At 42.1% G+C, this 288,358-nt stretch overlaps 7 protein-coding genes and 1 non-coding gene across 12 annotated transcripts; 4 read left to right on the top strand and 4 right to left on the bottom strand.

The window, feature by feature from the left end:
• Positions 1-10,261: 10,261 nt before the first annotated feature.
• Positions 10,262-85,585, top strand: lrp5 (low density lipoprotein receptor-related protein 5). Its single transcript, XM_085778261.1, has 29 exons — positions 10,262-10,523; positions 22,766-22,966; positions 23,108-23,324; positions 27,558-27,626; positions 27,733-27,861; positions 33,435-33,631; positions 33,861-33,992; positions 41,317-41,405; positions 41,489-41,707; positions 41,852-41,940; positions 43,215-43,386; positions 62,258-62,474; positions 63,427-63,580; positions 64,723-64,858; positions 65,691-65,935; positions 66,667-66,851; positions 67,368-67,516; positions 68,128-68,305; positions 69,582-69,778; positions 71,125-71,327; positions 71,790-71,980; positions 74,247-74,456; positions 74,780-74,905; positions 76,582-76,818; positions 78,091-78,201; positions 78,303-78,542; positions 78,628-78,764; positions 81,007-81,104; positions 83,597-85,585. Exons 1-29 carry the CDS (start codon positions 10,439-10,441, stop codon positions 83,919-83,921), a joined length of 4,938 nt encoding a protein of 1,645 aa, XP_085634387.1. The 5' UTR covers positions 10,262-10,438; the 3' UTR covers positions 83,922-85,585.
• Positions 85,586-88,513: 2,928 nt separating this feature from the next.
• On the bottom strand, positions 88,514-88,585 carry trnap-ugg (transfer RNA proline (anticodon UGG)). Its single transcript has one exon. It is a non-coding gene; the product is annotated as a tRNA-Pro (tRNA).
• A 30,995-nt stretch (positions 88,586-119,580) lies between these two features.
• LOC146985334 (G1/S-specific cyclin-D1-like) lies at positions 119,581-124,723 on the top strand. The gene is made up of 5 exons (XM_085778260.1): positions 119,581-120,123; positions 122,204-122,419; positions 123,214-123,373; positions 123,744-123,892; positions 124,513-124,723. The coding sequence occupies exons 1-5, from the start codon at positions 119,926-119,928 to the stop codon at positions 124,669-124,671; spliced, it is 882 nt and encodes a 293-aa protein (XP_085634386.1). The 5' UTR covers positions 119,581-119,925; the 3' UTR covers positions 124,672-124,723.
• Positions 124,724-131,024: 6,301 nt separating this feature from the next.
• LOC146985333 (uncharacterized) lies at positions 131,025-141,683 on the top strand. The gene is made up of 7 exons (XM_085780539.1): positions 131,025-131,235; positions 132,805-132,859; positions 136,118-136,314; positions 137,340-137,394; positions 138,056-138,171; positions 141,233-141,343; positions 141,431-141,683. The coding sequence occupies exons 1-7, from the start codon at positions 131,089-131,091 to the stop codon at positions 141,542-141,544; spliced, it is 795 nt and encodes a 264-aa protein (XP_085636665.1). The 5' UTR covers positions 131,025-131,088; the 3' UTR covers positions 141,545-141,683.
• Positions 141,684-149,421: 7,738 nt separating this feature from the next.
• On the bottom strand, positions 149,422-236,917 carry bcar1 (BCAR1 scaffold protein, Cas family member). Of its 4 annotated transcripts, XM_085778254.1 has the most exons (9): positions 236,385-236,775; positions 208,371-208,418; positions 174,331-175,056; positions 159,341-159,490; positions 157,159-157,254; positions 155,000-155,389; positions 153,038-153,907; positions 151,949-152,035; positions 149,422-151,031 (listed from the first exon to the last, which is right to left on the bottom strand). In XM_085778254.1, exons 1-9 carry the CDS (start codon positions 236,394-236,396, stop codon positions 150,489-150,491), a joined length of 2,922 nt encoding a protein of 973 aa, XP_085634380.1. In that variant the 5' UTR covers positions 236,397-236,775; the 3' UTR covers positions 149,422-150,488. The 4 variants fall into 4 exon arrangements, with proteins under 4 accessions (XP_085634380.1, XP_085634382.1, XP_085634381.1 ...); XM_085778256.1 differs by lacking the exon at positions 208,371-208,418 and having other exon boundaries at positions 236,385-236,917; XM_085778255.1 differs by lacking the exons at positions 208,371-208,418; positions 236,385-236,775 and adding an exon at positions 193,920-194,366.
• Positions 236,918-248,667: 11,750 nt separating this feature from the next.
• Positions 248,668-267,374, bottom strand: cfdp1 (chromatin remodeling protein CFDP1). Its single transcript, XM_085778253.1, has 7 exons — positions 267,058-267,374; positions 265,710-265,836; positions 264,005-264,233; positions 263,218-263,327; positions 256,854-256,988; positions 251,072-251,230; positions 248,668-248,991 (listed from the first exon to the last, which is right to left on the bottom strand). Exons 1-7 carry the CDS (start codon positions 267,125-267,127, stop codon positions 248,901-248,903), a joined length of 921 nt encoding a protein of 306 aa, XP_085634379.1. The 5' UTR covers positions 267,128-267,374; the 3' UTR covers positions 248,668-248,900.
• Positions 267,375-270,473: 3,099 nt separating this feature from the next.
• tmem170a (transmembrane protein 170A) lies at positions 270,474-273,678 on the bottom strand. The gene is made up of 3 exons (XM_085778259.1): positions 273,428-273,678; positions 272,111-272,281; positions 270,474-271,784 (listed from the first exon to the last, which is right to left on the bottom strand). Exons 1-3 carry the CDS (start codon positions 273,537-273,539, stop codon positions 271,654-271,656), a joined length of 414 nt encoding a protein of 137 aa, XP_085634385.1. The 5' UTR covers positions 273,540-273,678; the 3' UTR covers positions 270,474-271,653.
• Positions 273,679-274,503: 825 nt separating this feature from the next.
• On the top strand, positions 274,504-279,090 carry ska1 (spindle and kinetochore associated complex subunit 1). 2 transcript variants are annotated; one of them, XM_085780536.1, is made up of 7 exons: positions 274,504-274,648; positions 275,303-275,388; positions 276,081-276,196; positions 277,563-277,657; positions 278,134-278,271; positions 278,444-278,613; positions 278,934-279,090. In XM_085780536.1, the coding sequence occupies exons 2-7, from the start codon at positions 275,307-275,309 to the stop codon at positions 279,080-279,082; spliced, it is 750 nt and encodes a 249-aa protein (XP_085636662.1). In that variant the 5' UTR covers positions 274,504-274,648; positions 275,303-275,306; the 3' UTR covers positions 279,083-279,090. The 2 variants fall into 2 exon arrangements, with proteins under 2 accessions (XP_085636662.1, XP_085636663.1); XM_085780537.1 differs by having other exon boundaries at positions 274,527-274,648; positions 275,306-275,388.
• Positions 279,091-288,358: the final 9,268 nt, after the last annotated feature.

Raw genomic sequence — 288,358 nt, 5'->3', positions numbered from 1 at the left:
AAGCCTTTTTTACACCTTTTTTTTTTTTTTTTTTTAACTTAACACCAGATGAAAGATTTTAGTCATCAGTGTCTGGATCTGACAACAAGCTGAGTAAATATTTAGAGCAGAGATTCCCAACATTTTCTACCTCATGGCTCAGTTGAAAATTTCAATCCAACCCAATAACAATATTTATTTTAATGATAATCCTTTTCAACTCCTCCCATTGCTAACCAGCTCTCCATTTTATTCTCTAGTTCTGGAGACTGCAGTCAGACTGAGATGGGAAAGACTTACATTATGTGGTCTGACTGGTGATATTAAGAAAGATCTTTCCTTTTTTGGTTTTTCACTGTGATAGGCTAAAAGATACATGAATGTGTGGAAATGGATGGAGCCTCTCAACATTTTGCTCTCTGACATGCTCTGTGTCCTCCAAACTGTGGAGAGGAGACACCTCTGTTGATAATTCAGCTGATGGTAAAAACCTGACTACAAAACCTGACGAGAAGCTGATGATGATAATTGCCATGATCTCATGCTTGAGAGCAAACCATAGCCCCAGACTCTGAGCCTTCAATATGTGGCAATAAACAATCGAACAAAGCAATAATTACAGAATTAATATATAAACTCTGCGTCAGCCAGCTACAAGCCAAGGAATGACATAAACAACATAAAGATGCTGGCTATGCTAATTAAGGAAGTCTGTTTCCGTCAGTGAAAGAAAAATAAATATCCTCAAGGTAAGTGATATGATATAAAATTATGAGACAAAAACCATGGGGCTGACCAGAGATCTCCATTTATTGTTCAATAGTCTGTTATCTCCAACACCAGAGCCTCTTCTCTCTCAAAATCCTTTTGTGTGCTAGCTTGTGTCAAATAACAAAGAGCTTAGACCTGTTGTGCTCCAGTATCTCATAATTTCAACTTTTATCTTGACTTTGTGTCTCAGAATTATGACTTTGTATCTCATGATTATGACTTACCTTGAAGATCTTTTTTTCTTTCACTGGTGGAAACTGTGGAACTGTTCTGATCCTTCTCTCTGGTTCTGGTCTCCACAGACTCCTCCTCCTCCTCTGACTGAGGCTCAGACATGTGGCTGAGTCTCTCTGATGTTTCCTCCTCTAACCACCTTGATGCTTTTTGCTCTTTCACCTGCAGCACCTGTTGCTACCAGATAATCATGGGCCCAACATGACTGCACTCAATGAAAGGGGCCAATAACCACCAACAAAGTTGAGCAGTAAATATCCCCATGAGCCCATCTTCAATTAGTGGCCTATAAAAAGGCAGCTGGGGAGCGTCAGAGGAACAGAGCTGCTGTGTGGCTCAGCTTACCACCAAACCAAAGTCAAGTTCACAGGCTGAGGGTACGAGACGAGTGCAGAGGTCCGTGGTGTAAAGTGGTGTGAGGATACTGATATGAGTGTCACATCTTGGATTTGTCTCTGTTGAACAGGTGATCCAGTTCAACAATAAAGATATGACTAATGTAAACTGAAGGAAGGTTGCACCACAACAGTGACATCACACAGCAGCATGACTATACTGTAGACCCATTGCTCTTACGTCAGTGTTGATGAAATGTCTGGAGCAACTTGTTCTTGATTATATTAAACGAGATCCCAGCCTCCACAGATCCTTTGCAATTCGCATACAGGAAAAATAGATCTGTGGAGGATGCTATCTCTGTTGCTTTGAATTTTGCCTATGAACATTTAGATACAGGAAATGCCTATGTGAGAATGCTTTTTATAGACTATAGCTCTGCTTTTAATACTATTATTCCTTCTAATCTTGTTCATAAATTACGGTGTCTTGGTCTGTGTGAAGAAATATGTGAATGGATTTTTAATTTCCTTATTTTCAGACCTCAGAAAGTAAGAATAGGTGATCGCCTGTCTGATGAACTTGTTCTGAGCACTGGCTCACCCCAAGGCTGCATTCTCAGTCCTCTGCTTTTCTCTCTATGCACATATGACTGCACTGCCTCTTACAGTAATAATTTGATTGTGAAGTATGCTGATGATACGACTTGGGAAAATAAATTGTAACGATGAGTTGCTCTACAGAGCCGAGGTACAGAACTTAGTTAAATGGAGTGAGATGAACAACCTTATTTTAAATGCTTCCAAAACGAAGGAAATTATAATTGACTTTCGCAGGAATAAACTACCCCATCTCCCTCTTATTGTAAACAATACAGGGGTTTGAGATGGCTGAAAGTTTCAAATTCCTTGGTGTCACTATTACAAACAATCTCAGCTGGCACCTGAACACCAGTATTATTGTCAAAAGATCCATGCAACGACTTTTCTTTCTTCGTAAGATGAAAAATTTTACTTCTAATTGTAAGATCTTGATTAATTTTTATAGGTGCATAATAGAAAGTATTCTTACTTTTTCGTCCACAGTTTGGTTCAGTAATCTCACTGTACAGGACCAGAAATCTCTGACCAGAACAGTCAATCTGGCTCAGAAAATCATTGGTACTGATCTGCCTAAACTTGATGCACTTTACAACTCAAGGCTGGCATCACCCTGCATCTAGTCTTTTTGTTCTTCTCCCTTCCGGTAGACGGTACCACTCGTTTAAATGCTGTACCTCCCGGTTCACAGGCAGTTTCTTTCCCTGTGCTGTGCGCAGCCTAAACAACCTCTAGCCTCAATCAGCCTCAATAAATTACTCTGACTCTGATTCTGACTCTGAGCAGTGTATAGCATTCATGGTTCATCTGTGGGGTTCCCCGACCGTTGAAAGTGATCTGCGTTTGGATCGAAAGGAATTGTGGGACGGCATTATCTCCTTCCCTCTCGTAAAGGAAGGTGCAGTGTTTCCTGTGAATTGAATTGAATTGAACCAGCCAATCACTGATACGCATCTGTCTTATTTCAGGTGTGTGCAGTGTTTCCAGGCTGTCTGAAAGTGTGTGCTATTATCCAAATATTTAGTCAAGTGGTTCCCAACCTTTTTCCAGCTCATGGCCCACTCGAGAATCTCAAAAATGTTGGCGGCCCACATCCGTCCCCAACACACTATTCAGACCAAAGAATACTTTTACATAGTATTTTAGCTGAATGAATTGAATTGAATTTCCTTTTTTCTCTCATTGAGCAATGAAGCACAATGGAATTTAGGTGCATCCTAATAATTTCAAAAGCTAAAAGAAATATACAAAGAGTAATTTTAAAAAAATATAGGTAGAGGACAAATATATAAATATGTAAAAAAAAAAAAAAAAAAAAAATCTGATCTACAAATATACGGTACTTCAGATGACAATGGTGTGAACCAGACCAGAAAACATGTTGGTTTGAGATCAGCAAGACTGTCTGGTAACTAGAGAGCCCCTGATCCAAGTTCTCCTTGGTAGCTTTGCTCCAAGATTGACGAGCCAAGATCAGATTGATTGATTGTTGTTTATAAATCTAGATTAGAGAACAATATATAATCCTGCCAGCAACCTGTGAGAGTGGCCAAGTATTGGATAAGGTCAGTTGCTTTTAAACTTGTTCCTTTAATTGACATAATCCAACCAAGCTGCTGATAGAAATGCAAGATGTAATGTTTTGTTTGAAGTTTCATTGGTGAACTATATTGTCACATCTGCACGAAGACAGTGGACCCACACACTGCACTCGCACAAGAAGTCAGACAGAATTTAGAAAATATTTTTGATAAATGTATGGTTTTGGTTTGATTTACAAGTGCTCCACACTGCTGCTCAGTCTTTGAGGGTTGGATCCTGTCCTGTGACTCTACCTATCTATCTTTGTTGTGGACTGAATAATGTGCAGGCTGTCTGTGGAGATCAGTAAGAGTTGTACCATAAGTCATCTGCTAAATATGCTCAGAAAAGACAATATCCAGATCATATATCTGAATACTTTTAGGCACACTCAGAAATGGCACTACAACAGGTCATGGTCACTTTTAATTCTAACTTTGTAGCTGTATGTGTAGGAATATTCCCACAATAGCTCTTTTTTTTCTATTTGGACATAGCCCTGTTTGGCTTGTGTAAGTGCTTTGCTTGCAAATTGAACAGGTTTAACTTTAAACCTGCATCTGAACAACCTAACTGAACAGTCAGATTCTCATCTGGACCATAAAATTCCAGCACTGGCAGATTTGCCATGGTCTTTTTTCTGAGGAGTGTTTCCTCATGTTGAGCTGTGCAGTACCACAGTTGCCCAAACACCACCTGACAGTGATCTGATAGCTGAGGGCTTTTACCATACCCAAAAGCCTCTTAACCACTTTCACATCTGTTAGATCCAACAAGTCCCTCCAACCTAATCAACCGAAGAGGTCGGCTTCATTAGGTCCAGGCAAAAAAAAAACCTTCTTCATTAGGTTTAGGCAGTAAAGGTGGTTTTAGAAAAAGAACAGTTGAGTGCATAAATTGATTAAATGATTTGTGTGAGAATCAAATCTCACTCTCCTTCATGACTGTCTAGTGTCTAATTGACCCATCCAACCACCCTATCACCTTAAAGGTTCCATATTATGCTGTTTTTCAACCATTTCACATGGGTCTTAGTTGTCCAGCCATATTGTATTCATAGTGTGTTTATTGTCCCCAAGTCAATCTGCAGCTCTACATCTCAGCAATCTAAAAGTGTCTCTCCAGAGCTCTCCTGAGAACGAGCTGTTTCTATGTCTGCACCTTGAAATGCAAATAAGATGTGTAAACCACGTCCTGTCACAGGGAGAGGGTGTGGGATAGGGTCGGGCATTGATTTCCGAAAAAAAAAAAAAGTTTCTGAGACTTTGGCAGAAAAAGGAGAAACATGGACTTCTCCTTCTGCCCCTGTCATAATTACTGCAGCCACTAGATGTCACCATTAAAAAAAAATAACAAATACGGCTGCACAAAATGGCCTATGGGCTTTCTTTTTACTGGAAGACAATCTCATCAGTTCTGGCCAGATGCCAGTTCAATGGCATGACTTTCAGTCTGATGTAGGCCTACATGACCTCCTTCTATGTTAGCCTATGTACATCATACAATGTGAATACTTTGGCTTATGACAGTAAGGCTAGTATACCCTCAACAGTTTGTTGCAGGAAGTGGCTGCACTTCAGTGCCTTGTTCAAGGGTTTGGGTCAATGAATGCCCTTAGATTCCCATTTTGTCTTTGTACAGCCACCGTTGCACTGATCCAGTCTGTGCTGCATTCCACTGGTTCAATGATTGCTCTGCTCTGTAGCTCCTGCAGTTCATCCTTCAGCAGCTTCATCATAGCGACTGGAACACATCTCAGTTTTACTGGCTTCACTGTGTTGTTGTCCTCATTTATATTCTACTTGAAGGCAGCCACCACTGGTGAACACATCAGCATAGTCTATGTTGTCCAATCTCCACGTGTGAGCTTCTCTGAGGTGACTGTGCTTTCTTCTGTTATTTGTTTTTTTATAGTGCACTCATCAGTCTCATGGCTCTTTTACCAAGTGGCGGCACGGCACAGTTTCCACTACCTGGAACTCAAACTGGTAGAGTTTGTGGTTTCTTGGGTTTATTATTTTGGGATTTATGCTTTTTTCATGCATATTCCCACAAAACATGCACATCACAGTGTTGGTGGTTTGACTCTGGTGTGCTGCTTCTTCTGGCAGCGCTGGTACCGTCTTCACCCCAGGTTTCAGAGATGGCTTAAATGTTCTCCCAAGACAGCAGCCGAGCACAGCTTTAGGCAGGCGGTAAGAGCCATGTTTTTCCCTTGGAACAGCCTCCCTGCCTGTGTTGTTACTTCCATACACAAACCTACGATATGATATTCATAAAGATATGCAGAATGTTGCATGTTGCTCTGAGCACATTCTGATGAAGTGAGTACTGTTCTTATCCACTTTTAACTTAAATGTTTGATATGTCCTGTTTTTTTTTTATGTTGGCATAAAATGTATTTATTTATTTTTAAAATTAACCAACAAAAAATATTTGGTATGTCCACTTTTTGCAGCAATTACAGCAGCATATTTCTCTGGCATGGTGCCAATATATTTCCTGGAACTTCAACACTAACGTTATCCCATGGCATCATCCCATCATGCCTTCCTTAGAACTGTCACCTGTGAAACTGTCAACAAAAAGGTATGAGAAACTTCTTGTCTTGGAAAAGAAAAGAAAAAACTAATTATTTCATACGGACATAATGAACTTTCATAATATATGCCTTCTTCTAATCAAGCCAAAGGGTTTCCTTTGAATGTATAATAGATCTGTCCAGTTTATCTTCCAACTCGCCCCAAATAATTTGGCTTCTTCTGTGAAGGAGCATGATTGTGTGACATTAATAGCGAAATAGGCCTAGCTTGTTTTTTGTAAGGACAATTACCTAAATCTTCTCATGATGGCTCTGTTCTATTTACTGTTTACAGAGCATAATGATGATTAATGACCAATTCACAACTGAAACCTCTTAAATATGCCAAGTGTTTTTAATTTCGGCCACCACTGTATGAACTATCTCTTCCTCTCAGTTACTCTAAATAAGTCAAATATTATTTAAAAAATCATGAATTAATATCATAACGAAAGCTGTCACACTATAGTGTAAGCCATTATGTTGTGTTATGTCATGTTGTATGACATCAACAGACAGTCTCAGACAGTCTGCACCTATAGCGACCAGACAGACAGGCATAGTTGGTAAGGTGCCAAACCACTGGAGCAATTAGCCAGCTGTTTTGTAAATGATGCTAATGCTGATGCTTGATCTATTAATTAGGTAACATGTTCATTGTATTAACTTAATAACGTGATGTTGTGTTTTCAGTCTGGCTCTTAACTGTCTGAGAAATCCAATCAGCTTCAAGAATGCAGCTTCTTGCAATCAGTCAAACATGCTCAGATGAGGCCACTTTAATTTTTATGTTTGTGCACCCTGACTTATTTTAAGTTGGAGAAACTCTGATGAAAGAGTGAAGAACTGAAGATCCTCAGCTCTCCTAAATGAGTCGGATTACAAATGATGCTTACCAGCACATATGTTATTACAGTATGAGAGGCTCTGAGCTGGTGGATGTATGGATCATCGGAAATTGCTATGCTTAGGCTCTACTGCTGCTGTGGAAAACATACTCACATACACTAGTATTTTGGCCAGTGCACTCTGGGCTACACCTACAAAGAAAAAGACTGGACTCCAAAGCTGTGATCTCACGTATATGGCAGTTCTTAAAGAGACATAGTCAGGTTGAAGCGAATAAAACAATATACATTATTCAGTGTCATATTCTGTCTGATGCAGATGTTTGAGTCAGATTGTGTGACTGATATGTAGTCCTGCAGGGAATCTTTTGTTATAAAGATGCTTTCCTCACTGTGGCCTCAGACAGCTGGGAGCCTCACCTGTTCCTTGTTATCCACTGAGAAAGAGAGAGGTATTTGTTACACTCAGCGATATTACTCCTAAGCCGCGCTCTTTACAGAGCGAGGAACATGGACCAATGCAGAGATCGTTTTGATATTTGTAGAGAGCAGAGTGTGGATCAAAGGGAGGCCGACGGCTCTGGGTTGCAGGTGACTAAGGAAAGAAAATATGTTTCATTACAGCATTCCAGGACCCAACTGAGAGCATAGAAACAGAATAAACAGAAAGGATCCAATATTGCCTCGAAAGGTGAACAGCAGATAAAATGAGTGAAATAACATGAAAATACATAAAAAGATAACAAAGAAAGGGAGGCAAAAAGCTAAAAACATCAACATGTGTTCAATTTAGTATATGTAAAATTGTAGTTTTTATTGATTGATAGTTTTCCATTCTGAAATAAATGATTGAATACTCTGGTGGCAGTCAGATTACATTTCATGTCCACTGTTGCAGATACATGAAACTCCATCTATCCATCCTTTCATACCGTTTATCTGTACAGCCGGGCTGGAGCCAATCCCAGATGACGTAGAGCGAGGGCAGGGTACACCAACATGCTCACATTCACACTCTACTGGCAATTTAGTGTCAATCAAGATAATGTACATGTCTTTGGGCTGTGTGAGGAAGCCGGAGAATACAAACTCCACAGTGAATTGCCCCAGGCCTGGGAATCAAACCCAGAAGCTTCTTGCTGAGAGGTGACACACTGATCCACCATAACTTACTTTATTATAATAAACAAAAAAGAAAAGAACATTCGTGCCTGTTGAAATGAAGAAAAGCTTTTCTCATGTCACTGTGAAGTCTTGATAGTAAAAGAACAACATGTGAAGATGAGGAGTGTGGATTTTGAGCATTAGGAACTCCCTGACAAGGAGGAGACCTCTCACACTTCACCGTGCCACCACAGCTTCACATACCGCTGGTGCCACGGTGATGATACCTGCTCTGTGCTGCATATTCTGTGGTGTGGACTTGTGCCTGCCTCTCACATGTACGCAGAAAGGCAGAGGAGAACATGTGCTTTGAGTTTACGGAGCCTTTAGAGTGGAGGCCAGTTGGAGCGGAGAACCAAGAGAGGAGAAAAGAAATGCCAAGGCTGGCTTACGTTTAGGTGTATGTGAGGATCTGGGACTTTTTTAAATATTTTTTTTTTATCTCCATTTCCATCCGTGTGTGTCTACCTTTTTTTTTTTTGCAGAAAATAAGTCCAGTTGGGTTCCTTAAAGCTCTATCTCATTGCCGTGGAGTTCAGTGTACAATCATTTATCCTCATCAGTCAGGACGTTCTGCTGTTGCGCTTTGTTCTCTTGGAAGACCCAACGTGCTCTGGAAAACACTGCAACCCAGATGCACACAAACAATCAAGATATTTCTGGCCAATGTGAGAGGATGACAAGCTGATACTTGACACTCAGTCCCTGTTCACAAATAGGTGCCATGGAAACAGCCTCCACTCTTTTGGTTTCAGAGTTTCCACCAGATTTTGGAGCCCAGCTACAGGGACTTTCTCCCATTCAGCCACAAGAGCATTATAGGTCCAACACTGATGCAGGGTGAGGACGCCAGGCTCACAGTTGCCACTCCAGGCCATATCAAAGGTGTTTGATTTGGTCTTGTTCAATGCTCTGTGCAGATCTACCACAACAAACCAACAGAACAAGAACTTTAGTGGCTTTTGTGTAAGGTGACATTAAAGAGCTTAATGAACTGCAACTAGAGAAAACACATGCACAGACAAAAAACAAACATTAGCTGAACATATTCACAACACAAAAAAAGTGCCTCCTGAGGACACTAAAACTTGGTGGAACTGAATGGATGTGCTTGGGTGGATGTGTTGTAATACAAGTAGGCTACTGTATACATCAACACCAACAATAAAAAAGGATCACCTTCATCATCAGGACAATGAAAAAAATTATGACTTTAAACTATAAACATGCAGGCAAGCAGCAGCTCAGGCTGCACTGGTCATCAGTTGTAATATTCCAGAAAATGATGTTCATAAAATCCTATTAGGCTATAATATTATCAAGATTATATATATTTTTTACTTCTCATGACTCATGATGTTTTGATTTTACCCTTATAATGGCATTATTATCATAATATTAAACCAAGTAAAATATGTGTCAACGCTTTAATAAAACATTTTGTCATTTACAAAACATACATCTATATTATAGGACTTATTATTATTAAATTTTATGCACAGCTCCACTTCTTCCTGAAATAAGACAGCTCGTTTATTTCCTGTCTTACATTATTTGACCAACTGATTAATCCAGGTGTGCCTGATCATTGTTGTGAGGTCAGACACACCTGGATTAATCAAATGGTCCAATAATGTAAAACAGGAAATAAACGAGCTGGCTTATTTCAGAAAGTAGTGGAGCTGTGCATAAAGCCCATTCTGTCCCGAAGAACCCATATGATGGAGCAGACCTTTAAAACCCGGTTCCATTGATGTAAGACTGTACCAGAAGGATTGTGAAGTTAGCAACGCACTAAACCTTCTTTACTTTATCAACATATAAACATTTGCATATTAATTATATTTATACTGTATTAATAGTATAATAATATATTTGAGGATCAGAAAAATCTTCCACTTTCCTCCAGGACCCAGCCATGTTCTGGCATCCATGGAGTAACTGTCTCTTCTTCTGCTTTACAAACTCACATGTTTCATCACCATCAACACATAGAAACGCACTTGGTGGTACTGTAGTATAAATAGCCTACTATAAAAGTTAAACTATGGAAATTGAGAAAAAAAAAATCCCATTGCCTCGTGTTGGATGACGTCACACCACGTCCTGCCCTTTCTCTCCGTGCGCGAGCTCGACAGTCCCAAAGTATAAAGTAGCGCGAGCGCCTTAACTGGGAAAAAAAAAAGTGTAGACGACAGAGGAGCGCACACACTCCCGTGCAGCCAGCCACACATCTAGCTGTACAGCGGGACACGGGCCCGTATGCGGACTCGAACACACGGATAAGTGGAAACCTCGGTACAAGTTAATTAAGGAGTAAAATAGCCGAAAATGGAGCGGGAGTTATGGATTTAGAGCGCAGAGGAGTTGCAATGGGCGGTCTGCTGCTGGTGCTGCTGCTGAGGAGTTGCCTGCTGTCGGCGGTTCACGGTACGTTGACTTTTTGTTCACAACATGGATCCTTAGGGAACAACGACCGTGGAGCCACCGGGACGAAAAGCGTTAATAACACTGTAGTTACGGCGGTGAATGTGAGTGTGTGTGTGTGTGTGTGTAGTGGAGGGGGCTCGCGCTCCCTCCGCCGTCCCCCACACTCAGACCGACGGCAACAATAGCTGCGACTAGTCCGTGTCTGAAAGTTGAAGTTTTTATGTCCCAAGGGTACGACAACACAGTAGCTGCAGCGAAAGTGTCGAAACTTGGGCTCGGTGTGCGCCACGCACCGTGGACCAGACCCGGCGTGGCTCCACCGACCTGCCGCGGTGCTCACCCACCGGACTTTAGGTAGTTTAGATATGTGGGGAGCAGAAATGAAGTTTGGAGTCAGCCTGGGCTGTTTTCTCTTCTCGGGCCTCGGCAGCTCCAGCCATTCCTGCTCGGTGTCGGGTGTCAGGCAGACCGCTTCAATGTGGAAAAGAAGCCGGGATGTTTATTTGGGAGAGAAAAAAGTGTGGCTGCTGGACACGTTAAAGACTCACAGCCTTGGGGATCAATGTCTTTATGAGCCATACTTTCTCCACTGGCTGATTTGCGGTCTTGTTTAATCGCCTGAATCTGGCCAGCCAGAGGCGGAGCTTAGCTTTCCTCTCATGTCAGGTCTGAGGACCAGCTCCCATAGTGTGTATCTTAAAACTTCAAACTTCACATGTGAAGTTTTCTGAGAGTTCATTAAAAAAAAAAAACCCACCTCAGGTCACCGTTGTGGGTCAGTGGAAGATCCAGGTCTGCTGATGAGGAGAGTGAACATTTTCATGAGAGAGGTGACCTTTACTCTGCCCTTTACGTCCCTATGTAACTGACGGTATCAGTGATGGGGCACACTGCACTGGTTTTCATAGGAAAATGATGGTTACACTGACTTCCAGATGCTGAGTGGAGGTCACACTGTCAGCTTTGAATCTGGCTTGAAAGGTCCATTTGGCCGACCCGACGTCACTCTTAATAGATTTTTATCTGGAGCATTTTTCTGAGTCTGCTTCCAGATCACTTCCTCAATAAACCAGCTAAACATGATGGTTTGGGTCCAAAGGGCAGATCTGAAATCATACTGATATGTAACGTGTGAGGAATGATAGGCTGGAAGAAAATGAGAAATGAAGCTAGAAAATGGCCCACCTGGCCCGATCTGACCTCTGATAACTCTTTTAAGGGATTTTTATCTGGAGCATTTGGTCTGCTTCCCGATCACTTCCTCAATAAACCAGCTAAACATGATGGTTTTGGTCCAAAGGGCAGATCTGAAATCATACTGATGTGTGAAGTGTGAGGAATAATTAACTGGAAGAAAATGAAATTATAGCTACAACAGGCTGGGATGGTGAAGACTGATTAAGGAGAAAGTTGAAGTGAAACACACATCACTTACCTTCTTATGGTCACAGACAGAATCAGTGCATCATATCCTGTCAGGTTTTTACTAACACTCATAGATCAACACAACTGAATCACATTTTAAAGAGAAAATATAATATATTATATAAAGCCACATGGCACAAACAGTGGTAGGCTACAGATGTTCCGTGTGACTGTTAATTTCATCCCTTTTTTGTGTCTCTCTTTACACACTTTTCTAATGTACCTTACTCAATTGTTTCCTCACGGTGTTAGAAATATAGATTATTTTTATCACAGCGCCAGCACCACGCTTACTTATTTAGGCCTATATTTTTGTTGTAGTTTCATTTTGCCTCAGTTTGTTTGTGGGGATTAGGTAAAATATATTATTTAAGGGGGATTTCAGTGAATTTAATCTGAAGAGGTGTCACGGTTGAGCCCACACGGTCCTTTTATCTCGTCTCAAAGTCTCATTAGCCTCAAATATGAATGTGTTGCTTTTAATGTTTTCCAGAACAACCCTGGCTATTAGTTGTTGTTTTTTCTTTGCTTCTGTTTAAAACTGAAGAAATGTTTAATATGACAGGTTGTGATACATGATAGATAGATGTTTATAATATTGCTTTTACTACGATCCTGGAGTAAAATGTGACTTGTTACAGAACAGCGACACAACTCATCAGTGAAGTCTGCCAGCTGTTTATTTAAGCAGTATCACTTGAACTGAATCACAGCGGAGGGCTGCATTAGAATCAACCTCAGACTATGATTTGTTTGTTTGCATCATGTATTTGGCCAAAACCGACACAATTAGTTATGTAACTGGTCTGGTCTGGCACTGACTGGACTATGGTGTCCAGACTTCTTCCCTTCATCCGCCTCTGATAACCAGACATCATTTAATTCAAATGTTATTTCATCTTTGTAATATAAGGCTGATTAATTGTTCCCAGAGCTGTTGTTCTCTATATCAGTAATGACTTCCATCCTATCAAATGGCTGGGTTAGAACTAACAGTTGCATAAGATAGCTTAAAACGACATCATAATCAACAGCAGACCAACATACCTTCACTTGGAGCTACTAATCATTCTGACTCTGTCCAGGCCAAGGGTCATGATTTACAAACACATCACAAACAATAAAGGAAACTATAATGCTATTACTGTGGTGGGATTGCTGCTTCTAAACTGTAGTAGTAGTAGTAGTTTATTTGATCTTTTACACAAAATTGTTTACAGTTGAGCATCAATCACAGTCAGTCAACCTTCCATAATACCATCATTCCTTCAACTAGTTCATAAATAGATGGAAAAGGTGTAGGCTGAAGCTATCTAGCTTATAAATGCCGACACTCTTCATGGTTTCAGAGTCATAGAAAGAAACAAGTATCCAATAATTAACAAATAAAGCCAAAAAATAAAATAAATAAATAATTAAACAGCATTTCAGTTGCAATCAACACCCAATTAATCGATCCTGTTTATAGCTTTCTATCATACTATGTTTTAATCTATTTTTAAATTGTGTTATGTTTTTGCATTGTTTGAGATCCTCTGTCACACAGAATATTATTAGGGAGTAATTTTTTCTTGGCTTTGTATATTATCTGTGTGCAGTTTTGATTTTTACTAAGTCAACAAACTTTAATACTCTCCATTTGATAAACAGATTATTGGTGTGGTGGTTGTATCCTGCATGATTTACTATCCTTATGGCCCTTTTTTGCATGATACAAATAGGTTGGAAGTTAGTTTTATAGATGTTTCCCCAAATCTCTACACAGTAGACAGGTAGCCTATGTGTTACACTGCATGTGTGTTGAAGGTGTGTTGAGCTGAGCTGCTGAAACTCCTCCTCCTCCTCCTCCACTCCTCTGAGTTCAACTTGTGAGGTTCCTTTACCCGTGTGCGGGAGTCCGTACTCAGTGTAGAGAATGTAGTGTGTGTGTGTGTGATGGTCCTGGCCTTTGGCTGGGCTGCGGTGAAGAAGTGATTGGCTCAGGTCGGTCCTGAAGCAGCCAGGATGATTTCCTGCGCTCGGCACCGAGGTGACAGCATGTACCCACACTTCACACACACCGGCCAAAAACACCACAGCAGTGTCAGCACACTGCCAGGCAAACATCACAGCTGTGTGTGTGTGACAGAGAAAGGCTGTTGTAAAGCGTTTAGTAGTGTATAAAGGCCTTTTTTTTTTTTTTCTATAAAGTCAGACTTTTAATACTGTTTCTAGACTGCTGTGAAAACATCATTGCCATTTCCAGGTGGTTTCTATGGAGATCTCTGTGCACAGTAAAAACATTAACAACAAAACCCCAGGTTAACGACAACATCTGCACCATCGGCTACAGCCACACTGTGACTAGACCGACACTTCCTGTTTCTTTCTTCAGGACAACAGGACAGAATATAAAACACTGATTTAAATGTGCATTTTTAAAATGCATTGTCTTTTCATATATAAAATCACCAGACATGTGGTAAGTTGCACATTAAACAATATGATGCAAGTATAATAAGTAAATTACACTGATTTATCATCTCTGTGGAAGATCTGCACCAGTTCAGAGGTCGAAAGAAAGAAAGTGAGAGTAAGGACTGTTTCAGTGACACTTTGAAGGAAGTGCACAAAAGCACAAATGCACAAAAGTAGCATCACATCGATAGGAAGGTGTTTGGTGAGAATATTAAAAAGATACGACTCGTACTGGTTACTCTCTCTCAATCAAATTATGTCCTTTTTCTACCAAAATGAATGAGTATAATCATCTCTGTGTTGTCAGAGCTCATTTAAACGTGTCCAGTCCTCAGAGTGAGACATTTTGATGATTTATGGTTGTTTTTACTTAAACTTATTTTGAAGCTGCGCTCACTAGGGCTGTCACCTTTTGGAAAAATTACGTCCGAACCAATATCAGATGACCCGTAATTTGTTTGGATAAATTCAAATTTGAAGCCCAATCTTAGTGGATCTTAGTGGCTTATTGTGATAGTTGATGTGGATGTGAGGATGTTGAGGTCTGTTTGGGCCTTAGATTTAGCTCTCTGAGTCTTTGTCTAATTAAGTTGAAATCTGTATTTATTTTTTCACATCTAGTTTAGTGAGGCTTTGCATTGGGATCTGTGACCTGCTGGGTTTTACAGTCGTTTGTTTTATTCAGCAGAATGACATGTCATGAGTATGATAGGGAGAGAGAACCTGCCAGTTGTATACTTAACATTAGAAACTGTAAATTGTGAAAATGACATGATCTGTTTGTTTTTTACTGATATTGTGATATGAGACACAATTTTAGTAGGAATGGTTTGGTTGATTTGGTTCAATTTCACAAAAAAAAAACATAAAAATGAAAACAATGTGACTTTTCTTCTTGTATGATATGAACAGACGTGTTGCAAACATGTCACTGTACGTCCAGAGACAGTTTAACTTCACTGGCTCCTGCAATGCGGACATAACCATTTGATAATATTGATGAACTGCTACCAATGAATAAGATTGTTGATTCATTTTAAATGTATAGAAGTATGAAGAAGACCAGAGCTTCAAACCACATCGTAACCATCTTCTTCTCGATAGCTCATGAAAACGTCAGCTCTTCTTTTTAATTTAAGGATAAATGTATCTCATGTTTAACACCTCAGCACCAGCACGTTTTCCAAAGCCCCGCCGACATGTGAATAAGAGAAAATAATTTGAGAAATTTGTGTGGGCCACCAAAAAACACCTGGGAATCCTGGGTATTTCCTGTTCCCTTTCACATCTGAACCAACCATCAGCCTGCTCCATACGTGGATCCAGGCTTCACACACAGAGTCTGTTCTTTTGTTTGAATGGAAGCTCATTCGACACTCAACAAAACAGGGCAAGACCTGACACAGGCCGACTGACAACACAGCAGCTACATTCAACACTTCATTCATTAGGAAATGAAATCAAGGAGAACAAACAACCACAATGACAAATTTGCATTTTTTTTTTACTCTGAACCGAGCCTTTTATTTGCTGGACGTCATGTATAAATTGAAGTCTAATTTGATTGATGATGCCTATATCTACCAGTAAATGTGTTCCAGTCGGTGCCGGTGAATGAGCTGCATCAGGTTTTGAGTTGGTGAGCGTCAGACAGCAGAGAAAGAGTTTGGGGCTCGGAGGGAACTGTGAGGGGCTGAAGGTAAGGAGAAGAGATTTGGTGACAGTGCTGAGGAGGAATGTAAGGAAGAGATTGATATCTTTTCCTGTTTGTGTTGCGCTGGTGTGAAACTTGAGGAGGGTCTGCTGTTTGGATTTCAGACAAGTCTGATTTGAGGGGAGGAAAAAGACGGGAAAACGGGAGGACGGAGAGCAGACGGACGGGAATGAAATATAAATTGCAGAGAGAAGAAAGGGAAAGACGAAAAGAGGAGTGGGGGAGGAGACAGAAAAGATGGAGGGAGGGGGGGAAGGAGGAGAGGGGGAGAAATAAGACAGAAGGAGCAGAAATGGAGAGCGAGACAGAGAGAGAGAGAGAGAGAGAGAGAGAGGAAGTCTGTGGCAGTCTACCTTGATTTCTCTGGGGTCCTCTCACACATGCATGCACACACACTCACACACACACACACACAAACGCCCTTGTTTTGCTATGCTCATGGAGACCACCCCCACCCCCACCACAACACTAGCAAATAAATACCAAACCCAGTCCCAGTCCAAGTGTAGTCCTCGACCTGAAGTCTTGGTTCTCCAACAGACAGAGAGTAAAAAACGCACAGAGACACACACAGACAGACACACACACACACACACACAGGCTGCATAACTATGTTCCACACTCATCACACACATTTTTCTTGTCCCAACTGGGGAGGTGTGAAGAAAATCTCTTCCTTCCTCGCTACTCTACACACACACACACACACACACACACACACACAGTGCTCTGTTAAGATGGGCTCTGATAACATATAAAGCAACAGAGCCTGCTAACCTCCTCTTCACACACACCACAATGTGTGTGTGTGCGCGTGTGCACAGAAAGGGGTGCAGCAGTGCATTGTCCACACTTCGGAAACTTCTTTTGGGACCCTTCTCTTCTTTTCAGTCTGCCATTTGAATACCACCTCCTCCTCCCACCACACACACATACCCGCACATTCGCACTACCACACACACACACACACACACACACACACACGCCCAAGCCACATCACCCTTCTCACACTTTGATTGTTAATCCCATTGACAAACCAAAGTGCAGCTTCTTTGATTGTTCTTTTCTTGTATGTTGCACACACACACACACACACACATACACATCTATTTCCCACCTATCTATCTATTTTTAATTAGAGTAATGATAATTGTTGACAGAGGTGGCAGGATGCATTTATAAAGAAAAACAAAAAGTGTGAACTGTTCGTTTGTAAAGTTGTCACAATGACTTGTTTTCACAATTACAATCACGGTATTACTGTAAATTCCACAATTAATTAATTGTAAACATTTCTCAATACGGTTACTTTCCAAAAAAGATCATGTTGGAACCATATCGGGAGATCAGGGACAATCATTGTTAGGTAAATGTTAGCGTAAACATTTGGTATAGATGAGAAATAATCACTGAAATAATTCAAACATGTTCCCTGGGGGATTAACAATTGGTCCTATATTACTGTAATAGATACTTCAAATATTAGCCTATGCGTATCCACCTTTTTCCCAACGTCAAAAACGTAAGCCGGTTTTGCTCTTCCGGTGGAATTTTATGTTTACGTTTCCATGGTTTCGGTAGTCGAGGTAAATGCATGTTGTTGTTTTTTTCAATGAAAATCTGTAAAACGCATGGACCATCACACCTGCTTTTAACAATGGATATCGCACAAATCCGTGTTAAAAGCCATGCGTTTACCACAACGACTGAAGACCATGGAAACATAAACGTACAGTTCCACCGGAAATGCAAAACTGGCTTCCGGTTTTGACCATAGATGACGTTCGGAAACTTGTGGAATATGATTAGAAATGTAAATATATTTTGACTGTAATTGATTTTTACACCTTCATAGTGTTGTGAAATTAATTAATTAATTAATGCATAATGATAATCGTAATACTGTGATTATTTCTTTGACAATAATCGTAAGAAAATCTATAATCATGAATGACATCTCTATTCATTTGACCTGGTCTGACTCAGGTGTTCCTGCTGTTGTGTGTACTGGCTCACAGGGACTGTGACTTTTATACAGCAAATACACATACACAAGCACACACATTTATCTGCTTACATTCACACACATTTCACAAAACCTCCTCTCTAAAGCAGGCTACTAACAAACTATCAACTACATCACCTCAGATATTATAAAAACAAAACAACAGACAAATAGAGAACCACAAAGGCTGAATGTGTCTCGGTGCATGAGGACAAGAAACGTAGTTGTGGTCCTAAGAGTCTGTTTGTGTAGACTGTAAATGGAGGAGTTCAAAGCTCAAAGTCACAGTAGTACCAGTCATAAAATCCTGTTTGATTAATTGATGAAATATTTGGTGCTTTAAGGTCTCTTGTTTGGAGCAGTGTCCACACTGACAGAGGCAGTGTGACTGGATGCTGTGGGATTACAGAAGGCAGAGCTGTGCCAAACCACAGCGTAGCAGGTCTGCCACCCAGCCAGCCCCAAACCACAAAGCTTCCCCAGAGGCAGTGTCTCAGCTGCTGGGACAGAGGACTGAGCTACACACACACACACACACACACACACACACACACAGTGCAGCCTCAATGTTTGGGACGGTCATTTCCCTCTCATTCGTTAATAAACATTAACGTGTCATACGCACAGTTTGTCACACAGCTTGTGATTTTTATCTGTGAGATCAGAGAGACTCATCCCAGTCCCGGTCCTGGTCCTGGTCTTTCTCCTCTCCAGTGGCCTCTGCAGATTGCTGCCAGATGGTAATAATGCTGGAGGTTTTATGTTTTTGACAACTTGTGGTTGGACTTTGTTCCAGTACCAGCAGTCCTGTCTGGTTTCTATTTCGCCCAAGTTTGTTTGTTTTGGTGCTCAGGTGACCTGATCGTGTGTATGTTGTAGAAGATACAACAAGGATCAGTCATGAACCATCACTGAGGCTAAACTTCACCAAGACTGATTGATTAGTTTTCAGAATCAACTTGATGTGTCACTCTGGAACAAGTTGTTTGAAAGTTCATGAGTTAGTGACTAGTGTTTCAGTTTAACGGCGCTGTCGACAGCCAGAGCAGGAGACACATGTTGTCAACTGTTTTCTTGTCTGTTAAAACATCTATTGCATGTCTGTCCGTCCGTGGGTGAGGGACCTGTCCTCTGTTGCTCACCCTGACGTTTCTCTTCTCGCTTTCTTTTTCCCTGTTAAAAGGGTTTTCTTGGTGTTTTTCCTCAGTCGACATGAGGGTCTAAGGGCAGAGGATGTTGTTATGATGCTGTGTAAAGTAGGGATGTCACGATTATACATTTTCTTGGTACGGTTATTGTCAGAGTAATAATCACGGTATTAGGATTATCACGATTATTAATTAATTTCACAACACTATGAATGTGTAAAATCAAATATAGTCAAAATATAATTACATTACTCATTGTTTACACAAAATATTTCAAGTATCTATTAATATATGACCAATTATTAATCCCCAGGGGAAATGTTTGAAATATTCAGGTCATAAATTGTCATCTATACCAAATGTTTGCGTTTATTTGAATCGTTCTTTGTTTTGTTTTGCTTTTTTTTTAATTAAAAATGACACGCTAACATTTAAATTACTACCAATTCATTGTTACGTTAGGTAAATGGACCAGTATCTGTGCATTTACCTTTATTTTTGCGCACATCTGCCGATATAGATCCGACATAATCTTTTTCGTAAAGTGACGGTATTTAGGAACCTTTACGATTAATTAATTGTGCCGTTTAATATCACGATTAATTGTGAAAACAAGTAATTGTGACATCCCTAGTGTAAAGGCCTTTGAGACAAGCTGTTGGTAAAAATGGACTATACAAATAAAATTGCCTTGCCCTTGCCTTGCTATTATTTTAGTGTTGACTGTCTATCCATCCCATTTTCATTAAAAACACTCTTCCCCCTGACAGAGCTTCTTCAAATTTGGCACAAACATTCCAGTGTTTCCGCTAGGATTTTTTTAAGTAGTGGTGCCCACTGATCTGTAGTGAGACTGTTGTTATTCTTTCACCTGAGTTAACAAGGTGTAGATGAGTGAGTTTGGAGCTGACGAGAGGAGAGAGAAAAGGGAACGAGACGATGTGGCTGTAGACGCTGTGATATGACGACCCCGTCCCCGCTAAGGAGGAACTATGAAGGACTCAGCTCTAGGGATGGGCATTTCGAATAATTTTCTAACCGAGTATCCTAACCTTGTGCATCTTTATGCCGGGGAATAAATGCGCTGCATGCGCTCTGAGCGCAGCGCATTTATGCCGCGGCTGCCTCGGAGGAGAAAACTTTTTTTTCTTTTTTTTTTTAAATCATTAGCGGTGCTTATTTATTAGTCCACACTACATTTTGGTGCCTTCGGTCCTCTCTGCCTCGCATCGTTTCAGGAAATAACTGGGAAGGTTTCAGAATGTTTGTAAACTGAAAGCATATTTTCTAACAGACTTGATGACACCTGTCGTCTCCCTCCCGACGGCGTACGCCAAGGGAACCACCACAGATTCTTGTAAAAGGTTTGAAAGTCCGAGGCTCGATCCAAAAACACTTTTACACAGCAGAAAATCACATTGCTTGATCCAAAACTGTTTAACACTACAAAAAGCCGAACCACGGCATGATAATGTAGTTTGATCCGACACTAGACTGCGCTCTAACGTGCCGTTTTTTTTTTTAATCCTAGGTTAACTGGATAATAAATATATATCATATCATAACCGGATAGCAGATTGCCTACTCGGGTACCCGGGTACTCGGGTAACCGTGCACATCCCTACTCAGCTCAGCTGTGATGGAAAAGAGCTATTACTGTGTAGTGGAAAGGGGTGCAAAGTAATGCTAACTGGTAGTGGAAACCCTGCTTTACATTGTTTTAACATCTAAAAAAAGAGTTATCTTAAGCTAATAAGTCTACTTTTTCTCTGGTAAATCACTGCCCTATTTTCCAAGATGACACTCCTCTGACTCTCTGACCTGGAGTCTGGCTGCTTGACATGATGTCACTTTCAAGGCCGCGCTCTCGCTAGTAATTAACGTCGTTAAACAAAAAGAGTAGATACTGAGCAAGATAGTTATCTGGAGTTGACCTTTAGTACTCGCGAGTACCCAACCCAGTGCAGGACTCTGCTGTGAAGGTGGAGACCTGCGATGGTGGTGTATTTGAAAGAGCGGTGGCTAGGATTTAGGAATGGCGGCCCGCCACACTGCAATCACTGTGACTCAAGGATTCAAGATCAGTTTTTTGGTGGGCAAAGGTTAAAAGGTCAAGGTTGCATTTGAGACATGGTTATCAATCTGTGAGAACGAGATCTCGAAGGAATCTGGAGGTAAAAAGCGGGGGCAGGATGGCTGGGAGACCCCCTGCTGCTGTTAGCATTAGCTTTTCTTGTTTGTCATCTTTGTTGGGGCTCATCTCCCTCGTTTTCCCAGCGGTTGGGGAAACAAACTTTAATTGGTCTTGAGAAGCTGCAGCTCAGACTGAACATCTCTGCCATCGACAGCTTCCTGCCACCTTTTCCTCTGCTCAGCTGAATTCACTGCATCACTATCCCTTTTCTGCCGCTTGCTTGTTACTCACTGTCCTGTTCACTAAATGAAGCACTTGTCAGTGACTCAAAGCAATTCCAAAATAATGTCGGGTGTTGTCGTGCTCACACAGTGCGTGAGTAAAATCATTAGTTGCCCCTTATGAATGAATGTAGGGGAAACACTGCCATACACACACAGGCAGACAGCTTTTTGGCATGTTGAGCATGTTTCCATTTAAAACAAAATGAATAGGAACAAATATATGTAATTATGTTCAAGATAAACAAGAAGGCATAATAGCAGAATAATGTCATTCCTTGATTTCTGTGGTAAATAAAGAAATTAAACAAATCCTTATCCAGATCCCTACTAAGTATAGTGAAGGCATCATCAGAGCCCAGTTTAAAGGAATAGTTAATCATTTTGGCAAATTGGCCCATTGCCATGATCCCTATAGTCATAGCAGTAGGTTCGTTACCTTTAATTGTCGGTACAAGCTGTTTTTAGAACGGCGGAGCAGAGCCGCGAGCTGCTCAGAGCTACGCTACGGAGGCTCATGGGATTTTCTTGGTTTCCCTCATCAAACTCATCAAATACACAATCCAACAACTCCAAAACGCTCTGGTGGACAAGTTGTGACCTGCACATTCACCACGCTATGAGATAATAACGGAAGGTTATGAGACAGAGTTGTTTTATGTAATGTAAATTCATGCAAAATCGCTTTTTAGCTCTGAGCAGCTCGTGGCTCTGCTCCGCCGTTCTAAGAATAGCTTCCACCAACAATTAAAGGTAACAAACCTACTGCTAAGACTATAGGGATTATGGCAATGGGCCAATTTGCCAAAATGTGGAACTATCCCTTTAAGTGATAAACCTTTTATTTTAATTAACCAAATAAATCAGTTCAACACTTTTTCAATGGTTGCAAAAGGCAGAGGAATTTGATTCAGTTGAATTCTCTTTGGTTCAACTTCTCACACTTTTACCAATAACAGCCTTCAGAAAGGTGACAAGTGAGATTCTGCGGTTCCACAGTTAATAAGATGGTGGACATGTGTTTCCATCGTTTTGCTGTCTTAAGTTTTTCATGTGTTGAACTTTCTCTCCTCTCCAGGCACGCCTCTCCTCCTTTTTGCCAACCGGCGTGACGTACGATTGGTAGACGCGGAGGGTGTGCGGGGCGAGTCGGCCATTGTTGTCAGTGACCTGGAGGATGCAGCAGCGGTGGACTTCCTGTACGCTGAGGGCCTTATATTTTGGACAGATGTCAGTGAGGAGGCCATCAAGCAAACCCACTGGAATCAGTCGTCCAACTGTGAGTCTCCACACTTTCTCTGTGTTTATTCTCCTGCTTAGTGAAGCAGCAGCAACTGTGGCTTTGGAAGCTGCGTGTTTGAGGAAGGCTTCCTCTCTCTCTCGTCACTGTCTCACACTGTGTATGTTTTGTGGTTTGCAGCCCTTAAAGAGGCACTGGGAACCGGCCAGACGGTGGTAGTATCGGGACTGGACAGTCCTGATGGGCTGGCCTGCGACTGGCTGGGTAGGAAGCTGTACTGGACAGACTCAGAGACCAATCGGATTGAAGTGGCCAACCTAGATGGCACCTCCAGGAAGGTCCTATTTTGGATGGACTTGGACCAGCCCAGGGCCGTCGCTCTCAACCCTGCTCAACGGTAAGAAAATACAGAGACAAGCGCACACACACTCTTCACAGTGCTGTCACACACTGCACCTTCGAGTGTGACTGAACAAACTGTCTCAGCAGGGCAGTTTACATAAGAGATTCGATGAGAACAGCACTGTTTTATTTAGCGATGTATTTTTGTTTTCACACAATACACTGCCAAAATTATGGTGAAACTCAGAGCCTTAGTCACTCTTTATATATTTAGATTTTGGGTTTATGACATACAGACAACGGGGTAAGTGCCTCTTGTGTGTTAAAATGAAGTGTGTGTGTCCTGTGAGGCATAGGACTGTTGTTGACTTCCCTTTAGTCTGCTTATAGGAACATTGTGTCTGCATCACTGATACAACCCTTGATCAATATTGTAAAACGTCTGTATAGTGCCTATTTTAAGAGCCTTACAACGTGCCCATCTGTCAGTAAATTTAAAGGTCTGCAGTGAATAGAGGCAGATTTCCATGTGTTGTTTGATTATGAAGCAGGTCTAGGTCCTAAGTTAAAGGAATATTTCAACATTTGGCAAAAGTTGTTTTCGAGGTAAATTCATGCTGCTACGCATTCCTGTCGGGGGCAGTCTCTGCATTTGCCTCAAAAACAACTCTTGTCTCGAAACGTTCCATTATTATCTCATAGCGTGGCGAATGTGCAGGTCACAACTTGTCCACCAGAGCGTTTTGGAGTTGTTGGATTGTGTATTTGATGAGTTTGATGAGGGAAAGCAAGAAATCCCATTAGCCTCTGTAGCGTAGCTCTGAGCAGCTCGCGGCTCTGCTCCGCCGTTCTAAAAATAGCTTGCACTGACAATTAAAGGTAACAAACCTACTCCTAAGACTATAGGGATTATGGCAATGGGCCAATTTGCCAAAATGTTAAACTATCCCTTTAATACTGAGCCTCTTATTTTGTGGTGTAACAACAAAGCAGACACGCCCCAGCCCCGCCCACCTGGACTCACCATCAAACTCAAAGAGGGAAATATGGACTTTTAGGTCTTCAAATGAAATAGTCCGAGCTAGCCAAGCGCATTGGGACTGAAGATGCAGGCTGAGGTGACAGTGAGATGAGAGTGACATCATGAAGATGGATGAGGGCGGTTTTCAGAGTTTTTCTCTCTCCATGCGGTTTAAACATCACTCTGGCCTTCCTTCTCTCTTACACACACTTTGTTGGATCCTGAGCTCTTCAGATGATAGGTTTACTCTCGAGGGCAGTGCAGCAGGAAAGAGTCTATCTGCTAATTGCCTTAAATGGTGTTCACTCGGACGACCCTAAGATTGTGTATTTGAATTCTCTCCGTGATGTTTAAGGAGTCAGCGGTTGACCATCATGGCCTCTACAGTTTTTACCAAACTGTTTTTAAACCTGTGTGAATACTCCACTGACCTCCTTAGTTGGACAGCAAGTCACTGCAATGTCCTTTTAACACAGTGCTGAGGCAGTGTGGGTCTCTCATACTGAAGAGGCTGAATACCATCTTAGCTCCCAGGACAAATATGCACAGCCAACATTTATATAGATTACATTAAACACAGGGTGTGTCCATGTTTGGAGATATATTTGGCAGGAGAAAGGAGGAAACACTGGCAGCAGGAAACAATAAGGTAGCTGGTGTCAGGGCCAGGTAACTAGGAAACATGTATTTATAGCCAGCCACTACTATCCATGCATCCAGCTATACCACTTATCCGTGCAGGGTGCCGGGCTGGAGCCAGTCCCAGCCGACACAGGGCGAGGGCTGGGTGCACGCCAGCCTATCACAGGGCCGGAATATAGAGAGGAATAATGCACACGCAGTAACAATTGCACCTACGGGCAATTTAGAGTTTCCAGTCAACCTAGTGTGCACGTCTTTAGACTGTGGGAGGAACCCGAAACAAATAGAGAGAGAAAAGAGAACTAGTCCAGTCATTTTATGAAAAAAGGTTGAACAAATAGCAACAGAAGCAAACTCAACTGATTTTGTATCCTCAACATGTCCTGAGTGAGGGAGAAAAAGCCCTGAAGAATCCCATTAAGGGGAAGTTTCGAAAAAGACCCAAATATAGCCCATTCATACGCCTTTTCATTATTTTTCTCACGTGAATAGGGTAAAATGTTTAACCTTTAGGTATCTCCATGAAAATTACTGAGTTGATTACTTACATTAAGACAAACAAAAAATGTATTACAAGTTTTTTGAAATTCTTTGTTAACATGAGCACATTTGCATAAATTTTCATAAATTCCACCGTTTTGACGGCACATGTATACATAAAGGTGCTGTGGTGGTACCAGCATGAAAATTGGAATGAGTTGGGAGGCAGTTCAGGGAGCTGAACCCAGAACTGTCTCACTGAGAGTCAAAAGTACAAATCACTGCACCAACATATCAGTGTGCATGTGTCCCCACACACACTGAAACATGTGGCTTTAACAGTGAGTTCATACCAGATCAGTTCATACTGTAAATGTGTGCACAGCACAGACACCAGGAATGAATCAGAGCTTCTCTCTCTGGTTTCCTGCTCTGTTGTTGTTGTTTCTGTGCTGGCAGCTGAAGGAACGCAGATCTGTGTACACATGCAGCTGTGTGTTTAACATACCCATACCTCCACACAGTTTAATGTGTCATTCAAACCTGACAGACTGATTTACTGTGCTCCACTTTATTTCCCTGGGAACCAAACCATAGAGGAGTTGTCGTTGTTTCTTCATTTTACTTTTATTGTAGATCTGATTTATGGCAGAGAAAAAAAACACTATTAGCATTGTAGTAGTTGACAGGTTCAGGGGTGCAAACTTGTCACCTTTCGGCGAAATTCGCCGTTTTGGATCCCAAATTGGTCATTTGTGTGATTCGTGTAAATCCGCAATAAAAAGAAAATTGAGGGGGAACACAGAGAGACAGATTGTGCAGGTTTAAAAGCTGTGCAAACCTGAGTAAATCTGGTGTAAATTCACCTTTAAAGTTGTTGTTTTTTTAAATTTCCCCGGGGGAGAGGTTGTTTCTCTTGTTTTTCCTCATTTGGTCTTTCCCAAAAGTTATTGAGTTAACAGAATCATTTTCTAAACAAAAACATGCTGGTCTAAGAAAGCCTGGATATTGACAATAAAGACAGTAAAACATATTTTGGCTGTTTTTGAATACTCATGATCACCTATATGACCTGACAATTATTTTTCCTCTTTGTCACGATATCAACATATTTGCACCTTTGAATTTAGAAAACACACAATTTGATTAGGAAAAATTGTCTTATGCTAAAAACCTTCAGACTGTGACTTTTTCTGTAAGTTGCAAATGGGATTAAATATAATGGTATAAAGGCAATAAAAAAAAAAAAAATAATAAAAATGTATATATATATATATATATACAGTATATATAATGCATCTTACAGCAAATACTTCTTTCTTTTTTGCTGTTAGAGAGCAACATTACAGCCCCTGCTTTGTAAAAAATGTAGGTTTGATATGTACAGCTGGTTGGGACTAATCAAGACTGTGGCGAAGGCTGTCAGAAGAGTATCTGGTTTTTCAGACTCACTACTTTTTCTACTTCCACGTTTTCTTTTAAAAATGCCATAATTCAATTCAATCTCTGTTCAGACAAGTGTTTTGCTTCGTATCAGAAATGATTTACGTCCAGACTATCACACCTGTAAATGCATACATACCTGAGCAATCATGTACACTGGGCATGTGTGAGCCAGTATAAACAGGAAGCAGATTGTCTGCTCTGCAGTCGGTTGGTTGCAAAAAACAAAACAAAAAAGCACTATAAACTAGGAACAGCAAAGACAGAATTTAACTCCTCAACAACAAAAAGTAGCACATAGTTTGAAATCAGCACTTTGGAGGGAAGATGTAACTGTGTTTTTATGCTGTGACGTCTTAAACCAACCACGGGATTCGACCATGGTGGTAGTGCATCATGTGAAGATATGACAAAACACAAAAGTGGAGCCAAAACATCTGTTTTTGTTGTATGGATGTGATTAGTGAGGAGTTTGCTGCAACCACTAGAAAATAATTTTCAATATTTTATCAATGTATAATGCTGGTTAACTTAGCCTTTAAGATGCTACACAGGCAAGAGTGATACTTCTTTGTCTGAAAAAGTTACGTAGCCCATCAGGACAAATACACGGGTCAACCAAATTTCCATCTAATCAGCGGTGATAAGTTGTTAGGACATTCTGATTGGTTTTATTAACACATGTCTTTTTTTTTCATTCAGGTACATGTACTGGACTGATTGGGGGGAGGAGCCCAGGATAGAGCGTGCTGGCATGGACGGCAGCAACAGGTAATATGTCCAAACAAACTAAAAGTGACCTCACCTGCTGTATCCCCTTTCCATCTAAACGCTCATATCTTAACCTCTTCACTTTCTGTGTCTCTGTCTACAACAGGAAGGTGATAGTGAATGCAGACATTTACTGGCCCAACGGTCTGACCATAGACCTGGTGGAACAGAAGTTGTACTGGGCAGATGCCAAACTCAGTTTCATCCACAGAGCTAACCTGGACGGATCAGCACGGTATGAAGCTTTGTGTATGGGGCTTGTTCTCCAGCCTCTTCCTTTTGTCTGTTGGACTGAAATGTAAGCATCTATAAGGGAAACAGAAAAACACACTTGAAATGTTCAAATGAAACGTTTTTACATCATTTTTATTATCAAGAACTACAGAAATATAATGACCAGCCAGTGGACAAAGGGTTACATCCTTAGAACCCAATCCACAAACCTAAAAAAAAGAGAAAAAAAAAGAAAACCCAGAAGAAAAAGAGGAAGAAAACAATCTGTTCTCCGTCCAGTTGAACAGGTCATACGGATCTATAAAACGAGAGAGAGAATTACAGATGCTGTTGTCTCATTTGCTGAGAGCCACATATTCACATTCACCTCTTTAGCCCCAGTTGATGCAAGCGCTTGGTAACGCCACATAAATAAAGTGAAGAAAGGTTAGATTCCACCTCTGCCTTACGGTCAGACTGTGTGGGAGCGATGTGTCCAATGTGTTGCAATAAGTCTCTTTGGCAGCTGTTAAGTCTGCAAGTATTACACATTTCTGACATTGTGGAGCCTTAAGTGAGGAAATGTTGTACATTTGTACAGTTGTACACAACAAGTACTTTTCCAAAATTGAGCAAGAGGAGGTCACTCCGATGTCATGTGAGAAACTTCCATAGTGTCTATAGTGTCAAGTGAGTCCTGTGTACCAAATTGTGATGACAGTCAGGATATTTTGAGGCCATCGCTCCAAACTGTCCTCCACTAGGAGGTTTCATTAGTACCAAAGCCTCTATTGAAACTTTCAAAGATCAGCAGGAAATGTCTTAGAGTTTCAATCTGCTTCTTTCTGACAGAGAAAGGGGGGAGAGGAAGAGGGAAATTGCTGTACCGACAGAATGAAAGAAAAGTAGCGAGAGAGAGAGAGAGAGAGAGAGAGAGAGAGAGAGAGAGAGAGAGAGAGAGAGAGAGAGAGCATGGGAGCGTTATCCAACACAAACATAACTGTGGTATGGAGGCCCCAGTCAAAACACACACGGCTTCACACACACTCCCAGTGCATCTCTCTTACAGCTCATTCTTTCCTTCTCTCCTTTAGTCTATCCAGCTGCCGCCTCTCTCTCCAAACCTTATCTTTCTTTCTCTCTTCATCCAGCCAGCCTTTCTCCATCATTTTCTTGGTGCCTCTCCAGACGGACGCCTGTTGAGGACAAACACTGACAGTGAAAGTCTCATTTCTACATCAGTTTCAGACTGCATATATAACTGTGCTTTTTTTTTTTGCACCGAAATCCAAACCATTTGTAAAATAATTTCACAATAGTTTATTGAACATTTCTGCATAGTTGAAATTCCACTCAAAGTGCCACAGGAACTTAACCCTAACCACTACGAAACATGAATCTGGAAGCACAAGAGAAATAGACATATTTTCTTTCTGAGAAACAGAAATAATATCTACAGTACAACTGATGGCTACACTATAGTTATTTTAAATTCCTTTCTAGATTGTCCTCAACGTTAAGGTGCTTGAAACAAACTCATTTATGTAAAAAGTGTCTTCACTACAGCACAGTCAGACATGTTCAGCCAGAGTATGACTAAACCATTACTACGACATCAATTACCCAACAAATGAAAGTCCTGATTTCCAGAGTAAAACCAAACATGGTGTCTTTAATGAAAATAAATATTAAAGAAAGACTGAGGAGAAAGGAAGGAGTTCCACCGCACACAATGTGGTACTTAAATATTGATTTATTGTTTAAAAGTTAAGCTCCTTCCTGGAACTCCTTCCTTTCTCCATGGACTCCTTGTGAGGATCTAATCTGTGCTGTCCTGTCTCCCCTTTCTCAATTAAAGAAAGACTGACTGAACCACCACACTAAAATAACTATAATATAAAATAAATAAATAAACTTAGTATTGATGTCAAATTGAGTCTCTACAACAAATTATCCTCCTTGGTCTCACTGCAATCTATAGCAATACTGAAAAGACAAGCCAACATAGCTAGCTAAACTGTAACTTCAGGTTTATGGGAGAAATCAGCTAACATTAGTTGGTTAAACTCCATCTTGTGGTAAAAGTTATGAACTAGATAACATTTTAGATGCTTGACACAATCTTACTTTGAAGATAAGAAAGTTCAGTGTGTTAAACCAGACAAATAGTTTGCTCCTTAGCTATATTTTGGGGGCTTTGGGGGCCTTTAATTGATAGGACAGTTGAGGGACAGGAAATTGGGAGACAGAGAGAGGGGGGATGACATGCAGCAAAGGGGCACCGGTGGAATCAAACCCAAGTTAGCTACTTTTACTTACATTCCCACACAGGGACATTGAGTCAGTGTCTCTCCACCTCTGTTGCCAAACAAAGCCAACCTTGACAGTCTTGACATTATTGCAGAAAAAAAAAAGACTCGCTCAAAACCCACTGTTGTACATGGGACGCCAGTAAAACTCGTCATAAGATACCTCTTCATACGGTATGTTCCAAAAGGCCACACAGGTGAAACATCAGCTGTCACAGAGAAGGAGAGAGATGTGATGGGTTACATCAGTGGTTCCCAACCTTTTTTGGCTCGTGACCCCATTTTGTCTTCACAAATCTCTGGCGACCCTGTCAATCAAGATGCGCTAGCTCAGATATTTTTATATGCAGCATTTTATTTGAACACCATTTATATTTGAGAAAGTGAAAGTATAGAATACAGTTGTTTAAGAGTGTGTGTGGTGTTTTTAATCATAATTTAAAAAAGAATAATAATTAGTTTAAAAAATATTTTTATCAGCCATTTTTTAAAAATCAATTACTAGACATTTCAGGCGACCCCATTTGAATTTCAGGCGACCTCATGTGGGGTCCCGACCCCAAGGTTAAAAAACACTGGGTTACATTAATTAAGACAGGATGGAGCAGTAGCTACACAGGCTCCAGCTCTGAATGTGAACCATGCTCATACTCCCATCAGGAGTCACTGGGAATTGTGTTGCCTTCCATGTACGACAGCATCCACAGGTCACATCCACCCAGTGTCACCTTTGTTCCGTGTCATTCACCCTCTTCATGTCTCTCTCTCTCTCTCTCTCTCTCTCCCTGTCACACTCTCAGTCTTTATTCACACTCATGTTACTCACCGAGTCAGGAATAACTGTAAAGGCAGCTGTTCTCCTGGAGACTGTTGCAAGTGTAATGTTACCTATAGCGTTTCTCTACAATTGTTACAATATGGTGGAGAGGTTGGATTGAACCCAAGCCAACATTTAGTGGAAATGCTTGATGCTTTTGGAAAAATGTTGTAAACTCTGCAGGCCCTGCAGCTTCATTCCTATGGCGGCCAGCACACGGCCCGGACACGACAGCTCTGCTTCTCCTAGCTTCAGGCTGCTCATTGCAGCGCTTTTGTGTAACCACCGCCACCACCACGCTCATTGTGTTGAAGGTAGACACGACATGGTGTTGTGTTGATGGTTATAAAGTCACAGTGGAGACATGTTCTCAATTAGGTGGGGAGGCTTTAGTCTGATTGTACCTGACAGCTTCAGTGATGAAGTAATTTGCCTGTTTGCTAATTAATTCGTTCACTTGTACACGTACACACACACACACACACTCACACACATACACACACAAGCTGAGCAGGGCTTTGAAATCTGGAGTTGTTTAAATTTGTTCTTTGGTTTTTCCCTCTTAACCACTGCTGGCAGGCACCTCTGCTCCTACAACACACACACACACACACACACACTGAGGACAAAAAATGGTGATTGATGAAAACCAGTTTCTGCTGTGTTGATTTTCTAAATACGCGCCTCCTTTGATCTTGTGCCGATGTGCATTTGTGTGAGTTCATTTTCTTTTAAGTGATTCTAAAGTGTGTTTCAGGGAAAGAGCTGCTCCCTCCTCCGCTCTAACGATTGTGCTATATGGAACTGTTTGGCCCTGAGAACAGAGAACATACCTTTACTGAGCCTCTTAATGTGTTGTTTTAATGACGACTAAAGAAAACTCCAATGTGTTGTCGAGGTATAACTTGGTAAAAATCACATCACAGTGGAATGTGATCTCCATATTCATGGTCGTCCTTTGAGGAGCATTCCTGATGGTTTTCCAAACGGATTCTTTAGTGCCTCCATCAGGACTACATGTCAAAATCTTTACTTTTCTCTTTTGTTTTTCAGTGTTTTTTTTCTTGAAAATCACTTACAGATATTTTCTCAAGGCTCTTGATTGTATTGACTTTACTCCAGTTCAACCGGCAGTAACACAAATGCAGCCACAAGACTGTTTCTGTTGATGGGACCATTTATTTGCGATTGCGTGTTTTGTGGGTGTCTCCAAGTAAACCTGTGCTGGGGGCTTCGCTCTGAATCTGGACAGTCACTGTTTTATTCTCTTTTATTTAGGTGAAAATCCCTTGAATTGCTGCATGTGTTTTGACATCTGGCTGCTTTTATCAATAGAAGAAAACAAAGTCAAAACCCAGTATCTGGTTGGACCACCTTTTCATTCAGAATCGCTTATTCTTGCTTAGCAAATTGGCCCGTTGCCATAATCCCTATAGTCATAGCAGTAGGTTTGTTACCTTTATTTGTTGGTGCAAGCTAGTTTTAGAACGGCGGAGCAGAGCCGTGAGCTGCTCAGAGCTACGCTAAGGAGGCTCATGGGATTTCTTGGTTTCCCTCATCAAACTCATGAAATACACAATCCAACAACTCCAAAACGCTCTGGTGGACAAGTTGTGACCTGCACATCCACCATGCTATGAGATAATACAGTAACAGAACGTTAAGAGACAGAGTTGTTTTCGAGGCAAAACCGCTGATGCGCGTTCCTGTCGAGGGCAGTCAGAATTTGCCTCCAAAACAACTCCGTCTCATAACGTTCCGTTATTATCTCATAGCGTGGTGAATGTGCAGGTCACAACTTGTCCACCAGAGCGTTTTGGAGTTGTTGGATTGTGTATTTGATGAGGGAAACCAAGAAATCCCATTAGTCTCCATAGCGTAGCTCTGAGCAGCTCACCGCTCTGCTCACCGTTCAGCTTACACCGACAATTATAGGTAACAAACCTACTCCTAAAACTATAGGGATTATGGCAATGGGCCAGTTTACCAAAATGTTGAACTATCCCTTTAAAGGTTGTAATGGGGCTTTCAGAGAGAACATGATAATGGCAAACTGCATGCATGGAGAGTAAATGGAAAGTAGACCTGAAAGCAGGTCCCTGTGTCGCTCTGTGCCTGGCGTCTGATGCTCCCACAGCATCTTCCTTGCTTCTCTCCTTCTTAGTATTATTATTGAGGCCCGTCGGTGCACACAGAGTAATGCTAGGCAACCGGAAAAAGGTGCGACTAAAACAATCCAATATCTGTTTAAATGTGCACTTGATGTAGAATGTTTTCACTTCATTATCTTCCCATCAGAACGAAGGGAAGTTTAGTCTTGTCTGAGTCTACAGCTGCAGTGTAACATGATATGCACTGTAGGTACTGTAGAGCTATAAGTAAGAATGCTCTAGTATAGAAATTGGAAAAAAACAAACTCTCAACCAGCCCCTCACTCATTCTAAAGATGCTTTTTGTTTTGTGCTGCAGTGAAACCGTGGTGGAGGGCACCCTCACCCATCCCTTTGCCCTGACGCTGTCTGAGGAGACCTTGTACTGGACCGACTGGCAGACCCGCTCCATTCACGCCTGCAACAAACACAGTGGAGACAAAGCCAGAGAGATCCTCAGTGGGATTTACTCGCCCATGGACATCCAGGTCCTGGAGTCCTACAGACAGCCGTACAGTAAGTGATAAAAACATATACAAACAACAGGTTGTGTTTAGCATTTGAAAAGCCTGGGGTTTACATGCAGTTATTGCTTTAATTGTTTTATTTTGTATTTTCCAAGAGGTAAAATCTTATTCATATCCTCACTAGTCTCATTTCCACCTGTTCTGAGAAGCTAATCATAGTGTCTTTTCCATTTGTCTGTCTCTGTCTCTCTCTGGTCTTCCCGTTGATGTCTCTGCAGTCCAGACTCCCTGTAGTGACAATAATGGAGGCTGCAGTCATCTCTGCCTCCTCTCTCCAGTCCAACCTTTCTACAGCTGTGCCTGTCCGACTGGTGTCCAGCTCAAACCAGATGGAAAGACGTGCAAGCCAGGTATGGATCCTGTTTACAACAGTATGAGTACAAACAGACACACTAAATGAGACATCATATTAAATGTGATTTTGAAGTTACAAATCCAGCCTCATTATCTCATTCTCAATATATTTATAAACACTAGGTATCCATTAGTATTTGTGAACTACAATCACAACCTGGTCAACATGTTAAAAAAAAAAAAAAACCCAACAGCTGACAGAACAACTGTTTGATTTGGCTCCTGAGGAGAGAGTGCTTCCTCCTTAACAGCAGGAGTCCAAAACAACACTACAGTGACAGGGGAATGGGGGTCTCTGCTTGGCTCTGACATGATAAACATGGCTGAGATCATTCAAGCCAGGGATCTGTTGGTTAAGCTGAACAATAATTCCTCGGCTGGTTTAAATCCGTCAGTCCTCAAGAGGAACAGTCTCTGAGTGGTCGTTTTGCAGATGTAGTCAGTGTTGGTCTCGAAAGTCATTTAATCATCCCCTCTTCCCTGCCATTAAAAAACTTTTAGGTGTTTTTTTTTTAGTTGACTCAAGGTTTTTGGTTGTTTTTTTGTGCAATTGTGCAAAACTAAATCTCCAATTTGATAAAGAGACAAGACACTGCCACCAGCTTAACTAGAGTGACACGCTCAGATCTGACACACCCTGTTAAAAAACAATCCCGGCATCGGTTGGACTTTAGTGTTGACTGTTGCTAATCTCCATCACCATTGTCTTTGGGTGTGTTCAGTGATGCAGCACCGTGTATCTGCCTGAAAACAAGTAAAAGTGAGTCTGACCTCTCTGCTTGGAGAGCGGGACACACATTGACCAGCTGCCATGTTGATTCCCACGATGCTGAAACAATAGAGCCTTATTCTGCAGAAACACAACAGTGTGTTAGAGCGCGCCTGTCTGTGAGTCTGAGTTGTGTGAATGTATTAAATTTGAATGAAGCATGCCAACCAATCACTTAGCCACTGTTGACAATAAAAAACAACGCTCTATTGTGTCAGCCTGTAGTGTGTATGTGTGTGTGTGTGTGTGTCTGTGTGTGTGTGTCTTTGTGTCCATGCTTCTAATTTGTTTTGCTTGGCTGGTTAAATTGAAGGCGTTTGTCATTGCCCTGGCAGCAGAGCGCGTGCTCGTGTGTGTGTGCGTGTGTGTGTGTGTGTGTGTGTAAGAGAGAGAGAGAGAGACTGTTTGTCAGAGGTCTTTAAGTGTCTCAGGATGAAGTCAAGCGAAGAGAGGAGGGGAATCACAGACGCTTTCCCTCCTTCTCTCTCCCTCTGTCCCATCATTTATCCTCCACTCCCAGACTCAGCTGATGATGGAGCAGCTCGCAGCGTCTGATCTGATTGGTGCTGGGGCACGAAGATGCCAGATTTTGATTGGTTTTGACAGTGCAGGTGAAATGAGAGATAGAAATGTTCTTGTGATCGTTATTATTAATGAGACATTTCCATTGATTTCAACACAGTAGCAATCAATACTCCAACGGTTGATTGCTGTGTGTTATGAATTAGCAAATAATGACTAAAACAGAAACAAATGGAGACATTTTGAGAACAGAGAGGTGGAGTAGTTACATTGTGTTGATGGAGGGGAGCTCAAACTAAAAAAAAAAAAAGAAAACAGACACAGTTTCTGGATTGTATATGTACTGTACCTCCTCCACCAATTGTTTGTGGTAGTGCAAGAGCTTTGTTCCCTGTGAGAGGTGAGAGCTGCTGTCTCAGCCTGGTAGGTTGTGTGATTGGTGTTTCCTGGTTGACCATACCCAACAGTGAAGTCAGTGTGTTGGTATCAATAACTGCATTTTCTCCAGGCATGTTGTTAAATCATATTTTACACATAAAAAGTAGAAAAAAATGGTTCTGAAGCTCGTCCACTGTTACTTCCTTCCTGATTGAGATATCTTAATCAGGCCTTTACTGTAGCTCTGCCCACCACTGGCTGGCTCCAGGTAAAACAGCAGAGTATCAAGGTTTAAGCCCAGACTCAGATGAGGGGTCTGTGGAGACCAGAACCAGAGACCAGCAGATGGATCAGAACAGTTGGCATAGTTTGCATTTTTATGTTTCTGTTGTTTGTTGGCGTGTGGCTAGCGGTAGCTGACACAGTGTTAATGGTTGTGTTAATGCTAACTCTCACTCTACGTTCAGGAACTGGGAGACTGTTGCTGATTGGTGCTGAACACAAACTAACATGAGTCAAATTAACCACAGTAATTAGCCATGGTAAATACGGGGTCGGTTAAATGGGAATACTATCATTTTTACTGTGGTATAGAGCAGCGGTCCCCAACCTTTTTATCTCCGCGGACCGGTCACCGGTGGAAAATTTTACCGCGGCCCGGCGGGGGGGGGGGGGGCGGCCGTTCTCTTCGGGGGGGGTAGCGTACGTTCTCCTGTTTACATTACATGTAGGCCTACTGTATTAACAGGACTACACGTTCACATAGCCTAGTTTTCTCTTACGTTTACGTTCTTTGTTACAACTCACCATAATATAGTATCACAATAATAATATCAGTCATCCGGGGGTGATGCTCCGTCTGTCATCTCAGTTCCTGTCTACCAGTCTACTCTGTCATCTCGTTTTGCTGCTGAAGCTGCAAAAAACTCCGTTTCACAAACGTAATATGTTTGTAATGGAAGCAGGTTTTCCGTGCTTTTGTGGTGATCTCAGGATATTCTGCTTAAATCCAGAATGCAGGGAGAGAAGTTTTCTGTGAAGTGATGAAGCGGCAGAGAGCCGGCCGGGTCCCGCACACACATTGCGGAGCTTGGAGCATGTGAATCACCTGTTGCAATGAACCTGTAATTTAAACAGGACTCGTGTTTTTTCTTTTAGAACAGCTTTCTTCTTGTTGGAAAGCGTCGGGTCTTCTGTCGTCTCATTATTGAGTTTTTCCCGGCCCGGCGACGTGTGTTTTTCACTCTTTTACGTTTGTGCCTGCCTGTCAATTGCCTGTCAATTGCCTGTCAATTGCGCAGCACCGGCCGATGCACAAACGGAAGTGGCAACATTTTCAAAATAAAACGACCGGAAGTGTGAAATAGACGAAACAAACGATTTCATTTTTTTTTTTTCATTTTCATTTCATCTTTCTGCGGCCCGGTACCAAATGATCCACGGACCGGTACCGGTCCGCGGCCCGGTGGTTGGGGACCACTGGTATAGAGTGAAACCAGTAATTGTTTCATTTCTAGTTATATTTGATTATAATATAACTTACTTAAAATGGACTCAGGAATAAAGACTGGACCCAAAGTGTTTTTGATATCAATCTGAGGTCATCAACTGGAGAATTTGAGCTTGCAGGCAGGATATACTATTGCAGCACACACAATAACACAGATAATGCTTTGTCTTTGTCTTAAGATTGCAGCAAATAAATGTGAAAAATGAGACAAAGATAAGATAGAGAAAGCTGACAGGGCAATTGACAGAGAGAGACACTTTGAACTGCTTTAAATGTGCACTCTTCACAGTCAGAGGTGTGAGAGACAAAGAGAAACAGTTAATTGTCTCCCATGAGGTGAGTTTGGCTCCTGTTAAATCCGAATCAACAGCCAAACACAGTGGAGGATCCCCGAGGACGGCAGAGCCCTTTGTTTGCAGACGGGTTGCAGCGAGGAGGAGAGGTGGAGAGCGATGAGAGCAGAGCCGGGCTGCGGCTCCAAATCTTTTTCAAAACAGATAGATTGATATTGGACTGAGGGGTTTGGTTTTGGCGGTTTGGCTCTAATCCAGATACCAAGCACTCAGACTTGGATCTCCTGGATGAAGCCTTGATATCTATACTTTAATCACACGAGCTTTGGAGAAATGTACAATTTTCCCAGCGGGAGGAAAAAACGTCTGGTACTGACTGAACGGCAGAGGAGTCTGAGATTTGAGGTTTCAATAAGTTCACAATCCCTTTTAAGTCAAGATGCTCTGAGTAGCACTGCACCTTTGATTGTGTTGTTCTCCAGCAGGGCTTGTCTTCAAAGACCTGAGCGGCAGTGTTGCTCCACCACACCTGCACAAAACTCCCATGTCAAACACAGGATGTTCATTATATACGATACGTGATGCACGGCAATGTGGAAAACAACAAACATAACTGTAGCTGCTGTGCAAATAGGGTTGCACAGTTAATCAACATTTGATTACAATCACAATATCCAATCTGCTCTGTGCTGATGAAGGTAAAATGTGCCACAACAGACCACAATTGAGACCACAGACACAGATGTAAAGGAACATTAGGGGACAAAAAAAATCTAATTTCACATCTAATTTTTTCAGTGACGTGAAAGTAAATGTTTTTTTGTTTTGTTTTTTTGCTTTTTACATCCAGGTGGCATTATAGATAAATAGAATACTTAAATCTTTTTTTTTCCAGTGGGGCATGAATAATTATATTAAATGTTTCATTCATGTTCATATTGTTTTGTAGACAAAGCACATGAGAAAATACATAGTACAGACAAAAAATAAAATCTTCTAAAAGCTTTTTTGATTTATTGTAGTTCAGTAATGCGGACAGTGTCTTTCTTTAAGTATAGTATAAGAAACTATTTGGTACCGAGAGCCAACAAAAATCATTTTTTATTTTTGTCCTGTCTGAATGAAATGGAACAAACAATGGCTCCAACTGAAATTGTGACTCATCTCCATCAAAATAATCACAATAGTTTTTTTTTTTTGTATTGTTCAGCCCTGTTGTGTAGTTTGTGGCTCTTCGGCTCTGACATCTGAATGACCGAAGCTCTGGCGCTGTTCATAAATGATCTTTGATGTTAAAGGGATAGTTCAACATTTTGGCAAATTGGCCCATTGCCATAATCCCTATAGTCATAGCAGTAGGTTTGCTACCTTTAATTGTCGATGCAAGCTGTTTTTAGAACGGCGGAGCAGAGCCGCAAGCTGCTCAGAGCTATGCTACGGAGGCTCATGGGATTTCTTGGTTTCTCTCATAGCGTGGTGAATGTGCAGGTCACAACTTGTCCACCAGAGCGTTTTGGAGTTGTTGGATTGTGTATTTGATAAGTTTGATGATGGAAACCAAGAAATCCCATTAGCCTCCGTAGCGTAGCTCTGAACGCTCTGCTCCACCGTTCTAAAAATAGCTTGCAACAACAAATGAAGGTAACAAACCTACTCCTAAAACTAAAGGGATTATGGCAATGGGCCAATTTGCCAAAATGTTGAACTATCCCTTTAAGGTATGTGACAGATGTGTGGAAAAGAAAACTACATGTGGTGTTTTATTCGTTGCTTCATTCAGTCCTGAGAGAAAAAAAAAATCTCCCTCCCCCAGGTCTTCATCACGAGTTAATTCTGGGGATTTTCAGTGGGTTTTGTTAAACGCTGACTGTTTTATAATGACTCAACAGCACTACATATCCTGTCATCTCATCATTACGCCATTAAGAGGTTCTGTGCTTTGTATATAGATATTTGTATTGGACCATCCAGATAATACTGTGGGTTATGGACTCAAACCTCAACCGTTGGGCTGACACTCAGTGTAAACACCAGGAGAATTATAGTTTATCTGATCCCCGACTGAACTGTTTGAACATTTCCTGCTGTCTGCGTTTCATCAGGTTCTGCATCATCAGTTGTTTTTTTGTGAAGGCGTCTCAAAATTGTGCAAAGTTACTTAGTTGCATCTTTGTGAGACATAAATTGGTGTCGATTCATTGCCACGCTCTAGGCTGTGGTTGGTGGTGTCATGTTAGATGTGATTTTTACACTTAAATGCACAGAATGACCTTTTATCCTGCACACAGCTTTGTTAAGTACCAGTTGTCAGGCTTATTTTCCCAAGCAGTGTACTAGACAGCACATATAACTGTGTGTAGAGTTTGAAAGACAAGACATGATCATGATGCTGGCTCTTCATTTTTTAATATGACCATGATCTCTATCCACACTGTAGATTTATCACATCACATGACCATCTGCGTATATTGGGTGTGTGTGAGCCAGTGTAAACAGGAAGCAGATTGTCCTCTGCAGTTGGTTAGTTGCAGGTTTGGAGGAGTGTGGACGCCAGGAATAAATGTGGCAAGAGAGATTATTTTAAAACTGAAACATCAGTGTGGAATGGATGGAGTCAAAAATCTGCTGCATCTTGCTTGAATTTTGACTTAATTTATCATGTTTGACTGCTTCATGTGCACAACACCACATCACCCAAGAATTACTGTTCTTGGCGATAAAGTTGGACTGATGTTTGAGCAGATAGAAAGATGAACATCGCATGTTGTAGAAACGAATGTGATGAGAGCAGAAAAAGACTTCTGTAAGGCTGGAGAAGTAAAAACCAACACTGTCGGTTCACATCAAGGCCTCACCCATTTATTGTCTGGCTGATTTAATTGTTTATTTTGAGTCTTTCTCAGACATATCAGTATTATATCATTGTGTGTGAAGGCTGATAGGAACTGATGTGAACCCTTTTTTGTGCCTTCAGTCTTTGCAGGCGAACTGCAAACAGTCTGGGTTTAATTGAGAAACAGTGTGTGTCCATGTGTTGGTTGATCCACTGGAGAAAAATAACATTAGTGTTGTGTTCATTCAGTTTGTTGTTAGATAGGTTTGCTCCACACAACACTGATAGGCTGATGGGGTCTTTCACGGGAATAATTGATAATAGGCTCTTGCCCTTTTTGTAGTTATTTATCATTAATGTCTAATGGTTTACTTCAGTGTTTCACTGAGGCTAAATTATTTATTGTTAAACAGTAAAATCTTATGCGATATATATATATATATATATTATACAAGTGTTTGAGCCATATTTGAAGGATCATTCAGTTAAAGGGACAACGAGGAGTTTCTCCATCAGCAGAACGAAAAATTCCGCGACAATAAAAAAGTCTTTGTGGATGAATCTACGTTACCCACACTTGTTCATGGGCCCATTTTCGATAAATATATCGTTTTGTCTCTATCGTTATTTTGTTATTATTAGTGGTGGCGGAAATGCTGGGCGAGCCGACCAGCGTTTCCTTACTTTCGGTTTCGCGGACACTGCCCGGCGAGTCATGAGAATAACGCCGCCGAATCGCCGTTCATGGTTGGAACTACGACAGTATCTGATTGTCTTCGAAGCTCTGACTTTAATTCTTGATGAATGAAAACATGAGTCTGTCTTGCGCCAGTCAAAGAATTTCACGGTGCGCACGGAGGCTCATAAATGTACTGTGAAAACGCTTTGCATTTCCAAAACTCCTCGTTGTCCCTTTAAGAGATTAAAAAGCCGTTGTCTCAGAGCTAGTTGAACTTTCTCACTGTGAGTTTTCCGTCTCTGCTGATTCATCATGTAACTGTTGTGGTTCTTTTAGGAGCAGAACAGGTTCTGCTGCTGGCGAGACGGACTGACCTGCGGAGGATCTCCCTGGACCTGCCGGACTTCACAGACATCGTCCTTCAGGTAGAGGCGCACACATGTACACACACATACACACACACATACTCAGACTCCATAATGTACTAATTGTTCCTCTGCTCATACAGGTTGATGACATTCGCCATGCCATCGCCATTGACTACGACCCGGTGGAGGGTTACGTCTATTGGACAGACGATGAGGTCCGGGCCATCCGGCGCTCCCACATCGATGGCAGCAATGCCATGATACTGGTTACCACGGAAATCAACCACCCTGATGGTATAGCTGTGGACTGGGTGGCCAGAAACCTGTACTGGACCGACACCGGCACCGATCGGATCGAGGTAGGGCTGAGACTTTTCTTTAGGGTTCATTAAAATTCACTCCACCTGTCTGACCAATCAGAGCCTCCCTAGCGCAGCTTTACAAAGAAAACCAGCACGCTGTGATTCTTGAGTGTTGTATTTTGCCGTCCTGTGCTTTTCCAGGTAACCAGACTGAACGGAACATCCCGGAAAATTCTGATTTCCGAGAATCTTGATGAACCCAGAGCCATCGTCCTGGACCCTGTTAATGGGTAGGTGGTAGAGTGTGTCTGTGTGTGTGTGTCCCTTCCCTGGCCTGGGGAGAGTTCACCTTGTAGTTCACTGTAACGCTGATCGATACATCCACCAAAAAAAATGCTCAAACACATCCTGACCCTCGTTAGACCCTCTCCCTCCCAGAATAATGAGCGTTGCCATGGATTTGCTACAGCTTTGAAGGGTCTCAGACTGGAAATGGATAAGACAAATTATCAATTAATTAGAGCTGTGAAGCAATTAAAGGTTATCTAATTCATTACATGCTGTGTGATGAATACATTTTGATTAATCACACACATACTTTTTTGCCTTGAAAGTATTCTGAAATATTTATGGACTTAAGTTTCCACTTCCTGTCAGTGAAGTGTGCAGCAACACTGAGGAAACTGTGATTGTTTACTGAAAGCCAGTGATCCCCAGTCAACACAATGAATTTGTGTCAAAAGATGTCCTGTCCTACCACTGGTCCGCAGTGTATTGCAATACATTCTTCAAGGGCATTAGTCACATGTCACAGGTAGACAAGCTCAATTTGTATCTAAATGTCTTGCAATCGGTGCTCCTATCAACAGCTCCATCTGGGTGTTTTTTAAAATGTAAATAATCAATTTATGGCGCAAAGTATCGTCTGCTCATCTGCCTCCATCATGTCACAAAGCCACTGAGGCAAGAACAGTTTCTCTGACGCAGGTCGAAGGGCAACATGGAACGAGAATTATCAACTTTTTAAATTTTATTATTTGTTCTGTGATTATTTAATCAAAAATAACATCTTATTTTGACAGCCGCAGATTTAATTATCACAATATAACATCTCAAAGTTGTTCAATTCCCCAGTGTTGCTGAACCTAAACAACTCAGAGAGTCGGCCCTTTTTAATCCAGTTCATCCCAAACCAGCTCCCTGTTGAACCTCTGAACAAGCAGTCTGCTGTCCTAATGATGCATCAGATGGCACAGTGATCGTCTTCTCTCTCTCTCTCCCTTCTATGACTGCAATGAATGACCAACAAAAACAGAAAGATAATATGTCCTCGGTATGGTATATAGAGCTGAAGTCACAGTTCAGTCTCTGAGATGTGTGACCATAAATGTTCCAGACCACTTTGTACCACTGATGTGATTTCACTGGACTTGAGCTTCTGAAATATCAATAACAAGTAAAATCAGCTTCAAAATGTAAAAACAAACCATCTGAATGTATTAGTTGGTGAATGTATAAAACGTTTCACGTCCGTCTAACTCCAGCTGCCTCCGTCTCTCTTCAGCTTCATGTACTGGACTGATTGGGGTGAACATCCTAAGATCGAGCGGGCCAACCTGGACGGAACGGACCGGGCGGTCCTGCTCAACAGCTCCCTGGGCTGGCCCAACGGACTGGCAATAGACTACGCAGCAGGGAAACTCTACTGGGGGGACGCCAAGACGGACAAGATAGAGGTATGTCAGCAGCAAGACGACACATATGTGTTTCTCATCTGTCACCGTCTCTGCAGGTCCGGTGTGACCTGACCTGTCTGTACGGTTTGTACTTGTCTGGTCTGGTCTGATCTGTTCATCCCGTCCACTGCAGCTCCAGTGAAATAAGACAGGCCAGAGAGTAAAGTACTGCAATAGGAAAATGTGTGAAAGGCTCAACTGAAGTGATTCAAGGCCAATCTCATGCAGATAAACACACCTTCCACATGGCTCCTGCATTGATAAAACAAGAATGATAGACAACTGAATAAAAATTCTTGTGAGACAGAAGCCGGAGATGTGATGAGATGTGATGCTTCCAGTGTGCTAATGGGTTTTGGATCTGTTTTTTGGAGCATGTTGGGGAACGACTGTTGCTATTGTGTCAGTTGGTCTGTTTGTCATTTGAGAAAAACTACCTGAGAACAAAAGGCAGGGCTGGGCGTGACGGTCTTTACTCTGGGTGTGGGAGTCTGGTAAAAAAAAAATGTGCGTAAGCTGGAGAATGTTGTTTTCTTCAGACATTCCAGATATTTATCTTTTCTTTCTGTTGCTTCTTGATTTTTTGATAGTGGGTGTTGTTCACCTGTCGCCTCAGCCATCAGCCAGCATGTCTCATTCCTCGGGCTGATAAACTTAAGCTTGTGTGTGACAGCTCACAGCGAGATTAAGAGTCAAACCGGCCACCATGACAGGCACGAGTGCAGCTTCTGCTCTCATCCCATGCAGCGGTTTGGTTTAGGGCTTTTTTTTTTGCGCTCAGAGCTTCTTCATCCACACCACTCAGCTGCTGGGTCGCTCCCCGCCCTGTTTGGGGCCTCAAATCTGAAACATATGTGACAAAATGTGATGAGTCTGAATATAGATTTTAAACACAACGGGCCTGTCAGCGGTGATACGAGCCGTCAGGTCATCGCCGTGTGACAGCAGATTCAGGTCAGCCTGAGTTCTGTGAAGGTCCCTGGCTTCAGAAAAACAGGTCAGTGCCAAAAGGCTCAGAGAACTCCCATGTACTCACAGTAGGACTGCTGCTGCTCAATTATCTGCTCAAATTATATATTCATCAGAGATGCCCTGATTGACTGACCACCGAACACGATCAGCCGATTTTAATTAGAAAAAAAATGTGATTGGAAAATGATGCTCCTAGACACCGATCAACTCAAACCAATCAGCTGTGGTTAATCAGTGTGTTTGTGATAACTGAGCTTGTTCACAGGCCAAAACGTCGGCCACAGAGAGACTGATGAAATGTACGGCACCGACTGTTTGACTGCTCACAGCCATGATGTCGCCTATTTCCTATTTCTTCTTTTATTAGGTTAAACAAAGATGTAAAGTGATGTCACTAGATTTTAGTCCTGAGGCACAACAGCATTCATGCTATTTGTAAAAGTTGTGGTAACCATAGTAACTCACGCAGACACAGCTGCTTGTGTTGTCCATGACACGAGAGGAGCAGCAGAATGGGAATAAATGACAGGGACATGAGAAGAGACAACAGACACATTTAACTTCCAACAGAGCAGAGAATAATTTTACTGAGTGTCTGTTTGTATTGTCAGAGACTGTGTGTGCTGCTCATCTGCTACTGGGGTTACTAGGAGATTAATACAAATACTAATGTGATACGTTGATGTGATATTGAAGGAGACTGAGCTCAGGACCCTGGCCCAGTTTAACTTCTGGTTCCCTTACAGGCCGATGTTCAATCTAATGATCATTTCCATCTCCCCCTGAACATGAGAGGGAGAGGTTCAGTCTGTCTGTGATGCACCCGCAGGTCTGTGCTCACATTAGTGTAAGCTTAAATCATGTTGACATGGTGACAGGCAAAACACATTGCCCTCTGCAATGCAGAACAAATGAGCAGCATTTGCCCCAGCTGATGTCACACATAGATGATCGGTATCTGTATCAAATGTTTGGAGAATTCCTAATAATCAGTATCACTTTTATCAATATTGATTATAGTCATTGAATTTGGAAACACCACACTTTGATGTCTCCGTAACAGTGGACTTTCTTGAACTTGAATACGATTCAAAGAAATAATTTTTTTTATAAATTAATAAAATAAATATCTAAATATTCACATGTATAGAAATAATGAATAAAGAAACAAGGTCAGGTGTGTTGCAGTGCACTGGTCCAACATAGTGAAAATGTTTTTGTATATTCACTACTCCAGTCAGTAACTCGGTTCAAGGAATTTAAAGTCTGGCCGGACGAGACAACAAAACTCTTTTGTCCTCCATATACTGCTAACGTACACCGACTATGTAACCAGGAAGTCTGGGCTAATTCTTAAGGGGAGATTAAATTTGTTGTCGTCACAATAACTGTCAGAATTGTAATTAAATAAAATGAGGTTCTTTGCCGAGCCCTAACCTGCACATCAAGTTAAGTGGAGCCTTCACAGAAGTATTAAATGTCTCCTGTAGTGCTTCACACCACAGAACCAGCTCTGCAGTGTGTGTTTCACAGGTTGTGTATGTATCTTTCTACATAAACCGGTCTGTTTTGGAGCCTGGAGGTCTTCACACCCCAGCGTCTGAGGCAGAGGAACACAAAGTGAGGCAGGGCTGGGGGGTGCGGGGGTTGTTATTCTTGTTGCCCTTCCCCCCTCTCTTCAAGACTTCCACTGCTGCTTTAAAGCAGGTGTTCTCCAGTCTCCCGCTTTCTCTCACACTGAGGCCACAATAACTTCACGTTCCTCTGATTCGCAGTGGTTCCGTTTGTTCTTTCACTCATCATTTTTTATTTGTTTACGCTTCCCGTTGGTATTTGTCTTGTGTCTTTGTGTGTTCATCGCCTGTGCGGCTGTGGCTGTGCTGCTCGTTGTGGCGTCTGTGGAAGTGGACAAGTTTACTGCTGTTAACATATTTTCATAGCAGCAGAGGAGACCGGACCAAAGTAGTGAATGCCTGAGCTTTCTGGCTGAATGCTTACCAGTTGAAAAGAGGTGGCTGCTCCCTCCTCCCCCTCCTCCTCCCTCCTCCTCCTCCTCCCTCCCTCTGTTTCTCTCTCTCTGTCAGGGTGAAAGGACCCACCTCAAAGGGCTTTTTTCACGTTTCAGCCTTGTTTTTATCCTGTTGAATAGAAATTGCTGCTGGGTGTGAAGACATTTCCATTGTACGTCTCCTTGTGTCTCTCTCTCACACTCTCGTGTGTGTGTATGTGTGTGAGTGCCTGTGTGTGTGTGTGGCTGTGTGTACTCTAATGTTATTCAGTTTTTATTATCACACATGAAGAGTGAGGCAGCAGCCAGTTTAAGAGTTTAATATTAACTAGAAAAATCATCTCAAACTGTAACAGTAATAGTATTTATAAAGGCTGCACAGTGTGGAAAAAAACATATTGAGATAATTTCAGCAGATATATGGACTGTGATATTGCTTTTTCAGTTTTCAGATTTTACACTTTATTTTCACAAAAATAATGGTTTTGATCAATTGTGTAGCCCCAGTGCTTAAAACTTAAATTACTGCACTCATAGCAGCAGGTTGAGGCTGATGAGCAGTCAGACTGATTTTACTGTTTTGTCTGACTAAACTAATAATTAAAACTCAGGTCACAGCCACATGTGGTCTGCTAAGTTTATCCTTCGATACAGGCGTTGGTCACCCACCATGCAGCTCCTGGGGGACTGGGGATAAAGACGAGGCCCCTCTCCAACACACACACAGCTGAGATCCATCTGGATGGAACAGTGTTGAAGGTTCAGGGTGTTGCACTTAAGGAGAGAAGAGGTCATCAGATCAATTTGGCTGAACTCCCTGACAGTGGCCGAGGCAGGATGGGGTCTGAGGTTAGGAATAGGAGTGGTGGATTTAGGGTTAGGGGATGGATCGGTGGGGTTGGGTTTGCTATTCCAGGAGGGAGTGGGCTTCTCATGAAAAGGAGAGTCCACAGCTCCACGACTTGAGTCACAGAGTCACAGAAATGTCACAATCACAAATATGACTCCTATACGAGGGAAAGTTGTTCAGTCTGATTTTTATGGACTGAGTTCTTGATTGCTCCGATACTTAGTATTCAAAAGTACTAAGTTTCAAATGGCAACATTTACTCCACATTTACAGGACTGAAAGACTCTGAACAAACCAGCTGACTAACTGCTGTGTCTGTAGTCCTTACAGCTATTGTGATACCTGTGGATTGATTGTGTCAGTTAAAGCGATGATGGCCAGATTATCAGATCTACAGTGGATTTACTGAGGCACTCAATGTCATGCGAATATTTCCTCAGGCATCTTTAAGATTATTGTCATTGCCAACTTCATACTTGAACTACTACTGATCTGAGATCATTTATTCATTTGTTTTTGTTTATAAAATGTTGTTGCTCAGGACCTTTCAATATGAGTGAAAGGCCCCAGAAATAACTTATTCTACTCACTGCCTTAGTTGTGTGTGTGTGTGTGTGTGTGTGTGTGTGTGTGTGCGTGTGCGTGCGCCTGACAACTGAAAACTGAACAGCGCCCAACGTTTTAGTAAAAGAGAGAAGAGAGAGAATGATAAATGACTGAGGTAGACTGAAGACTCTCTCTCTCTCTCTCTGTTTTCAAGTCTTTTTAAAGAAATCTGACTCCCCCTCTGCAACCACCCACCCAACCCCCTCGTCTGTGGAAAAAAAAAAAAAAAACCCTCTGAAGTTACCACAGGCCCCCTCCTTTTAAAAAGAGTGTGTGCGCGCGTGTGTTAGCTGCTTTGACTGATGTGTTGCTTTCTGTGTGTGCGCACACATACACACACACTCACGCACAATAAGGAAAAAAAAGAAGAAGAAAAAAAAACGCTGCTTTGTTGTGATTATGCAGATTGACTGTGTGTTGTACCATTCAGTCACACTTTGGAGCCATATGGTAACTGCTTGTGTGTGTGTGTGTGTGTGTGTGTGTGTGTGGAGGCAGGGAGGTGTGTATGGTGGAATTTCCCCTGCTAAGGCCCCTGTTCTCTGTGTCAGTAGCTGCCTGAGTCTTGTCTCTAACCGGGCTCAGACTGTACGAGACCAGCTGACACAGATGTGCCGGTGTCAGAAGAGGAATGTGACCAAGTCCAGTGACGCTGTGTTAAAGTGTTCAAATACCTCAGACACCTGTACTGGGGTATTTACGTTTAAGTTATATTTTTCCATGTCAGTTTTTTCCTTGGTTTCTTTGAAAAAATTTAATTTTACAAAATAAATGTTAATGAAAAACAAATTGTAAAAGTTAAATTGTAGATCATTGTTAACTAGTTTAAATTAAAGGGATAGTTCAACAATTTGGCAAATTGGCCCATTGCCATAGTCATAGCAGTAGGTTCGTTACCTTTAATTGTTGGTGCAAGATATTTTTAGAACGGCGGAGCAGAGCAGCAAGCTGCTCAGAGCTATGCTACAGAGGCTAATGGGATTTCTTGGTTTCCCTCATCAAACTCATCAAATACACAATCCAACAACTCCACAATGCTCTGGTGGACAAGTTGTGACCTGCACATTCACCACGCTATGAGATAATAACAGAACGTTACCAAAAAGAGTTGTGTTCGAGGCAAATGCAGAGACTGCTTGTTGAAAAACTGCCCCCGACGGGAATGCAATTTGCCAAAATGTTGAACTATCCCTTTAACACAGTAAGAGAAGATACACTGTCATTTTTGATGACGATAACCACTTGTCGTCATGACTGTGGCTCATGACGCTCAGTGCATCGCATGGCACAGGGTGTGTTGGCCTGGTGCCCAGCAGATATCTGCAGTGTAATCTGGATCTTAAATCTGATTCACATTTAAATCATTAGCTCATTTCCAACACTATGAATCAACTTTAGTGCGTTTCTGTATTTGCTTATTATTTTGTTGCTGTTGTCAAACGGGAACATTTGTTTCTCACTTGTGTAGTGTGTCATGTTGTAGTGTGTGTGTGTGTGTGTGTGTGTGTGTGTGTGTGTGTGTGTGTGTGTGTGTGTGCGTGTGCGTGCCTGCAGCAAATTGGTGAAGATGTTTTCTTCATTTGCTTTCCTACTGTTTATTAAAACCATTGTTGTTTTATAGGTCATTAAATGTGAAATGTGCAGTGAGGAACAGGAACCAGGAAAACCATCACACATGCAAAGGAAGTCCTGTCTGTGAAAACAGGCTCTTCACCTGCGAGTAACGAGCTACATTTATTCTCGTTAACACAACAGAGTTTTTTATTTTTTATTTTTAGCATTTGTGGTTTCTGGATGGAGCCTGTTCTCTGTAAATAAGAAAGATAGCCCAACTCTGCACTGGTGCTTCACCCGGCGCAGCGTGTGTTATGTGGTCCTAGTTTTTAGTTGGTCTAGCATGTGGCCCTTTGCTGCATGTCACAATGAGTAATGAAGACAAAACCTGATCATCATGGCTCAGTCGGCTCAGAGATGCACTAAAAATCAGTACTTTCATTTAACATAGTGAAGGAGCAGAGGAGGTCAGAGCGAACTGAACTTCACGGTGCACAAGACAGGAGGAGAGTGATGTTCAGACAGATGTGTACAGCTGATACATTGACTAAAAGCTTAGTCATTTCCCCTTCATGGCAGCTGTAATGGGCTGAATTTTTACATAACCCACTTGCTTGAATTTTGTTGAGTCTTAACGTAACTGAGGGCGTGGTGCTTTAAGTGACAGTTGGGTGAGCGTATGCTCGCCACAAGCCAGCATGCACCGAAGTCTGAGCTCCACACACACACCTCTCCTCTTTGCCCTTTTTTGGATTAACAGGGAGTTCAGGGCCGTGAGCTGCTGGCAAGATGGTGAACGGGTCTCTCTGCAGGCCGATCTCCAGAAACCTGCAAATGATGTCACCGAGGCTACGTCCATCTTTACTTATAGTCTATGGTTCAAACCCTTACCCAGAGCTGCTTCCTGTTTGTCACCTGTATGTGTTTCCTTCCCTGTTCAAGAATATATATACATATATTGTTCAACAGATGTTCAGAGGAAATTGGAGCTAAAGTTAGAAAACAAAGTTTCCAGGGAATTCTTAAAAATGAACACATGGTTTGGTGCCAGGGTTGTGGCTCGTGACTTACTCCATGATTTATTAAGATGCAGGCACTAGGGATGTAACGGTATATGTATTCGTCCCGTGCCGTCACGGTACAGGGGTCACGGTTCGGTGCACAAAGTCACACGACGACTACGTCTGAGTGAATATTAAAAAAAAAAAAAAAAAGTCGAGTCCTCACTCCAATCTAGGTGGCGGTAATGAGCCTCGAAGCTGCCTGCAACCGTCATAACAGACGAAGAAGAGAAGTGATGAGAGTGTGAAGTTAGAGGAGCTGCTGCTTCATTTATGTAATTTATGTGGCTTCTCAATGAAACACTACGGCGACGGCTTGCGACCATAGAAAGCAGCTCGCGACTGGTCTACCGGACAAAGTCCGTCGCCGATGTTTCACGGATGCGCGCTGCGTCGCTAGAAACGCATCAAACACATTAACTGTAGGGACTACAGATGGAAATTAGCTGGGAGCTAAATCTGGTGCAACCATCTTTTCATTTTTTTCCTTTAAATGATTAATGTAATTGCACATTGTCCCTTATTAAACTAATAAACTAAACTAAACGCATATGAGACTGCATCACCGTCAATCACTGGTGCAAGGAAAAAGACAAGTTGTGTGCAACAACTTATCCTGCTGCTTTTAAGCCTCTTGACATGAACACAGACAGGACCAAAAACATCACCAAAGCAACTGGCATCTAGTCTAAATTAACTATGTAGGCCTAAACCAACATTGATGTTAGTTTCTTGTTTTTGTTTTTGTTTTTTATAATAGTTGCAAGTTGTCAAGTGCAAGTGTTTTTCCTCTAGAATTAATGAACGGTATTATAACACTCCTGATGCACTTGTTTTATTTTATATTCTCTCTCTCTCTCTCTCTCTTTTTTTTTACTTTTATAACACAAGACAGAATTTAGTTTTACATTCAATTAATGTCTGTTGTACCAAACCGTACCGAACCGTGACCCCCAAACCGAGGCACGTACCGAACCGTGACTTTTGTGTACCGTTACACCCCTAGCAGGCACTGATAGCTTATACAATTACAACATGTAGAACAAAGTCTTCACATTATCTGTGATGTAAATGTTTAAAGTGAATGCAAGTAGATGAGTGAGGTATGTTTCTGTGTGTGTGTGTGTGTGTGTGTGTGTGTGTGTGTGTGTGTGTGTGTGTGTGTGTGTGTGTGTGTGTGTGTGTGTGTGTGTGAGTCAGGATTTAAATGTGTTTTGACAGGAAACAGTCATAGAAAGAACATGAGGAAGACAGGACACCAGGTCAGGGGTTAACATACCTCTACATACAACACTAACTATAAATACAGAATGAACAATGAATGACTGCATCAGGACATGTGTGCACTGCAGAATAACATACAAACGCAACATGCGAACATCGACACAAGAAACTTGACTTTTTTTTCTCTTTCGACGCTTTTTCCTGAAACAACACAGAAGACGAGCGAGCGCTGTGGCTCAGGTCTGCTCTGCGTCAGATCGCTGCCTGGCAGATAGCGAGCGGCTGAATGGATCAGTAAGATAAAGGATTGAAATGAAGTTTTGTGTGGACATTGGCCTCCGAGTGGCTCCGCGCTGCCCTGATGCTTTATCCCCTGTGAGGGCCGTGAAAGACGATTTGAGCCAGCTTTGTGAAATGGTGGAGCTGCTCTTTATAACGCTGGCAGTGGTAATAATGGAGCAGGCAGCCAGGGACAGGCAAACACACACATAGAAGCTTCCTCTGACAGGCAGCAGGCAAACTAAGTTGTCTGGTCGCTGGATTCACCAGCTGGAAACATTTGTGAAGCCAACGTGAAGAAGGTGCTGCACTTCTTCAGCTTTATCAGGACTCAGGCTGCGTTATTTATTCTTTTTTTAAATTAAGTCTATTTCTGGGACTTTTTTGCCTTTATTTGATAGTATAGTTGAGAGAGACAGGAAATGGGGAGGCAGAGAGGGTGGGAATGGCATGTAAAGGGCTTCAAACTGGGGCTAATTGCATGTCATGACAGAGTAACGAAGTGTAGCATATTAATACTTTGTGTGCATTATTTTCACATTATAGTAAAACCATGCTTATTCTATGGTGGACACTTTTCTTAGACTGATACCTAATATTGCACTTTGCCATATATGCCATGAGATAAACTGTATTTCACTGCTTTGATCAGAGATGGACAGAGTACTCGACCCCAGTACTTGAGTAAGAGTACAAATACTACTGGTCAAAATGTACTCCGTTACAAGTAAAAGTAGCTCAGTCGACATGTTACTCGAGTAAGAGTAAAAAAGTACTAGTTTTTAAAGGTACTTAAGTATCCAAAAGTACATGCTTTTAAATTTACTTTAAGTAAGAGTAAGAGTAAATTTCTTATTTTTCACATCAATGAATTACTATAATTTTTTCTAAATGAATTTAAGGACCTTTTAACTCTTGTTTCTGAGAATTAACTCTTTGAAACCGCCTGAAAGTAACGAGTACTTTTCAGCCTTCCTATAAATTAACTTGAGTAAAAGTAAAAATATTTGTCTTGGAAATGTATTCAAGTAAGAGTAATAAGTACCAAAGAAATCTAATACTCAAGTAAAGTACAAATCCTCTGGATATGTACTGAAGTACAGTACTCAAGTAAATTTACTCCGTTACTGTCCACCACTGGCTTTGATAAACCAAAGAACCATATTATAATATTGGGACTGGACTGTATCGAGATACATTGATGGAGCCTGCTCAGATCCTGATTCCAGAGTGTCTCATACGGAGCACATGTGAACACTGAATCCACTTTTCTAACATAAAAGCTCTATTGCAGTTTCCAGCCAACAGCAGCACCTGGGACACTCAAAATAACTTTTCTAAAACTCCAATGTGAACACTTTGGAGCTGTTTGTAAATCTACATCTTGCAAACACGCGGTTGAGTTGTTTTAACAATGTAGTTTTTACAGGTCAGATACCTGGAGCCCGCTGCTTTATCATAAAAACAAATAGGAATGTGTCCGTCTTTATTGTGGAGCCAGGAGGAAAAAAACATCTTCATGCTCTCACTTCTGATATCATGCTGTCCATAATCACCTCATACTGTCTTATATCAAACACCACATACAGGTGGTATCATCACAGCACGACGACTGATTGTGCTTATGACGCTGTGTTGACGTGTTTTCCATAAATCCTGGCTGCGCTCTCAGGTTAGATGAATAACAGAAACACCTGTTGTTGCTCAGAGTTTCCACCGTGTCCTGCCAGCTCACTCTCCTCTCTCCTGCTCCTTCATCCTGTTTTCCTAAGTCTGTCTCCCCTCTAGAAGCTCTTCCATCCCTGGTGCCATATTACAAATTATAATTTACTGCATTAATGGGAAAACAAGACAAGCACAGCCTTGACTTTTGCAAAGACGGAAGCTAACAATGAACACTCAAATGACCGTTCATCACCAGTGTCATCATCCATTAATATAACCGCAGTGTGTGTGTGCGTGTGTGTGTGTGTGAGAGGTGTATTTAATCTGATCTAATGTATCGTGTAGTCCTATCCTAAAGGTGAGTAAACATCAGTTAAAGGGATAGTTCAACATTTTGGCAGATTGGCCCATTGACATAATCCCTATAGTCGTAGCAGTAGGTTCGTTACCTTTATTTGTCGTTGCAAGCTATTTTTAGAACGGCGGAGCAGAGCCGCGAGCTGCTACCTCGAAAACAACTCTGTCTGGTAACGTTCCGTTATTATCTCATAGCGTGGTCTGGTCACAACTTGTCCACCAGAGCGTTTTGGAGTTGTTGGATTGTGTATTTGATGAGTTTGATGAGGGAAACCAAGAAATCCCATGAGCCTCCGTAGCGTAGCTCTGAGCAGCTCACGTCTCTGCTCCGTCGTTCAAAAAATAGCTTGCACCGACGATTAAAGGTAACAAACCTGGCAATGGACCAATTTGCCAAAATGTTGAACTATCCCTTTAAGCTGTGTGTTTGTCTCTACTGTGGATGAGACACCCAGTAGAGGCATTCAGTGAACTGGTTTTAATGAAATGTTATTGCTCATATTCAGGGCTGCTGCTCTTGAATATTTCAGTAATTGAGTATTCTGCCAGTTGTTCCTTTGGCTAATTGAATAATTGGATGAGAGATTCTTTTGTCTCATTAAACAGCGTCCATAAACCTATGACAAAGAGAAAACTGGTCACTCAAAATGAATCACTATTTAAAAGTTCCATTTATTCTTTCAATCGCATTCAGTATTATCTGGAGCCAATCCCAGCTGACGCAGGGCGAGGGTGGGGTGGGGTGCACCCCGGGCAGGTTGCCAGTCTGTAACAGGGCTTACATAAAGAGACAAACAAGGCACACACACGCTCACATTCTCACCGGGCAATTTAGAGTCAGCAATCAACCTTGTGTGCATGTCTCCAGACTGTGGGAGTCAGCTGGAGAACCCAGCAGAGAACCCACGCAGGCACAGGGAGAACATGCAAACAGGCCCCAGGCCAAGGAAACAAACCCAGAAACTTCTTGTTGAGAGGCAATAGTGCCAACCACTGCCCCACCCTGCTGCCCAGAGGTGAAATAATATTGATAATAATAGTAATTATAGTTATAATTATTGGTAATGTCACTATCTGCCTGGCAAATGTCCCTTTTGTGTTTATAGAAGTCAATTAAACTTATTGTTGTTGCCTTGTAGGGTGTCACTGTGAGGCAAAACCTGTCAACACATTAATAGAAGAAATTGTAATAAAATAATAAGACTCAGCTGTCGCAGCACTTCTGCTCTAACCTGTTACCTGAAAAAAAGAAAGAAAACCAATACGTTCTGCTGCTATGACACACAATGGCATGCATCCAGTGTGTTCGTAGCCTAAGACAACATTCGTGAGCTGCAGTCACGAAAAGGAGGAGCATCACACAAAAGGAAAGGAGTAAACACAACGCAACCATGAACAAGCTCTGTGGCTATTTATTCATTTATTTATTTATTTATTTATTTGTTCACTAGGATCTCCAGGGTAGCACCTACTCTTGGTGTGGTCCACCCCGAAGTTAACATGGTATCATGATGCAAAACATGTGTGTAAATAAAAAATAAAGACAGAGGACAACAAAATAACGAGAAAAAAGAACACAAACAAGAGAAAAACGACTTATAACAATGATAACAACGGGGACAAGTTTCCATGTATTGTCTACACAGTCAGTAAAAACATTTTGATACATTTGAAACACCAGTAGCTCCACTAAAAACAGCATCTACAGCGACTGATGTATAGGTGAACAAACTCATTCTTTAGTAATGGTCATATAGATAGATTATGTAGCAAACCCTGTCCTATGTGTAGAGCTGCTTTGTTATATTGAATATTTCTATGTAGTTCTTTTGACATTTGACTCCTATATTCAGGTGAGATGATTTTATAGAGGAAAAAAGGCTGGAAGTGAAAGCTCTGTGAGTAGTGGAGCTGCAGCCAGAAGCAGCTGGTAACTGGTGGCTGCTGTTACTGTTGAGTGTATCGTGTGTCACACATTGGTTCACATTCCTGAGAAACACTCCCATTATGAAACAACCACTATAAGTAAACACTCCCAGGGTGTCTGAACCTTTTCTGTTTGCTTATACAGGAAATAGCTCTGAGTCTCTATGGATGTGTGTGCGAGTGTGTGTGTGTGTGTGTGTGTACGTGTGTGTGTGTGCGTGTGTTTTAACTGGAGGCCAGCACAGTTAAGAATTCAGGTAATTAAGGTGTGATCAGTTCATAAGGACTTTGAGCACATTGTCTTGTGGTAAAGTTTGAATTATCAAATTGCAAACAAGTTTTCAAATGTAAACTGGGCCAAAGTTTATGTTAGTGTGAGGCGAAAAAGTCATAGCTGCAGTTCTTCATCACAGGAGCAACGTACACACAGACAGGGAGAGAAGAGTATGAGAATACTAGCAGAGACTGAGGAATAAAGTTGAGAAATATAATGAATCTGAATTTCACAGTGGAGCAGAGGAAAAAAAAACTCATTTGAATGAGTCTACGACATTGTTGAATGAATCCTAAAATGTTCTGCTTTCTGTTTTTGGCTGAAGCAGGAACGATCCACAGGTGTTCTCCTTAGAGATCATATTATTAAACTTCTGATCATCACGTTGACACTCGCTCCAGCATCACTGATTGTGCCAAACTGTGCTCATCACCTCCGTTGTTTTCTTAAAGGGATAGTTCACCCAAAATTCAAATTTCACTCATTATCTACTCACCCTCATGTTGACTAAGAGCTGTGAGAATTTTTAGAGTCCTCCGTGCCTTCTCTGAGTTACACAGGAAGAGCAGTGAACCAAGACACTGGGAGCTTCCGCTACAAATGCTTATTTAATTTTTTTCAGAACAATTTCTCATGTCGGGGCTTCAATACAAGAGGGACATTACAGACGAGCAGTATGGAGGTATTTGGATGTGTTTTGGTGTGTCTTTTTGGACGAAGAAAGTTGGTATCCATTGACAACCATTATATGGACAAATACTGCTGCACGTAACTCAGAAAAGGAACGGAGGACTCTGAAAATTCTCACAGCTCTTAGTTGACATGAGGGTGAGTAGATAATGAGTGAAATTTGAATTTTGGGTGAACTATCCCTTTAAGGGAAATAACTCTCTATTGACATGTTGCTTGTGCATGAAGGTGAAGGTGAATCCTTCTGCATCAGTTTACCACATCTATTCGTCAGCCGATCCACAAAAGACACCGTTCATTTTTGGCGATAGAATCAGATTTTTAGTTTTGAGGTAACATTTAAGACAGAGGTCAGGTGACTGAGGCCGTGAACTGGGCATCAGAGTGAGTGAGTAGCAGCAGATGGATGCTCGGTCAGCAGTCGGACCTCAGTGTGTTGGTTCCCCGGTGATCCTCCTGTTTTCCACAGGACGCCATTCATCCCGTGTGTTTTATTCAGTGTATCAGAAGAGTGTGTCCGTGTGTGAGCGTATGTGAACTGTCCTGTGACGGTCTGACTTCTCCCTGCGTGTCTGATCAGACCTTTGTTACTTTTCTGTTTGCCCTCTTTCTTGTCCTTTTTGTCCCCTTTTTCCCCCCACGTCCATCAAGAAATGAGACGTTCTCACACCCAAAATGAAGAAAGACGGGGGAAGAAAAATCACGCTCCCAGTGCATAATTCTTCCTGAAAAAGCCGGGGCGGAGAGAGAGAAAGAGGGAGCGAGAGAGGAGCAGAGGGCAGAGAGGGAGCGTCTCTCTGCCGTCCTTTCACTGGGACGGCCATATCTAATTGTGTCACAGTGATAAATGAATAGGTTTTTTGTGGAGGGGTCAGGAACCTCCCTTGGATCAGAGGCCCATCAAAGTGAAAGGTTTATTTTTTTCTGTTTGCCCCCCCTGCCTCTCTGAATGGATATTTAAATGAGTGCTCACTAAACAGAAAACTGCTCAACAACAACACTGATTCTTCCTGCTGACTTTTTTCTCTTCTTGTTGCGGTTTTCATTTCTTTGCAGCGTTGATGCTCAATGTTAAAGTTACATTTAATCAAAACAAGAATAACATAAAAGAGAGACTTGACATTTTCCCCACCCCTGAATTGTGTTACCCCAGTTTGCAGTCATACAGTTTGCACACAACAATAAACAGCCATCTGTAGTTTTACCTGAAACATACCTAAAGATAAACTTAAATAAACTTAAATAAACTACAGCAATCTCACCTTCCTTTCTTACATAAAAAATTGGAGAAAATAATTTACAAAAAAAAATCTCTACAGTGACCACAACTACTTTTGCTGAGGGTGTAAAACCTTCCACCGTTTTTAAAGTGGCTGCCATCAGAGGCTGTGTTCAGAACAGACACAATAATATACTGCTTACTACATATTCAGATGGGAAACAGAGCAAACAGTAAATTAACAAAAGGCTGCAGACTAACACTTTTCAACATGCACACTGATTGGCCGGTTATCCCAGAAGCTGGGCAGCGTGCTGCTGCTGATATGAGGGCAGGCCTGAGCTTTTCTGGGATAATGGAGATGTGTAAAGAGGAGGTGGCTCTGTTGTGGCTCTCCAGCCCTTGGAAACTTAAACCCGTTCTTAGAAGGTGGACAAACCACATACAAGCCAGTTCCAGCAGCAGCCCACAACCACCACAAGGTTCATCTTGGTGGAAATGGGGTGGGGGTGGAGGGGAAAGCTCCATGGAAACCACTTAAGTGTCATTATTTTATCAGTCTTTCTTGTGGCACTTCACATGAAACTGTAAGGGGGTTCTTTTTTATTGAGGGTGAAGAAATGGGTGAAATATGAAAGGCCCTGAGATCTGATGAAAACAACCATCACCTCTGCTTCTGCTATGTCATTGTATCACGTGTTCCTCTCACCTCTTAACAATGTCAGCACTTCACACGTGTCATATTGTTGAGAAACAGCCTCCTACAGAATCCCTCAGCTGCCTGTTCGATCAATTAACAGTAAAATGAGGAAACATTCAGTCGGTCAGAGGATTTGGTTTTGTGGTTATGTGAGTGTTTTAAATCTGCAACATGAGTTTAGCTTGAGCATGAGTGTAACTTGTCTCCCCCAACACAGTTACTGCCTGAGAGGTGAACAGTGGTGGATGAAGGCCTCATTAAGTTGTTGAGTGAAAAGTTAACACATTTAAAAACACATTCCACTGCTGCCCAGTGTGAAAACACATTATCACTGTGTCACAGTCTGATTGTTTTTACTGTGCACCACCAACTAAACCTCCAAGTCTGAAGCCAACACTGAATCACCAAAAGCAGCAGTTCCTCTATTGACCATAAGAGTGAGTCAGTCCCCTTAGACTCCCATGCTAAAGAGGAACTATGCAAGATTAAACAGCTTCAGAGTAATTGTGATGGTTAAATGACTTGTTATGAGGAGAGTGGAGGCTCTCTGCCTTTCACCTACCGTCTCGTGGCCGAAAACCAACCTTGCAAGATGAGCACAACCGGTTAGCAGTGAGTTTTTACAACAGTGTAAATATGCACTCTGAAAACTGTAGGGGGAGCTCTGTAAAGAAAAAGAAAAAAAACAACCAAAATGGCAAAAAAGTGACCGGACTTAACATGTTTACAAATAGTTTAGTTTCTACAGCTGATTTCCTCCTTTGTTATGATTGCTTATAGGAATCACCTGTTCCTTATTAACGTTGTGGATAATTGGGGGTGTGGCCTCTTTGAATGACAGGTGGGTCAACATGTGCTAGCCACAAACTCACTATGCTTTGAAGTCTCAGCTCCACAGACGCCCTCTCTTGAATTTGAATTTTTGATTTTTTTTTTTATGTGTCATACACCAGTTAAAGCAGAAGTAAGTGATATATTTGTGTTAATATAAGTCTTAAATAGTTGTGTCTTCCGACAGCAATCACTTACATAGAGTGTTTGGACTGAAACACGGGTCTCTCAGTCACTCTGCTCTGCTCTGAGCCGAAGAGAAAACATTTATCGTATCCTACAGTTTTTATCCAATGAGGAGAGAGAACGGCATGCAGGGCTGTGTGTGCAGCCAAGGGACGCCGTGAATGTGGCGACGTAGGGACGAGGACTGTTATGGTGCGTTGAAGGAAACTCGTATTTTTCCGACCGTGAAGTCGTACCAGTTCGATCTGGTACGAGTTCACCGGTCGGAAGTTACGAGTGGCCGTTATAGTGACTTTCACCGGTAAAACAGGTCGGAAAAACACGAGTGGGTTGCCTGGAACGCTACTGGAACGCAGCATTAGCGAAAACGACCGGACCACTTACTTCTGCTTTAAGGTGCCCGGCCTATAAGGGCTTACAAGACACAGATTTCATACTCATAGCCAGCAAACATATTCAGCATAATACAAACAAAACAAAACCACATAGATAGAATTAGATAGATAGAATTCACACAAATAATTCATTCTTTTTCACTTTTTTTTCTTTTTCTTTTTTTTTTTTTTTTAGAAAAGTAGCTATAGTAAAGACCTCTTCTCTGAAAAACCATTCCAACTTAACCTCATCATCAGTCCAAAACAGCTCAAGCTTCACACTCTGCATCTTCTGACAGGGTACGGGGTCTTAAAAAGTCTAAAAAAGTCTAAAATTTGAAAATCTAAATTTCAGGCCTTAAAATGTCTTAAATTCATTGAATTATTGTGTTCTTAAGTCTTAAATAATTTCAGACAGGTCTTAAATTTTCTAATGCCCATCATGGGCGAGCATTTCACTCGCACTTGACCCTAAAAAAATACATGTGCAAACCGGGAAAATAGTTTCGAATGTTATTGTAGAGCCCTCGCTACCGCGAATGCTCAATAAAATGCTCCTGCGACACTTCATTGTGCTTTATTGAATGTATTTTCAACTACAAACAAGCCTAACGCAAGTTATATAATGCAATCAATTTCTAATTTTGTGACTCCGCATTTCTTTTGTACGTTTTTCATTTGTCATGATAGGTCTTAAATTTCATCCGTAATAGTCTTAGATAGGTCTTAAAAAGTCTTAAATTTGAGCTGGTGAAACCTGCAGAGACCCTGTCAGAAATATTGTCATATAATGGACAATGAAACAAGAACTGAAGTTCATCCTCAATCACATTTAGATTACATGCAGTACAGAGTCTTCCCTCCTCTGGTACAGTTAAACCTACCTACTTCTATTGCCAGAGGGAGAATCCCAGACCTCAACTGAGCACTCTTCTTTGGACATTTTTGGATTAAATGAGGGCTAGGGGGCGGAGTCAGACAGACACCGCCAAGATGACAACAGAGGAGCAGCTCACATAGAGCTCCATGGACCTCACGTCATCATGTCCATCTTTATTTACAGTCTTTTGTGACACACTGATGTTATCTGACCGGTCGGACCTGGTTATGGTCTGCTGCTACTCCACACGCTGCACCTCCATGTGATTCTGTGCTGTAATCTAACAGCATGTTGGCACGTTAATCATGACTCCTGCAGGCCCGAGCCATTTCCCAGCATTCCCGTCTTAATAGATCCATTTGCTGCGTAGTGGACCACATAGTCCAGACAAAAATTCCTCCCATTTGTGAAGTCTTTGGCTCGCTGAATAACTTTGCGTGGCACACATGCACACACAGACACACTGACGCAGGAGGCAGATGACTGCAGTGTGTCTAAAATAAAAGCGTGTCTATTTCAGTCAACCCCAGTCCAGTAATAGCACAGGCGGTGAGGAGGAGGAGGAGGAGGAGGAGGAGGAGGAGGAGGAGGAGGGGCTGGACACGCTCTAATTGCAGCCTTGTCAATTGCAGCTCTCACTTTCCACACACACACACACACACACGTACATATACACACAAAATGCTGTCTCTCCAGTAAATGGTGACTTGACAAGAAACAGCAAGTTACACTTCATCACAACTTTACAGATAAATATCTGTGTATCGGAGAAATCATTCCAACTGTTATTCCCTTGTTTTTAAGTCTCCACATGAAAGTCACCAGTTTCCAGAAACAGACACCTCCCTCCTGGTTCTTAGAGTCTTAGTTTGCAGCCTCCCAGCAGGACCACTGCTGTTGTTGGATGATTCACACACTCAGTTTCACCGTCTCCATTATTTTGTCCTGCGTTATTTTTGGATAGATAACTTCCTTTCAGTCAGTTTCTCCCTTTGTCCTGTTTCCTCCTCTTCTCTTCCCTTTCCACCACTTTTTCCGCGTATGTGCCCACCACCTCTGCATCATGTGTGCTCCTTTGTTACTTTTATGGAAATGGATGGACCCCCTCCTCTGGGAGGTCAAAGGTCAGGGTCAGTGTTATATTCCAATACTGACCACTGTGTCCATGGAGAATGAGAGGTTAAAAGATGGTCTCTCTCTCTGTTCCTGTGTCAGGTGATCAACGTGGACGGCAGCAACAGACAGACTCTGCTGGAGGACAAGCTGCCTCATATCTTTGGCTTCACTCTGCTGGGCGATTACATCTACTGGACGGACTGGCAGAGACGCAGCATCGAGAGGGTCCACAAAGTCACGGCCGTACGGGAGATCATCATCGACCAGCTGCCTGATCTAATGGGGCTGAAGGCCACCAAAGTGACTGAGACATACGGTAAGGAGGACCAGGTGTCCAGGCAAAGGATGTGAGACGACGTGCTGTCAAATCAACATTGATGTGTGAGATTTAGAATTATACAATACACGATTTTATGCAGAGCTTTCATCACCCCAGCTAAATTATCTGAAATGAATAAGGAATACCAAGACTCATGCTGGCACAACTGTGGCACTCGAGGCACACTGCTCCATCTACTGTGGGACTGACCAGCAGTTAAACCTCTCTGGCTAGACGCTATATCATATATGTCATCACTTTTCAAGTTTCCTATCTGTCCAATAACCTGCCTACTTGGTAAAAGACCAGCCAGCACTCATCACAGTCGACCGGCTCTGGATTTTGGGCTGTCTTACCATTAAAAGATTCATTCTTATGAATTGGAAAGTTCTTAAATGTATAATAGGAACTCCCCCCATCTAGCGGTGCGGTTGCATATCAGAACGTATTCTTGATGTTGCATTCAGGTGAAATGGGGCAGACGTCAGACAGACAACAGACGCTGCATGTAACAGGATAAACAAGCGTCTATGTAAACAAGTGGTCCGCCAGCACGAGGCAAAACAATACAGGCCTGACAATATGTTGTCATGGTGATGTGGTATTGTTTACCTGACCCACGTTTTACCGTCTTTCTCTCGTGGAGTAAAATGACATACGGTTGGTTTGCCGACGGCCGTCTGCCTGACTGCACATGAATGCAACACCAGTGCCTCCGTCCCCTTATGTATTTGTAACGACTTGTAACAACTCTTTCTAAGGTACGAGAAAGCTTTCATTTGTATGCGGGTGTGATTCGACTTCAATGAAATACGTATTTATGAAAGCAATATTTGATTTTTGCTAATAAAAAGCCAAATAAGTTACATACTGGGGCTTTAATAGCAAAAAAAAATAAATAAATCAACATTGATGCGTTAAACGTTTCCCTCCTCTGATCTGTTTCCAGGTACAAACGGCTGTGCGCTGGAGAACGGCGGATGCAGTCATCTGTGCTTCTGGCGCCGGCAGGCCGTCAGCTGTGCCTGTCCCATGGGGATGGAGCTGCTCTCAGACCTGCAGACCTGCGTGGTGCCTGAGGCCTTCCTGCTCTTCACCAACAGGTATACACCCACCAGTCCACCTGCTCACTGTCCCTCTCTTACACACACATGACGATCTTCATGGACCTAACCCCCAACTAGTACGATAAAGATTTTATTCTGTGGGTAATGGGGGCGGGACTAGATAAGCTTTTGCTTCTCCCGCTTTCCCTTTTGGCCATGTGTATTGTATTACTTGATGAAGTGTGATGATGATGATTTAATGGACATGCCCGAAATAAACAAATTGATTGATTGATTGATTGATTGATTGATTGATTGATTGATTGATTGATTGATTGATTGATTGATTGAGTGATTGATTGATTGATTGATTGATTACCCTTTAAAAACAGTTCAGGGTGCAATCATATGGTAAACACTGCCTGAACGCACCCTGTGTAAACCTGAAGCTCTGAAGCTCTGCCTATCTCTACCCTGCACTGATCTGCTCTGATGTTTACAGCTCATCAGCCTCATTTTAGCTGTGTAGTTGTGAATATTTAGATTTTATTACAATTAAATATTTTTTCTCCACAATGCAACATTAGACAAACTTTTGTTGTTCCATATTTTCATTGTCTTTGTGGCCATTGTTTTTTTGTTTCCCTCTCAGCGCTGCAGGCGTTATGTTTCCGCGCCACCCGAGTGACCCATTCTCTTAGACACAATATCTCAGTATCCCCTTGAGGGAATTTCTACAAAATTTGGCACAGTCAATGGGACTTGGGGGCTAATGATCAGAATTTGGGGTTCAACAATCAAATGTCAGTGATGATAAGAGACAAAGTCATGAACTTATTATTGCAAAATTTAGTTTAATTTAATTTAGTCTAGAAGGATGAAACAAATTAATGACACTGACTGACACATCATAATGTTCTGCAAAAACACTTCTGGTCATTATTCAACTCTGTAATCCAGGAAGGAGAGACTGTGACCATGTTTCCTGCAAACAACTATGTGTTTCTTGTCTCTTTTTTTCTTTCAACCTTGATTTGTTTTTACTGATTTGGACTTGCTCTGGTCTCAGCCATTACTTTTTTAGGAATTCTTATGATGATGGACAACAAATGGGTGTGAAAATGAAATAAATTTGTAACGTGAGGTGCTGTCTCAAAATGAAATTGGCTCTAACTAGTATCTTAACATTCTTTCTTCAGGGACAACATCCGAAGCATCTCCCTGGGCACCAACAGCAACGACGTGGCCATCCCTCTGACGGGAGTGAAAGAAGCTTCAGCTCTGGACTTCGACGTCTCCGAGAGGAGAATCTATTGGACAGACATCCAGGCCAAGGTGAGATGTGCTGGAGACACACACTGAAGCTTTAGGTCACATTGAATTTATGTCAGATCAAGTGAAATACAGAAGTGAATTAAAGCAGAAGTAAGCGATCCGGTCGTTTTGGCTAATGCTGCATTCCAGGCAGGCTTTTGAAACCGTAAGTTACGGCTTCAAGTCACGACTTACGACTTTGTAGCGTTCCAGGCAACCCGTAACTCGTGTTTTTCCGACCTGTTGCCTGTGAAAGTGTACTATAACGGCCACTTGTAACTTCCGACCCGTGAACTCGTACCAGATCGAACTGGTATGACTTCACAGGTCGGAAAAACACGAGTTACGGGTTGCCTTGAACGCACCATAACTTCTTGTCAGCTGATGGAGTTAGCAGCCCCCGCCCTCGTCATGGATCTGTTGGTCCTCGTCCCAACGTCACCACATTCACGCGCATCCCTTGGCTGCACACACAGCCCTTCATGCCGTTCTCTCTCCTCATTGGATAAAACTTGTAGGATACAAGAAAAGTTTTCTCCTCGGCTTACAGCAGAGCAGAGTGACTGACAGACCCATGTTTCAGACCAAACACTCTATAGAAGTGATTGCTGTCGGAAGATATAACTATTTAAGACTTATATTAACACAAAAATTCTGCTTACTTCTGCTTTAAATAGTTCAGCACATAAAAGCGTAGCTCAAGGAAATCTTTCAAATGCGGATTCATGGACAAAGTTTGGCCGCCATTTCTAGCAAAGAAATTTCACTTAAAAAAAAAAAACTTCACCCACAATTTAGCAGCCTTGTGTCTGATGTCCATAACTGACTTCCTGTCTTGTTGCTGTCTTTGCAGACAATCAGCAGAGCCTATATGAACGGCAGCTCGGTAGAACATGTCATAGAGTTTGGACTAGACTACCCAGAAGGCATGGCGGTCGACTGGATGGGTCGTAACATCTACTGGGCGGATACAGGTACCAACCGCATCGAAGTGGCCCGGCTGGATGGCCAGTACCGGCAGGTCCTGGTCTGCAAGGATCTGGACAACCCACGTTCACTGGACAACCCGCGCTCCCTCGCACTGGACCCGTCCAATGGGTAAGACTGGTGTTGAATGACAAGATGTAAACGTTAAACCTCCAACATGAAAAAACAACAAGTGTGTCATGTAGCACACAGAGAGACGTTGTAGCTGCAGCTGCAAACAGCAGCAAGTTAATTACTGCAGTGATTCATTGTCAGTCACCTGTGTAGCGCCGCGGGCTCACATCTGTCAGCGGTCTGAACTGGTGACTTCATGCAGTGTGTGTCCTTCCTGTGTCGGAGGCAGTGAGGTCACTGTGTTGGTATGAAGATACAACAGTGTCCCAACTCTTTCCAAAAAAAAAAAAAAACCTCCAGCCAAGAGAGGTGATACTATCAGACGTGTCTTTTTAGCAAGGCCGACATCATCACTGTTCATCCTCAGCCAAGCCACCTGTGTGTGTGTGTGTGTGTGTGTGTGTGTGTGTGTGTGTGTGTGTGAGTGTGTGTGTTTTTATGATCGTTTATTACCTGTGCCAACGTGTTTCTCTACTGGGTGATGTCATGGCTCAGAGCTGTACGGTTGCTTGCCTGGAGGTGTCTGATGTCACTTTACGATCACGTACTGGCACATTAATAAAAAGCAACGTTGCTTTCTTAAAAAAAAACAAAAGAAAGCTCACAAAGTGGAAACAGGTTCCCGTCCTGGCAGAGATCATCCAGTCCAATAATAACTAATAACAGTATCAGGACAAACCTGAAATCAGCACAGGTTGCTCATCTGAAACGGTGTTGTGTCTCTGCAGCTACATGTACTGGACAGAGTGGGGGGGTCGACCTCGTATAGCCAGGGCCTACATGGACGGCAGCACCATCATGACCCTGGTGGAAAAAGTGGGCCGGGCCAACGGACTGACTATTGACTACGTAGATCATCGTCTCTACTGGACTGACCTGGACACATGCATGATCGAAAGCACCAACATGCAAGGTTTGTAAACGCCCAGCAGTCTTCACAGATGCACACACACACACACATTTCTATATCCTTGTATATAGTTATTTACTGAAGAAAAATAAGAAATTAAATCACAGATGAATTCAATCACCATCAATACAAACAGACTCTGAGTGAGACACTGCACCAAGTACTTTGGATCATTAAAGAGAAATACACAAAGTTCCTATTTTTTTTAGGTTTTCAGTTGTATCCCTTTTTCTAGTAAGTGGACCTTGAGTGCAGATTATTTCATTCAGAAAACATCCGTCTGCCAGACTGGACATAAACAATAAATCTCAGTTCATCTTTAGGGACAGTGGGAAATATGATTGACTCCAGATGTCTAAAGAACAAGTTTACGAAAATTCCCAATACTTTCCTACCTTCACAACCTGCCCACATCCACACTCCACTCCAGAGCCACCATCCTGCTTGTGTGATGGTGTTGTTGTTGTTGTTGACAAGATGAAGTGTGGTGGTTCATAGATGCTCTCTTATCTTCTTCAGGACTTCAGCGTGAGATCATCATGGACGACCTCCCTCACCCCTTCGGTCTGACTCAGTACAGAGACTTCATCTACTGGACAGACTTCAACCTGCGCAGCATCGAGCGAGCAGACAAACGCAGCGGGCTCAACCGCACCGTGGTGCTGCAGGTCAGCAACCTGTGTTCAGTGAATTATTTAGCTTTTATGTGGAGGAGACGTGGAGGAGGTCTTTTTTGGTGTTTAAAGGAACAGTTCAACATTTTGTTGTGACCTGCACATGACCTGCACATTCACCACGCTTTGAGATGATAATGGAACGTTATGAGACGGAGTTGTTTTCGAGGCAAATGCAGAGACTGCTTGCAGAAAAGCTGCTCCCGACGGGAACATGCATGAGCGATTTTGCATGAATTTACCTCTAAAACAACTCTGTCTCGTAACGTTCTGTTATTATCTCATAGCGTGGTGAATGTGCAGGTCACAACTTGTCCACCAGAGTGTTTTGGAGTTGTTGGATTGTGTATTTGATGAGTTTGATGAGGGAAACCAAGAAATCCCATTAGCCTCCATAGCGTAGCTCTGAGCAGCTTGGCGCCACCGTTCTAAAAACAGCTTGCACCGACAATTAAAGGTAACAAACCTACTGCTAAGACTATAGGGATTATGGCAATGGGCCAGTTTGTCAAAATGTTGAACTATCCCTTTAACGTTGACTTGAGATTGTTGTAGCCAGGCTAGAGATGCTGAGCTTTATGACTGATTCATCACTGTGTCCTCAGGGCCAGCTGGAGCTGATGCTGGACATCCTGGTCTTCCACTCCTCCCGTCAGGACGGCACCAACGAGTGTTCCCATAACAACGGCAACTGTGCCCACCTCTGCCTGGCCACGCCCGCCGGAGCCCAGTGCCGCTGCGCCTCCCACTACACCTTGAACCCTGATGGACGAAACTGTAGCTGTGAGTACACAACTGCTTGCACTTGTTAAATGTATGTATGTCTTTGTACTAGTGGTGTGCATCTCCACTGGCTTCACGATTCAATTCGATTACAATTCATCAGTCTACAATTCGGCTCGATTCGATTACATGTTGCATTTCGATGCATCACATCCTCAATTTTCCATGTTGCCACACATGGCTTTTTCATTATTTAACATAAATAGTCAGATAAATACTGTATGATAACTTCTTATTTATATAAAATAAGATAGAAATTTTCATTTAAATGCATTTCCACAATACAGCAGCTTCCTTGGAGTCTGAACACACAAAGAAAAAGAAAAGGCCTAGGCTACTTAAAATGTAAATCTAAGCATTGTGCTTTAAAATGAAATAAATCACTGTCTCTGTATGTGAACAACATAATCAAACTTGAATTAATTATTTGAATTTAAAAATCGATTATGAGACACAACTGCATCCATTCAGAATCGTCCCATTAAGAATCTTGATGCATCTTTGAAACAATTACTACCAAAGTCTCCACTACAATGAAGCTTCAGTGATGTCCTTCACATGTAAATCACCTTGGATTAAAGCTGAAGAATATAAATGCAGGGAGCAGCAGAGTGTTTAGTGTTGAACTGAATAACAGAAGTAAAAATGTGGGAAGAGTTGAGTTGGATTCAACAGAGGATAAAACAACTGGAGCAGTGTCTCAGTAACATATGATGATGTGTGTGAGAATGGTTGTGTGTTTGTGATGGACTTGGCCCCGTCTATTGGGTTTCCTTGGCAGCTGGAGTCGGGAGTCAAGAACAACTGCAACAGAAATGACTGAAAAGGTTAACTTATGTGGAAATCTGTAAAAACACACACACACACACACACACACACACACACACACCGACTCTGAAACCCTGCATACCTCTGTCTGTGGAAACAACAATGTTTCCAAAGAGTGGAGGCCTCCACACGGCCTCAGCTCTTGGGGCCATCATGAGAGCAATTTTGTCTGTTTTCTTATGGTGTGTGTGCTCGTGTGCTTGTTTGTGTTTGTGTGTGTGTGTGTGTGTGTGTGTGTGTGTGTGATTTTAGGTTCATTGCTATGGGTTTTGACGTGTATGTTTGTCTTTGTATTTCACAATATGCACTGAGCAAACCTCAGTCCTCATTTTGCCAGAGACACACTGTGTCCACTCAGCATGCTAACTCCCTCTGTCCCTCTCTCTCTCCTTCTTTCTGTCTCTCTCTCTCTCTGTCTCTCTCCCTTCCTCCACCTGTCTGTCTGCAGCTCCCTCCAGTTTCCTGCTCTTCAGTCAGAAGGCCAGTATCAGCAGGATGGTTTTGGGGGAGCAGAGTCCTGACATCATCCTGCCCATCCATGTCCTGAGGAACGTCCGGGCCGTCAGCTACGACCCTCTGGACCGGCTGGTCTACTGGCTGGACGGACGGCAGAACATACGCAGAGCCAGAGACGACGGAGCTATGGTAAACATAGTGGGGATAGGAGAGAGTAAAACATAAAAAAATCACTCACTTGAAGCTCTTTTATTTAGTCAACGTTTCAGTCTATTGACCTTCATCAGGACCCAGTATTTTACTTCTGTTGTGTGACTTCCTTTAAAAAAATAAGCACACTCATGCAATTAAAGGTGTGTGGTTGTCAGAGGAAGTGACATCATTAAAGACAGGGAGAGAAACTTAGAGCTTGACACATTCAAACATAATCCATTTTGGACCGCAATAGAACACATGTAGTAATCTAGAAAAGAAGAAAAAAAGAATCAGATACAAATATTATTCTCACCAACATCCTATATACACAGGGGGGAAAATGCATAATAAATACAGACTGACCTTCACTCTTCACAGAAATAGCATTAAGGTTTCAATCATGTAATGATAAATAGGTACAAGTAATCATACATCCATTCAAAAAGTTAAATGTGGGAACCAGCTTTACAAACACACACTCAAGTCTAATTCATCATTAAGACCAAAGTTGGTCCCAGAAGTTTGAAGTTCTGTGATCCAAAAGGCTTCTCGTCTGAGAAGTATCTCCTTTAGATCACCACCACGTCTATGCAGAACTACTTTTTCTATGCCACAGTAGCTAAAGGCTGTAATTGGATGATTAGCCTGTTTATAGGAGATAGGAGCGAGTAAACAATGGGTCAGCAACATGTTAGTGTTAAATTGGAGACTTTTGATGGAGGCACCACTAAACTGAGACATTGAAGTGGACAGATTAATGGAACAAATGCACAGATAGAGCTAAAATAACCAGCAGAAGGGGTAGCAGCTACTGTAAGACCAGTGTAGAAGTGCCACTCCAGTTTTTACTGTGAATCTGATGTATATGTAAGTAACCACCACACAAATGAATGGGAAGCACATTGAAATAGAAACTGGCTTCATCTGCCTGGAGAGAATCACAGGTGGGATAATAACCAGGAGATTATCCTGTTTCTCCATGAGGCACTTGGATTTCTCACAACAGAGGGTCCAGACTCACCACAGGGGTTCAGACCAGTCAGCCTTCCCCAGATGCTGCTGTAGCATCACTTACATCAGAGAGTGAAAGAAGAACAAAGAATAATGATGAACAGACTGTTTATTTAACCACCTGCCAATTATTTTTATGAAGCTCCTGCTGTTTCAAAACTGTGTCTGACAAAGTCTTCTCAGGTTGCTCTGCACAACAAATGACCTGATGCTTCAGGTCACAGCTTAATGCAGATACAGATGTTGTAGCTATATGCAGACTGATGAACCTGATCGATGTGACACGGAGCAGCTTTTGACTGTTGATCCTGCTGTGTTTGCCTCGTCAGTCCATGATAGTGAGCAGCACCGTTCAGCCGGTGGACAACCAGCTTCACGACCTGAGTCTGGACCCCTACAGTCGCCACATCTACTGGACCTGTGAGACCACCAACACCATCAACGTCCAGAGGATGGACGGACACACCGTGGGCGTGGTCCTGAAGGACGACACTGACAAGCCACGAGCCATCGTGGTCAACGCAGAGAAAGGGTGAGTTCACTTAATTTCTGCTGTCTACACTTGGCTCCACAAAGTTAAAGCTTCGTTATAAGATAAGTCGTACTGCAACGATCCAGTAAGAAATTAGAACTGTGAATGACTATGGAAACAGTGAGAGCAGGCAGGTGCATATAATTATATACTGTCCATGGGTCAGACAAGACATTCTTATTTTGTTGCCCACCTAAAATTCATGTATGATTTCACATACATAAATACCAAATCAAATAAAACTACAGTATAACTTTTGAATAACCTCTGAGACAATAAAATGTCAAACAATGAGAACATACTGTATAAGTCAAATATCTTAAGTCAGAAGATTATAAAGGCCAACACTTCACTTTTTCAGTTGCATCCTCCAGTAATCATAGTAACTTTCTGTCCCAAATATTCAGTACATTAGATGTCATTCAGTGATAAAGTGTGTAAAGTGTGTGTGTTCCTCCACAGGTACATGTATTTCACCACGGTGCAGGAGCGCTCAGCAAAGATTGAAGGAGCCAGTCTGGACGGCACAGAGAGAGAGTCTCTGTTCACCACAGGCCTGATCAGACCAGTCGCTCTGGCTCTAGACAATAAACTGGGAAAACTGTTCTGGGTCGACGGAGACCTCAAACGCATCGAGAGCAGTGACCTGACAGGTGAGTGACTATGAATACAAACAATTTAAATTAAAAAAAAAGTCGTTTGGTTGGGCCTGTTACAGTGGTCCACCTGGGACTGGCAGTACAAACCACAGTGATGAGGCTGTCACTGAGGCCTGTTTAGATGATACTGCATTAACATGTTGATGTTTGGTATGAGTTACCAAACCAGATACTAAAACAATGGACAGAGAAACTGTGACTTCAAGTTTTAAGTTGATGAAGCTGAAATAAGTGGATACTGGGTTCACAGTGGTCAGCAGAGAGCACATCACTCTGGTAAAAGGAGGGGGTAGGAACTTCTACAGGAAACATCCTCTCACTCGGCCCTCTCCGTGGCCGTGTCTCCACTGCAGACAGGACCCACCGGGCTCTGATGGCGACGTGCAACAGTTTCGATCGCGTGGTCGTTGTGCAGCGTTTTTTTTTTTTTTTACTGCTCTTGTTGTTGTTTTTTTCTGTCAGTATAGACGCTTAAAAAAAAACGTAATCCCGCGATCGCCTATTTACCACTCTTTTTTTTTTTACCAGGCCTACTGCTAATCTCGCCTTTTACTGAGTTATTCTCTCTTTTTTCCGGCCGTTTTTTCTGTTTGTAGTAACGTTGGGTTGTAAAAATGCAGCTTATTTCGGGGCTTCCTCTTAGTGTCACATGATCCTGCTTTGAGTCTGACCAATCAGCACAGAGTAAATCTCAAGCCCCACTAGGACTTTTTCAGGGCCGATCCGAGTACCTACCCCCAGGCAGGGACTCCGTTCGGCCCCGTAAAAGTTCCTGTAAGCGGCCCTGTGGGGGAGGTTCCTGCAGTGGAGACACGCACCAACGGGGCTGACCCCGTAAAATTACCCCCAAGTTCCTGCAGTGGAAACGCGCCTATTGATAATTACTGAAGGCACCACCAGCTGAATAACACACATCCTCCCCACCTCTCTCTGTCTCTGTTATCTGAATGAAGCTATAACGAGGACCATTAACCAAGGATTATAAACACATGAAGACTCACGTGTTCACAGATACATGTATATGGAGCCTGAAAGTCATGATGTGTTTTCCACTATCTGGCTCTGGAGCATTTACCTGGATGTCCTCCACCATGAATCATTCAAAGATGAATGTTGCTCACAGTTTCTTTAGCCCCGATGGGCAGTGTCAGCTGTCAGACACAATATTTATAGCCACATGCAGCCACATTGAAATGTGACCAAAAACAGACATTTCCTGAAACCATTCCCCTCACACACTGATATTATTTGTTGAACTGAGACCAAAGAACACAGACAGACACAGATACTGCTGAATGCTTTTTGCCTTTTTTTGGTCAGATGGATCGAAGTAACTCAGCCGATCTGCATCCGAATGCTTGGGGTAGTGAGGCTGATGAGAACAGTGTGCATGAGCTGAAGAGGAACAAGATGTCAAACTCTTGTCTGTTTTATCTCTCTTTATTTACTCTGGCTCATCCAACCATAGAAACAGCAGCTCAAATAGAAAGATGAAACGGTCATTCAGTTTGCCAGTTGTAAAGTATCTGCTACATTTAACTATACCGTATGTGGTCAAAAATATCACTACTGTGCCAATAAAAATCATCACATCCATAAAACCTCTCATAATATACTTTCTATTTTCTTCATACACAGACAGACAAGTTTATGTTAAAAGATCCATTCCATACAGTATTAAGATAGATGTTTATGTGTAGTATTATTATAGATTATCAGGTCTAGGTTCAATACTAATACTGTGAAAGTTTCAAGGCCTTAGTCCACAGAGAAATGCACACCATCTGTATTTAACCTTCAACCAGCTGTCAGTACCTCTGTGACTTTGTGATGTCACAACGAAGCAGTCACCGCCTTCAGCCACGCCCCAAACCCCACCCACTTAGACCCACCATGCAACCTTGCTGGATCTGGTTTACCTGAAGTCTGCTGACACCGACCTGCTGCCTCTAGAGATCCAGAGAGATAACTGAGAGAGAGAGAGAGATGTAAAACAACATGTGGTTCTTAAAACCACAAATTTATCTTCTTCGGGATCAACACTTCAAATAAATCACAGGAGAAGAAAATATGAAGCTTTAAAAAGTAAAATGCTGCTTTGTGCATGTGTTGATCATCAGTCTCTAACAGAGCAGATTAAAGGGGATTTATTCTGAAAGATGAATGCTGGTCGTTGTTATTTTCTTGGGGGTTTTAAACTTTCATCTTAAAATGGTCAGGGTTGTACTAATGTCTCGTTCTTATGATGTCATTCCTTCAGGAGCCAATCGCATCGTCCTCCAGGATTCCAACATCCTCCAGCCGATGGGGCTGACGGTCCTCGGGGATCACCTGTACTGGATCGACCGGCAGCAGCAGATGATAGAGAGGGTGGACAAACTGACGGGAGACGGACGCACACGCATTCAGGGACGGATATCGTACCTGACGTCTATCCACGCTGTGGAGGAGATGGACCCACAGGAGTTTGGTACGGACCTCTGCTTCTCACTGAGAGGCTCAGCTCATCAGCTGCATGATCAGACCGGACGACTTCAGGATGTTTTGATTAGTAGGAATTGGTGTGGTATTCAACAAGCACGGTTTCTCATTGTTTCAATTCAGCAACTGCTTCTGGGTTGCATGTGAAAATAGTCTTGCTCAATACTGCATCAGTGCCAAAGATATTTGTCTCTATTAGCCGTCTACATGCAGAGAACACAATGTTCAGGTTCAAAAATCCCAAAGTTATCCGCCCGTGGTTTTCAGGAAAGAATGTGCCTTTTTTTACTAATGATCATTTCCTCCCTCCAGCATCCCACCCTTGTTCCCGTGACAACGGCGGCTGTTCGCACATCTGCATTGCCAAGGGTGATGGTACACCTCGTTGCTCCTGTCCCATGCACCTGGTGTTACTGCAGGACCTGCTCCGCTGTGGAGGTAAACACACAACTTAATGATTAGGATCAATGGGCCTCATTCACCAATATCTTCTTAAGAACCTTCTTAGATTCTTTCTTAAGTTGTTCTTAAAGGGATAGTTCACCCTAGAATGATATTTCGCTCATTATCTACTCACCCTCATGTTGACTAAGGGCTGGAAGAAGTTTCAGATTCCTCCGTGGCTTCTCTGAGTTACAGGGGGTCTCGGCATAGCAGTGCATGTCCATATAACGGTTGCAAAGGGACACCGGAGCTCTTCGTAAAAAAACACACACAAAAAAACATCCAAATACCTCCATGATGCTCGTATGTAATGTCCGTCTTGTGCTGAAGCCCCAAATTGCGTAATTGTCCCGAAAAAAATTAAATAAGTCTATATTTTAAGCTTGTTTGTAGCGGAAGCTTCTCGAAGCTCCTCTTCCTGGTCCGTCCAAATCTCGCGTGATTCGCAGTAACCGCACTGACGCATGCTGACGCCGGCGCAAATCACGCGAGATTTGGACGGACCACCCCCTGTAACTCAGAGAAGCCACGGAGGAATCTGAAACTTCTTCCAGCCCTTAGTCAACATGAGGGTGAGTAGATAATGAGCGAAATATCATTCTAGGGTGAACTATCCCTTTAAGAGGTTCCTTAAGAAAACCCTACGTCAGATTCATCAACGCGTTCGTAAGCCTCAGAATTGTTCGCAGCTGTGTTCCTACTTGATGAATGCCATCTCCTCGTAAGTTGAGGGCGTGTGCCAGGTGTGTCTAATTAACATATGATTAGCATAGGTAACAGCCCCATCAATGCCCGTAAAAGGGCATGAGACTGCAGGGCCGTGTGCACACAGAACCCACAGGCACTGAGCAGAGAAGGTGAAGTGAGAAAGAAAGTTGAAATGCTCAAATGAAAATCTGGGAGGGAGCACCAGACTCCAAACGTAAAAAGAACTTAAGTAGTGAAGTGGCGCTACTGTGGCAGGAATGAAACTAAGAAACAAACAAAAGGCTTATATTTAGTTTATATTTTTATATTTATATTTATATTTAGGCTATATTTAGTAGCCAGCAGTGGATGCAGCTCTTCGGGTTGTTATCAGAGAGACCACACTCTCACGTGTGCCATCATAAATATCATCATATTATCATATATTTAAAAAAATAAATAAAACCAGTTGTGTGTAGTGTGAACACTTAAAAAAAAAAACTGATATGAATTAAGTGTCTATAATGTTTTTTTTAAGAAACTGCAATGATTTGTCAATTATTATTATTAATATATAATTATTAAAAACATCATAAAAGATAAGAAAATAATTCTTATTCAAATCATATAATATCATACAACTGCAGAACAAAAGAAAACACTATAATCGGTTATTTTTGCAGAAGTCTCAGCACTTAAAAGTGCGTAAGTATACTCCTGACTGTTCGTAGATTTTGTTCTTAGTTAAGAACAAATTCTGGATAAGAAAACATTCATGAATGCCACAATCTTCGTAAAAACTTCGTAAGTAGGACTTAAGAACAAATTTGTTCTTAAGAACGGTTCGTGAATGAGGTCCATTGTCTCTCTGTGGGAGAGAGACTTGTTCAGAGTGGCCCCAGGCAGTCTGATTATTACATGCTGATGATGATGTTTCACTGCTCCTCTCACTGTAAACATGTTTCCTCATCTTTCCCTCTCAGAGCCTCCCACCTGCTCCACAGAGCAGTTCACCTGCTCCACAGGGGAGATCGACTGTATTCCCATGGCGTGGCGTTGTGACGGCTTCTCTGAGTGTGAAGACGGCAGTGACGAGGAGAACTGTCCTGTCTGCTCAGCCTTCCAGTTCCAGTGTGATAAAGGAGGCTGCATTGATGCTCAAAGGCGCTGCAACGGTGAACCCGACTGTGCCGATAACTCTGACGAGCAGGACTGTGAGAGTAAGTGAAACTTACCTAAGTTTCTTATTCAGCTACTTTTATTTACCTTTTTTACAATGACACTAACCTTATTAAGATTTATGAATTGTTTATAAAACATTAATAAGTCATGACACATCTTGATCTATTGTGAGCACACTTGTATCTGTTGTTGATTTACTAGCTGTTAACCACAATCTGCATCTTAATGGTTGTGGTGGCAAAAACCCCTGTGGTGAGGAATGAGATACAACAATCTGTGTCAGACTAAAATGAAAAACCAGCAATAAACAGCAATGATCATCAAACAAAGACAGTGACTAAGTCTTGCTATCCAGCTGAATAGGGTGCAGTCTCAATAGTCTGGACACCCACTGATGGTGAGACTGGTCCTTATATAAATACAGTGATAATCACGTACACATGTTTAAACAAACAGGCCAAGTTCCATCTAAGGTAAAATGTACGTTGATAGAGACCAGTCATTTAAGGCGATCACTGTTTCCTGAATCAGTTCACAGTTCATTAAACAACCCTTCAGCAAAAACAGAACGTCACCCAGAGTAAAAGAAATCCTTCTACAGATCATAAACCAAGTTTTCCATTACAATGATCACAGTGTTTAACCAGTTGTAAATTAGATTAACTCATTAATAAATTATACTGAGTGTGTTACATATTAAGGCTCCCTTGACCAGTTATAAATAGCTCATTAGTAAAAAATTAATGAACAATAGGGTTAACATAATCTATGTATGAAAACTATGATGATGAATAATTTCTCTATTATTTCTATTTTCATTATATATCTATTATTTAAGTGTTATCAACCAAATTGATAATGCAGTAAACTATTTACAAATCTTTAGAGGAGCCGTCTCATTGTAAAGCCGTGTCTCATTTTTTAAAAACTCCATTAAAGGGATAGTTCACCCAAAATTCAAATTGTGTAACTCTGAGTTACAGCAGGGCTCCGTGCAGCACTGCATGTCCATATGACGGTTGCGAACGGACACCACTTTTCTTTGTCCAAAAAGACATACCAAAAACCATCCAAATACCTCCATAGTGCTCGTCTGTAATGTCCACCTTGTATTGAAGCCCCAACATGAGAAATTGTTCCGAAAAAAATTAAATAAGTCTATATTTCAAGCTTGTTTGTAGCGGAAGCTCCTCTTCCTGGTCCGTCCAAATCACGCTTCAATACAAGGCGGACATTACATTACTTAGTGCTGCTTACACCTAAAGCTACATGTGGCTAACGTGGATCTGCTTGTGTTTCCTCTGCTGCAGCGATCTGTCCTCCGAACCAGTTCCGCTGCGGTGACAACCAGTGCATCACTAAGAAGCAACAGTGTGACAACTACTCTGACTGTCCTGACGGATCAGACGAGCTTGCCTGTGGTAAAGACACTGAAACACGTTGACGTTTCTACATTCAACATCAGCTGTTTTTACTTCTACTGACCTTGACTGGGCCTGTTTTCGTCCATCTCCATGTGTAGAGTACGTGTCTCCTCCGTCCAGTGGGATTCCCAACACCGGGCCCAACACCATCGGTCCAGTCATCGCCATCATTCTGCTGGTCTTCGTGATCGGAGGAGCTTATTTCGTCTGCCAGCGCGTGGTGTGTCGACGCTACAAGGGCCCCAGCGGGACTTTTCCTCACGAGTACATCAGCGGTACGCCCCATGTGCCGCTCAACTTCATCGCCCCCAGCAGCTCTCAGCACGGCACCTTCCCAGGTAGGAGAGGAGCCACTGCAGCGCCGGTGCTCTGAGGTCGAAATGTGATTGTGCTGCTGCTCACGCCTGATCTTTCTGTGTGCAGGGTGTGGGAAGTCCATCATGAGTTCAGTCAGCCTGATGGGCAGCAGCAGCAGTGGAGCTCCTCTGTACGACAGGAACCATGTGACCGGAGCCTCATCCAGCAGCTCCTCATCTACCAAGGGAGCCTTCTACCCTCAGGTACACACACACACACACACACACACACACACACACACAGATAAGGTGTGCACACACAGCTGTAGTATTGTTTTTTAATTTTTACACACAATTTCAGTTACACAATACAAGCAACATGACCGAAAGGGAAAACGGGAGAAGCATAACGCTTATCAGGTTCCCGCCCCGATTACCATTCAGAATACATTAATTTCATCACAATTTTTCTTTCTTAGCATACGTGATACAACAGCAGGGCTCCAGACAGCCAGTCCAGAATAACGTTAAACCCCTTTCTCTGGGTTTAAATCAATTTATAATTGTCTAGAATAGAGTTAAGCAGTACTTAAGAACTTTCAGTTTTGGTTGAGTTTGGCGGCGCCAGTGGCCCAAAGTGGTAGTGTTGAAGACTCCATTTCCCATGAGCACCAGACGCGCAGGAAGAAGTTTTCGCCAGGGGGTGCGGGTGCGGCGGGGGGGGGGGGTTTGCCGCCAGGGGGTGCGGGTGCGGCGGGGGGGGGGTTCTGTACCCCCCCCTTCCCCCCCCCCCCCCCCCCCGCACCGTAACACCGCACCTGACAACGTCTCCCAGACAGTAGGCTGCCGTTCTCAAACAGACTCTGGTCTTTAGTGGACCGGTTCTGGCTCCAAATACCCGACCAGGTCCGACCAGTGTTGAAGCCTAGACCCTGGACCCCATGCGGTCGGACTGACGAGCATTATTTGTTTTTATTAATTCTGCACCGGACCACGGCAAAAAAAAAAAAAAGAAGCCCGTAGTTGTGTTCAGACGTGACAGGTGGGGCACGACAAGCTGGTGATCAGCTGTGGTCACTGAATTGTTAGACTACATTCACTACAGTAGGTCATTTCAATTTGCGCATCTGTGTTTTTTCCTTTTTATTTTTATTTTTTATAACATATGCGCATCGAGAGTGAGTGAGTGAGCAAGCGCCAGAGAAACAGCGGGTGCGCACCAGATGATTTCCAACTGGCAAAAACTGAAATGAGACGGTTAAAGAGAGGAAAAACACAGAATATAGGCTTATATGTCCAAGAGACTTTGTCCCGTCATTAAGACGTGAGGGAGGGAGGACCCAGATGAGGAAACTGTCACTGTCAGCTGCACATCTGTCAGCAGCTGCTCCAAACACTCGTTACAAACTTTATTTTGAAGGGACAGATTAGATTAGATGTTGATTTTGTTAACAGTGACTTTGTTGCACCCAAACATATCGGGTGCTGTCTTATCCGGTACAATCGACCTCCTCCCTCCCCACCAGCCCCCCTCAAGAGACCCCTCTCGCCCCCCTCCCCACGGTGCAGCTTGAAAACTCCTCTTTCTCCAAAGGGGGAGATGACAGATAGAGTCTTAGAACTACTGTAGCCTAATCAAAGCTATATTGTTGCGAGTTGGCTCCGGCAGAAGCTCCGCGCCCGTATGCTTCGGCTGCGGCTGCCTATAGTTTATCAACATTTTTTCGTCATTCTTCATTAGGATAATGTTAAGTTAATTTTGTGGTGGGGACACAATTGTTAACAAAAAGTGGTTCATCTCAAGTATGGCTTACAATGTTGTGGAACAGAAACAGCAACCACAAATATTTATAATCTATCATTTTATTGTCATCGCAATTTTTCAACTTTCGCCACCAGGGGGTGCTGCAGCCCCTGCCGCACCCCCACTTCCGGCGCCCCTGATGAGCACTAGCACGTAGCGCCGTAAACATCCTGATCTCCCGGTGCATGGAAATTAACAGAAGACGTCCAAACTAAGTTTCTGTTACCAGCGGATCATTTCTCAGTAAACACACATGCACAATCCGACGGAAAGGTGCCGCATTGCTGCTCCCTCCTCGTTGTGACTCGCAAAAGTGAAAGTGAAACTTAAGTGAGACCCGGTGTCCCACCATGCTCCTCAAAGCTGCTTAGTGCCAGTGAAGGCGATACAGACGATAATGATACAGACCCCCTCAGGCCATGACAGAGGTGTCATTCAACCTGTTGTAAGTCGATGTACCATCACAAAAGTTATGAAAATATTATATGAAGGTTGAAAAGTTCCTTAGTGTTGGTTTAAAAGCCCACAAGTTTCTTGATTTTCTAATCTCATCATCTAGTTTGTTCCACTGTTTGACACCAGTGACTGAGATAGAAAAGGATTTTAGCGTAGTTCTCACTCTCCTCTGCCTAAATAACATACAGTACAGTATCTCTCTCCACATAACAACTTGATGTTTTTGTTTTGTTTTTTTCTTTGTAGATCCTGAACCCTCCTCCGTCCCCAGCCACCGACCGCTCTCTCTACAACACGGAGATCTTCTACTCCTCCAACAGTCCATCCACCACCAGATCCTACAGGTAACACTCCACAAACACAGCAGTAAAGATGGTTAGACCTGTTATAATAGTAATGATAATTCATTTAATTTGTATAGCACTTTTCAGGGACCCAAAGACGCTTACATAGAAACAAGAAAAGGGTAGTGACAGACGGTGGGGACAAGCAAAAGACAACACAATAGTTGACAAAAGTAATAATGGAATGTAACACAGGAGGTATAAATACAGAGAAAAAAGAAAAAGTTTACTGTTAGGGGTTTCACACCGGCAGGGCTCCGTGCCAGAACTAGCCAAAAGAAATGACAGGTTCAGAATCTGAAAAGTCGGTTCTCAAGGGAACCAAGAAATTGTTGGTTCCTCCCTGTGTGACATCATCAGTGGGCTGTAATTTTCTAGGCTGTGAAGACGAGCAGGAAGGAGGAGGTCAGGAGAAGGCAGGGACTGACAACCTGGAGAAAAAGAATTGGTCGTTGTCTGCTAAAGAAACAAAATGTTTGGTGGCAATTTGGGCGCCTACAGAATTTCAAGAAAAGCTAGAAAGCAGCAAGAAAGAACGAGTTTCCCTCAAATTTCGCTTTGGGGCTTAAAGGGATAGTTCAACATTTTGGCAAATTGGCCCATTGCCATAATCCCTATAGTCATAGCAGTAGGTTTGTAACCTTTATTTGTCGGTGTAAGCTATTTTTAGAACGGCCTAAAGACCTGCACATTCACCACGCTATGAGATAATAAAGGAACGTAACGAGATGGAGTTGTTTTCGAGGTAAATTCATGCAAAACAGCTGATGCGCATTCCCTTCAGGGGCAGTTTCTGTATTTACCTCTAAAACAACTCTGTCTTGTAACGTTACGTTATTATCTCATAGCGTGGTGAATGTGCAGGTCACAACTTGTCCACCAGAGCGTTTTGGAGTTGTTGGATTGTGTATTTGATGAGTTTGATGAGGGAAACCAAGAAATCCCATTAGCCTCCGTAGTGTAGCTCTGAGCAGCTCGCGGCTCTGCTCCGCCATTCTAAAAACAGCTTGCACCGACAATTAAAGGTAACGAACCTACTCCTAAAACTTTAGGGATTATGGCAATGGGCCAAATTGCCAAAATGTTGAACTATCCCTTTAATAAAGTAAAGTAATTCTTATCTTTCAATTTGGGGCAGAGACGGCCAAGGCTGGGTTCACTCCAATGCCAGACCAAAATTATTAATAGACTTAAAAAACTGAAGACGGATTACCGAGACAGCAAAAAAGCAAAAATGTTTCCACTGTTGTGTTGACTCAGTAATGCTGAGTAATGTACGCCCACTGTGGTTCCACTTTGGTGTGAATGCTGCTGGTTCAACAGAAAGCCGAACCAGAGCCATGTCTGAAGGCACCCTGTAAAGACTGAAGTTATCTACCAGGTCACTGGTTTGGTTCCACAGACCATCATTTTATATTCTGGTGGAGATGTGTTCAAAACTGACCAGATAAAGTCTGAGGGCGTATTCACACCAGGAAAGTCCAATAGTTCACTTGCTTTGGTGCGGACAAAATGCATTTTTTCACAAACGGATCAACTTTGTAAACAACAGCACGTGTGTACCACAGTCGCTCAATCATTGGATAAAAATTATCAGCGGGATCTTCCACGAAAAGTAGCTGGAGGTCATGAATGCGTTTCTTGCTGTCCTTTCAATTTGGTAGTATTTCTAGTTGCACCTGTCCTGCGCTTATTCATCATTTGGAGGCTATGTGGCCGTTATGCAGCCGTCCCCGTGAAGGATGGTCAGACAACAAACACAGACGTCTGTATGTGCGTCTGAAGGACGGCACAGCAAAAAAAAACATAATCATTCTCTCAGGATGCCGCGTTGCTGATCGGCATAAGCCTAGTCACATTTATTTCTGTTAACGGTTATTAATCGGATAACGACTTTGTGTTATCAGTTAAAAAAAATATTAAGAATGTGCATCCTTAACGGCGACGGGTGCGTCCTTTGCAGCATCTGATAAATGTTTTCCTCATCAAGGATGCAGCATGTCTATCTGTGCTCCATGTTGACCCACGGCTCATTGTTGTTCATTTCCACATTTTCTGACAACAACGGAAGCCTGTTGAATCCAAAAAGGCGCTTGGATTTTGCATTTGGTTCGGGAAAGGTTCGGTTTGCATTCACATTGTACGCGAATCGCACCAGGGTTCATTTGGGACTCTGGTGCGGACCAAACAAGTGAACCGAGTCCCAGCTGCAGAGGTGGTCTCGGTTCACTTGTTTGATCCGCACCAGAGTCCGGTAGTTTGTATTCACACCTCCCCAAAAAGTCCGCACCAGAGGAAAAGTCCATTTCAAGCGGACCAAACGAGCCTGGTGTGAATACACCCTGAGAGTGGAAGTTGCATCATGCCTGTAGATCATGTGACCATCATCAAGAACTGATGGAAAAACTGTTTCCTATGATGTTAAAGTGATGATTAAACAGTGGTTCAAATTGAACCCTCAGCTAACTCTGTCCCCTGTGTCCCCCTCTCAGACCCTACCACCCTGTCCGCGGCGCCGCCCCGCCCACCACGCCCTGCAGCACCGACGTGTGCGACAGCGACTACACCCCCCACCACCTGCCCACCGGACTGGCCTCGTCTGCCGGCCGCTGGAAGGCCACGGGCCACAGCAGCCACGGCAAACACAACAAGTATTATATGGACCTGAACTCAGACTCGGACCCCTACCCTCCGCCCCCAACCCCCCGCTCCCAGTACCTGTCGGCGGAGGAGAGCTGCCCCCCGTCCCCTTCCACAGAGCGCTCCTACTTCCACCTGTGCCCCCCTCCTCCCTCGCCCTGCACCGACTCCTCGTGACCCTCCAACAGCCAGAGAGAGGACACGACGTCCGCTCGCCTCCGCTCCACAACCGGCCTCGTATGGCCGCCTTTTTTTTGTTACCAGGGAAAGAACTCATGTGCCAACTTCCAGCCCTGACCGGCTCACATGCTGCTTTATCTCCGCTGGTTAGGCTCAAGTGCCTCGTTTCAAGGTTTCCTATGTCCCACATTGGTTTATTTCATCATTCCAGTCACCCTGGAGCTTTCAGGGCGGCCATCATCGCCTGATCAGTCGTATTTTTTGTTGTTGTGTCGCGCTCCAGCTTTCACTCTCGGGCGGGTTGGGGGGGTGTCGGGCCCCTTCCTCCCTCGCCTCTCTGCAGGACACGAGGAGGAGACGACGTACGAGTACAGCCAGCAGCTCCATCTTTTACTTTTCATTCCACCTGAAGAAGAAAAAAAACTTCCTCCGTTCGGCCGCTTCCATCTGTCCAAGTATGAGCCGAAGCACACTGACTGAGAGTCACCAGTAGGCACTGGTGTGAGTCCAACGCCTCAAGTTATCATTAAAACTGAAGCCGAGGCATGGAAGGAATGCCCACCCCCACCCTTCCTCCTCCTCCTCCTCCTCCTCCTTTCCTAGCCTCCTGCCATTTGTCTCCTCCTTCCTCACAGTGTCACTTGTTGGCAGACCAGTGGCAGGACTGTATATAGTGTTAAAATAATATGAACAAAAATAGATCAGAGAGGAATTATTTTACTATTTTATTCACGCTGGCTGACCCACCACTCCACAGAAGACCCAGGAAAGGCAGACGAGTGGACGTGTGCGTGATGGATGGATGGATGGATGGATGGATGGATAGATGGATGCGTGTATGGATGGATGGATGGATGTGTGTATGGATGAATGACTGAGAAGCTGTGTAATTGTGAATGTCTCACATTAGAGTAGGAACTTAGATAAACTCGTGGACAATTACTGGATGAATGTGTGGCGTGCTGAGTGGATGAGTGGATGGATGGAACAGGGCCAAGAGAACGTGTGAAATCTTTTTGTACATTTTTTTTTTTTTTTGAAATCGTGTCCCTCACATTTCAGATTGGGAATCCTCTGTAGTTGAACATGGGGCCTTTAAAACGGTAGAGACGTGACAACAACATACCAAATGAATATCATCATGTAAAGCTATTGTACATATGTGTAATGAAGTCAGTGACTGAGTGGATGCTTTTCATTGTGAATCTGAACCTTTTTTCTTTTACTCTCATTGTCCCGTTTACCAAAAGTGTGTTTGCTGCTATTGTGTACATACTATATCAGTTACTATGATGTATAATTACACAGAAAGCCCAAAATTACCACTCTCATACTGACAGTAGATCATGAAGCTATTTTACAGTTAATAACAAATTATCCTTATAGCGACTTCTGTAATTTGTATTTGTGTTTGTGTGTAGATGATTATGTTTGTTTCTATGTCGGTCACCATGTTTGGTTTGAAGGAGTCTTTTTTGGAAATAGAAAAGCAGAGACAGAAACCCACAGAAGGTGTCAGCGAGCCGCCCCGCTGACTCTGTGTCTTTAGCATGTTTTTGTAGTTTCAACTCGAGGCGAAAAGTTTGCGCTCCGCCTGCACACACCTGACTGATGACGGCACCGAGTGGGCGAGGAGCAGAAAAGGAAGTTTTGGGCTCAAGGCAAGGCAAAGCAATTTTATTTGTATAGCCCATTTTTACAAACAGTTTGTCTCAAAGGGCTTCGAACAGCTGGTTTGAAGCAACCGATGCAGCTGTTCACCTCCAGTGATGTCAATCTGAACTCTTCCACACGAAACCAAGCCAGAGCTCTGACTCACCTGCCGTGCTTTTTTTTTTCCAACCTGTGATCACCTGATTTCTGTCTCAGTCCCCAGAGGATGAACCCTCATGATTTTTCTTTCTTTTTTTTCTGATTTACTCAGCTTTTGCTCTTCAGAAATGAACTCCCTGTCTGTGTTTGGACACCCCCTCCTCTCAGTATGATCTGATCACCAGCACGTTGCGCCTTCTGTCCAAACTAAACCTTTTGCACAGTGAGCTGGACTGAACACTGCTGCTGGGGCTTTAGGTCTTTACACCAGTACGTGTAGCGGTGCAGTTACCTGCTGCACGGATCAAAAGCTTCTCACTAATTCTCATCATGTACTGTCAACGGTCAGGACGGACGCTTGGATGTCCACTTTTGTTATTATCAACACAGGACCTAGCAACTTAAAGTGGGAAGATGTTTAATGCACTTAGAAAAAAAAAGAGAGCACAATGTTATTTGTCAGGGGAACATCTCCTGACGTCTGTGAGCGGAAGTGAAAGACGCCTTAGCGATAATGTCTCCTCCAGTTTCCTGATGGAAAATGCCAGCTGCACTGGTGGAGGTGGGAGTTTTTTTTGCTGTTGCCTTACACAGCTCCATCTCCTGCCAGGTGACATCCCAGCTGCCGTGGCGACTGGCTGCAGATGGATTTCCAGAAAACAGAGATGTGTGTCAGCTCTTTTTAATGAAGGGCTGTCGGCCCTGGCCCCAAACCACTGCATCAGTAAAACTCCTTAAAACCCTGTACTTGTTGTCTCAGCTAAAAATGCTTTGTGTAATTTACACTTGTGACAATTTTGTATCAAAAGCATTTTTATATAATAAAGGTTCTATTTTAAGGAGTGCTGCGTCGGGGGGTTTTGTCTTTGTGGTGAAGGTCAATGAAGGCTGAGGTTTCCTTGTACCGAGGCCCCCATTAATCAGCAGATTTTCATGATTATTATATGCATTTATACTCGTGTTCAACTGTAACCATAGTAACTCATTTTATTAAGTGCAAACCCTCATTTTCAATGTTGAGAGCACAGAAGAAGAAAAAAAACAGCACAACCAAGAACAGCCACACAACAACAACTGTCCCAACACCGCTAATAACAGTTCTATTGAAAAGCAGAAAGAAATTGTAAAACATAGTTTCAAAACTTGCTCAAAGTCACAACTGTGTTGACTTTGAATGCATGTTATAAAATGATCCAGGTTAATGCAGCAGAGAAACTTAAAGCGGTGTTGAGTATTTACTATGAGACCAATTTGATAAGGCGCCAAGGTACAGTGACATGCTGCCTTTTAAGATTTTATTAATCATATGGCCTCCTGCTTGCCTACACATAAACAATAACACTAATAATGGCTAGTTATCAGCTGTCTGGGGTCAGTGAGGTCACTCTGCTCAACACACTTTTCCTGACCTCTCCAGTGACCTCAGCAGGAACAAGAAAGACACTTGGAAACTTGCAGTCCGGAACATATTCTTCTTAAAGGGCATGTCATGATGTATTTCAAATCTTTTCAATGACTGGGTGTATAGTCAGAATCATCTTGTTGGCCTCCTCCAGTTCTCTGTAGAATAATGCCATTTGCCTATATGGCCCTGTGGATGCATGACTTTTTGGACACTGCGCAATGCCAAGTATTTTTCTTTGAGTCATATGCCACAATTACCCTCCTAAGCCTGCTGTAATATGACACTGAAGGTTCATAAACAGAGACATGCAGCTTTGTCTGGGGTCCACCACCAGTGAGACGACCTGACAGGGTTGCATCATCCACGTCAGCATCGTCCTGTTTCTTTAAAAGTTCCTCTTTTTTTCTCTCTTTTTTTTTTTTACGATTTTTCCCAAACCAGTGGTTTTGAACCAAACCAGTGAACACTTGCCTTTCAGTCATAGGACAGAGGCATGAGGACCAAAAGGCCAGATGTGGTGACAGATGGGAGGAGACCAGTTCTGAATGTAACGTTTGATCTACCTCACAGTCTGACCTCTGTGTTTGTGATCCCTCAAACCCTTTTCAGTGGGGCAGGAGGAGGGTCGGTGGGGTTCTTTGCAGGTGCAGGGGGAGGTTGCTGGGCAGTTGCCTCCCTGTGGGCGGTACTGCTGGGGATTGTGGGATTCCTCTGGGTGCCTGAAAACATGCCTGGAAGTTTCTATACCCTCTATAATTATAGTTTGGCTCTGTAGATGTTAATGTGTCTACATTGCCTGAGGATATAAATAAGGTACCATATAGAGTGTGTGTTGTGTTGCACTGAGTCTGTGGCTTTCACCTTCACTGTTGCATGATTTTTCATGTTGTTAACTGCAGAGTGCCTTTCTACAATTTATAAAAGCAGAACGGGCAATGGTAGAGAAGACGATGAGTGAACATGAAGGGGCACAGGTTCTTCTCCCTCACACAGGGAGACAAAATGCTTGCATTTCCATAACCCATAATAATAATAATAATAAATAAAACTCTGACTTTAACATTAAATAATCACAGCTGCACAGAATGTAAACATGTTACCTAACTGCAACTGATCTGCTTTTCAGACTATGAAAACATTTAAATAAGCTTCTAGCCTGTGATACTGCACACTAAATAGGCCAACTGCATACTACTAATACTAACATTACATAGGTGATTATTCCAGTGGATTTCCCTCATGCTCTGTAGTAGCTGTACCTGATTAGATCTGTAGCAGTAATTAATGTGGTAGTTGTATGAAACCACGTACTAAGGCAAAGATAACACACAGAGAAGCCTGTCAGAAGTAATGTGACACCATTAAAAAAGGAGGGCTCGTCCGGGATTTGAACCCGGGACCTCTCGCACCCAAAGCGAGAATCATACCCCTAGACCAACGAGCCACGATGGAGGACAGGATGTACGGGAAGGTATTTGAAGGAAGTCCAGCCCTGAATGAGAGCTTGTGTCATTGTTGTGATGTGGTGCTGCCATCTACTGGTTATCCTCAGTAATCACTCTAGAGTGAGGTCGCCGGCCATGTCTTCGTTGTTGCCTGGACAAAAGCTCAAGTCCTGACATTCATTGAGTAGATGTAGGCTACAACTTCTTTTTACAAATACATTCTTCATCTATCAACACATATAGAAGATTATTTAAGTGGGGTAAATTTTATGTGTAAATTTGTAGGCCTATTGAACTTCTGTCAGTTTATTTGGGCAGGAGCCAAACTTTGTCCCACATAGTGAAAAATGGGCATTAGAAGAGATGAGTCACCATGTATTCTTATCTTTATACTTTCATGGTTTTCTGTCATTGAGTTTGTTTGTCAGCAGGTTTGGACCGAGCTGATTTATTCTAGATATGGAGCACGAGGCAGATCTGGATCATTTAGTACAAATCTGAATTTTGGTAGGCTATGTGCACGTTGTTTATGGCCCACTCCACTGTTCAGTGTGGTCAGAGACAGATTTTAACAGCTGCATTTCCAAAGTCCTCCAAAACCCAAGACAACACAAAAGTGTATAACTGTGATAAACTTTACATGATTTTATTTTTATGTGACTATCACAGACAACAAAGGGGGGAGGGTTGGGGCCAAATGCCAAGTAATTTAATTATGACCTTAAACATGTAGCTATATGAGAGTAGCTACAGTTTTCATTACTCATTTTGGCTGATTTTTTGAAACCTTAAAATCCTCTAAACTGTGTGTGGTTCACCAAAACTCTGTTGCATGTTTTCAAATTTTAGTTAGTCAAAAATGACAACTTTTTACCACGTCATTTGTTTTTAATTGCTCCATTGTACAGTGGAGTCTTTATGGATGATGGGATCTCCGTGTGCTTCATTTGAATTATGTGAACTGCTAATATTTTATTTCAGTGCTAGTGGTGTTCAGGTGCACTCAGGTAGCACTGCACCTAGCCTACTATGAACTCATCAGGAAAATTAAAAACTACTTTCATTTTCTCTCACTGTTTTATTTTCCCTCTTTCAACATGAGCCCAATGTATGATAGTAGGCCTATGTATTATTTTGCCAGTTGTACACCACTTTTCAGCACTTTACAGCACTATGAAAAGTCATTATAGTGGCCTATAGAGGGAGTAGGGAGCTAGTTTTGGCCTTGGACCCATGTAAAAGAGAGAGTTGTGGACAGTAAAACACCCTTTACCTGTAATTGTAAATATTAGTGAAGAAAAAAAGGAAATGATATGAATGAAACATGCTATCGAAGTGGTGGAGAAAGATAGACAGTGGAGTTTAGATGAGAAGTTAAAACACAATGTAAATCACTCTTCCTGTCTTCAGTCAGTGTAAGAAGGGTAACTCAGGAACTGTTCATCTGTAAAGACTTTATTCAGGTCTTAAACCAAATCACCATGGTGACAGTACAGACAGGATTTTGAAGTTAGTAAGTTTCTGTAGCTGATGCAGCCTCGGATACTAGATGGACTCGACAGGGCTGCCTGGGTCAGAACAAAATGACAGGATGAAGCAAACTTAGCTGAAGAGGGAAACTTTCAAGTGAAGCCTGTCCAGCTGGCAGACAGGTGCTGAGGGCTGAACAGAGGCAGGGAAGAGGTGGAGATCAGCACTACAACTTCTACAACTTTTTTGTTTTTTCTCTCCCTTTCTTCTCTCTGTGTGCTCGCCGCTCTGTAATTACACCAGCTGCCTGAAGCCCATGGCTCTTTTTTCTCTTTCTCTCTCTCTCTGCCTCCTCTGTCACCTCAGTTTTTATCCCCAAATTCTTTTAATGTTCCCTCTCCTCCCTCACCGCTGTTCCTCTGCCCCAGGACTGTGCTGCACCTGCCAAATGACCACACCTATGGTCCTAACACAGTGTGATTAGAGCTTTGCTTTAATGTGATATCTTCAGTGCGGGCAATGAGTTCACTCCCTTTACTCCAAAAAAGAAAAAGAAAAAAAGAAAAAACAGGAACAGAAAGCTACAGCACTATTCAGCCCTCAGAGCTCAACACACTGTAAACAGTTAAATATTCAAAGTCACTGCAAATTCATGAAAGATAAATCTATCTTTTGGCTGCAGTTGTGTAAAAGTCTTAAGTTTCTAAAATAAACATATAAATAGATAAATGTTTTTAAAAAAAGAAAAAAAGAAGAGTAACCCTAACCCCACCCCTGTGCTTCAGTAAAATGACTGACTGATCATATTTCTATCACTGTTCAGCCATATTCAACATGATATAGTTGGAAATAAGAGGCGTCTGTGATGCTCACTTCACTAGTGCACTAGACTAGACTGAGCCATGTCTGCTGGTAACCACAGGAAGATTGGTGGACGAAGAGATGACTGCTGACGAGATCAGCACAGTTAGATCAGGACGTTACATTCACGTGGGACTTGAGGCATGGGAGGGGACTAACAGTTTCTATGTTTCTGAACATGTCATAGGTTTGACTCAAGATCCTTCAACAGAAAACAATTCACCTGTACCTAAGTCCATTCAGATGCTTTTGTATCTGATCTTCAGGAATGAAAGACAAAAACAACAGTAACATACTGTATATCCTCTGTGTTGTCATTACTGTAGTCAGCATGTAAAGCTGTACTGTTTGGGGTTTTGCTTCCAAACTGCTATCAAGCTGAGGCTGCACATGTGACCATGGCAGACAGAGACCAGACCAGGTTTCTCTAAACCAGGATAGACCAGCCCAGACACACTATGTAAACTACTGTAGCAAACCATTGCAGGAAAATAAATTCATTCCGATGGAGAAACTGCAATCAGAGACGATCAATAGCAGGCTGTCTCTATAGTGAAACCATAGACTATAATTAGAGGGGTGTTCATGTCTGTGAATCCAAATTGAGGAACTCATCAGTGCTTATTAATCTGCCCATTGATTCAACACTGTGCCACACCAGTAACAGCTGCAGATTTGAGTCTCTGGAACAGACAGCAGACATTAAGGCTCATTGTCAATGAGAGCTTCTCTTCCTGTAATTTCTCCATATTGAATGAAATGATGAACAAATAACCACAGTTTTCTACACCAAGTTACCTAATGTTAGAAATGAGCAAATGGTTCTATATATTATCTTATTTAAAAGGATGATGGAAGCTGTTCATGTTGGTTTAAAGGAGGTGTGAGGAGGCTTTGTGGGGAATCCATCATGGCACCTGGCTGGGCACCAGACAGTGAACCCACTGGTTCCTGTGGGAGAGGAAACCAGGAGAATGGGGTGGGGAGGAAGGGGCACAAAATACAACAGCCAGAAGAGGAGCAGAGGGTTAGGTGGGTATTTATGGGATTACCAAAAGAGGTGTGGTTGAGGTGTGGTCCTGCTCCTGTAACTCCGCTCCGTAAGCCTCACTTCCAGAGCAGCCTGGCCGTGGATCCCACAGTTCTCCGTGTGAATGAAGTCATACAGAGTGAGACCTGGCTGTCGGGGGGGACAGGTCACATGTTTCCCACAGAGTTGAGACATATGGAGAGAAACTCATCCTCTGAGCTACAGCAGGACCAACTCTGACCTACTGTAACACATAAACAACAATAATAGACTATTATCACAGGTAGGCCGGTGTATGTCCTGTAGAAACAAGTTGAATTGACCACAGAGGTATGATGCTTAAGGGGAGACACTACTGTACAGGTGAGGGTAAAACATTTTTAAATAACACATACTGTATCACCATGAAACTTCCCAAGTTTATCACTCACATTAAGACAAATATTTTTTTGTATTACAAGTTTTGTCAAATTTTATGTTTAAATATGTAAATGAGGCAATGTCTAATTAAATATGCACTAATTTGCATATATTTCCAGAACAGAAATCTGAACAATGGATAAAGCTACTTTCAAAACTCTTGTTTTTTCCCTGTTAAAAGGGTTTTCCATGGAGTTTTTCCTCAGTCGATGTGAGGGTCTAAGGACAGAGGATGTTGTTACGATGCCATGTAAAGCCCTTTGAGACAAACTGTTTGTAAAAACGGGCTATACGAATAAAATTGCCTTGCCTTGCCTTGCCTTGTTTTATTTTGTTGACATATTAGAGTCAGAAGTTTTTACAGAGGGGATTTTGGATATCTATTTTTATCACTCTGTAAATGAGAAAATACTGCAGCCCTAAAAATAAAAATAAAACAATTTTGCCATGTTTTTAGGAATAAAATGTTGTATAAATCAGGCTGTGAATGATATATCAACAATCCCCTCTGTAAAAACCTTCAGGATATAGACAGGAATAAAACTGGAAGGTTTGGTGTCTGTAAGTGCTGCTGAAGTGGAGATTTCTATAGAGTCTGAGGAAAAACTCATTTTGAGAAAACGGCCTTTAAAGACTTGGACTGTAAAATTCCATAGATTGTTAATGTAAATCGTACTTTTACGATTTTACTTTTACGACGGAGGAGATGACAATTTTTGGAGCCTACATCATTGTTCAGGAGAGAGAGCTTTATGATACCTGACATGACATGGGTCAGACAACAGACACAGCACAGTATGTCAGTAGCTGTTAACTTTTGGTGAATTTAGGAGAAATCTACTGTCGACAGAGACAAAATGAAGTAAAACAACCACCTTAATGTGGATTTTCTACTATTTTTTTCGACTTTTCTGGAAGAATACATGTTAAGGAAGAAAAATAGTCTGTCTTGGCTCAACTCCGTATGTTGTGGATGGACACGCCCCCCTCGAGTCCCACACACCTGTATCTATTTATCCCTCATTAGTGTTTTTTGTGTCACCATACCCTGAGGAAGACCTGTGTGAGGTCGAAAGGTTGGTCCTTTTTAATAAATTATATTTTTCTACATCGAGACTATGAGCGACTGCTTTTTTCTTCTTTCAAGGAAGAAAAATAGGCCAAAATCTCAAAATTGATCAGTGCATGAAAAAACAGTGTTTTTGCCTGTAATGTCTGGCCTTAAATAGAAACACCTCAGAGAAGTACAACGACGACCTGCAGGGATTTAGCAGAATGCTAAAAATAATGTAGTGTATTAACCCTACACAGTCAACAGGAGGATCCCCTTCATGTCAGACATGAAGGACACACAGCTGCTGGGTGTTACAGTTTGCACAGAAAGCTGTGACAGCACTGAAAGATCATTCAGACACTTCAGTGCTAAGGAGTGACCGAGGGGGAGGGGGGGCAGATTCTGCAGGATGGAGGTCTTTAAAGGTCTGTTGACTCCAGACAAACAGGAAAACCAGGAGAAATCGCCACAGACCTGAGATCGTATGGAGACATGATGGGACTGAAAACACAGGGATGAACCTGAAGTCACCTCGATAATCTAGAATCCTGACTATACTGTAGTACAAGAGGTCTCCAGTTTGTTAATCACGAACCAGCTTAAGTCTCTGGTGAACTGCTGTTCCTGACAGGTAGGCGTGTGTGTTTAACCAATCTGTTAGTGTTGCATCTTTAATTGTTTGAGGTTTAACACAAACACAACCAGTAGAAGAGGGTTAGTAGCAATGGAAGACACACGCACGCACACACACATACACATACACATACACATACACATACACATACACAGTGATTGAAGAGATTCTGACCTGATACAAACTCCATAAGTATGAATAAATTGTATTTCATTCAATGTGAAACAAATCTTCAGATCTTCTTGTCGCTCTTCTGACCACATCTCATGGTCTTCATCAGTTTGCTCACACTCAGCTACTTAATTTACTGTATGTTAACTTTAACTTTATTTATTTTACTGTTTGTGTATCTGTTGTGCAGCACTTTGAGTTAGAGTTAGAGTTTATTTATTTAGCACACATTTGAATTCAATGGTGCACAGAGGGAACAAAGCCGGTTGGCTTGTACATAAGTTCCACCCCTATAACAAATTACAACAAAACACATTTCTATGGCTAACAAATAAACATAGAAAAAAAAGGAGATAAAGTGCATAGATAATCAACGTTATATGAGCAAAATGAACAGAAATGAGAAAAAAATAAAGAGATAAAGTGCAAAGTGATTCAGTAACAAATAGAGACAATAGAGATAAGGTACAAAAAATTCATTAATCTTTGGTAATCATCTTTGGTAACCTTGTTGTTTTTAAAACATGCTATATAAATTAAAGTGGATTGGATTACCATAGATTGATGAAGACCATGCAGTGTGGTTGAACCCACCAGAGAGAGTGAGTTGTATAGTTAGTTGAGTTAAGTTTTGTTATGAATAGTTGAATTGTTCATATTGGGGATGAGCAGAATAATGTTGATGGGCGGAAACAGAGAAGCTGCTCCTCCTCAATCACTCTGGTCCATCATTTTATTTCCGGTCATCATAAGTGAAAGATTTAGTGTCTGTAAAACTGAGTTTCATTGACACAGAGTTACCAAACAGTATCAAAAAAGGCAGATGGGCAAATAGCACAGGACAGATCTGAGTAAGCTGTCCTGGTTTAGTGAATGGACCAGATGTCCACATGGTGCACACAGAGCAGCAGGTGCTTCACTGACTCTGGAACTGTGTCATCTGACTGTATCTGCACGTCTCTACCTCCGCTCACCAACACCTCATATATAATACACAACTAAAGAGAAACATCACACTGCTGATGCTTTCAACCTGACAGAACCGGTACAGAACCGCTACTGGTACCAGCTGTAGATCACACAGTTTGTCCTGAGTGTGGCACTAGAGGATCATGGGGGCATTTATCTCACTGCTATAATTAATAGCTTTTCTTTGAATTCCTGCAGATTGAATAATGTTTGGTCTTAATGACATCACACCACCGTTATATTTCACACCTGTATGTTATATTTGAAGTGTTGTTCCACATAAGATAGCTACTATTTTAAAAATCAAATGTGTTCTCTGTAATTTTCTGAGCAGATTTCTAGTTAATACCACAGAAACCATATCCTGTTGGATGGTCCAGGTGGGCAGGGCTTGAGACACTGTTGATACTACAGTTTCAATACAGAAACTAGACTATAATCACACTACACATTGTCATCTACCTATATGGGGCTTTTCAAGTTGATATGGTTTATATGTCATTGTTCATTTTGGCACCTTTCAGTTGGAAAGACTTGGGATGGCTGTGGATCAATATGGATTTCCCCATTTAGATTCACTCTATACCTGATCAATTTAGTCCTTACTCCACATGTGAGGAGGCAGCTGCAGCCACAGACACTGTTTTAAATAGAGTTACTGGCTGCTGGTTGTGTGTATGTAGATATAGTTCATAGCTAATGTTGTAGTGGTTAGCTGTAAGTGTAACCGGTGTGGATGTTCACTCTGCGTTGTGTTGTGATTGAGCTCCAATGAACCACCATGCTCCTTTTCCAGACGTCTATTTTATTCTGACGGGATGAAATAAAAACAATAAACAATAAACTTCCGGATCCCAGACTTCTCCCCAACCCCTCTCCATAAAGTGACAGGAAGAAAGAGAAAAGAGCAGCCTAGCTTAAAAATTCTGAAACACAAAACATACCTGACAGGATGAAATAAAAACAATAAACAATAAACTTCCGGATCCCAGACTTCTCCCCAACCCCTAGAAAGAAAAACATAGAAGGAATATAATAAAAAAAACTGTAAAAACATAAAAAGGAGGCCAAATAGAAACACCAATGGACACAGGGCAGAAAGAAAAGCTCACCTCTACAATAAAGTGACAGGAAGAAAGAGAAAGAAACCAACGGAACATCGCCATTTTTTTTTATCTCGATGTGGGGTCGCCCAAGGAGAAAGGCAGGGGCAGCGAGCCCAAAAAAAAGAACACAGCCCGAGAAGGAAGACAGGTCAGGTAATAAAACAGTAGATAAGTGAATAAAAAAAACTAGATAAAGATTTTAAAAACGTACAATTTTGTGTAATTATATTAACCCCTGTTACATAAGTTCAGCTACTTCATGGTGACAAGAATCTGGGTCAGTTGTAATAACAATTCAAGGTCAAAGGTCAGTGCTACCTCACAAAACCCCTTTTTTTTGCCATTACTCAAGACAGATGGGTCATATTTTCTGATGTAAGATGAGACTAGGGGTGGAGGTGAGGAGGTAATTTGTGTTTCTGCCCCCTCCAGCCTCTGAGAGAAACATCAGGCTGTTGAGCTGCTCGTTGCTCCTCTGTCCTCTCCAGTCTGAGCTGTGTTGGGTGCTGCATGTGACAGTGAGAGGGCTCAGGCTGGTGTTTCACAGTCATATGTTACCTTTCACTCTCTAAGATATCAAAAGGAACGGTTTTCTCTTATCTCATAGATTATTACTATGAAAGATAGGAAATAATACACAGTTGCCCATGAGGTTGGAATACTTGTTTGCAGACACATTCCTCATTTTATTCCTATTGTAAAGGTTCATTGTGGTTTTATTTTCACAGTGATATGGAAGCGATTCATCAATAAAGTTTTGAGAAGATATACACCTAATCAAGAATAAATCACATTGTCACAATAATTTCATGAGAACAGGTAATAAAATATTTCATTGATTCTAACTTTATGGTCAACAGTGTATAATATTTCATATACATTTATGCATGTATTTTTAATTAATTCATTTATTTCCTCATTTGTGTCTGTATTTGTACATTAAATTATTTATTTCAGAAACTGATTTTCTGAAACTAGGAGGAGGAGGAGAAGAAAGCACAATATAAATGTGAGAATCACTAAGATTGTTCACTTCATTAATCTTTAGTTTCAATTACAAATTGAGACAGAGAGTGTCACAGAAGCAGTGACACTCTCAATTTTACTTTCTGATAGAAAAACTGGGCTGGTAATGTCACTAAACCTTTGAGAGGTTTTCAGGCATCCAGCCAGTTCAGCTGATTTGACGTTCAGCCATGTCAGTATTTACTTTCCTTTTCCAAAATGGTCTGAATAAATGTTGTTGTCTCTCAAATAAAAGCAGGAGTTTCCTCCTCATATGGCTGCTCTGGACTGGAGATGTTATTTGTCTGTCAGTGAGCACAGAGGTTGATCCACCTGCTGCTGTGGGATTTTTGTCACAAAGACCAGGGGCAACATTCACATCTTGGGCCAGTTTGCTCAGCACTGGATGGATGGTAGCTGTCTCTGCAGATGACGACGATGCCCCATTTTGATGTAATCCTGCACAATCCTTCATGCCTTCTGTTTTTATGACTAATCCAAGGATATTACACAAATCTGAAGTGTGGTAATAGACACTACACTCACAATAATGATGACTCATTGTTCTGATGCGACAGAAGAGAGAGGAAGCTTTAAATGGCTTACTGTCTCACTGCCAGTATAGTCCAACAACATTTAAACTGCATCCATCCATCAACAACCAGCTACAGCGTCAGACACCTTCAGCCTGAAGCTCCATCCAACTGGCAATGGAGATGCTGAAATCGTATATACTGAAAAGGTTAAAGGGATAGTTCAACATTTAGACAAATTGGCCCATTGCCATAATCGCTATCGTCATAGCAGTAGGTTCGTTACCTTTATTTGTCGGTGTAAGCTATTTTTAGAATGGTAGAGCGGAGCGGCTACTCTATGGAGGCTAATGGGATTTCTTGGTTTCGCTCATCAAACTCATCAAATACAAAATCCCAAAACTCCAAAACGCTTTCGTGGACAAGTTGTGACCTGCACATTCATCGCACTATGAGATAATAACGGAACGTTACGAAACTGAGCCGTTTTCGAGGTAAATACAGGGTAAATACAGAGACTGCTTGCTGAAAAACTGTCCCTGAACGCAACGCGCATCAGCGGTTTTGCATGAATTTACCTCTAAAACAGCTCCGTCTCGTAATGTTCCGTTATTATCTCATATTGTGATGAATGTGCAGCTCATAACTTGTCCACAACAGCGTTTTGGAGTTGTTGGGTTGTGTAGGTTGGAGTTGTTGGGTTGTGTATTTGATGAGTTTGATGAGTTTGATGAGGGAAACCAAGAAATTCCCTTAGCCTCCATAGCATAGCCTTGAACAGCCTGCTGCTCCGCTCTGCCGTTCTAAAAATAGCTTACACCGACAATTAAAGGTAACGAACCGACTATAGCGAACTATTGCGGGCCATTTTGAACTATCCCTTTAATAAAAAGTAGGAGAAGTCCAATATTGTCTTTTTTCAACCCGAAGATTTCAGGTTTTATAAAACTCAGCCAAAGACTACAACTTTGATGCCCAGCTGTAAATCAATTATTAGATCCATGATGTGTGAAATGCAAATACCCACAATCTGAACAAAGCATAATTTGGCCTATATTTCACCAGTCTGAACTATGTTCTCTCTCTCTCTCTCTCTCTCTCTCTCTCTCTCTCTCTCTCTCTCTCTCTCTCTCTCTCTCTCTGTGTGTGTGTGTGTGTGTGTGTGTGTGGTTGTCAGAGTGATTAGGAGATGGGATGTGGTTAAACAATACAGAGAATTTAGCAAACCACTGACAAGGGAGGGTCCCTGTGCAACCTGCTGGGCATACTGGTAATACACACACACACACACACACACACACACACACACACACACACACACACACACACACACACACACACACACTCACACACTGCAGCATACACCATTGTTCACTGAAATCTGTCTGGCCTGTATTGTCCTTATGTGATGGTATTGTTGCTGGTATTGTTTAAGCCAGTCAGTTTGTGCTGAGTTCCTGTGTATCTTGATGGCCATTATGCCGCTGGAGGCCGGGCCATGTCAGATCGATCGAAGCGTAGGGGAAACAAAGAGACAGCACAGCTTGGCTTGAACCATGGTTTAATGGGCTGAGAAAAAAAAAAAAAAAGAAAGATGATGGGTATGAGAAACCAAGAGTGCTGAGGCAGGATGGGTAAGGCCATCATATGGGTGAGGAGGAGTGACACAGAAAGAGTGTGCTGCGACATGCTGAGCGATAAAGACAGGATATCTGCATAATAAAGTCCAATTTGAAGGACATCTGATGGACTTGGCTATACATTTCTTATTTGTAATTTTCAATATAAAACTGCAAGAATGAATGGGAGAAATTTGATCTATGTATAATGAAGGAAAATAGGGAAAAGTGCACTGAAATGAAAACGTGTCCCCTATTCGTTGTTGCCCATCACATTCTTGCTAAACCCTTATTTAAAGTTATTTTTTATCCTCTGTGTCCAAATATTCCCTCCTCAACTCCTCCCACGCACATTTCACAGCAGTAATTCAGTTTCATCTCATCAGCCAATTTCATGCGTGCATCATCATGTATGGAACAGGTGCTGCTGGAGGCCTGATGTAGTGACCCCCCCTCAGGACTGGCTGGTGTTGACGTGCTGTCACCACAGAAACCCCAAGGTAGAGTCTTACTGTGTATTTATCCGTCTACTTCCATACTTACAATTCCTGTTGTGAGTTAACAGTTAACAACTCCAGCCAATACATTTACGTACGTATACGTTAGATAAATATGTATGGTAACACTTTATTTGACGCCTATCTCTATAACGCATTATAACCATAATTATAATGAGTTATAATGCAGTTATATCACTGTATAACTAGAGTTATAAACACTCATAAATTATCATAATGCTTTATAACAATAATCGTAACACACTATAAAGCATTTTATCATGACTTATAAGGTCAGGTATTATAATATGTTATTGTTAGTAACTCGCTGACAATGCCCACATGGATAATGCATTATAAATATAGTTATAATGTGTTATAAACGTGTATAACTATCATTATAAAAACTCAAATTATCATAAGTCTTTGTAACAATAAGCATAACACATCATAGAGCATTTTATAATGGCTTATAAGATCAAGTATTATAATAGGGTTATAATGATAGTTATTCACGTTAACCCTCTATTGCATGAAATATTACTAAGGCATGGTAAAAAATGTTTTGCATGTTTTTATTACTTAAAATTGTCTAAATAACAGAAATATTTAAAAAAAATCTTAAATTTTTTGTAAAGGGGGGGTCGTTGGTAAATTGTTGCCATATGGCAACAATATGCAATCGTGGAAAGTCCCATAAAATCAACATTTTTGACCAAAAACTAATTTTATTTAAAGCAACACTCAACAAATCCATCTCATACTCAACCAAAACTAACAAACAAACATTTATACAATAAAAACATTGTATAAATTCAACAGTTATCTAAAATGTCTGAGAACCTGGAACCTGGAACCCGTCTCAATGAAGTACATTGAATCACTCATTTTATGTCATTTCATTCAGTTATCTAGAAGATATAAGTGCAAGCCCATTGAGATACAAAATACCTTTAATCACAAAATATTAAAAAATATAATGTTTTTACCTTTTAAAATATAAGAAAAGGTTGTAAACATAGGTTCATGCTATGTAAGTCAATGGGACTCCATTGCGTTGAATGCACCAGGAATTTTCCATATTGGCATACTGTTGCCATATGGCAACAATTGTATTTTGGTATATTACAAAAATACTATTACATCAAAACTTAATTAAATTTTAAAAAATAAAGTTTACTTTCCCCAGATAGTGATTAAAATTTTTTATTTGATGAAAATTTTCCCAAATTCTGAATAAAAGACATTCTTCGGGAGCCCCGCACAGTGATGTTTACATGGCACACGTCCATGAGCAAAAGGGACTGGCAAACAGGATATCTTGGTCATTTGACCTCATAAATTGTATGTCCTTCAAAGTAAAAGCCCCCTTTTCACACCTAACTGTAAAAACAAAACAAAAAATATCATAGCTTTTTAGAAAAATGAAGATAAAGTAATTGTTGCCATATGGCAACACTATGCAATAGAGGAGCCAATTACAGTATATCACATTATAACTATATTTCTAATGCATTATCAACGTGGTCATTGTCAGCGAGTTACTAACAATTATAACGTATTGTAATACCTGACCTTATAAGTCATGATAAAATGCTTTATAGTGTGTTATGATTATTTTTATAAAGCATTATGACAGTGTTACAGTGCTATAACTGCATTATAACTCATTATAAGTATGGTTATAATGCGCTATAGAGATATGTGCCAAATAAAGTGTTACCAAATGTATTATTAATATTTGGTTAAAACAACTACCCCATGACTTCTAGTATAACTGTAATTATTTTCACTTTTACAAATAACATTCATTAGTAAATACAGCTGTTCACTGCCCCCCCACCCCACCACACCCCCCCTTTCTCTTCTCAAACCTAACCGGTTGAGGCAGATCATCCCCACACGCATACCCCATGCCTTGATACATGATGATGATGATGATGATGATAGTAACCCCATGTAAAAACCTCATGTGTTTGGACTGTTTGGCCATATCCTGATTTTATAACTGTGATGTTGTCTGAGAAAATTACCAAAGAGAGGAATTAAAGACAAAAATGTACTTATGAACACACAGACTATGTTTCTGTTTTCTCAGACTTTTTCTTTTATCTGTCACAGTGAGAAAGAGAGACGGTTAAAGGGATAGTTCACCCAAAATTGAAATTTCACTCATTACCTACTCACCCTCATGTTGACTAAGGGCTGGGAAAAGTTTCAGAGTTATCCGTGGCTTCTCTGAGTTACAGGGGGTCTCGGCGTAGCAGTGCATGTCCATATAACGGTTGCAAATGGATACCAACTGTCTTCGTAACAAAAAGACACACCAAAAAACATCCAAATACCTCCATGCTTCTCGTATGTAATGACCGTCTTGTATTGAAGCCCCGAAATGCGAAATTGTCCCGAAAAAATTAAATAAGTCTATATTTCAAGCTTGTTTGTAGTGGAAGCTCCTCTTCCTGGTTCGTTAAATTTGGACGAACCAGGGTCTGTCCTCTTTCCGGTTCGTCCAAATTTGACGAACCAGGAAGAGGAGCTTTGAGAAGCTTCCGCTACAAACAAGCTTGAAAAATAGACTTAATTAATTTTTTTCGTGACAATTTCGCATTTCGGGGCTTCAATACAAGACGGAAATTACATGCGAGCAGCATGGAGGTATTTGGATGTTTTTCCACGGATAACTTTGGGTGAACTATCCCTTTAAGAGCCACTGGCCAGATTCAAACAGTGGCTTCCAGGGCAGAGACTAAACCCTGGGCACATGCTCTACCACAGTTTAGTTTTTATTCACTTCAAATCCAGAACGTAACAGGCTTATATCAGTGGCAGGTCTTTATGTCAAACTCCCTCTGTTTGAAATGTAGAGTTATTAATGACTTCTCTCTCTCTCTCTGCTCAGTGTGCCTTATGTTCAGTTCTTCTTCTGCCTACTTAAGTCATATTGATACATTGATAATTAAAACATTTATTCTCACCTCCACTGTACTGGAAGTGTCTCTTTGCTGCTGAAACCACAGTAGCTCAGTAGACCGATCCACTCAACCATCATTCAGTCAATCACTCAGGGACATTTGCAATTATGGGTGAAAGGTTATTTCGGTTCATACATAGACAACAATGATGGTGGTGGTGTAGTGGTGGCCGAGGAGGGTGAAGGCCTCATCAAGAGGAGAAGTGTCTATGAGAAGGAGAGGGCAGCTTGGCGTCAGAGGATGCTGCTGCTTGGTGGGCCTCAGCGGGTGGCATGGCCTGCTTCATCATCAGCTGAATAATGTCATATAAAATTAATGTGTGTTATCAAGCATGTCCTGCAGCTTTGTGATGGACTGCAGACGTTTTTCCCATGCCCTTTCTTACACACACACACACACAAGGTTGTCCACTCAAATATGCAAAAACAATTGAAACACAGCAGTTTAGCATCTTCAATGGCCACATGGCCGTATGTTTTGTTGTAGTCAATTAATATGATATTTAACAAATAAAAATGTCTTTGATTAGTTACTGATTCAGTTTTAACTGTGACCTCCTGTTGTCAGTGATAACGAGGTTAAAATAGTTATTTGTAAGCTCTTATTTACAAGTCTAATTATTATTATGGCACATTTGGTCCAGACCTAAGATAACCTCCTGTCTTACTGTGAAAATAGGACCTCTGATGCAGAGGTACTATCTGATGACCAGAAACTCAAGCCTCAAACTTTCACTCTTCAGTCGCACTTCTGTGTCACAATATTATTGGTCTCTAAAGTTTGAATGCCTGTATTTTCTATTTTCCTTGCCCTACTACCCATCGGTGCCAATGTCACCAACATTCCTAGCCCGGGGTGAAGTGGCCATCTGGCACACTGTCCCGGTGAATATATGGGCCACACACAACTGGTACTGAATGGGGGTGGCACAATGGTGTGTGGTGGTTAGCACTGCTGCCTCTCTTCAGGAAGGTGCTGAGTTAGTTTCCTGGGCCTGGAGCCCTTCTCCATGTGACCCCGGACAGATGAGCAGTCTTCTTGACGATGGATGACTGGATCTGCAGCAAAAGTGGCTGCAATGGAATCTTATTGGGTTAACTTTCAGCCAGCTGAGAGGGCATTGAAACATTTTGATGCTGTTTTGCTTAAAACTATGCATATTAATGACATTTTTGTCTGTCATTCCCATATTTGTTAAAAGAACAACATGACAGGTGCTCATTTGGGGAATCACTGAATACAATGAATTTCACAATTTGCTGCAAGACTGATACTAAAATATGCCAAAGGTCATCTCTTATGAAATCTAGATGACCTGACAGACAAATGGAATTTCCCTTCGGGGATTAATAAACTAATTTTTATTCTTAGTCTTATGGTTCATATGGAACTTTGAAACAGGCTAATGGTCCAGAACTTTCCAGATGTTGAACTACTAACAAACCCTTTTTGAAAACTTGGGTCTCCCTTTTGCTTCCCTCTCCTCTCTTTCTTTCCTTTCTTTTCTTTGACTTCCTAATGTTTGAGGCATATTTTTTTACTTGGACCACCTGCTGTTTCCACCTCCTTACCTATGCTCCTTACTTGCTGAAGTTATTATTACCACATTGTAAAAAAAAAAAAAAAAAAAAAAAAACGTTTGTGAGTTAAAGGTTGAATATGTAGAATATTTATTAAAAGCTATATTTTTTCAAAAATTTTTTTTTTTTTTTCCAACTTGAGGAGAGCAAAGGGATAGTTCACCCAAAATTGAAATTTCACTCATTATCTACTCACCCTCATGTCGACTAAGGGCTGGGAGAAGTTTCAGAGTTATCTCGGCGTAGCAGTGCATGTCCATATAACAGTTGCAAATGGATACCAACTGTCTTCGTAACAAAAAGACACACCAAAAAACATCCAAATACCTCCATGCTTCTCGTATGTAATGACCGTCTTGTATTGAAGCCCCGAAATGTGAAATTGTCCCGCAAAAAATGAAATAAGTCTATATTTCAAGCTTGTTTTGTAGCGGAAGCTTCTCGAAGCTCCTCTTCCCGGTTCGTCAAATTTGGACGAACTGGGAAGAGGACGGACCCTTCCGCTACAAACAAGATAATAAGTGAAATTTCAATTTTGGGTGAACTATCCCTTTAATAACTTAGTGTCATATTAATTTTGTCAGTATTATAATCTCCTTAGGGGCCTCTCTGGGCCCATGCCAGTCATGGGCCCCTAGAATCATTCTCTTTATCCTCTCCTTTTCGGTGCCCCAGTCTGCAGGTAATACACTGACTGTACATAAATACCTCACAACCACACGTCAAATGACCTGAACTCTCACTTTATGTGCAGCCTCCTCCCTTTTTTAAGCTACACTGGTAGCTACTATCTGTCTTTCCATTATGGACCTAAAGGAATGCATCCTACTTTGTTTCTGGATATGTATGCCCATTGCCAACATACTGTATATAAGTTCACCAGTGACACATGTACCTGGGTTTCTAGGTGCTGCCAGTCTGTAGAGAGTGTAGCGGTGTTGAGCTGAATGCCAACTCTGTGTTCACTGACTGTGATGCTCTGACTCAACAGTGTTCAGCATGTGGTTGGACTCAAATGAGCAGTACATCATTACACAGACAGGCAGAACGTCACTGAACAGGCGGTCACAGAGTTATATTCATAGATGTAGCCGTGGACACACACACACACACACACACACACACACACACACACACACACACACACACACACACACACACACACACACACACACAGAGGGAGGTTGATGAGGCCACGGGGTCTACTGTATGGGATCTGCGGGGCGAAGACAAAGGCTGCACCTGCTGTGGGGCAGCTCTGAGTGGACACCCAGTTGGTGTGTGTCACTGATGAACACCTCCTTGTTTATAAGCCCAATGACAAGGTTGTCCTCTGTGTTCACAAAAGTCTCTGTACAGTATCTGCAATAACCAGTGCCGCTTTTTGTCAGAACGGAGGAGAATGGGGACAAAACCCCAGCGCAGATGACACTGTGTATGTCAGATCTGAAGGTGATCCTCACAGGGGTTCTTTAAAGTTTAAAGGATGTTCTTCATCAGCCACAGTATTAAACATGTCCATCCATACATGACATGAATGCATCTAAAATCTTAACACATTTTGTGTTATGATTTTAGATTTTATTGTCTCCCAAACCTTAAACGAAGCATTGCATTCAAATATGATGACATTATTGAGTTAAAGGGTCCTGGGCCATGACTTCTTTCTCGCTTCAACTAACCATTTTATTTGTTCAATTATATGCTAGCTACACAAATCAAGGTATTGTTGGTCATACTTGCTTATTGTGTGTGAGTGCAGACACAGACTGTGTCACCACAAAATAACATGGATGATATGAAGAGCCTCTTCTTCACCAACTTGAACTTGAGTCAGTGTCACTGATGTCCTGATTCACTGTTTGTTTGTTTGTTTGTTTGTTTGTTTGTTTATTTTCACATATCAAAGTTAAAAAAGATATAACATATAAAATCCAAAACAATGTGAAGGGGAATGCCAAAAAACCCCAGGGGCTTGTAGGGTGGCATTCTCCGACTACAGTTCTAAGCTAATGAGCATACATTTGTGAGGTACAAAAGTCGTTAATACATAATAAATACAAACATGGTTTAACATGATTTAACATTGTACAATGCAATACAAAAAGCTTGATAAACATATGATAAGAAATATAAAAGAGAAACTGAGATCTTCATGTTGAGACACGGTACACTGCTCTCTTGACACGGTACACTGCTCTCTTGTTAAAAGTCCATCTATTTTGCACAGCAGTTTAGTACCCCCCCCCCCCCCTCCTCTCTCTCTAAAATTAACAAGTAATAATCCAGTCAGATCATCAATCAGCTGGTATATTCTTATAATGTCACTGTTAGTAAATGGATATAGCAGTAATGAATAATAAACATTTAAAGGACTGGCCTGCCTTTTTCACTTTGACACGATGTAAGCAATATACCAACTTGTGCCTCTAGTAATCAATACAGAGTAGTTGTAAAATAATAATCTACAGTGTCTTGTGAAGTGTCTTCAGTGCATCCTACAGTATATTAGGTGTCTTCACACCTATATCTTGAGCTGACCACTTGGTATCAAATCATCAGATATGGATGTGTTGATACAAGGTCTGAAGATAGCCTCCGATGACAATGGGCTCTTTGCACAGCTCCACTTCCTGAACTTAATGCTGCTCCTTTATTTCCTGTCTTACATTATTGGACAAACCGATTAATCCAGGTGTGTCTGAGTAGTCACAATGCTCAGACACACTTGGATTAATCAGTTTGTCCAATAATGTAAACCCATCCAAGGTGGTCTGGGCCAAATGTGGCGTGAGTCTTTTAGCAGTGTGAACACAAATGTACTGACCACACACTGAAGGACTCCACTGACGTTAGAAGAACACACTTTCATATTTGCATAGTGAAAATAACTGAATGCTACGCCACCCTCTCTCTCACTCACACATACACAAGTATTTCCTGAAACACACCACAACTACAGCACCACATGTGATGAACCTCAGTTGTTCTGGTCACCATGAGCGATTGTAGACGTCTGTACTTGTTGGGGTTGTGCAGTTTAGGTTCTTAGTTATGAGTTAGAGAAAAAGAAAAGATCAGTGAAAGATTCAGTTCACACTGCATTAATATGACTCCCATGAGGAATCAAACCTCACTCCTGGGTCTGACTGACCAGTCTGACCTCCACAACTTTCTCCTGGCACTGACATTCACGCTCTTTACATCATCACATTTCTCCCTCCGTTTCTGTCATATTAACTACATCCACTAGATGTCACCTTTAAAAAAAATGTAATTATGAGTCATGATTAACTGTGGAACAAACAATGTATAGACTAGTATTTAACTGGAGGACTTTTTTTTTTTAAAGCAGTTGTGAACAGGGCCAAATTCATGATGGCTTTCTTCAAGGCTCAGCGTCTGAATACACATCTGAACACAAACACAACTGCATTTATTACATATTAATTCTTAATAACACCATCATAACAACAAAGATTTATAGAGTTTGGCTTAACTGTTTCTGTCAGATGCTTTTTAATCCAATAACATGGGAAGGGCACTAGTTGAGTTACAACATTTACTACACACACACACACACGCACACACACACACTATAAACTTCTCCAAATTACGAGCCACAAGCCAGGCTGGTTGCCAGGCAGGCAGCTGGCATCAGCTGGCATCATTGTCCTTGTTGTCTTGTCTGTCCTCTCAGTGTTCAGCTGCTCCACGAGCCGGCACGTCTGTGTTAACACAACAAAGAGCTGAGAGCGGGGCGCACACAGGGGAACAGTCAGCCTGCATTCATTAGCTACTGAGCTGCTCCACAGAGACAGAGGGGACAGTTCTGCTTCATTATGTGTGGCTCTTTCAGACTTGAGCCATGTGTGCAAGGTGTTACTGATGACAGAGAGAATCAGAGAGTTAGCCCTCCAAGTTTACACATGAAGTTCAGTTCACACATCGTGTGGAGTTTTAGCATGGGTTAGACATTTCATTTAGGAAAATGTGTGATTAGATAATTTGTTCTGCTTGGAAGAGTCATGTCCTTTGTATGTTCTCCTGTTGAGTTTAGTTGAAGTTTCACCGTTTTATTTTGAAAGTCACTTTTTGAGACTTCTTCTTCCTGCCTTGTTGTGTCCAGCTTTGTCTGTGTCTCCCACACCTGTGTCTCATTTGGTGATTAACCCTTGTCTGGTGAATTGAGGTGTTCACTCTTATGTTCGCCAGTTTGTCTCATCATTTTGTTTTGTTCAGCTTCCAAAGTGTCTCTCCACCATGTTTTCCTCTTTGAGAGTATTTTGTTTCTTCATTCATGATGGTCTTTGCTGGAGATTCAGGATCAGGAAGGTGAATGATGGCAGTGAAGTGAGCAGGATCATAGTTCACGTGTTAGTCCAAAGGCAGAGCTCACTGGGGGTTTGAGGACTCACCGCCAGTCAGGATGGTTGGACACAGTAACCATCAGTTACTGTACTGTTTGTTATGTCTGCTGCTAACATGTGGGACGGCAGCAAAGCGTTTCCACGCCAGGCTGGTGTCTTTAAAGTATGCCACTTGTGGAGTTTTAGGAGCTTAAGCTCTCACTACAATGTCTGACATCAGGTTTTCTTGGGTCTACCTGTTTTTTGTTTGTCTAGTGTCCAGTGAAAAGCAGTTGAGATGTTTCTATACTCTCTCTGGATAACATAAGGTAGTTGATTAGTTAGAAGGGTGACAGCTTGGGGAGATCATTTCCTAGGTGGATAGGACACAGCTCTGGTACAGTCTTAGCTAGGTGTTGGTGTTGTACCGAGCTGATTTTCAGACCTAAGGTTTTTGGAGAATGGCTCTAGCCTTTTTGAAGTGGCTCTTGGTGTCGTTACCAGTTCCCTTTTCATGTCTGACAAAGCTGCTAGGGAGGCAAACTTCAGTTATGGGTAGATTTCTTGATTTCCAAGATTACTTGGATCGTCATGGGATTATGGATGATCAGTATCATCAACTCTTTTCTTCTGGCTGATTCCCAGGCCTTCTTACTGGACAAAGGTGTTGCTTTTTCTTGTATCTTCTTGTGTGATTCATCAGACGTAGCTCTTCCACAGAGGAAAGGGTTCATCTAATACCTCTGGGTTGGTCTTCATTGGTTCACCCAGTTTATGGCTATGTTAAAAAGGGGTGCAGGCCCTAACTCTAACACCCATTTTGACTGCAAAACTGTATTGTTTCCAATTTTTTACATGTATTTATTTCCATAAAGTTGTCACAGAAACTCTTGATAAGGACAGTCTGTTGTGGGATCCCATACTTGCAAGGTTTCTGTGGATGCTGTCAAAAGCCTTTTGAAAATCCTTTAGGTTCAGATACATTTGTCTCTATCTCTGCACGTTGCAGTTGTGTAACATGTGAATATTTGGTCAAAGCCTCCTCTACCTCACTGGAATCTTGCTTTTTCTTTTCTAAGTTGGTTATTCAGGTCCTGTGATATGCATTGTGTGATCATTTTGGTAAGGATTATGCTTGGCATGAACAAAAGGATGATGTCATGCCAGTGTTTGCAGTTGCCCAAGACACCTTTCTTTGGGATCTTCACAATGATGACTCTTGTCCACTCATCTGGTACCTTGCTTACTGTCAAGGGAGCAAACAATGCCACAGAGGACTAGGTACAAACTATGCATCCGTTTGAATAGTCCACAGATGAAAAGATGGAGCTGCTTTTCTTCTTCCCATCCATCAAGAAGTTGAACATAGCTCTGCCTGCATCAGATACTTCTCACATCCAAACAAAGATATACTCTGACTAAACTCTAAAAATGACTTAAGTACATTTTTAACACCAGTACTTACTTGTAGCTGAATATTATTTTAGTAAATGTACAATACAGTTTTTCTTTTCTCTCTCTGTTGAATTAGGTCACAGCATACAGTCAGTAAAGTAATAATTCGAAGTGTTAAAGGGACAACGAGGAGTTTCTATTTGGTTATAAAAAAGTCTCACGTTAATGTGGATGAATCTATGTTACCCACACTTGTTAATGGCTCCATTTTCGATAAATATATCATTTGTCTCTATCGTTATTTTGTTATTATTAGTGGTGGCGGAAATGCTGGTCGAGCCGACCAGCGTTTCCTTACTTTCGGTTTCGTGGCGAGTCATGAGAATAACGCCGCCGAATCGCAGTTTATGGTCGGAACTACGACGGTATGTGATTGTCTTCCAACCTCTGACTTTAATTCTTGATGAATGAAAACATGAGTCTGTCTTGCGCCGGTCAAAGAATTTCACGGTGCGCACGGAGGCTCATAAATGTAGTGTGAAAACACTTTGCTTTTCCAAAACTCCTCGTTGTCCCTTTAAATGAAAAGGAACTCCATAGATGGGCTTCCTGTAAGCGTGTTTGCCATTTAAACTTCAGACACACAGTGTTAAATGCTGGCTGTGTAAAAGAGGACAGTTTTATGAGGAGGTTATTCACATGGTGCTGATAACATGAGATAAGATCAAAGGACCTGCATTGACCGTTCCCTGTGTGACTCATACTGTACTGATTCTCACTCTCCCACTCCCACTCACGCACCCTTCTTACCTTTACCTCTATCTCTGCTGTTCACGGCTCATTTAGTTACAAACACATCAAAGTGTCTGATATGTTGTCCTGGATCAATGTGTTAGTGTGGAAGACATTTTGGGGTTAATGATGTTACTGGGGGAAAGGTCATGGGGGTCACAGAAACTATAAGTGCTTGACTATTTACAATTTACTACAGTTGTACAAATGGTATTAGCATCATCATTGTCTCTGCATGTCTTGTACCTCCCAGCCCCCTCCATTCATCCCTCCATCCTCTGCCCTCTCTCTGTCCTCCACTCTCTTCCCACAGTCTTGTGTATGTGACCTTTAGCCCATCTATTGTTCTGTAAGTGGGCCAAGAGGAACCAGTCATCTGCCTCTTACACCAGTGTTTAGGAAAATGGGGCCATGCTCAACGCCAGTGATGAGCTACTTGTGTGTGTGTGTCTATGCGAGGAGGATATGAACCATATGCTGTTCAATGTTAATCCCATAAGGATATCCTGTAGTTAGTTAAAGATTATGGATAAGGAGCATCTGCATATGGACTGTTGCATAATCATGTGTGTAATGAAATAACTACACAGTAATCTCTTGATTACTGATAATTTACTGTTAGTTTAAGACATGTCATCATGTCTCCAACTACTTTTACATTTTAGAACATCTGTCATATAGCCACAGTCAGCAAGTGTTAATGTTGTTAACATGAGGACAGTTTCACACTGATGTCAAGTCTGGTCACCAAGTATAACAAACATGTCACTAAAACTGATGAATTGTGGGTAAAAATTGAGCTAAAAATTTCTGACTCTGCAGAACTGAGTCCTAAGCCCCTGACATTAGTTGGCACATTAGCTTGTCACAGATGTTCAACATCGTCATGTTGAACTTAAAACTGGTCCAGTCCCCCTTTAAAGCTTCACTGTGTTTCTACTGACACTCTTACAAAATATTGCTACACATTTTTTGGGGGCACTACCCACACATTTAGCTGTGTTGTTTATTCTACAGATGCACAATCCTTACAAGTTGTACAAGTTACATTACAAGTTGTTGTAAAGGTGACTAATCAGGCCTTCCAACGATATAAAATACCACACCAATTGGTATTATTAAAGGGGAGAAATAAATGACTGAAATAATGTTTTTTGAGGAGTTTAGTTAACAAAGGTGGTTCATGCTGAGCAGACCTGTCATTGTCATAAACTTTTGTTTGTTTTCTGTAATAATCAAAAAAAAAGAATGGGTGTTGGAATGAGTGTTAGAATCTGTTTAGTGAACACAAAATGTGTTTTCTTTTGTCAAATACCGAAAGTACACAACAAGCAGTGGTGGTTGCCATTCAATAACACATTTCATGTTTCAGTTATTTCATGTAAAAGTCTCTAATCCATCACACAGACAGCTGCCCAGTAGCCTACAACACAACATCAGTAATGGATGATGCATCACACTGGTCCAGTATAGAATGATGAAGATGAAGCAGCAGTGATGTGATATTCAAACACTGTCATGATGGATGAAGGAAGACAAAACAATGAGTTCCTAGTTGTAACAAAGTGGCTGCAGAGATGGATGGAGAGTCAAATCAAGTCCGGCACATCATTATGAATTTGGACAGCACATGATTTCCTTACCCAGCCACAGGAGGAGCAGCAGATGTGGGATCTCTCCTCCACCGTGGACACATGCGGTCAGGTCAATATTAAAGATGAACTGTAAACATGAATGAAACATGACCCAAGAGGAGACCGATTTCTGAATCAAAGTCCTGATTTGATGTGATTTTTGATGTGATTTAATTTGATTCAGTTCAACATTTTATACTTCAGTTTCCAGTTTTTCTTGGATATGAAAATCCTCAGAAAATGAAAGTCACATTTGTTCCTGGACCCAAAGTAGTCACATCAGTTGTTACCTCTGCCTAACTGTGACATTTGTTTGTTAAAATTATATTCAGGAGTCATTTGTAATTCCTTTGCTACATAGCTAATGTTAGCATCAACATCACTTTAATCACCAGTTTAGAAAGAAACATTGTGAATCACTATCAGCTCTTTGTTAGTAAGACCGGTAAGAATACAAAACTAAAGTGCAAATAAATACATCTTAATATGGCTGTAACCAATGCTGTCATGCTGAATTGCATTATATTGAAATATGTTCCTATATTCTTTCTCATGTGTGTGTAAAACTCTGTGTTTTACAAACATGACCTCTGTGACAGCATCTTTTCAAACTGACTCTCATCTTTGAAGAGGTAGAATTTATGGCTGAACTGTTGAATTGGTGTTGAACTGGTCCTCCTCCATCCTCCTCCGGTGTCCAAACTCTGCCTCTGTGTCTTCTGGGGGTTGGAGACGGAGTGAGGGGCACCCACTGAGCAGGGTATTGTCTTGGGGCTTTCCTCTTGTTAGCAACCTTGGCCTCTCAGTATGCTGTGTCACACACACAGATACACACACCGACGTCCACTCTGCCCCCTCCCTATCCTGTCTTTTCGGATCACTTAACAGGACAATTACTCTATCCATCTTTTCATTACGCTCTATTGTGTTTGTACCCTGGGTTTAGAAAGCTTTTAGGAGAAAACAATCTCTTTCTCTTCTTTCAACTCTTTCTTCTTGGGTACTTTCACAGTGTACCATCTAAAACAGTGATAATACTGATGTAGGTTCAGGGTCAGTGGCAAACTTGTCAAGATGTAGTGTTGGGTTAAAGTCAAGCTTTCATCATCTGAAACTTCCAACAGCCACTTCTCACCTTTTATATGGGACTAAATCAATATGTATATCCCTGCCATGCCTTTGTATTGATTAGATAAAGCACTTGTTGCAGCTCCTCACATGGCAACAAGTGCTACCACTGAAAATGAAAACTTTAAGGATTAAGTTAAAGTAGACTTCCAGAACAAAACAACAAGGGATGTTTCCCTTTACAGAGCCAGCTATGAAAATAATATCATTTTAACAAAACAGTTGAACTAACTTAAACTGAGACGGACAGAGAGAAAGTGTAAACTGCTAGCTGTAGCTCCCATTTAAAGAGAAAGAGTGAGTAAGACTTTTGTGTTTCTGTAGAGAAAAAAAAAAGAGATACAGTTAGTGCTGGAGCATTTTATTGATCTATATTAACTGTAAAGTAAATTATTAGCCAACCACTGGCTAAGTGTAAGACTCACATACCATCTAAACTTCCAGCTGCCTTTTACCCACACTTCTAAATTTAATTAAGTGTTAAATCTTTAATCAGGAGCACAATGTATATTTTTTACCTCTTCTAAGAATAGTGTGGTGTCACAGCCAGATGAATTCACACAATAGCCTGTGTTCTTCTCAAAATGCCAGTGTTTTCCAAAATGCTGCGGTAAATTGTTCAGTTTTAACCCCCCCCCCCCAAAAAAAAAGGAAACAAAGCACAGCACCATCCCCCCAGGCTGAGAGGGAGAGTTGGGCTGGTGGTGGGGGATGAAGGGCAGATTCTTTGGGAAGACACCCTGGTCCTCTCTCTGTCCTGGTGTCCAGACTTGATAGCCGTGATAGGAGGCCATTCAGAGACTTAAAAGACGCTGACGTGCTTGAGAGCCACTGGGAGCGTCCTTCCCTCATTCAACACACACACACACACACACACACACACACACACACATACACATTCACATTTATTGAATTTCCTATTACAATACATAACACAGTGACATAAATGTTGTATAGGCTGTAACTATTTTTCTTACCACATTACCACATCCCTTACAAAGCTTGAATATAAAATGTCTTTTAACTTTTCCATTTGTAGACTATCATGCTTCAGTTTTGATAAGCTCCGATCCTGTTTTACCCTCATGTGACTACTTTAAAGGGATAGTTCAACATTTTGGCAAATTGGCCCATTGCCATAAACGCTATAGTCATAGCAGTAGGTTTGTTACCTTTATTTGTCGGTGCAAGCTATTTTTAGAACGGCGGAGCAGAGCCGCAAGCTGCTCAGAGCTACGCTACGGAGGTTAATGGGATTTCTTGGTTTCCCTCATCAAACTCATCAAATACACAATCCAACAACTCCAAAACGCTCTGGTGGACAAGTTGTGACCTGCACATTCACCACGCTATGAGATAATAACACAACGTTACCAGACAGAGTTGTTTTAGAGGTAAATTCATGCAAAACCACTGATGCGCGTTGCCTTTTTCAGCAAGCAGACTCTGTATTTCCCTCAAAATTTCCCTCCGTTTCGTAACGTTCCATTATTATCTCATAGTGTGGTGAATGTGCAGGTCAAAACTTGTCCACCACAGCGTTTTGGAGTTGTTGTATTGTGTATTTGATGAGTTTGATGAAGGAAACCAAGAAATCCCATGAGCCTCCGTAGCGTAGCTCTGAGCAGCTCGCCGCTCTGCTCCACCATTTTAAAAATAGCTTACACCGACAACAAACCTACTCCTAAGACTATAGCGATTATGGCAATGATCAATGTTGAACTATCCCTTTAAATATTGCATAAACATTGTGTCCCTTCAAGTCAAGGGACCCTGCACCAGTGCCTGTTATTTTGGCCCATTACTCTCCCCCTCAGTCTCTATGAAGTCGTTCTGTCAGGTCCATTCCTTTTCCTTTATCTCCAGTGAAAGATGGTGTGGTTAGATCCCTCAGCATGGAGACCTCTGTGTGCTCTCTACCACATTCATCTTCAGCATCATTACTGCGTTCACACACTCTTTAGCTGCGTCTCCATCATTGTCTGCCTGCTCTGATCTTAGCATCTTTGTAAGGCTTTGAATATAAGTTTGAGACAATGGATGAACTGCTCTGTATATTCAGATTAATTTGATTAGAGGCACAGATGAGCATTTTAATGTCAATTATAACTGTCATACATCCAGGGGAAGGTACATTTAAGGTGCAGTTCAACAAGTGGTAGAAACTAAAAGGTTTCTTTTCTTGGGTTATTTGGATAAAAACAGCATCAAGAGAACAGCATCAACATAATTCAGCATCAAGACGAGAACAGCTATGTCCTCTCTGAGTCCTTGTCTGCTATGTAAGGAAAAGTTTTTCCAGCAACATTAATGGACAACAGAAGGTTAGCGAAGCTGATCACCACAGATCGACCTCTATTGTAAGGGGGATCAATCACTATGAAGCAATAGAATCTAACCACAGCCATTGTATGCAGTGTCCAGGGTATGACCCTGGACCCGACCACCATGAGAAACCGAGGTTAAAGGTCACACACATAGACAGAGTGGGACACAGCTACATAGATCTCTGTCTCTGTCTCTCTCCCAGGACGATCCACACCTTGAAATCAGTCCATTTACAGGCACAAAATGTCTGTGTGAAATATTACCATATATTTGTTATTGTCAACAAATCCTATATAGCCTAAGGATCATACTCTAAGTAAATTGTGTCTGGACTGTGTGTGGCCAATGTGCAAACATGAGGATGTTGTTGAAAATGATTGTAAAGCTGCTGTTAACAACAACTTTAAATGGAAAGTCATAATGTCATTCTTCCTAGTACGAGCTGGCTTCAGTCTAGAGTCGGCTGGTTTCAACTCAAATATACACAGTATTTTAATGTGGCTTAATTTACAATAAAGCTGTATTGATGTCACTAATATGTTTTCCAGTTCATATTGTCATCACAATGTTAACAGACAGTCATTTCCAAGCAGCTGCTAAAATCCAATGACACAGTTACCAACATCAAACACTGAGCTGAGATTTCAGTTTTTCTAACTTGGTGCCAGACTCAGAGTCATTGGTGCTAAGGGCATGTATATAGCTTGATGTCCTTTTTGCAGAATGCTCAGCTAGTTTTAGCATTTTTTCCCATGGCCCTGTGCACAGCAATGCATAGCTCTGCTACTCTTAAAATGCTTCTTCTTGGCTCACTGCAGATAATGCACAAACTATATATGACTTAAAATCAACACCACGTGAAAAAAACCAAACTGTCCCTTTAAGGGATGTGGGAATGAGAGCCTGTGGCCTCCCATGGAGTTGCAGATGTTTTCACTTGTGTGGGCTCAGTTGCAGATACAAGTTGCTGGACTGGTGAGACTACAACCCATAAATTCAAATGCAGCTAAACACATTCAGGTTGTTTTCCCCTCAATCCTGGGAGCCAAAGGTGTTAAAACAGGTGCTTTATTCAGTTACTGTGGGGAACTTTTACTGGATGAGGCAGTTTGGTGATGTTAATTGTTGGTGCCGGGAATGTTTAAACCAAGTTTTCCCAGAAGACCACAGGAAAGTAGCAGTGTGCTCCTCTTCAGGCCACAGTCGCCTCAAGGCTATTTGAGCAGGTAGCATTGGACATTCTGGTGCTGCTGCCAGCAACCCCCATTCAAAATGAGTTGTTGTCGATGGAGGATTATTTTTCCACATGGACCCTAATAAGGAAACTTGGCCAGAGATACAAGATAAGACAGGATAAGATAACATAACATAACATAAGACTTTATTCATCTCAAGAGGGACATTTCTGCCACCAGTCTGGTTGAGTGACACACAGTACAACTTGACATATAACATCCAGTATCAAGCAGGTTCGGGGGTGGAAGGGGGGGTTGTTAGATGGATGCCCTTAACCTGCACCTGTTAGATCTGTGTGGGCGGTCCCACACAATTTTTTATTAGTCTTTCCTATCTTTCTCACTTTCACTTGCTCTCTCTTCCTCTGTGTGTGTTTGCATTCAGAGTTAGTCATGCTAAGCTCCTATATCTAGAACTACTGCTTTCACAGTTACAACAACAGTCAACAGTGATATCACTTATGTCATATTTCTCAACACAGATGCAGTGGTGTGATATCACACCATACTAAGGTCACAATGCCATTAAAGAGGACATCTTAAAATCGAAGCACACTGGTGGATATCACCAGAGAGGAGTGAGGTGCATTAGATGTAGGCTAAGAGTTGTCTCTAATTATTATTAAAAGCAGAAGTGAGCGATATTTTTGTGTTAAAGCAGATAACAGCGGCACGGCCGTTTCGGCTAATGCTGTGTTCAAGGCAGGCTTTTGAAACCGTAAGTTACAGCTTCAAGTCACAACTACGACTTGGTAGCGTTCCAGGTAACCCGTAGCTCGTGTTTTTACCGTCCTGTTGTCTGTGAAAGTTCCCTATAACGGCCACTCGTAACTTCCGACCCGTGAACTCGTACCAGATCGAACTGGTATGACTTCACAGGAAGGAAAAACACAAAGTACGAGTTTCCTTGAACGCACCATGAGTTAGCAGCCCCCGCCCTTGTCAGGCATCAATTGGTCCTCGTGCTACGTCACCACATTCACGCGCATCCCTTGGCTGCACACACAGCCCTTCATGCCGTTCTCTCCCCTCATTGGATAACACTTGTATCCCACAAGGAAAATTTTCTCCTCGGCTTACAGCAGAGCAGAGTGACGGAGAGACTCGTGTTTAGGCTGAAATACTTCATGTAAGTGATTGCTGACGGAAAATAGGACTATTTAGGACTTATATTAACAAAAACATTCCACTGATATCTGCTTTAATATAAGTCTTAAATAGCTATATCTTCCGACAGCAATCACTTAGGCTACATAGAGTGTTTGGACCGAAACATGGGTCTGTCAGTCACTCTGCTCTGCTCTGAGCCGAGGAGAAAACTTTTCTCGTATCCTACAAGTTTTATCCAATGAGGAGAGAGAATGGCATGAAGGGCTGTGTGTGCAGCCAAGGGATGTGGTGACATAGGGACGAGGACCAATAGATCCATGACGAGGGCGGGGGCTGCCTCCATCGGCTGACAAGACGTTATGGTGCGTTCAAGGCAACCCGTAACTCATGTTTTTCCGACCTGTGAGAAAAACACGAGTGGCCGTTATAGTGCACTTTCACAGGTAAAACAGGTCGGAAAAACACGAGTGGGTTGCCTGGAACGCTACAAAGTCGTAAGTCGTGACGTGAAGCTGTAATTTACGGTTTCAAAAGCCTGCCTGGAACGCAGCATTAGCCAAAACGACCGGAACGCTTACTTCTGCTTTAAATGGTAGGCTACTTTGAGTCTTGATTTTCTCATAGAAATGTTATATATGGCCCTATGTGATGTTCCAATATCTGGATATGTGAAAGATATATAAATACATAATGTCCATAGTAGCCTAACATTTGCATATACATTCAAAATATCTATGATGATTTTTTTTAAATGTAGTATAAGATTTTGCAACCATAGGCTATGTAAATGATATTTAATGTATTTGTGCAGCTTTATTAATCAGACTGTGTAGAAATTGTATTGCTTATAGCTTATGTTTTTCTTATTAATTTTAAATTAATTTATATTTTGGGAATGACTACAATGTTATCACATATAGGCCTACATGTGCTGTATATTTATGTTTATATATGAAATAGTCCTTTCTGTTCAAAATATTTTTGGAAAAATGTAAATGGTTGTGGGGTGTTTTTACATTTATTTTGAAATCTGCAGTCGGAAGTGTCGTCACTTCACGCTGCCTCTGGCTTGACGAGCTCCGGTGATAAAAGCCAGTCCAGCAGCAGGAGGAGGGTGAGGGTAAACTCACCCCGCTCACAGAGCTGCTGTCCCCGGTCTGTCCCGTGAGTCCCTGTCCAACAAAACAAAGAAAGTTGTAACTCGACGGGACATGAATAAAGTAACACGGCGATAGCAGCGAGGCAAACAGGGACTGACTTCATTTACAACAGCCTCAACAATTATCTCAACCAGCGGGTTAAGGTGCTTTTCTCCTATAAATAAAAGGAAAAGTCCACAAAATGTGGAGCGGCCAATAGTCTGCTGCTGCAGTCCGCAAAGACAAAGCTCGTACGGCTTGTGGCCACAGACACGGACGGAGGTGCCACGGACAGGGTAAAGTAAATGGAAGCGCAGCTGCTGTGCTGTGAGGGGGACAGGCCTGCCAGGGCCTACCGGGACTCGAACCTGTTGACTGACCGGGTCCTGTGTGCGCTCCTGCGGGCAGAGGACAAGTATCTCCCCGCTCCCAACTACTTCAAATGTGTCCAGAGAGAGATAGCTCCGTACATGAGGAGGATAGTGGCGACCTGGGTGCTGGAGGTGAGTAGTGAGCCTATGATAAAGTACAAAGAGAGTCATCTTCATTATAAAGCGCTGTTTTGAATTGTTTCAAAAGTTGTTGCACGAAGTTTTCTGGTTGGAACAAGAATAGGTTTTGTGTGCATCCCTTATCCTGGTAAAGTTTGCTCTCAAGTGTGGACTTCAGAAACATCCAGACTTCCCATTGGCACCAGTGGGATAAGATAAGATGGAGTATGTTCAAGGGGAAATGAATGAAACCGATCTTGATTGAACTTATTACAGTCCTGAAGAAGCAGCCGTAAGTTTAGCTCACAAGTTGTGTTTATTAGTTAGGCCTATTTCGGTGTTTTTCCAACTTGCAATTCAGAGAAATGCACAAAAATAGAACAACAGTCAACGAACCTGATGCACAGTACGTGTGTGACTCAATGAGGAATGCGCTATGATGATTTTTTAAAGGCACTGTTGTAAGTGAAACGTCCTTAACTCATCGTCGCCTTCTTGTTTTCATAACTCACTGTTTCTGCTTGTGCATCTGTTTCATTTGACTGCAAAAACGTGGACGTGAGATCACAGATCCGCTGAATCCGTCCACACAGAGTCCAACAACATGGAGACATTTTAAAGTAGTTTTGCAAATGTCGCGAGCTGCCTGACAGAGCACACCACGCGCTGCCTTTGTGTTGGAGGCTCCTGGCTGTGGGTTAAAGCCCCGTGCTCATGTCCTTATATCACGGTCACAGTGACGCCTACTGTACACCAGCCTCCTCTACTCCACTCTGTTTTTGTTTTGTTGTTCAGTCTTAATGTCAGTTGCACAAAACTCCTCAAGTTAAGATGGGAATTCTCTTTAAGTCTGAGCAAAAACAAAAACAAAAAAACTTAAGTTTTCCTTTAAATGTTCAAGGTTCTCCCCTTATCTTGGTGTTAAACTTAAGGAATCACTTAAAGTATGTTTACCTGTTGCACAAAACACCTAAGCAACACACCTTGGAGGAAAAAAAACTAAAGGTAGGCCTAGGCAGTCTTAACTACAGCAAATGCTAAGAAGAGTGGGAGGACCCAGTGGACGTCCTTCACCCTGAAGAACTGACTACATGACAGTTGACAGTAGTCCAGCAAGTCCCATCGCTCTGTTCTGCACAGCTCAACAGTTTCTCTATGGTTTTATGCCACATGCTCTTTCTGCAGGTATTTATAGTCTGGTCAGAGGTGTGCAGGCAGATTAATTGGTTTGGCTAACAGCCTAACACTATATAAACTATTGTTATCGGCTCTGATGATAGCTGATGGCTGTGCACCCCTCACAGTCAGGCCACATCGTCTTTATTAGGTATATCCGATTTCAGGGGTACACCATTGTGTACCCGAGATAATTTATATCGAAACAGAGATCAACATTAATAGAATAAAAGTAATATCACAGAAGTGAGGTTTTTACAGTTGAGCTACCTGCACTGTCATGGTCTGTTCTACAGAGGATGGCAAGGGACAAAAAGGGTTATTGTGATGTTGCAAATGACTGCACCAACTTTGACCCATCAATGTAGTGTAGTTTTCTGATGCAGTAACTGGCCCATTAATCAGCAATCAGCTTTTTCCTTAGCTAAACTGTCTATGCGTAACTATAATGTCAACCTGTCCAAATTCACTATTTAATTTTACTGCATCAAATTCTTTCATTGGTGTTAATACCAGTCAATCATAGACAGTTTGAATGTCACAGTGTGAATGTTTGTTACTGACTGTGACTGTGTTTGTTGCTTCATGGCCACAGTTCACCATCTTTAATGGCTCCACAAACTGGTTTCATGACCTCACCAGTCTCCAGACCTGAATCCAGTAAACCTTCTTTGGGATGTGGTAGAACAGGAGTTTGGCAGCTATGAATGTGCAGCTGACTATTGTTTTACCTGCTGCTCTCTCTTCCACTGATAAGCTGGGTGTAGGCAAAAGTAAAATGTTAAGAAGTGACAAACTGAAATCCCACCACAGCACCTACTCAACAATATACAACAATTCAGCTGCTCGGTGTGTCTCCCTGAGGGGATCAAGTATCTATCCATCTAATATCAGTCTATGTGGTTTGTGTGTGCAGGTGTGTGAGGAGCAGCGGTGTGAGGAGGAGGTTTTCCCTCTGGCTATGAACTACATGGACCGCTTCCTGTCCGTGGAACCTACCAAGAAGAACCACCTGCAGTTACTAGGAGCCGCTTGTATGTTCCTGGCCTCCAAACTGAAGGAGACAATCCCGCTGACTGCTGAGAAACTGTGCATCTACACGGACAACTCCATCACACCGGCTCAGCTGCTGGTAGGTCATCACATGCACACGCTCTGGTCCACAAGGGGTCTCGGTGTGAAACATGTGTTTGTCTGTCTGGTATGGATTTATGGTCCCTAGAGGATGACTCCTAATAGTTTGAGTAATCTCCCGATCTGGTCTTGGATCTTCCACTACCACCTTAAACCCCCCCCCAAAATTCCCTCAAGTAGACAAAAAAAATCACCCAGCACCATCTTTTGTTAAAGGGATAGTAGCATTTTTTTTAAAGTGTGGTTGTATGATCTACAAATAGCTCCTAAGTACTTTAATTGCAGTAGAAGACTCTCTGCACTCCTCCCGTTAGCAACGCCAGCCCATAGCCCTGCCCAGAGATTTACAACATACAGTGTTGTGAATGGACCCAAAGAAACGGCCTATTTTCGCGGCCTAAAAGAGGTTTTACCTGAGAAAAAAATACACAGTTCCATTGTTCGCTATAATATAATTTTTTCCAGCCCTTCAAAGTGCAGGAAAAACACAGTTTTTATTTGGACCTAACCAACTCACGTATCCCTCCGGCCCAGGGTTAGCGCCCGCTGATCAGCAGTTGGTTAGGTCCAAATAAAAACTGCGTTTTTCCTGCACTTTGAAGGGCTGGAAAAAATTATATTATAGCAAACAATGGAACTGTGTATTTTTTTTCAGGTAAAACCTCTTTTAGGCCGCGAAAATAGGCCGTTTCTTGCTACTCTTCCTTTAATTCCTGCATCTGTCCGCTTGGATCACACTTGAACCTGTTCCATTTGTCTCTCCCTCTCTCAAACCTCTCCTCTCTCTCACAGCAAATGGAGCTGCTGGTTTTGAACAAGCTGAAATGGGACCTGGCCTCAGTGACCCCCCTGGACTTCATCGACCACTTCCTTTCTCGGCTGCCCGTCAGGACGGAGAGCAGACCCATCCTCAGGAAGCACGCTCAGACCTTCGTGGCTCTGTGTGCCACAGGTATGTGTGAGACTGCAATCTTATGTAAAGGAGGCAAAATCTCTTTGTTCACAAACACAGATGTTAGTTAAATCATCTCGTATGAGAAAAGGTGAAATAATAATACACAGTTTGATACTTTAAATAATAAAGCATTAATAAAACATTTGTGGAGAATCAGTTTTTGGACAGAATTTAAAATCGGTGCAGCGTGGACACAGCTTTAAGGAGCCTTTGAATATGAACTAAACCAGTCAAATTGTAGCTTGTTTGTTAGACTACGTCCACATCATTACATCTTAAAGGGATACTTCACCCAAAATCGATCACTCGAATGTTGTTGTGCAAACGCCGTCAAACTAACATCCCGTTCTGCTGTGACGCTCTGCAGATGTTAAATTCATCGCCAGCCCTCCGTCCATGGTTGCCGCCGGCAGCATGGGGGCAGCGGTGGAGGGCCTGCAGATGAAGATGATGGGCAGTGCCACCATGTCACAGAAGCTGACGGAGCAGCTGGCGCAGACCATCAAGAGTGACCCGGTACGTACATCATCATCATCATCATCATCATCATCACTCTCTCTCTCTCACACACACACACACACACACACAGACACACACAGCATCTGTGGCCTCACACTGACCTCTAGGGATGTCACGATAATAGATTTTTTTGGTACGATTATTGTCAGAGAAATAATCACAGTATTACGATTATCACAATTATTATGCATTAATTAATTTCACAACACTATTAATGTGTAAAATCAAATATAGTTAAAATATACATGACTAATTATAAAATATTTCAAATATCTATTAAAATATGACCAATTATTAATCCGCCAGGGGAAGTGTTTGAAATATTCAAGTCATTAATTGTCATCGATACCAAATGTTTAAGTTAATTTTACAAATGACACTCTAGCATTTAAATTCCTACCAGTTCAATGCTACGTTAGGTGAATGGACCGGTATCTGTGCATTTACCTTTACTTTGGTTCACATCTGCCAACACGGTTCATACAAAATCTTTTTTTTTGGAAAGTGACGGTATTTAGGAATCTTTGCATCAATTAATTGTGGCGTTTAATACCGCGATTAATTGTGAAAACAAGTAATTGTGACATCCTACTGACCTCCTCTCTCACTGTCCGTAGGACTGTCTCAGGGCGTGTCAGGAACAAATCGAGTCGCTGCTGGAAACCAGCCTCAGACAGGCGCAACAGCAACACCCAGTTACCATGGAAACAAAGAGCATCGGTGAGGGGCAGGACCTCTCATCTACGCCCACAGATGTCCGCGACGTAAACATCTGACTGAGACGAGGAAGGGCAGCAGGTTGAACTGATGAAGTGGACGGTCGACACATGGTGCAGGATGTGGCTAACTGGACTTTTTTACCTTTTTTGGGTAACACTTCTCTTCCACTCGGTCCTGGTCAGATAAACAAAGTCCAACCTGTTCATCAGGTAGCAGCAGGTTTGTCTGAACCTCTACCTGCTCTCAGAGTGAGAGACTGAAACTCTATTTTAAATCCTTCAACGCGCTGACTCAGGAGTAAATACGTTCTTTTACTCAAGCTGAACAAAATCAGATTAATCCAGAGACTTCTACCGACAGTGAAGATGGATATAGTTGCTTATAACTACCTTTTTATACTTAATTACATGTTGCTTCATATGACATATTATTTATCATGACCTATACTGTGTTATAGTGTCATTGTAAAACACCTCCTCAAAGTGTGCTCCGAAAAAAATATATAAAAAAAAAAGTTACTAGTAATAAGTTTCATTTTTACCAGTTTGATGAATATGGTCCCATGAGTAGGATTTCCACTCAATGGTACCAGCTTCACTAGAGGTTTGGTTACCTCCTCAATTGTAAATGTGTGTGTATCGTTGAAGCTGATGTTATGATTGTTATGTGCTGCATTGAGAAGGACCTGGTACCAAAAGTAGAGACCGGGTGAGTCTGTACCATGTGGTGGAAACATGGTATCAAGTAAAACCAGACAATTGTCCTCCTGAGCATAAAGCTCCTTTAGATTATTATAAAGTAAAATAATAAAAAGCTTCCTGAACTGTACTGATGAACTGAAGTGTATGTAAATGTGAGATCTAACAGCACTGACTAAAGGGTGTTATAGTGTGATGTAGTGCACACCTGACACCACTAGAGGGAAGTAGTCACCAAATGCCTTTCTCTGTTTCTGGATCAGTGGAGAGAAGACTTCACAGTAACACGGTTGAGAGTTAAAATGGTTTAAGTGTTGGTCTGTAAAAGAAACTTGTTTTCTCCTCTAGAAGAAGAGGAAAAAAACACAGATGTCCTGTTTTTACTTGTCACAGAATAAAGTCATTAACAACTTCTGTAACTTGTTGGATAACGAGGTGCTTCAGTCCATCAGGACAAAAGGAGTTCAGACCTGTTCTCCTGTATCTGATGATGAGAAATCAGATGGTTGGTTTACAACTTGTGGTATTTATTGTTTCATATCAACATGTGTTCACAAGCTAAAAGTTGTACAAAAAGAGTTGTTAGCTGTTAACATTCCTGCACTCGGAGGGGTTTTCTTGAACAGTGAAGCCACAATGAAACTGTTGTACCTGAACTTTTTTTACTGTGTATGTTTAATGGTATTTTCCACAACATAAGCTTGTATCAGGCGAGGCCCTATGTTGGTGCTTCCTGTCTGAGGACAATGTGAAGACTGAAACACCTTTTGTGATGTTTATCATGGTGTGATGTGAATGTACCTTAAAGTTATATGTAACCTTCCCACATTAAAATGTCTAAAAACAACGAGCTCTGGGTTCTGTATGTTGTTGATTTGTGTTCTTAAGTTTTCCAAATGTTTCCATCAATTTTCAAACCAGGGAAATCAAATTTTAACCATGGAACCAGTATGATTAGGTTGTCCGTCATTGAAGATACCTTCTATGAACATGTCAGTTTTGTGGTTTCGTAATAGAAGCTCAAATTGATTTGAGTTTTAAGCCACTTGCAAATCTTACACCTTGGTTCTTTTCAATACTATATTGAAGGATTTCAGTACTCAGATGTCTTGAGCGTAAGTTAATCAGTGAAACAAGCAGCTCAGATCCCAGCTACTGGAGACGTCCTGTCCTGTGTCCCCTGAAGAATGTCGTTCAATCTCTGAGTGTTGAAGTCAAACTGTTTGATGGGTGTTTCTACAGGTTTTAACCCTCTGGTGTGTTTATTATGAAGTGAAGGACAAAGAAATCAGCTGCTGCTAAAAAAACAACAACATTTGCTTAAAGGGGTAGTTCAACATATACGTATGCAAATTGGCCCATTGCTATAATGTCTGTTTTGCATTCATTTACCTAAAAAACAACTCCGTCTCGTAACGTTCCATTATTATCTCATAGCGTGGTGAATGTGCAGGTCGCAACTTGTCCACGAGAGCGTTTTGGAGTTGTTGGATTGTGTATTTGATGAGTTTGATGAGGGAAACCAAGAAATCTCAGGAGCCTCCATAGCGTAGCTCTGAGCAGCTCGCGGCTCTGCTCCACCGTTCTAAAAATAGCTTGCATCGACAGTTAAAGCAGAAGTAAGCGGAATGTTTGTGTTAATATAAGTCTTAGATAGTTATATCTTCCGACAGCAATCACTTACATAGAGTGTTTGGTCTGAAACACGGGTCTGTCAGTCACTCTGCTCTGCTGTAAGCCGAGGAGAAAACTTCTTGTATACTTCCTTGTATCCTACAACCTTTATCGAATGAGGAGAGAGAACGGCATGAAGGGCTGTGTGTGCAGCCAAGGGATGCGCGTGAATGTGGTGACGTAGGGGACTGCTAACTCCATCGGCTGACAAGAAGTTAGCCAAAACGACCGGATCACTTACTTCTGCTTTAAAGGTAACAAACCTACTCCTAATAGCGATTATGAGCCAATTTGCCAAAATGTTGAACTATCCCTTTAATTTCTCAGAGAACCAACAACCAGAACAAAGGTAAACATCAGTCTCAGCTCGAAACTCTCTCATGTCTCTGTCCTCTGTGCAGCACCACTGAAACTTTAATGTGGAACTGCTTTATTTGGTGTTTTTGATGGTTATAATCACAGGTGTGTTGGATTTACTGAAGCACTGACACTGAAGGAATCTAAACCACAAGGACTCTACAGTGATGGTTCCTTGTTGTTTTGACTGGGAGATACAGTACATACTGTGAGTTTAAGAGCAGCCGGTGTATAAACGACAGCCTCACCCTGAGGAATGTTTCAGTTACGCTCTGTCGATGCACAACACCGTGTGCTGCCTCAGGAACATTACCGACTGCTGATACAGTCTAAATACCACCGTGCAACTGATGATTATCTTAAACATCAGTTGTTACTAACATATAATTTTATTGTTTTCACACATGATCTGGGTGTGTTGATATCAAAGTGTGACGTTATGTCTACCAGTGTTCAAATCAACATTAAAACAGAAAATCAAGTGAAAATCTTTATTTGTTTGTCACGTGATTATAACAGCTTCACCTGAAACCTTATATGGAGATGTATGTAGATGCTGGTACAAGACCACAACCTTGAGTTGGATATTATTCAATTAATCATCTGAGAAAACAAAGCAGTTGTAGTAGAATGTGTATGACTACCAGCAGGTGGCTGTGTTTCCTCTGTGTGAAAAGAGGAAATCCTCTGAGGGCAAAATCAAAATAAAAGTTGTATGAGGGGACTTCATTCAGTCACATATACAGGTTCAAATGAGACCTGGTTTGGGTGCTCTGGTACCTCAGAGCGTGTACCATGTTAGTCCAATGCCACATGGTTCAACTCCGAAGTGTGGCACTTCACTGTATGTCAACCGCACCCCTTTTCTTGCCCTTGATTTCATGTCTTTCACATTGTAGTATAATTATAAAGGCATGAAAAAGCCCTAGAAAATATCTTATAATCTTACCAAAAAAAAACAGTTACTATGATAAAATGAAACGATAACAGACAAAGGCAATAATCACACAGTCCCATCACTAGCTGCACACAGAGTTGTGGCCATTGTTTGTTCTGAACCTGACTGAACTGATAAGATGGTTTTACAACTTTAACACACCTGCACTTTGCTCCCCATCCTGAAATGAATGGAGGATAAAGTTTGTTTTTCACTTCAAAAATCTTAGCTGTTTGAAATATCTGTTGAAATGTTGTCACATTTCAACAGATATTTCAAACAGCTAAGATTTGTGGATGAATACGGTGACAGACGTGGTGTGTGCGGTGACTTGTGAAATGACAGACTGTCTGCTGTCATTTCTTAAGATAAATCATGTGTGCTCTTACACCATCCTGCTGATGTGACTTAGATTTTGTCGTTGGCTGTCTGAGATTAGTAGGAACTCAGACAGGTGTGGGTTGGGGTTGAAATTTAAAATAAACAATGGTGTAAGTCCAATGTTTTATCAACCTGCGTCACCCACACTCTGACTACTTTCTTCAGAATTGCTTGTCAGTGGCCGGAAAGACACGACACGTTACTTCACAGTAACAAAGAGCCTTTGTGGTTGTCTCTCTCAGGAGAACAGATGAAGACACCATATAGATCTTTTTCCTTGTGACGTCATATATTTTGTAACAAAAGCATGTGGTGATCGTGACTTAAAAGAACTTAGCTAACTTTTTTAAACGCACTGCCCTGTAGCACAAACTCAAAGTCTAGTCAAACTACAGTTGCCAAGGTTGAGAATTTTTCATGTGTCTTTAATTACATTGAAAGCAAAAATTCAGTTTTCAATAACTGGATATTTTATGTCTCAATTTGTCAAACATCCAAAAAGCAAACAAACAAAAAACGAATATGAATATTCATATTTATTTCTGCGGTGAATGTCAATAAAACATTAATCTTCCACCCTGTCACATGAAACAAGGTGAAGGTGCTAAACAGACTGTCCTTGTGTTACAAACAACTCATCTGTGCAGCAGTTACTGTCTAACGACAGGAGAGGTGAGGGCAGGTGATCTAGAACAATGAGCAACATGTCACTAGGTTGAGGTGGATGAATGACGACCAGCAGTCTAATGTTTGTTTCACATGAAACACATTGTAGTTTATCATTGACCGTTGTTTCACAATGTGAACTGAGTGTTTAACAGTCTGAACCATGACAACAAAGGTCGTCTGACCTGTCCCATCTACTACAACTGGCTCACCAGTGTGATTGAAATCCATGAACTAAAACTTGCCGCACATAAATTATCATACATGCCAACATTGAGCTGTGAAAACAGGGATTTTCTGGGGTAACAACAACAGAACAGTGCTGTCAACAAATTCAGACCAAACCCTACACCTCCGTGTATGTGTGTGCACATGAAACACCCATTTGTTTCATATCACCGTGAAATCGGAAGAATAGCGGGAAACGTTAACAATCAGGAGCCTGTACACAGTCTATGGCTGGAGCACACATTTATTCCAAGAAGTTTAATCGGTGCCAATTGGCAATTAAGCTCTGGATCCGACTCTTTCTTCTCTCTTTCCTTCTATTCTTGTTCTTTTAAACAAGAACAGAACCATTTGAGAGGATTTTCCATCTTTGCTGAGCATAAGATTTGTCCAAAATTAAATGAAAGCCTGTCCCATTGACACCTGTCTCTATAAACCGGGTCAGTTTGGCAGTTGAAGTAGGCCTAAATAATAGCTTAGGCTTCTATTGGAGAATTTACGGTATTTTCGGCCCATTGAGAACTCCAGTCCTCTTACAGGTCATATAAATAATGACATTACGCATGTTGTGAGATGTGAGTTGCATTCGCAGCAACTACAGACTACACACATGTATGACATGTTGGTGTTTGTGTGTTGTTACTAGTATGGACTAACTGTAAATACCTTAATAAGGTGGGCTACTTGTACTTCAACAAAGGGAAGAATTTAGAGTTCTTGTTTTTTTAGAGGTTATTATGTTATTATTTTATTGGTCCGGCCCACTTGAGATCAAATGGCGCTGTATGTGGCCCCTGAACTAAAATAAGTTTGACACCCCTGATTTAGATGAAGCTCCTGTGCAGCTGACTCTGTGGTCGGCTGGCTGATGGTGACAGGCTGCAGGACATCGTGTCTGGTTGTACCTCAGAGACACCGAGGACAGGAAGAGGCAGATTTGTGAAGTCACTGGCAGTGGGGTAACTTCATCTTTTTCAACTTTGGTTAACCGCACACTTTCCACACCATTCTGTGTTTAAACATTGTCTCAGATGTACTAATCATCAACTACACTGGTAGAAGACTAAGCCATATTTCTTGAATCACCACATTTATGACATGTTGCACAATTTAAACATACACAAGCAAAAGGCTGAGCAAATGGCAAGGTAAATCACTTGTTTGCTCATGAACAAAGGTGGACACTGACGACGAGCAGGTTTTTGGCATGAATAAAACTTTATTGACAGGCATGGACAAGCTTTTGTTCTGGTTTCCCTATGGAAACAAATGTCACTACACTACAAGTCAAACAAGTGTGCTGGTGCTGGCCAGTTTCTAAGAGAACTGGTTATACAATGAAAGTAAGCTAGAGGTGGTTCAGCTTTATAGTATTATTGTTTGCAACTGATAACAGAGTAAACATGTGAGGCTTCATCCCGCCCTCCTGTGCTGAGTGCATGACGCCCACAGGACTAACATTACCACTACACTGGGCTCTCACACACGTTCAGTCAGTATCAGAGCAGTCAGACAGCAGCTGAACCACAAGTATGTCAGTGACACTAGAAGGCAACATATTAGTGACAGGCAGCAACCGAGGCATCGGCTTGGAGCTGGTCGAACGCCTGGCAGAGAGGACAGGAGCCGACGCTCACATTTATGCCGGCTGCAGAGAGCCTGAGGACAGCAGGGCTGAGGTGAGACACTCACACATGAACATTAACACTAAAAATGACAGTGTGCGAGCTGATTTATGGCTTCTCCATGAGGCACTTATAAGAATATAATCAAACTTGAAGACTTAATAACCATAATTCATATGTGTGGACATTTTTTATGTGTTTTACCACTAATTGAATGCCTTGAAGACACATCTTTGTTCTAAATATCACTTAAATGTCTTTTCTGAAATACTGGAACATATACAGGGAATTCAGAATCATGTGGGCCTACGTGGTATGATGTTTGTATTTTTTATGTATCTGTGAAGCACTTTGTGAGTCTTCTCTGTGAGAAGTGCTATATAAATAAGATTTTACTTACTTACTTACAGTACTTTACGTCACAAAGCTCTGTTGCATAGGTTTCTGAAAACAATGACACTTGCACAGCTTTTGTTTCCATTACTTCATTCTCTGTAAAATTAAAACTGAAATTCCAAATAATCTATTTCCTAAGAATGATCTACACAAACATTAGGGATTGTTTCTGATCATATAAAGTCCTGTTGTTTGGTTGTCAGTCTGAGTTTACTGTTTGAGAAAGTTGTGTGTTACAGTAAACACAGATGACTGATTACTAGCCAGAAATAATTGACAATGTCTTATCAACTTTCAACTTAATATAAGTAAGAGGCTTCTTCCATTACTTTACAATGGTTTATAATTGCCTAGTGCTCATATCTTTATTTGCACAGATTGTTCAGGGTGTTGAAATCTACACCTGCTTGGGCACTTTGCATCTGCACTTTACACCTTCATGCTGTTTATTTATTTATTACTTCTTTCAATCTGCCCACTATGACATGTTATCTGTTTTTGTCTATCTCTGTATTGTACAGTGTGTTTGAATGTCTCTGTTTCTGCATCTTCCTGGCTGCAAACCTATTTTCCCCTGTTTGGGACAATAAAGATACGTTGACTTTGAGAGGCTGGGTTGTTTGTGTAACATTTTGTTGCTAGATGTAGAAGTAGAAAGATAGTTACTGCAAATCACTTAGGCTTGCGCAGTGAAAATCAGCGTCCTTTCATTAAGAAAACATGTTGAGCCATTGAATAAAAATGCATAAAAAAACAAACTAATCACATATTTTTAGATATTAGAATGTAAGTCTTGGCAAGCACATAATTTTCAGTGGTCTATTGGACATAGAAATTAGTACAAAGCCTCGTCATTGATGACTCCTGCTCTCTCTGCTCGGTTTCTCGGTATTGGAAGCACTCCTCCTCTTCCCTGTGATGTAAAAAAAATCATTCAAAATCTGCAGTTATATGGGAAAACGGCTTGACTATGCATTTTTTTATTGTCCAGCCAAAAATGCATATCAAGCAGTTTAATGCTGCAGTTATGCAGTGTTTGTGTCTTAGATAAGTAAACTCTAGATCGCTAGATGTCTGTTTTGTTGTTGCTGTAGAACCAAATGTTGTGTTCGGATCTTCACATCCCTTTGCTGCTGTTACATGAGTGAAGAAATAATGGCTGCTGTGGTAAATGACCAAGTATTTCCCCCCACTCAAGCTAATATCTGTCCCTCTCTGTTCCCTCAGGCCCTGAGAGCGCTCGCCACACAACATCCTGGAAAGATCACTATAATCAAACTAGGTAAACACAACTCATCCTCATGTATCTGTGCAGATATCCACAGAACTGGATCATAGCATACTTATACTACTCAACAGTGGTTGTCCATAATGATATGCACAGTTAGGATGACTTCAAACTAACTGTGCATAACTTCACCACAACTACTGATGGTCATCTAATATTTAAGATAACAAGTCCAACTCATGGTCGCGAAAATAATCAAAAGTTTTTAGTGTTCAATAGAAACATTGCACCTTATATACTGACTGATCTTACATGCTTGATACATTGTCTATGTTTTCTACATTTACTTTTTCATTTATCAGCTCTTTTGTATCAATACAATAAATCCTTTTAATTTTGACATTGGCTCCTTAGCAGTGAAGAGGAAAGATGAGGTGGCATGAATGCTGCCAGTGTCACCATCTTCCTCACACACGACTCAGGATGTTAAGTGTTTACATGTTTGATGCTGCTGCTGGATGATATGAAACATCAGGGAATCCAAATTATCTAATTACTATACAAAAACAGATAAACAACAAGCTTCAGATTGTATAGAAGATGCTGCAAGAGACGAAGGGTGAGGGCGGATGTAAACAGATTGTGGAGTTCTCTATTAAATGTCCCAGGAATGTGAGTGAGAACACACATTTCCTACTGATTTTCACTTCCTGTTACATGACATCTGAACCTTAAACTAACACTAAAACACTTCAACAGTACCAGCTGTAACAGAACAGCTTCATAAACTCAGATTCAGACAAACTCAGATAAAATAAAAATAAAAAATAAAAAATGCAATTATGTCAACTTGTGGGGACAGGATTGTGGGCATAAACCTGAAACTTTTTTCTGTAGGCCTTTTACAGGGAGTGCGATATAGCATCCCTACAGTACTTGATTCTCTACACTAATTTGATAAAATGATGCTGGATCAGGGGCTCACTTTGTCAGGTGGACCCTTTTTTTCTGAAAGTTGTTCTGTGGTTATGGCCAGAGGTGGACGTATTGCACAATCTAATTACTTGTACAGTAACAGTACAGATCCCCCTTATCATAGTTTATTTATGAAAGTTGAAGTTAAATTGGGGAAAGTATCAGAGCACATTTTTGAGTCAGCGCACCGTTGTTCCACTCTGAAACCTACTGACTGACTGACCTTTGTAGTTTTTTAAGGGAATGATGGAGTTTTATACTAAATAAAATCAATCTTTCTTCATTTCTAAACCTTCAAACATGCGCTTATAGTCAGGTATGTCACATTTTCAAAATAAACGGAGATTCATTCTACGGACTGCAAGCTCTGTTTCAAAGTAAACATACTTAATAGAAATTTAGTAGTCAAATGTACAAAATTAGTCTTAAAATGTAGTGTAATGAAAGTCAGAAGTTTCAAAACAATCAAAAAAATCATATAAAGTACAGATAGTCTGAAAATATACACAAGTATTAACTGACGTTAATGTTACTCTCCACCCCTCATCACAATTTGAACTCAAGGGACAGTCTGAGAGGCTTTCATCTTTTCATGTGTCACTTTGAAACGTGACATCTGTACTGTGACAGCTGGGTTTATTCCTGTACCCTTTCACTTTCTGTGGAGATTGCCCCCAACTGTGCAGCAGCAGCAGCAGAGCAGCCACATGCTGGTGCTGTATTTATCTCTCTACAGATAGATTGTTTTACCTTGCAGTGGATGAAATGAGCAGCTGGTGTGTGGTTACACGGAGCCTATTTTTGACTGTGCTGCTGACTCTTTCGACTCTTATCTTATCCCCGATATGACACATTTGTCAGAGGAGAAAACATATGTTAATTCACCTCAAAGGCAAAAACTTCCTGCAAAACATGACAGACTAGAATTACCATTTCACAGTAGTCTGCTTCCACCACTCAGACTAGTTTCAGGTTAATCCCCTGTTTATCATTTAAAAATATGAACCACTTGGTTGGAAGTATTCCATAGTTACTGTGACGTTTCTGAGTTGTGGCAAAAATAGTGTTTTAATGAGGTCAGACTGATCTTTGACCAGAAAAGATTGCGTGCAGAAGGTCAATACCATGTTTTTTTTTTAAGTCATTGTGACCTTGACCTTTGAGAGATGTGTGGGTGGACGGATGAACAAAATGAAAACAATGGTCTCCAGCTCTGGCTATATCTGGGACAGAGGTATAATGTTGGTTTGATGATACCATCACTGTATGCAGAGAAGGTTTCCAAATGGCACCCTTGCATCAGGTGAGCAACTTGAACAACTTTAGATCCACTTGGAATGCAAAAAGAATATTTTTCTGTCCAGTCTTTCAAGTCGTGTCTTACAGTAATGCAACACACCACACCCCACAAAGAATGCTCCAATTCTGTGCCACACCTCTGTAGACTTGCACTACTGATAACAATAATGTATTCAACATGACGGTGAAATACCCAGAGCCCATATGTATTTGCTATTTGGGTGGGTGCAACATGGGTGCTGGATGGGAAAATGTTAAAGTGTCAGTCTGAAACTAACAAAGACTCTTTTGTGCCACACATACAGTAGAGTCATGCATCTATACACACATAGGTTGCTGCCATGGATTCAGTGCACAAATGCACTGCAGAAAGGAATAAATGTAGATCATTCCTCCTTTTGTCTTCTGCTTGACTCAAATTCTGTCTCCTCTCTCACTGCAGGAACTAAAGTTGTTCATTTTTGCTACAAACATTTAGCTCGCCAGATTTTTACAGTAATTTTTCTATAGTTTAGGCAACATGCCCTCAGGAAAGGGCCGTTGACACTGAAAACCCTTTGCAGTATGTAAAACATTCAATATATGTAGATATTACATTTTCATATGGGATAGGGACAAGTCTTCAACAAAGCTCAGTCTGGAAACACTCCTCCTCTTCCCTGCAGTAGGGTCTGAAAGTTCAAGACCCCCTCACAGAAAGAAAGTTGTGAATTGACAATAAATATGTTATATCTGTTTTAGTAAAAAACATATCAAGACATGGGCTCCATAAGACCTCTGAAGGTGTGATGTGGTATCTGACAGCAAGTCACTAGCAGCAGGTCCTTTAAGTTCTGTAAGTTGCAAAGTAGGGCCTCTAGTTTGATCAACAAATCCCACAGATACTCAATCAAATCTTCCTTTAAGTGAACCCAGAACTTTTGATATCAAAGACAAACACAAAGAGAATGAGTGTATTTCCCTACAATTACCTACCATTGATCTGTAGATTGCTGAGACAATCAGATGCCTTTCTTTTCTGTGCATGGCCTCTTGCAGACATGTCAGATGAAGACAGTATCTGCGCTGCTGTCCAGGCCGTGAGTGAGAAGATCGGGACGAGCGGTTTGAACCTGCTCATCAACAATGCTGCCATCAACAAACCAGCCTCACCAGCACCATTATCTGCCACTGGGAAGAGGGACATGATGGAAGTTTACGAAACCAATGTGGTTGGACCATTTCTCCTCGCAAAGGTTTGGCATCTTCACCCCTGTACTGATGAGAATACCAGCCGGTGCACAGCGTGTACCTGCATATCACTACACCATTGGGATAAAGTTAATACTTGACATTTGACAGAGAAGTTTCACTTAAAGGGATATGCCAACATTTTTTTTTCGTGCCTTGCCTCACTCCCGAGTCCATGACCAGCAGATAGACACCATCCATTCGACTGTGCATGCAGTAACAAGGGAGATAGAGCCGTATCGCCCGTAATTAGCTTAGCTCAAACGCTGGAAGTGTATGGGTAGTGTTAGCCTGCCTCCTACCCGAGCCGAAATCATCAGCAGTCAGAAGCTGATTTAATTTTAGCTCTAAACTCTGTAAATATATCACTTTATCGACATTTCAAACATTTTTAGGCATGAAAGTAGCCGTTTAGATCAGCAGTGTGTTGTTAATTTGTTTAAATACCAGCTGTTTACAATTTTGTTCGGACGAATTCAGTGCTACTCAAGCTAGCCGTTGTGACCAACGCACTTTCGGTTACTTTCACAAAATAAAACACCCGTTGCCCTTTACATACAGGAAACCATGACAATAGAATTTGTGTTTTCACTTTGAAATAGGAAGCTAACCTACCCTCGAAGTAGCTAGCTTGAACCAAAATAAACCGTCTTTGCTTGAACCCCCCCATTTGACCGCTCAAGATGCCTTACCGGAGAGTTTTGTCAGCTCTGAGATGAAGATCGGCCCGCCGGTTTCCGTTTAGAGTTGCTGAAGAGTGTCTCCGATGACTTTAGGTGGAGGCAGGCTAACACTACCTATACACTTCCAGCGTTTGAGCTAAGCTAATTACGGGCGATACGGGCTCTATCTCCCTTGTTACTGCATGCACAGTCGAAAGGATGGTGTCTATCTGCTTGTCATGGACTTGGGAGTGAGGCAAGACACGAAAAAAAATGTTGGTGTATCCCTTTAAAGCCCTCATTTTAACACATTTTTTTCAAACTGTATGTTTGTATCAGCTGTGTAATGATGTCCCCTCTCTGCCCAGATGTTGCTCCCTCTCCTGCAGAGAGCAGCAGAGAAAACCCCACCTGCTGACAAAGGTAAAAATCTGTTGTAGTTTATGTTTTACTACAAATTGGTTCCCAGACACAGATATTACACAGGAGATTCTCTTGTCTGCTTTGTGACATCACAAAGTCACAGAAATCCTGGCCTCTGCTTTTAAGTCTCAGTTTCTGAAAGCAGACTGTGTGCATTTCTCTGTGGACTGAGACTTCAACACGTTGACACAGTGTTAACATAGAACCCAGATCTGCTTTATAATCAGTCTCTGGTGAACAATCATCTGCCTCATTTTCATCTAATGCAGCATCATTCGGACACTGACAGGTTCAAACATGGCTGACAGTGGAGGAGTTGCTCTGATTGTGTTTTCTCCTCTGTTAAGCACAATATGTGGGCTGTCACATTTTCAAAATAAAAGCAAGTTAATTCACTGACACCTCTGTTTCAAAGTAAGAGTACTACTTTTTAGAAATGTAGTGGAGTCAGGACAGATGACCCACCATTATCTGGAGATTTAAAGGCTCTGTCCTCTCGACACTTAATTTCACTCAGATTAAAATTTTGAGTAAGTTACACATTAGTGTGTTGTGGTACAAAGCAATGTTGTCAAATTGCCTGAATGTCTCTCTCTGTCTGTCTGTCTGTCTGTCTGTCTGTCTGTCTGTCTGTCTGTCTGTCTGTCTGTCTGTCTGTCAGATAAAATGTCCTGCAGGAGGTCAGCCATCATGAATATCTCCACCCTCATCTCATCTCTGGAGAAATGTCCAGAGACCTTCTCTGTGGCTCAGATGTACCCTTACCGCACCAGCAAGGTACAAATAACCTATACAATCCAAATTTCACAGGATGACCACCACATTGTTGAGGGAGAATTTAAATGAAAAGCACTGACCCAAACTGTTTTTGTAGGCGAATATCCACATGAATCCACATTTGACTCAGCTGACATGCAAACGTCATATAAACAAAGCCGACATGTATGCCGTGGATCTGTGCCAAGTGCATTACAGTTTTTCTCAATCGCTTTGGTGCTATTCTCAGATCAGAATGAAAGTTCTCATCTATTAGTTCAACCTCCACAACATGTAGTCATTTCTCCACATCATAGTAGCAGTTTCTCCTTCCTCTGAACAAATTGCAAATGCTTTTGGACATGTATCAGTTGCTCTCATACAATTCTCTGCTGTTTTACAACATTATCATTTGTTTATGTCCTGTCAGTCAAAATGAACTATACTTTTGAACGCTGAATAGTCTTTCCCTATAAAACTAATAGTCCTCACTTCATTGCTTGAGTCATTACATACAAAATTGTTGAACTAGTTTTCAAAATCTGTCAAACTCATTTTAAATGTTGGGAGAAGCACTGTGAATTCAATTATTCAAACATTTACAGTAAGGAACAACAGGTATGTATGGTATTGGACAGTAATTCAGCACTAAACAATCTGCACTGCTGTCATTGTGTCAGGCATTACTGTAAGATACAGTGGGACAAGAACTTTTTACATTTACATTTAGACTTACAGCTTCACTAGAGAACAGATTTACTGTATTGTAATGTATTACAGCAACCACAGTAAAGATTTCCCATCTTTACAGTACGGTACTGTACTACAGCATTTTACAAGTAGGAAGCACTTTTACAGTATTGTACACTACAGTAATAATGGTTGATGCAGTACATGTACTGTACATTACTGTAATTTTACTCTGCATCACATAGGATTACAAGACAACCTCACAGAGGTGGAAGAGACTGAGCCCTTTTTACTCTGCTACAAGAACAAGACATTTGTGCAATGGTGATTAGAAACAATGGCATAAGGTTGAAAAAGATACAATGTAAGGATGACATTACTGTATCTTTGGGAATATTGAATCTGTTTCAATCGCTACAATTGACAGAGTGATGTAGATGAAAATGTGACTGGAACGTCTGGATGTGCAGGAATGATTTACAGTACTCTGTAGGTTCAGTTACTATACTGCAACATTGTTTACGTAAAGTTGTACCCAAAGAGTGTTTCTTATGTTTGTTGTAGATGACTGTAGTGTATTTTTCCTTTGCACAATGCTGTGAACAAATCAGAATTGCAAAGAGCATATGCAGTAGAAATGTGAAACATACATATTCAGTATCTCCACTAAATACAGTAATGTGTAACTTTACTGTAGTTTTCACATGGCTGTACAAGTAGTGTATAGTGCTGTCTTGAGCATTTTCAGGTAGTATCATCACTTTTTGCATTGGAAAACACTTAGAGAATAAAGTGTCCTAATGAAAACATGACAAAGCCATTTGACTATCTTGTTCATAAACGATGGTGTCAGGATTTCTCATTTTGACCACACTGACAGTTTCATTGACATGAGTACTTGCTTTTGAGGGATGGACTATCCATTTTGAGCAAGTGACACGCTTTTGCAGGTCATCCACTAGGTTTTGCAGTTTGCAATAATTGTTCTGAGAAATGCACTAACTGTTGTGCAAATGTTAAGAGTGATGTGAGAAAAGCACCAAAGCAACTGAGAAAAACTAACAGGCACCCACAAAGTTGTCTCCTTGGAAGTGTGTGAACACACCCTGTGATTCACTGCCATCTCCTGACTCTCTGTCAGTCACTTCCGTACCTGTTGGGGCAGGACAGCGTCCACATTCATCATTTTTGTATCACACCTCACATCATCTCCTGAGCAGGTTAATGAGATGGATCAGTGTCTGTCAGTGTTTAACTGCAGAGTGGCGGGAGAATCCTGCTCGCCTACTGCTCTTCATCTCTACACATATTATCAATATACTGTACAATAATCAAATCTGTAAATGTGTGTCTGTCAGGAGATGTGATCAGTGAAGAGCAGTGATGACAGGAGTCACATTATCATAAAGATAAAACTGAACTTTGATTATACAGTATGAAGATGTTTGGTAAGGTGAAGTGTCATTAGATTCACTGATTTATTTAATGACTGTTAAATCCTATTTTATGTTATCATTATAATAATAACAAGGTAGAGGTTATAAATAGATAAATGTATAGAGAGCCTTCAGTCTGTGATGATTTTGACAGTTTGATATAAAATCATCAACATAACTAGCATCATATACAAATCTTTGTGATCAATAACGCTGAAAATAACATATTGATAATAATAATAATAATAATAATAATAATAATAATAATAATAATAATAATAATAATAATAATAATAATAATAATAATAATAATAATAATAATAATGCAGTGGTGGACAGTAACAAAGTAAATTTACTTGAGTACTGTACTTAAGTACATATCCAGAGGATTTGTACTTTACTTTAGTATTAGATTTCTTTGGTATTTATTACTCTTACTTGAATACATTTCAGAGACAAATATTTTTACTTTTACTCGAGTTAATTTCTAGGAAGGCTGAAAAGTACTCGTTACTTTCAGGTCTGCTCTTTTTTTTTTTTCCTAAAATACTATTGGACACAAGCTGTGTTTGTCAAAGAAGGAAACCCTAACCCCTAAAAGCAGCACATCAGTGCAGCTGGTTTCTAAGAGTTAATTCTCAGAAACAAGAGTTAAAAGCTCCTTAAATTCATTTAGAAAAAATTATAGTAATTCATTGATGTGAAAAATAAGAAATTTACTCTTACTCTTACTCTTACTTTTACTTAAAGTAAATTTAAAAGCATGTATTTTTGGATACTTAAGTACCTTTAAAAGCAAGTACTTTTTTACTCTTACTCGAGTAACATGTCGACTGAGCTACTTTTACTTGTAACGGAGTAAATCTTGACCAGTAGTATTTGTACTCTTACTCAAGTACTGGGGTCGAGTACTCTGTCCATCTCTGTAATAATGTCTCTTGGCTGCTGGTCTTCAGGCAGCACTGAACATGCTGACTCGCTGTCAAGCTGAGGACTTCAGGAAATACAACATCCTGGTGACGGCCATTCACCCTGGTTGGGTGCGCACTGAGATGGGAGGGAAGGAGGTGAGGACAGAGACAGATGTGACGTCAGTAACTGTATGAAGACATCTATGTTGACCTCCCCTCTGCTTTTACATTTATGGTCTCCAGGCTCCTACGTCCACCCTGGACAGTGCACTGGGCTTGCTCACTGTGATGTCATCACTCAGCAACAAAGACAGTGGGACGTTTACAGACTGGCAGGGAAACCCCATCCCCTGGTAGCAGTCATCATGACCGACCAGCAGGCCGATCGTTTCTGCACTGAAACATACCAAAGATGCATAAAGCTTCCTGTTACGTAAACTCAAATCTGTTTTACAGTTTTCACATCAGAAACATCTTTCTCACAAATAAATGCTGTTCTCAGAATCTCAGAACAGTTCCTCTTTCCAACACACACATGAACATTTCTCATCTGACTGGTCATAAAAACAGTTTGTACTTTTGTCAGATAGAATAACAGACTCTCACGCACTGTGATTCAGTCCTGCATCATATTAGTGGTTTCAATCAAATCCCTTTCAACTTCCCTTATACGTATATGTCTATGTGTGTGTGTGTGTGTGTGTGTGTTTGTAAAAGAGCAAGACCAGTCTCTCTCTCTCTCACACACACACACACACACACACAGATAGATAGATAGATAGATAGATAGATAGATAGATAGATAGATAGATAGATAGATAGATAGATAGATAGATAGATAGATAGATAGATAGATAGATAGATAGATAGATAGATAGATAGATAGTTTTATATATTTTTAACATCTTTCACAAGTTTTCTATTCTAAGTCTCAACAAAACTATCATTTAATAAAAAAGTAAATAAATGAAGTATTTGAACCAACACTTTGTTAAAGCAGAAGTAAGTGAAATATTTGTGTTAATATAAGTCTTAAATAGTTCTATCTTCCGACAGCAATCACTTCTATAGAGTGTTTAGACCGAAACACGGGTCTGTCAGTCACTCTGCTCTGCTCTGAGCCGAGGAGAAAACATTTATCGTATCCTACAGTTTTTATCCAATGAGGAGAGAGAACGGCATGCAGGGCTGTGTGTGCAGCCAAGGGATGCCGTGAATGTGGTGACGTAGGGACGAGGACTGTTATGGTGCGTTCAAGGAAACTCGTAACTCGTGTTTTTCCGACCTGTGAAGTCATACCAGTTCAATCTGGTACGAGTTCACGGGTCGGAAGTTACGAGTGGCCGTTATAGTGACTTTCACAGGTAAAACAGGTCGGAAAAACACGAGTGGGTTGCCTGGAACGCTACAAAGTCGTAAGTCGTGACTTGAAGCTGTAATTTACGGTTTCAAAAGCCTACCTGAAACGCAGCATTAGCCAAAACGACCGGATCGCTTACTTCTGCTTTAATATATTAATTTCTTGGATAAAATTTGGTCAAAATCTTAAGTTCTTTGTCTTCTATAGACTTGCCCTTTTTCTGAAGTCCGTCAAAATATAAAAGTTGGTGTATGAGTCTTGAAGCTCTGGGAAAAAAAAGAAAAAAAAGTTTAATTCACTGGTGAAACTGTGATAGTAGATGTTCTCATTGTGTGAACTACATTAAGGTCTGTGATACAGACTGTAATACAATATAACAACTTGCTTTGTTAGAGTCCTGCATGCTTTAATGTTTTTAAATCAATTTACTTAAAATGTATATCATGTTCCTATAAAGTTGGAATCATTTTGTTTTCAGACACATTCCTCTTTTTATTCCTATTATAAAGGTTAATTGTGGTTTAATTTTCACAGTGCTATGTTTGGAAGAGATTGATCAATAGAGTTTTGAGATAGATTTATCTACCAAGAACACACACACACACACACACACTTATACACATATATAAACATATCAATATGAAGTTAAACTTTAATCTCAACCTGAAGCTCTGTTTTCTCTTGTCTTCTTCTACATGTCCCCTGTGTAAAGTACAATGATCTGCTGAGAAGGGCTTCATGTGATGCTGAAACAGAATATAGTTTTGGGTTTGTTTTTTGTTTTGTTGTAACTCTGGTACATTTTTACTTTATTTTTCTGCAGTTCCCTTTTAAAGTCAGTCAGGTTGTTATCTAAATATTAAAAATATTTTGTATCTGAGACTTGAAATGAGGCGTTAAAGGTGTACAGAAAAGAAAACTGAATTTGAGCCCACTCTGGATCATAAAATTAATATGATAACTCATCTTTCAGACGATGTAGGCCAAACTTTGTGCAAAATTCTATTTTTGAGTAAATCCGGGATGAAAGTGTGTATTTTTTTTTCGCATTGGATAATGCAGGCGCACGGATTATACGTCAGCCTGTACACGATTCACCAGCCACTGATATTGGATCCGTAATCCGTCATTCAAACGTCTGAGACACGCACACACACACCGAGCTCGGTCTCGCCCCAAGCTTTGAATGTCCCGCCCGCTCGATAGCGACCAATCAAATTCGTTTTCCTTACTCGGGTAAACTCGTGTTGCAGCTCGTGACAACTCGGCGCGACAAACAGGACAAACGGCCATTTCTGTACACCTTTAAGTCTTAAACAAATAAAGTGGTTAGACTGTCTGTCTCTCTTTGTGTCACAGTGCACAGTTTCTTGTTGTGGCACTGCACCAACAATGAGAGACACTGGGTTTGTCCACCTTAGGCTTACATTAACTGCTGCTGTCAGTTTGCATCTCTGTACGTTTTGTCCTTCATATATTACAGTACAGACAGGAAGATCAACTACAGTGACGGATCATTCTTCCAACAGTCAAAGTAATGTGACTACTGTTATGACTGACCTGTTCAACCTGTCCTCAACATTGACTGTCCTGTTCTGTCCTGGCTTTGTGCCATAAACATCACATTTAGGTTTCAAAAACCAGACTCACTTCATCCTCATTGAGGTGAGCAGCTGAGATGTTGGTCAGTAAGGAACATGTTCAGTATTACAATCATGTATACAGGCAGCTTAATGCACAGCTGGTTTGACTGTATGGATTCATTTATATCTATTGTGTTTTTAAAAACATGTGACAGAGTAACTGTGTCTTTGATTTGTTTTACTTTCTGTTTGCATGTTTCTGTCTGAAATTGAGTGAACTGCACTGATTTGTTTCCTGTGGCTCCACACATTACACACACTCTCAGAGTGACAGACTTCAGTCACAGTTGGGATGGCCTTCAGTCTGCACATGGGCCAGGAAAACACTCGGGCTCCTCCACATCTGAAATCTCAGATTCTCACTTTTTGTTTTGTTATTGTCGCCCTCTAGTGGCCATTTGTAGAAATCACACAGTACAACACTGATCATTTTTTCGGTATACAAATCTGTACACACCTCATGACTCTTCATGTTACTGTCCTGTGAGTTAGTTCAGTTCATTTATATTTCATCCATTTATTTATTTACATGATGTCATGTTGTATTTGATGTTTAAGGTTTTGCAGGTCTGTTCCCTTTAAGATGCACTTCCATAAAGCTGTGAAATCACAAGATATGCAAACAAAAAAACAAATAATGATCAAATCAATCCCTGGAAGGGGTAAGGCCCCAAATCCTGAGCCTGTAGCCTGTAGGAGAACCAGCCCACAACTTTAGAGAGCCTCAAGTAAATTTATGAGACATTTCTGTGGCCAAAATCTGTCTGGTGTGTGATTTTTATTTTAAAACAGATGAATGACCTTTAAATGTACAAAATTTTGCATGGACATCTACCTTGTACCTGTATGGACCTTTAAAGCAGATATCAGTGGAATGTTTTTGTTAATATAAGTCCTAAATAGTCCTCTTTTCCGTCAGCAATCACTTACATGAAGTATTCCAGCCTAAACACGAGTCTCTCCGTCACTCTGCTCTGCTGTAACCCGAGGAGAAAATTTTCCTTGTGGGATACAAGTGTTATCCAATGAGAGGAGAGAACGGCATGAAGGGCTGTGTGTGCAGCCAAGGGATGCGCGTGAATGTGGTGACGTAGCACGAGGACCAATTGATGCCTGACAAGGGCGGGGGCTGCTAACTCATGGTGCGTTCAAGGAAACTCGTACTTTGTGTTTTTCCTTCCTGTGAAGTCATACCAGTTCGATCTGGTACGAGTTCACGGGTCGGAAGTTACGAGTGGCCGTTATAGCAGGGTTGCCAACTTTTGGTCCTGGGCTGGAGTGAGATTCTGTTGGCGGGGGGGGGGGGTGTCTATAATAATAATAGTTATGTTTATTGTAGTTTTTCTCTCTGTCTCTCTCTCTCTCTCTCTCTCTCTCTCTCTCTCTCTCTCTCTCTCTCTCTCTCACACACACACACACACACACACATTATACCTGCAAACTGAGTAGGCTAGAGGTGTAATAGGTGACAAAATACGTATATCCCTCTAGGGGGGTCTGGGGGCACCCCCCCCCCAGGAAAAAATTGTGATTTTAACATGTATTTGAAGCATTCTGGTGTACTCTGAGAAGAAAATAAAGGGAAAACACAACATTTGCTCCAGATAAGAGGGAAAAAAGCAGATCTGTGGTTCCTATCATTGTATGGCTGGAGTGTATGAAACTGGTCTAGTGGGGAGCTGTGGCTTTTGGCCTGGACCAGCCTATTGAGCCTATTAATATATGAAAGGACAGAACAGACATGTCCTGTGATTTTCAGTCTTCTACTACAGCCTGATGATACAAGTCAGGTCCTGAAATGTGTGTTTCTCTTCTGTAATAAACATTCTACATACCCATTCGGAGTTTGCAGGTATGGCCCACGTGCATGCATGCGCAGTTGCGCACACACGTAGGTACACACACACACACCTGTTGCTGCGCTGTCTCTCTCTCCTCTCCTCTCTGGACTGAGCTGCCTGGCTGTACTTTTGTGCTACCCAGTCTGCATCTTGATTTTATAGTTTTCAGCGGACTGGCCCAACCAGCCCGACCGCAGGCGTCAGTTAGAGCCGCGTTCAGTCCGAAAACATAACTCGGTCAGGTCAGGTTGTGTCTCGGGCTTCGCTCTCTCCCTCTTTTTTTTGGCCATCGGATTCGGACCAAGTCGGGTCCAGGCTTCAGCACCGTGCCGCTGTTGGTGGGGGCGGGGGGGGGGGGGTCACGGATCGACAACTCCCCGTCCTACTGTGCTGTGATCACAGGCTTGAACAGCCGTCCCATCGACACGCGGATAAGCAACGCGCACACCAATCAGAGAGCCTATTGACGAGTGCCAAGCTTGCTTTAATTTTTTTTTTTTTTTTTTGATTCGCTTGATTTTGGCGTGAGAATTGTTTGAGTGGCGTGAGAGCGTGAGACAGGACCTAAAAGCGTGTGACACACGCCAGATGCGTGAGAGTTGGCAACCCTGCGTTATAGGGAACTTTCACAGACAACAGGACGGTAAAAACACGAGCTACGGGTTACCTGGAACGCTACCAAGTCGTAGTTGTGACTTGAAGCTGTAACTTACGGTTTCAAAAGCCTGCCTTGAACACAGCATTAGCCGAAACGGCCGTGCCGATGATATCTGCTTTAACCTGTGATGGATGCTAAGGTCATTATTGTTATGATTGGATGTTATTACATGTTTGACCGCTAGGCGGCAGTACTGGTTTGTAGTCAGCTTACCATACCATATAACAGAGTAGAGCAAGACTGCATTAAGCCACATGTATGTTGTTGAGAACGTGAGACATTAAACTAAGTTACTTGCTATCAACACGGCCTCATCCTTGGAACACGAACATGACATGGTACCAGGAGTAAACTCGAATGAACGACATGCATTTAAAACCACCGGAAAGTTTGAAACTAACGGGGAACGTCGACGAGAACTGGCGCACCTTCAAACAGCAGTTTCACCTGTTTGTTGCGGCTATGGGACTCGAGGCTAAGCCGGAAGCAAGAAAGGTAGCGCTGCTGCTAACGATAGCAGGGCCACAGGCCATAGAAGTATTTAACACGTTCGTGTTTGACAGTCCTGAAGATAATGAAAAGTTGGATGTAGTGCTTAGTAAGTTTGATACTCACTGTTCTCCGAAGAAGAACGAGACGTACGAGAGGTACGTGTTTCGGTCTCGTACACAGCGGCAGCATGAGCCCTTCGATAGCTTCCTGACGGACTTGCGGCTAAAGGCGCAGTCCTGCAACTTCGCGACGCTGAAGGACTCCATGATCCGGGACCAGATCGTCTTGGGCGTGGAGGATAAAAAGGTCAGAGAGAGGCTACTACGGGAGATGGAGCTGACGCTGGCAGGAGCCATTAAGATCTGTCAGGCCAGTGAGCTGTCCCAAAGGCACGTGAGGACGTCCAGCGAGATGTCTGCAGTCGCCTCGGCGCAGAGCGACAGCGCGGCAGCGGTTGGAGCAGTGTCGTATCAGCGGAGACGGCGCACACAGACCCGGCCTGCACAGCAGGAGGACGTGATGATAAACTGCAAGGGCTGCGGCTCACAGCATAAGCCTAGACAGTGTCCAGCGTTTGGTAAGCAATGCTCCACTTGCCAAGGCAAGAATCATTTTGCTAAATAATGCTTCTCCAAACGGAAAGAGGGGAAGAAAGGAAAAACTGTAAACTTAATAGAAGAGCCTATGGTGGTAGCTGAGGTGCCAACAGCACCATGGCACAAAGTAGGAATGGACTTGTTTCATCTCAGAGGTAAAGACTATTTAGTGGTAATGGATTATTACTCAAACTTCCCTGAGATGGCGCTACTAACAAGCTCAACATCAACTTGTGTCATAACACATGCTAAATCTATCTTCGCCAGGCATGGCATCCCACACGCCGTGGTGAGCGACAATGGCCCCTGCTTCAGCAGCAAAGAATGGCAGAAGTTTGCAGTGCAATATGATTTCAAGCATGTGACGTCAAGCCCACACTATGCACAGTCAAACGGGCAAGCTGAAAAAGGAGTTCACATTCTCAAGCAACTCTTTAAGAAAGCTGCTGATAGTGACTCGGATCCCATCTGGCTTTATTGAGCTACAGAGCATCACCTCTTCAGTGCGGCCTATCACCGGCTGAACTGCTGATGAAGAGGAAGCTACGAACAACATTGCCGAGTCATCAAAACGACAAATTAAAGCAAAAGATTGAACGTAAGCTACGACAACAGAAAATGATGCAAAAGTCATTCTATGACAGAACAACCAAGCATCTCCCTCCACTGACTACCAACAACACAGTCAGGATTGAGGATGCTGATGGATGGAGTACAAAAGCAACTGCAAGAAGTTGCTCCACGATCGTACACGGTGAAAACTGATGATGGACAAATCCTCAGACGCAATCGTCGCAGTCTATTAAAGACTCCTCAAGGGACTGTTGGTGAGCTCAGTGTAACCTGTGGTGAATCTCAGGTAATTCCCACACCTGCTATGGACTGTAACACTGACTCTCACACACCTACTCCGAGCGAACCTGAGTTAAGAAGGTCCACAAGAGAAATCAGAAAGCCTGATAGACTGAACTTATAAACAAAGAAAATTCAATATGCATGTTAAAGATGTTGAACAAAATGTATATCGACTGATGTTGTGAATGTGTTCTAAATGGTCTAGTGTTGGCTTAGATATGAGTTATGCAATCTGATATAAACTGTTTATACTGCTTATGTGTTGCAGAGTTATGCTGAATGTGAAATGGTTGAAATAACTGACACAGCTAATGTGATGATTCATGTTAATGCATTTTACCTTAGAAAAAGGGGGATGTTATGATTGGATGTTATTACATGTTTGACCGCTAGGCGGCAGTACTGGTTAGTAGTCAGCTTACCGTACCATATAACAGAGTAGAGCAAGACTGCATTAAGCCACATGTATGTTGTTGAGAACGTGAGACATTAAACTAAGTTACTTGCTATCAACACGGCCTCATCCTTGGAACACGAACATGACAATTATTTCACTGTTTGCTCTTTATTCCTTCCTAATAAAAACAGGTTTGTTTCTAACCTGATGAGTCTGATGATCTGCTCGTGTTTATTAAAACCAAACATAATAAACAGTAAACTGTTAAATCTACTGTTTTATCTTTCACATCTATCCATGGGCCAGATTTTAATATGGGTGAAATACAGACCCTTAGAGAAAAACCAAAACATCTTCAGTTGTTTCACATAAAAACACACCATATCAAAGTGTCAGAGAAAAGAGGAAACACAGGTTTAATTTCAGTTGTTGCCTTGAACGTTTTACACTCCTGTTCTCTGATACATGCCTCTTACAAAACAACGTATGTATAGTTTCCAAAAAACCAGCTGAGATGGCACCGAGATCGTCTTTCACAATGCGGGTATCTGTAGGCAGCGGTGTTGCCTTCACTGGCGGTGGTGGAACTCGGCGTGGACCTCGTCCTGATGACGTTCTGCTCAGACAACGCGTGGAGCCGTCAGTCTGTCATCAGGTGAAGTCCCAACATGTGTGTGTGCTCCAGTGTTTTCTTGGAAAGTGTGCCTTTGTCAGGGCTGAAGAGCATTGACGTACTACAACACAGTCATACATATCATCTGGAATTTACACATCCATAACAATAATGATACAAGGATCAAGAATCAGAGCCATAATTATAAGGTATAGCAATAATAATAACAATAATTGATATGGTCTAAAAACTACTCTTATGTTTTCATCTTTTCTTTAAAAAAAAGCCATATATTTATATTTATATACTGGAAGTTCTTCAGTCTTTTTTTCTTTCTTGTTTTCTGACTAAACTGGTAACTTAAATATTTACAGTGATTATTTTACAACCATTGGCCCAGCCCACTGAGGATAAAATGTTCCTTTGACTCTATTGGGATTAAAAAGCGCAGTGGAAGGAGGGAAGAGAGAGGAATGGTCCCAGTGAGAGGCGAGGTAGAGAGGGAGCAGAGGGTGGGGTGTGAGGCCAGCGGCCCCGGTCCTAGACAGGGTCTCAGACAAGGTCTCAGACCCCCCCCGAATCCGGCACCGTACAGGGTTTCCCATGCTACATGTTAGAAGTGTAAGGAATAGAAAGCTTCGCCCTGTCCAGGCACACGGAGTCCCCAACCTCACACTGGAAGGGTATACAGGGTTTCCTGCAGCACTTTGTGCTCCAAGGGGCTCCGGGTCCTCCCCCCTCGTGTTGCAGGGGTGTCCACCCTGTGGTACAGGGAGGATTTACTGCCCCATGTTCCTTGGACATCTCAGTTTGTGTCACTGATTTCTCCTCCTCCAGCCTCTGCTCCTACATCACCAGCAGCTGTCCCAGCACCATCCTGAACTGCTGCGTGTACCCTGCCAGCTCCCTCACCTTCTCCGTCATCTCTCTGGCCGCCCCGGGGGAGGGATACTGAAGCGCCGCCGTCTTCGTACTGATCACGATGTCTTTGAGTTTTTCACAGAGGCTGTTGCTGCTCTGCGCCACCCGCGCCCTCACGTCCGGAGACTTGGCCTGGCGCGACAGCGTGTCGCCGATGAACACCAGCTTGTGAGCGCTGAGGATGACGAACTTGCTGTGCGCCACGAAGATCTTGGGCGGCTGGTTGGAGTTGATGGCTGTGAAGAAGGCATCGATGGCGTTGGTCACCGTGGTGACGTTCTGCTCGCACTGCTCCTGGTAGAAGAGCAGGAGCTGCCGGTCGGCGTGGCACAGCTTGGAGGAGGGGGCAGCGGAGCCGTTCTGGGCCAGCTGGCCGGACAGAGGGTGATGGGGAGGGGGGGCCCAGCCCGTCATGTCGTTGTTGATTGGCCGGCTGACTTCCTGCTCTAGCCGCTCAAACTGTTTAATCTGGAAAAGGAAGACGAGGTAAACACTGTTAGTGCTAAGTAATGCTGCAATGATGATATTGCAGCTACTGATCAAACTTTAAAGGTACATTGTGTAGAAATTCCTCCCATCTAACGTTGCGGTTGTATATCACAAGCAACTCAATCGTATTTTTCATGCTGCATTCACGTGAAATTGGGCAGACGGCAGACGGACGACAGCCGCTGCACGTAACGGCATAAACAATCCTCTATGTAAACAAGTGGTCTGTCAGCACAAAGCAAAACAATACACGTGACAATATGTTGTCATGGCGATGTGGTATTGTTTACCCGACCCACGTTTTACCAGCTTTCTCTGGACTTCTGTGACTAAAATGACATCTGGTTTGTTAGCGACGGCCGTCTGCCCGACTGCAGGTGAATGCAGCATCAGTGTAATGCTCCATTCCTCCTCACTGCGTTACCGCGATGACTTTTCACAGACGCCACCTCGACCTGAGCCGACAGCTCCGGTGTCTCCGCTGAGTTTCCGTGGTTTCCTACGTCACGCTGCCACTGAACGTAAAAACATGGCGACACCACATGGCAGCCAGCACCGAGCTTACCCGCTCCATGTAGATATGAATGATATGAACGGCTAATTCAGAGCTGAAAGGAACACTTCAGTTTGTTGATGGGGGTGATAACTGATTAATGAAAAACATACTTTTGAATCAAATAATCGATTTTCGTGAATGGATAACAGGAGAAGTTACACAATGTCCCTTTAACTCTGATACACTTTGGAGAAAAGCTTCACACAGAAACACCACAAGTTCAAGTCAACAGTGCTAACTGTGATGGGAACGCTAAATGGTCAAAATAATAATGTATGTATGTGTCCAATCATGACGCACATGCGCGCGCGCGCGCGCGCACACACACACACACACACACCTGTTGCTGTTCCAGTTGTGTCTTGTGTCGAATGATGTTGCCTTTCTCCAGCAGCTGTCTTTGGTTCTTCTCAAACTCCTCCTTTCCCTAATAGATCGACAAAAAGATACACACAGGTCACCTCTTGGACACACACCCTTCATTTACAACACAACTGTCTCAACATGGAGCAGAACACATAAGCACTGTCTCCCTCTAATGGTGATATGCAGGAAATGCACAGGAGCTCCTGACTTCCCAGAGGGGATGTAGAGGACAAGATGCACATGCATAATGTCTGCTGGGGGTTAATATTTACTCAAATGAATGATGGAATGGATCAAATAACTTTTTCTATGACAAAGAACCATTTCTGTATGTGTGAGGTTTGATACCCAACCATACAGTACAGAGAGAGCTTCAGTGATCTTAGCAAAACTGAGATTGCCTGTGGTGTAGACATTGGACAGATGGAGGTAAACAAAATACACCATCAACATAATATGTTGACTGGCTGTGTAATCGATAATATGTGGTCATATCACTGTTTAATATTCTATTCATCTTCAACAAAAACTAAACTACAGCATAGGATGATATTCATGTTCCCGAAGGTAACACAAAACAAAATGTTAAGGCGAGACACTACAGGTGAATAGGGTAAAAAATTTAACTAACAGCTATTGCCATGAAACGTTCTATGTTTATTACTTACATTGAGACAATTATTTTTTGTATTACATGTTTTCTTAAATATTATGCTTAAATATGGAAATGAGACATTATCTAATTAAATATGCGTGAATTTGTGTACATTTCCAGACCCGAAATCTGAAGATTGGATAAAGCCACTTTCAAAATTCTTGTTTTATTTTGTTGACATATTAAGTAGTGTGAACACGGATATAAAAATAACAAAAAGTAACAAGTACCATAACCTCACAACTCATTTCTCTCTTCATTCAGTCATTGTGTGTATCAGTGAGTTATCTGTAAAGTGAAGTGTTCTCTGTGTTTATTCTAGAGTCAGCAGCAGCAGTTTCTATTTAACATGTCAGGTAATCTCTTAATGTGCAGTGTGTGTGTGTGTGTGTGTGTGTGTGTGTGTACCTGTAGATGTACGTAGTCGTAGTCCTCCATCCAGCCTTCCTCTGTGGTCTCATATGGCCTGTCCACACCTTCCTCTTCCTCTGCCGCTGTAAACTTTGGCGGAGAGGGGAGGGGCCGTGACTGAATGTGCACCCTCTCCCCTCCCTGATAGCTCCCGCTTCCTGATCCTGTCATGTGACCGCTGATCTCCCCAGGGATTGGAGGAAGTGGCAGCTGCTGCTGCAGCCGGTTGGTCCTTTTGAAGAGAAGTGAGGCGTTCCCGTGGAGAAAGGAGGCGAGCTGCTTGGCGTCGTCGGGGATCCCTCGTGCCGTCAGGATCAGTCGATCTAAATCGTCTCCTCCGGGTGGCGGTGTTGTGAGGGCCGCGTGTGACCAGGAAACAGCGTCCAAGCTCTGACTGTGTCGGACCAAACTCTGGAAGACTTCCTCCATTTTCCCCACCTGGCGGCCCAGTTTGGTCTGAAGCGAGCGGTCCGTTGCCTGGGTGGCGTTGGCCACGGCCCCCCGGGCAAATTCTAGGAAGTCTCGGACAGTGGCGCGCACCCGGTCGGCAGCCTGGTGAATGGCCGGGAGGTTCCCTTCCAGGTGAGCAGGGCTTCTCCAGTTCCCTGTGATGAACGACATCATGAGGGAAACACTGGATTCGACGGCTTGCTGCAGGCGAGACAGACGCTCCATGGCCTGCTCCAGGTCCAGGATCAGGGGCTTCCCTGACATGGAGCCTGATGCAGGGACGGAGGAGGTGTCGCGGACAGGGACCATGTCCAAGGATGAAGCAGAGTGGTTGCTGCGGGTACTTCCTGTACTCGAGGCGGACAGCCGCTTGAAGGACATGGTCAGCTCCTCAGTGGTCTGGGCATCACGCACAACCTGGAAAACACATATGACCACTGAGTAAAGTAGAAACTATCTGTCTCCTCATCACCAAAAGTGTTTATTTCATCAACAGAGAGTAGCATGTGAAGTTTGTGTTGAAGACAAATGATTCAAACAAACAGAAACAACAGCTGATTAATGAATATTACAATGGCTAACAGCACCAAAAAACAGATTTCAATTCATTGATAGAAAAAATCACAAGGACTTAGTATGAAAAGAAGTACGTCTGCAGACATGTTAGTGTTACTGAGACACCAACAGAGATGATGACATAACAGCTTTCTGGTTACAACTCTCTTTTGATGTGTAACCATAATTACTGATGGCTGAGACACAGAGGCACCGTGGAGCTAGAGTTAGGTTAGCATGCTACTGTAACTTCAGTGAGAAGAAAAGACAGAATAAGATGTTGTTCTGAATGTTTTCCTGGTTGTTCCTCTTCAACTTTCGTGTTAATTTGTACATTTTACAGAACTGGATATCTGAGACTGATAAGATTTTTCTGACCGCTAGCTGATCAGTCGGTGCATCTCTGGTAAATCCCTACATAGTACCTAGATAGTGAAGTGAACTGCTGCAATCTTGATAGACAAGAACAATACTGGTAACAGTACACAACAAAGATGGTGGCAGCTGTAGCATCACAATGTTGACATTGTTAAAGTGATAGTTCACCCAAAATTCAAATTTCACTCATTATCTACTCACCCTCATGTCGATTAAGAGCTACAAACAAGCTTAAAATATAGACTTATTTAATTTTTTTCGGAACAGTTTCTCATGTCGGGGCTTCAATACAAGAGGGACAGACGAGCAGTATGGAGGTATTTGGATGTTTTTTGGTGTGTCTTTTTGGACAAAGAAAGTTGGTATCCATTCACAACCATTATATGGACAAATACTGCTGCGCGGACCCCCCCGTAACTCAGAGAAGGAACAGAGGACTCTGAAAATTCTCACAGCTCTTAGTTGACATGAGGGTGAGTAGATAATGAGTGAAATTTGAATTTTGAGTGAACTATCCCTTTAAAGGCAAATCAACATATTTCTCAAAACGTGGCACTGCCCCTTTAACTCTCCTACCTGTGGGGGGACATCGTAGACATAATGGTCTCCCCTGTCGCCGCCTCTGTCCTCTCGTTCTCGGGGGAAGTCGTAGACATCCTGGGCAGTGTGAGCTCCTGTCCGCAGGCTGGCTGGGATGTCGTAGATCTCCTGCGGGGCCTGGCCCACCCCGCTCCTGTCTCCATGGTAATGCTTGTCAGACGGGATGGGGGGCGGGACGTCGTACACGTCCTCTGGGATGGGGGGCTCGTCGTCATCGTCATTGAGGTTGTTGTGCAGGTACTGGCGTGGAGGGACTGGGAGTGGGGGCTTGAGTTTGGCAAAGTGGGGTGGTACATCATAGGTCTCCTCTCTGATTGGCTGACCGTCAGGGACGTCTTTACTGACGGATGGCGGGAAGTCATAGACCTGAAGAGAAAGAAGATAAATAATTACATAAAGCCTTTCATGTTTATTATTTACAAGCAGTCACAGCCTCGTGTCCTGCAGATCTCACAGCACCAACACAAACCTGATCAGTCACACTGATTTTTAACCATACCTTTTTCTATACCAATTTTATCAAATCTGCTTTAAAGGGATAGTTCAACATTTTGGCAAATTGGCCCATTGCCATAATCGCTATAGTCATAGCAGTAGGTTCGTTACCTTTAATTGTCGGTGTAAGCTGTTTTTAGAACGGAGGTGCGGAGCAGCAGGCTGCTCAGAGCTATGCTACAGAGGCTAATGGAATTTCTTGGTTTTCCTCATCAAACTCATCAAATACACAACCCAACAACTCCAAAAGGCTGTCGTGGACAAGTTGTGACCTGCACAATCACCACGCTATGAGATAATAATGGAACGTTACCAGACAGAGTTGTTTTAGAGGTAAATTCATGCAAAACCGCTGATGCGCGTTGCGTTCAGGGACAGTTTTTCATCAAGCAGACTCTGTATTTACCTCGAAAACGGCTCTGTTTCGTAACGTTCCATTATTATCTCATAGTGTGGTGATTGTGCAGGTCACAACTTGTCCACGAAAGCGTTTTGGAGTTTTGGGATTGTGTATTTGATGAGTTTGATGAGGGAAACCAAGAAATTCCCTTAGCCTTCATAGTAGCTCCGAGCAGCCTGACGCTCCGCTCCTCCGTTCTAAAAATAGCTTACACCGACAAATAAAGGTAACGAACCTACTGCTATGACTATAGCGATTATGGCAGTGGGCCAATTTGCCAAAATGTTGAACTATCCCTTTAAGAAGGCAATGAAAGTTTATAACAGCTTGTCTCAAAGGGCTTTACACAGCATCATAACTGTCTTTTATCTGCTGGTTCCACAGGAACTGTCTAAATAAAATTGTAAATGTCAGCTCCAAAATTATTGGGACGCAAAGGACGGATGTAAACTCTCTCTGGGAGAAACGTGTCCTCAAGAAGCCAAAATGCATTATTAATCACTAACATGTTCTTGTTTAAGAATTTGCACTAGTGCCATCAGGACGGCGATACATGCAGCCTCTTAGGAAGACCAAATCATTTGTTCCTTCTGCTATTCGGCTGTTGAATGCAGAGAATTGAACTGGGAATTTGCACAATGCTGCTAACCCTACAGCAGTAAGAGTAATATGAGGGGAATAATGTTTTGTTTTATTTATTTCTATATTTATGACATCTCTATGTATGTTTTTATGAATTTATGTTGTATGAATGATTCTACGGTGAATTGCCCTTTGGGGAAAAATAAAGTTTTCTCTATCTGTATCTATAACAACCTCCTCTGCCCTTAGACCCTCACATCGACTGAGGAAAAACTCCCAAGAAAACTCTTAACAGGGAAAAAACAGGAGAAACATCAGGGTGAGCAACAGCAGAGGGACCTCTCACCCAGGACGAAAAGAAAATTAAAATATTACATTTTATATATCATTATCATACAACAACCATTATCTTACAAATTCTTTTTTTTACTCTTACATATAGTATGTTACAGTACTCCCAATAAGTTCACATCAACTCAAATTTCAATTTCAAATCCAGGATGTGAAGTTTGCCAAAATATTCTCTTGAGGAAACAGGAGCTTCCTGAAATCATAAAGACAGTCTGCTGTGTTCCCACACACACAAGACAAAAAGGTCATGCTGCACATCGGTGACACACAAAATACACAACAAGTCCAACAAATCCAAACTCCTCACCATCTGCTGTGTGTTCTTGTCTGTGCTGGCTGGGGTGTCATATATATCCTGACCACTAGAGGGCCCCTTCACCACCATGGGAGGAGTGTCATACACCTTAAAGCAATTGAAAAAACACACACGTTAATAACATGTTGTTACAGACACAACATGGGACACACACTTTCATCAGTAAAATGATGCATCCGGCTAAATACGGTGTGTTTGTGTTGAGTCAGAGGTCATGATGGGTGTGAAGCTCCTCTGTACATCCTGTTCAACATTACACCACACAGTTACATGAGGCATTGCAGGTGACGGTGGCAGATGTGGTGATGATTTGAAACATCTGTAAAACAGCTGTATTCTCTGGTTTAAGTGTCAGAATGATGTGGTTGTGGTGGACTGGACGTTTATTAATTAACTCTACTGCTGGAAAGATTAATCAAGCTCCAGAGGGGTGAGAAGGGAGGAAATGAAAAAAAAATCGTGATTCCAGTTGAGAATCTGCTGGCTCTCCAGTTGTGCAGTGTGTTGATCGATAAGAGCATCAGCAGGACACGCCTGTATCTGACTGGTGTGTGTCTGGCAAATGAAATAATGTGCCTGGCAGCAGGATGCAGCTTCACAGAGAAGAGGTAGGGGAATACAAAGATCCACCGGAGAATCATTTAAATGCCTCATATCACAGTTACAAGCAGATCTGATAAACAAAAAAATATCACCCACACACACATACGTATTACACGCACGCATAGACATAAGACAAGAGGTTAAATGGATGAATGGTTGAACAGGAGAGGATAGAAAGAGACAGGAGGAAGAAAAACAATGGAGGAGGGTAGAGGGAAGAAGGTGGAGACAGAGGGCAGGTGATCCGGGGGGAGAGGAGGGAGAAGTGGAGGAAATAAGGGAGGGAATAAAGGACATAAAGTTAAAAGAGACGAGAGGAAAAAGGAGGCAAACAGGAGAGACAAAGACTGTGATGGAATGTGAATCACGGTGGTTTTGGTCACATGACCACCTCTATGAGGAAGTATCCATCTGTCAACACTCGCCTCTTCAGTCCCTCCTGTGCCTCTGTCAACACACACACACGGACGCACACACACATACATGGACACACACTCTCTCTCTCTCTCTCTCTCTCTCTTCCAGTTGGGCATTTACGCCTCCATGCCTGTTACACTGGAACAATGAGAGACAGATGGAGAGAGGAGAGATGAGCAGGAGGTAACACACACACGCACCACTTGCTTGATGGCTTTTGTGTTGCAGAGAATCCAGTCCTCATAAAACATATATTTTCTACAGAAAAAAGTTTGTTTTTTAGTATTTTTTTTTCTCAACAAGAGATCAATTGTGTGTGTCCTGCCAGGGAAGCTGCTGAAGAGTGTTTTTATACGTGCTACAGTCCAGTGATGTTCACAGATTCTACCCACTGTGTTGAAGCAAACAAAGAAACTCAACTTAAAGGTATAATGTGTAGGAATTCCCCCCATCTAGCGGTGCGGTTGCATATCGGAACGTATTCTTGATGTTGCATTCACGTGAAATGGGGCAGACGTCAGACAGACAACAGACGCTGCATGTAACAGGATAAACAAGCGTCTATGTAAACAAGTGGTCCGCCAGCATGAGGCAAAACAATACAGGCATGACAATATGTTGTCATGGTGATGTGGTATTGTTTACCTGACCCACGTTTTACCGTGTTTCTCTTGTGGAGTAAAATGACATCCGGTTGGTTTGCCGACGGCCGTCTGCCTGACTGCACCTGAATGCAACATCAGTGCCTCCGTCCTTCCTCACACTACACAGTGGTGACAGTTTTAATAGGCGCTACCTGGAAAACTTTCTCCCCGAGCTGTCGGCTCCGGTGAGTTTCCGTGGTTACCTACGGTCACGCTGCCACTCAACGTAAAAAATGGCGATGCAACATGGCCGCCTCAGTTCGGTGCGTCGCCCACTTATGTATTTGTAACGACTTGTAACAACTCATTCTAAGGTACCAGAAAGCTTTCATTTGTATGCGGGTGTGATTCCACTTCAGTGAAATACGTATTTATGAAAGACATATTTGATTTTTGATAATAAAAAGCCAAATAAGTTACATACTGGGGCTTTAAAATGTGTCAGTGGAATCAGATGTCGTATCTACAAAGATTCAAACACACACACACAAACGCACACACAGTCCCACCTGTGTATTGTACTGCTGGCGGGTTGGGGGCACGTCATAGATGTCCTGCTGAGTGGGAGGCTGATGTCTGGGTGGGACATCGTACTCGTCCTGGTCTGACTTCACAGTGTCGTACACGTACACCTGTCCAACCCGAGTGGGAACGACCACCTGGACACAGAAACACAATGCAGGTGTTAGTCAAGACAAGAGCAACACAAAGACCTGCAGCGACACCACAAACCCAGACTGAAGATAACAGGATGATATGTCTGATCATTTTTATTCCATACAATCCCTTCTGCAAAAAGTCAAAAAGCCTGTGGTTATGTGACTATGGCAACCTGTAAGGGTCACAATCACAATCACAATGCACTGCCTTTCTTTCATCAGACTGGAGTAGAAAGAAAAAAAACAACTTATAGGCTCCCGCTCCTTTGAAAGAGATTTTATTGCTCCTTCACACTGAATGAGCAGAGACTAAAGGTCGTTTAGTCTCATTAAAACACACAGACACACACAGGCAATAAAAACAGAGCAGAGGTCCTGTCATAGTTGTCGTGGGAACCGTCCTGTCCTATTGTGTGCCTGTTTAAACTCGGTATTATATGGTTTGAGCGCAGAGTCAACCAGCCAGCCTGGGAAACCACAGCAGCTGTGGTACACAACACATACACAACCGAAGGACAAACGTCACAGCTGGATCCCGTCGTGTCCCTCCACTAGTAGAGAAATGTCTCAACGTCCCTCTGCTGCATTACTGATGAGCAGGAAGACATATACTCACCCTGACCTGGCTGCAGAGAGAGGGACTTGATTTGTCCTCTCTTCTGTTTTAGGATTAAAGGAGAACAAACTTTGCTATTCATGTATTTGTACTAAAATACAAATTCAAATCAATTCCACACTGATAAATTCTTAATATTTAAGGTCCTTCTTGATGCATTTTCCACCTCCTTTTATATCAGTCCTTATCTGAGCCTCATATAAAGGACTGTTGTATTATCTGGTTTATTACTTTCCCTCGTTATCAGGATCAACTACAGAAGACACTCATGTGTACAGTAACAATCCCCAGAAAACACCACCTCAAACAAAACTACACTTCTTTGAGGCACACTGAATGTAATATGTGTCACAGTAATTATGTCAGTGGTTCCCAACCTTTTTTGGCTCGTGACCCCATTATGACATCAAAACATTTCTGGAGACCCCACTGTCAATCAAGAACACCAGCTCAGATATTTACAATAGAATACAATAAATCTTTATTGTCCACCATGGTGGAAAATTGCCTTTGCCATTGGCATTTTGAACCCAATTTGTATTTGAGAAAGTGAAAGTATAGAATGCAGTTGTTTAAGATCGTGTGTTGCGACCCCATTTGAATTTCAGGCGACCCCAAGGTTGAAAAACATTGGCTTGTGTTGTGTATAATGGTGTGTTGAAGCTAAATTGATACAAGACTATAGACACATTATGGACAGACGGACAGAAAAATGGATAATCCCAGAACAATTTGTCCTGTGGTGCTGGATGTCACAGACACAGAGGAAAAAAGCTTCTTATGAAGCGTGAGAGACGTTTATACAGTATGTACATCTTTGGAGATGTTATTAACGAAAGTGATTTACCAACAAGGAGCTTTGCTGCAGTAGGAACTAGAATGTAAATATTAAGTCAATAGTGCAGAGTAAGAGGTAGTTAAAAATGTTTGGGGTTGTTGAGCTGAGTTTTCAGGAGATTCCTGAAGATAGAAGAGGACGTCCTGTTCTGACTGACTTTGGTAGCTTGTTCCTCCGTCAGGGAACCACAGACCAGAACAGTCTGGACTGAACCCCAGAGTCACTCTGAAGGCTGCTGCATTAGTCACCGAGTCTGATTCAGGAGGAGGGTGACAGACAGTGGAGGTTGACGAGCAGAGAACTGACATGTGCCCTTTTAGGCTGATTGAAGACCACATGAGCTGCACATTCAGAACCAGCTGCACACACAGGACAAGTCCAGCAGGAAGGCAGTGAGTGCAGCAGTTAGTCAGGACTAGAGACTAGAGAGGACTGTGGCCTGGACCCAGAGCTGGATCTGGTCTGCTCTGCTTCACCACAACCAGCTGTCACTCTGATTTACCACTCATTTTTTGTATTTATTGGTTGGACTGATCCTACTACAGATAGTATTCACTGGCTTCTACACACACACACACGCACACACACACACACACACACACACACACACACACACACACACAACACACACACACAACACACACACACACAACACACACACACACACACACACACACACACACACACACACACACACACACACACACACACACACACACACACACACACACACACACACACACACACACACAATCATCTGGTGTCTGATTGATATCCTATGTTATTGATCGCCTGTCTGTGTGCACCCTGGAGAATAGACACACACACTTACACTCTAATGCTTAATGGATCTCTCCCTCTCTCTCTCTCCCTCCCTCTGTATGTGTGTGTGTGTGTGTGTGTGTGTGCTGAGCCTTTTAATCCCTTTACGAGATCAGGGCAGTGGATCAGTGGCCACCGCTGGAGAGACATCCTACTCATAATGACTATATACAGTACTGTGTGTGTGTGTGTGTGTGTGTGTGTGTGTGTGTGTGTGTGGATGGGACGTCCTGGAGGTTGCTTGGTTTCATGTACTTTCAAGCACTTTGTGTTGCATTTTCCATGTATGAAAGGTGCTCTATAAATAAAGATTGATTTGATTTGATTTGATTCATGTAGCTCTAGTTCTTGTTCTTGTTGAGCAGATTAAAAGGCCGGTGCTGATGTGTTCTTCTGGCTCCGTGCTACTGATGTGACCTGTGTGGCTGCTCAGTCAAACAGCCACTAGTAAATCTCTGGTGTAAAACAGATCTGCCCTACAAAGGCAAAGTGCAGTATCTGCATTTTTTCAATTTTTTTTTTTTTTGACCAATCAAAAGTGTGGCATATTCTCTTCAATCTGGTAGAATTTGATATTGGTGTTGCTAAAATTTCCAGAGTTATTGGGCTTTTTATATTGCTGTCCATCCAAAAAAGCACTGTGAAACCAAGGCAAAGTGCAGTATCTGCAAAGGACTGTACTCGCTACATTCTATCATTTACTCTATAATTCCATTGGAGTAAAAACCAAGGCAAAGTGCAGTATCTGCAAAGAGTACTGTACTCCCTACATTCTATGCTTTACTCTATGATTCCATTGGAGTAAAACCAAGGCAAAGTGCCGTATTTATAGCTAATACCAAGTCAAAGTGCAGTATCTGCCATAAAACAGTCAAAATTGGTCAGAAAGACAAACTACAAAATACATTTAATTCAGTCCACCTTTATCTAATCAATTATAGACTTGGTAGTTATTCATAATTTGATGCTTAAACCTGTTATTCTCAGTTCGGCATTTTTACAGATACTGCACTTTGCCTTTGTAGGGCAGAGATGTGTACTCCTTTATTTGGAGGAACACTTGTCTGCCATTGGTCCAGTCTGTCCGACACTACGAAGCTGTGTGGGACAGACGTGTCGTCTTCCTACCTGCTGAGTTTCAGCGGGGGGTGAATGACAGCCAGGACTCAGCCTGGTCTCTCATACGTCCTCACAGAGTGTGGCCTGAGGACAGACGTACACTTCCACATTTCCTGACCTACATTATGGTCTGAGCGGCTGCAAGCTCCTCTGACCCTTCAACAACAATGTATTATACTGAGGATTCAGTGGAGGAGAATTCCTCTGCATGCAAATACACAGTACTGAGTGTGGCACACGCTGGGATGCTCTTTTGTTCCATGCGTGTGATTACGTCAAGTAGAAGTCATTGTTTAACAGATGACCTTCGCTGCGAGCAATGTACCTCCCCTCCCTCTCTTCTTCCCAGCAGCACCCTCCACCCTCTCCTCTCTGTTTCTTTCTCTCTCTCTCTCTGCAGATGAGAAAATGACAGATAACCACAGAGCAGGGTGTGGGCCGGCTTCAGTCTGGGAAGGAGAATCAGGATGAAATCTCTCCTCTGCAGTATATCCGGTGGTAAATATAGCGCACACTCAACTGAAGCCTGCATGGCGCTCCGGCTTCAAAATGACCACGGTAACCACACACGGCAGAAAATATACTCGTGCTCATACAGCTGCAGCGGAGAGAAAACGCCACTGATGAGGAGAAAAATAAATCTTTACAGCGCAGATGTGAAGCTCAAAACCAGGGTAAAAATAGAGAGGCGTAATTACAGCAGGGGGGGGGGGGACTATGGCTGCTCCAGATCCTGATCCATACTGTACTCAGTCTCACACAGCGCTTCACTGGAAAGATTCTGGCTGCAGTCACCAGGGCGATGAGGCCACTCATTAAATCCTGTAGTTAAATGGAAAAACTCCTTCATCCCTCAATGGACAGAAAAGTCTCTGCATCCACTGAAACTGCTTCATGATCATGACAGTCAGCCATATTGTTTATATCCTAACTGTCCCTGGGTGATAACCATGTAATTACTGTTAGGGGGGTTAGGGAGCTTAATCAATATACTTCAATTTAAGAAAACACACACACAAACACACCAGCACCCAAATTCAGAAAACATCTACATCAGTTTGATATGCTGCAAACACATCCAACACAAGTGTTAAAGGGATAGTTCACCCAAAATTGAAATTTCACTCATTATCTACTCACCCTTGTGTCGACTGTGAACTAAGGGCTGGGAGAAGTTTCAGAGTCCTCCGTGGCTTCTCTGAGTTACAGGGGCTCTCGGCATAGCAGTGCATGTCCATATAACGGTTGCAAATGGATACCAACTGTCTTCGTAACAAAAAGACACACCAAAAAACATCCAAATATCTCCATGCTGCTCGTATGTAATGTCCATCTTGTATTGAAGCCCCGAAATGCGAAATTGTCCCAAAAAGAATTAAATAAGCCAATTTATAATCTTCTTTTGTAGCGGAGGCTTCTCAAAGCTCCTCTTCCCGGTTCGTCAAATTTGGACGAACTGGGAAGAGGACAGACCCTGGTTCGTCCAAATTTGATGAACCGGGAAGAGGAGCTTCCGCTACAAACAAGCTCGAAAAATAGACTTATTCAATTTTTTTCGGGACAATTTCGGATTTCGGGGCTTCAATACAAGACGGACATTACATACGAGCAGCATGGAGGTATTTGGATGTTTTGTGGTGTGTCTTTTTGTTACGAAGACAGTTGGATCCATTTGCACCCGTTATATGGACATGCACTGCTACGCCAAAACCCCCTGTAACTCAGAGAAGCCACGGAGGACTCTGAAACTTCTCCCAGCCCTTAGTCGACATGAGGGTGAGTAGAAAATGAGTGAAATTTCAATTTTGGGTGAACTATCCCTTTAACAAGGGACACTGGAAAGTGATAATCCTGCTAGGACAATGATCTATTGTGACTTTTGAGGTTATAAGTATTAAATAACAAGTACCCACAGGATCATTATTTTTTTTTTTTTAAGTTATTTTTCTTTTTATATATATATATAATAGAGAAGTCAAAGGGTTGGACTAGATGCCTTCATGGTAGTTCCCTCCTCCACCTCCACATTTGTGTTGGCTGGAGGCACTTTCATTGTGTTGTTGGACTGAATTTGCAGGTTCTGTAAATGTGGAACAATATAATAATGTTGACACAAAAAATACTTGTAAACCCATAAGTATTTTCAAAATAAAGTAGAAATGAAACTGGATAACTTTCACTTGTATACGAGTAATATTTGCAAATATCAAATGTGATGGATGAATAGTTGAGTGGGACTGACAGGACCACAGGTCTACTGGTACAGCTCAGCTCCTGCTGTAGAAATGTAAAGTCAGAGCAGAAAGACAAAGATGTGAAAACAAAGACAGAGCATCAGCAGGGAGAGAGACTGAGAACCAGAGTCTGTTCATACCATGCCAGCTATGTGGGGCATGTGGCAACACACACACCAAGAGGCAGCGCGGGGGTCTTAACAGATTAGTGCAGGAGGGGGGCATGTCTCCATGAGGGCAGCAACACACTCTACCCCCGACTGTACTGGATTCCAAGACCACATGGCATGACTGGTGTGTGTGTGTGATAAAGAGAGAGTGAGAGTGTGTGTTGTGTCCATGTGTGCATGCTCAGACTGGCTGTCTGGTTGCTGGTCCAGATGGACCGTCTCACCTCAGGCTGTGGGACCAGAGTGATGTTAAACAAACTATTAATATTCATCATATCATAGATTTGTTTGATGTTTACACACATATTAAAGCCTGTTGTTTATGCTGCAGCCTCTGTGTTGTCATGATTCTGATTTTCAACTTTTCACTGAACTACAACTACTATTACTACTACTACTACTACTACTACTAAAAATAACAACAATAGTGAACAGAGTGGACATGCAGCAGGAGAACACAGAACCGTCACTGGTCCCTTGTCAATAATTTTACTATTTCAATGTTTAAACTCAAAACAAAAGTGCTGATCATCATGTTTTCCATGATTAAACCAGCTCACATTGTTCACTGTTTGACCATTTTCAGCACAACAATCCAGTGATAATGCTGCTAACCCTAACCTGTGATCATTTTGGTCACTATTATCATATTTATCATATTTTTTTATATTGTTTCATCTTTAAATGTGTTCAGAAATGGCCGTTTGTCCTGTTTGTCGCGCCTCCTTCTTCGTTTCCACGAGTTGCTGCATGAGTTTACCCGAGTAAGGAAAACAAATTTGATTGGTCGTTATCGAGCGGGCGGGATATTCAATGTTTGGGGCGAGACCGAGCTCAGTGTGTGTGTGTGTGTGTTGTTTCAGACGTTTGATTGACGGATACAATATCAGTGGCTGATGAATCGTGAGCACTGAGCAACGTGACGTATAATTCATGCGCCTGCATTATCCAATGCAAAAAAAAAAAACACATTTTCATCCCGGATTTACTAGAAAATAGAATTTTGCACAAAGTTTGAGCTACATCATCTGATAGATGAGTTATTACACTAATGTTAAGACCCACAGTGGGCTCAAATTCCATTTTCTTTTCTGAATACCTTTAATCTGAGCATGGACAAATAAGAGCATATCCTGTAAGAGCACGTTCAGTACAACACAAACCACCTGTAATTCATCAACACATCCAACTCAACAGCCTTTAACTGTATGTAAACACACAGTGAAACCAAGGTATTAAAGTTGGTTCATTGTGATTGTGGGGCGTTGCCTCCTCCACTCACTGTGTCTCAGTGACAAACCAACAGACAAAGAAATGAAAGTGGAGAAGCTGCTACTTCAGGCATTTGTGTGTGTCCGTGTGTGTGTTGGTGTATGTGGTGTGTGGAGTGTGCCAGACAGCCGTGTTGACTTCATTAGTCTCCAGTTAATCTCTCAGCATGTGGCACAGAATGTAGCGTCACACACACACACGCACACGCACACACACACACGCACACACATACAGACACACACACCAGCTGCCTTATCATTTTATTGTTTTTTATTAATATTTCTGGCAGCATCCAGCATCTTCTGCGATGCAGTGCAGCCGAATGGAAATGTAATTTTCTTCTGCATCAGCCTCTGCTGATGTATGCAAGAGGTCGTCATAGAAACATTAAGATGCTTTCCGTCTGAGGTCGTGAATATTTATTTAATCATTTTCGACCCTGAGTTTGAAATCGATTAATTATTCAAAATTCTTCAACAGTAACTAATGAAAAATGTTGTAATAAACGCTGCAGACAAAACAAAAGTTATTCTGCAACATGTCTCATCTCATCTCCCTGCTTTACATTTTTATTAATAATCAGAACCAACAGATCCTACTTGAACACAGTGCTACACATTACATTATCATAATATAACATGTCAAGAATTATAACTTAATACAACTAATATATACTATTCTGTCATAACACCACCACACTTTTATCATATTATTCTACACTATATCACATAACATTATATTACATTAAGATCTATTTCACTATTAGCATATTACATGTGTAGTGTGTTTACTCCTCCTATCTACCTGTTCTCCATCCTCTTGGATGTCTGACACAGGTGGGAACGCAGTGAAACAGGACAGGATAGTTACTATGACGACCATGCTGGTGTACCCTTCAATTCAAAAGGGAAATCTGGGAATGCTGTGGGAGGGATGAACTACACATTGAGAGATAAAGACACACACACACACACACACACACACTTCACCAACACACACAGATCCGCAACTTGCCCCATTTCAGATCCTCCATATAAACACCCACACCCATCTTTGCTCTTTACACACTACCAGAGCAGAAAATTACTCCACTGCAGGTAGTGAAACACACACACACACACAGACACAAACACATCAGTGGGTTCACAGCTGTTTCTGTGTGTGTGTGGGGGTGTTAAGATCTGGGAGCCGCTGTGACACGTGGCGGATACACTCCTTTGTTGACAGCTGCGTCAGCTGAGGATTAGAGTTCAACTTTTAGGAGCCGTTTGCATTACAGCAGATCACTCAGTGTCATGTGACCGGACCTGAACGGGCTGATACTGTCTTCTGGATGTGTGTGTTTCCTTTTGTTAAATGTTAAAGGTATAATGTGTAGGAATTAACATGAAATCGGGCAGACGTCAGACAGACAACCGACGCTGCATGTAACAGGATAAACAAGCGTCTATGTAAACAAGTGGTCCACCAGCACGAGGCAAAACAATACAGGCCTGACAATATGTTGTCATGGTGATGTCGTATTTTGTATACCTGAACCACGTTTTACGTTTTACGTGACGTCTTTCTCTGTCGAGTAAAATGACATCCGGTTGGTTTGCCGACGGCCGTCTGCCTGACTGCACCTGAATGCAACATCAGTGCCTCCGTCCTTCCTCACACTACACAGTGGTGACAGTTTTAACAGGCGCTACCTGGATAACTTTCTCCCCGAGCCGACAGCTCCGCTGAGTTTCCATGGTTACCTACGGTCACTCAACGTAAAAAATGGCGATGCAACATGGCCGCTTCGGTTCGGTGCGTCGCCCACTTATGTATTTGTAACGACTTGTAACAACTCATTCTAAGGTACGAGAAATGGTAAATGGTAAATGGACTTGCACTTATATAGCGCTTTTCTAGTCTCTTGGACCACTCAAAGCGCTTTACACTGTTGGTCACATTCACCCTTTCACACACATTCACACAGCGCTTGGCAGCGCAGAAATCTAACCATTCACACACATTTGTACACCCAATGGACACATCGGGGGCAAGTGTGGGTTCAGTGTCTTGCCCAAGGACACTTCGACATGTTGCCAGGAGGAGCCTGGAATCGAACCACCGACCTTCCGGTTAGTGGACAACCCGCTCTACCTCCTGAGCCACAGCCGCCCGGAGAAAGCTTTCATTTGTATGCGGGTGTGATTCAACTTCAGTGAAATACATATTTATCAAAGCAATATTTGATTTTTGATAATAAAAAGCCAAATAAGTTACACACTGGGGCTTTAAGTTCCTCCACCCTCATATGTCTGTTCACTCTGACCTGTAGGTGGGGCTGTATTTCACAGCTTCTATGAGATTTATTGTTATTCAGGATGTTTTCCCCTGAGAGTGAACAGCTCTTGTCTGGTGACTTGAACTTTAAGCTGATGTGTTTTGAGAAAAGACTGAAATCCGCTGTCACTACATTTTTATTTTTAAGGGGACTAAACATTCAGTTCTACAATACAATACAAGTGTGTGGATATGAATCTCTCCCTCTCTTTTTACAATATGGCAAAAATGACTGCAAAAGGAAATGTAGTGAACCTGCCAGGATGCTTGTTTGGTGATTTTAACTTTGAAAAATAATAACTGGACACTGAACAAGTCCCAACCAGGAGCCAGTCAGGATGAGCTGCTGAGTGCTTTTCTCTTTACTCTCACTCCTGAAGGATTTACTCCTGCCAGGTAATGAGAGATTGGTCGCCTGTTTTAAAAAAAAAAAATGTGTCGCTGAAGCAACAAAGAAATCTGATTGTTCTTGTTGCCACCACTGTTAGTGCGTGAAGGTGAAGAGCGTATGTACTGTGTGTGTGTGTGTGTAATCTGGTGAACAAAGCTGAGATGGCGGCTACTCAGCAGCTGAGGCTCTGCAGCTCATTTCCTCCATCACACTCAAACAAACACAGTTTTCATCACCTTTCAATTACAACTCATCTCTGTGTGTGTGTGTATGATACCTTATCTCCAAATGACTAACTAGTAGTACTGAGGGTAACGTGTGTGCGTGTGTTTCATTGTGTCTATGAGGGGACGCTTGAGCAGAAGGCATTGGCAAGGTCACAACATACAGCACACCGGACTAGAAGTTGGCTCACATTCACACCTATGGACACATTCAGAGTCGCCAATCAACCAAGTGTGTTAGTCTTTGGACTGTAGGGGGAAGCCTTAGAACTACGCAGGCAAAGGGTGAACATACAAACTCCCCAGGCCCAGGGATCCAACCCAGGACCTTCTTGACGTGAGGCGACAATGCTTACCACTGTAACACTGTGTCACCTCAGTTTCAACGTCTCTGTAGCACCTCAATGCTTATGGTGCTGGATATGCACAACAATATTGTGAAATATTTTTACTTTCATCAAAAGAATTTAAGCTCTTGTGATCTAGCTATTGCACTACTGTAGATTCACTCATGTTTCGATTAATTGTGCAGCCCTGATGTAAACCAAACATTTCCTGCTGTTGCTCTTTATTATCTAAGGTTATTAGAGATGCACCATCGGCTCCGATATTGACTAATTAGCTGGATAGGATATCAGATGAATGAGGCCGATGCAGCATTCCGATCCAGTCATTTCTTTTTTATTAATATCATACACAGCAATACAGTTACAGCCATCTAGTGTTATTTATTTCTTTTTGCTGCTAAGTACACTTTGTTATTTGTTAATAAATAATATTAAGTAGATTTATATCTGTGTTAATTTGTTACCTTGTTTTAACAAGGCTAAATGTTTATGTCAAGCCTGATGCCTTCACTCACATGGCAACGTATACGGTTCATTCATTCAACAGTAGTAGCGGATCGGTATCGGGTATCGGCCGATACGCTCGGCCCAGGTATCAGTATCGGATTGGATCGGAAAAAGCTGGATCGGTGCATCTCTAGTTATAATACACTAGAGCTAGCAGCAGGCTCTTTATTGTGAAATAACTTTCTGAAGTGCATGTTATTGTATGTTAGTGGATTATTCTACATAAGACTGTGTGAACAGTAACCAGTAGGGGTGGGAGAAAAAATAGATTCACATAAATATCGCAATATCTTTTTTGACAATTTTTGAATCGATTTTTTTTTAATATTTAATAATAATATATTAATATTTTTCTTTAATATTGTGCAATGTGCATTTGTTAGCCTTTTTTACATACAGAGAGTACAGGTTTTGAAAAGGGTTTAAGTTCACTTTATAATGGAGTATGTTAATTTATAGGCTCCTACAGTATTTGTGTGCAGATAAATATTAAAAACGCAGACTAAAAATCGAGAGAATCGGCAATATCGTAGAATCGCAATTTAAATCGAATCGCCATCCAAAAAATCGTAGAAGAATCGAATCGGGAGAAAAGCATATCGTCCCAGCCCTAGTAACCAGCGTGCTGCAAGAGCATCAGTTTTAAACAGTGCACCATGCGGTCTTATGAAAATACCTTGTGCATGCATGTACAGATGTACCTGTTGTCCACTGCAGGCTCAGCATGCACATCAAATAGCCATGAGAAACCCAGCGTCTCATCCCACCTTCTCTAGCTGCTCTAAAAACACAGACCGTCACGGATGTTGCTTTATCTGAGCTTCAGAAAGAAAACATTGAACTCACCATAAATTGTCTCATGGTCGTTACATTTCACCTCCTGCACATCAATTTATTATGAAGCAGTTAGAGACAGACTGAGGAAGAAGCAGGGAGCAGCTGGAGCAAACATCACCATCATCACCATCATCAGCAACACACACACAAAACATAACACTGACTCACAGTGGTGCTCACACATATGCACCACTGACTGCACCACAGCAAGCCTGGGGGGATTCCCCAGAGTACACACACACACACACACACACACACACACATAGATAGAAAGCTTGTCACCTGCTGGTGCAGTAAAGTGCTTACTCACCCAACCACAAGATCAGAGCTGAATAATTAAGAACCTTATTATTTTACTGGTCTGTGTCCCCACACACACACACACACACACACACACACACACACACACACACACACACACACACACACGTTTCTGTCTGTCCTCTCCTTGTTTGTTTCACTGTTCCTCTGTCTTCGTGTACTGTGATGTGATGTGATGTGTTAGGACTGCTTGTTAACATTTGCCCTTTAATGCCCTTCAGCTTTTTTAACTTATCACTGGTATTAAAAGATGAATTTAATGCTTGATGACTGGCTGCTGACTGGTGTGTAACAGGAACCTTCACACATGGACACACACCTCTTTACATCAATCTGACAGCAGTTTCACACAACATCCATAAAACAAGCAACAATAACAGTTATATTAATAACTTAGAGATATTAAAAGAATATGAAAAAGTTCTACTCTAATTAAAGTGTATCATCCTGTGGCTAGGATTGTGTATCATTCAATGTGACTGAATGTATGTATATGACCTCACAGAAAAAGTTCTACTCTGAAGTTTGAAAATTTCTACTTTAGCAATAACTTTAACATCAATAACACTTTAATATGAGGTATTGTGAGCTTTTATTCTGAAAAGTTCAAAATTGTGAACCTGTGCACACAGCCTGTATCTGTGATGACAGAGCTGACAACAGTTCAGTAAATCAGTCAGAGGTATGACATGTGAATGGGCCACGGTGCCACATGTCAACATAAAGAAAATTCCAGTTTTATCAATCAATTTCTTTAATTAGTCTTTGATTATGATCCAATCATCCTCTAACCGCTCTCACACTCTCTCCTCTCACAGACCAGGCACCGACCAGTTTCCCTTGACGACTGCTGCATCATGTCTGATGTCGCACCAGTGTGACAAATACCTACTGACCTGTATGACTGGCTGAAAGCTTCATAAAAACACCACTGGTACATACTGTACTGTATGTCCTGTCTGACTGGCCTGGATGTGGAGCCTCCACATGGCATTAGTTGTAGTGAGTGACCGCAGTCAGACAAAGTGTTAACTCTCCACTTAGGTGCAGGATGAACAGCAGTAAGCTCAGGGTTGGACTGACCACTCCCTTATCATCCAGTGACACACGTCTGCAGATAGCACTGACCTGACCACAGCACAAACAACAACCTTGAATCTTTGACACATACTATACTGTACACCAGCACTGACAAAAGAGGGAAGTGTCTGTGAACTTGTGCGTGTGCTGATAAAACAAAATCTTTCATTTCTGAATTCATATCAACAACATGTAATAATCTTTCAATTTGTTCTTTTCTTCTCTATCTTATTCACAAAATATCATTTGCCTGTTTCATCCATCTGCTTTCATCTCCTCCTCCGTTCTGTAAACGCTCTGTGTGAGGATCATGAGCACTGACACTAAAATGTGCACTGTAGGAGAGAAATAAAATCAGTCAAATAATATCTAAACTAAAACTAAAAGTCACTCTGAACAAACACAAAGCAGCCTATGTACACTGACTATAAAGTCAGAGTCTTGTAGGTGTGTTGCTGAATTCCTCGTCATCACATATGTTCAAGAGTTTAGACAACCTTCACTGATCTGTGATGATAACTTACACAATGTATAGTCATTTTTAATAACACTTTATTTGACGCCTATCTCTATAATGCATTATAACCATACTAATGCAGTTATAGCACTGCATAACTATATAAACACTCATAAATGATCATAATGCTTTATAACAATAATCATAACACACTATAAAGCATTTTATCATGACTTATAAGGTCAGGTATTATAATACGTTGTAATTGTTAGTAACTTGTTGACAATGCCCACATCGATAATGCATTATAAATATAGTTATAATGTGTTATAATTGGCTTATAAACATGTATAACTATCATTATAAACACTCAGAAATTATCATAAGGCTTTATAACAATAAGCATAACACATTATAGAGCATTTTATAATGGCTTATAAGGTCAAGTATTATAATAGAGTTATAATGCTCTATAATGTGTTATGTTTATTGTTATAAAGCCTTATGGTAATTTATGAGTGTTTATAATATATAAGTATGGTTATAATGCGTTATAGAGATAGGCATCACATAAAGTGTTACCCAATAGCAAAAAAAAAGGGTTTTCTCTGGAGTTTTTCCTCAGTGGATGTGAGGGTCTAAGGGCAGAGGATGTTGTTGTGATGCCATGTAAAGCCCTTTGAGACAAACTGTTTGTAAAAACGGGCTATACAAATAAAATTACCTCGCCTTGCCTAGCATAACTGATCTCAGAGCAGAAGTAGACTTGTGTGTATCTAGCTACAGCGAGATCCTGGGACAACGTGTACACTCTCAACAGGACACGCCCACGGAAAAATGACAGAAACTCCACATAGGATGGCTGCTGGCCATGCTAGCTCCAGAGACAACACCCTGCTGTCGTCATAGGAGGGGAGTTACTTACATGACGGACGATGGGGACACAACGCTGCCCTGAGATCAGACTTAAAGGGATAGTTCATGTCAAATTTGGACGAACTGGGAAGAAGACAGACCCTGGTTCGTCCAAATTTGACGAACCAGGAAGAGGAGCTTCAAGGAGCTTCCGCTACAAACAAGCTTGAAATATAGACTTATTTTATTTTTTCGGGACAATTTTGCATTGTGTCCGCATTGCATCGTTTTTGTTACAAAGACAATTGGACCGTTAAATGGACATGCACTGCTAACTCAGAGAAGCCACGGATAACTTTTGGGTGAACTATCCCTTTAAAGAGATATTACTTATATGTTTTTTTTAACAGAATCAATCCCCTGTCTCTTACCTTGCCCAGTGGCTTGTTGGTACTGTCCCAGCTCCTCTTCTCTAGGGAGGGGGGCACCTGGTACACGTCCTGCCCTGACCCCGTGCCACCGGCCGGGACTCCCTGGCCCTGTCCTGGTCCTGGTCCTACAGAGGGGGGCACCTGGTAGATGTCCTGTACAGGCAGCTGGTACTGTCTCTGGGCTAGAAGCGGTGCTTTGCTGGGGGGAGTGGGTCCCACCGGGCCGGAGGGGACCTGGTAGAGGCTTTGGGGACTCGGTCTGGGGCTGTGGGAGGGGGGCATCATGTAGACAGAGTCAAGGTTGGACTGCGTGGAGCCGGGGGTGGAGTAGGCCGGATGCATGGACGTGTACTGAGCGGCGGGGAGGGGCTTGTTGGCAAGGCCGGAGGAGGAAGTGGCGACGGCGGCCGGTAACGGAGCGAGCGCCGGTTTCGCGTAAGCGCTCTGAGGGAGGAACGGTCGCTGCAGGTGACAGGTGGCGGCCGAATCTGGCGTGAGAGGCGCGGCCTGTTGCTGCTGCTGCTGCTGCTTGCTGTCGTACATGCCCACTAGGATCTTGAGACGGTTGCCGGGGACGATGCCTTGGCGACCGTGGAGGGAGCAGAGCCACCATCCATCCAGTCCCTGCGTGTCGCGCTCCAACACCGTCATGATGTCACCCTTGCGGAAGGACAGTTCATCGGGAGACTCGGCCACGTTGTCGTACAACGCCTTGGCCAACACGTTCTGTGGAGGAAACAAAGAAACAGATATAAATCAACTGGATAAACTCAACATGGGTCATTTTTCTACTAGTTGAAATGTAGCTCTGGGGCGTCGTTTAAAGGGATAGTTCACCCAAAATTGAAATTTCACACATTATCTGCTCACCCTCATGTCGACTAAGGGCTGGAAGAAGTTTCAGAGTCCTCCGTGGCTTCTCTGAGTTACAGGGGGTCTCGGCATAGCAGTGCATGTCCATATAACGTTTGTAAATGGATACCAACTGTCTTCGTAACAAAAATACACACCAAAAAACACCCAAATGCTGCTCGTATGTAATGTTCGTCTTGTATTGAAGCCCCGAAATGCGAAATTGTCCCGAAAAAAATTAAATAAGTCTATATTTCAAGCTTGTTTGTAGCGGAAGCTTCTTGAAGCTCCTCTTCTCAGTTCGTCAAATTTGGACGAACCAGGGTCTGTCCTCTTCCCAGTTCGTCCAATTAGGAGCTTCGAGAAGCTTCCGCTACAAAACAAGTTTGAAATATAGACTTATTTAATTTTTTTCAGGACAATTTCGCATTTCGGGGCTTCAATACAAGACGGACATTACATACGAGCAGCATGGAGGTATTTGGATGTTTTTTGGTATGTCTTTTTGTTACCAAGACAGTTGGTATCCATTTGCAACCGTTATATGGACATGCACTGCTACGCCGAGACCCCCTGTAACTCAGAGAAGCCACGGATAACTCTGAAACTTCTCCCAGCCCTTAGTCGACATGAGGGTGAGTAGATAATGAGTGAAATTTCAATTTTGGGTGAACTATCCCTTTAACTCAGTGGGCTGAGCAGGAAAGCCCATGTACAGAGGCTATAGTCCTCGCTGCAGCCGGCCCCGGTTTGAATCCCCCAGTGGCCTTCTGCTTCGTGTCATTCCCCTTCTCTGTTTCCCTATTTCTTGTCTGTCTCTGTGACTATCCTGTCAATTAAAGGCATAAAAGGCCAAAAAAGTAGCTTTCTGTGAGCTGGAATGAAATGAAGAGTGTAGAAAAGAGCAGGAGATGTATTATTGGTTCTGTATAAAAGTATTGGACTGCTGGTGACACAGTGTTCATGTTCTTGTACTTATACATGTTCCACTGTGATAAGATCACCAAGGATGTAGAACAGAACAAGGACAACTCTCACTATCTGCAGTCAAGAGGCTATCTGTAGTGGAGAGCGTTCTGATCAGCAGTGATATTAACATCTAAACTCTGCAGCTTTAAATGATGCCATCTGTACCTACGACTCTCTGAAAAGTAGAAAAAAGTGAAATCATCAGATCACACAACCCTGCCTTTGGGTTTCTACAGTGTTTACTACACACTACTTTGGTCATGTAGTGTTTTTGCTGAAGGCATTTGAGGGATAAATCAGCCAGGAAAACAGAGTAGCTATGTGTTACAACTCATGTCAGCTCCTCTCAGTGTGGGAGACACTGATGATCCTCAACATCTTGGACACAAATCTCAACAAACACATTTAAAGGAAAAATATTTAGACATTTCTTGTTTGTGTATCCATATCAGAGACCATGAATGGGTCAAAAAAGGGAAATCAGTGTTTGTGTAGGAAACTACGCTACAAGAGCTCCTGTCCAAAACCACAGATCGGAACATTTTGAAACTTGATGGTTATGTTTTGCTCTGGCTGGTCAGGGTGAGTGTTAGTTGTTACTGTTGTTATTCTGTTAAAGGAAGTCTACAATGACTGCAGTGCAGACACACAGACTGGTAAAAGCTATGTTGTGCGATCAGTAACACACTGACACATCAGTCACTTCACCCCTGAGAGGTGTGAATACTCTACACAGTGGAAATCTGTTTTGAATAAGGATGTTGGAGCATAACAGCTGTGATGAATGTCTGTGTGCATCCTACAATTATGGCCAGATGAATTATGATCTCTTTCCTCCAATCAAATCGCAGGAAATTTGGGAACAATTTCTCCTTCTGTTTGTCTGAGTTACAGTGTGGAATAAAGGCCTTTTTTTATCCTCTTAGACATTTCATCCAATTGTGAATATGATCGGCAAAAAATCACTACGAACTCTGATATTTCACCTCCAAATTCTACTTGGTTCACTCTTGTGTATTTGTGAATGTTTTTGCCAAATCTGAGAAAAGATTTGCTCCTCCTAACGGATCATGTTCAGAGAGGAATGGATGGATGTCTAGGCTTGAGAAACTACACAAACACACACTCTCTCTCTTACACACACACACACACACACACTGAATCTGTGTGGAAACGCAGCATGCAAACAGAAACACCTCCCCCTGCCTCTCTGGAACCCTTTGAAACTAAACGAATATTTGTCGTCCACATCTGACCTCAGCCTGCTCTCCTCCCTCTGTGTCTGAGTCCCACCCCAGCTATCACAGACTGGTACAGCCTGTACTGGCCCTGTGCCAGCTCCACTCACACCAGCACACACACACATGTACACACAGCAGCCGAAGCACAAAGCACTGCCCATCTGAATGAGGCCATGTAATTGGCTTCCAGATTTATAGCTGGACTTTTCTTCCAGCGCACTGAGGGCCTGTTCATGCCTCAGAAAAGGCTGAGAATGAGACAGAGGCAGACAATCGTGCCTGATATACTCACTCAATCACATTCATTCACACGGACAAAAAAATACATCCCAGACACTCCTCCACGGTTATATGATTTACAGCTGCTTTGTGATCCAAGGATAGATTCGTTTTTCTAGGTATTTTCTTCTCCTCAGCCAGACTCGTCGTCTTAGACTTTACTATAGTTCACCCAAAATTGAAATTTCTCATTATCATTATCCTACTCATTATCTACTCACCCTCATGTCGACTAAGGGCTGGAAGAAGTTTCAGAGTCCTCCGTGGCTTCTCTGAGTTACAGGGGGTCTCGGCGTAGCAGTGCATGTCCATATAACGGTTGCAAATGGATACCAACTGTCTTCGTAACAAAAAGACACACCAAAAAACATCCAAATACCTCCATGCTGCTCGTATGTAATGTCCGTCTTGTATTGTATTACATACGAGCACCATGGAGGTATTTGGATGTTTTTTGGTGTGTATTTTTGTTACGAAGACAGTTGGTATCCATTTGCAACCGTTATATGGACATGCACTGCTACGCCGAGACGCCCTGTAACTCAGAGAAGCCACGGAGGACTCTGAAACTTCTCCCAGCCCTTAGTCGACATGAGGGTGAGTAGATAATGAGTGAAATTTCTATTTTGGGTGAACTATCCCTTTAATGTTTCTCTCTAGGTTCCAGTCTTGCTCCATCACATTGATGATTAAAGTGCTGTTTGTTCACCTGACATCTCAGTTTATGTAGCACATCATGGCCAATCATGGTTTAGCATTTTACTCACTTTACTGTGATGTGGGAATTTGCAGAATGGACTCTGAAGGATCCAGTGCTTTAACATTTTGAAATTAGCAATATGAACTTAATGGTTTACTACATTTCCCAGAGGGCTAATTGACAACCCACAGGTAATTACAATTCTTCTTTATTGAACCCCTGTTCTCTCTCTCTCTAGTGGCTGTCAACAACACACATCTGGCTCTACGTCAGCTTGATGTTATTATTAACAGCTAGTGTGGTTTTAATTCTCTGATTTATCTACCTTTAGCCAACTTAGCATGTCAAATTCCAATAACAACAGTGAAATGAGAGGAAACACAGGTATGCTACGGAGAAAACAGATAGTGATTTTGATGTGCCAGATCTCCACACAGAGGATCATGGTAACACCATTGTGCACCTGAGATAACTCATACAGGCTCCACGTTAATAGGAATAGGAAGGAAACACTGAATAAACAGCCTCCTTTAAGACAGAAGTGGAGCCGTCTCCTCTGCTGTCAGGGTCTATTCTATGTGAGGTACAAAAGGGGTTATTGTGATTAAAATGTTTTGTGTCACTCACGTGCTGACTGACTGTGCTGACTCTGACTAAACTCTGGACGGTCCACATGTGATGTGCTTTTTTTGGTCATCGGCCAGTTCATCAGGTAGCAGCTTTTTTCTTTCTCCAAACTATCGTTACTACATCACCCTTTAAAATTCAACTTGTGTCGACCTCTACCTCCAGCCTTGCTGTAGTGATGGAGAGGTGAGCTCTAGTGGACACTGTGACATCACTGATTCATTTGACATTCACAGTTTCATTTATCAAGATGTATGAGGTGAATTTTAGCTTGCAAATAATTCAGCTTCATTTCTCCTGTAAGGAGAATTGATGTCTAAATGCTGCTGCCACTTCAGTTTGTCTCTTAAAGTTGTTTCTTGAAATCTACCTTTTAATTAAATTGTTCCAAAATGCTGAACCATTTCCTCTTCTCTTTCTTCTCACTATGCTGATTCACAATTATAATCCAGAGATGCCCGTCGCTAGGTAACCATTATGAACATCAGCCAGGACGGATAACTAGTCAGGTCATCATTTGTTTCCTCCATCAAAAACTGCAGCAGCTGGATTACTCTGACATGGATGTCAGTGCTACACACACCCTCTCTCTGTGTTATCCTCTCTCTCTCTTTCTCTAGTGTCAGTGAGTGTCCGTAGTAGAGCTCTGTCTATCACACACACACACACACACACACCAGCTCTGATTCTCATATAAGTGGATGATGAAGGCACTTCTCTCTGGTCTCTGTTCTTTCTCTCCACAGGGAAAGAACACAGCTACTGACACCAAACTGGGATCACTCTCGCTCTCACACACACATACACACAACTTAGATGTAGTTTAGATTGTAGATTAATGAAGTGGACACATGGATTCACTTCAGTCCAATAAAAGGAGTGTGAAAGAAAGTCATCAGAAACCATGAGGACTGAAGATTGTTGTCTGGACCGCTGCGATGGCAGATCAACAGACCAGTGCAGAGCAGGTCAGAAAAAGACCACCTCATAATACAGCAGAGCAGACACTTGATCAGATATAAAGGTGGTGTATAAAGGTGTTTTGACAGTGAAGCTGGAGACTGGAAGCCTTCAAACGCCCTGTGTGTTAATCAGCGTGAGAAAGCCATGGAGCAGACACTACTACATCCACTCCACGCAGGCAGTCTGGGAGTGTGGAGAAATGAGAACGCAGCGGGAGCTAATCACATTACCCAGACCGCTCGGGATAAATTCCAGCAGCGACGGGCCCTAACAATGTGACGCTACCAAGGCAACCGTTGCCGGGAAACCGACCACAGCTGAGTAATGCCAAAACTTCAACGAGACTCGTCTGGGAGACGACGGTGGATGAAAGAGACAAAAGAGAGGCCAAGAGGAACAGAGGAGTTTAAAGAGCTGAAAGTGAAGTGATGCATTGAGCGTCGTATTTAGAGCGATAATTAAAATCTCACTAAAGGACTAACACGGCAGTTTATCACACCAGTGTTTGTGACCTGAGTGTTGTGCAGGGCTCAGGTCGAGAAATTCCACACTAGATGTTTGTTTATATTAAAGCTCCATACAATCTAAGTGTAGATGTCCATGTGTAGTGTGATTATAAAGCAGCTCTAGGTTCTATATTAATAAAAGTATTAAAGCTTCAGTCCACATAAAATGCACACAGCCTGTATTCAGAAACTAAGCCTTCAAACCAGCATCAGGCCTTCCTGTGACTTTGTGATGTCATAAAATATGTCCTTATATGGATCAACGCTTCAAATAAAACACATTAGAGGAGAAAAATATGTAAGTTTAAAACAAGGGCCTTGTCAATGCAGCTAACATACAACTGTGTAGTACGTCTCCAGGTCAACATTTACAATTTCTTGGCTGAACATTCCTTGATTTTCAGTCAAACACAGAATCAACAGCAGAGTTTAAATCCAACCCTCTGTCAAATCTGGTAAGTCTTTATGTCTGTGCTGCTACAAACAAGAAAGTTATTGACAGCTTGAAAAACATTTCAGTGGTTTTCAATTGAGCAGCCACAGATCTCCATTTACTGATCCATGATGTGAGGGTTTTATAAATGGAAAAGGAAAGCAGAGATGTGTGGCTGCCTTGAAGTAAAATACTGTGTGTGTGAAGTGGACTTGAGCTAAAAGACTGGTCTGGTCCTCCGACGGTCTAATCAGCTCTTTAGACTGAAACACTATAGCTAATGTAGTTAGAGCAATTACAGAGCTGTGACTACAGTTAATGTGATAACGCAGTAAATTAACAAGACTCAAATAAATAACGTTTCATAATAATGTCTTAAATCTAGAATGAAGAGAGAGAGAGAGAGAGAGAGAGAGAGAGACGTCCACTGAGGAGAAAGTAATGTGAACAGCTGGTAAAGCGAGCTCACTGTAGACAGGTTACTTATCTATCTGTCCCTCTCTCTGTGCATGTGTGTGTGTGTGTTTGAGAGAGCGGGAGAGAGAGAGAGAGAGTGTGTGTGTGCGGCTTAATGTCCTTTGTCTCTTGCCTGGTATTTGACCCCTGGGGACAAATACCAGCCTGCCAAAAGAGGGTCTTGCGTGTGTTTGAGAGTGTGTGTGTGTGTGTGTGTGTGTGTGTGTGTGTGTGTGTGTGTGTGTGTGTGTGTGTGTGTGTGTGTGTGTGTGTGTGTGTTCCTATTCACCACACTGCAGAAAGTAAAACAGAGAGAAGACTCTTCATGTCTCCTGCCATCTGTCTCCATCTTTGTGACTGTCACAATTCATTTCTCTTCCTCCTCTTTCTCCTTGTCATTCTGCTGCTCTCTCTCTCTCTCTCTCTCTCTCTCTCTGAAGGAACAACAGCTCTACACACCCACTCCTCTTTGCAGCCAGTGAAGTGAGTCCAGTTTGATGTTGGGCCGAGTGAGGCTTCATCCACTCTACTCTGGTTTGTCAGTGGTTTCAAATGAAGGATAAAGTATTTCAGCTCTGTATCAGAAATGATCTGCATCCAGAATATCACACCTAAAACACCTGGTGCATTCACTTCCTGCTGGGACATGTGGAACTTTGACCAGGTGCAGAGACACCACGCTACATCACACTGTTATTACACGATAGTCAAAATTGTGGACACACATTATTTGACAGCTAATAAGACATTTTATGAACATACTGATCCTGTCCAATGCTCATGTTCACTCATGATGTTAATGAGTCATGAGAAGGTCGGAAGATTTTTTTTCAGTTGTTAATTTTAGAGGAGAAAATTAAAAAGCAAAGATATGAGAAAAAAAGAAAAGAGGAAAAACTACAACTGACTTCTGTGTATCAGTGACAGAACCAATGTGACTAACTAACTATTCATGTACACACAAACACACACACAGCGGGGATGGTGGTAAAACATTCTCAAATGACTGTCTCCGGACAAGACTCCACATGACGGGACAGGTATTTTGTGTGTGTGTGTGTGTGTGTGTGTGTGTGTGTATGTGTATGTGTGTCTCCGTATGGCAAATCTCATCTAGTTTTCTGTCTCAGGTGCAGTAAACTGAATTCTAAGTATAAAAAGCTTTATATATGAATAGGAATTTAAGTTGAGAAAACACAGTGAAGCATGTTTCAGTTCTCTCCAGTGGATCTGCAGAACAAAGACGTTCAGCTCACATTGATGTAAAACAGAGAAAATAACCATGTTGACATGTGCACAGTTTTTCCATTCCTCCCCTAAAAGTACATTTAAGGTTGTTTCCTCTCTGTCTGGCCGCTCTGGGGATCATTCTGTTGCAGCTCTTCTTCTACATTCATTCATCCACTCCCATGTGTTGATGACTGGACATATGGAGATACTCTGGATCTGTGGTGCACTATTTTAAACATATTTACCTAAAATCAAGACACAATTAGAAACTTTGAAAATGAGATGCCACATCTGAAGAAGTCCTTCCTCTAATTAAAAATGTTGAATAAATAAAGTTTTGTGGGAGTGACGTTTAGCTACATGCTTTTTAATCACAGAGCCTTTGGCAGCACTGTTGGTTTAAAGGCTTTGTTTCTGTTGACTGACAGAAAAAGCAGAAACAGTGCTCAGTTATGACACTGATAGTGATTAGTGAACCCTGAAGACAAGATATGAAGGTATGAGTGTTTTGATCAATGGAGCTGAGGGTAAATACAGTTGTCGCCGCACACGTACACTGCAAAAACTCAAACTCTTTCCAAGAATATTTGTCTTATTTCTTGTCAAAATGTCTAATTTCTAGTCAAAACTAATCTCTTTTCACTTAAAATAAGACTCATCACCTAAAAATTAACTTGGTTTTAGATAATTCTCATTTGTTTCAAACTAATTTTCATTTGAAATAAGTAGAAAAATCTGCCAGTGAAAGCAAGTTTTTTGAGCTTGTAATAAGAAAGAAAAACTTGCTCCACTATCAGATACTTATTTCAAGTGAAAATATGCTTGAAATATGTAAAAAAAAAAAAAAAAAAAGTGTCTGAAAACAAGCTACTTTTTATGTGATGAGTTTTATTTCAAGTAGAATGAGATTTGTTTTGACTAGAAATGACATTTTGACTAGAAATAAGACAAATATTCTTGGTAGGATTTTGAATTTTTTTGCAGTGTACACAGCGCAGACACTGTGTGTGTCTGTGGAAAAAATGTGTCTGTTGCTTTATAGCCAAGGTGTGTATGTGTGTATGTGTGTTCTTGAGTACATCTCTGATATACATATATATAAAGTGAGCGTCTCTCTCTCTTCTCCGTCTCACACACACAGATGACTTACTACTGCATTCCACATTCTCCACATACGAACTCACCACGTTCCCATTACTTCACATTCCAGAGGTATCGCGCACACGCACACACACACACACACACACACACACATATTCAGATTCAGAAAGACAATCAACCAACACAGTTGTGTTGTGATCCTCTTGTTCCTTCCTCTCTTTGTTTTGTTAGTTTCTTCCCTCCTTGTTCTTTCTCTCTCCTCCTCCTCTTTCGTCTCTCTCTCTCTCCTTCACTCCGTCCTTTCCTGCCCCCTCCTCCTCCTCCTTTTTTTTTTTCCTGTCTTGGCATGTCAGGCTGTTCTTGAGAAATAGTTGTGTGAGTGCACGGTTGATCTCTCCACCAGCAGAAAGTCTCCAGCGCCCAGCGGAGGATCTGGGACACTGCTGCGGGACGCTGACGTTAGCAAGGGGTTTACAGGGAACAGGACGAAGGCTCCATACATTAGTCATCATCACTCTGAGGCTAAAAATACTCACTGCTCCCACTGCGTATTATTAGCTTATTTTGTAGTATGCTTTGTTTTATTTTAATAGGGAGGAGGGGAGTTAAATGTCTCACAAGAACAACGCAGAGGTAAATCAGGTTGGACATGAGAGGAGGTGATCAGAGGACCCAGAAAACTCCAAGCACCAGGGACATGGAATTGTTGTATAAAGTCTTCTGATGTCACTTTAGCTGGTTCCAACACTGAAATCTTCTGATAAACACTAAAAACATTGCTTTATTAGTCTGACAATAGGGTTCTTCAGCGTCGTAAAGAGGTTGACTCTCTCTACGTGAACGTCAATGTGAACCCTCAGAAATATGGATCATATTCTGGGGTTTCCGCAGACACCCCGGCTTTATGCGCTACTCAAAACGCTAGTCGAAGCTGCAGCTTTAGCGAGTGATGAGTATGACCCCAGCTGAAGAATTCCTGCCCTCGGGCTCTGACTAACAGCAGAGACAACAGCAGGGATTGTGTAGCCTGGAGCACAGGATAGACTCAGGTGGGTGTGTCCTCAAGAGTTGCTTAACCTGTTGACAGACAGCCGTGGTAGGAACTTCTGAGTAGCTGCCAGACATGAACACACACACACACACACACACACACAAGATAGTTGGCTGGTTTAAAGGAGCTCCACCTTTTACACAGGGCGAAAAACATCCAACACAGATCCAACAGTTACGTCGTCTCGGATTTGTGTAACTTTGTTTGTGTAAATGTCAAAAGTGATTAATGAGAATGTGTTTTGTAAAAAATAATTAAAAAAAACTTTATTTACAACAACCTCTTCGTCTACACTGTTGTAGGTGAGCTCTGATTGGTTAACACAGAGGCCTGCTTCACATCTTTTAGTCATAAAAACATCACATACAACAGTCAGCCATTAAAAAAAAGTTAAAGGAATAGTTCACTCAAAATTGAAATTTCACTCATTATCTACTCACCCTCATGTCGACTAAGGTCCAAATCGCGTGAGATTTGGACGGACCAGGAAGAGGAGCTTCAGTTACAAACAAGCTTGAAATATAGACTTATTTAATTTTTTTCGGAACAATTTCGCAATTTGGGGCTTCAATACAAGACGGACATTACATACGAGAACTATGGAGGTATTTGTATGTTTTTTGGTGTGTATTTTTGTTACGAAGACAGTTGGTATCCATTTGCAACCGTTATATGGACATGCACTGCTACGCCGAGACCCCCTGTAACTCAGAGAAGCCACGGAGGACTCTGAAACTTCTCCCAGCCCTTAGTCGACATGAGGGTGAGTAGATAATGAGTGCAATTTGAATTTTGAGTGAACTATTCTTTTAAGACTGTTATTCTTCTTGTTGTTAGCTGTGTAGCTAGCTGCTAATTCAGGCTGTATTTACAGGGACTTTGCTGGTGACCCAACACCTTCACTAATTATTATGTGCAACACTCAACAGGAGGACTGAGCACAGCCCACACCTGTGTTTAAGAGCTTCACTAAGAACAGGTAACAAAGACCTGCTGGCACACCCTCTGATCACTGTGTGTGTGTGTGTGTGTGTGACTACAAAGGACCTCCATCTTAACACTGGAATACAACCTTCAACAAACACATGGGCCCGGAGCCACAACGACACCAGAGAAGCTTTTTAATACATCAGGCTCCACCTCCACAGAAATGTCAGCAGCAGGCACAAGAGACTTGGTTTCAGAAGCATAAATCTGCACCGTGGTGAACTGTGACACACATAAATCTATTGAGAGAGCTGCAGCTGAAACTGCAGTGTGATTCAGTAGTGAGCGGCGGGAAAAACATCCAGTGATTCATAGCTCAGTGTCCGTCTACTGTACTGTGACCGTGAGGGCAACAACACAGGAACACGCTGAACACAAGAGAACCAGCAGCTGTATCCAGAGTCAGACACAAGAACATGGCTCCAATCTGTTTTTACCACAACACACATAGAGTTACTTGAGTTTGTTCCCATCCTCCCAGCAGGATTTCCATGTTCAGATGAAATTAAATTGCGTACAACATGTTGTGTATACCTGCTTCTACACGTTTCACATGCTCAACCACCACGTAATTTAAGGTTTACGTCTGCAGCCTGCCCATACGGTTTGGTACAGTATGTGCTCCTCTCCACTGTTCCAGAAAAAGTAAAACCTGATATTTTCGCCACAATCTGATTCTTTAGTTCTTACTCTTTCTCAGTGTTTGGGAACAAATGTGTAAAATAAACTAAAGCTCCTATCCCCACTGGTTGAAAAGAAGAGTTTGTAATCCCTGGGTGGAATGTCTCTGCTGTTGATGTATCAGTTCTGCCTCTGATCAGCAGTAATGTAAACACAACACCTGGTTGAACTCACTCATTGTCTCCCCTTTTCCTGCTGTAGCGTCCAGTATAAACACACCTGTCACCTGTCCAGCACAGTGCTGTTACACCACTGTGCTCCAGGATGAAAGAGTGAGCTGCAGCCCTGTAATAAGTTTTAAAAACACTAAATCTGTCATATATTGCACAGAAAAGCTCTGACACTTCAATCAAAAAAGGGGGGGACAAGCAGTTTTTATTAAGTGGTTTATCTGTGTTTACAAAGCTTCCAGATCTTCAGATCTTACCGACTGTTTTGTTGAACACCAGCAAAAGAACTCCAGTCTTCTAATCTAATAATGACTCATATTCAGTCTTTAAACCACATGAAAAAGAGAAGAATGAACTCTCTGTAAATTCTATTTAAGTCCATCTTTGGATCAACCAGGAGCAGCTAATATAAAGACAACACAGCCAAACACTGTGATGTGTTAATGAGTGAGGAAATGATGAATCTGATCCAGATTCAGAGATGACCGCTGAAGACAAGAACGCTGGCCTCTAATGCGCAGTCTTTGACCAGGGTGGTCTAAGTCTGAGTCAGTCCACAACAGGACAAGGCTTTGTCTGTCTGTGCTGCTGGTCCAAATCTCAATGTGTCTCATAGACACTGCAGAATCTGTGCATGAATCTGTGAATCTGCCCCCCCCCCCCCCCCACACACACTTCTTATGTGACTTCCTGTCTGATAAAGGTCAATGTGGATGAAATATTGAAATATTTCACATTTAATTGATTTATCAGTGTACATCATGTTTCAGGACCGTCTTGGTTGTTGCTGAGCACCATGTGGTCTAGGACACTAAATCAATCTCTCTGGTGTATTTTTAATAAATACATATAGATTAATAATGGGTAAAGTCAGTACTTGTTTCAATCATGTCAGATAATTAACATTCATTTGTATCTGTCTCTCTGTAACAAAACCCCCCATGATGCAGCAGGACAAAGACCACTGGGCCCAGATGTTGTACAGCTGTTCAATGTGACAGTGTGATCAGCAGCCACTTTGTAAACCCATGGGTCTCCAAAGCTCCAAGGCCAGGTGGTCAATGCAGTGTCCCAGACCCACATGGTATCTGGGTCAAAGGTCACTCTGAGTCACATTTCCTGGCTCCAGTGAGTCACAGAGTCCTGCACATGCTTCAGAGCTGAGGCAGCCTGTCAGGTAGAGTCAGGATCTGTTGACTGACACGTCCACACCGCTACCTTTACATTTTAAAACTATTCACCTTCCGTCCTCATGACTGCAGTGTTTTCTAGCACTGAGAATGGAGACACTGATGGACCTGTGTTCATTCAGGGTCGTGTTGTAGCCTGAAGAAACTATGACGAAAAAACCACCGTGGTCACTGACTGGGTCTCATCACCCTCGACTATCAGTGACAGTGACACAAGATGATGATGAACTACAAGTGTTATTGACCTTGTTGTCTTTGAAGCAACGGTTGCTCAGTTTCATTCTCTATGTTAGTGTAACTACTCTACTCTCTTTAATGTCCCTTGTTAGTATTATTTGTGCAACTTGTCAGCTACAGAGTAGACAACCTGCGTCCTGTTTATACCAGCTCGCACATGCTCATTGTTACGTGATAACTCGTGTGTGTGTGTATTCAGGTGTGACTGTCTGTATGGAGATCATTTCCAATGTGGAGCTAGGTTTCATTTAAAGGGATATGCCAACATTTTTTTTTCCGTGTCTTTCCTCACTCCTGAGTCCATGACAAGCAGATAGACACCATCCTTTCGACTGTGCGTGCAGTAACAAGGGAGATAGAGCCCATATCGCTCGTAATTAGCTTAGCTCAAACGCTGGAAGTGTATAGGTAGTGTTAGCCTGCCTCCACCTAAAGTCATCAGAGAAACTCTTCAGCAACTCTAAACGGAAACCTGGGGGCCGATCTTCGTCTCAGAGCTGACAAAACTCTCCGGTAAGGCATCTTGAGCGGTCAAATGCTGGTAACAGGACCAGATCGGTCAAAACAGAGGGTTCAAGCAAAGATTAGTTTATTTTGGTTCAAGCTAGCTACATCGAGGGTAGGTTAGCTTCCTATTTCAAAGTAAAAGCACAAATTCTATCGTCATGGTTTTCTGTATGTAAAGAGCAAAGGGTGTTTTATTTTGTGAAAGTAACCGGAAGTGCGTTGGTCACAACGGCTAGCTTGAGTAGCACCAAATTCATCCGAACAACATTGTAAACAGCTGGTATTTAGACAAATTAACAACACACTGCTGATCTAAACGGCTACTTTCTCACCTAAAAATGTTTGAAATGTCGATAAAATGATATATTTACAGAGTTTAGAGCTAAAATGAAATCAGTGGCTCTGGTAGGAGGCAGGCTAACACTACCTGTGCCCTTCCAGCATTTGAGCTAAGCTAATTACGGGCGATACGGCTCTATCTCCCTTGTTACTGCACGCACAGTTGAAAGGATGCTGTCTATCTGCTTGTCATGGACTCGGGAGTGAGGCAAGACACACAAAAAAATGTTGGCGTATCCCTTTAAAAGCACCATTTTAAAATGAAAATGTAGCTGTGTAGACGTAGCCTGTGGGGGACACCTGTGGGTGTCTCAGCTCTGGGGTCAGTGACGGCCAGTGAGACCACTATGAGAGTGTTTGTGTGTGTGTGTGGTTTGGTAGATGGGGGCTGTCAGTTTATCACCGGAGCCAGGACACCCCAGGGGATCTGGAGCTGGTGACCATATGTATGTGTGCATGTGTGTGTGTGTGTGTGTGTGTGTGTGTGTGTGTTTGTGTGTGTGTGCAGGAGACAGAGGGGAATTCCTGCTGTAAGCTCGGCCTCCATGACTCAGACAGTGAGTCAGGAGAAATGCATGGTGAAGAAACGTTTTCTTACACAATAAGCACAATGTTACTCAAAACCCCACAACTGTCATTCACATCTTTATTTTCACAGCATGTGTTTGTGTGTTTGTGTGTGCGTGCGTGCGTGCGTGCGTGCGTGCGTGCGCTATTAATCTATAAATAACAACAAAGTGGAAACACAGCTGGGTAAATGAGGGTTTATGATGAGACTGTAACAGAGACAGGACGTCTCCTCTTCCTGTGAGCCACGAGCTCCTCTATTAAAACAAGTCTATGGAGCCGCACCGTTACACTGATGCTGCTTCATCACTGCAAACACACACTCTCTAGTGTATTTAGACTCAGTCACACACCACACACACAGGCACACACCAGCCTTCTGCCCCAAAACACCAACTGTGGTTTAATCCGCCACTGAAATAGGCCCCAACAGTGAGTCACAAAAGGTGATGGAAAAATGGTTTAATAAAAAATATTTCAAGTAGCCTAAATACATTCAAGAAAAGTGTTTGTTTTTTTTGTTCTTTTCAGCAGTGCGTAAGGTTGTGTATATAACTGGGGCAAAAACAGCTGCTGCAGCTCCATATTTACACCTTCACACTCGGTGGAGATTTAAAGGGATAGTTCACCCAAAATTGAAATTTCACTCATTATCTACTCACCCTCATGTCGACTAAGGGCTGGGAGAAGTTTCAGAGTCCTCCATGGCTTCTCTGAGTTACAGGGGGTATCGGCGTAGCAGTGCATGTCCATATATAACGGTTGCAAATGGATACCAACTGTCTTTGTAACAAAACGACACACCGAAAAACATCCAAATACCTCCATGCTGCTCGTATGTAATGTCTGTCTTGTATTGAAGCCCCAAAATGCGAAATTGTCCCGAAAAAAATTAAATAAGTCTATATTCAAGGTTGTTTGTAGTGGAAGCTCCTCTTCCCGGTTCCTCACATTTGGACGAACCAGGGTCCGTCCTCTTCCCGGTTCGTCCAAATTGGACGAACCGGGAAGAGGAGCTTCGAGAAGCTTCCGCTACAAAACAAGCTTGAAATATAGACTTTTTTTTTTTTTTTCAGGACAATTTCGCATTTTGGGGCTTCAATACAAGACAGACATTACATACGAGCAGCATGGAGGTATTTGGATGTTTTTTGGTGTGTCTTTTTGTTACGAAGACAGTTGGTATCCATTTGCAACCGTTATATGGACATGCACTGCTACGCCGAGACCCCCTGTAACTCAGAGAAGCCACGGAGGACTCTGAAACTTCTCCCAGCCCTTAGGGGAGGGTGAGTAGATAATGAGTGAAATTTCAATTTTGGGTGAACTATCCCTTTAAGATCTGGTTGCGTTCCTCCTCGCATTTAATCCACCTGGCAGGTTTACAGACAACATCAGCCATGTCTTCTCATCAGCCTGGGTCAGAGTTCAGAGCCAGGGAGACCATGACACACACCCTACTCAGTGGTATGGGGGGAATCCTCTTCATCTATTTAAATCCTGTCACTGTAAAAATCCTGCCCCCCTCCTCCTCACCGGACTGTAGCAGCAGTTATTTAATGACATGATGAGCAAAGATGGAGTCATCTTGCTGGTTTTCCACATAGGCTACTATACGCACAGTACATGTGATGGAACAGAAAGCAGAGCAGGGTGGTTTGGTCCAGTGTGAACATAACAACTCCATCAGACCGACATGTCTCATCTTGTGGCTGAAACCAGGGTCGTCACAGGTTTGACTGAGTGAGCTTCAAAAACAAAACAAATCATATTTGAACACACATAACTAGCCGATTGGCCAATTATTGTGTGTTCACATCTGATGTTTTGTGGCCTTTTGTTTCACACCTATTGTATTTGAGTTAATTAATTAATGATGGAGGGGTCTACACTTTACAACAAAGCTCCCTTTTACCAGTAAAGTGGGCTCCTTATTTTCACTGTTACTCTTTTTACCCAGTGATTATCAATTATTCATTAAGAGTTAAGAAGCTAATCAATAAAGTAGTTTATAAATAAACCACTCATAAACCCTTTACAAGCTTCATCTTATACAACTTGTCTTTGTGTTTCTCTCAGTTCTGTGTCGATGCTCGTGTTTTTTGCAGTTTCACTGTGAAAACCACCAGCTTCTCTCAGCTGCTTTTATTTTCCACTGAAAAGTAAATCATTGACTTTATATGTGAATGAACTCAACAGTGCGTCTGTGTGTCGTCAGTGTGGGGCTGGAGTGTGCGGCTCCACGGCGGCACTGGAATGTTACTTAATATTAGTTACACACTAATTACTGGCGTGTAATTACTCGTTACACACACAGCGATCTGCTCCACAGTATTTCGCTGTCTGCTGCATTCCTGACTGTGTAGTTACCCCAAACACACACACACACACACAGTGGTGGGACATGAGCAGGGAGCCAATACTGATAGAAACAATACATGTTTCTGCTTGAGGTCTACTGTATGGTTAGTTTAGTAATAGCTCTAGTTTTTTGAAGGAAACTGAACTTTCATTAGGAAAAGATTGAAATCCTGAGGACTCAAGACTCAACTGTTTTTACCAGTATTACATATTTTTTTTGGATCAGTCAGTGTGAACAGGAGATCAGATCGGATCAGATTAAAACCTGCACTGTCTGTCTTTATTAGCCTACTGTCAATCATTTCCTCACTGATCACTGTAAATGAAAACAAATCTGTGTGATGCTTCAGACAAAGACTCAAGAATCATTTCTCAAGCTCAACGTGTCCTGTCATAGCTGTCACATCATACTGTAGATGATGGGATGTTTCTGACTGAGGGGGACAGCGGTGCGGTTGAAAATACTTCAACATTTAAAAACTGGACTAAATGTGAGACTGAGCTTTTGAGTATTGCCTGCAGACAGATTTAACTCTCTTTGTGTATTTTAGTTACAATTACACAACTTTAAAATGTAGACGTCTGAAGTTTTACACCCGGTTTCAGCCTCAGAGCTTTTTTCAACTGAAAATCACCCAAAAAACTGTTCCTGGATCAGAATCAAAAATAAAAGTCTGATAAATAATGTGTCTAGTGTATGTTAACCTGCTTTAGTGTCACTCTGCTCTAGATTTACCTATCACACTGTTGAATTGTTGCATCACAGCTCTATTGATGATGACTTTTTCTACACACCGTTAACTCAGAGTGAACACTGAGCTCAGTCAGACCACGGGTGAGTCAGAGTTTGTTGAACCTGTCTCTGTCTCTCTCTCTGTCTGACTTCTCTTTCTCCCCCCCCTCTCCTCACAAACACATTAGTTGTCTCTGCTGTCTGACTAAATCAATGTCATATTCAATATCCACACACAACATCTCACTGCTCTCCTTCCTTCCTTCTTTCTTTCTGCTCCTGTTTTACTGAAGCATTTTTCTCTTTCACCCGACTGATCGCCTCCCTCTGTCCTCTGGCCATAAAACCTTCATTTCTCTCCACTTTCCTCTGAGTCAGCAGAAACGCACACCATGGCTCTACCTCTCTTCTTTCTTTCTTTCTTTCTTTCTTTCGTTTTTTCCTTCTTTCTTTTTTCTTTCGCTTTTTTCCCTTTTTCTCTTTCTTTCTTTCTTTCTTTCTTTCTTTCTTTCTTTCTTTCTTTCTTTCTTTCTTTCTCCTTCACAGTCCACTGACATTGTGTTTGAATGCTGGACGACAACAAGCTGAGAGCAGAGAATAAAAAAGCCAAGGGGCTGAGTGTGGTGAGGTCGACAGCAGTCTGCTGTGTGTGCGCTGCAGCGATGCATTCAAGGAAGAAAGTTTAGAAGAAAACATGCACCACCATGTGAGGAAAAGTCTCAAAGAGGATTACAGGCATCAAGTGACACACTTTCACCAAATTCGTATCAACACACTAATGCTGCCTGAGAAGGTTTCACAAGTTATTTGGGATGTTTCAATTTTTTTTTCTTGCAGCACACAGTTTCCATTTTTGTTGTGTCCAGTCTGAAACACACAAAGTCTTTCAGTTTCCTTGACTGGAAAAAAAAACCTCAGCGGTAGAAAACCAGTGTTAGATTTTGAAGCCCTCTAAGAAGAGTGGGAGGAATTTAGAGCGACTTTGTCCTTTTTGTTTCTGCACATTCCTTTACAGGACAGCGAAGTCTCCTCGACTAGTGTGAACTGACTTTAAACCCTTTGCCCCAAACACACACACACACACACACACACACACACACACACACACACACACACACATACAATCCCCACTGAGATCCAACAAAAGGTGGGAATCCACAGAGAAAATGTTAACTCCAGTTTCCCTCTCCTCCCCCTTCGCATTTTCCTTTTCTTCATACTCAACCCCCCCCCTCCCTTCTCCCATAGCAGGTCCTGCTAAAGCACTCACTCACTCACACAGACACACACACAGTAAACACACACAGGACACAGACACGCACACACATTAGGAGAGGCAGAGGTTTTCAGAGAAGCCACAGTGCCACACAGATTCCTCATGCACACACTGAAGTCTGTCCCACACTCACCAGATAGTTCATCTTGTCCGTGCTGCAGCGAGGCGTCTCTGCTGGTCTGGGGCAGGGCTGTAGCTCAGCCCCTCTCAGACACTCTGCCGGCTAGATCCTCAGCCCAGAGCAGATCACAAAAGATCCCCAAAACTCCCTCCAGTCTCCTCTCCCACCCTCCTTCCTTCCTTCCTTCCTTCCTTCCTTGCTTCTTTCCTAGGTCCTTCTGTCCCCCCTCCTTTTTTTTTCTTCCCTGTCACTCCTTCAGTCCTGTTCGGTCTCGTTTTCAGAAGTCAGGCAGATCCCGACACATTCTGCCGCTCTGTGATCTCACACAGCAAGAATGAGACTGCTGCTTGGCCCATTTACTCCTACCCCACTCGCCCCTTCTTACTCACTTGGTCTCTCTTTCCCTCCCTCCCTCTCTCTCTCTCTCCCTCCCTCTCTCTCTCTCTCTCTCTCTTGCCTGAGGAAAAGAGGGAGGAGTGTGTAACCCAACACGTCACTTCCTGCTGGATCCTGATATTCCCTCTGTCTGCTCCGGCCATTGGCCTGAAGAGCTCTTCTCATGCAAATGAGCTTTGCCCTTCCACTGCCCCCTCCACTGCCGCCTCCACCACCCCCTCTGTCGCTCTCTGTGCCCCCCTGTCTGTGAGAGCGCGTCAGTGCATTAAAAAGCCACAGGGGCACAAGCAACATTACCTCATCTCATTGTCTTTACTGTCAGATGGGTGACAGGGAGCTGCTGCCTCCAAGCTACAACAGAGCATGTGGACTATAGAGTCCAACTCTATATTAAAGAAACCATGAAAGAAAATGATGTTTAACGACGTGTTTATAAAGTTTAACTCACTATTCCTAATGTTCTAAAAAGGCTGTACACCTTTAGTGTTTTAATTCATTTAAAAAATGCTAATTATCATCCATTTGTAACATATTTTAAGTCACTTCTTCAAACCCAGTTTATGTCATCCTGACTCTCTCTATCTCTTTGTAACGTGTTTAATCCTTTTTATGGCCTTTGTTTATCCTCATTATCCTTAATTTATTATTCACTATCTTATATCTTTAATATTTATATGTGTTTTATGTTGTTTTTGTGCATATACTTTATTCTTATTATCTAATATCTTGTTAAACTGCTCACATTATCTTACATCTTACTGTGGTTCCTCCTGATCTCAGATCAGGTTGTCTGGTTCTTGTATTGTCTCTTATGGGTTTTGGTTCTTCTGCCATTATCCTCATAAACCCTTGTTTTTACAGGTGCTAGAGGAATCCTCAAAATAAAATGTTTTCCTACACAACTACTACTTCTCTAACTAATTATATATGTATACTTAGTTTGATACCTTAGGCCAAATTTAACTATTACTATTGTACAGGTAAATCTGTTATCATAGGCTGATGATAAACAAAAAATCAACTTACTTGTGTTAGAGTCAGCAGTTATGATTATGAGCTAAAATTCACCACAACTGCATATGTATGGCCAGATTTTGAATCTACAGTGAATTAAGTGTCTTAAAGGACAGTGACCTCCTCCACTGATCTACCGTGACCTCAGGTCCTGGATTTAAGGCCAGTGGCAAGTAGAGGTCAAGACGTCAAAGTGTTTGAATATCCCTGTACTATGAACTGTGTAGGCCTTGTTAGTTCTTAGCTGCTATTTGTGTCTATAATCCGTTAATGATTAACTACCTGTCTTTTCATTTTGCTTTTGCTTGTGGCCTCTCTTCTCTCTGTTAAAAGGGAAGGAGATCAAAGTCACTGCTTTCATTGCTATTGTAACTGAGACTCTTTTATAGCCAATCCACACAAACAACACGTGTAAAGAATAAAGATTCCAGTAAGAAGAGAATAAAAGGAAGTGATGGCATTTTATTTCAGTGTTCAAAGGTCAACTTCACCCTGACCTCATAAAGACACCTGTCTCGCCCCTGTAACACAGAGAGTAGAGATTGTGACTATCCTGATACTGCAGGAGTTGACAGAGGAAGCAGCAATAAGTCAGTGTTTATAGTTGTCTTAGTTTTTTTTTATGCATTTTTAGTTTTACTTTGAAATCACTAACCCTCCCTTTCATTTTGATTCATTTCCTGTCCTTGTGCGTTTCCTCCCACACTGATAGTAACATGTTGTACCTGTGTCTTATCCTCCTGCGCCAGCACATCTTTGTTCGTTGTGACAACATTGTGACACAGTTAGTTTTCAGCTTGTTGACCTTTCCTCAGCCCGCTCCTCTGGATGTGCCTGCCTGTGTTTATCCTCTCTCTCTCTATCTATCTCATACTCACTCTCTTTCTGCCCAGGAACACACTTTGATTTTTGTATCAAGTTGTGTATTTGAATCGCTCTCTTGTGGTTTTCTGTTCCTGTATCCCACAGAGAGATTTACAGCCTCTAACATCAACAAATAAATAATATTATGTAAGTCTTCAACTCTCCATAACACAATCCACAAAAAATATGAACCAGGCTCATAAATCATGAAACACTATATGACAATTATCAGTTGATTCTTTTCAGATCAGACCGGTCAATAAAATCTATTTCCCTCATGGTGCAACAAGAACAACAGCAGCAGCGATAATCTGACCAGCAGCTCTCCATGGATTTTCAATGTGAAGTATCTTATCCCACTTATTTCAGACCCCCAACCCCCTCACATGTGCACACACAGACACACACATGCACAATTTCTGAGGGGTCACCCACAGGACAGTGGTGGAGCTTTGCAGTAGGAGACTCAGGGCCACATTGAGATAAAAAAATAAAAAAACAGAAAGAGAATCAAGTCGTGAATAAAAAGTGATAATTTAAAAAGAATAGTCAATTTGCAATCAGTGTTACATTACAGAGGAAATCTTGATTGTACTATATTATAGTAAAGCTGTTCCCTAGTGCAAGGGTCCCAGCCAGGTTCATCAATGTTTTGCAGTGCATGTGTTGTAAAATTGATGTTTTCTGATGTCACGATTATAGATTTTCGTGGTACGATTATTGTCAGAGAAATAATCACGGTATTACGATTATTATGCATCAATAAATTTCACAACACTATGAATGTGTAAAATCAAATATAGTCAAAATATAATTACATTACTAATCAGAACAGTTATTAATCCCCCGGGGGAAGTGTTTGAAATATTTAAGTCATTAATTGTCATCTATACCAAATGTTTGAGTTTATTGTAATATTTTTTTTTACAATTCAAATGACACGCTAACATATAACCAATTCAGTGTTACTTTAGATAAATAGACCAGTATCTGTGTATTTACATTTACTTTGGCGCACATCTGCCGATATGGTTCCGACATAATCTTTTTCGGAAAGTGACGGTATTTAGGAATCTTTACGATCAATTAATTGTGGCGTTTAATACCGCAATTAATTGTGAAAACAAGTAATCGTGACATCCCTAGTTGCAGCACCTTTGTGTCTTTGCATGTGTTGCTGCGAGGGACAGTGCATTAAGCTCTCCGGGCCACCGTAGGAGAGACCAGGCAAGCAGCACAATGTGGTTGATGGCTGCTGCTGTCTGGGTGACACACCGGTCAGCGAGGTCAGTGGTGACCTGGTCATGGGGTGAAGGTTGAGTTGGCCTGTGTCCCATGATAATGAAATGAGATGGTGGAAGGAGCAGCTGTAGAAAAGCAGGGAAAGCAGCTCCTTGTCTCCGTGGAACGATGTGAGGGATCATAATAAGAGATAGGGGTCATAAGTGTAAACCAACACAACCAGCTCATTACACTCAGCTGTCCTCAGGTTGCTGCTACTAGATGAAGCTGACATTAACTCACCTCATGGTTCCACGATGTGAATTAAAGGGATAGTTCACCCAAAATTGAAATTTCACTCATTATCTACTCACCCTCATGTCGACTAAGGGCTGGGAGAAGTTTCAGAGTTATCCGTGGCTTCTCTGAGACACACCAAAAAACATCCAAATACCTCCATGCTGCTCTTCCCGGTTCGTCAAATTTGGACGAACCAAGGTCTGTCCTCTTCCCAGTTCGTCCAAATTTGACGAACCGGGAAGAGGAGCTTCAAGAAGCTTCCGCTACAAAACAAGCTTGAAATATAGACTTATTTAATTTTTTTCAGAACAATTTCGCATTTCGGGGCTTCAATACAAGACGGACATTGAAAACGAGCAGCATGGAGGTATTTGGATGTTTTTGGTGTGTCTTTTTGTTACGAAGACAGTTGGTATCCATTTGCAACCATTATATGGACATGCACTGCTACGCCGAGACCCCCTGTAACTCAGAGAAGCCACGGATAACTCTGAAACTTCTCCCAGCCCTTAGTCCACATGAGGGTGAGTAGATAATGAGTGAAATTTCAATTTGGGGTGAACTATCCCTTTAACTCGGCAAAAGCTCTGAGATGAAGAAGAAGCTGATATGAAAGACCACACTGGTGGTCATCGATCAGTGTCATGTTCCCCGGCAACCAAACCCACAAGAACACAATGAGCCATCAATAACCAATTAGTCCTGTTTGTCATTAATACTTGAAGAGAAGGAGTGAAGCCACAGAAGGAACAAGCACTTTAAGTGGATTCACTGCAGCTGGTTTGGTTTCAGCTGTGAAAATCCTTAAGGCAGGAGTCTGGTGTTACTCCAAAACCAAGTCCAAACCAACATCTGCTCTGTTTGACTTTCAACACTTCCTGTTCATAGACAGCGACACAGAAACTCCTGTTAAAAAAAACAACAACTTCATATCTCAGCTTATCACAACCCATAGTTACTGTATATTTTATTGCTAAGCAACATCTAATAGTCAATTAGTAATTATGACAGGGCCAAAGGGAAAAGTGCAGCGATGTAGTATCGAGAGACAAAGTCCAGGTCAGGAGTACAGGCTGTGGTGGGCGGATGAATATGACACAGAAGAGCAGTTTGAGTTTTCGATTCGAAGTTAACCACCTTGTTATTACTGTTACCATGACTACAGAGGCCCGGAGCGCCTGCTGCAGCGTGGGTATTTCAGGAGACACACGTTGTATCAGAGGGGGTGTTGAGGTTGGAGGCGCTTCTTTATTTCCGCTCAGTGTGAATGAGCTTTTATTCCACAGCTACCGTTCTCTCTTTGAGATGAGTGCCATGATGAATCAAGGATTAGTGATGTCGCCATTACAGATTTTCTTGGTACGATTATTGTCAGAGAGATAATCACGGTGTTACGATCATCACGATTATTATGCATCAATAAATTTCAAAACACTATGAATGTGTAAAATAATAGTAAATATAGTCAAAATATACTTACATCTAATCTCTTAATATAGGACCAGTTATTAATCCGCCGGGGGAAGTGTTTGAAATATTTAAGTCATTAATTGTCATCTATACCAAATGTTGAAGTTTATTTTAATCATTTTTTTACAATACAAATGACACGCGGACATTTAAATTCCTACCAATTCAGCGATAAATTTACTTTGGCACGCATCTGCCGATATGGTTCCGACATAATCTTTTTCGGAAAGTGATGGTATTTAAGAATCTTTACGATCAATTAATTGTGGCGTTTAAAGGTACATTGTGTAGGAATTACTCCCATATAGCGTTGCGGTTGTGTATCACAAGCAACTCAATGCATTCACGTGAAATTGGGCAGACGGCAGACAGTCGCTGCACGTAACGACATAAACAAGCCTCTATGTAAACAAGTGGTCCGTCAGCACGAGGCAAAACAATACACGTGACAATATGTTGTCATGGCGATGTCGTATTGTTTACCTGACCCACGTTTTACCGGCTTTCTCTGGACTTCTGTGACTAAAATGACATCTGGTTTGTTACCGACAGCCGTCTGCCCGACTGCAGGTGAATGCAGCATCAGTGTAACGCTCCATTCCTCCTCACCGCGTTACCGCGGTGACTTTTCACAAACACCACCTCGACCTGAGCCGACAGCTCCGGTGTCTCCGCTGAGTTTCCGTCGTTTCCTACCGTCACGCTGCCACTGAACGTAAAAACATGGCGACACCACATGGCAGCCAGCACCAAGCTTACCCGCTCCATGTAGATATGAATGATATGAACGGCTAATTCAGAGCTGAAAGGAACACTTCAGTTTGTTGATGGGGGGGATTACTGATTAATGAAAAACAGACTTTTGAACCAAATAATCGATTTTCGTGAATAGATAACAGGAGAAGTTACAATATTTTGACTATATTTGATTTTACATATTCATAGTGTTGTGAAATTAATTGCATAATAATCGTGAATACCATGATTATTTCTCTGACAATAATTGTATCAAGAAAATCTATAATGGTGACATCCCTAGTGCGATGATGAATCAAGGATGGCTGATACATTAGTGAAATAAAGCCTGTTTTCTCTGCCCGGTGTCCATACGGCCCCCGTCTCCCCTCTGTCCTCCTCTGATATTTGAACAACAGTGGCCACATTGTGTCCAATGCCGAGCAGCTTGTGGCGACTCCATCAGAGCATTCCACACACACCTACACACACACTTCACCCCCCGTGACCTGCACACTGCCCTCTCTGACTGCCACACTAACAACAACAGCCTCTGTCACACTGACCTACAAGTGTACAGTGCCACACACACACACACACACACACACACAGCACAGAAAGCTCTCATTGAGGATTAGGAGATGTAGGTCACTGTGAATCTGAATATGGTAATGGTCTCTACTGGGGTTCAGAACGTCCACACTGGAGCTGCCGCTCATTTCACAAACGTCCCGTCTCTCCCTGCTCCTCAGGCGCTCGGGAGCGCCCTCTGCTGTCCACTGGGGGACAGTGTCCTAGTGTTCACAAGGTGTGTCTGTACCTTCAGGCTGCCATCTTTCTTTCCGCCGTTCACTGGAGTGATGGTGAGGTAGCGCATTCAGTGAGGATTATTATCTTATTCTAAAGTTTCATAATCAATAACAGTGATTATAGATAAGATAAGAGCGAAACTGTATTTGCTTTTTGTGTATTAAACATTTTTATGTCTTTACTGTGTTTCCAGATTGTCAAAGATGTTTTTTTTTTTTTTTTTACAAATTATATGTGCTTACACCTCATAAATAATTAGATCTGATCTTATTTGCATATGTTTAGCAAAATGGTATAATTGAATGTAGATGTATTATCACTGACACAGCGATTCACATCACCCTCTTGAGTCAGGAAGTCATATTTATAATTAACTGCGTCATATGACATATTTAATAATGACGTACGTTTGCGTGGCGCTGACAGGAATGCAGACTGTGTCACATCACACTGTCAGCTCTTACACACAGCGGCCGGGAGTCACTGTCTAACATAAATTACTTTCTCCTCTTCATCCACAGCAAATTAAAATCTCATTATACTCATCTTAAATAAAAGCCAGCCAGATGACCCCCCTCCCCTCCCCTCCCCCCTTTTTTTTCTCCATCACTTCACTCTTCCTCCATCCTCTCTCCACCACACATGGTTAATAACTTCATTAACCCCTGTCGGTGCACCACTCTGGTCCAGCAGCTCACACATATTAAGTGATGAGATCAGAGAGAGAATCATTTAGGCTGCTGATTATAACAGCAGGTTGATCTCTCTCTGAGCTGAGCAGTGAGCACCGAATTCAAATGGTCAAATCGTTGTTCAAAATTTCCTGATTTTTGTGAAGTTGTTAAAGGGATAGTTCACCCAAAATTGAAATTGCACTCATTATCTACTCACCTTCATGTTGACTAAGGGCTGGGAGAAGTTTCAGAGTGCATGTCCATATAACGGTTGCAAATGGATACCAACTGTCTCCGTAACAAAAAGACACACCAAAAAACATCCAAATACCTCCATGCTGCTCGTATGTAATGTCCGTATTTTTCAAGCTTGTTTGTAGCGGAAGCTTCTCTTCCCGGTTCGTCAAATTTGGACGAACCAGGGTCTGTCCTCTTCCCAGTTCGTCCAAATTTGACGAACCGGGAAGAGGAGCTTCGAGAAGCTTCCGCTACAAAACAAGCTTGAAATATAAACTTGTTTAATTTTTTTCGGGACAATTTCGCATTTCGGGGCTTCAATACAAGACGCCGGACATTACATACGAGCAGCATGGAGGTATTTGGATGTTTTTTGGTGTGTCTTTTTGTTACGAAGACAGTTGGTATCCATTTGCAACCGTTATGTGGACATGCACTGCTACGCCGAGACCCCCTGTAACTCAGAGAAGCCACGGAGGACTCTGAAACTTCTCCCAGCCCTTAGTCCACATGAGGGTGAGTAGATAATGAGTGAAATTTCAATTTTGGGTGAACTATCCCTTTAATCGTCATCATCATGGAACCCTGTGGCTCAGGCCTAAAATATATACACAGCTTCCACCTGCCGGCTGAGGTGTTTCTGAGCTCGTCTCACAGCACCTCTAATGACTCTGACATTAGGTGCTAATACTTGCCGGGGCGCCGGCCCCACACTCGTCGGGTGGTGATTTCTAATTCGAGCAGCAGCAGCAGCAGCAGCGACGGAACAAAAGGATCATTGTATTGACACAAACCAGCTCAGCACACTCAGGCTCAGAGGCATAATAGGATTGGTATGTGTCCAGATATGAAATTCATTTCCTGTAATTGTGTATGTTGAGTCAGTGATTTTTAATACTTGGATTGTATTGTTGGATCCTGTTTGGGAATCCAGCGAATGCGTTCTGTGTGTCTGTGTGTGTGTTATCATGGTTGTGTGTGTGTGTGTGTGTGTGGGGGGGGGGGGCAGCTCTTGCTACAGTTTGTGATCAGCAGCTCATTTGAATTTTCTCTCCATTTTCTCTTCACTGTCTGAGTCTGGAGCTGGATGTCGGAGCAGTGATCTGCTCTTCTTACACAATCCTGGAGCTGAGGACAAGCTGATAATCATGAGTATATGTCATTCTCCCCATATTCTATATTCATATGTTGCTCTCCATGTTTTATTTAATTGATCAAATCGTAAAAAAAAGGGATTTATTTTACACAACACAACTTGCCCTCCTGTACACAAGCCCCGTGGTCGTCTGTGCTGCAGCTTATTATGACCCATAGTCACTCTTGTTGTTCTGCATCATCTAGTGACACAGTGATAACGTCAAGAGTGAGGGGAGATGTGTGGTGACGTGGTGTAGAGACTATTCCTGGTTCCTGCACAACCAGAGGTTTCAAAATCCTAGTTTTTTGCTATTGAAGGAAGGAAAAGGACCATACAGAGAAGAAGGGCGATAATCAAAGTGTGACAGCTCTTATCAATTTAGTGCAGTAATGACTTTATGGAGCCATCTACAATATTCATAATAATAAAATAATATATTATTATTAATGATGCACAACTATGAGTCCTACAATGGCTTCCTCTCCAAGTTACTGCAGAAATTAAAAACCTTATATTAGCAACATTAAACTGCTAAATGCATGATGTTCATGTTACAGTAGATAAGTATTGTTACATTTCATTTCTGTTATTTCTCTGCATGGTTGCAGGGTTTGTCCAAACTTCAATCTCTATTTTATACAAAAAATATCAAATAATGCAACCACAAGAACTATTTGTGTGGAAGAAACCTTGAAAAAAGACAATCTAATGTTGAGGAAGTTCATATTTTCACCCAAATACATAGTGAAAATACAAAACGCTAAATATTGTGTTAACCTCCCTCACTATGACATTTTTTGTTTCTAAATTGATACTGATTTCATGCAACTTGATACGACTTAATTACATTTTTTATTTATTTCAGTTGTTATTCCGGTTGTTAATGTCATGTTAATGCTCTGTTTAATGTTCCAAGTCCCTGTAAAGCACTTTGAACTGCCTTGTGTTTGAATGCTGCTGTATAAATATACAGAACGGAACTCGCCTCGTTGGTTTTTAGTGATTTTTGTGCTCGTTATCATTTTAAAACTTGAAGTGATTAGAAAAAAATAATTATAAAAGACATGTGGCTCCACAGCACTGTGGGAACCAGAGGGTACAGTGGTGAAGATGAAGGAATGTGACAGGCTTCCTGCGTCAAACACACACACACACACATACATGTACAGACAGAAAGAGAGAAGGGGTTTTTGTCCATCTTGTGTGATGTCATCTTGAATGAGGTCAGAGTTCAGGCACAAAAAATGATGTGACTGGCTGATTAACTGAGCCCAATGACACAATGCTTGCATACAGCACACACACGCACAAACAAACACACTCACAAAGCAGTGAGAGGTTTCACAGCGACAAAATCAAACATTACATCGTGACATCAAACACTGATGTGAGATCACAACAGAAACCTCCAGTCCAGTTGTGTCTCTGGTCACATCTATCATGTCTCCTGCCGTGTCCTTTGCCCTGCGATTTTTGTGTCATGTCTCATGTTTTGAGTCTCTTGCTTCTCCTCTTGCCTCTTATTGTCTCATTGCGTCTCTCATCCTTTCCCTTGTTGTGTCTCTATGTCTCACGTCCTGTCTCTCATTGTGTCTCGTTGCGGTGTCTCTCTTGTCTCGTCGTGTCTCTCGCGCCTCCGTCCCGAAGGTCAACAGTCTTTTCCTGCATGCAGCTGCGATATGGGACGGCACAGAGTGAATGCGTCGCATTCACTGCACAATAACGGTCATTCATGGCTCTCTGGGCCATTATCATAAAACTGTGGCACGGACGTTGTCCACAGTCAATGTGACATAAAGACAAAAATACTGGACACCTACTGCATACACACTGAACTGGTTTGATGAGTCCAGTATCTCTAGAAACAGACTGGGAGGTAGAGCCTTCAGTTACCTGGCTCCTTTACTGTTGAACCAGCTCTCTCCATGGGTCAAAGAGGCAGACACTCTAACTACATTTAAGTCTAGACTTAAGACCTTCCTGTATGACAGAGCTTTTAGTTAGGGCTGGTTCAGGTAGCTCTGAAGGGAGCTACCTGCTGTTAAACCGGCCTGCCCTCCCTTCCTATGAACCAGTCTGCCATCCAGTCCTCCCATTAAAGGGACAACGAGGAGTTTGTATTTGGTTATAAAAAAGTCTCACATTAATGTGGATGAATCTACGTTACCACTTGTTAATGGCTCCATTTTCGATCAATATATCGTTTTTTCTCTATCGTTATTTTGTTATCTTAATTAATGGTGGAAATGCTGGGCGAGCCGACCAGCGTTTCCTTACTTTCGGTTTCGGAGACGCTGCCCGGCGGGTCATAGGAATAACGCCGCAGAATTGCCGTTTATGGTTGGAACTATGGTGGTATCTGATCGTCTTCGAACCTCTGACTTTCATTCTTGATGAATGAAAACATTTTTGGCAAGACGTCCGTCTTGCGCTGGTCCAAGAATTTCACCGTGCGCGCGGAGGCTCATGGTAAATGTAGTATGAAAACACTTCACTTTCCAAAACTCCTCGTTGTCCCTTTAAGCTGGCCTGCTCTCCCTGCCTCCCTTGCCTACTAGAAGCTTCCTTCTTCAGCTGTTATTAACATTTCCATGTTTTCTTGTCTGTAACAACACCTATTGCACGTCTGCCCGTCCTGGGTGAGGGATCCCTCCTCTGTTGCTCACCCTGAGGTTTCTCTGATTTTTCCCTGTTAAAAGGGTTTTCCTTGGAGTTTTTCCTCAGTGGATGTGAGGGTCTAAGGACAGAGGATGTTGTTATGATGCCATGTAAAGCCCTTTGAGACAAACTGTTTGTAAAAACGGGCTATACAAATAAAATTGCCTTGCCTTGCCAGTGTGACTGAGGGAAGTGAGTAGGACAGGCTGTCAAAGCTCAGCTCCTGATCCTCTGTAGGCTGCTACACAGAACCCTAACATGAGATGTGAAACAACAGTGATGGTAGAGAGATGATAGTGAGGTGGTGTGTGTGAAGGCTTCAGAGAGCCTGTGCCACATTCCTACACACTGACACAGCAGAGGAGAATGTGAATCCAGCCAGAGGCGACACTTTGCTCGGCTGTGTCACACAATCAGCTCTTTGACAGTGAAGGAAAATGACAGCCACTGTAGGAAATATCACACACAGGCTGCAGGCTGTGTCCAGCACAGACCTATTCACCTCTCTGTCTCACACACACACACACACATACACACCATCATCACTCTGTGTGTCGTGACAGTCTCGCCAGCATGAAGGTAAAGTGCTGCTACAGGGACAAACATTGCTGTTGGACCACTTCACAGACATCAGTGTGGGTGATGGTGAGAGATGGCTCGCTGCCAATGTCATGGTGGTCGTCCTTTTATACTGTGTGTATATTGAGTCTGGTGTCTCCCACAGGAACTTGGATCGACCAATCAGGTTGTTTGATATGAAAAACAACACTATCGCCATCATGATATCTGCATTCAATTTCCTATAACACACTTTGCTGCTACAATTAACACAAATCCTGCTTTTAAAGCAGAGATTGAACCCTATAAAAATAAATCCCCAATTATGGTGACCAAAATAATTATAACAATAATTGCAGTGTTGACAGTGACTAAAAATGTAATTATTTTCACCAGGTTTCACCATGGAAACCACATACTAGCTGCATTTGTTGTTGGTGGCTGATTCCATACAGAACCTGAATTGAGTTGAATTAACCACAGTAATTAACTGATGTTATAGTGATACAGTGGGAGACGAGAAACCATTTCATCTATAACAAACTGTAGCAAGGATGTGTGTCTGTGTCATCAATAACACTTACAGCAGCAGTACACAAGCCCCACCCCTCCCCTCCACTCCACTCTCTGCTGGACGCTTCAGTGTCTCTGCACTAACACACAGTGTGTTGACCTGTGTTGTGTTTACATGCACATGTTTAATCCTGTGCCTCAGATCACCATTGGCAGACTTCCTGCTCTCCCTGCAGCTCTGACCTCTAACGTTTCCATGTCGGGTTCAACTGCCCTGACCACCACCACCTGCCCTGCTCCGCCATCTTAATCTATCAACAGACTCCTACCTTCGCCTTTGTATTTCATCATCTCTGTCCACTGGTTTGGATGTGGTCAGTTTTATTGACCTTGTCTGTTATAAATGTGCTCCCCATTCATTGTCCTCAGAGGCTGGACCTTCCCTGAAGCCTCTGACGTCAAAAGTACGAAACATTGAAAGGTATAATGTGTAGGAATTCCCCCCATCTAGCGGTGCGGTTGCATATCGGAACGTATTCTTGATGTTGCATTCACGTGAAATGGGGCAGACGTCAGACAGACAACAGACGCTGCATGTAACAGGATAAACAAGCGTCTATGTAAACAAGTGGTCCGCCAGCACGAGGCAAAACAATACAGGCGTGACAATATGTTGTCATGGTGATGTCGTATTGTTTACCTGACCCACGTTTTACCGTCTTTCTCTCGTGGAGTAAAATGACATCCGGTTGGTTTGCTGACGGCCGTCTGCCTGACTGCACCTGAATGCAACACCAGTGCCTCCGTCCTTCCTCACACTACACAGTGGTGACAGCTTTAACAGGCCCTACCTGGAAAACTTTCTCCCCGAGCCGACAGCTCCGCTGAGTTTCCGTGGTTACCTACGGTCACGCTGCCACTCAACGTAAAAAATGGCGATGCAACATGGCCGCCTCGGTTCGGTGCGTCGCCCACTTATGTATTTGTAACGACTTTTAACAACTCATTCTAAGGTAGGAGAAAGCTTTCATTTGTATGCGGGTGTGATTCGACTTCAGTGAAATACGTATTTATGAAAGCAATATTTGATTTTTGCTAATAAAAAGCCAAATAAGTTACATACTGGGGCTTTAAAGTCTTCATGAAAACTGAGTGTCTATAAAAGACAGTGTGAGTTAAATGTAATGGCATTTGACTGATGCCTCAGTGTCTCTTTGTTTGGCTCAGTGTGACGTCCTGACCGGCTGAAGACTAATCACATCTAAAAAAGAACAACAAAACCCAATAAAAGCTCTTGTCCATCTTTGGCAGCTGACAGCAGGACGTCCAAACATCAGCCATTGTAACGGGAGAGACACCAAATCAATACATGGGTCTTGTTCATATATTAGTTTGCAGAGGTGAGAAACACAGCAATACAACAATAGCCACCCACAGACTACACACATGGACTCACACATGCTCTTCATCAGTCTGTGTCAGTTATCACTCCTCAACACAGCATCAATCAACACCAGCATGCAGTTCAGTGGATGCTACAGCACCAACATGTTTACTGTGTGGATGGAGAATGTCTCATACCTTATTTATATTTTCTATTCTTAACTAAGATCAAGCGCCTGGGTTTCATCTATATTTCAAATAACACTCCATGCTTTGTATGTATTATATGGCTGACTTTTGGTATGTGTGTATGCGGCTTCACATGCGCACACAAACACATTCTCAGCATCAGAATTATAAAACCATGTGTACACAAGATCAAAGGAATGTGTGAGGTGTCATATTTTCACTGTACAGTGTGTTTACTGTAAAAGTACCAATTTAGTACCAAAACACAGGTGATACTGCTCCACTCCATGCTGTGACACCCACCTCTGTCTGTGGCGCCCCCTGCAGGCAGTCAAACATTCTACAGAACACCTGGAGAACAGGGAGGACCCACAAAAACACAACACAAGGGTGAGCTGAAGGAAAGTCTGTGTGTCAAAGAGTGAACGTTCATCTGTTCTAATATGTGACAGAGCCTCACCTTCACTTCATATGGCCCACAAACACACACACAAACACACACGCACAGTACAGTAAGTCAATCTGGACTGATCTAGATTTGCTGATAACACAAATAAAGGAAGGACACACACAAACCCCAGGTTGAGGAGAAACACACATTTGCGCCCACAGATCTACTACACACACACACACACATACACACACACACACACAGCGAAAGTGCTGGTTCAGCTGAATTATATTCACAGGACATCATGGTGACAGCAAAGTCACTGCATTTATTAGCACCACACTGACTGTGAGAGACTGTGTTTTCAGACCATAATGTTGAGATTTTTTGGATTCAACATGACAGTGCACCGTGTTTTATTTCAGCAATCCTCCAGACAAGGAGAATGCCTTTATGATACATACATACACATGAAGACAGTCTGAAGCATAGAAACACACTCACTTTGTATGGAAACCAGTACAGCTGCAACTGTCCCATCAGCCAATCACATGAAAGCAGAGCAGTGGATATATAACATCAGACTGAGCAGACACTGGACAGTTCAAGACCCTTTCTGATGGATCTGGATTTGTGCTGAGTCAGAGTCTGAATCCATGGACCAACCTGTCCTGTCCTGTGTCCACACTGCAGACTGGTTAGGTTGGTCTAGTGCTGTGCTCAGTGTTTCCTTAACTCACTTTTTTTTTGATGAATCAATTGCTGTTGAGTCTCAGAATATGTCTGTTACATAAGAGCTCTCACACTGGAAGTCAACCAGTAAAGACATTTCTGTCATGTTATGATTGCGGAAGAGGACAGATCAGTCCCTCAAAGTCCTCCAGAGGCCGCACTGTCTTTTTATAGGCCATCAGAAGTAGAGTAGGCTAATTAGCACTCGGCCTTAATATAGAGCAGCACAACACTCGGCTATGCACTGCTCTTCCTCCTGCATGCTGCTGGAACAGGTCTCTGACAAGACAACAGAAAAGACCATCTCACACTCCTCACCCCGCTGCCTGTCAGCTCCACAGCTCGAATTAAGACCTGACTGATGAGTTTCAAAGCTAAACCAGTGACCCTCTGCCTCCCCAGGGGTGTGATCCTTCGAGCTGCTCTTTAATCCACATAATGTGGATTAGAAGAGACAGATGGATTACAGATGGATTTTCACCACTAGGGTTTATACACAATCTGCCTGAGCTGTTTAGATTGGTATACCACTAATTATTATCACCATTTTTTTTGATAATTCATCAGGAACTGAAAAACAAGATGCTCATTGCTCCTGATGGATCATTTCTAAAGAGGTTGGTACCATTATGGCTTTCTCCTCAAGAGTCAATGTCAGGTCAAAAGGTCAACATTAAAAACATTGAAATTCTTCATGAGCATTTTAGCTTTAGACTTTAGTTTTCCTTCCTTCTTTACACATTCAGAGGCCAACCTGGATGTTAGTGGTGCCATCCATGTTCTTGTTGAATCTATACTATGAAGAACTATGAGGAACTATGCAAGGTTTGCTAGCATAACTATGCTACATTTTTACCTTAATCACAGCAGCTTCTGAGTAATAGGAATGGAGGTTCTACCTTCCACCTAGCGTCTCTTGGTTGAAAACAAACCTTGTAAGATCAGCTCCTCCGCCCCGGTGTCCCAGCTCTCGTCTCTGCGGCACCGTGACACAAACGTGCCCCGAAACCCGTAATCTCTTGTTTATGACAGATAAGACTACACAAATATACACATGGTAACGCGTATATGATAAATAATGTTATGCACAGCTCCATGGATTGATTTCTCGCCAGCTTCGTAAAAAAAAAAAAAAAGCACATGGCCAGGAGGAGGGTTAGCAAAACAGAGGACTTGCATTGTTCCCCTTTAAGACAGTTCTGGAGGAAAAGGGTCTAAACTGGTACCAACTTTACCACTTTAACAATAGACATGAGTGTATGTCACACACCATCTCAGCGATGTGACTCTGGATGTTGATGATGATGGTGATGGATGAGAAACATAAAATAAACATGGAAGGCAGCAGAAAGCCCAGGCTGTCTTGTTTGTCATGAAAACCTGGCATGTCTTTAACTCAAACCACTGACTGAGGAGTAGTGACAGTCCAAACACAGAGACATTTCACAGACGTTACTATGTGGAGTTTAGAGGGGGTGGATCATGTCAAAGAGGCAGATCCAGGAATTTTGAAGCACCTTTCCAAACATTGTGAGATCCGGCAAAAATATCTAATTTCTACAGCTGAGTCACTGGTGAGTTTTTTTTTTTGTTTCCTTTTTCTAAGGGTTTGACATTTTTAGGTCATTGTGACCCATATCGTTACATTTCCATAAATCTGTTTGGTATTACCTCTTATGACTGCCTGTCTCACACTATAACCGTGGAAACAGACAACCATCCTGAAGTATGCAACACATGATAGCGAATGTGATAAACAGCATAAACAGCTGTATTCAGTCCAACAAGCATCCTTGAATTTAAATGTCACTTTTGCATATTTACAAGCTAAAATGTAGGGAAGAGAGGGAGAAAGACATGCAGAGAGAGAGAGAGTAAAAAACATGTCAGCTTGGATGAGGCACAGTAACATGACTGACCCACATTATTCCAGTGGACCACTGGGTGGGAGGAGCATAATCTCACAGAGTCATTTACATCCATACATGAATGCATCCGAGCTAGAAACTGGAATCTGTTTTAGTTCATTGAAGCTGCTATTAGCTAATTACTGCTCGTGATGCTGGATGGTTGCAGCAGGTTTCTGTCGTCTCATGGAACAAAACAGAATCAAAGAGGAAAAAAGGGCAAGTTAAAGGGATAGTTCACCCGAAATTGAAATTTCACTCATTATCTACTCACCCTCATGTCGACTAAGGGCTGGGAGAAGTTTCAGAGTCCTCCGTGGCTTCTCTGAGTTACAGGGGGTCTCGGCGTAGCAGTGCATGTCCATATGACGGTTGCAAATGGATACCAACTGTCTTCGTAACAAAAAGACACACCAAAAAACATCCAAATACCTCCATGCTGCTCGTATGTAATGTCCGTCTTGTATTGAAGCCCCGAAATGCGAAATTGTCCCGAAAAAAATTAAATAAGTCTATATTTCAAGCTTGTTTGTAGCGGAAGCTCCTCTTCCCGGTTCTTCAAATTTGGACGAACCAGGGTCCGTCCTCTTCCCAGTTCGTCCAAATTTGATGAACTGGGAAGAGGAGCTTCGAGAAGCTTCCGCTACAAAACAAGCTTTAAATATAGACTTATTTAATTTTTTTCGGGACAATTTCGCATTTCGGGGCTTCAATACAAGACGGACATTACATACGAGCAGCATGGAGGTATTTGGATGTTTTTTGGTGTGTCTTTTTGTTACGAAGACAGTTGGTATCCATTTGCAACCGTTATATGGACATGCACTGCTACGCTGAGACCCCCTGTAACTCAGAGAAGCCACGGAGGACTCTGAAACTTCTCCCAGCCCTTAGTCGACATGAGGGTGAGTAGATAATGAGTGAAATTTCAATTCTGGGTGAACTATCCCTTTAACAAGAGGAGAGTTCATATGACTATTGCAGGGTCTCATTTGAGTGACCAGACCTTTACAGCATATATTACCCTTCTCCTGACTGGACCGATCAATACATTTATGGTAGCAATGATTTAATGATGACCGATGGGCCCACACAGAATTATCACCAACCCTACAAAGCCCTTTAGTGTTTTCAGCTCTATCTCACTTTCAATCAATCCTGTTTTCAGTTGTAATGAAGTGTCTTTCCTCTAACCTGCTCTAACCTGCTGACTGACTGAGCCAAGAGCAGCTGGTGAGCTTCTTAATGTTCCCATATTGAGCAACAGCAGAAGAGCCAGGTGACTGCCTGAGGAGCTGGAGGAGACCGAACACAGAGCTAAAAGAGAGGGAGCGCCGGACTGAGACAGGTCATGTAGAAACTTTAACTTGCGCCCAACTAGGAATGTTGCTTTGGTGCTTCACACTCAACTGTGACCACAATGTGAAAATCACCACACATTCAAACAGAACTGTTGCCTGGGAAACAGTCGTCTGAAAATGTCTAATGAGATAAGCAGAGCTTTGTCCTGTGAAGATATTTTGTATCTAACGTGTGCTGCAGTAAAAAGGCCACATGATCATCACAGTCAATAATCTCCATCCTCTGGGGACCATGAACATCCACATTTATGATGGAAATCCAGCATGTTGAGCAAAGCTGACATTTTGACCTCAGAAAGGTCGGGGGTCGTCCAGGGAGCATGAATATCCGTACTAAATGTCATGACATCTGGCCAGTTGCTGATGAGATACAGAATCAGACATGATGAGTGATGAAGCTCCAGCTCTCCACCACCATCTGTGAGGAGGAGGAGGAGGAGGCAGCATCCACAGCTACAGCAGAGACGGGGGCCTATTTATTTTAAGAGTTAGTGCGAGGAAGCCGGCCTCCTCTTACATAAGGCCTAAGAGAGGAGTGTAATGTGAGCTGGAATAATCCTGACCTAATTTCACTGTTACTCTCCTCCAGCGAGGTCAAGAATGTGTTAGAGAGACGTACAAATACACAGAACCAAACACACACACACACACACACAGCAGAGGGGGTGCAGAGTCTAGTCTGTCTTGCTGCTTCTCTTCATCTCTCTCTGCACACACACACAAATATACACACTCAGTCTGGCTTGCGACCCACTTCCCCCTCCGTCTGGCCGAAGGAATGCTGCGTTTCCTGTGTGTTGTGATCTGGGCACGCCGACTGCTTCCCAGCGGAGACCCTCTGACAGATCCCTGCAGCTTGATAATATAAGGAAATGCTCTTCTCTGGTAGTGAATACAGCAGCTACTGAAACCACCAGTCCGTTTCCCATTCAAACCGCCATTCCTATTTTGAGCACAACCCTACGCGGCGGTGACACAATGAAAGAGGAGCGGCGGCTCGGCACGCCCATTAGATCTGCATCATCATGTACGACCCTGTCAGGACATTAAAGCTGATTTGATACAGCTAAGAGCTTCGGCCTGGCACCAGTGAGGAAGTCGTTCAGACTGTGACAGATCGTCTTTGTTACCAACTGAAAGCTCCATCACATCACCACCGACTCTAATATGTCTCAGGGGAGCTGCAGTCGTAGTTAAAAATAGAACAGTTGTGTTATGGCTATAAAAATAGCAGAGGGTCATATTCTATGAGTAAGAATGAAACAAAGCCTCAGTGCAGAAAGACACTGTTAGCTCTGCTGCTGTGCTACATGGTTAACCCTCTTGTTGTCCTTCTGGGTCAAATTGACCCAATCTGTTCCCTTCCTCCATCCTTCCTTCTTTCCTTCCTTTCTCCCTTCCTTCTTTCCACAATATTTTTTCCATCCCTTCCTTCCTTCCTTCCTTCCTTCCTTCCCTTTGCCCATCCTTCTGCTTCCTTCTTTGACCTAATCTGTTCCTTCCCTCCATTTTTCTTTCCTTCCTTTTTCCGTCCTTCCTTCCTCTTTTGATCTAATTGGCCCAATCTGTTGCCTCCCTCCATCCTTTTTCCCTTCCTTCCTTTGTGCTTCCTTCCTTCCTTCCTTTCTTCTTTCCCTTCATCCTTCCTTCCTTCTTTCCCTTCGTCCTTCCTTTTTTCCCCTTCATCCTTCCTTCCTTCTTTCCCTTTGTCCTTCCTTCTTTGATCCAGGAGGACAACAGGAGGGTTAAAAGAGCAGTTTCGCATTTGTACGTGCAGGATACTGAATAATATGAATATTAAGTCACAAGCTCAAGGAGCAAATTAATTAACACCATGTTGGACTACTCCTCCTTCACGTGTCATATGTACTTTCCACCCAACTACTGTTACTTATATGTTCTTTTCTCCTTGTTCTGATTATAAAGCTTATTTATAGAACAATAAAAGTGATACGCATGTGTAAAAGAGGTCTAGATAAGTGACAGAGCCAGCATCATTTCAACTGCCTGTGGCGTTCAGGAAGTCTCTGAGAGTCAATCTCTAAGATCAGAGGACGTGACATTGTCCTCTACATAATCTAGACTTGAGGTAAAGGCCAGATACTGTCCAACCTACTCCTGTTTATACTACACAGGGGTGTGTACGATACAATACGTATCACAATACCGGAGCAACAATGTGATATATTGTGATACAATGCAATAAAAGCAAAAAAAGGAAAAAAAAAAAAAAGTCTTAATTATGACTTCTTTTTTTTTCCTTTTTTGACTGTGCTAAGTTAGCTCACGCTTGCACAAGCTAGTTTTAAATACAACACAAAAATCGATTGTCGATGTGCTTTTGAATATCGATATAGTATTGCGAAAACGAAATATCGCAATATGTCAGTGTATCGTTATCTTCTTGCCCCCCTATAATAGTGCCCTTTCCAATAGATGCACAAAGTTTGAACTTATCTTGAGGATCAAACTACTCACCTCCAGTGTCTGCAATGAGCCACGTCTCTGACAACTATTTCTAGACTTTATGATAATAATCAATTCAGTTATGTGTACCACAATGTTTAAACAGGACAGTCCACTGTAAATGAAGAAAGCTGTAGCTTCTGTTGCAGCAGCCACAGGTTTTAGCTCAGCAGATAACTGCGTGGTTCAGACAAGCATACGTTCACCCAGTGGTTCACCTGCCACTTGAAGAGGCTACAGACCGTTGATTTGGTTGTAACTGTGAAGTAATTATTAAGAAACGTTGAGGAATCATTATGAAATAACAGTCAAACAGGCTTTTGATGATGTGGTAATTTTGTGGTAATGTCTGCAGCGTTGTTCCTTGACTAAATCAAAGAGATAAAGTAAAATTTCAGGGAATCTGCTATTAATCTCACAGTCTTCATTTTGGAAACCTGAGTCTGTGAGGACTGACTCACTGTTGGAGCCAGACTCTGCTGGTCAGTAGAGGAACTGCAGCTTTTGGTGCCGGCTCAGTTTTCCGCCAAGGATTGATGCTTGATCTACACTTTTTCATTTGGCTTTAAAATGATGAAAAACTGTGAATGTGCTTATCTGTGTGTATGTGTGTGTGTGTGTGTGTGTGTGTGTGTGTGTGTGTGTGTGTGTGTGTGTGTGTGTGTGTGTGTGTTTGTGTCTTTCCCAACATGCTGACTCAGTGTATTTTCTCTAAATCATGATTCTATCAGCACAGACACATACACCCTCTTTTTATGTCTTCCTCTCTCTCACTGTCCATTGTTATGCACATACAGGACACACACACACACACACACACACGCTAATGAATGTACCATCTGAAGCTGATGTGCTCTGCTCTTACTGGAGCAGTCAGCAGAAAATCTCTGTGTTAAAAGCTTCACTCAGCAGAAACTCTGATGTCGTCTCCACCTCCCCTCAGCTCAGTGTCCTGTAACGGGCTCAGTGAGGGTCTGCACGGTCCACACACAGTGGAGAAAACCATCTGTCACTGCAGCTGGGATTTCATGTTGCATATCAGCATATTACAACAAATATGTAAATGGTCTGTTCCACACACAAAAGAGCTCACTTTTCCACACGTCCCTAACTTTTCATACATGAAGACGAAGGGTAGGCTACCTTACATCTTGGGATTAACCAAGAGTGAACCAGGACTTCTTCAGAAACAGCCAGTACAGGACAGAGTCAGCCGGTTGATGTTTTCACTGCAGAGGCAGCAGAGTCAATGTCGACCAGCCATGAAATAGAGATCTTCATCTTCACCAATCCACATGTACACATTTAATTTATCTACCAGCTTCATGTTTGTAATGTCTGTTTAGGTTGTTGTTAGTCTTGGCTGTTGTAACCGTCCCTCTTTAACCTGGCACCTGTAGATTACATGAACTAAACTAACAAAGAAAATAGTCTCTCTCTGCTGCACACCAGGTCATCCATCTTGATTTGTCGTCTTCCTTGTTTCACAGGTACCGTTTTGTTGGCTGTATCTTAATTTTCCTCCCATGTCCTGTCTCTCTCTCAACTCTCCTGTCCATTAAAGGTGAAAAAGCCCTAAAAATATATACTTAAAAAAAAGAAACTTAACTGGATGAACCTTTTAGCCAGAGTTCATCATCACACTGATGTGTCCACTCGCTTTTCCGCTGTTTTGGTTAGGCTCCTCTCGCCCATGTGCATTTGTTTACAATGAAGCCGGCGAAAAATCAATAAATGGAGCGGTGGATAACGTTACATAACATATACAATGTTACGGCGCGTGTGTTTGTGTAGTCTTAACCGTCATGAACAAAAGATTACGGGTTACGGAGCATGTTTGTGTCGCGGTGCAGCAGAGACGAGAGCTGGGACACCGGGGCGGCGGCCAGGTACTACACTGATGTTACAAGGCTGGTTTTCAGCCATGAGATTCCAGGTGAAGACAGAGAGCCTCCGTTCTCACTGTAATAAGTCACAAGTCATGTAGTTAACCATCACAATTACTCCAGAGCTTTTTAATTAAGGTAAAAATGTATCATAGCCACAGGAGAAATCCTGCTTAGTTCCTCTTTAACAATGGAAGTCTATGTCTCTGGAAACACACGCACAATATTTGTTTGCAGACACTTTAATTGTTGGTTCAGTTCTGCACATTGATTTGTTGACAATACAAAGAATGAAGAATAACAGCAGATTTATGTGTAAACTATTACTGATAGAAATTATGGATAAAGCAGATGAGAAAAAAAATCAATAATGGAACAGTCTGGGTGAAAATGAGTTTCTGCCGCATTTTTTAATGAGTTGGTCCGACTCCCATCTCCACCCTCACTCCATGTTACTGCTCACTGTCTAATGATTGGAAGCATGCACACGCACGCACACACACCAGACAGTAAAGGTGACTACAGTTTGGGTGGTCAGTTATGTACACACACGCATGAACACACACGCATACACACATACACACACTATGGAAGCTAGGAGTTTAATCTGCCCAGCTGCCATCCTGTGAATTGGTTGTGAACTGAGAGGCCAAGCAATTTACTCCTCACAAAGGCCATTCCACACCACTGAGCTGTGTGTGCGCGTGTGCATGTGTGTGTGTGTGTGTGTGTGTGTGTGTGTGTGTGTGTGTGTGTGTGATTAAATGGAGACAGGGTGGGAGGAGAGGAGGAATAGATGGAGAATGTGTGGGATAAAGAGTGCTGCAGCAGAAAGATGTGGAGGGCTGGATGTATGATGGGGGAACGAGGAGGACCGAAGGGATGAGCAGCACAAATGAGAAAAGGATGCTGGGAATTCAGGGAGAGGAAATGAGAGGCAGGAAGTGAAGGCAGGATTTACAGGGAGGTGACGAGAGATGGGCAGATTGCTTCTGACAGAGATAAAGGTGGAGGGGACGGGGGGGACGGGGAGGGAGGCGCTGAGAGGAACGCGCTCTGAAAACTCAGAGCGACTCCAGCGGATCATTAGATGCTTTCTGAGTGTAGGCTACTATCAGCTACGACAACACCAAACACGTCCACGCCTTCGGGCAGACATCTTGATGTTTGGTGATGAGACGTGTGAGGGGTTTAAACAGGAGGCAGACACTTCTTGTCAGGGGCTCAGCTACGTTTCCTGCTCTCTGTCATTTTGCTAAAGCTGCAACTTCCAATCCTCAGCTCATTCATATTTGAGTCCAGAGCGCTGCATGGTTGTATTGAGCCCTATATTGAGTTCATGAGTGACAACTGATGAACCCCGCCCCCTCACCATGATATATAACATCTCTGTTGTAAAATAAGCGAATTCTGAGTATAAATGTGTCATTAAAACACTGTTCTATTTCTTATTGAATCGATTCCATACATACAATCTTGGGTAAACTCAATAAGAGTGTCATTAACAGTGTGCATCCTGGACAATACACACAAATGCAATGAGCCTGTATCAGTCATGAGAAAGACAGAACCTGTCTTTTCCTGTCCCTTCTGGTTGTTTTGTGTTGAGGTAACTTAAAGAGGAACTAAGCAGGATTTCTCCCGTGGCTATGTTACATTTTTACCTTCATTAAGGGGCGTTCACATTCACACCGAACGCGACAGACGCGAATACAATCGCTTCAGACACTTGTATCGCGCCGCTTGATCATTTTCGACTATTCGCGCCCATCGCGTCATTCGCGTCATTCGCGTCATTCGCGTCCATCGCGTCCATCGCGTCATGCGCGCTTGACGCTCCGCCCGTTCATTTTTGAACCAGTCCTCTCAACCCGCTCTCTTTCCACATCGATCATGGCTGATATCACCACCGTTGCTGCACTCCTACTTGCTGTACAAGTCTCAGAAACACCGGAAAACCACCCGCCGTCGTGTCTGGGTTCACTGTGTGTGTGTGTGTTTTTTTTTTTTGTTCACTCTGTGTAGAAGACAGCAGCGGTGCCCACACACAGCTAATGTTACAATTAGCTTCTCCTTCATGTTGGTCTGAGTGTAAACAACCGTACAGAGAAGTGACGTCGTCGGCTTGAACTCGTCGCTGATTGGATGTCGCGGCGTGATGCCACCTGAAAAGTTCAATATTTTCAACTTTATTTGCGTCGCTCCAGACGCGCCGCTCCGTCGCTCCAGACGCTTCAGACGCTTCATTCGCGCCGCGTCTCGCCACGCTAGACGCTCCATTCGCACCATCTCCACCGGAAGCGCCATTTACATTGATTTTCAATGTAGAGTTGCTGCTCAATTCGCGTCTATCGCGTTTGGTGTGAACGCCCCTTTAAAAAGCTCTGGAGTAATTGTGATAGTTAACTACATGACTTGTGACTTGTTACAGTGAGAACAGAGGCTCTCTGTCTTCACCTGGCGTCTCACAGCTGAAAACCAACCTTGTAACATCAGTGTAGTACCTGGACCCCGCCCCGGTGTCCCAGCTCTCATCTCTGCACACCGCAACACAGACGCACTCCATAACCCGTAATCTTTTGTTCATGACGGTTGGTAATGGTAAATTTGAATCTTTTCCTGCTTTTCCCCCAAGGTATCAGATCTCCTTTTGATTGTTACCCATTTGTGTATTTTAATAACTAGACCTCTTCACCCTGCAGGATGCCCCAGGTGTGAAACACACCCTCGGGGGTCGGTGCCAATACCTGCAGCAGACAAGAGTGTGAAAACACTGTCTGTGTATAGGATCGACCCCTGCAGCAGACAAAGGGGTGTGGAACATACCTGAGGGGGTGTTCCTCAGGTATAAATGTTTAGGTCTCCCCATTCTCTTTGCTTTTCTTTCCATCACCACTCGGGTGAGGACTGACCTTTTCTTGCAAGGAAATAAAAACTTGTCGGCCAGCAGAAGTCTCTATTTTATTATTCACCAACAGCAAACAGCTAAAGATTTCCTACACAAACACACGCGCCGTAACATCGTATATGTTATGTAACGTTATCCACCACTCCATTTATAAATGCACGTGGACGAGAGGAGCATAACCGAAACAGCGGAAAAGCGAGCCGACTTGCATAGTTCCCCTTTAAGCTAGCATGACGCAAACTGGCTGACAGCAGAGACAGACACAGATCAACCAACTAACCAGTATTGGCTCGAATATTGGCTGATATCTGTGCGAGGGATCGACCAATATGATTTTTTCAGGCCCGATACCAATACCGATTATTAGTAATCAAGGAAACTGATAACCGATATTTAGAAACGATCTGAATTTGCCGTACAAACGAAAATTTTGGTGTCAAAATTTGGTGTTGGGATTAGACTGAATAGTATATTCTTTGTTTCTTTTTTGTACACTGTGAAAATCTGAGAATCAGCCAGAGAGACCAAAAGAGACATTTAAACACAGCTGCAATGGAGCTCTCTACAGCTGAGCTGCCTGTGTTGCTGTGGTCATTTCAACAGGAGGCGGTGAAGGACAAACAGGGCTGTTGTGATTGAAATGTGTTGACTGGCTGCACCGACTCTGACTGAGCTGCCAGGACCGTCCACATGTAATATGCTTTTCTCAGGCTGTATCGACAGATTATTCGACTATTGGTTTTTTCCTGCTCCAAACTATAAGGCTGTTATAACGGCCCTTTAAAAATCAGACACAGCAGAGACAGCCAGACAGTAGTAGCACAGCTGTCTGCACGTCTGCGTGTCTGCAGCAAAAGCATAAAACACTGTCAGTCGTGTGTGTGCAGCAGCAGCAGCAGCAGCACACAGCTGCAGCAGGGTCCAACGGTCCGCCATGTGCCTCGCATTTACTCACACACACACAGTCAGCTGGGAGCTCAGAGAGTCGACACAGCTCCGTGGATCGCAGCGTCCCACAGGAGCAGCTTCTGTTTGCCAGCTGCCTCACTGGCCTCACATGTGGCAGTGAGGTTCAGGAAGCTGTTCTCATCAGAGACAACACACTAAAGCTGCAGTATCGCTTCAGTGCATCTGTGAGGACACGGCGCTCAACTTCCACTGTCACTCTTCACATGACACAGTTCTTATTATCCCACATCAGGGACAGATCCAGTCTTCAAACTGCAGCAGATGAGACATGTTTCTGGATGAGGTGTTGAGGACACACTGGTTAGCTGAATTACTCCTGGACAGCTTCTCTCACGGTGCTCGTGCCTCTGTGCAAATACTAGCGATGTTAACATGGACACAAATAATCGGAAGAAAACATAACTGCCGATCCAAATAAAACTGTGTCATGTAAACACGTCAGTTGGAGGATTTTAATCCTAACAGGCTCATTTGGAAAGAAATTTCTTTCCAATCAAGTTGGGTGGTTTATGCCTGTCGATGTTCGGTCTCAGCGGTTAATCTGATCAAAGTAGTGTCTCTGCGTCTGACCTTCATCCACTGGCTCTTTTTTCCCCCCATTAACCCTTGCTGTTATGTGCCTGTGTGCCCTTCTGTAGCTGAGTCCTTGTATAGATCGCACACTCTTAGAAATAAAAGTGCTAAGTAGAACCATATAAGGTTCTTCGGCTTGTCCTCATAAGAGAACCCTTTTTGGCTCCTGGTAGAACCTTTTATAAAGGTTCTCTGGATCAAAACAAGAGTACCCGTATGCAGGGACAAGAGCGCCGCCATTAGCTCAGCTGATCCATACCGGAAGTCACGACCGGAAGTTGCTCTTCTTCGTGTGTATCATCTATGTAGATAAAAAAAAATAACTCAGTAACTCAGATGGTCCATGATAAAATATTGTTTTCCAGCGGATATCTTAGTTACAACATGATTGACCTAACTAAATATCGTTTATCGTTTATTAAATTATTGAGTTATTAAAAAACGCTGCTAACGGCTAACGGCTAGCGCCGCTCCTGCTGAAAACAGACCAGGAGAGAGAGAGAGAGAGAAAAAAGAAATGAAATGTCTTTGGTGGGTGCTTTGGTTGGGTTTAGGCAATGAAGAAAGTTTAGTAAAAAGACCAGGTAGAGGCTAGACAGGCCAGAGAGAGAGAGAGGGTGTTCTTAGAATAACATAGAAATAATATACACGAAGAAAAGCAACTTCCGGCCGTGACTTCCGGTATGGATGAGCTGAGCTAATGGCAGCGCCCTTGTCCCTGCACACGGGTCCCTCTCGATCAAAATGGTTCTTACTGGAACCCTTAGTGTTACCAAGAACCCTTGAAAAACCCTTTCTTCAGGAAAGGGTTTTTCAGAAGCAAATGGTTCCAGGTAGGCAAGGCAAGGCAAGGCAAGGCAATTTTATTTGTATAGCCCATTTTTACAAACAGTTTGTCTCAAAGGGCTTCACATAGCATCATAACAACATCCTCAAAGTACCCTCAGGTAGAACCCCAGCCCTTCTAGAAGAACCCTTTTAGAACCCTTATTTCTAAGAGTGCAGGAGAAGTATGTGCTTGCAGCTCAATTAAAGAGAAAACCAGAAATAAATATAATGTTAATGTTAATGTTAATAATAATAATAATGTTTGCAGTACACGATATACATCCAGTGGATCATATCGTGTTCTTAACTGTTTTCAACAAATTTGACCGGCAAAACTTCACTGCACGTCAAAGTGATTGTGAACTGATTAACTGCTTGATGCATGTACACGCACATTTTAATCAGATCACTTTTTCATGTCTATGTAAACAGTGAAGTTGGAATCAGAATGATTATAATCAGATGTAGAAAAATGTCCATGTAAATGTTTACCAGTTAGTGTGTCAACATTGTGTCTGTCCTGAATCTGGATTCAGTTTTAAAATAGCGATGATGAGTGATGCTGAGTTTCATACAGCTCCAACACTCTGAGCCGATCCACCCCAGTGCTGCTGACACAGAGACGACACATTCCCACTCGCAGGTATCACAGTCTGCAGTGACAGATCCACAGCTCTCATACTGAGCAGAAATGACACTTGTTTCATGCATGTTAATCTGTAGCCAGCTGCATTTCTTAATCCAGCCCGCAGAGCTCTGATTGGTCGATTCAAGCCTTCAGCCTCCACTGATCACCATGAGGCCAGATGCAGAAAAATCTGAAACATACACTCAGTATACATCAGTGTACGATGAATCACTGTGAATGTAAAGTCCTGTTTCACTCAGAGCTTCATTTACTGAGACTGGAGACGTGTTAATGAGGCTCTAACACTGTAATTAGTAAATATTACAATGTTATGAAACCATTCACAGAACCACTCAGGATAAATAATGAGGACGTTTAACGAGGAGGAAAATTGCGCACAAACACAATTATTTCTGTTTATGAACTGTAAAATTGTGAAAATTATAATGATGATGATGATGATGATGATGAATGAAGCGCCATGAAGTTGGTTATTTTATTTTATGTGAAATTTCGTGTCTCAGTTTAATTTGTACTTTCACTTCAATGTAACTCGAACAAAAAACTCGGGAGGATATGGCAAAGTTAAGCGCGGCGAAAGCTGCAGAGGAGACGGATGAATAAAAGAGAATGGCATAAAAGGGCTCTCACACCATCCCAACAAATAATAAGTACACTGGACTTTTGCTCTCTGTCGATTGGACCATTCTGTGACTTTGTGACATGCCAAGCTACAAAATGAGACTGTTGTTCACTCATGACGGATTGGACACATGTGCAGACACACACGTAATCTGTATGTAGGCCTACATACTGTCTAGAGCTAAACTTCAGCTCTGTATACTACCTACTGCTGTAACATGTTATGTCAAAATGTCACATGTTATGTCAAAATGTCATAAGTAAAAGAATGTTATGTCAAAATGTAAAAAAGCAAAAGAAAAGAAAAGATTATGATAAAGATTTTATTCTGTGGGTAATGGGGGCGGGACTAGATAAGCTTTTGCTTCTCCCGCTTTCCCTTTCCCTTTCGGAGACACATTCTGCGTTTATGGAGATGAGGAAATGGCGTACTTGTGGGTTTTCGTGCACGCATCATTTAAACATCTGACCCAGGACCAGTTTGAATCTTCTTATTGAGGGAGACACATGACGGTGCTGACGCCGTTGGTCCAGATCTCAGTCAGGACTCACACGTCATCTGACGGTGAGACGTGAGGACGGAGGACCAGAGGAGACAGAGACGGATGATGGGATAGAAAGATGGAAATGCGTTAGGAGGGAGCGAGGCAAAAGGGAAGTAGTGAAAGGTGAGTGAAAAAGTATCTCCAGGGTAATTACATCAAGCGCTCCATCTTTCAGTCTGAGCACAGTAATATCTACCTCCTCTCATCATTAATCTCTTTCCATTCTCCTCCACCCATTTACCATTTCATTACCCCCCCGCCCCCCTCTTTCCATCTCCCTCTCCTAACCCCACCCCTCCCTCCCCCTCCCCCTGCTGCCTCCCCACAGTGAGTAAATCATCCAATCAGGCCTGAGGCAGAGCCCATCATGACAGAGGCCAGAGGGCAAACGCAGACAAACTGGGATGATGTGAGCGAGGCCGGGGAGGGAGGGAGGGGAGGAGGGAAATGGAGGGATTCAGAGATTGGAGGAGAAAAGGAGAGTGAGTTTTACAGATGAGATCAAAGCGGTGACTGATTTTCATCATCGATCGCTCCTCTGATTGGTCACTTTATCAAAATGAATAGAAGTGAAGAGTTCTCTGGTTTAGAGGCGTTTACAAGGACAAATAGGTGATGATCACATCAGGAGGTGGAGCCAGAGAATATTATCATTATTATTATTATTTATCATCATCTAATCAGTTCATACTTGACTCAAAACATGTGTTGGTGACAGTCAGTGTGTGTGTGTGTGTGTGTGTGTGTGTGTGTGCGATATGTCTAAAAACAACTAGATTCATGTTGTTGATTTTCATTCACTACCTCTGCTTCATAATCACTTGTCTCATGTCAGCATGAATGCAAACTTATTTGTAGAATTTGCCTCATTTACAAAATGATTAATTAACAGTGAGCATTTCAGAAAAGCTTCTATCAGGAGAAATTGGATTTAATTAAAAGATAATTAATCTGTCATCTAGTCATGAAGCTTTTTTTCAATTTACATTAAAAACTAAAGCCGCTGTTAAAATGTTAAAACACAATAAACCCTTTTATATGAATGTTAGTGAGGTGTGCACACAAACACACACACAAACACACACAGACACACTAAAGCTGCCCTTAATGGAGCACTCGATATCATAAACTGCCTCATTGCACAAAATCAGGGTTATTTGCCAGCAGGGTTTTGTGAGTGTTGTTGATCAATGCCAGTTCAGTTGTGACAGAGCCCAGCCAGCAGTTTCTGTAAGCTGGGCCAGGATTATGACTGCTGCTGCCATGGATACACACACAACATATCTACCTGCTGCTTTGTTCTGCTCTAAAACTCGTATTCTTATTTACAGGGGAACTGTGCCCTCTGACATGTTCATTTAGACTGTTCTGGTCATCATATCCCCTCAGCTATGCTTCTGTAGCACTATTTACACCAGGGATTAGCTGATTGGATGGTAGGCAGCCAGCATGGTGAGCACTCCCCAGAAACCAGGAGAAAAAAATTGAGACATTTACCAAGAGGAGATCAATCATTTTTCTGATTCTGATTATTCCCCATAGCAAAACAAGCAAACGGCAGCCTCACATGACACTTCTTTTATGAATTATATTTCTTTTATATGTGTTATGTGTATATACATAGGTGATTGTGTATATATAGCATATAGTATTATAGTATATACTATTGTAAATAGTATATATATATATAGTATTTTCTTTCAGAATGTTTGGAGCATCCATCTATCTATCTATCTATCTATCAATCTATCTAAATATCTTAATGGGGGCGGGACTAGATAAGCTTTAGCTTCTCCCGCTTTGCCGCTCCCACCGCACCATGTGTATTGTATTATTTGAACTAAGATCTATCTATCTATCTATCTATCTATCTATCTATCTATCTATCTATCTATCACTTCATGAGTGCAGCAGACAGCAGTACATAAAATGATCCATGTTGAGGTGGATACACACTTTGCTAGTTTCAGACCAACACAGTCGTCATGTTCCGAGCCTGCCCTGCACCCATGTTGTTTAAATAGCAAACACACTGCACCCAGCCATCTGAGCACCCATGGGTGTGTTGGTCTTAAAAGCAGGTGTGGTCAGGATCATTGTTGGAGCATTTATATCTTGAGGCAGCGGAAAGCCACTGACCTATTCTGAAGTCAGTGCTGCAGTATTTTTCACACACACACACACACACACACACACACACACACACACACACACACACACACACACACACACACACACACTGCAGTGAAGGAGACTCTGTGTCTCCTGTTGAGGATCACAGGGACCAGGCTGTAGTCTGGTTCAGTACATCTGATCCTGAACATCTCGCCCACTCGTCCATCAGTCAATAGAGCTGTGTACCAGCATACTGGTCGATACTGAACCATTTATGTCTAATGGAGGCACAGATAACACCACATTATACAGTCACTATCAAGCTCCAGCTACACTTCAAATCACAACGGGTGGACTGTTCAAAGCCCGTCTGATGGGGGATATTTGAGATTTAAAAAAAAAAAAAAAAAAAGCCAATCAGAAGAAAGGATCAGAGCCTCCTCTCTTCTGATTGGCTGACATCCACCTGTTGTTACTACAGCTCCTGAGAAAAGCCTGAGGGAAGATGTAAAACTACACCAAGATGTTTTTTTGTACTTGAAACCACAAATACTGGTGTACTACATTGTCATCACAACTGGACATGAGCGCACTCAGCTACCAGCTCACACACTACAGCCAACACCGACTTAAAGCAGAAGTAAGTGGTCCGGTCGTTTTCGCTAATGCTGCGTTCCAGGCAGGCTTTTGAAATCGTAAATTACAGCTTCAAGTCACAACTTACGACTTTGTAGCGTTTCAGGCAACCCACTCGTGTTTTTCCGACCTGTTTTACCGGTGAAAGTCACTATAACGGCCACTCGTAACTTCCGACCGGTGAACTCGTACCAGATCGAACTGGTACCACTTCACGGTCGGAAAAATACGAGTTTCCTTGAACGCACCATAACAGTCCTCGTCCCTACGTCGCCACATTCACGGCGTTCCTTGGCTGCACACACAGCCCTGCATGCCGTTCTCTCTCCTCATTGGATAAAAACTGTAGGATACGATAAATGTTTTCTCTTCGGCGCAGAGCAGAGGGACTGACAGACCCGTGTTTCAGTCCAAACACTCTATGTAAGTGATTGCTGTCAGAAGATATAACTATTTAAGACTTATATTAACACAAATATATCACTTACTTCTGCTTTAACACACACACATTTTACAAACAATCTCAAACAATGCAAAAACACAATTTAAAAATAGATTAAAACATAGTATGATAGAAAGCTATAAACAGGATTGAGTAATTGGGTGTTGATTGCAACTGTAATGCTGTTAAATTCCTATTTATTTCTTTTATTTTTTGGCTACACTTGTTAATTATTGGATAATTATCTCTTTCTATGACTCTGACTGCAACTATAATAATTATTTATTTATTTTATTTTTTGGCTTCATTTGTTAATTATTGGATACTTGTTTCTTTCTATGACTCTGAAACCATGAAGAGCTCTAATGGATTTAATGGAATATTGAATTAAAGGGTATAGGCATTTATAAGTTAGATAGCAGCTTACACCTTTTCAATCTATTTATGAACTAGTTGAAGGAATGATGGTATTATGGAAGGTTGACTGACTGTGATTGATGCTCAACTGTAAACAATTTTGTGTAAAAGAAGATCAAATAAACTACTACTACAACAGTGTGTGAAATGTGCTGATGACACCTGCACCCCTCCAACCGAGTGTCCACAGTCTACACAAGTAGTAAAGTGTGTGTAAACTACATCAGCTGCTCACTGGAACATTTACATGTGTTTGAGACATTAAAACACTGTGGGACAAGATCTGAGAATAAATAAATGCAGTTGCTAAAGAAGAGACTGAAGCGCATGTTTGACTTGATGATCAAAGCTTAAGTTAAACTGGTCACCTGACTTTACCTCAGCACACAGACACACACGCACACACAAAGGCATCGCACAAAAACCAAGAATTTAAATTTATAGTTTGTCTGTGGCCAAAAATAAAGCTACAGTAATTGAATTTGAAATAAGACGTGTTGGTGACAGCTGTCATGTGAGCCAATTAAAAAAATAAGGAAAAGACACGCTGTCAATCAATCAGTCGCAGGATGTTGACAGACACAACGCTGTCATTAAGACTGAGCGCTGTCCTCTCCTGTCCACAGAGAACTTATTGTTTACAGCCGGTCAGTCTAACTGATCACGTTACGGTTTAATACGGTGTTATTATTACTGGGGAGACATATAGGGTAAACATTTTAAATAACAGATATCACCATGAAACTTCCCAAGTTCATCACTCACATTAAGACAAATATTTTTTGTATTACAAGTTTTGTCAAATTTATAGGCAATATCTAATTAAATATGCGCTAATTTGCATACATTTCCAGAACAGAAATCTGAACAATGGATAAAGCTACTTTCAAAATTCTTTCAAAATTTTGTTGACACATTAGAGTCAGAAGTTTTTACAGAGGGGATTTTGGATATCTCTTTTTATCACTCTGCCATGTTTTTAGGAATAAAATGTTGTATAAATCAGGCTGTGAATGATATATCAACTCTGTAAAAACCTTCAGAATATAGACAGAAATCAAATTGGAAGGTTTGATCTCTGTAGGTGCTGCTGAAGTGGAGATTTCTAGCTCAGAATCTGAGGAAAAACTCATTTTGAGAAAACGGCCTCTAAAGACTTGTACTGTAAAATTCCATAGATTGTTAGCTAATGTAAATCATACTTTTACGATTGGTTGTGGATACGGAGGAAATGACCATTTTTGGAGCCGACATCATTGTTCAGGAAAGAGCATAGACTGTAAAAAGAATGGACGTAGCACCCGTGACGTCACCCATTGGTTTGGAGGAGTCTGTTTTGTGCCGCTACTACGGGGGTTTGAGCCGCGCCATGTTGGATTCTACTTGCCATATTTGGAGCGGTGCGGCCGTTGGCCGGCCGAGAGCCCGCCCACTGGCCTCGAAGGAGCGGTCTCCGGACCTGTCACTCAACGGTTCTGCGCCCTAATTGGCCAGAACTTTAAACCTAATAATAGTAAAACGGTAGAGTTTTAAAAAAATTCACCCCCCTCAGAGTGTGTGCGGGGGTAGAAACTATCGGTTGAGACCAAAAAATTAAAATGTACCAGGCTGTAAATATGTTTTTTTAAGCTGTAAAATCGGCTATTTTAACATGAGGCTCAATTGGAGTTTCTCCCTTCTGGAGCCAGCCCCCAGCGACAGCCGAGGGGATTGCAGTTTTTTGAACGCGGAAGTGAGCTTCACTCCTCAGACCGACAACTGCCCCCTTGGGAAAGAGAGAGCTTTACAATGATACCTGACATGATATGGCTCAGACAACAGACACAGCACAGTGTGTCAGTAGCTGTTAACTTTTGGTGAATTTAGGAGAAATCTACTGGCGTAAGAGACAAAATGAAGTAAAACAACCACCTTAATGTGGATTTTCTACCATTTCTTTTGACTTTTCTGAAAGAATAGGCTACATGCTAAGAAAGAAAAATAGCCCAAAATCTCAAAATTGATCAGTGCATTAAAAACAGTGTTTTTGCCTGTAGTGTCAAAAAAATACAAAATAAAAGCCAGGGTAATATAAATTTTAAATAGATTTTATCCTAATAGCAATAAAAGTATGAAAATAACTGCAAATGTTAATATTTACTTTTTTCCCTCTAATGTTTACGGCCGTCAGCCATGTGTTGGTATGAGCTGATTAAACATCATCTCTGATTCTGCTCTAACGCAGCCTGATGACGTCTCACCTGTTCTAATATCACAACACACACACACACACACACACCGATGTGTGACTGTCACACTCAGCAGACCCTCCTGTTGCCCCTAGCAACTCCCTGCCGAGAACACGGAGAGCTGGGGGAAATTGAGATGCAAGGTGTGTGTGTGTGTGTGTGTGTGTGTGTGTGTGTGTGTGTGTAGGGCTGGAGGAAGGGCTTCTATATCTAAGCAGTGATGATTAATACAGAAATGAGGAGCTTTAGTATTGTGCGTACCCACACACATATACACATGCACACACACGCACAACCACAAACACACAGGACTAGTGCTGCAATGACCAAGCAGTCCCTGTACACAGCCTTGGGAAACCCCACCTATCTTACTAACAGGGTGGTGTGAGTGTGTGTGTGAGTGAGGAGGCTGGAAGAGACATTAGTAAGGACAAAAGACACACACACACACACACACACATCATGTATGTATGACTGTAAGATCACATCTGTCTTCATGAAATTTTAAAAAGAGGAATTATGAATTCATGTGTCCACTTAGAGACACAAACAAACAGATGGAGGAGACAGACAGGTAACACACACTCAGCTCTGTCATCTACCAGACAACACTGGACACATGATAAAACAATCCACACCATTCAGTATGTTGGCTGTGAATAAATAAAAATAATAAATACATTTTATTTATAACACACTTTACATTTAAGCAATCTCAAAGTGCTACAGTGAAAACTTAGAGACACGAGACTTAAAGAGTTAAAAAGGCAATGAAAAGTGTACTAACATTTAGCAGAAAGCTTTCTTAAATAAATATGTGATGCTCCACAGTACTGGTCTGAGGTCCACTTCTGGTTTTAAGGTTTTGATGGAAACTGGTTTTATATTAGCATATTAGCCTAGATGATATGGTGCAATGCTCTAAAGCATGTGTGATCTACAGTATTTTGGTCTAATTTCTTTCCTTTGTAGATCCTGAATGCATGTTTTGTATAGTCTTCAGTTAGTTGTGGAAGTTCACTAATGTTATACAGTATATATTCAATATTATAATTTATTATTTCACTTGATCTCGTCTTTTTATTCTTGTAGTTTCAGGTTATATCACTATAGATCTATTTTTAAAATCAATTTTTAGATGATATATTAAGTTAGTTGATAGTGTTAGCCTGTATCTGCAGGTAACATGGGCCTCACCCTAACCCAGCAGCACATGGCTCTCTTCCAGTCAGAGTGATACATTTCAGCTCATGTCATCCTACAGTTGCTTATGACAGTGTGTTTTCCACAAGTTTAATGATTCTATATAAAATACAGATGACAAGATGGTTTGTGTACATGCAGGTGAATGAATGTGGCTGTAACACACTGTGTCATACTGAGCAGGCTGACGTCTTCAAATTCTATATATATCTGAATCTGACCCATTCCTGCTCTCTGCTGCTGCGACACAGTGTGTGTGTGCGTGTGTAAGTGAGCAGGTGGGATTGATCACGGAAACAGTTGCTGTGGAAACTAGGAAGTCACCGGCTGATATCGCAGGTACCATGTCACGGATGATGTCAAAGACAATATGACCTGTGCAGTAAATGAGGACATTTGGAACAAAGACACAGCAATGTACTTCCTTTGCCCAGTTCAAACAGCAAATACACAGAGCACACACACACACACACACACACACACACACACACACACACAGTGATCCCAATACCACTCAGGTAGGTAAACAATTTGTATTACTTATCCGTAACCAAGGCAACACGCTGCTGAGCCAACACTATCACCGCCGTGAAGTCCTGTTTGCGAGTCCGACGTTCACAGACATGAATCTGGAACAGCTCTAAATTTACACTCATAAAAATAAATTGTCTGGATCCCAGAACATTCAAATGAAAACAGAGTGGACCTGCAACGGCTGCTCACACGCTGCTTCAGTCAGAATATTCAGCAGCAGCCGCTTTGATAATCAATGCCCTGCAGCATTTACACCACAGTGAATATGATGTGTTATTATGACGGACTGTAGACTTTAGGTTGTTAGTATTTGAGCTCAGTTTTAGCTGCATTTAATGTAGGACTAGGGTTGCAAAGGGGCGTACAATTTCCAGAAACTTTCCATGGGAAGTTAAACTGGGGAATTTCGGAAATATTCCAAATTGGAAACTTTCCATGGGAATTATGGGAATTTATGGGAATTAACTGGAAATTGGGGATAATTTACACAAACTGTATCATGTGAATATTTTGTTTTGTCATAAGCAGATATCCATGCAAAATAATATAATTAAAACATGACATTTCAACAGATTTATTGAGAGTAGAACTTTATGTAAGGGATAATGTATAGTTGGTTGGTTGTTATGGAGAAATAAATCCTGACAGGTTGTTTCATACTACCTGAAGGGGTTTATTTCTCCATAACAACCGACCAACTATACATTATCTCGCTTATTACACGGTTTACAAGTAAAATAATTAATTTGAAACATAATGTTGATCAAAATACGACGTTCATCGACTTTTAATTGCATCATTTAGCAAATCTGCAAGACTGGTCACGTCCACTGTTTTGCTGAGCCTCCTCCCGGTCGTTCATTTGAAGCCTTTGATAATCAATCAGTGGATCGATGGACTGGAAGACAATATTGATATGTTGCAATATTTTGTGATATGATTCTGTATCGATTCTTTATCAATAGTCGGTGGTGGCGACGGTGGTTTTGTGTTGCATTTAAGCCGGCTCTGACAGCTTTGTCCAGCCTGCACAAAGAATAGTCTTTATTCATTTCTTAATTGTATCAGATCCTTCCTGAGGCTCTTTTGGATTTTATTTTACTGAATGGGTCAGAGTGTTCACATTCACAGTCACAGTCAGACACAGATTGTATTATTATTATGTAAGAGCATCATGCATAATGTGCCTTTTTGATCTTTCAACACATAAACTGTAATAACGTGTTATGTTTTTGTGCCTGAAATATTGTATTTTGTTGTTGTGATTCTTATTAATTTGAGGATGCCCTTTAACATCTGGCAGAGGGACTACCGATGACAATTAGCCTCTCAGCTAACTCGGGTACATTTACATTTTGTTAAGATGTTTAATTAATGTGCACTGTCCCTTTTCAAATAAACAAATAAATTAAAATAAACTGTATTTATATAATTTGTGACTATAACACTGTGTATTCTTTATACTATGAGTTTTTCTAAAAAAAAAAAAAAGAAGCCATATTAGCTATCTCATAGTATCCCAGCCTATATACTGTCACCCCTCATTGGGGTATATACGAGCAGATTTTTTTGCCAATACACTATAGTGTAACAGGAACACACAGCCTGCCTTGTGTGTACATGGCTGACTTCGCTGTAGCACATGTGCGTGTTCACACCGGCTGCGCCTCTGCCTTGCTGAAGGCTGAATCTGTAGATCATGTGATGCAGCTGCAAGGTGTCCTGCAGCCAGGTGCTGCTGGTCTGACAGTCTTCACACAGAGAACAATGATTATAATAGCTGATATTTATCACAGCTGATGCTGCTGTAAATTGTGCAGTGCGAATCATATGGTTCATTAGTCAATTGGTTAAAAAAAAATGTTACACGTTATCGCACTAATGCAGCAGCTGGCACAGGTTAATAAGAACCAGTCACAGTGACAGATGTCAGTTCAGACCGTTTACATCAAACCAAACTGGTTGACCCAGCTCAGAGCAGCGTGGTGGTCCAATAATCCATCCAATAATGCCACAGAGCCCATGGCACATCCTAGCTACAAAACATTAAGCTTTGCAGCCATTAGAGGCTTTGTGTTTAATATCAGAACAGGAACTAATCAGTAAATAATATTCCTACTGGCTCTGAGGGTTTAACGTTATGTTATATGATGTTTTTCAATGTTTTAACTTGAAAAGTAAGTCCCACGAGGTTCTTCGCTTTTTAAAACCCCCTGGAAACTCTTCTGTTGTGTTTTATTTGTAGCGTGTTTGTTTATTTGCATAATGTTTTCTTGAGATGCGATGATTCCAGCTCTCAGGATCACCGTGGGAATTAGATCTAAAAAGTTTGAAGAGTGGGACATCTTCAGGGTAAAGACCAATCAGCAACTTCATTCCTCTGTCTCTCTGTCAGAGGATGGGAACTGACTGAAGAGGAATCCACTGCCACACATACACACATACAACAGGCATATAATACACTTTGAGTGCATGACTTTCATGGTCACGGTTGCTGCCCTTGCCTCAGTGTGTGAGGGTGAACAGTCTCTGCACCTCAGGAGGTGGAAACACCTTTTCACACCGCAACTAATGCACATTACCAGAGATGACAGGCGTACACAGGAGCCACATGTGTAAGTCCTCAGCAGCAGCAGCAGCAGCAGCAGCACGGCTCTCTAACAGCTGTCTCTGAGACACAGGACTGTGTGATGTGACCGTTCACCTCGTCAGAGACAGAACTGCTCTCACACAGGCTGGCCGTCTTTTGCACAACTGATCTGCTGCTGTACTCCACACTAAGCCCCTTCTCGAAAATGAATGGAAAAAAAGAAAAACTCCTGGTTCCTGGCACAAGGTTTTACTTTTCACTACACACATACCCAGAACAGAGACAAGCCAACTGAACGGCACAGTTTTGTTTTTTTTCGGGAATCATTCCATCCACAATTACAATACAACAGCCGTGTTAATCATTAACAGTTAAGCACTGTACACCCCTTCACGATTAAAGAACAGATGGCTCCACCTGAATGCTGTGTATGTTTCATGTGAAGATTCACTTGTCTTGTGAAAATATTCAAAAACCGATACAAAAGGTAGCCTAACTGTTTATCATAACTTCCTCTGTTTTTCCTACAAACCCGGGAAAAACATTTCTTTTTAGATTTTTTAAAGGTATAATGTGAAAGAAATAGGAACTCCCCCCATCTAGCGGTGCGGTTGCATATCAGAACGTATTCTTGATGTTGCATTCACGTGAAAACGGGCAGACGTCAGACAGAAAACAGACGCTGCATGTCACAGGATAAACAAGCGTCTATGTAAACAAGTGGTCCGCCAGCACGAGGCAAAACAATACAGGCGTGACAATATGTTGTCATGGTGATGTCGTATTGTCTACCTAACCCACGTTTTACAGTCTTTCTCTCGTGGAGTAAAATGACATCCGGTTGGTTTGCCGACAGCCGTCTGCCTGACTGCACCTGAATGCAACACCAGTGCCTCCGTCCTTCCTCACACTACACAGTGGTGACAGTTTTCACAGGCCGAGCCGACAGCTCCGCTGAGTTTCTATGGTTACCTACGGTCACGCTGCCACTCAATGTAAAAAATGGCGATGCAACATGGCCGCCTCGGTTCAGTGCGTCGCCCACTAACGACTTGTAACAACTCATTCTAAGGTACGAGAAAGCTTTCATTTGTATGCGGGTGTGATTCCACTTCAGTGAAATACGTATTTATGAAAGACATATTTGATTTTTGCTAATAAAAAGCTAAATAAGTTACATACTGGGGCTTTAAATACTGACAGAACCTTTTAAGAGAGCTTTAAAAGTCTGCAGCACTAAAAAGTGCAGACTCCCGTGAAATACCAATGGAAAAACTGTAGTGTTGGCAATGAACCAGGACATGATAAAGCAGAGTGTGTGAAGCCATGGCCACTGACAGCTCAGACTAAACTGGACATGTGACGATCTGAATCTGGCAGTTCAATTCAATTCAATACTATGGACTTCTGATGGTTGTAGTCATAAAACAAATAGAAGCCTTTTTTCCATTTGTGGCAGAGCTGAGTGCACAGGCTGGCAAGGCTGACACACACACACACACACACACACACACACACTTGAATTGAGCCTCAAGGCACGGTTGGTGAAACAGATCGTCAGGAATGTGATAAAGAACAACACAACAAGCTCCATCAAGACGATTTCCATCAGCAGCAGCCAAGCAGCACAGATATTGATTCATCCCCACAACAAACACCAGCAGCAACATCAGCTGTCTGAGTGTGTTGACAGGCCGGCCCGCCCAGAATAGCCTTGGTGGCAACACACACACACACACACACAGACCCCAAAATGTGGCCTCAAAGAGCAGAGCACAACTGCAAACACATTAGTGTGTCTTCACTAATGAGCAGATCTGGTGTTACACACTGGACCATTTCACCCAAATCCTCCAGTAAATTCTACTTATTCAGGACAAATCACAGCACGATTAGTGCTAAATATAACAGTAGAGGTGTCTCTCTGTGCCAGTGACACACACACACACACACACACACACACACACACAGACACACACACACAGCTCACAGCTCTGTGAAAGTTGACATTTTAATAATGGAAGTGCTGCTCTAGGTGTCGGACTGGGTGTGTACTGGATTAGGATCAGCGTGTGGAGTCCTGCTCTGGCATGTAAAGGAATTACATAGCCTAGGAGAGAATCAGACAGACAGACAGACACACAGAGAGAGAGAGAGACAGAGGGACAGGGAGAGACAGTGGGATAGAGGGACAGACAGATGGATAGAGAGAGAGAGACGATAGAGGGATAGAGGGAGAGACAGGCTGGGACAGAGGGACAGACAGGCTGTGCCAGTATGTCCTGAGCCTGGGGGCAGGCAAAAACAGCTACTTACAGGGACAGACATCTTTGCTGGTGCTGTCTCTCTCCTTGTCTCCTGGCTATAACACTGTGGTCTTCTTCTTCCTCTCCTTCTTTTTCTCCTTCCTCTCTTCTGTTTCCCAGACGCTACTTTCCCAACAGGACGAGGGTTTTTTGTCTTCACGGCTCCTCCGGTGTCAGTCCTCCATCGTCCATAGTTTCCACGCCGCGGTGAAGGTCCAGCTGTTGGCGGTGGTAGTGGATGTGTGTGCGGCAGAGGCTGCGGGCTTTACGGCAGCAGCAGCAGCAGCAGCGGTGCGGCCGCTCGGTGTCCAGCAGTCTCTGTCTCTGTCTCTGTCTCTCCTTCCCTTCGTCCTCCGCCGCTGCTCGTCGCCTTCACGTCCTCCTTCCTTCCCGCTCGGCTGATAGATGTAGGCTAGAAATAACGCGGGTATAATAACGGAGCAGCGATGACACGGCAGGTCGAGCGGCTTCCACCGTCAGTGGTCCAGGTCTGTGTCTGTGTCGTCAGTGAGTGAACGTGAACGTGAGGACAGCTCCACCTTTCCTCCGGCAGGGACGAGCCAGTCCAGCCTTAAAGGAGCCGCCTCGTTACAAACCCAACCACTCCAATGATTAGGCTACCAGTAGCCTACCTATTAAACTATCCCCAATACTCCCAATTCATTCCCAAACCAACACACAAGACATTTACAGTAGGGTACCACACCCTCATTGGTTGCTTTTTGTCTCCAAGTCAATCTTTGGTATGACACCTGACCAGGGCCGTTGCTAGGAATTCTGGGCCCCCTGAAAGAATAGAAGTGGGCCCCTACCCCCTGACCTTTCCACTTTTTTTTCTTAGACTACGTAGCCCATGTATTATCATTTTTTATTTAGCCTACTTTGTTTTGATGCTAATTACTATGAGTATTAGTCAGGGTCTTATAAATTAGTCATACAAAGATTAGACTACTGGGGGTTTTTGTGGGCCCTACTGGGCGCTAGGCCCCTAGAATTATCACCTTTCTCCCCTATTCACCTTATTCTCCGGGGCAACCATGGAGTCAATGGAACGCTGTGAGATTGTGTTGGAACTTCCGGCGACGACCGGAAGTCGTATAGTACATTAGCGGTAGCTTGATTATTTGAGTCCGTTCTCAGATGTTTCTTGTTGGCAAATCCGGGTTTTTTTTCCCGTTGTCGATTGCAAAAAATGACGAGCATTATAAAGAGGAAGCTACAATCACTGGAAGAAAACGTGTGAGTTTTTATAGCAGTTGAGCATCGACCTCATCTTCTGTCCCAGTGTGTGTGGAGCTCTGTACGACCTGCACCCACCTCCATCTACTCTAGAGTCTGGTTAAAAATAATTAAATAAATCCCCGTGTCCCCGCTGATTTCAGCCAAGGTGAGCAGCTTGTTTGGAGAGTAGGAGCGAATTAAAAAAAAAAAAAAAAAAAACGCTATCACAGCCCGAAGCAACACTGTTAATGCACATAAGAGGCTGCTTTTAATTTCTGACAGCTGGACATTGCGCTACTTTTAATTATGAAGCTTTATCCATTTAAACAAAATAAACTAGAGGAACAACTTTCATGTTTAAATTGTGTTTTATAGCCTACTTTTATATATTTTACTGATCGCAATTCAGGCTGGGTGTGCGTATGAAAATATGCTACAGTGTTTCTCTTTTCTTTTCTCTTTTTTGGAGGGGGCGGGGGGTAGTTTAGGTGACAAAGACATTTTTAACTGTGAAAATAGAGATGTATTCAATATTTGCATTTGGGCAATACTGCTGTAGGCGAAACAAGTTTATTCATGGCCACATTTAAGTTACAGTAGTTGAGGGAGGGTTTTATTTCTAAACCCCTCCGTTTATTTCTTTTACACATTAGCGAGCAGGTTCACAGCGTGAACAGCGTGTCCCGACCTGACCAGGCTCTGGACACGGAGCAGAGACCCAGGTCCGATAGTGCAAGGCTCTCTCTGAAGCAGAGGATGAGGCCAGCTTCCCGTCAGTCTTCACAGACAGTCCAGAGTTGAACGAGTTTCTGATCATATAGTTGTCAGTTTGCTCCAGGTGACAGTCGACCCTCACAACAAACCCCCCCCCCTCCCTCTCTCAGTAAATAGTTCCGACGTCCATGCTGCAGCTTATATCCAAGTAATATAATAGCCTATATATAAATGAGCTCCTGACGCTCAGCTCAACAGTTGGTAAATAGCAGCGGATCAGCGCGATCTCTCCCTCCATACTGGTTCTGCCAGCTCCACTTGGATTTCAAAGTAAAAGTCACGCTGTAAATGAGTTAAATTGTGAAACAGCGGCGCTTTTATAGCCGATTTTAGGATTAAACTCTGAATATATGAGCTAAACATCTGTTACCATAAGTTTCCATGGCGATCTAGCTGGGTTGAAAGAGAGAGTACAGGAAAGCCTGGCTTTAGACTCAATAAAAAATATATAATTATAAAATATAACCCACTAAACTCGCTTCGAAGTACACCCCTCAAGTGTTGTCCATGTTGATTTGATTGTCTGTATTGTAATTGTCCCGCAATATACTGCAAATTCAGTCGATTGTTTACATCAGTTTTTACTTCCGCATTTGACCGGAAGTCGTAACACAATCGCGGCCAAACCGGAAGTGGCAAAGTGGGCGGGGCTACATAAGGTGAATACAACGGCCCTGCACCTGACCTGCCTATGTATACTCAATCATGTCTTCTTCACCTCGCCCATAGAACTTATCACACTTGATCAAGTAATTAGGGGAGACCGGGAATGGTTGTAACAGCATCACTTTCACCAATAAGGGATAACATAGAATTATGTGATCAATATCCCTCCCTCGCATGTGAATTTGCATGGCTGTGTGAAGTGTGTAGGTTTTACAGCCCATCTTTTTTTTCTTTTTTTTATGCACACTGCATAATTATGCTATTATGCTTCTCCCTTGACATGTGAATTTTGTTTGTTGCATTGTATTGTTGTTGATATGTTTATGTGTAGGCTTGTTTATTTTTGCTGGAGCCTCTTCATGTTTGTATAAATGAGAATTTGTTCTTAAACATTATCCCTGGATAAGGTTAGATAAAAAAACAAAAAAAACTACAATTTAACAAGTGTCAAGCCATTTTCTACCAGTCATAAACATTTTTTTGTAACATGAACAAGATTGGCTACTAGTAGGCTATGTACCACGGTCTACTAGTGTCCTGTTTTGTGTTTGCAGCCAGATCTTGGTGTTCAAATATACATCCCAGTCAGTGCATGCAAAGATGCAAACTGATACTAATATAAATAAATTCAATAAATCAGTGTTTACCATCATGCTCCAATACTGCAATAGTAGGCTATAGATGATATTTATAGTATCCCCTGGATAATGATGATGAGGTTCTGGGGTAGGCCTAAGTGATACAAAGTGGAAACCATATAGAGTGTTAGAAGGTTAGCTGTGACTTATCTTGAGAGGGTTTATCAAGCTTTTTGAAAAGACCAAGAATTTGTCATTTGCATCCAGTTCTTGCCTGGGCCCATGTTCTACTTCAAGTCACACAATCAGTCCTGATAGTGAGATAATATGGGAAGGTTTATACATTTCCAAAAATGCTGCAGCTTATTAAAAAGCTTTAACTTGACCATGTGCTCCAGCTACCTTCCTCTAAAAAATGTTGTTGACAGTTTGAAGAGCTCATGTGACCTTGATATTTTTTAGACAGGCCCAAAAAACTAGGTTTAAAAGCCACAAATCTACCCTTTAAAATGCTCCTAAATGTAAACTCTCATAAAAGATGAGAACAGGTCTGAAAAATTAGCTTAAAGTATGATATGCACAAGCACCTGGAGGCCTTATTGTAGGGGATGATAAACTTAAAGTGCTGATAACTGTCACAAAACTACCACTTAGGATGGGTTACCATACTAAATTATCATCTATGGACATATACCTTTTCAAAAAAAAGTCACTAGATTTTGCCACAGTGAGTGAAAAGTCCAGTTTTGGTCTTTGGCCCATACACACTTATATGTCAACTGCTCCTGGTCCCAAACATGCAGACTTCACAGGACAAGGATAAACTAAGCATCATGCTGGTAGAAACATCATGGTGGCTGGTATTTGTCTAGGAAACCTTTCAGGGTTATCCATTTACTTCATTCTGTCTCCTTGATTTGCTGACTATCTCATTGTATTGAACACAATACATAGCAATGGGGGTTTGTCATTCACCACTGTAGCCAAAATTCATACACAACAGTCCTCAGCTGAAGCAGACACTCGTGCATCTCTCCTGACAGCTGGTATAAGTCTGTGTATAAGTTTGTGATCCATGTTTTAACGTGTTGGACAGAACAACATTTTTGTTTATTATTCTCTGTCCACATTAGCCTTACACACTCTTTACTGTGAACTGAAATTTGAAAGTCAAGATTTTGAAGCAGCTGACAGCATAGTCCAGTTCATATATTAGTATTATTGTCATTGAAAAATTGTTTAATATAAAACCTACTGTGATTAAATTGTGTTTTAAATGCTAAAATCTGTAGATAGCCACATGCTTTCTTATCCCAACCTTTCAAGACTAAAGCCAAGTGACTATAGGGATGGTTGTAAGATAAGTGACATCTCTGTGAGTCTAAATTCTTATAAGTTAAAGCAGAAGTAAGTGATATATTTGTGTTAATATAAGTCTTAAATAGTTATATCTTCCGACAGCAATCACTTACATAGAGTGTTTGGACCGAAACACGGGTCTCTCAGTCCCTCTGCTCTGCTCTGAGCCGAGGAGAAAACATTTATCGTATCCTACAGTTTTTATCCAATGAGGAGAGAGAACGGCATGCATGGCTGTGTGTGCAGCCAAGGAACGCCGTGAATGTGGCGACGTAGGGACTAGGACTGTTATGGTGCGTTCAAGGAAACTCGTATTTTTCCGACCGTGAAGTGGTACCAGTTCGATCTGGTACGAGTTCACCGGTCGGAAGTTACGAGTGGCCGTTATAGTGACTTTCACCGGTAAAACAGGTCGGAAAAACATGAGTGGGTTGCCTGAAACGCTACAAAGTCATAAGTTGTGACTTGAAGCTGTAATTTACGATTTCAAAAGCCTGCCTGGAACGCAGCATTAGCGAAAACGACCGGACCACTTACTTCTGCTTTAATGTGTTCAAAGTTCAGGCTAGTTGTAGGCTATATTTGCTGTTAATCTGTGTGGCTGTGTATGAATACTTTGGATTGTAATGATTAATATTCTACATGAAAAACAGGTCTAGACAATATAAATACTGTATGTCATATTATGACACAACTTTCTTTATAGATATAATTTAAGAAAAAGACAATCTGCAAATCTAAAATGTAATAGAACATTTTTATTGTGCGATAGAATTTGTTTTGTACAAAAAGTTAGTAGTTCTGCTCCTTGACAGACCATGCAGAGTGCTTCTTGATGTCGGCCTGCAAACATGCAACGATGGCCGCACTCACACTTTGCTGCCTTGAAAGGATGACACTTTGCAGTTTGCGCCTGCCACCAAACTTCTTTGTCAGGGCTTTAATCACAGCTATGCAGATTTCATCCATGCTCTCACGGTCCGGGGAGAAGCCTTCACTAACGGTGAGGCCCTGCAGTGTTTGGTTCACCAGCTCATCGACATACAGGTCAAAATCATCCTGTGTCCAGATTTTGCGAGTGCGGCACTCCATGAGGAATGTACTGACAAGATCAGTGACAAATTCAGCAATGTCCTTGTTGCCCTTATCCAGCGTGGTATCTGTTGGGACTGATGAATCTGTCCATGGGTCTATGTCCTCAATGTCCTCCAGAGCCAAATCTTGGAGATTTGGGTCCTTCTCTGAGACGTGAGTCTGTTCAACATCACAACGAAAAAGATTTCTGTTATTGAGAGTATTGTAGGCTTTGACCTGTGTCCCCCCCAAAATAGGGGCAACTCTCCATCTCCTTAACTTTGAAAACATAGCTGCTTCAACAAGGAGCAGTCTGTCTTCAGTCTTTCCTGCGTCTTGAATCTCCACTAGTCTCTGGTTTGATGCCCAGTGTGCAGCAAACATGGTATACATAGTCTTCTAGAATTGAACACATCAAGGTCAAAGAACAAAGTGTTCCATGTCAAAAAAATAATAATGATGTCACAACAGAATGCACGCACGCGTCTTCCGAAACAACACAGGCACACCTACACATAGGTGAAAATGTGGACGTGACTTTAAGTGCAATACCACGTGTGACTGATGGGGGCTGACTTGAAAAAACGTTGGCTCCAATAGAAAAGGCCAACTTCTTTAATGAAATACGACATGAATATATTTTTTTCCACAACTTATTCCACAAATGGCCAAAAACAGAGCTGATCCACCACTGGGAAGTATGTTTATTCCGTGAATGTCTCTGAATCAGCTTTAAAGGGATAGTTCAACCAAAATAGAAATTGCACTCATTATCTACTCACCCTCATGTCGACTAAGGGCTGGGAGAAGTTTCAGAGCTATCCGTGGCTTCTCTGAGTTACAGTAAAAATAGACTTATTTTATTTTTTTCCAGGACAATTTCGCATTTCGGGGCTTCAATACAAGACGGACATTACATACGAGCAGCATGGAGGTATTTGGATGTTTTTTGGTGTGTCTTTTTGTTACGAAGACAGTTGGTATCCATTTGCAACCGTTATATTGACATGCACTGCTACGCTGAGACCCCCTGTAACTCAGAGAAGCCACGGAGGACTCTGAAACTTCTCCCAGCCCTTAGTCCACATGAGGGTGAGTAGATAATGAGTGCAATTTCTATTTTGGGTGAACTATCCCTTTAATGTGTATGATGCTTCCAAAAAGCTATTTTAGATTTTGCATGTTTAGACCGAAAACAGAGTCTGACAACATCCAAATAAATATTAAACTTACAACATAGGCTACTTTATACTGTAGGCCTATATATCACTATAAATAGGCCAATAGGGTTGTGTTATGTTTCATATTATTGTGAGTAAGAATGAGTGTGTATAGTAGTACATGTTGTTCATACATTCACGCATTGTTGTTCATGAATTTAAGGGGACCTCAGGAGGAGTGAACCATGTGAACCAATCTGCACTCAGACCATTCAGTGACAGTGATACCAATAATTCAAAACTCATTTTGTTTCAGAACCAGCTGATTTCTGTCACTGATCTCTACAATGAATTTTATGAATACGGTGGTTTTATGAAGAGAAATGAGAAACTATAAAGTAATCATATTAGGAATAGGACTAAAATAAGGAGAAGTGTAATGTTTCCACATCCTTAGTCAGAAGATGGATTAGCATTCGGAGGCATTCAAAATTCATCATGCCCAAAACACTGAAGGGTGCAGAGCATTTGTTTATGAGCACTATAAGATGATGTAATCATACTTCTAGCTCTAGTATATTTTAGTTATTTTTACAACATTTTTTTTAATAGTTCACTCTGACCTCTCTGTTTTGTTCATAGTTTACATTCAGACATTCATTGTAGATGATGATGACCTAATCCAGACTTTACTTTGTCACTTAAAATGATGTTGCTGATGTAGATAGAGATTATCTGTTGCAACAGACTACACACACATGCACATGAGAGGCACAGCACTGGTTGAGATATCTCGTGCCTATAAATAATTACAGGGCAGCTCCATGTTAAAGTGATCTGCCCTCTGGCTATCGTGTAAATAAAATAAAACATGAGAGGAGAGGCTGAGGCCATGGATGCACACGGCTCCTTAAAGTGGTGATGTGGTGGACAGCTGATCGACTGGCTCCATCAACATTAGAGATCACCTCATGGCCGTCTGTCTGGAATCATTACAGTGAAGTGCCTCTGCTGAGATATTTTGATTAAAGTGGAGTTTTATCATCTTATGATGATGTAAAAGCTGCTTCAACCTCCTCCATCCTGACAAGCAGGGAATTATGGACACACACAAACACATAAGCCCTATGCCATAAAAATCCAACTATGTTTGTGTGTGTGTGTGTGGTGTGGGCTTCGTAGTGAATCACCATCTGTTTTTCGGCTGCAGTTCTCTTCTGCTTTATTCAACATGCAGGGAACTGCTTCATGAGTAATGTGGGTAAACAGCTCAGGACAAAGTGCGCTGACAGGCCCCGTTTATACCTGTTCACACCTGCATTAACATGCACCTCCCACAACAACTACTGAAGCTCTGACCTTTTACTGCAGAGCTTCCTCCCACCATATATAGAAACAGGGATGTCTACAAATTCTGTGTCACAAACTATAAACTGTTTTCTTGTATGTAACATCTATTGCACGTCTGTCCGTCCTGGGTGAGGGATCCCTCCTCTGTTGCTCACCCTGAGGTTTCTCCAATTTTTCCAAGGGAGTTTCTCCTCAGTGGATGTGAGGGTCTACGGACAGAGGATGTTGTTATGATGCCATGTAAAGCCCTTTGAGACAAACTGTGTGTAAAAATGGGCTATACAAATAAAATTGCCTTGCCTTGCCTCTGAGTTCTGGTGGATGCTTTCCATGTGCCTTTTGCTTTATCTTCAATCATCTGTGTCCTTCTATTAGGACAATTCAGAAAGCTGTTTGGTATTGTTTAATCTAATCCAACCTACTCCATTAGGTAATATTTATTAATCGTGAAGCCTGACTAATTATTAACTAAAACATTTATGATATCCTCAAATGCAATGTTTATTTTGGATATCTTTGCCAAATATTGTTTTTCTCCTTTGTTGTTTAGAACCATGTCAAGAATCCTGGAAATCAACATTCCCTGCAAATAAACCAAATAATTGATTGCAACCCTTGTTTCCTGCTGCTGCTATCCACCAACGATCCCTGTTTCTCCTCCACAAAGACACACACACTTTGTTGCTGTTGGTTTCCCACGATTCAAGTTATAAACAGTCGGTGACTATAACGCAAACACGACTGGTTCCATGTCATATTGAAGAGCCTGCTAACTTCTAAACATGACGCAAATGTAGAAGATTTGCAAAAGAAACTAAATCTACCGTACTTAAAGGTCCAGTGCGTAGGCCTATGTTGGATACCCCTCCTCTCCTCTCATCCCGCCCTTTCCCAGTGTTTAAGGGAACAACGGTGGCCTGAAGGTATCGTAATAAAAGCTCTGTCAAGAGCTGATGACTAATTGAACACAACTAGGCCTATGTGTAATGTCATTCATCTGAGAAGAATCAAAGCTATTGTAAAATAAACTCAACAATAGTCTGGCCTCAACATCCACCACCTTTCTCCGACGCCTTCAACCACATCCCTTGTGAAACTGGAACTGGGAACAGTAAGGATGAAAACAGAGCTGTCTCCATGGCAACTCAGACATCAGGTGTTCATTAGAGCAGTCATTCCCAAACTGTGGGCCGCGGCCCACCACGGTATTGCAAGTGGGCCGCCAAATCATTTTCAAAATAGTATGATTTTTGTGGAAATATTTTTTAAAAGATATTATATGTAATATTAGGCCTGGGCGATAAAACAATCTCCAATCTGGACCGCGATTACGATTATCGGCTATGGGCATGTTTCCTTGATCACACATGGCAGAAATAAATGCGACAGCAGCCTGTCATCGCCATAACAGCGCTGTAGGCTACACAGACACACACACACACACACACGGGAGCGTTGAGTAAAAAAGCTAAAATTTTCATCAAGATCCATAGAAGGAGATCCTATTTTGTTGAAAATATTAGAATAAAAATAAAATATTAATATCCTTTAAAATGAAATGGACAGAATGGTGTTTCTGGAGAGTTAAAAATAGGAAAACAACAACAATGTAAATCAAACCAAACTGTCACGCTGAGTGAACATGAAAGTGAACTCATGTCATCCTCCCAAACTGAAGTCTTCTCTGTTATTCAGGACTTAGTCAGGATGCTGCTCCAACTGGCAGCATCAGCTGTGTTACAGTAGTGACTGTGGAGCTTCCTACATGCCCCCTGCTTTCAGTTCAGTCCTGAATCTTTATCATTCAATAAAAAAATAAAAAAAGGTCTGAGAATGCATCATTTGGTCGATGTATGGATGAAGGCGGGCCGCGGACATTTAAAAAAAAAAAAAAGAAATCAGATGTTCTGACTGCTCTTTGGGCTAACATGACAGTCACACTTCTTTTTACATACAGTAATGGTGCTACTGCTACATAAAAACCAGTGTTCTTCCTGCCATACATTAACACAAGGAGCAGAATTATAACAGGCTGATCGGAGGAGACTGACAGTCATCAGAAACATCTCAGGAAAGACAGATAAAGCAGACTTCAAATGGTCCGTTGTGTTGCCTGTAGCAGGTTGTGGGTGGATTCTGGTTGGATGGGTTCAGCAGCAGTGGTCTGGTGTGCTCTTCTTGCTTGATCTGAATATAACACAACTCTGGTTGGTTTAACAGCTCTAACCTACCTTCAGTCCACATACCAAACAGAGAGAGGGGGCGTGATGTCAGAAAGTAAAACGTTTAATTATTCACAAGCAGTAGATTTAACACAACTCTTACTGTGGCTCTGTTCTCTTGGGCTCTTGTGTTTCTGTGTTAAAGAACATGGTTGCTGTTTCTATCAAGTAACATTATGGTATTGACATCCGACTGCCATCACATACATCACATGTTGATGTCATGGATTATAAATAAAGACACGCATAGTCTCTGTGACGTCATCCACAGGTTTCAGGAAACCTTTTTTTTTTTTTTAAAGTGGTGTGAGCTGCTCCAATGTCGCCATCTTGCCAGAGCCTGACTCCGCCCCCTAATTCCCAGGTAAACCAAATTTGGTGAAAGAGGAGGGGCATGTGTGGAGCCAAGATTTCAGTGCATTCCAGTATGTAGCTAGCATACGCTCACCCACACTCAAAGAGGCCACGCCCCCAATGACACATTACTTACGTCTTTCAGTTGAACAGTTGTCATGAAGGAGCTGCCAAGTTTATTCCTGCTGTAGAGATCGGATGTTTTAACATAGGAGCCAATGGGGACTGATTCACTGTTAGAGGTACACTCTAGTGGTCAGTATGGGAACTGCAGCTTCTTCTTGTTCAGTGTTGGCCTCATGTTTAAGTCCTGGAAGTTGTAACTTGCTTAAAGGGATAGTTCAACCAAAATTGAAATTTCACTCATTATCTACTCACCCTCATGTGGACTAAGGGCTGGGAGAAGTTTCAGAGTCCTCCGTGGCTTTTCTGAGTTACAGGGGGTCTCGGCGTAGCAGTGCATGTCCATATAACGGTTACAAATGGATACCAACTGTCTTCGTAACAAAAAGACACACCAAAAAACATCCAAATACCTCCATGCTGCTCGTATGTAATGTCCGTCTTGTATTGAAGCCCCGAAATGCGAAATTGTCCAAGTCTATTTTTCAAGCTTGTTTGTAGCGGAAGCTCCTCGAAGCTCCTCTTCCCGGTTCGTCAAATTTGGACGAACCGGGGTCTGTCCTCTTCCCAGTTCGTCCAAATTTGACGAACCGGGAAGAGGAGCTTCGAGAAGCTTCCGCTACAAAACAAGCTTGAAATATAGACTTATTTAATTTTTTTCGGGACAATTTCGCATTTCGGGGCTTCAATACAAGACGGACATTACATACGAGCAGCATGGAGTTATTTGGATGTTTTTTGGTGTGTCTTTTTGTTAGGAAGACAGTTGGTATCCATTTGCAACCGTTATATGGACGCCGAGACCCCCTGTAACTCAGATAAGCCTTGGATAACTCTGAAACTTCTCCCAGCCCTTAGTCGACATGAGGGTGAGTAGATAATGAGTATTTCAATTTTGGGTGAACTATCCCTTTAATGTGAGATGGAAATGGTGTCCATGGTTTAACCCTCATGCATAGGGTGCAAAGTGCCCATTTGGACATTCTCTATAATACATAACTTTGGCTGTGTTGATGCATTTGCCATAGAATTTGCTACGGATGTGTATTTGGGGGTGAATTTAGGTATTTCAGGAAAAAAAAAATGTTTTTAAGTCTTTAATGTTGAAAGGAAATTTTATTTTGGTAAAAAACTAAATCTAGTTCTCTGCTCACTGCCCAACTTAAATTCACCCTCTAGCCAAACATTAACCAGATCCTTATAAATTGGTTCATGTTATTATTCTGGTCTGACAGTGACTGGGTGAGTGTGATGTTTTCATTACAAATAGAAATAAGGGACAAAATGACCAAAATGAGAACAATGTTGTTATAAAACTAAATGATTCTTTAACCCTGAAGCTGAGCCCTGGTTTTCAACAGGAAGTAGGAGAGAGCCACCTCACTTCTCACAAACACCCTCAGTGTGACGGTTGGTTCCCACAGTGATGGAAGCACAGTCAGGACACAGACTCAGTCTATTAATACCCCGACCTGAAATAGACTGAAGCCACTGCACCAGCGAGCTCCCACAACTCTGTCATTAGAGAGAGATACAGGCAGTCAAACATCTGTTCCACTGTGTGTGTGTGTGTGTGTGTGTGTGTGTGTGTGTGTGTGTGTGTTTGTGTATATATATGTGTGTATGTGTACACTGTCAGTCTGTGTCATTGTTTCATGTTGTTCAGTCGCACAGCTTTTTCTCTTTCAAACTGCCGGTGGTCGACTCGCTCCAAGAAGTTCTTCCGCTCCACATACCTAAACACACACAGACACACAGAAAGAATACAGAAAGAAAGAGAGCTTTAGACCTACTTTTACCAGCACATGTAAAAACACACTGATACCATACGTATGCACCAACTTCCAACCAAGCAGAAGAATAGGAGCTAATTTAAAAACACTCAGCAGCACTAACAGGGACTCAAATCATTCCACACACACACACAGAGCTGGAAAAGCTGTGTGACCGCTTTCTGTGCTGAAATGGAAAAAGTCGGGGGGGAGATGTTGGTTAGTGGTGGGAAAATGTCTGTGTTTGGGGGGGGGGGGGTTCTGGTGTCAGCTTGACTTGTCCCTGGAGTAGCCACTGCTCTGACTCTCCATCTGTCCTGACTGAAGCGTGACTAATGTCAGATGAATTGTCACCGACATGAGGAAGACGCTCACGGAGCTGCTGCTTCTCAGAAAAATCATTAAAAAAAATTAGGATCAACCTGAGGCTGTTAGTTTCCTAATATTTTAGGTCTAAGAGAAGAATCTGAAAATAGGAGCAGACTGATCTTACATCCCACAAAACCACTCTTTTCCACAGATGGCTATTCAAACATACACCGAGGGGTTTGTTTTTCTTCAAGAAAGCCAACATGTTTGTAAACGGAGCTGTAATACAAAGTCACGCGCAAACTCGAAGTCTCGCGTGAGAGTCAAGTTGAAAGTCCTTCTTTTAGACCTAAAATATTAGGAAACTATAGCCCCAGGTTGAATTTGCCCAGAATTCTCCTTTAAGTCTTGCGTTAGGGCAAAGGTCCTACTGACTTAGACTTTTGACCTTTAATCAGTTTGTCCTCGAGTCCAAGAATGGGACACATGACAAACCTGCAAACCATCTGTGTTGGCTGCTGCCTGCAGAGGTATAAATACTATCCTGTACTGTACATGTATTGTCATAAATAGTCACCAGTGTGGTGGAAGCCGTATTGAATGTGTCATTAGTCCATCATGAGGTAACTGCTCATACCTCTCTAAGTACGTCTTTGGACATCATGGAAATAAAATGATCTATGTATGTGGTTACAAACACAGATCCTGGAATGTAGTTATGCACAACATAATAAGATATGAATGAGCAGCAGACCAAACCACCAAAGTCTAATTTTAACATTTAAAACAAAAGCCTTGATGCTGTTGTTATGTTGTAAATCTGGTGCCCACATGAGCACGGCACTCTCACACATGTTGAATAAATGTTTGACCGTGGCGTCTCTGACTGAACTGTCACACAACCTTAAAGAGCTGGAAAACACAAGGCAACAGTCACACCAGCATTTAGAACAGTGGCAAAGAAACACTGACACGTAGAGAAGAATGATTTCTACTGAATAACAGCACATCTGGATCCAGATGTTCTACAGTCAGTGAGGGTTAAGGTTAGCGAAAGCTGATTTCACTGGTTCAAAACATTAAAGATCCCATATTATACTCTTTTTACTCAATTTCACTCAGCTGTCAGACGTCCACCTAAACTGTATTCGAAATGTATTGCCCCAAACTGATCCGTGGTCCTGAATGTCGGCTGTCTAAAAGTCGCTCAAATGAGCTCTACTGAGAACAAGCTGTTTCTGTGCCTGCACCTTTAAGTAACATGGTTACTGTACACGGCAAAGATTATTACCACTTTATGACTTAAAATTGGTCGGTATTTCATCAATTTAGCTCAGGAGTTTCTTGCTGTGCACTGCAGCCAGCCATAGAAATAGACGTGGTAGGCGTTTTATCGCGCTGAGGGGCCGGCCTCACTCCCGTCGTGACATCACCACAGGAGCTGAGTTTGAACAGCCTGGTTTAGCACCGTTTTACCAGTGGGTGGGCTGCAGAGTCCATGCAGGACCCGTTTGCTTTCCTCATTCTAGGAGTTGGTAGGCTCAGGGAGGATCAGTTTATTTATGTAGAGACCAGAAAAAACAGTTTTTCATAATATGGGACCTTTAAGCATATTTTGTGGTTGGGCCTGTTTTTTAACCCCAATATATCTCAGTTAGGAACACAGAACTGGTGAAATATTTAGTAATTCTGAGTTCAAACTGCCCCGGACCGCCACACGCTGACTGGATCTTACCCCTCTCTGCCTCTGTTGTGGATGGCCAGCTCCTCTGTGATGCCCTCCTCTGATTTAAAAGCGTCCCAGTCCATCTTTGACTTCTCCAGCGTGCTCATCTTCTGTTTTTTACCCCCGAGACGATTCAGGACACTGGACATGCCTGCAGGCCGCTTGGCGCTGGGGGGGGGGGGACAACAGGACACAGAAATTGAGAAGTCTTTCCAGCAGGCAGACACTGTTAACTTGACTCCAGAGCCTCACCGTTGTCAGTGATGTGTGTCTGTCAGTCAGAGCAGCTTCAGCTCTGTTGGTGAAAGCGGAGGCAGGTGTGCTGGATGAAAAGCGCGTTTGTTTGTGTTTGTTTGGAGAAATCTAAAACTTGCTACATGCGACACAGCTAATTACAGAGTAATGGAAGAACATGGATAAACAATGAATTATGGGTAATGTCTGCTTGTATGTAAACCTATATGGGAACTGAAACCTTCCTCGTATTGGAAGGATTCTCTCCTCTCTTGATCTACAGCCAGTCAGGCTCCAGAGACCAGTCCATAAAGTCTCTGGTGAACATCCCTGCAGCTGGAAAAGAGCAGGTTTAGGTGCAACCTGCTGAATCCACCTTTCAAAATGCATTGGACGCCATGCTATCATTACTTAACTTAAAGGTGGAGGAGGATATCTTCTTCTGGAGCATTTTTTTTTTTACCGTATTGCTCGAAGTCCTCTTCACAGCCCGATTGCAACCAATTAATTCAATGCTTTGTCACGAAAAAGAAAAATATCAGTCACCTGTGTAATGGACAATCCTGTAAAAACACCATCCAATCATTTTGGACGCCACAAACAAATTCATTGGATCGTGATGCGTCGATCAAACGGCCATCTGCCCCTCCCTCCCCCCTCTGTGCGTACCCCTCTTCGTGCACTTATCGAGTTTGCATGCTCCATTTACAATACAAAAAGACGATGCCAGAGCCAGAGTTTATGCAAGCTCGCTAAATCCAATGAGACAGTTGCAACAACGTTATGGCAGAAAACATCAAGTGTTCCTCTGTTCTGGAAGCGTGGCTTCGGAGAGAAGTCTAAAGAAAGGGGTGTGGACTTTTGACTTGTGTATTTTCAATTTGTTTTCCGAGGATCTCCTACTCTACCTTTAAAGCCCCAGTATGTAACTTATTTGGCTTTTTATTAGCAAAAATCAAATATTGCTTTCATAAATACGTATTTCACTGAAGTCGAATCACACCCGCATACAAATGAAAGCTTTCTGGTACCTTAGAATGAGTTGTTACAAGTCGTTACAAATACATAAGTGGGCGACGCACCGAACTGAGGCGGCCATGTTGCATCGCCATTTTTTACGTTGAGTGGCAGCGTGACCGTAGGTAACCACGGAAACTCACCGGAGCCGACAGCTCGGGGAGAAAGTTTTCCAGGTAGCGCCTGTTAAAACTGTCACCACTGTGTAATGTGAGGAAGGACGGAGGCACTGATGTTGCATTCAGGTGCAGTCAGGCAGACGGCCGTCGGCAAACCAACCGGATGTCATTTTAATCCGCGCGAGAAAGACGGTAAAACGTGGGTCAGGTAAACAATACGACATCACCATGACAACATATTGTCACGCCTCGTGCTGGCGGACCACTTGTTTACATAGACGCTTGTTTATCCTGTTACATGCAGCGTCTGTTGTCTGTCTGATGTCTGCCCGATTTCACGTGAATGCAACACCAAGAATACGTTCAGATATGCAGCCGCACCGCTAGATGGGGGGAATTCCTACACATTACACCTTTAATGACAACAGTCCCAGATATGATCCTATAGGAAAATAAAGCAGTGTCTGAACTTTCTCGAGCCAAATGTACACAAAACTGATATTATTGTGTTCAGTGCAAAAGAGAGAAGGTTTAGAGTTGACACTGATCTAGATGAGAAATTTGGGCTCAGAGCTGAACTCATCCGTCCTCTCTGTGCTCACATACAGGAGATTATAACACAGCCAAATTCACTATAAAGCTACGACCTTGGACTACATTCTGATGGAGATACATGTGATTGACTGTGATATCTTCATCAATGGTCTTGAAAAGTTAGTCGGCCTCTCTGACTCTTGCGGAGCTCATATGGCTGAGGAACATGACATCTGCTGTGGGGTGGCTCCAGGGAGCTGCTTGGCCCATACATGTATACATGGAATGGAAATTCACTTGCTGCCAAGTACAGAACTCACTGAGTATCTTGGTTCTTTTCATCTAACTCCGTCTTGTTCTGCGCTGCCAGGCCAGCTGCTACACAGCTCCTGTGTCACATGTGTGTGTGTACGTCTCAGTCATTGTGCAGCCTGAGATTTCCTTCCTGTCCATGAATAGACCAATAAGTGTGAGCTTCCACTCCAGCCACAGCTGAGTCTTTTCATCCCAACCATTAATATATTCATATATTGCAAGTTTCTGTGACCTCTGTGTAGCACGAGAGGTTTTTGTTTCATCTTGTTTGTGATTCTGTGTTTGTGACAATTTATCCGTCCGTCTGTCTTGTGTGTCCAGTAAATACTGAACACACACACACACACAGACACACACACATCATCATCAAACCCACGTCTCAACATCTCACTGGCAGAGGAAATGAATCCTTCACTGCTGGCTCACAGCACAAAAGAAAAACATTTGATCCTGCTGTAAAAGAAATCTGCTCAACTACTGCTGCTCCCATTTCTCTGTTTTTAGTCTAATTTAAGTCAAATGCTGTGAGTCTGACACAGTTACCTTTTGTTTTTGATGCTTTTCCATTAGGTGTCGTCATGCTCTGTAAAGTCATCCTTTCACATGATCCAGTTAACTCACCTACAGCCCTGTATACCCTGCTCTGTGCCTTCATCTTGCACATGTAAACTCCTGTGTACCTGATGGAACTGTGGGATATGGCTGTATATAAACTGGACCAAAACATGGACTCTTCCTGACACATACTGGTAGTTACGCTACAGCCATTTCTTTTAAAGAGATTTATTTTAAGATCACACATCGCTGTCATTATTCAAGAAGCACTTTGATGTAGCATGCACCCTTAGATTATCTTCCTTCTCTCTTTGTGAACACACTTGAAGTCTGTGGCAAAGGATCTGTTGTTTCATTTTGGACTATATTTTGAAATTTGGTCTTCTTTTTGACAGGAGACACATACTGTCAGGCTTATTTCTTACATGTTTCACAGAGGTCTGCAGGGTTGCATACTTCCATGACAATGGTCACTTCATTCTATCCCACCTCTATTTTGAATGTAATTTCTCACTATGTGTTCTGTAGTCTGACATTTGTTTTACTGTGGGACACGACTGGCAGAATCCCTGTCTCCCTCTAAATTTAGTAAGCATGCACTTTCAGCCTGATCTTTTATTTATAAGCACAACCTTTCTTCAAATAGATATTTTATACGGAACAATAGAGATCTGTGTTACAAAAGAAATCCTTATCTTTTGATTACTGAATGGTTTATACTGACTCATCGTGTCATTTAGCTAAAGCTTTTAGGTTACCAAGAATTTCTTTGTCATTTTAATATCATGGTTTTAAGATGACAGGGGCCGGCCCCTCCCTCCCTGTTATAGTAAACACGCCACTGTGTTACGTTATATAACCGCTCCACTATCATCTCAACATACTACAAACAAACACTAACTTCACAATCTCTGTCAGTGTGTATCAGCATGTGTGTGTGTACAAGGTTAATGAGGGAGTGGTGCTGATGGCTCTTTCCTGTTGTTCCTTAGTTGTTGCCTTTTCATGCGCGCACACACACACACACACACCATGGGGAATGAAATCTGTCACAGAGGACGAAAGACACGTACACATGTTTATGTGATTATGGATTGATTTACTAAATGTCCCACATGTGTGTATGAGTATGTGTATGTGTATGTCTACATGCGTCTGCCTGCACACACACACGACAACATGCACATACACACACCGGACTGGTGATAAAAAGGAAATAACTGGTGGACACACTGTACTTCCTGTCTGTTGGCAGATGATTTCCTGTTTTCTGTCTGGGATTTTGAAAGGGAAGATGCACAGATCCCAAATGATATATTGCCATGGCAACAAAAGGTATTAAAAGAGGTAGGAAAAATGCACACGCACTCACACACGGGTCGTATAAAAGGGAAATTCCATGTTGTTGATATCCGAATGGAAGCTCCAGTGCAAAATGAACTGAAAATAACACTCACTCTATAATTTAAGAGTATACTGGTTTATCGATACCACTTATTGATCCAGTACTTTAACAGTACTCAGATGCCGAGGGGAGGAAGAATAAAAAATGCATCATAGACAAATGTCTAGATCAGACACAGGAATAGAGAGAGATTTTTTTTTATCTGGCTATAATAAACATGAAATCCATTTTCTTAAAGGGACAACGAGGAGTTTTGGAAAAGCAAAGCGTTTTCACACTACATTTATGAGCCTCCGCGCACCGTGAAATTCTTTGACCGGCGCAAGACAGACTCATGTTTTCATTCATCAAGAATTAAAGTCAGAGGTTCGAAGACGATCAGATACTGTTGTAGTTCCGACCATAAACGGCGATTCGGCTGCGTTATTCTCATGACTCGCCGCGAAACCGAAAGTAAAGAAACGCTGGTCGGCTCGACCAGCATTTCCACCACCACTAATAATAACAAAATAACGATAGAGACAAATCGATATATTAATCGAAAATGGGCCCATTAACAAGTGTGTGTAACGTAGATTCATCCACATTAATATGAGACTTTTTTATTGTGGTGGAATTTTTCGTTCTGCCGATGGAGAAACTCCTCGTTGTCCCTTTAATTTGTCCAGTATCAAGACCAGAACCAGGACCAGTGATGTTGGAGTTCACTGATACAGTGATATTCAAAAATGTTGCCCTTTTTCATATGGTACGCTTCCATATAGGAAGAACACATGCTGAAATCATGAATCCCCTCGCCATTATCTAAACCGGAATCCAACCTGAAACCTAAAACCAGGAGTTAACTCTTGGTTTGGGTGAGGACTAGAGGTAGACTGTGCCTATAGGATATTTCATAGAGTACTGCAATCAGCAGGAATACAGGTGGATAGTGGATAGTGGATAGTGGATAGTGGCTGACGGCTGCGCAACCTCCACTGGCCGCTCAGGAGGATACATCATCTTATTGCACCAGATCTCCAACCAGATGGCCATGGTTACACCACTGAGGACCTGAGATCATTTACATTCAAACAGGGCTCAACAGTAACACTTGCCTGATTTACTAAATATTAATAACCATCCTCCTTTATCACATAAGTGGAGCTTTCCACAGCTAACGTCTGATTTGTTGTGGTCTTCTCAACAGCAGACAGTGAGGGACAAAAGTGTTTATTGTGGTTAAAAATCATTGCTAATCATTGTCTCTCATGTGTTGACTGACTGCACCGACTCCGACTGAGCTGGTCCACTAACCGTCCACTGGTGATGTGCTTTCTCATATTGGCCGATTAATCAGCTGTCGGCTTTTTCCTGCTCTAAACTATCGTTATTATCTGAGCATTTAAAAATATAAAAACCATCAGTGGACCTGCGGTCAGGACCAACTAAAATGTCCTCAGTCTATTAGGACAGGTTCTCATGCATAACTACAAATGGTCACCAAAACAACTGGCAGTGCCAAATTATCATCTACCCTCATTTGCATATGTTGGTGTGGGACTGAACATGTATGCAGGTAGGTGTGTGTGTGTGTGTGTGTGTGTGTGTGTGTGTGTGTGTGTGTGTGTACCTGGGACCAGGAAGAGATGGTTGACTGGGGAGTGTGCAGCTCTCTTCTTCATCTTCATCTTCCTCCGGTTTGGTGTTTTGACTCTTCAGAAAACTCTTGGCCTCTTTGGAGTCTGCAGACACCTCTTTACTCACCCTGACAGAGAAAACACACACACAAGCTCATCAGGAAACACTGGTAAAACACAGTGGTCAACTTAGTAGCTGCACTTATTCTTAAAGCCCCAGTATGTAACTTATTTGGCTTTTTATTAGTAAAAATCAAATATTGCTTTCATAAAAACGTATTTCACTGAAGTCGAATCACACCTGCATACAAATGAAAGCTTTCTCCTACCTTAGAATGAGTTGTTACAAGTCGTTACAAATACATAAGTGGGCGACACACCGAACCGAGGCGGCCATGTTGCATCGCCATTTTTTACGTTGAGTGGCAGCGTGACCGTTGGTAACCATAGAAAGTCAGCGGAGCTGTCGGCTCGGCCTGTTAAAACTGTCACCACTGTGTAGTGTGAGGAAGGACGGAGGCACTGATGTTGCATTCAGGTGCAGTCAGGCAGACGGCCGTCGGCAAACCAACCGGATGTCATTTTACTCCACCAGAGAAAGACGGTAAAACGTGGGTCAGGTAAACAATACGACATCACCATGACAACATATTGTCACGCCTGTATTGTTTTGCCTCGTGCTGGCGGACCACTTAATAATAATTTATTTGAAAAGTTTCACTAATAACATTAAGTTTCACATTAATAACATTGCTGTAAATGCGCCAGAATTAGCCAAGAGGCTATTTTTCATCTGTAGTCCCTAGACAGATGTTGTTTATATAGACGTTTGTTTATCCTGTTACATGCAGCGTCTGATGTCTGCCCGATTTCACGTGAATGCAACATCAAGAATATGTTCCAATATGCAACCGCACCGCTAGATGAGGGTAATTAATAACTGTTTGATTGGACTAATTGATGCCTCGTATGTTCATATATCACGTTGTGTTCTGTTGGATGATACAAGCCTTTGTTTAAACCTTCGATATTAAGTTGCATTGAGTAATTCTCTTTATTTTTTCTGTTCCGAATGTATATGGTTTTTACATCCCGTATGCATTAGATCATCATCAACGTATTATGTAAGATGCGAATCAAATCAAAATGGTGACGTCAGTTCAAGGAGGGTAAGAAGAGCTGCTTTGTCTGCTGCACTTGTTCTTTTAAAGATGAATTATTGAAGGAGAACTCCTCAGGCAGCCTGTCTTCAAACTCAGCAGCATCCACGTGTGTTTTCCAGCTCATGCTCAGGAGGCACATTGCCTGGTGCAGTAGCTGTGTGGACATAACAATTTGGTGGATCACCACAGACTCAGACAACCAACAGTGATGAAATTCACACGCCAAGTCAACATGTAGGTGTAAGTCAACATGAGTCTGAGAACCTGCCTCGTCCTAACCACTGAGACATTTTGCTATGTCTCAATTCAGGCACCTCCAGGTTCATACTTGCTATTTTGAGAGCTTAGGTGTGTTCACACTGGCACAAGGACTGCAACATGTTCACTGGAGTTGCTGATATGAGACATAGCAATATTCTGGCAGAATTAATGGAGGCATTAACAAATCCCAGGAGGATTCAGGCAGCAGGATCCTCATGCTACATATCATGCTGGAGGAACAATATCTGCATTGCCAAGATTCCTAAAGCTTCGGTCTTTCAGGCTATCAGCAGCATCAATTACCACTTGGAAACACATTGTCATTCTGTCGCCAAATGTTTCACACAACATGTGTTTTTTCAGACTGACTTCTTCCTGGTGCCAGGAGGAGGGAGGGGTGAGGAACCCTGGTGGATCCAGAGGAGTCACCAAGTCTTTATGTTCAGATGCAAAAGGAACAAAGTCACAGTGTTTCATTCCAGTGCGAGCCTGACAGATGGATCGATGCAGCATCGGCAACAATGCAGATGTTGTATGATCGGAGCGTCGTGGTGAAGAGGAGCTGAGCCAGAAGGCAAAGATTTCAATTTACTAGGGATGTCACGATTACTTGTTTTCACAATTAATTTGCGGTATTAAACGCGACAATAAATTAATCGTAAAGATTCCTAAATACCGTCACTTCCCAAAAAAGATTATGTATGAACCGTATCGGCAGATGTGCGCCAAAATAAAGGTGAATGCACAAATACTGGTCCATTTATTTAACGTAACATTGAATTGGTAGGAATTTAAATGTTAGCCTGTCATTTGTATTTAAAAAAAAACCACAAAATAAAACAAAAAACAATTAAAATAAATAGAAACATTTGGTATAGATTACAATTTATGACCTGAATATTTCAAACGCTTCCACTGGAGGGATTAATAATTGGTCATATTAATAGATACTTGAAATATTTTGTGTTAACAATGAGTAATGTAATTATATTTTGACCATATTTGATTTTACACATTAATAGTGTTGTGAAATTATTTAATGCATAATAATCATGATAATCGTAATACTGTGATTATTTCTTTGACAATAATCGTACCAAGAATATGACATCCCTACAATTTACTGATCAATCTTTGTTCCAATCCAAGGGAGAATGAGACTGCATGCACAGGAGGCTGAAATGTGTTTTCTTGGCAGGGTGGGGAGAGAAGTGCTTCACGGTGAATGAAAGGAGCCAGTTGAGGTGGTTCAGGTATCTGAAAAAGGATGCCTCTTGGCCATCTCCCTTTGAGGGCAAGTCTGACTGAGAGAGAAGGCCGCGGGGCAGACCCGCAACTCGCTGGAGGGATAACATATCCCATTTGGCCTGGGAACATCTCATGGTTTCCCAGGAGAGGCTGGAAAGAACTGCTAGAGAGAGGGATGCGTGGAATACACCGTTTAACCTGCTGCCACCGTGATGCCATCCCAGAAAACCTTAAAGGGATAGTAGCATTTTTTTTAAAGTGGGGTTGTATGATCTACAAATAGCCCCTAAGTACTTTAATTGCAGTAGAAGACTCTCTGCACTCCTCCTGTTAGCAACGCCAGCCCATAGCCCTGCCCAGAGATTTACAACATTGTTGTGAATGGACCCAAAGAAACGGCCTATTTTCGTGGCCTAAAAGAGGTTTTACCTGAAAAAAAAAAAAACACAGTTCCATTGTTCGCTATAATATCATTTTTTCCAGCCCCTCAAAGTGCAGGAAAAACGCAGTTTTTATTTGGACCTATTCCTAACCAACTGCTGATCGGCGGGCGCTAAGCCTGGGCCGGAGGGATACGTAAGTTGGTTAGGTCCAAATAAAATCTGCGTTTTGCCTGCACTTTGAGAGGCTGGACAAAATTATATTATAGTGAACAATGGAACTGTGTAATTTTTTTCAGGTAAAACCTCTTTTAGGCTGCGAAAATAGGCAGTTTCTTTGGGTCCATTCACAACAATGTATGTTGTAAATCTCTGGGCAGGGCTATGGGCTGGCGTTGCTAACGGGAGGAGTGCAGAGAGTCTTCTACTGCAATTAAAGTACTTAGGGGCTATTTGTAGATCATACAAGCCCACTTTTTAAAAAATTATACTATCCCTTTAAGCACATGGATCTATGAAAATCCAGAGCATCTGTGACAACAATGAGGAGCAATATTTAAGAAACTTCTCCCAATTTTCAGATTTTCAACAGCAAGTGAAAATGGTGGCTACAGGAAACAAGAAATGATAGAGATGTTTTTCAATTATACACAACAAACACACACTTAATCGCCAGCTGCTCACTCTGCAACTAAACCTTTTTTTCTTATAAAGGAAATCATAAAACAGGATGCATACATGTACACACACACACACACACACACACACACACACACACACACACACACACACACACACACACACACACACACACACACACACACACACACACACACACACACACACACACACACACACACACACACACACACACACACACACACACACACACACACACACACACACACACACACACACACACACACACACACACACACACACACACACACGTCCATAATCTGACTATGGGGTTACACAGGACTATATGAGGAAAAACCACTGCATCCTCTGGGAACATCAGCACTGCACAGATGCCACAACCACTTGCATCCATCATGAGGGCTGAAAGGCTTTCCCTGTTATGCATGCTAATTATATGCAGCCATAATTACACAGAGCAGAGCGCAGAGCTCCACAGATGATGAGAAAGAGAATTTTGAAAAAGGCAAGTTTCTTTTCAGTGAGAGAAAGAAAAGAGAGAGAGAGAAAAAAGCAAAGACCAAACACGAGGGTCAGCTGATGGATGTCTTGATGCCCTCTGACATATTGTCGTGTTGGGAGCTGTAACCAACATCCCTGAGGAGTGAATGTTCAGACATCACACATGGGAGTCAGTAGCATTTACTGTGGCTCTGGGGACCAGCTCCAACCATCATCCATGTACATCATCCATGCTGCTGTAATTACAGAGCACACAGCTTCATACATAATGAATCAGATGAATTATACCCAGGCTCATATTTAGTCTCTGAATACAGGCTGCGCTCATGTAAACAGTTAGAGGGGGACATTACTCCCTCCACATAACTAGCAGGGGTGTGGCAGTCTGTGTGATATACAGCATGTTCATCTAAGACACCGATAATTAGACTGTGTTCATGGGAACGTTGCTGTTTGTGCTTTGGGGCTTATTGAAGGAATGGCATGAGCTGTGATAATCACATGAGTTTGCAATGATGTTGTGAGGTACGCGTTGGTGTTGCATACATGTCTTCGACATATTAAAATCTGAAAAGATGCTGTAAACTCACTATCCATGTTTCCCAGGGATGCATTTCATTTTCAAAGTTCATCTCCCAGCAAAAACCACCGGATGTTATCACTTCTACTTTCAGTAGTGAAGAAATTAGGAAAATATATCTGTCCTTTTACTGCAACGTAAAGTTCTCTTGCACATTCAGCAACTCCGTCTCTGATCAAGACGTTTGTCTATGAAGCTTTATTGCTGTTTCATACACACCCCTACACAGATCTTCTCTCTGTGTTCTTAAATTCAACCTGAGATGGGCACAGCATCTGTTCATTAAGAACATAAGAGAACAATTTAAAAAAGCATATGTTTTCTGTTGTCATTTTCTTACAAAATAAAACTAAGTTAAAGGTGTCCAGATCAATAAAAAAATAGTTTTTGGAAAAAAATGTACATATCATTATTACAGCATCACTGATCATACAATCAGTGTCATTATTATGTCTGAGTAGAGAGAATTTACAACCAATATTCAAATTATAATGACTTTTTTTTATATAGTTTTTTTCTGCTCAAATATTTTATATAGACAGAAATAATTGAAGCTGCAAGCTAGGCAATTATCAGAGATGCTCACAGCAGCCCATCAGTGCAGCTGTGCATTTTAGTGACTGGCAGACACCACATTCAGGGGCTTATGTCCTGCACAGACCAGCTGGCAACAGACCAACAGAGCATTTTTATATGCATAGTTAATTTGAACCACAGTGAAAAGCCAGAGAACCACACAAAAAACATGCGTGTGTGTATGTGTATGTCAGTCAGTTAAAGAGCGGACATTGACAATGTTTTGTGCATCGAATGCTGATGCCATTCAAGAATTGCGTCTTGTTTTCAAAAGGTGTCACTGTGGCCAGAAGTCCTCTGCATGGGGCTGTCATCTAACATAAAAGTTGGGTCAGACAACCCACATTTGAGGTATGAGAAGAATTTCCTGTTTCATGGCAAATCATCAAAATTGGGTGCACCATCATGAGCGAGCTGTTGAACAATGTGAAGACAGACTCTGAGCCTCTCTGACAGGCTTGATCTGTCTGAGACAGGAGATGTAAAACTCCACTGAGATGGTTTCTGGTTCTTGAAACCACAAATATTCTTCAAATAACAATAACGTTCTACCAACATGATGTTGAGTTCATTGCTAAACTTTATCCATGCCCTGTAAATGTCAGGCTGGCCAGGTTAGCAAAGTGTGTCAGTAGAGGTTGCCATGGTGATTTTACCTGCTTATTTGAGATGTAGGCTACCTCTCAAAATCAGGTTTACTGTACTACTTAAATATCCCAACTGCAATCACTGGAACTGAAATTGTGTGTGTGTGTGCATACATGCATATGTGTGGGTGTGTCACCACCTACTGGTCAATATGAGAATGTGAGAACAGTTTAGTCTGAAGGAACTGAACATATCTCTAATCCATCTTCCAGTGTAGAAACTAAGACGTCTGTACTAGTCTGAACAAATATGTTAATGAGCCGTGTGTTTCCTTCTTTCATTAAACGTAAGAACATTTTTATAGAGTCCGTATCAACTGTCTCAAACCAGTGATTCATACCTAACTTCTTCTCCAGCGAAGTCAAAAACTTTCGTGATGGTGACTGTAGCAGGTGCTGGCTGTTTTGCTTGTGTACTCACTGGAGAAACCTTCGCCACCGAAGAACTGGCCTGAGGATCAGAACAACATTAAAATGTGTTGTGGTGAGCTTGTGCATCCAGATGAACAATAACACAGCCGTTTTACATGTTAGGACTTAAACCTAAAGGGATAGTTCAACATTTTGGCAAATTGGCCCATTGCCATAATCCCTATAGTCATAGCAAAAGGTTTGTTACCTTTAATTGTCGGTGCAAGCTATTTTTAGAACAGCGGAGCAGAGCCGCGAGCTGCTCAGAGCTACGCTACGGAGCTAAGTTGTGACCTGCACATTCACCACGCTATGAGATAATAACGGAACGTTACGAGATGAAGTTGTTTTCGAGGTAAATGCGCGTTCCTATCGAGGGCAGCTTTTCAGCAAGCAGTCTCTGCATTTACCTCGTAATGTTCTGTTATTATCTCATAGCGTGGTGAATGTGCAGGTCACAACTTGTCCACAAGAGCATTTTGGAGTTGTTGGATTGTGTATTTGATGAGTTTGATGAGGGAAACCAAGAAATCCCATCAGCCTCCGTAGCGTAGCTCTGAGCAGCTCACGGCTCTGCTCCGCCGTTCTAAAAATAGCTTGCACCGACAAATAAAGGTAACGAACCTACTACTACGACTATAGGTCGTCCAAAATGTTGAACTATCCCTTTAAACAAGGCAGTTGGACTGTTTCCCTTTGAATGCAGGACATATTTACCTTCTGTGTGATACTCGACTGTGAGGCAGGTGCGGATTCTTTGGGCCTGGTTCCAACGTCAGACAGGAAACTGGCCCAGAGGTCATCAGATTTCTTCTTCTCCTTCACTTCATCGTTCTCCTCTGCTTTAGTCGGCTTTTCCAACTCTTCCTGTGACGGCTTTGCCTCCTCTGATTCACCTTTAGCCCTGTCCTCCGTCTCTATCTTCAGGACTCCTTCCTTCCTCTTTCTGTGGATGATTTTCAAGAATAAAAAGGTCATCATCATTGGCGTCATCTCCAGTGACAGCACAGTCAAACTCTGTGTATATGCTAACATTGTAAGGCCAATGGAGCGTAGAGATCTTAAAAAACTGCCATGACTGCAGCAATTGCAAGAGTCAAGAGATGATTTCTGCATCCTCTTTCAGAAGTTATCTGGATTAGTTTTACATAAAACAGAAAACGCTGATGACAGGACTGTCCTGACCACCTGCAAAAAAGCCAGCAAACAAATAATCAAAGCTGAAACCACTGTGGGGCACCAGCAGAACCCATTACCCTGGTAACAGATGTTGCCTCCATCCAGAGGTTGTCGATGAAAATGACCTATTGGCAACGTCAGCTGCTTGGGTGCCAGCAACAGCACATCGCAGTACAGTTTTACCATTCTGCTCATGATGGGGTTGATACCAAAATATTGTCATGTTATAAGACTATAATGTTTTGATGTCAAACTATTGTCATATTTTGACATCAAAACTTAATTCTCTTATTCTCTTCCCCCCATATCCCCGCCGGACTGTAGAACTCTGGACGTCATTCATCTTTTCTTTTTCTCTCTCTCTCTCTCTCTCTCTCTCTCTCTCTCTCTTTTTCTCTCTCTCATGTTTGTCCCCTCTTCTTTGTGTGTATATCTTGTTGCTGCTTTCTTGGCCAGGCCATGCTTGTAAAAGAGATTTTTTTTTATCTCAAGCAATTTGCCTGGTAAAATAAAGGTTAAATAAAATAAAATGTATTAATTAATTCTCTCAATGATCCTTAGTTTTACAGCCATATTGTAAATAGTCATAACACCTTTTCTCCCACTAATGCAGTGTTTTTCAACCTTGGGGTCGGGACCCCACGTGGGGTCGCCTGGAATTCAAATGGGGTTGCCTGAAATGTCTAATAATTGATTAAAAAAAAGAATTACAGATAAAAATATTATTCTTTTTGAAATTATGATTAAAAACACCACACACAATCTTAAACAACTGTATTCTATACTTTCACTTTCTCAAATATAAATCGAGTTCAAATAAAATGCAGCATATAAAAATACCTGAGCTGACACATGATTGACAGCCACGATCACATGATCAGGGGTCGCCAGAGATTTGTGATGTCAAAATGGGGTCATGAGCCAAAAAATGTTGGGAATCACTGCACTAATGCCAACACATCACAGTTTTTAAATTGTTATTTCTTTCACCTTGATTGTTAATAAACATTGTAGTTAATAAATCCCTTTTAACACTCAGTTGTGTTCTTTTGAAGTTAAGACTGGAGATCCACTGAGTGGAGAAGTCACACCTTCTGATGAGACTGGTCACATTAATCAATGAAACCATTCAATACCGTCTTCTCTGAGGACCGATGCCTCCAATTAATGAGGATTTTTTTATTCATTAATTGTGGTGTTCAAGCAACAACCTTGACACCATGACTCTGTCAGACCCTCTCACCTCATACTGATGTGCTTTTTACTCTTCTTCTTCTTGCTGACATCACCAGGATGTGGCACACTGTCGTCCTCACGCAGCGGCTCTTCCTTCTCACACTCATTAAGGTCGTCCTCACTGAGGTTATCATCTGAGAAGGAAGTACACAGAAGGCAGTGGAAGTGAGAAGAACATTTTAACAACAGATCACAGCAGGGATATGGCACTTTTACTTTTTCATGAATACACAACATAAACAATGTTTTTCCTTACTTTATGGTACTTGGTGAAACCATTTTAATGATATGCACTAATGACATGTTAGTTGTCCTAATGTCAATAAACCGAATACTATGAACCTCATGGTCGAGCTGTGGCTGCAATACCATTTAATGCAGTGTGTGGTTGAGACCAGGGCATCACACTGGTCAGCTGGTCAGTTGCAACAGCTGCATGTGACACAAGTCACTATCATCCCAGGTAAGAAACAATGTGCCTGTTTTTCATCCCTACGTACAAGCAAAAAATCCAAACTGCACTATTATGTAATAAATAATACATGTTTTACGGAGTACAGATGTATTTGTATAACAGTAGCTATAGCTAACATTTGTATAACAGTCTTGAAGGAGCTGAGCACTTGTTGACTGTCTGTGGTCCAGCTCATCCCAAACCATCTCAGTTGGGTTTAGGTCAGGTGACAGATAAGACTTTTGTTTTACTTAGCCTAACATGTTTGTGTTTACTGTATAATTCCACATGTGTTATTTCATAGTTTCAGTATGGATTTTACGATGTGGAAGGTAGAAAAATAAAGAAAAACCACTGAATGAGATGTGTCCAAACCTTTGACTGGTATTGATGAATCTAACCATGTTTGTATTTATTATGAACGGTTTTTGTACCTCACAAATATGCTCACTAGCTTAAAACTGTAGTAGTTGGAGAATGCCACCCTACAAGCCCCTGGAGGGTTTTTTTTTTTGGCATTTCCCCTTCACATTGTATTGGATTTTATATGTTATATCTTTAACTTTTTTATATGTGAAAATAAACAAACAAACAAACTGAAGCCGAAATTACAAAGACTCATAACTGAGGTCGTAGGCTACGTTGGAGAAAGCAGCACCTGACTGTTTTCTAAACGCCCCTCCTCCGTAAACACAGGTAAAAACGAGAACAAAACAATAAATACATTTATTCTCGAGAATACTTTAGTTCTTCATATTAGGTGGCACCATGTGTGTGTGAGCTAATGTTGACTGTGCCTTGGTCATCGACGTTAGCCACAGCAACACGTCGTTAAATCAGCTCCATCCTGTAATAACTCGTGTTTACTACTAACACAGCTGCAGCTGGCTGCGGTCCTCACCTGATGGGACGTAGTCTGCGTCTTCATTAGACGAGTATCCGTCAGAGTCGTAGTCAGAGTAGTTCATCATCGTGGAGGAGAAGCTTCACACTGAGGTTCAAGTCAATGAAACAGAGACAAGGCGCCCCGGCGGTGTGTTTCCTCCCAGCTTCACGGCGGCACAGACGTAACTCCACCGGGTCGTAGACGCCTGCTCACTCCTAGAAGCAGAATTAAAATGCTGTACTTCCAGGTAATGTGGAAGAAAACCACAAAGAGGCTGTGTGAAAGGTGGGAAACGTTGCTCTACTCTAGCTTTTTTGGAAACGAAGAACACACAATGTGACTTCCTGTGGCTACGGCGAGCTCGAAGGTTCAATCTTAATCCGCCCCGCCCCCTTTCAGTTTCAGTCACCGTGTGGGAGTCTGGTCTTCTTCATACAGACAGCCTATGGCTTTTTAAACAGTCTTTGGTCTTAACCAGTGGATGTAGGAAAAGAGAAGACAGTCCTATTTACTCTACGAACTTTAGAGCAGGGTTCTCACATCCATGTCATGTTTTCAAGGTTTGGTCCATCATTTGAACTCTCTCTCTCTTATGTTGCTCTTTTCTCCTTATCAAAGCATTTCCTTGATATGTTTTTTTTAAATTGAGTTACTGTTGCCGTTATTTGCCCTGTTATTTTTTGCTGGATTGTTGAAATGAAATAAGTGTTTAAAACAACAACTAACATGGGTGTACTGTTAGTCAGTGGAATATGAAGTTAAGGCATTAAATTCACATTTTGTAGGCTACCAGTCATCAGAATGTGTCCTCATCATAACATAGGAGAAAATCCTGAGGAAAATGTGGTACACATATCAGGATTCTGATTGCACAGTTGTAAACTTTTCTGTTTCCTTGGGATGATGTTGGAATAATGTGATCTGATCTTGAGGCTGACCTGTAAAGGAGCAGATGAAGAGCGTGCAGCATGATTTACACTGGGAACTAGTCGTAGGATTGACTTCAGGTGGCCAGCTTTGGCCAAGTGGTCTCTTGAGCTTTTCTTCATCGCTTTATGTTTAAAATTAAAATGATCTTTATTCTCCATAACGTTTGTTGTGAATTGGTTCTGTAGTTTTTGTGAGGTCTTGCTGACAAACAGCCTTCTCAGCATGGGTTGTGTTGTTGCAGTTTCACTAGTCACCACTAGAGGTCAACAAATCACACCACAATTATAGTTGAAACATTTTTATTTCATGAAAATATTCACCAATGGCACTTAATTTACTATATTAAAATCAATTTTAAAACCTTTTGAAAAATTGGTCCAGGAATGTGGACCAGGGAAATAAAATAAAATTAAATAAAAGTAATCAGATACTCAGCATTTTCATGACATTGGTCATTTTAGTGATTTAGTTGTTATTCTTTCCTGGCACTTCCATCAGTGTGGTTGTCAATCAACATTTATACATTTAAAGTATATTGTGAAATCAAATCAGATGAGCAGTTGCAGTTTTCGGTGCATACCATTCCTGTTGCAAAATAAATAAATAAAAACAGTAAGAACATCCCAACAGTCAGTGAGTTTCATTTCTTGAAGTCCTTGCTCTTCAAAAACTGTACTGGTCTGTAACAGGTCTGTGTCGCTGCACTCTTCTGCTTGGATAACAGAAAGTAAATTGTTTTTTAAATTAAGACAAAACTAGAAATTCTCATTAGCAAATCCAAATTATGAGGTAAAAATAAAGATAGATTTATTATGCAATTTATTATACACACTACTAAAATAATGAACAACCCAGTAGCCTAGTTTATGAGGCACACAAGGATAAAATAAATGCAGTCTCATACAGTCATGCAGTCTTGTCCTTATATGTCCATGACCCTGTGTAAGACTGCATTTGTTTATACGAGTGTGTTCTCTCATGGCACATTTAATTGAGTGTAAATCTATTTTAATGTTTTTTTTCCCCAAACATTCACAAATTTTCCTCCATTTTTCTTTTTTCAGTGGAAACAGGCTGAAGTCTTATGCATCAACTTTGTGCATTAGTCTTACTTAAGCTTCTTTTTGGTGTCATGGTTTAACATTTTCATGCCCAGTGTATCCTCCAAGAACATGAATTCAACCTCACCAAGGAATCTGATGTAAAGGGTGAGGCTGAACTTAGTTTGCCCTGAGACAACTGAGCTTGGATGCACAGACATTTACAGTAGTGCCATCTAAACAGTTCACATCAAAACATTTGCTTTGACCTATGCATTTTTCTCTCAAAGATGAGAAGACGTGATTGGGAAATGCTGCAGGAGTCCATGGTCTGTAAGGTCAGATGAGAGGGTAGACGTTACAGCACCTACAGACAATTAGTATTTAGGCTCGGACTGCTCAAAGTGCTGTCTATTTTCAAACAAACAAGAAACATATCCAGTTCTACTGATTAGAATCAAAATAGAGCACACACACACACACTCTCTCTCTCTAGCTGTATTACACAACCATAAACACAGTAGGGCAAGGCTCATTTGTTTCAGCATCAGCCAATGAAGTGCTGTGATTTTCCACTAATCACCAAGTCTGTGTAAAAAAAAAACATTCTTTCATTAACCTCCTCTCAAATGACTCCCCTACAAATGTACAGTATGATGAACACACCAAGCTTCCCAAAGCTTTAAAGAAACATATTTTCAATTTTATTTTGCAGAGCAGATCATGAAGAAATTTGCTGTTCTCCCTCCATTACTGCCTGAGTTTAAACAGGCTACAAACTCTTGTTCAAACTCAGTCTTCTCTGAATCAAACAATATTTAAAAAGTGGCCCAACTGGCTTCCAGGTAACCAGTTTGAATGGTGGACGTTAATGTGCAAATGGTGGAGATGAGGTTAAAATCTCAGTGGAGTTGGTGGAGCAGTGGAAGTCTCTGGTCATGTCCTACTTCTAAGACAGGAAGGGATCATTATGGCATAATGATGGAGAACATTTCCAGTGGGAATGTCATGTGCAAACACTCTGCACCAGAATCACAAGAAACCTCGAATGGAGAAATGGTCCGACTGAGCAACACAGACTGTGCCTGGATCTCTGCCATGTGTCCTGTTTCTGCTCCACTAATAATCAAAGATAAAGGCTCCAGGTTTGCTGCATGGCAGTTCCTGTGTTTATTGGAGTCACTGCATATTTGTTTAAAAACACTAAAATTAAATATCAAATCAAATCATAATAAATTCACTATGAAAAACGGCCGACGATAATTCATCTCTGGTGGTGGTGTCAGAGGCCAGTTTTCAATTATTACTAAGTGCTGAAGCAAACAGAAACAAATACGTGTAGATTTACATATGTCTGTATATGCAGGTCGCAAATGCATGTGATACAAAAGCAACTAAAGCTGTCACTCAAGACTATGGGATTATAATGAGCCCATAAAAACTACAGGGGGTGCCACTCTGTTTAACCATCCTTTTCACATTGAGTGCAGAAAAATAAAAGAACAATTCATATTTGGTCATTAAAATTCAAAAAAGCTATAAACACCTGGAAATAATTTAAAATATATACAAATCAGCTCATTGCCATAAAATAACACACCTGTAAAATAACACCGTCACTCAAAGAGAGAGGATCACAACCATCTGTGTTGTTAACTGAGTTTGTTAAGGAATCAGAGCGTTCAAACCTCCGATCATTTCACTCTGAATTCACTAACAAACCAAGAAGTCGAGCTGAGGAGACATTCTTTAGGCTGCTCTACAGCAGAGATCTATAAAAACCCTCCTCACTTGTCTTGGTTAGCTGAAGGAGAACCAGTTGTAGTTGCTAATTTGAAATTAACTGCAACACACAGGTACTAAGACTTGAAGTGATAAAAAAAACAAAGATACAGGGAAGAACAAAAAGAGCAGTGAGAGATAAAGATAAACACCACTTAGGAGGTTGGAAAATAGAAATTAAGGCCTCAAGGAAAAAAGCAAGAATCTTGCATATAACCATTGTCTTCACGTCAGCCTGCTGGTTCTTCAGCCTCTCTGCAGTCAAACTGTCAGACTGACAGTGGAACAACAAACACCCACACCCACACCCACACCCACAGCCCCTGAGAGAGGTTAGTGTCATCCTGATGCTAACCTATACCCCAGCACGAGGGGAGAGCAGCATCTTGCTGCTTCACATACGGGAGTGACTGTAACTGCAAACTGAACAAGTCATACCTAATGATTATTTCAGATTTTTAAATAATCAGCTTCAATTGTTATGTTGTGTGTGCGTGTGTGTGTGTTTGTCCTGTGATGTGAATGCAGTACGGTGTTGTCCTACAGTGGACATCATACAAGTGGCTCAACAGCTAGCCAGAAGCCTTCGTGGTGCTGCCCAACACACACACACCCTCAGTTGACTTGACACACTGCTTTTTCTTTCATAGTGGAATAAAATCCATTCTGGTCCTGGTCCTAGTCCATCAGTAGGAAATGACATCATGTCCCAGGTCTGGCTGGTTCAGATGTGGAGAACCAGAATTTGTCAGGATCCAGTCTTGTGCCATTAAAAGAGTCCGGTCCCGTCATGAGACAGCGTGACTGGTGTCAGACTGACCCAGCAGCATCAGGTGCAGCCAGACGGGTCTCAGCACTGCTAAAGGGTGGCGAGCACCCTGAGGAAGGAGATGATGAGGACACAAAACGACTGTCCAACCCCAAAGACAAGAGCCTCCAAGGAGATCATCCTCTTCCCTGCTGCCTTGTACACACCTGCTATGGCCGCACCTTCAGGAAAAAAGAAAACAATACAAAAGACCTTTAGGTTATTATTCAGTTCCATCTGGATAAGTCTTAAACCAGAGCTCCAATATCTGGCTCAAGTGAACAAATTTAGAGGCTACAATCATTTTTTCTAACACATTTTTATATTTAATTATGTATAATGAGCATCTAATGCACAAAAGCTTCCTTCATGATGAAGTACCATGTGAAACCTAAAAATACCATTTGTATCAGATCTGGGCTGAGCCACACTTGGACTCTGATCAGGATGCGGCCGAAGAAACTTGATGGTATCATAATCCAGATGGAAATAAACACATATTACTTACTGGTGAGGACTCCTCCACACAGTGGTCCCACAATGCCCATGAGAAGGATGGCAATGGGCATGAATCGGGCCATCTTGTGCTGACGCAGTGTGGCGAGGGAGAGCAGAGCTGCAGGCACGTGGAAGACCAGAGAAGAGACCGCTGCCCATAGAAACACTCCATACCACATCTCTGTACAGACACACAATCATGCAGTCACACATCACTTCATGACAATAGTACAAGCAGCAGGGACATTTCAGCAGACCATTCAATAATTTATTATTTATAGGTGTCCGCATCTCCTCAATTGAGAACACATGTTCTCAAAAACCTAAGAGATCCTGATTAAACTAGTGTAGAAACATTAAGATGGCATATGAGCCAGTGCAGGGGAGAAAGGCTTGGTGAATGTTTTAATGAATATGGAAATGGTGTGAAATTTGGCATGTGGCCACTACAATCACCACCTCTCAATCCTGTTAAACACCTGCTACAGATTTTGGACCAACAATTTGAAGGTTTGTGGTAGACCTGAGTCCCACACTGAGACCGTAAGTCTTACATAAGCCCTGGTATGTTTACCACGTGAATGGCCATTCGACATGTACACAGTAAAACAGTAGGAGTATGTTAGTACATTGCACTAATGCTTTACAGTGTATGTATTACTCTCCTAAAACCCTAGTCCATGGTAATCCATACACTGGTCCACTATTGTTATAGTCAGGGAACTGGACAGTAGATGGTGTGTACCAGTATTATTGTACCGGTTAATATATCACTTATATTGTGTCCTCGTGTGATGTTAGTGTATCTAACAAAACGTAAACACAAACAACGTTTAAGTGCGTTGTTCTTTTACACTTGTGTGCCCATCAATTAGCCACAAGAAAGAAAAGCTTCAGGTAGAACCTTAAGCTAAAGCTAAGTTTACTTGTTGCTCCTCCAAGCTGTATGTCCATACCTGAACGCACCTACACTACACACTTAGTAAAGCTAAGTACAATGTAAAGCAGTTTGATCTTACGTTAAAACACACATTTAACGATGTGTGAGACTGTCAATTTCAGTAGGGAACACCATACAGTAACGTTACGTCTGTCCGACTCGCTAGCTTCACGGATATCCCGCAGTTGGCCGATGCTAACGCGTAACGTTACAGCTAACAGCTAGCCTACAGCGATATACTGTATATAGACGGGAGTTGGAGCGTTTATACGAAACAAATTAAAACTTTATGTTAGATTCATCACCCGACAATGTGACATTTCGGACAGATTTTTCCAGCAGTGCTCCACAGCTGTGTAGCTAAGCGGCTACCAAACATTAGCCCACCTGAGAAGTCGCTGAGATATGTGTCGTTGCCTCGGTCTGTGCTGTTTCTCCTCGGCACCAACTTCAAACCGAGTATTTGCTGCACAAAACCTATGTTAGTCCTATCCTGCATTTCCCACACTGATGCTGGACAACGCAGTGGAGAAAGGTGCCCAGTAGTGGCGGAAAACCATGAGACACGGACGGTGAGGGATTGTCCCCGGCGGTGCTCGATCCCGACTGTTAGCCTAGCTGCTAGCCCCTGTCAACACAACTTGGTTTGACGTCATCAGCGAATGCAGGCCCTGAGCTTTGTCTGTCAGGCAGAATCAGGCGTTGGTTGCTGAAGAGAACACAAATTATTGATAAAGGCCAATTAATTAGAACCTCCACCATGGATAAAGAACTTCTCGTAATAGAACAGAATAGAATAGAATACGACTTTATTAATCCTTTGCAGGAAATTATTGTGTCACAGTCACAGGAATAAAAAATATACCAAAAATAGGAGAAAAAAAATACTTAGGCTAGTCAATAATTTTAAGGATACAGTAACAACATCTGTATAAGATTATAAGGATACATAAAACATTACAGTAATTCAGTTAGTGCACGATGAACAATTGTGCAATGTAATGCAATGTACATGTGCAGGCGTGCAACTCTTTAATATTTATATTTTTCAGTAAGTCTGATGGCAATACAAAATGATAATAACGTCTTACAATAGTGAATAAGAACATTCTAATACACCCGTATGTGGCCCTAAGAGCTCAGCATACCACAACTTAAAATGTATCCTCTGCAAAAACTCACAACCTGCAAACAAGCGCACTGCAACATGAGTGTTTCTGAGGACACAGTGGATTTGAGTGGGATCTAGCACAGATGGGCAAGCATAAAGACTGAGTCTCAGTCTACAACCTGCAACCAACAACAAACTGTAAAGCTTTCCTCTTATGGACTGTCAGTGTCAACAATACATAAATAAAATAAACGCTTTAGGGGGTTAGGGTTAGTAAAATAGTCCTATAATTATCCGCAACAGCATGGAGACCGTCAACACCATGAAGTGATACCGACACTGGCCTATGAGGGGCAGCAGTGTGCAGCAAGGCGTCAAGAAGAGACTACCGGGAGACCAGAAGAGGAAGAAGACGGCGTTTGAAAAATCAGACCCGGGAGAGCGGAGCAGCGTCGTGGATCCAGGCTGTCAGTCCTCTGATAAAACCTCTGTTAAAGGTAACAGTACTTTATGTTCACAAACCCGATAAAGCTACGACTGTTTAGTCTGAACTAACTCATGCTAATGGACCATTGGCTCACGTTAACTGCAGAGTTCACTGTTGTAGCCAGCGTTAACTAGCCAGACCGAGTGAGTTACAACAAACATGTTGATGTTAACTCTGAACAGCCTTGCCAGTCGTCACTTTCTTTCCCGTAAGCAAAACTAGCAGCTCCTGAATTTAGTGACATTTATGTTTAATGCACTAGAAAGCACCAGAGCGAGCTGACAGGCAGAATTAGCAGCTTTTCCTCGGATATTTTCAGCACTTTTGCAGTAAGGCTTACTATGAAATCATAGGTGTACGTGACACCAGCATAACATCACTGTGTAGTGAACTTAACTTTAACATTTGAATATAACTTAGTTCAATCAGCATTTTCCTCACAGTGTAAAATATTTAGCATTGCATTTTCTGTTGTTAAATTATTTTGAAAAGCCGAGGTAGTTCGACACGATATAAACAATGAACAAACATGCATGATTTCATAGCCTTCTCGAAAGCCTTACAGACTGTTTACTTGTGTGACCTCCTCATCAATTTGTTTGATCCATGTCATTAACCAGAAACCAGGTGATGATGAGTTTTTGATAATGTGTCTCTGTTTCAGCAGCATGAATGAACTGGAAGATGTCAGCCTCCACATCCAGCTCAAGATATCGTCCTTGCACCGCTTACTGGACCTGTCAGCAGCTGGTATGATACAGCCATTCATTTCATTTCATTTATTTAGATCTCCATTAGCTTTGGCAAAGGCCATCGCTATTCTTCCTGGAGTCTACCTTCACAGATGAACTGTCCATTGCAGTCGATAAATACAAAAACACATCACACCATAAACACAATAACAACATCCATAACCACAACAGACAGTCTTCTAATAACAGCTGCTACTGAGGCAGTAAATCTGTTCTTAGCATTCAACCATGCAAGACAGTTATGCATTTTATCAACATTGGTTCTGTATGGACAGCGCAATAAATATCGTGCTGCCTTGTTCTGAGCAATTTGCAGTTTCTTTATAAGTGATGAAGCAGCGCACGACCAAACCTCCGAACAATAATCGAGGTGTGATAACACAAGACTCTTAATTACACTTCCCCTTACATTTACAGGTAACAAGTCACATCTTCTTATCGCCGACAGACTCCTGCCCATTTTATTTATTACTTTCTCAATATGTTTTGCCCATGTTAATTTACTATCGAATATTATTCCTAGAAGCTTGGTTTCGTGCACTTGTTCTACAATCACATCATTCACATATAGCGTCAGTTTGGGCTCATTTGTTAACATATTTTTGTCCCAAACACAATGCTATTCATGACTATTTCATTGTTGTATGAAGCTGAAATGATGTCTCATGATATGCCTGTGTTCACATGTAGAGCTGCCTCAGGGAAAAATGAAGAAGCTTGGACAGGAGATCTTTGCTCTGGAGAGGCTTCTGGAGATGTTTGAGAAATGTGTCCAACAACAGAAAGAGCAGCTGAAGCATCTTAAGGTAAAGTGGTGATTAACTGCAGGAGAATGATGCAGTGAACAGAACATACAACTCTTCTTTATAGAAACTGTTTCTTAATGGCCTCAGACATTGTCAAGGCAACAAGTGTTTGGACAGTCACATGTTAATTGAGCTGCAGCCCAAATGAAGACAATGCACAGGTTTGGAACTCTTGTGACTGCAGAAGAAGTAGTGAGGACAGAGAGCAGTCAGAGATCAACTGTTGTGAAACTTTAAATAGAAAGGAAAATATTAGTTTCCATTTCCCATTCGGACTGAGAGGCTATCTGTCAGTATGAGAAGTAAATGTTAGTGATGAAACACACTTGGTTTGGAGATGTGTCATTTTCTACAGCTGTACCTTCTAATTTATCTCTTACAAGTAGATTACAGTGTACACTGCACTTACTCAGCAGGACCAATTTGGTGTAAAAAAAGAAAAGAAAATGACTGTTGCTTACATGATTTGCCACACATGGACGACACGAAGGAGTTACCTGTTTATAGGTCTCTCCCAATCACTCTGCTTGGTGGTAGTGACACACGCAACCTCGGGTAGCTGTCAGCAGTCAACCCTGAAGGAGGTTCAGATATGGTACAGTCCATCTTAAAGGGACAACGAGGAGTTTCTCCATCGGCAGAACGAAAAATTCCGCGACAATAAAAAAGTCTCATATTAATGTGGATGAATCTACACTACCCACACTTGTTAATGGGCCCATTTCGATAAATATATCGTTTTGTTATTATTAGTGGTGGTGGAAATGCTGGTCGAGCCGAACAGCGTTTCTTTACTTTCGGTTTTGCGGCGAGTCATGAGAATAACGCAGCAGAATCGCCATTTATGGTCGGAACTACGACAGTATGTGATCGTCTTTGAACCTCTGACTTTAATTCTTGATGAATGAAAACATGAGTCCGTCTTGCGCCGGTCAAAGAATTTCACGGTGCGTGCGGAGGCTCATAAATGTAGTGTGAAAACACTTCGCTTTTCCAAAACTCCTCGTTGTCCCTTTAAGGGTGTCAGAAACTTGTATGACATTAGATTTTACCCAGCAAGGGGAATGCTATATCACATTTACAATTACATTATGATATTATGTATACTCCCCCTCCCCCAAACTATTGTTTTCATCCCTTTTGGAGGGGTCCACATCCTAATGAGGGTGGTCAGACTCCCCCAGTACCCCTGTAATTCGAACCATGTGAGAAAAGCGGAAAAACTAAAATCATCCTTAGATGGATCTTGTGAAGAGAAACAGGACAAACAAATGGAGTGAGCTGGAGCTCAGTGACTGAGGAACGAGACATGTCTCTCCAGATACTACTGGTCCAAAGAACCACAAAATACTTGTTTGTGTTTTAGGAAATTGAACAGTCCTTAGAGAAGGATTTGAATGATGTCCAACACATGAGGGACAACATCCCTGCACACATGCCCAGGAACAAAGACTCAGCAAGGTGAGGATGCTTTAAACGTATCTTTCTCTGTACTGTGTAACATCAAAACATTAGCTTAGAGTAAAATAAAAACCAAAGGCCATGTGTCACATGCTACAGAGACACAGTGAAACACAGGTTAAATCATGTTTCTATCTATCTATCTATCTATCTATCTATCTACCTACCTACCTACCTATCTATCTGAGAGACAGGAAATGGGGAGGCAGAGAGAGGGGGAATGACATGTAGCAAAGGGACACCCAACTACCAACCACTTTTGCACTTTTGATCCCCAAAAACATTTTAACAAGAAAGAGCAGGGTCTAAAACAGCGAGACAACGGAGAGACAGTAAATGTACACAGAGGCCACAGAGTCACAGTTCAGACAAATGGAGTCTGAAGAAATGAAAAGGCTCAAAGTTTCAGTTTAAAAGAACGAGTTTAGTGTTGAGTGGTGCTACTGTGTGATGTTGATGTCCCTCTTCTCTCTCAGAGGAAATGATCCTGTGATGAAGAAGAAGGAGGAGGCTGCAGATGTTCAGACCACCCAGGCAGACACTGTTAGAAAAACTAGGACCCAGGTCCGAGTGGTGGAGATCATCACCATGCCAGAGTTTGATGGTATCCCTCAGTAAGTATCCAGGTATCCTAACATGTTCAGAACATGATAAGAAGGTGAGGAAAGAAGGTAGTGGAATGAGATCAGGAGATAGAAGAGGACCAGAGAAGATGAGACTAGTTTCAGACTGTTGCAGCCAAATGTGGATTTAAGAGATTAAATTATCTGTGTGTGTGTCTCTCAGGTACATGAAAGGACGTGTATCGTATGACCAGGTCAATGCTGCCGTGCAGAGCATCAACACAACTGTAGCAGCCAAGTATAAGATCCTCCATCAGTCCCAGAAGAGTCTGAACAATCACACCCGAAAGCTGCAGCAGCGCTTCAAGGAGCAGGAGACCAAACACACTAAAGGTACAGAGGTGCAGCAGTGTGCGAGACTGATGAGAGGAGGCAGCACATCTGAGCAGGTTCAGACCTGAAGGCCTGTTATCTGATACCATTCACCAAAGAGTTTAGTTATTAGCTTATTATCATGTTGTGATTTTATTGTAAACTTTATTCAGCAACAGAGAGAGAGCTCCACACTGTAGCTTCAATAACACATGAGCATCTTCACCTCCACCTCCAACACACATCATCAGTTTGACACTATCACATGATCTGGTCTGAGTGAACAGTCACTGTACAGACTGACCAGACTATGGTGTCTCTGCTGTGTTGTTGTCTCGCAGGTCAGAACTTTGTGGTGGAGGATGACATCCGGGAGTTCACACAGGTGAAGGTGGACAAACGGTTTCAGGGGATCCTGGGCATGCTACGACACTGCCAGCGTCTGAAGGAGCTGCGAGGGGGAGGTGTCACCCGCTATGTGTTATTATGAACCAACAAGTACTATTGATGTAATAATCCATTCATGTTGATGTTATCAAATCAGTTTTATTTGTAGAGCACAATTCACAATGTGCTGCATGTGAAAAAATAAAAACTTGAAATTATTTAATAAGGTTGACTGTTGGATATGAAACAGAAGTAGAACGGTTACATGCTATCATTCCGACATCCCACCATTTAGACATGCCACCATTCTGAAATACCACTCTTCCATCATGACACTGAGGACCTTGACACACTGACCACATACAGGTTGCCAGCACGTAATTGATTTGTTTGTTTTCTTTTTTATTACAGTGCATTTTCACTGTACATTGAGTACAGTACCCGATGGCTAAAGGTATTAAGGATCCTCAAAATGATGGGCTAGTGAGGGATACTGTAAAGTGTTTTGAGCTGTGTGTCTGACTGGCTGTATATGGCTATATAAATGCAGTCTATTTACCATTTTTGCATTAGGAGTAATGGAGGTCAAAATTACCTCAAAGTGGTTCGAGGTAAAACCACTTACTTTTTTCTCTCTTTTATTCTAGAATCCATTAGGTTTTGGCCAAAACGCAATGGTGTCTTTAAGGAAAAGCTGTTGACTGGGAGACACAGGGTTTTTATTCAAACAGAGTTACCGGTATCCATTTTAACAGGTGAGAGAGGTCAAAATTACCTTATGACAGTTCTAATTAACTCTAGATTACAACTTTTTTGTTGTAATGAGAAACGTACCCTTAAAGGCCCCCACATACTCCGTACTTGACTCCGCGGATGTCCGCGCATACTCGTGGCAGACTCAATGCGGACCCAAAGCGGACGTCTGCACAAAGCTCAATTTTTAGACCGTGCAGACTCCGCGTACGTGTGCTAGGTGATACGGCTCGGCGGGAAATCTTCACATTGACCTGTTTTAAATGTGACACTGTACACTCGACTATAAACCTCAAACGTGGTCAATTAAGCTGCAGCATGTGTGAAGCGTCGCAAAGGGCTTTTTATTTTTGGTAACAAATGAGAATTCTAACAACTAACGTTACTATACCCAACACTGCTAATTAACAAACCCCTCACGCCCATAGATATATAAACATAGATGCCGCGTTCTATATCTGGCGATACGTCAGCGGGGCCGCCATATTGTGCAGGACACAGAACGTCTAAGCCTGTGAATATTCTCATTTGTCCAGGTCCAAGAGGCTTCATCAGTTGCGTACATGAACTGATAAAGCCTCTTAGATGAGAGGTGAAACGTCTTCCTAGACAAAATAACCGAGTCCAGTTGCGTTTGATTTAAATTTATTTGGGGATATCTACAGGTCTACAGCTCTAGGTCACTGAATTGTTAGACTACACTACAGTAGGTCATTTCAATTTGCGCGTCTGTGTGTTTTCCTTTTTATTTTTTTATATAATATTCATATGCGGATCAAGAGTGAGCGAGTGAGCGCGAGAGAAACAGCAGATGCGCACCAGATGCAGGTTGACCGGGCAAAAGCTGAAACGAGACGGTTAAAGAGAGGAAAAACACAGAATATAGCTACAATAAGAGACTTTGTCCCGTAGTCACGACGTGAGTGGATCCGATGGCTCAGGTTTAGTGATGAGGAAACTGTCACTGTCAGCTGCTGCTCCAAACAGTCACTAACTTTAATTTGAAGGGACAGATTAGATGTTGATTTTGTTAACAGGGACTTTGTTGCACCCAGACATTAAGCATATCACCGTGGTGCGTCTTGAAATCCCTCTTTGTCCAAAGCGGGAGATGACAGAAAGAGTCTGAGAACTACTTAATTGAAGCTACATTGTTGCGAGTTGGCTCTGGTGTGTAGGAAGCTCTGCGCCGTGCACGCTGTTTCAGCTGCTTCTAGGATAATGTAGTTAACGTCCCCAGCGTAAATGACGGCAGTCCTTTAGAACTTATGCCCTGCACAACATGGCGGCCAGCAGACGCATGGTGGCGCTGTTCGGCAGTATGGAACGCGGCATCTACGTTTATATATCTATGCTCACGCCTACCCAGCTCCACTCGCCTCATGGGGAAGAATGTTCACTGTTGCCATGGCAACTGACATCAAAAGTCCTGAGCCTATGACATCACATCAAACCTCCTGAGTTGATGACATCACATTAAAACCTCAGTAGCTATGACATCATAACCCCTGTAGCTTTGACATCAAAATGGCACTGTGACATCATACACCCAATGACATCACACTTACTGTGTCTTTAAAGACTGTATAGAGTGCTGTAACCATAGATACAGTCAGTCAGTTTACAAACTCACAGTAGACAAACACCGACACAAGCTTTTGTCAGTGAAGAGAAAGGATCACTCACAAAATAAAGACCTAAATAAAGTCTGTTTCTGTAAGAAGAACCTTCAAAAACAATTTACAAAGAAACAGCCACCATGAACCGAACAAAGACAGAGCATCTACAATTCACCAAGGGCAGTAATACACAACCCCAACTTGTTGTGAATTCCTGGAACATACTGGATGAGACAGACTTCCCTTCACTCCACAGTGGGACAATACCACCAAAAAGACATCAGATGAGGGAGGGACCAAAAAAAGACAAGAAAAAAAAGTCACCATCATCATCATCATCTCACACAGTCAGCTTTGGCTATGGGCTGACTGTGGTACCACGGCAGGCTGCAGCGGAAACATCAGCTCAGTCTGCAGGAAAGACTGCCGCAAAGACAAATGTGTCTCTCCTTCCATCAACACTACCAATGGAGAAAGAGGTAAATGTGTCAATGGAGAAAGAGGCAAACATGTCACTGCATCCATCTTCTACAGTACAAATGGAGAAAGAGGTAAATGTGTCACTGCCTCCATCAACAGTACAAATGGAGAACGAGACAGAAATGTCACTGCCTCCATCTTCTACAGTACAAATGGAGAAAGAGACCAATGTGTCACTGCATCTGTCTTTGCCTGTTCCACCTAAAACTGACATACAACCTGACCCTAGTATGAATCTGACTGAAGAAACCAGGATTGAGATTCCTGGGCAGGATTACAAACTCATCATTGAAGACAAGGAGATGAGGCCTCAAGTACCAATGGAGAAAGATACAAATGTGTCACTGCCTCCATCATCAAAACCTGTGGAAGCAGAGATTCATCTGTCTCTGCCTGTTCCACCTAAAACTGACATGCAACCTGACCCTGGTATGAATCTGACTGAAGAGACCATGATTGAGATTCCTGGGCAGGATTACATTGAAGACAAGGAGATGAGGCCTCAAGTACCAATGGAGAAAGAGACAAATGTGTCACTGCCTCCATCAGCAGTATCAATGGAGAAAGATACAAATGTGTCACTGCCTCCATCTTCAAAATCTATGGAAGCAGAGATTCATCTGTCTCTGCCTATTCCACCTAAAACTGACATGCAACCTGACCCTGGTATGGATCTGACTGAAGAGACCATGATTGAGATTCCTGGGCAGGATTACAAACTCATCATTGAAGACAACGAGATGAGGCTTCAAGTACCAATGGAGAAAGAGACAAATATGTCACTGCCTCCATCTTCTACAGTACCAATGGAGAAAGAGACAAATGTGTCACTGCCTCCATGTACAGTACAGACGGAGAATGAGACAAATGTGTCACTGCCTCCATCATCAAAACCTGTGGAAGCAGAGATGCATCTGTCTCTGCCTGTTCCACCTAAATCTGACATGCAACCTGACCCTGGTATGAATCTGACTGAAGAGACCATGATTGAGATTCCTGGGCAGGGTTACAAACTCATCATTGAAGACAAGGAGATGAGGCCTCAAGTACCAATGGAGAAAGAGAATAATATGTCACTGCCTCCATCTTCTACAGTACCAATGGAGAAAGAGACAAATGTGTCACTGCCTCCATGTACAGTACAAATGGAGAAAGAGACCAATGTGTCACTGCCTCCATCTTTGCCTCCATCTTCAAAATCTGTGGAAGCAGAGATTCATCTGTCTCTGCCTGTTCCACCTAAAACTGACATGCAATCTGACCCTGGTATGGATCCGACCGAAGAGACCATGATTGAGATTCCTGGGCAGGATTACAAACTCATCATTGAAGACAAGGAGATGAGGCCTCAAGTACCGATGGAGAAAGAGACTAATATGTCACTGCCTCCATCTTCTACAGTACCAATGGAGAAAGAGACAAATGTGTCACTGCCTCCATCTTCTACAGTACCAATGGAGAAAGAGACAAATGTGTCACTGCCTCCATCATCAAAACCTGTGGAAGCAGAGATGCATCTGTCTCTGCCTGTTTCACCTAAAACTGACATACAACTTGACCCTGGTATGGATCCGACCGAAGAGACCATGATTGAGATTTCTGTGCACGATTATAAACTCATCATTGAAGACAAGGAGATGAGGATGGAACATCTGGAGGACCAGAACTACTTCATGATGATGGAGGCACAGCAGCTAAGACGTGACCTGGCTCGTGCAACAAACAAAAAGATGGGCCTCATTACCGACCTGTCAAAAACACAGCAACTAGAAAGTGACGCCAAACTCAAGATACAAGAGTTAGAGGCTGCTCTCAGATCAGCAGTAGAGCAGAGAAAGGACATTGAGACCAGTCTGAACAGACAAGTAGAGGAGACCTCCACAGTCAGAGCTGCACTGGTCCAGACTGAAGACAAATTGAAAGAGTCTCAACACCAATTGGAGGAGATCAAGTCCATTCTCCAAGCTCAACACCTGCAGGAAACCAGCAACCTTAATGCCAAAGTCCAGGCACAGCAAGCACTGGACCAAAAGAGACACCAGTGGTTTGAAGAAAAGTCCTCCCTCATGGAGTCTCTGAAGAACATCAAACAAGCGGCCGAAGACCAGAGAGAACAAAAAGGAAAATTTATTGAGGAAGCCATGGCTAAAATAGCCCTTCTAGAGGATCAGATGAGGGAGCTTCAGCGAAAACCAAAGAAGAGATCTCTGCTGAGGAGATTCCTCCGGCTCTTCAGATAAGCTGGAAGAGGAGCAACCACACAGGGTCCCAGATACATCACTCATGGCCTCTTCTATTACACCCACCATCACTCTCTCTCTTTAACCCCTCTTCTTCTTACTCTCTCTTTAACCCCAATTCTTCTTCACTCTCTCTAACCCCTCTTCTTCTTTACTCTACTCTTTAACCCCCTTCTTCTTTACTCTCTCTTTAACCCCCCTTCTTCTTTACTCTATCTTTCTCTCTGTAGTTCTCTTCTTTTACATCCTTTCTTAAAGCGACACAGTGGCTAAGTCATCAAGGCTTCAGCCTCACAGGAAGAAAGATGTACCTCCATCCACATTCTTCTCCTTCTTCCTGTGTCTGCAGGGTTTTCTCCGGGTACTCCGGTTCGCCCACAGCGTTTTATTATATAAAAAGTTATAAATTAAAAAAAATAAATAAATAATAATAATAGTTGAATGGTATTTCTTATTTGCATTTCACACTTTTGGTAAAACAAGCAGCTCAAAACTTCCAAATTGCTGCTATTTTGTCAAGGGAATTTCATTTTTTTTACAAATTCACCTGCATTTTTCCCAGAAAATCGAACTGAGAAAGTGAAATTCAATACACTTCAGAAATTAAACTTGCTAATGAGTATTATGTTTACATGTATTTTTTGTCAATAAACGTCTTTATTGATATGCCCTTTCAAGTTGTCTAATGTCTAATCAGACTTAAGTCTGTGTTCTCAAATGGGTATTTTTCACTTCACTTAAAGGTAGGGTAGGAGGTCTTGGAAAAATGGTTTGAGCAGGCCACATTTTGAAAATACACAATTCAAAAGTCAAGCTCCTCCAGAGGGCAAGAACATGAACATGTGGTCAGCCTTGGGTTCACATCAAGGTTAGGCCCCATTACATGTGAGTGACAGTATCATGGAAAGCTGCGTCACTCAGATTGGGATATTGGATAGCTCCACAAAGGCATCACTTTCGCGGCATGACCCTGCGCAGCATAACTTTTCGCCAGCTTTTTAAAAATTGTAATGGCTAATTCGCCAATACGAAAAACACCTAACATCATAATAAACCATCCAGCACAGATTAGAGGTACATTGCCACCTACTGGACTTCAGTGTGGTACATAATATTAGATTACTGGCATTGTCTTTTCTGCGGTGTAATTCGTTGAAGACTCTGGGCATGATTACTGCATCAAAAAGCGGTACGAGCAGAGGAGGGAGGGAGGGACAGATGGCAGTTTCACGTGGCATGGCGTTCAAAATTATTGGATGGACTTTTCACAGGCTTGTCCGTTCCACAGATGACTGACTTTCATTTTTGTGAAAAATCTTGGTTGCAATCAGGGTGTGAAAAGGATTCCAATTCAGTAAAAAAAAAAAAACCTACCTATAATAATCTTTCCCTCAACACAGAAATGTGTGGGAATAATCTCAATCAAGTCCATATTGCATTCAAACAACCTACATGTGTTATTTTAGAGCATAATAATTCTCATAAATAACTTTAGGCTATTTCACATTTAAACTGCATTTATTTCAGTAATTTACAACACTGGAAATTATTAATTATTATTAAGTTTGTATAATAGACTGAATCTCCAGTGCGACATTTTAGTAGTACTAAAGTAGTACTACATAACTAATATAGTACTATATAACTATGAAAACTGTATGAGAAATATCACATAGCTAAGTGAACATCATGAAACAGTTTGGTTGAGAGCCCTTAGCCTTTAGCCTTCTAGCTCCATGGGAGCTAGAAGGCTAAATTTGAAGTGTGTGTGTGAGAGTGTGTGTGTGAGAGAGAGAGAGAGAGAGCAGTCTCCTTCTCTGACTCCTGACAGACGCACTGGTTCGCCGTCCGCGTCGCGTCAAATCTCAGCAGTTTCGAGCCGCTGGAGGGTTGATGTCGCGGGGAGCGTACCTATGTTCCCCGTGTTTTGTTTTTTTTTTTTAAAAAGGACCTATGTTCCCCGTTTTTCTGGGAAGCGGGGAACATAGGACCCTTTATTTAAAAAAAGGAAGGGTCCTATGTTCCCCGGTTCCATACAAACCGGGGAACATAGGAGCTTTTTTGGAAAAAACGGGGAACATAGGACCTTTTTTAAAACAAAAAGTCTACATGCTACATGAGCCAACAGAGTAAATTCACTAGCTGGTAAGCTAAGGGGAGGTCACGGTGGTCTGGCTGTGTACACCAATGAATCATGGCGCTGGGACGCAGTGGTAGTTTCCATAGATATATATAAGAAGCCTAGATGACTCACCCACCGCTGCTGCCCAATGACACGGCGTAGCCAGTACGGCGGCCATCGTGGGACGGGCAACTCTCTCCCTCAGAGCATTAAGCCTATGGTGCATGTTCTGCTATAATGACCAGAACTTGCTCAGTTTTTGTCCGTTTTCAGAACAGTTTGATTTTTTTTATGAACGTCTATGCAGTTATGATGCAGCATACTTAAAGCGGAAGTAAGCGATCCGGTCGTTTTGGCTAACTTTTTGTCAGCTGACGGAGTTAGCAGCCCCCGCCCTCGTCATGGATCTATTGGTCCTCATCCCTACGTCACCACGCACATTCACGTGCATCCCTTGGCTGCACACACAGAGAGGACCGCCCCTTTATGCCGTTCTCTCTCCTCATTGGATAAAGGTTGTAGGATACAAGGAATGTTTTCTCCTCGGCTTACAGCAGAGCAGAGTGACTGACAGACCCGTGTTTCAGACCAAACACTCTATAGAAGTGATTGCTGTCGGAAGATATAACTATTTAAGACTTATATTAAAGCAGATAACAGCGGCACGGCCGTTTCGGCTAATGCTGTGTTCAAGGCAGGCTTTTGAAACCGTAAGTTACAGCTTCAAGTCACAACTACGACTTGGTAGCGTTCCAGGTAACCCGTAGCTCGTGTTTTTACCGTCCTGTTGTCTGTGAAAGTTCCCTATGACGGCCACTCGTAACTTCCGACCCGTGAACTCGTACCAGATCGAACTGGTATGACTTCACAGGAAGGAAAAACACAAAGTACGAGTTTCCTTGAACGCACCATGAGTTAGCAGCCCCCGCCCTTGTCAGGCATCAATTGGTCCTCGTGCTACGTCACCACATTCACGCGCATCCCTTGGCTGCACACACAGCCCTTCATGCCGTTCTCTCCCCTCATTGGATAACACTTGTATCCCACAAGGAAAATTTTCTCCTCGGGTTACAGCAGAGCAGAGTGACGGAGAGACTCGTGTTTAGGCTGAAATACTTCATGTAAGTGATTGCTGACGGAAAATAGGACTATTTAGGACTTATATTAACAAAAACATTCCACTGATATCTGCTTTAACACAAATATTCCGCTTACTTCTGCTTTAAAATCAGATAATTTTAATCATATACTCATTTTTTATAAAAGTAACATTATAGTGAGATTATTCAAATAGTTAAAGTAATTGCTACATACTGATTTATTTTTAACAGAGTTATGAATAGTTTTTTTTTTGTGAAGATGACTGGATCAGCTATCTACTGCACTGTAACTGCAGCCAGAGTCAGAGCAAGTTGTCCATTCCATTATGGCCGACTGTGAGCTATATGCCTGCACGTAGTCCGATCCACCCCCTTGGTAGTTTCCACTCTGATCACAGGCAGAGCCAGTGACTGTGAAGTGCCAACCCTTTGGCCACGCTCAGCACCAGCAGGTGATTATCCTTCACCTGTCGGTAGCTGCAACCTCATGTGACCTCAGCCTTCTCTGCCAGACACAATGTTTAAGTGCCCGCAGTTTTTTTTGTGATAATCGAATGATGTAGAAGGGTAGACAGAAGTTATGCACTATGGCTTTAAGAGGCAGAATCACTGCATCTGTGTTAAAGCAGCAGCAAGTTCTCATTAATATTAATGAGCTGTTTTCTCTCTGTATGTGACTGTTTGAACCATTCTGTTGCTTCAGCTGTTTGACTTTTTTTTTTATTTTTTATTTTTATTTTTTTGGGGCTTTTATGCCTTTATAGATAGTACAGTTGAGACAGACAGGAAATGGGGAGGCAGAGAGAGGGGGGATGACATGCAGCAAATGGCGCCCGACGCGGGACTCGAACCGGGGCCGACCGCAGCGAGGACTGTGCCTCTATACATGGGGCGCCCGCTCTAACCACTACGCCACGCGACGCCCCAGCTGTTTGACTTTCTTCATCTCTGGAAAGATGATGAAACTGTCAACAAAGAACTTTGTCCTCAACTCACTTATTTTCTTCTTTATTCAGATTGAGGGACTGCAGTTTGTCAGATTTCAGCTGTTATATTCTGGCCTCA

Source organism: Trachurus japonicus, chromosome 6 (assembly GCF_045865225.1).
Source record: "Trachurus japonicus isolate A0001 chromosome 6, Traja_1.0".
Classification (NCBI taxonomy): domain Eukaryota; kingdom Metazoa; phylum Chordata; class Actinopteri; order Carangiformes; family Carangidae; genus Trachurus; species Trachurus japonicus.
The sequence above is the reverse complement of the archived record's forward strand: the minus strand, read 5'-3'. Positions and strand labels throughout refer to the sequence as shown.

Coding starts and splice junctions, on each gene's coding strand:
- lrp5 (XM_085778261.1), top strand. CDS start 10,439: ATGGATTTAGAGCGCAGAGGAGTTGCAATGGGCGGTCTGCTGCTGGTG. Junction 10,524..22,765: donor CCTGCTGTCGGCGGTTCACG/GTACGTTGACTT, acceptor TCTCCTCTCCAG/GCACGCCTCTCCTCCTTTTT. Junction 23,325..27,557: donor GCTCTCAACCCTGCTCAACG/GTAAGAAAATAC, acceptor TTTTTCATTCAG/GTACATGTACTGGACTGATT.
- LOC146985334 (XM_085778260.1), top strand. CDS start 119,926: ATGGAAGCGCAGCTGCTGTGCTGTGAGGGGGACAGGCCTGCCAGGGCC. Junction 120,124..122,203: donor TGGCGACCTGGGTGCTGGAG/GTGAGTAGTGAG, acceptor TTGTGTGTGCAG/GTGTGTGAGGAGCAGCGGTG. Junction 123,893..124,512: donor AGACCATCAAGAGTGACCCG/GTACGTACATCA, acceptor CACTGTCCGTAG/GACTGTCTCAGGGCGTGTCA.
- LOC146985333 (XM_085780539.1), top strand. CDS start 131,089: ATGTCAGTGACACTAGAAGGCAACATATTAGTGACAGGCAGCAACCGA. Junction 132,860..136,117: donor GATCACTATAATCAAACTAG/GTAAACACAACT, acceptor GGCCTCTTGCAG/ACATGTCAGATGAAGACAGT. Junction 136,315..137,339: donor GACCATTTCTCCTCGCAAAG/GTTTGGCATCTT, acceptor CTCTCTGCCCAG/ATGTTGCTCCCTCTCCTGCA.
- bcar1 (XM_085778254.1), bottom strand. Junction 175,057..208,370: donor AGGGGGCGCCACAGACAGAG/GTGGGTGTCACA, acceptor TTTCCTCCACAG/AACGTGTTGGCCAAGGCGTT. Junction 153,908..154,999: donor TCTACGATGTCCCCCCACAG/GTAGGAGAGTTA, acceptor TGTGTTTTCCAG/GTTGTGCGTGATGCCCAGAC.
- cfdp1 (XM_085778253.1), bottom strand. CDS start 267,127: ATGATGAACTACTCTGACTACGACTCTGACGGATACTCGTCTAATGAA. Junction 256,989..263,217: donor TTCGCTGGAGAAGAAGTTAG/GTATGAATCACT, acceptor TTTCTCTGTCAG/GGTGAGTAAAGAGGTGTCTG. Junction 248,992..251,071: donor CACAACAGAGGCAGAGAGGG/GTAAGATCCAGT, acceptor GTGTGTGTTTAG/GTATGTGGAGCGGAAGAACT.
- tmem170a (XM_085778259.1), bottom strand. CDS start 273,539: ATGCAGGATAGGACTAACATAGGTTTTGTGCAGCAAATACTCGGTTTG. Junction 272,282..273,427: donor ATATCTCAGCGACTTCTCAG/GTGGGCTAATGT, acceptor GTGTCTGTACAG/AGATGTGGTATGGAGTGTTT. Junction 271,785..272,110: donor GTGTGGAGGAGTCCTCACCA/GTAAGTAATATG, acceptor TTTTTCCTGAAG/GTGCGGCCATAGCAGGTGTG.
- ska1 (XM_085780536.1), top strand. CDS start 275,307: ATGAATGAACTGGAAGATGTCAGCCTCCACATCCAGCTCAAGATATCG. Junction 277,658..278,133: donor AGGAACAAAGACTCAGCAAG/GTGAGGATGCTT, acceptor CTTCTCTCTCAG/AGGAAATGATCCTGTGATGA. Junction 278,272..278,443: donor GAGTTTGATGGTATCCCTCA/GTAAGTATCCAG, acceptor TGTGTCTCTCAG/GTACATGAAAGGACGTGTAT.